Here is a 245,730-nt window from a genome sequence, read left to right as displayed (position 1 = left end):
GTCAAACTCATTTCAGTTCAGGGGCCACACACAGCCCAAGTTGATCTGAAGTGGGCCGGACCAGTAAAATCATAACATAATAACCTATAAATAACGACAACTTTACATTTTTCCCTTTGTTTTAGTGCAAAATAGTACAAGTATGTGCTGAAAATGTAATCAACTATCTTTCTACAAAAACAGTTCTCCATGATGAGTCTCATAGTGGGGCAGAACATTTTACTCTTTAAGCACTGAAACCTGCTGCAAACACACCAAACAAGTTATCAATTCACCTGACACAGAGTGTAATTTTTACTGCAAAAGAACAGAGAGATTATAATAATGAAGAAGGTAAAGTTGGCTATCCTGGACCCCTCAGCTCCGAAAGGAACTGTTTGCTTGCTGGACAGTGTTGTATGCAGGGGTGTTGTGCTAGTGTTAGTAGTTAGTGGATCATCTTATAGTGCTCTAAAAAGACTTAATGAATCTCAACCGGATTATGCAAACAGCAAGTAATCTATTTTCTCACTTTGAGAAAAAAGTCCCGGGAAAAAGTGCTGTTCAGGTGCGCTCCATCAGCACTATGATTGCATGCGACCCTCAGAGGACAAATTTAAAATAGTAGTTACTTTTATTGAAAATTTGCAGTTAATGTCTAATATGTAATTTTTTCACTTTGCAAAGTCGTTCCGTGGGCCGGATTGCAACCTCTGGCGGGCCGGTTTTGGCCCGCGGGCCGCATGTTTGACACCCCTGCTTTAAGCCCTGAAACCTGCTGCGAACACACCAAACACACAGGTTACCCATTCACCTGACACAGTGTAATGTTAACTGCAAAAGAACAGAGAGTATCATAATGAAGAAGGTAAAGTTGATTATTTTGGACCCTCAGATCCAGCATGAACAGTTTGCTTGCTGGACAGTTTTGTATGCAGGGGTATAGTGCTATTGGATCATCTTATAGTGCTCTAAAAAGTCTCTATGAATCTCAACCGGATTATGCAAACAGCAAGTCATCTATTTTATCACTTTGAGAAAAAAAGGTCCCGGAGTGCACTCCCTCAGCACTATGATTTTATGTTACCCCCAGAGGACAAATCTGAAATAGTAGTTACTTTTATTGACAAATTCCAGTTTATGTCTTCTCTGTAATTTTTTCACTTTGCAAAGTTGTTCTTCGGGCCAGATTGGAACCTCTGGCAGGCCGGTTTTGGCCCGCGGGCCGCATGTTTGACACCCCTTGATTAGAGAAAACAGATGAACTTTACGGACAGCTATTTGTTGATATACTTTTATTTTAAGTGCATGGCACTCATAATCACGCTGGTACTTATGAGGGGAAATATAAAAATGCAGATAAGTTCCAACAACACACAAGATACTGAAATGCACAGAGTTAATATCTATATGCAAATGCAAAGAAAAATAATGGATGGTCTTTTTTTTTCAACTGTGAGTTGTTCAATAAACTCTATCATCTTCTTTTTACACAAGAAATTGTTCAAAAGGAATCCCTCACTCTCTAAATATAATAACACCACCAAAACACAACACTTAAGTTAACTTTTAATAGCTTTCAAACCCACAGTATTAAACAGACAATATAGTTTGCCCTGTCTTTTCTATTTCCAACTTTTCAAGAAGTTCAATAACTTAATGTTCGAGTACGCTTAGAGTTGTGTTCAAAAGCTCTCTCAATATCTTAAAAAAGTCAAGTTGTAAATCATGGATTAATACATAGAAAAATGGAGGCTTTCCCTCTTAGGTAACTGCTGAAATGTTTTTGTCATTGCTGGTACTGATTTACTTTTAGAAATAGACAAACAATCCAGTCAACTAGCCAAACAACAAACGTCTACAAGGCTTGGAATTTTTTAAAAAACTAAACATGTCTCATTATTGCTGCAATGTGCCTTGACTGGTAATCTTATCTTGAATAAAAAAAATACTATAGTGTGAGGTTGAGTTCATCTTCCTGATGTACCCAGAGCTCACAACTTGTGCATGTCTCCTATGCAGCTAAATAAAATGGTATCTTCTCCAGGTAATTAGACCATGATCACAGTCAGGAATCACACCAAGTTAAGCTTTTGGCTAGACTGCATAATAACATCAAATCATGATGTTACACTTCCGTTTAAGAGATCAAGATGTACCTCTCATAGACAAAGGATTTCTACAGCTCGTCTCTAGAGCTGGTATGAAGCTGCATCTCTCTTGTTGGATTCTTTGTTTTTACTAGAGTGCACCTTGGATTCAGGATGTATCTGATCTTTAGATTCATTTATAGCCTACACACAGCTGAAGGCTGTCAGATCAAAGTGGGAAAATGAAAGTAAGGATGGCCAAGTCAGTGTCAGTAATATGCAGTCTAAATTGATATATATGAGCAATTTAATAGTCTTTTTCAAAAAGACTGTTAAATGAATCCAGTATTTATGTTTAAATAATTTAATGATTAGCTTCAGTGTAAAAAACACAGTCCATTCATGTTTTTCAGGTTGAAGTTACTGGAATTTCTGGTGATTTAAATATTAGACTATCATTAACATAGTAAATGTTAAAATAATTATGAATGTAATGGTCAAATCACAATCGGCTACATGTGAAAGATGCAGACACATACAGGGAATCCCAGATATCTATTAAATGGTCATGCTATCACTTATATTTGTTTATTACATTTTCATATTGTTGTTTGTTTAAGATGTTATTGTTATCAACATGATTATTATTAGCATTATCACTACTACTAATTCTAGTATTGTTTTCATTTTAATATAATCAGTACCATTAATGTAGTAGAGCACTGTCACTACTACTCAAACAAACTGATGATGTATAGCTATCATTCTTTTTTGTTAAATATTTGATTGATTTATTAAATCCTTTTTTTTTTATATTTTTTTTTTTATATTTTCCTTCTCTAATTGTCTTATACTGACAGATACAGGCCTGTTGATTTTTTGGGGGCAGAAAATAAACTGGATTGGATGTGATATAAGCGGAAAAAAAGATTCTGAGCCACAAATGTTTTTAACACTAAGTTTCACACTCCAGACGGTCATTCGTGCCAGTTCAAAGACACGTATTTATTGGATTTAAAGAGACAGTGCAGGGCCCTTTAAGTTGCCTTTTCATCACGATCACATTTATCGAACGTAATTAATATAAAAACTATCTCGATTTGTCACTGTGATTTGTATTTTAGTTAATTGTGAAAGTAATTACAGAGCAAATGAACAGCTTTCAGGAAAAGACCTGGGTTTTAGGGTCCGGTTCCATCTTGGGTGCCTTATTAATTTTCCCTCCCCTGGATGTGATGAAGAGGAGCGATAAATCTGGATGATCGGTGAAGGCCAATACTAAATGGCTCCATATTTCACCGCAGCTTTAATAGAAATATTCATGTGGGGCCCTTAATGAAATTAAACCCGCGGTGGGGACGAGGATGGAGTCCGGCTGTTGTAGTGGTAATTGGGCAGGAGGGAAGGAAGAAAACAACTCATAATTGCAGAGGATTGCAAAATAAGACTTGTTTGTGCCAAGTGTGCAGAGAAGAAGATGATCACTTCGACCTTCAAAATAACATGTTTTGTTATTTTCTGAAAAACATCCCGGATCTTTTTAACGTGATGTTTAATATATCCATCATTGAGGGTAGGGTCCAAATGATAGAAACAGAAATACATTCAAAAAATCATTTTAGAAATATTTAGGATGTTCTGTGAAAATTTTTTAGACATTTTTTAATTCATCAACATCTGTACCAATTCCCAACAAACTGCATCATGCATGCATTACCTGTCTGTCCTCTCTTTCTATTTCCACGTCTCCGTGCAGGCCCGTGAACGACCCACCCACATCAATCTCTCCATTATCATCCTGTAATTGGTCATGATCATCAGGGTCCACAATTAAACGGCGATCCGTTACCTGGAAACTATCCGGTGACTTGTTGATTTCCCCCGAGCAAATAAACGTCCCCAGAGCGCGCTCAGCTGATGAATTGACAAAAACTAATCAGCTTTATTGGTAGACAGGTTAAGGGCAACTGGGTGTCAATAATTCTCATTTTGACCTCCTCTTCCATTAACTTTAAGTGGCTTATTAGACCGAAGTCACCCAGAGCCACGGGCCTATTAGCTCCATCTCTTCTCAGTACACTTTCGGCCTTTCAATTGCCCCATTTCTGCTACTCGATTGGGCCTAAATTTGACTCATTTTGACAGCTTTCTAAAGCTTCTCTTGAATTCGAAAATTAAATGGCTTTCCTCTTATAATATGTCTGATCTTGTGAGAAAAATGACAATAACATTTTCAGCCCTTGGGGTTTAAAAAAAGAATGGGGCTTTTTTTTAGATATTTTTTCGGTAATGTGTGAAATCTAGAGGGGAAAATGTCAAAATAAAACTTGGGTTGCTGATAACAACATGGCAAAAGCACTGACGGAGTAACCTAATCAATTTGGGATATATATCTGCATTATAACAGGTCAGCGCGCGTCTGTCACCCTCAGCTCTGCAGAGCGACAGAAGGAGGGCTTTTACTGAAATTTCCCTGTTGGCCTCTCAGGGTGCTCGGGCTCAAGATGTTCACTTTAACACGTCCTTTTCTTTAACTGCACAAATTGCGCCTTTAATATATTTGCCATCTGTATTCAAGAAGTAAAGATACGCCTGATGACCTGTCATGCTATCTGATATTTTAGGATTGAAAATCCGGTTATACATGTGGATAAACACTCATCCTAGTAGCAAGAACTGTGGCTAAATATTTCCAATTCGTTTTAACTTCCACAGTGTCTTCAAGAAAATAAAAGTTTAAAAATATTTTGCCCAACTGCGTCTTTTAGAGAAAATAGGCTAAAGACAAATATATTCAATAAAATACAATTTCAAAACTGAGAATCCTCTTCTTTACAACCAAGGTGACCTTGGATGTGTTTGTGATGTATACCCCAAGCCTGCGCGCAAAATTACACAGCAGGAGGAGCACACCTACTTCCATAATCATAAACGAATAAAGTCAGCGTTAGTCACCTTTGAAACCTTTACTCCGTACACCCACTGGATATTAATTAGGCCCACATACAGGCAGAGAGGTGCACTCATTGTTGTTGAATATAAAAAAAAAGTTTTTATCGAAAGATGTTTACGCCATTTGCTCTAAAAGGTTTTTTTTTAAATGAAAGTAATAATATAGAGCACCCACGCTGCTATACACTGATGAGAATTGAAAGACGTTGTTGGCTCTGACGCGTGGGCCCGCCCACTTCCAGACGGCTGCACCAATCGTCGTCATCTGTCAGGGATTAAGTGTGATACAGAGCTCCTCTCTCACACTCCAGAGCGCCACAGAACTTCCGAGAGGTGGAAAAAACTGCGGTGACTTCTCCTTCCTTTAAGGCAGCAGAGGCAACAAGGACACGCGCACCGGGCGGCCCGATGGAGAAGTCCAGAAACTTTCGCATTGATGCGCTGTTAGCTGTCGATACCCCTAAAGTGCAGACCTCTCCGCTCGCGCTGGTCACTTCCCTGTCCTCCTCCTCTTCGTCCATCCCATCGTCTGGAAGCGCGGAACTGGGCACCAGCGTGGAGTCTTTACGCACAGAGACTCCCTCTCCTCCGAGGATTTCCTCCTGCGGTTTGATTCCCAAACCGGGTTTCCTCAACAGTCCGCACAGCATGGTTGGATTACACCCACAGAGCACTGCAGGGATTCCCGCACAGGCTCTCTACGGACATCCCATGTACACCTACTCCGCAGCTGCGCTCACAGGCCAACACCCAGCCCTGTCCTACTCCTACCCGCACGGCTCCCATCACCACCACAGCAGCGATCCAATCAAACTGACAGCCAGCACCTTTCAGCTGGACCACTGGCTGCGGGTCTCCACGGCCGGGATGATGCTGCCCAAAATGTCCGACTTTAACTGTAAGAAGATGTTTTATTACAGATAGTTTTGGCAATGTGTTTTCTAATCTTTAATCCAAATAATCCAAAAATATTGTGAGGCCATTCGTTTATAGCGCAAACAACTGATCTAAGGTGGTTTGATAGTCCAAAAAAAGTCTGCCTTTTATATGATTCTGGAAGGAAATATCATTAAGAAATATTTGTGTAAAATTATAATGTAAACCTCAATGATGCAGAATCCAGAAAGCTTCTAGCTTCAAATTTAGATTTAGAGAGAGGGGTTCAATTCTTAGTTCCTTGAAAATAAGTTCAGTTTTGTGTTACATTTTTGGCGCATGTTCCCTCATAATAAACCATTTATGAATGAAGAGGCTGTCACACACTGATGGTTTTTCTAAGAGGAACTAAAATGGACAGATAATGGACAGTGGGAAAGTAGCAGAGGAGTGTGAAACCCACAGCCGACATGTTATTTGCTCACCAGATACTGCCTTCTTGTTCCTGCTCGTTTTAACAGATTTGTTCAAAATGGAGAGGCAAATAACTCCTCTGTGAAAATATTCATAAGTGGATGACCTTGATGCTTAAACGGAGAGCCTAGAAAATCAGTTTTTACTGCATAATTACAACAGAGGAAGATACCCTTTTACTGATTTTTGGCGAGCATTTGTTTTTTGTCACCAAACTCTTTCGTAACTGAAAAAATATATGCACATTGTATACTGTATATGTGCTCGGAATTCATGATTTGTTTCTTTATTTTGCAGCTCAGGCACAGTCCAACTTGCTTGGCAAGTGCAGAAGACCAAGAACTGCATTCACGAGTCAGCAGCTGCTGGAGCTTGAGCATCAGTTCAAACTGAATAAGTACCTGTCACGACCCAAGCGCTTTGAAGTGGCCACGTCCCTCATGCTCACAGAAACCCAGGTATAAATCAGAGCTCTTTAGATCCTTTGTTTAAAATATTCAATACTGTTCTAAAGAGGTACACAAAATACCAGCAAGTTAATTTTAAGTTTAACAAAATAACAACGAAATATTGTCACTGTTTTAAGATATTTTTAATTCCTGCACCTTCCCTGGTATATATTTTAATTTGATATCTTACATGGTCAACTGGCTATGAGAAAATCATAAATATGATTTTAGTCTTTGACTTTGACAAATATAAAGGAAACACTTCCTTTGAAATTAGCTTTTTAGATTGAGTTTTAGTCTAGGATAATTGCAAAACCGTGGAGGTCAATGTCAGGTTTTCTTGCAACCTTTACGCAACCATTACGCACAATTACGCACAGCTTTCCTCTGTCTTTATACCTTTAAATTAAATAATCTAAGTAAAAATTCTCTTTGTAGGTTAAAATCTGGTTCCAGAATAGACGCATGAAGTGGAAGAGGAGTAAGAAGGCCAAAGAGCAGGCAGCCCAGGATGCCGAGAAGAAGGGCAGCAAGAGCGGCCAGGAGAAATCTGACGGACTCGAACAGTCGGACTATAACAGCAAGACAGACTCCAAAAACGGCAGAATACGGGACTTCAGAGACAGTGACGATGATGATGGCGATAATTTCCTGTACAATTCATCAGACTGCTCCTCTGATGATGAGAGGAATCACACCAGTGACATCAGTCCGCAGCCCTAATAATGGAGATGAAGCTAAAGATGAAAGTGAAGAGGGGCGAATGAGAACTTCATTTACAATGACTCTGGGGGGGATTTCGCTATAAAAAAAAATGCAGGTGCATGTAATCAAATCTTCAATGAATTTCATCAAATTTATGAGCAATGCTTTTTCATAAAGAATTAATTAAGGTCAAAAACAGACGATTTGTGTATTAAACAAGCAATAAATCAGGAGATTCCACTCATTTTCAGCTCTCGGCTATAGATAAACTGTGAAACACTGCATGGTTTAGCTATAAAACGCTGTACACTAGCTGAGGACTATACAATCTTTACCTGCTATGTTTAATTTGTAAGCAATAATGTTCGATAATATTCTACAGCCCATATAACAGTAAACAGTTCAATATTTCCACATATTTGACCTTTTTTTCCATATGGTGTTCCGTAGAAATTGAAATTACGCTGGAAAAATTCTGTTTATTTTTCTATACTGTATTTATAAAATGGTAATACCAATGCATGCTAAATTATTGTTTAGCGTCTCTCTTGTTGCAAACATTGTAAAATAAAACATTTTGTATGAAACTTCGTCGGTATGTCTGCACTTGTCTTAAAAAAAAGTAGTCCCTGATTTACGGTTACGGTGGAGTCGCAGTGTGCTGTTGCGCGGATGTGCACAGAGGCTGGTGTTTTTCTCCTTGCTCTGACAGCTCGGGTCATGGGAATTACTGTTAATAGCGCTGTCGGATCCGTGCAAACGTGCAGTGAGAGCAAACAGCAAGTAGGCAGGCAGACGGAGGAAACATTTCACACCACACTAGCAATGGGCTCGCATTAATAAAGGCTTTAAGCGGCGCGTTGAGCGACAACCTTGCTGCGGGAGCACCTTTTTCAGGGCTGAAATCATTTTAAGGTCAATTGTGTCGAGAAAAAACTAAAACATATTCTGAAAGTTGATTATTTTGATCGAAATAATCCGTTTTTATCCCCATAGCATACATTTTTTGTTTCCGCCTGACTTAAGCACAGGTTGTTTTTTAAAACTTTTTTTGTCATTAACAGTTAGGATAGAATCAAATCACGATCCTGCCTTTCTTATAATAAGCCAAAAAATGTATCAAGGACAAATCCTCAGCAAACAAATATACATGGTTTTCTGTATTAAAATATAAGCATTCACTTCTTAAAATTGATCCAAAAGTGTTACTTTTTTAGTATGTGTATGCATTAAGGTTGTGTTGAAACCTTACTTATTCATATCAACAATCCACATTTTCAGCCTTGCCCTTTATTTGTATTTTTTAGGACTGAATTGCAATTCTGGCTAAAGAGCCAGTTACACAACTCACCTGTAAGTGTGTTCACATTTTGCATCATCATTTTTACAGAGCGAACGGTACACAAAATGATCTCACTTGTGATTGTTCTCACAGTAATCAGTGTTAAACTACAGCAGCGGCTGACTGATAATGTCCCATTTGTAGCAGGATTACTCAGGGATCTACTGGTTATCTTCAGTTGTTTGCTTTAGCTTTCAGCAGACTAAATCAAAGTTCAGCCGAGGGTCAAGCTCGACCTGAGTACACCAGGTGAAGCTGACGTTAAGTCTGAGACTCAGGGCTGCAGACAATGGCCAGTGTATGGACTGCACAGTGGGCCTATTGATCCCACTATCTTCACCTTTTAAGTGACAACTTCTCCGGTCGTTCTCCCAGCAGTCTCCACAAAAACACCACTGCTGCTCAAGTGTTTCTTTGTGTCATTGATCTGCATCTTAAATGTAACAATACTACTCGATTCATCACAAGGTTACAGTGTATAAATATTTCCTTTTGTTGACCTTTGGTGCCCCGTTCCTGACCTCAGACTAGCTCCAGCCTCTCTGATTGATACAGGCCGCACTGAGCTAATTAATAAGAGCATGTATCAAATGTAACAGAATGACTCTGCTATGCTAACCATGCGGGCAGAGACGGGTGTCAGCGAGGAAATAGACTAGGCTAGACTCATCAGAGAGTGCAAACGCTGAATGAGCGTCAGTGCTGTCCCCCTCTGTTTGCACTGCTCATTTTTATGTCACAGACATAGAAGGCCGGTGGAAATATCAACAGAAATGTGCTGACATACAAATATTCACTAATCAGTTATTTCTCAGGCAGATATACTTTATTACTATGTGCTTTTGTGCATGTAGGAGTGCAAATAGACTCGATAAAGCCCAAAACAATGGCTCCAGGTGTCTCAACTCAACAGTATACGCAACAATATTAACTCCTCTATACACTGTCTACATAGGGGCAATCTCATAAAAAAAATCATCAATAGTAGAGAAAAAAATTCAGCAAAAACAAGAGGACAGGTGCTTAGAATCAAAGAAAGATGTTAGAGATTTAATGAAGGTTTTTTGAGTTGTATTTAAGAAACTGTAAACAAATTTACAAGCAGCATCATGAACAATGTATTTGAGAGGTGAAGTATGTAAATACAAAGGAAATACCAACAAATTGTCAGTGTGTCATTAAATATCAAGGTATTTTTTGCCAAATACTATTGAGATAAATGAACACGCACTGCTTTAAAATATTGCACAGAGTGCAGAGATTGGTGGGTTCCTAAATGCATTGGTTTCCTATCAATTTAAACATTTTCCTGGAAAAAACTATGTACAAGAACTTTTCAAAGTAAAAACACAATTATTTTATTTAAAAAAAAATACACACATATTCTGTATTGTCTGCTGAAAGAAAACTGTAGGTTTGGGTTCTTTGTATGAAGAAATAATTCCTTACAAGCCATCTACTTCTGTTCCATAGTTCAGTCAGTTCAGTGTGTGTGTGTGCGTGTGTGTGCGTGTGTGTGTGCGTGTGTGTGCGTGTGTGTGTGTGTGTTTTACAGTTTGAGCTTGGCCTCCTTGGCCTCCATGGCTCTGGAGGCGACCTGTGCACGCTCTGACAGCAGCGATGCTTGCTCAGCTGGTCCCTGTGTCTGAGCATTCTTCAGCAGGAAGTGGCTGATGAAAAGCTTCAAGCCCTCTCGCAGCATTCCTAGCTTAGGAATTCCTGAGATCCTGGCAGATGGGAAACAATGAGGGACATTGATTTCAGATGTTCAAAAGGTGCAAAGCACAGAGATGTTGGTTAATGGGGGTTAACCTTGCTGAACAGGTAACACAGACATTGAAACGCTGGATGCGTGACTCAGCTATTAACAAGGATGCTGTTTCAAATTTGAACCAAATTTTTGTCATGCAACTCTAAAGACAGTCAGCAGCATTAGCTTCACTCTTTAAACCTATCTTTGACCCTCACTAGCAAATATTTGCACACTAACACCCTATTTTAAGATGATAAACACATGCTTCAATTGTTTCATCTTGGGATGGTCCCATTTCCAGATTCAGGAGACAGTTCTAGCAGCTTCTGTTAAGTTCTCAGTCTTTGAGTTAACACCAATTTTTGTACTCCATGTTTCTGTGCAACGTCATATCAAGTTGCTAGTTTGGCAAGTAGTGTGCTAAATTTTTCGTAAGACTTTCCAATTTAATTTTTCTGATTATTGGAACACCATTTGAATGTAGGCACAGTAAATTTTATAAGTGCAACACATCATCGTGTTAGCATGTTTTTTATGAGGATATTGGCACGCTGATGTTAGCATTCAGCTCAAATCACTGCTGTACCAAAGTAGCAGCCAGTTCTGCTCTTATCTGATCATTTTTGCATTAATTCCCGTTTAAAATCTTCAAACCTCAAAGAACTAAATACAGGCACAATGAAGCTCACCTTCCAAATATGCTGACCAGGTCCTCAGGCTCAGATTCTTTAAGCAGTTTGGTTAGCACCTGGCGTAAGAAGCGCACAGTGGGTTTGTCAAGCTCCCCAAACTCTATTACCTACACAGAAAAAAGCAGATAGTTAAGATTCAGTTTACAACATTACTCTACAGATTGAACACAGTGAAAGCTTACACCTGCACATCTCTTACTTTGAGTATGGAGAGTGAAAGGCTCTTCTTCTGCAGGAAGCGGGTAACCAGCTGGACCAGGTTGTTGAAGGTGCTGCTGGGAAGGTTTGACAACTCCCTAAACTTGTCCCAGAGACTGAACTGGAACGTCATCTTAGAGAAAGAACATCACATTTACAAACACAAGATTTAATGGAATCATACGATTCCCCAAAAGGGCAGTACAGACTACAGACAATACAAAGCAGCTTCTCTACACAGGTAATCCTCTCCTCCACATGTAGTTTACATGTGAAAAGCAAACATTCCCACCAACCCTGCTCTGAGCTCGTCCATGAGGACAATGGTAGTCAGTTTTCTGATATGGACCCGCGGCCAACACGACAGCAGAGTAGGAAGTGTGTTCTCGCCCCTATTGTTTGTACTCAGTTTGAGGGGAATGATATCAGAGGTGAGAGGTGTGAGAGGCTCCCACACTGCAGAGGTGAACTACAGTCCACATGCTGTGGGTCACACACAGTTTAAGAGGCTAGGTGGTCTCACACACACACTCACACTCACACACACACTGAGGAGGTCATTCAATCAGAAATGACACTCTTACTTAATCATGATAAAATCTACAGGGAATTTACCCCTTTAATTTTAAAACCGTGGTTCATAAATGGGCTGTGCTGGGATACAAATGCATGGGTTGAATGATGGCTTTCATTTTTAAATTTGTATTATTATAATTTTTAAGAGGCCATCACATTGATTGTCAAGAGATAACATTTCCTCAGACTGAAGATGATAATTATGGATTTGAGGTCTGACTAATAAACAAGAAAAATACACACAATAAAAATCCACAATCATTTTGAATCTTCTGCATGAAACAACAAATGAAAAATGACCAGAGGTGAACAAATAAGTACAAAAATTTAAATAAAATAGTTTGGATTTTTTTTTGGTACTGTTGGTCAGAGCTAGTTTTTGCTTAATTGAAAGAATTGGCTGCACTTTTTGGTCTTTTATGGCAACAAACTGAATACTTTTGAGCTTGGTTTTAGACAATTAATAACATATCACCACCTTAGGCTGTAATAAATTGTATTCAATAATATTCTGAAAGTTAAAGACAAAGTGATTAGTGATGAAATGAAACACAAGAATTAAAATAAAGAAGATGCACAGATATAGAATTCATGTTGATCCAATCATTTTTCGTATTGGTTCTATAAATACGATATCAAACAATGAAATTATCCTTTAAATTTTGTGCTCCAAGATGGAAATAATGTGTTTATATAAGAAAAAAAAACCTGCTCATTGCATGTAGTAATTTGGTGATGTGTCTCAGTGATCAAGTGTTCAGTTTTCACCACCACAGTACCTGGAAGCGTCGATCATGTGAGCAGAATTTCTCTCCCAGTACGGCGTAATAAGCATTAAAGCTTTTCTCCTGCAGACAGCAGTCCATCAGGACATGAACAATCTCTCTCTCCTGCTTGTCCTTCAGGCCCATCCTTTACCACAAAGTAAATTAGCATTACATTTAACATGGCACTACTTATGAATGAAACAATGCTAAAAAATATCACGTCATATCTTTTCTATTTTTGGTCAGCGAAGGTAACACACAGACATGCTGCAGGCAGACGTGAAGGATGACAAACCTGAGCAGCTTCTCAAAGGCGTCCAGGTAATCTTCGCTTGTCATGATCACACAGAAGATGTTGCGTCTGACCTCAGTGTTCATTCTCTGCTTCCGAGCCAGATCCAGGACTTTAGCACTAAACTGATATAAATAATAAAATAGTGATATCAGTTTATTGAGAAGATCAAATACGCTCATCACATTGCTGTTGTTACTGAATATTATTGACTCTGCATGGATTTACTGATACATTTTTTAATGCTTGCCCTGAAACAGTGTTGGGGTTGTTGTTTTTACTCCTTTACATTTAATATTAACATTTACTCTTGATATTAAATGTCTAAAAAAAACAATACATGAGCTTAATTAATGTGCAAGTACATCATTTGAAATTTAGCACACCTTTGAAGTAAATAAAGAACTATCTGAATAAGGAATAAGAAAGCAAGATTTTAAACCTGAAAAAGGGAACAAGGATGTTTTGAATACCTGGTGCAACTGACACACAACAGATACTATGCTAATGTATTTCACTGAGAAATCAAAGATATTATTCTGCAGAAGATTTACTCTTTAGTTGCTTTCATTTTCATTTCAACATGAGAAAAAAATATATTTTTAATGAATAGAAATGTGTTAAATTGGAAATCAAATGTATTAGTCATGATCAGTTCATTATCTGAGTTAAAGCTTGTGCATGGCTTAAACCTGATGCATTAAAAGGTGCATGAGACAATGTCTTCCAGGTGTTGCCAGTACTCTACCTGTCCTTCAGCTGAGCTCTGTTTTGACGTACTGCTGCCTTGCTCCTTGCTGATCATGGGTGCTCCACTCCATGATGAGCCCACGATCCACCAGCGGCCCACCTGCTCTGCTGCCAGGAGATTTCCCAGAGAGACCCTCAGTTTCATGTCACTGCCTCCTGAACTGCGGTTTATCTGAGGAGCAGATTTACACAGAACTATCAATTCATGTACCTAGCAGGTAAATATGAGTTATGAGATATGAAAGAAAGACATAACATTTGCCACCATTTGCCAGAAAAAGAGAAGTTAAAAACAGCTAGTCATGGTGAAAGATCAGCAGTACTCTGGAAACAGGGTGCATAAAGGTGATACTCTGAGGCCACCTGGTGGTACAAGTGAAGACACTACGAAAATAACAAGACTGACAACAATGTTCAGGATAATAAGTGACGTAGATGCCCTAAAGCTACACAATGAAGATCTAATTTTATCAAATGTTGTGTGCAAATCACCCACCAGAGTCCTCTGCAGCTTCCTCAGTTTCTCCACAGGCTCTGGATCATAGCCTGGGATCTTCCTCATATCATTGTTCTTCAAAGCCAGCATCGTTTCAAGCATGAAACGCACCTGGGAATACGAAAATGAACTATTATGAAACTATTATCAGTAACAGGATGCTGCAGAACAGTGTGTGTGTGTGTGTGTGTGTGTGTGTGTGTGTTTGAGAAGGTCCACTAAATAAAAGGTAATGACTGTTAAAAGGAGTCCTGTGTTACATACTCTGGTCTGATCCTGAAACTTGCTCCCCATGTCATTGGCCTTGCGCTGGCCCTCGGAGATGAGCTCTTTGAGAGCAAGAGCGTCGTCCTTCCTTAGGCCGAAGCCGACATTCCTCAGCACGAACAAAACAAGTTCAACGTCCTTCTCTGTGAACGCTCCGACCAACAGTTTGAGGATGTCGAAGATGAGGGCAGAATGCACCACCTGGAAGTTATAGAGGTGACCGACAATGGCGATCAAGTTGTCGCACTCCTTGCTTTCAGTCGGGTTTTTGTACACCTCGTCAAACTTTCGCACAACTGTCTCCAGAAACTGAGCCCCCACCTGGAAAATAATAGAAAAAGAATCTTACAGAATTTTCATTCAAAATATGATTTCATTTAGATAGGTTTAAGTTTAGACAAACCCCTCAGTTGACCTGGACATAAAAGCACAGCTAAAATCGAAATAACTTTCTATTAAAGGAACATTATTTATCTTTGAATAATCTCAAATGTCCATAGAAGCGTTTTGGAAAGCCAACTAACTTCAGATAATTATACTGATGGTCTCGCTGTAATCTTTTCACAAGGCAGAGTAAATCAAGTTAGAAAAAAAGAAAGAAAGAAAGAAAGAAAGAAAGAAAGAAAGAAAGAAAGAAAGAAAGTTACTTTATTAATCCCCATGGGGGAAATTCAATTTTTTCACTCGTGTTATTTTTTGGACATGCTACACACAGTTTTTGGTATATACATACAATCATGCACACACATGCAGTGGACATGCACTTAGGGAGAGATGTCAGAGTGAGGATGCTGCCATCAACCAGCGCACCACGAGCAGTTGAGGGTTCAGTGTCTTGCTCAAGGGCACCTCGGCAGTGCCCAGGCAAGTGAACCAGCACCTCTCCAGCCACCAGTCCCTATGGACTGAGCTATTGACGCCCCCAAGTTTACAAGATAATAACCCTGTTACACTTTATGCGAAGGAAGTAAAAGTGTGAGCCATCACTTTCTCATCCAGTAAAAAAGCATTGGCTTATAGTTAAAAGTGTTTGAAAGCTTCAAAAGCTTTAGAAAAAAGTTAGGAATCCAGAGCAACTGTCACTTCTCAGATATGTTTTTATTTTTTCTCAGATGCAGGCTGGTTCAACTAAAGCCTATTGGACTCCTGCTGTTGCTCTTACCAGTCAAAGAGAGAGTGAACTGACATCTTCAAATGAAAACACCACCCAAACTTAAGGAGCAAAATAATACATGAAAAAGAGAAAGTGAAGCTTGTTTCATAAAGATCTTTTCTGCAGACACCAACTCTTTTGAAATCTGTGCCACAAAAAACTCCTTTACCTCTAGACCGACAGTATGATGGAGGACGCTGACGAGCAGGACGTGCTCCATCAGCAGTCTGTCAGGCATCAGGGCTGGGGTGACGCAGGCAGCCAGTACCACCTCTGTCAGGGTGTCATTCATGTCCTTCCTGCTGCAGCTCATGTACAGTTCCTCCAGCTGATTGCTAATGGATGCCATATTGGGCTCACTCAACCTGAAGAAGTAAGAAAACCACTTAGAGGCAGTTTCCTCTTGTTGTTAGACATTATGCATTATTCCTTGTTGTAAACATTAAAAAAACATTAGAATCTTTTGAGTGCAGGTTCTGATCTACTATCACTGTTTGTATTTATCACAGAGCAATAGAGAGTTGTTCACAGTCTTCAAGGCTAATGCTACTAAAATACTAAGTTAGAGTTGCATTATCTATATAGACAGTGCACTTTAACTCAAGGTTGAAATTTTCATACAACATGCAATATCTCCCTCTTACGTTTAATAGAATTAAAAGAGTAGAATGTTAACCCTGAATATGACTGAATGCTTCCTCATGGCAATAACTGTCATTTCAATTCAAGGCTGTGTATTGTCATTCTATAGTTGTCAGCCAGATGCAGTGAGGACTACCTCCTGCTACATGTGCAGCAGCGGGTTCTGAGAGAGCACTGTGAACATTTCAGATTGAGCACACTCTGCTGGACAAACTAGGTAATGACATAATTTCTTAAGTACCCTGATAACTCTCTAATGTATTATATGTTCTTCTTAAAAGCTTTCATTCCTTTGCTCATCAGAAGTTATAATACCAATATGAATAAGAAAAATATGGATATACTTGTAATTGTCTCAAATCTGCCAAAAACACCAGCCAACCAATATATTGCCCTAACTTTGAGGTAAACTGTTAATATGTTGAGGCAAATTGTATTACTTAGGCAAACATGCAATACTTCTTCAATGTGGTAGGATAGTTACCTGTTCACCAGGCCTTTAACATTCCTCTTCAGTTTTTCAAGCTCGGCTCTACGTTTATCATCTCCAATATTCCGCAGGTGAGGTGGAACATACTTACCTGCTGCTGAGTTGACCTGGATGTAAAAAGATATTAATGTAACTTAAAATTTGATCAAACATGGAATACAAAACATCACAAAATCACTGCTAAGATACCATGAAAGAACTCACATTTTCTGACTTTGAGTCTGTTGTCATGTCAGGAGTGTCTGCTTCTTCGTCATTCTCCTCTCCTTCATTTTCATCAGCGGAGTCAGCAGCATCACTCTCTTCCAAGTCACCTTCCATTTCCTCCTCTACTTTCCCATCATCGTCATCATCATCATCACTATTATCATCATCATCATCATCATCATCATCATCATCATCCATTTCACTGTCCTCCTCATTTTTGAGAGACTCCACATCCTCATCGCTGACTTCACTAGCCACCTCCTCTCCAGATCCAGATCCAGATCCAGATTCTCCTTCTTCATCTGACATCTGAGACTTGTTTTCATCAAGCTTTTCAAAGTTCTCCTTAGCCATGTCCATGTCATCATCTTCATCGTACATACCTGCAGCCGATGAGCCAGAGTCCAGCATCCCGAGGATGTAATCGAGCCCATCCGCCACAAAAGACTGAGGGAGAGTTTTTTTGTTTTTCCTTTTGTTCATTCCCAGGAAGCGCTCCAATCTCTTTATCTCCCTGTCCTCATCTTCATTTGCCTCCAGAAGTGCCATTTTTCTGGATTCTTGCAGTTTATTGATCTTCTTGCCTTTCTTTGATGTGGATGGGGCTTTAGAGTTGTTAGACTTTTTTGTTGGAGCTTCTGTCACCTCTTTCTTTACTTTATCATTATTTTTCTTCTTCTTCTTCTTCTTCTTCTTCTGCTGTTCATCAGCTGGTATTCCCGAGTTGTCACTGTTATCATGGGGTAAACTGAGGGTCTTCTTACCCTCATAATGACTTTTCATTTTGGCCTTTTTCATCTTACGCTTTTCTTTGCGTAACTCTTTCCTGCTTTTCTTTTTCACAAATCTTAAGCTGTGGTCACTCTCGACCTGCTCTTCATTACCAGTTTTTTTTATAAACTCATCCACGGCCACCATGTACTTCTGCAACACCTCATTTCCCTTTTTCTTTTTGCTGTTATGCTTCAATTTCCCCTTCATCGTTTAGGAATACAGTCGAACCAAAGATAACAACTGTGTGCTAATTTGACATGAGTTAACTTTAACGAGCAGAACGTAGAGTCACTCCACTTGGCGAACAAGTCTATGTTAAAGTACAAAGTCTTTATAAATACCGATAGATAAAGAATAGACTAAAGCCTTCACAGGTTTAAATATATAAATACCTTAAACTGCACATGTATTTCCATGAGGACAACATTGTATTTACCATGACCCACGAACACGTGACTATATACTTCCGGGTCAAGCCTGAGAGATTTGTCCCTCAGTGATGACGTACTTTATTTTGGGGCGGTTCTTTCCTCAGCACGGAGCGGGTTCCCTTCCATGTAAACTGTCTTTTAAACCAGTCAGGGTGAATTTCTGCAGCGGAGGGAAGGCGTAGGAGTTGCGTGTTAGTGTTGCGAGTTGTTAAGAGCTAGCATGTAGTGAGTCTGTAGTCTTTTTTTTGAATTTGCAATATGAAGAATGGAAGAAGACGATGTGACTATCAGAGAGCAGAATTTCCACAGCCAAGTTCGAGAGTACATCGTAAGTAACGCACGGAGCTGCTAATGAAGGCTAGCTGGCTAACAACGTCCTCTACTGATCACTGACGTTAACGGCTGCTAACGGCTAAATGTGTCAATCTTGATATATATATTTATTTTAATCATACACCAAAAAATATGTATTTAATCCTAAACGAAGGTTTTGGCTTGATTATGTTTTGATGTAAAAAATATTTAAAGTTAGCCTGCGTTAAGGTTAGCTCTCATTGATAAGCAGTTTACATTATAATCGTGTCCACTGATTAATAGGAAGATGCATAATGTGGACTGATATAAATGCATCTCGTCCTTGTTATTAGTGATCATCTTTAGTAAGGACGGGGATAAACACTTAAAGTGTATCTAACCTCCACACCACTTTATTTTCAGCTGAAAACATATTCATATAGGGATTTAGTAGTGCTGTTAACCAATGTGGGTCTTGATCCCAGCAGTTGAGCATGAAGTATTACAATTCCTCAAATTGTGTTGAAAATGTGTGAAGCAACTGCTAATATGCATTTCTTTACAACAACTTTATTTATATCACCTTAAACCTTGAACCTTGATAGCTTTTTCAGAAGACAGAGAACATTCAGAATGTTAACAAAGAAGAATATCATATGTTTATCTCGGTGTATGTACATATGCATGTATGTTTTCTTCTTCATGAATGTATGTATGTATCTACTATATATGTACGTATATGAGTATGTATGTATATGTGCATATGGGTACGTATATGTGTGTGTATATAGATATATATGTATGTATGTATGTGTGTGTGTGTATGCACGCATATGTTTGATTGTTTAAGCTTATGTACAGACTGCTAATGGGATACCAAGATGGTGGAGGCATAGGAATTTTATTTATATATTTACTTTTCTTAGTTTATTATCAATATCATCATTATTAATAATTGATTATTTTTGTTACTATTATAATTATGCTTTCATCTATATTTTTTATTTTTATTTTCATTTTTTATTGTTATTATTATTATTTACTATTTACTACTTTTCTATTCTTTAGGTGGATATGACCCTGTCCTCTTTTATTACTACCCTATCTACACTGCCATACGTTGCGGGGGTGGAGGGGGGGGCTAAATGACATGGCTGAACCATCACTTATGCTATGTTTTGCAATGTCAAAGCCACTGTAAAACAACCAATAAACAATTGATCACAAAAAAAACAAAGAAGAAGAAAAATACCCCCCTCCTCCATCCCATTCTACAAAAAAAAAAAAAAAAAACAGACAAAAAGCAAACAAACAAACTAAAAACAAAAACAAAAAACACACATCATCTGTGTAGCACTCTAAATTACATATTGCTATGGTCATCCTTTTGTGCAATTATATTCTGTGATTAAAAGGCAAAGGCATTGAGGTGTCATGTGAGTCCAGAGCCGTGATGTAGTCAAGGAAGGGCTACCATATCTGTTTGAATCTGGTTGTTTTGCCCAACACCTCATATCTGATCCTCTCCATATACAAGGTACTGGAGAATTCTGTAAGCCAGGCCTCAAAGCAGGGCGGTTCCTCCTTGTCCCAAACTTTTAGAATCATTTTTTTTGCAATAACCATTCCATACTGAATTGAGGAGGATTTCCAATGGCTTAGAGCTGCTAGCTGTTGCGATCAGCTGAGAATGGCTGTTTCTGGGTTTGGAGGAAGATTATCTCCATAAACTTCTGAGTAGCAAAGAAATATTTCCAACCAAAACCTTTGAAGCTTCGCACAGAATCAAAACACATGGGCCACGAAGGTACCATCAGCGTGTTTACATTTAATGCAGAGAGGTGATGAAGATGGGTAAAATGAATGTAGCTTTGTTCAGGAGTAATGAGAAATATGTATTTCAATGTCTTTATTTATCTGATATTTTCAGACTTACGTTCAAGTGCTCGTTGGAAATGCCTTCATATGTGTTAGGAAATGGCCCCAAAAGTCAAAAACTGGTTTGTAAACACATATGTTTGTACATTCATAAACATAGTGGGTTATTGTTTGACAGATCTGCCCATAGTCCTTCATTCTGTGGCAATCATGTGCATGTATGAGAAAAACAAACTATATTTGCATCGACTTCATGGATGGCTGAGTTGTGCGTTAAAGCGTGTTTGTAATGGGTGTAGGTTTCTCTATCATCATCATCTATTCCAGTTATTGTTTATGAATCTTGTAGCTATGTTTTAGTTCTTTGTGGGGTTGTGGTGTCCATACTGGGACCCAGAATAACATTTTAATGGTCCCCACAAATTAAAGTTTCCTCTGTTTCTACAGTGTTTATCCGTGTTATTGGTTTGTAAGTGAAATACAATGAAAGGTGAGTTTAAAGTTAATCCTGCAGAGAGAAGGTTATGTGTTTTAAGTTGATTTCAGCTATACAAATTCTATTTATGTTCACATCCCTTTAATGCAGTAATGTCTTTGTGTTTTTGTTTAAATGCCCTTCTCTGCTGAGTTCTTCTCATTGGATGGTTATAAAACTTGACTTTGTGTTTTAGGCAAGGATCTCTTTTATGGTTGATATTATTAGCAGACCTTGGGGCAGGACACAAAGCTCTATGTGTGAGATTAAATGCAGGAAGTTATGTTCTTGTCTGACACTTTCCTCCCTCTTGCTATGCTACTTATGCATTGTAAGTCCTTGTGTGCTGGCCACTTGCAAGTTCATCAAACAATAACAAAAAATGTCTTAGCCATGAACCACATTGTTGTGTCTTAATGTTTAGTCATAATGTCATAAAACAACACTTTAGATGAAATCATTCAAAAGTGGACACTCCGACCTTCTTGGATATACCTGATAAACACGTCTGAAATATAGAAACTATCAGATGTCTCTGCAGCAGCACCAGCCGTGTGCAGGCTCAACATCTCAGCTTAAGCGTGCACATTTTGTCCTAAGCGTCTACTTAGTATCTCATATCAACATTCTGTACCTATCATCCCTTTGCATGATTCTCTGATGACACTGAATCATGTCATGCTTATGGTGAGCCAGCTTATGGATTGATTTATATGGGCTCAAAATGATATTGCAGTGCATGCTTATTTTACAGCAAAGGTATCTTCAGGTGTCATTTTTGAATGGAGTGGCAAGATAGACCTAATGTATGGGAAACTGCTTCTACCATAATGTGGTCCTACTGTAGGAAATGAACTGAGGAATGCATGGACAACCACATTAATGTGATCAGTGAGGTAGCACATTTGTCACTGTCACATTCAGCACATTTTCCACCCTGCACCTCCAAAGATCTTCGCCTTGCAACATGTTCAGACTCTTAAATAGACAAGCATTTGTTTGTTTGTTTTTCAAAGCAGAAGTCTGTCTGTTAATCAGGTTACCTTACACTGAATAAACCCATGTTTCATGTTGACACATCTGAAATGCTATTACTGCTACAAGAGTCTAATAATAGCATTACTGCACTGCTTAAAAACAGACAGATCAAGCTTCTCTGCTTTGCACGATTTTCATAATACTCTCCTGAGAAACTATAACTACAGTCCTGGACCCCTAGCTGGAGTTCATATACCATTAAAGTGTGAAATACTATTCTTAAGTTGGTTGAGTATGCTTGCAAACTGTTTGCCTGGCTGTTACCTACTCCTGTTACATTGCTTGCTGCACTACTCTTTCATTTTTGAGACAAATAGAATGAATAGTTGCAGTAGTGTTGACTAGTTGGTGTGTAGTTATCTCTCTTAAAATGTCTGTGTCTTTGGGTCTGTGCCAGTTTATCAGGTCTGTGCACCTGATAATGTGTTTTTCTAGGCGTGACCCCTTTGTACACTGTGTTTTTACTTGAGCCACCATCACCAATTATATGTCTTTGAAATGTATCAGCTCTCGTCTTGTCTGAAAGAGACTGCACAGGAAACGAAAAACTGCTTTCCCCTCCCGCTGTCATATAACACTGCGTACCCAACGGATTGACTGAGGAGGTCTGGCATCTCTTTTTATGTCATTTTGTCTGTCTGAAATGTACACGCTCTTCCCGGTGTCTGGCTGAGTCATCTCATAGTCCGAGCTTGGCCATGATGCGTTGTGCAATGTTGACAGGGAGCAAAGTGCTGAAGGGGGAGCTTCTAACATTAGTTATGCCCCGGTCACCGTCACAGTAGAAGGGGGGAATGTGGAAGGTGATCTTTCTGTAAGACCATCCAGCTTGTTTTGAGATAGTGGTTAACTAATAAATTCCACCCACTTTTCTGGACCACTTTGCACTTAGCCCTGGTCTGATAAGTGTAGTCATAATGGGGAAAACAAAGCCTTTCTCACCTTTGTTCCTTATTATCACATAACAGGTCACTGCCTGGTAGCTTTTGTTTGTGTGATGAAAGTGCTGAAATTATTATCTCGCAGACTGTAACATGCCAAAACAAAAGTATTTTCTTGACAGCTAGATATATTGAGTCACATATTGAAAAATTGCAAACTGACTGACTATAATTTTGCACAATCTTAAAACAAAGGTAAGGAAATGGCAACAGTCAAAAACTCAGGCAAGGACTAATTATTATTATTATTATTATTATTATTATTATTATTATTATTATTATTATTATTATTGTTATTGTTATTGTTATTATATTTTTTATTTTGTTTTATTTTGTATCTTACTGTACCATCAATGTTATTTCTTAATTATTATTTGACCAATTGGATAATAGGTCAAATCATTTCTATTCTGAACTATGTCTTTGCTACACAGTCAAAATTCAAACATGGACTAATTATTATTTAATTTAATTTAATTTAATTTAATTAATTTAATTATTTTATTTAATTTATTATTTTTTAATCTTAATTTATCAATACTATTTTGTTTATGATTCTTTGTCTATTTAAAAACCCTAATGAGCAAAAAATGAAAAAACAAACAAACTCATTCACCTCTTCAAATGTGAATATTTTCTGTTTTCAGACTGCTTTTTTAGCCAATCAGAATATTTTTCTAAATCAGTTTTAGATGCTTTGGCAGTTTAAGCTGCCTGCTGACATTCTCAAGGGTAATATGATTGATTGTTAATCATGAAAATGACTTGAAGAAATGTTACCAACTCAAAGTACTGAAGCTGCATCCCTGAATGCCATAAATAGTGAACAAGCAACTTGTCAGTCTGTTAGTGATACGGTACAAAATGCATTAAGATTACAATTTTGCACAAAGATGGGATGGATTACCATGCGTATCAGACTCAATGGTCATGGGAAATACTTCAACATTTGTTTTCTCACATGAGCCAGGTTCACAACTGTATTTAAGGTCAGGTTAACACATCAAATCAGCAGCCCTGTACATACAGAGCTGTATTGTTCAGCTTATTTCAGGCTACAGCGAAGCCATGTGACCTTTTAATATGTAATCCAGCTTAGTACATTAAATGCGGTATTGTTATAATGTTAAAATGTTTAATAAACCCTAACAGTGCTATAACCTGTTATATGGGAATGTTATAATGATACACTGCTATAACAGTGCATGAAAACATACCTAAAGTCAAGAGTGTGAGTTTGGAATCTGCTGTGGGACTGTCAGTAACTTCTTGTTGAAGAAGCTTATTTTTGTTTATAAGGAGAACATGTACACTATCAGACACAAACATTAACATTTGATCTTTTGTACTCTACATATAAAGCAATGTTTTTTATCTTTATTGACTCATGTTTTGATCTTGTCATTCCAGATTTGCTTCCTCCTGTTTGCAGTCCTCTACATTGTGTCTTACTTCATCATAACCAGATACAAGAGAAAGAGTGGTAAGTGTTTCTGGTACACATCACTTCATGGGAACAGAATTGAACATTACATTTACCCTGGTGAAACTGTGACTTGCCCTAAAGAATCTCCAACACTTAAGCTGCTCGAGTTTGTCCATGGTGGATCCATTTTCTCAGCTAATTTCTCACAAGTCAGTCTGTTCGTCTGGTTGTGTTGTGTTGACACACAGACAGAGAATGTCATTGTGTTTACAGTACATGACAGCTGAGAGGTGTGTAAGTGTGTTTGTGAGAGACCACACCCATGCCAGTAGAGTAATCTGTTAAAGTCAGCTGTGTATCAGTGTAAAGTGTCCCCACCCCACATTGCTTTAAGTGAATGCAATGTGTAATAATATCAGTCAATACTCGCTCAACCTGTCCAGCTGAGTGGTGTTCAGACAACGAAGACTGGACATCTTAACAAAAAGAACTGGTTTGTTAGTCTGTGCCGTTTGTGACACAGCAGGAAGAAATGACTGAGAATAGAAATCCAGTTCAAGTTTTAAAGAAGAAAACCGAGAGGAAGACCCGGTTAGACATTATGAACTGTATCCCATGTTCCCAGGACAAAATTAGTACGTCTAGGTCACCATGGCTTCCCTTGTTGCATTTTGAAAGTAGACCACTTCGCACCAGAAAACCCCTTTTCAAGCTTCTACAGGAGAAATTCAGACGCCTGTTTTTTTTACACCTACTGATTTAGTAGGCAAATTTTCACTTAGAGTGCAAAGGAAATGTGATGCCTTAACATGTTTCACGAGCATACTTTGTGGAGTCTCACACATTTTAATAATAATAACACGATTCTTGAAGTTCCTCCTGTAGCTATTATTACACTATTAATCTGTTTCTGTCAGATATGCTGAAACAAACACATTTGTTACCATTAAAATAGGAATCAATGGTAAGATCTGCTGTAAAAGGCATCAGCACTACAGATAGCAAAAGTGTGTCCTGTTAAAAGTAAATCTTTCTTTACAGTTGAAGTACTGTTTAGATTAGGTCATGATGTATCAGATGTGAACCTTAGTGAACTCTCACCACCTTTGTCACTGTTTGTTTTTTATAGACGACCACGAGGATGAAGATGCCGTCGTCAACAGAATATCGTGAGTAAAGCTGATCTCTGTTGATTCTTCATTTTAAAAAGTGTGGCAGCTGCATTTAATAGGCTACTGAGAAATAAGTTCTCTAAGTCATAATTATTAAGTCATAAGTAAGCAAAAATAAGTGATGGAACAAATACTGTGTTGAATCAAAGTAATGTTTTCTCGCAAATATGACACACATTTCTCAGATCCATCGATTAAATTATGAGGATTTAATGCTCTTTTTAGTGAAACATCATAGCGAGTCAGATATCTTTGGATCATGGGTGTTAGTTGGACGAGAAATGAAATCCTTTGAAGTCATCTCGTTTGGCTTTCTGCTGAAATTTTGATGCAGTTTTTCCTCTATTTCCTTGCATTTCATAGAACCTAACAAAGATATTACTAACCCAATAAACCATACACAGATACTTGATTATATTATCTGAGTATACTGGTGATTCTAATCATTAAAAGCAGCTCATGTTACTTAATGAAACAAAGCACACCCCACTGATTCACTGACTATCACTATCAGTCTGAATGAGCTCCAGAGCTGTGGTTGCGGTATCACATATCTCTCAGTTTAGGATTACAGAACACATCACACTCAGAGGTGCCTGTTGTAGCCTCATGCACCCTGCAAAGCAGAACAGCACCTCAAGTGCAAAGACCAAGAATGGAAAGCATTTCAATTAATGAGCACCTTTGGTGAGACAGTGAAGAGGGGACTTTGTGCTGCCTTTACTGCGGACCACTGAGCAGATGGTTAGTCCCCTGGGCCCAGTCCAAAGGCCTGCAGCCTCTAAATTTCTAAAAAGGCATTGCAGGCTGTTGAGACAAGGCCAGTGTGTTTCTTTTGTCCTAGGACAGGGACAAGGGCAGGGCAGGTTGGAGTAAAGTGTTGAGGATAATTAAAAGCATAGATTGACAACAGCCTGTTAATAAATGAGTTAAATCTTATTTGCTTTTGTTCCTAAATCCTATAAAGTAATTTTTTTATGTCTAATACGTAATCCTAACTAACCCATATGAAGTTTCTCTAAGATCTAATCTGATGTAGAAAAATAAATTTGTTGTGATTTTGCCTGTGTTTGTTTTCGTCTCAACCAGTCTTAACACCTATGTATGTGTGTTTGTGTTTTCTCTGTGTGTGTGATTCCATTTGCAGATTGTACTTGTGCACCTTTACCCTGGCAGTGTCGGGTGGTGCCGTCTTCCTGCTGCCTTTCTCAATCATTAGTAGCGAGATCCTCCTCTCCTTCCCCAAAAACTATTACATTCAGTGGCTCAATGGCTCCCTCATTCACGGTCAGTGGATCACACAGTTCAAGTGTCTTTTTATATAATGATCCAATGTTCTCCTGCTCTCTGCTCCTAAACAACGAAAATATCCTCTAGTATATTCAATTTGACATAGATTAGAATCTATTGTTCCCAGATTGTTGACAGTTTTGTACATATTTAGGTAAAAATGATCCGTCTTGTGATGATGCAACATAAAGAACCACTGACAGCATGCTCATTTAGATGCACCAGTACAATGAGGTGCTTTGCATTGACTATTCCAGGTTTGTTGTGGGAGTGTAGAATGCAAAATAAGAGGCTGATCCATGTGTGTGTAGATCACGGTGGATCAAGCTTTATAATAAGATTGTTGCTGATTTTTAGTTTTTCTTTTTCTTTTTGCCGTTTTCAGCTTGTGTTTAAGTAAACTTTAAGTTCTGATCCTACACAGTTATTTCTAAATGAGGCCCCATAAATGTGTGTTCATTTGTTTCCTGGATTTGTATTGGTTAATAGTTGTACCAACCTAAAAACTGCTGTGTGTAAAGACTTCGCTATGGACCGGAGGGTACAATTAACAGTAGCTTTAAATTATCTTTGCTGCTTATCTTTGTATCCTCTGTATTTGAATTGCGTTAAATTTCAACATTTTAATCAAATCAAATTAAAAAGTCAGTCAGTATAATGACTCAAAGAAAGACATATGTAAGTTTCAAGGCCAAATTTCTTTTTTTTTACTGTGGCCGAAATCAGATTTCAAAGAAAGGCTGGAAAACACTGTCTCACCTATACTATGACTTTCTGTTAACTGTATATGTGTAGATTCAAGTCACAGTTACTGAGTATCAGAATGAGTCAGTTTATTTTCTTTTATTTAAAACCAGGACATGTGTGCTGGGAAAAATCTTAATTAATATTTCATTGTTATCCAATCAAATCACATCCGTGTCTCACAGTCTGTCATACAGAAACAGAGAAAAGTTAGTGTCAACTTTCAACCCTGTGAGTAATGCTGTTGGATGCTACAACAGCCACCAGGGGCATCAGAGTCCACGTCTTTAACATGAGGGGGACTCACTTGATAAAAAATAGTTGTGTTTGTCAGTTTAACTCACAGCAGCTTTATAATTGTATCGAGAGGGGTCCTGTTTATTGAAAAAGAACATTTGCAGATAAAATAGACAAGGGTTAAATCGTTTATAAATTGTTGTTTGATGAGTGCAATCTGATGTATTTGGTTTCTGCAGGTCTGTGGAACCTGGTGTCACTGTTCTCCAACCTTTGCCTCTTCGTCCTGATGCCCTTTGCATATTTCTTCTTGGAGTCTGAAGGATTTGCAGGATCCAAAAAGGTACGTTTGTTAAGTTTCTGTGCATCGTTTTCAGTTTTGTTTACTTATTTGCATGTAATGAGAGGTTAAGCATTTGGAACAGAGAATGAGTTTGAGAGTTTGATGGGCGGCATCCAAAATGTTGGAAAAAACACCCTCTGAGAAAAGAGAGAATATTTGTGGAGTAGATAACTTTCTTCCAGTCGTACCGTCACTTTTTTGTAACCATGTGTCACTGGGGAAAACTAAAATATTTAATGTTTAAAACAAAAAAATGTGGAAACCAGTTTATCCTCTGCCTTTGTGTTGAAGTATGATTCTTCTATCCATGCATGGATTTTTCTCTAAGCAGCCAGAGCAGCAGCAGGTGCCTAGTCCTTGCCCTCTCCCTGACTCACGCCACTGACTGTAACTGCCACCACAGAAAGCTCATTAACCATGAAAGTCTGAATCTGGACTTCGCCCAGCGCCACATCCTGACAAACCCTTCCAATAAGGCCATAGGCTGCAAACGCTTCAACACTGCTGCATCGGCCCCACTGATTTAAAGCCTGATTCCTTGTCACCCCCTCCCCAGCCCCCTAAAATAAAACTTCAAAAGGACAGGCTAATAATCGAGTTGTAAGGCTCAGCGAACTTCCTCGTTTAATTGATTACCTCGAAAAAAAAAAGAGGGCTGGGAGCTCGTGTTCCAAAAGTCCATAAAGTCGCAGCAACATGACAGCACAATAGAGCCTCGCAAAACGGAGGGGGAAAGATTTACTTTTAATACACCTCTATCCTGTGTCACAGTTTGAAACCTTTCTGGTTTATGTCCCTCCTGGCAAAAGCACATAAAAATTAGTCTGTACTGTAGTATACGGCGAGTTCTTTTCTTCCTCAGCCCACTAATTTGTTTCGGTTGGATTTCTCTTTCAGGCCCTGATGTATAGGAAGCAGGACGCAGGCCTCTTTCTCCTTTTTGTTCTTTTTGATTTCTGCAAGACTGTTTTCTGCTACCGATCTTCCATAAATTTACTTAGAGGAAGCACTGTTCAATGTTGAGCTGCACTTCCAGGTATATACTGTGAGTTTGCTATGGAAGGGGTGGAAGTGACACCCCTGTTTCACCTATAAAAAAAAAAGAATGAAAGAGCTGCCTGCAGAGTCGATCATGCAGCCAACAGCCAGAGGAATGTAAAACACAGATCCGACTTTTTATAATGTGATATTATCCTTTTCCTAATAACAGCATTAGACCACAATGTCATAAGGTTTTATGTGACATTTTAACCTCCTGGGCTAATGTTATGGCACTGCGAGGTCCTTCTGACTGCGGAAATGAAGTGAATGATGCATTTCACCTCTAACGCCGTAAGTCAGCCTTTTCATGTGGCTGTGTTTACTTTTGACGATGTACTAAAAGACGCCACCAGAATAAAGATGTAAATGTGGATTTTTTCTTTTTCTTAATGTTAACTGTTCACCTCTTCAGAGGCTCTGTCACCTGAGTGATTAATAGTTTAACAAATTGTCCAAATTGTGGATGAATCAGGGCCACTAAGGCTCTTGATGTCAGATGTTATGATCTGGCTTTATTTGCTGCTGTAAAATGTCTCCCACTTTTACTGCGTGGCTCTCAAATCTTTGCATAGGAGCTGCATCACTGAGGCCGCTAAAGGTCGTTGTGCAGTTCACGTTTTAGAAAGCTTTGTTTTTGCAGTTGCATCCTACATTGAAATTAGTCTTTTGAAATAAGGAAGGTATTTTTTTTTTTAAGTTATTGATCTTTATAAAGTCTGATTTTGTATTTCATTTACTGTTATAGTTGTCTCCATGTAGCCAGTAGATGGCATTATAATAATGAGAGCCATCCCTGTCATCCCTCTTAAGATGATCAGCATGTTCTGACAAAGACTGTGAAGACATCAGCACCAGCCTTTGTTCAGACTTCTATTTATATCAAGGGACTTAAGTGTGCTTGATAATTATGCATGAAGAGTATGATATATTGAAGCTATATTTGCTCAGAGACACTTGGATGAAGGTGAAATTTAAGGTTTTGCAATGACAACTTCCTGGTCTGTGTCTAGTGTAGTCTAATCTTATTCTCTTAGCCCTCATGTTAGATGTTTTATTAGCTGGAAGAAACTTATTCAAGGAGCCATTTTATTCAGAATGATGAAATAAAGTATACAGAGTTCATGTTTAGGTTTCTAGGTGTAGTTTTTCTGCATTAAGAAAAGTGTAAATTGCAGAGAGTATGCTCTGCAGTGAATAGTCCTTGGTCCTCCCCGCTGTATTGAAATGTGTTTGATCCTGAAACGAGTTGGAACGAGTCTGACCCCCTGACTGACCCAGCAAAGGGCCAACAGGTTTCATCTGGTAGTTAAAGAAACTCCTCATCAATCTCATCCTAAGCCCTAACCCGCCAATGATGAGAAGTGTGTTTATTGTGGAGGGAGAGGAGTGGGGGGGTGGTGGTTGGGGAGGCGGCGGGGGGTAGGAAGAGAAAACGTCTCGCCGAGCAAACCCCGCGTGGTGTTACTAAGATACTCGTCTTTGTTGGAGCTCCACAATGGGGGCCTGGATATTTATTTCAAATCTCCTGCACATGCAGACATTTTTCCCAGGCCTTCTTTCGGGCAGGGCCAGCCGGAGAATATAAAGTGGTGTTTACATACCTTCCTTTAAGGTCACAATGTCTCCCTAAAGCTGCCTGTTACAATGTTCGTTACCATGGCAACATATTAGTCCGAGCTGGGAATTTGAAAAAGAACAAGCGAGTTGCTCAGGATTTTTTTCCCCCCTCATCTCATGACTCAGTTTTTCTAAACCAAGTGATTTATAAAGCAAATTTTTAACAGTTTTTTTCCCCCTGTTTTAAAGCAAGACGTCATCTATCTCACATGTCGACAGAATAACTGTTTCTGCAGCTTTAAGTCCTGCAGAGTATTCTACTTATTGGCTATTAGGTGCACTTGGTCTTGATCTTTTACTTGGCAACTAACCCAGGATACAGTTAATTTTCTTTTATCAGTCTGCCACCTTTTCTGTAAGCAGAACAAGCTTTGGTCACCGTAGGATGTCAAATAAAACATCAGACAGTACTTAAGCTGCATCCTTCATTTAAACTTTAAGTTTTCTGACTCATCCAGTGAATCAGTCGTGAAACCAGCAGGAGCATGGCCTTTTTTTTTTTTCAAGTCTGAAAAGCCAAGTTCCCGAACTTTCACCTATGTTTTCTTTTTCCTGCCAAACCCTCCCCCCCACCACCACCTCGGTTTGAATGATACGACGTGATGCCGATCATGTTCAATGCTTTCGTGTCATTGCTGCTTTATTAAAAAGTCTTATTAAGAGTCTTTAGAAGTTCATAGTGCAGCTTTACAGGGGAGTGTCCCTCTCCTCTGTTTTCTGTCTCTGACACGGTCATTGCTCTGCGGCCCACTGGTTGAAGGATACGTTAATAAGGTCTCTGGGCATCTGGCACGTCTTTAGCAAGGAGGGCAGTCATTTTTTTTGCCAAAGAGCAACAAAAAAAAGAAGAAAGACCTGCCCCCCTCCCTTGGCTATTACACTCTTGCCCCTTGTTCCACACGCCCCTGACAGTGAGCAGAAGGATGGTCTGCGGGATGATCTCTGCCACTGCCTGCTGACCTGCGCAGGATTGATGGTGGCAGCTAGGAAGCTGCTTCACCACCAAACATCTCTTTCTTTTGTCTGATTTCTCTCTCTCTCTTTCTCTCTTCCACAACAATGCAACTTCCCAAGTATCATCTCCTCCTCAATTCTGCACTTTACCTTCTGAAGCCCTACATCACAGACAGTGCACCAGATTATGCTTTAGTTTCTCTGCTGCACAAGTGAGGTGAAAAAAGCTTGTGAACTGTTTCCAGGCCCTTTGCGGCTTTGTGTAATTGGCTGGATTTAGAGGTTGATTTACTTGGCTGTGTGTGTGTGTGTGTGTGTGTGTGTGTGTGTGTGTGTGTGTGTGTGTGTGTGTGTGTGTGTGTGTGTGTGTGTGTGTGTGTGTGTGTGTGTGTGTGTGTGTGTGTGTGTGTGTGTGTGTGTGTGTGTGTGTGTGTGTGTGTGTGTGTGTGTGTGGGCGCGCACATGAATTCATGCATGTTTGTTTGCGACTGTATATGAAGCGGTTACTTTCCCTCTCTGGCCGCTACATTCTTGGAAGTCTCTCCAGTCTTGTTTCGAACATAGCTGCAGTTAAGCAGCCCCCTCACTCGATGTCGGTGTGAGGATCAGGGGATGCTGAATATTTCAGAGCTGCTATATTTAGAGGTAGTTACACATTTAGAAAGGCAAGAATAGAAACTTTCAGCGGGCGCTCTGGATGCCAAGGCGGAGGTCTTTTCTTTTTTTTCCTGCCTTCCTTCACCAGTTGACAGTTTAATCTTTGATCAATAATAATGGGGATAGTTGGAGTTGCCTATTTTTATACCATATTTGCCCATCTTAACCTCTGTGATGGGGGAACAAATGATGTTTTTCTATTGCAGTAATAGGTAAGGATAGACTTTCAGTGTGCAATGTCATGCATGTATGGACAGATCAATGAAACCAATCTGGCCTCAGAGTGCAGCGTCCTCTTTCTCCTGCACTCAAACCGTGTCTGACAGTGTGGATTGTTCTTCCAGCGAGGCAGGAGCCAGGGATGATAGTAAGGGAGGTGACAAGCATTGCCTTTGCCCTAAATGATCTGAATGGGTAATGATTTGAGTCTTATAAATGATTGAGCGACCTATCTAAAGGGAATACACCTTCAGCATGGCATGGGCAGCTTGTTAAGGTGGACCGGTGCGCTTGAGCGGACGCACGTCCTGCCTCTGGCTCCTGCTCGCCCCGATGCATCCTTAAGAGAGCGCGTGTGGGACGTGGCTCAAGTCCCTGAAAGCATTCCTCTCTCACCTCTCTTACCTCCGGGGAATGAGATGCGCTCAGACGTTGACTCCTCTCCTCCACCAGGCTCTCTCTCTCTCTCTCTCTCTCTCTCTCTCTCTCTGTTGTTCTCTCGCTTTATCCCTCTCTATCTCATCCCTTCTCAGCTTCTTCTTTTTTATTCAGTGGTGTGGAGCGCTTTCCCCACTGCCCAGTTGAGCTATGCTGTGAGCTGCTCAATTGCAGAAAACATTCAGTGAACTCAGTGTGTGCAGGAGAGCACGAGGCCATCAGCAGAATGAAACGACCACGTCAGATTTATGGCTTTATTTTGACGCATTGATGCTCATTAATTGGTGAATTCATAGCTGGTTTGTGGCAAATGGTTCCTGAAGATATGATATCCTTATGATGTATGTATGAATTGAAATGATGTTTTCATGATTGCAGGTTTGTCTCATACTGACTGGAGATTTCATCATACCCCCTCCAACGTTACTTTGTCCAGTGACTGCAGTGTCCACCTTGGCCACACTGGGGCACTCCACACCCTGCCCACTCTTCTCCTTGTTGTGCTAGAAATTTCTACCCTCACTCACTCACTGAACCTTCTCCATAATATCACCATAAGAGCAGGCGAGGGGCAAGAGATTGCTCAGTAATAGCAAAAGGATGCAACAGGGGGTTTTCACCTCTGAAAACGGGTGGAATCACTTTCCAAAGTAGGGACTTAGTGGGTCGGTGATTATGTGCAGACATGGAGCAAGTCTGTGACCCATAAATGCTCGTATGCCATTTGTCAGACAGGTGCTTTTAAAAAGATAAGAGCTTCAGGTTGAGTTTAAAATAACCATATTTTAGGTTACATAGAAGGGAAGACAGCTATGATCCAAGTTTCAGTGCACATGCTAAAGGACAGGTGGTTTATATGACAGCCAGCGGTGCCGGGGGGAAAAAACTAAGCCTTGTCTGATTTGATCAGCAGAATAGAAACCATTTCCATTCTATAAAGCCACGTGATTAACAGGGGCAACTTTCAAAGAGAGACCCCCTTCATGTACCTGTTGGCAAATACTGAACAGCAACCGCACAGCCATTATGCTAGCTGGTAACAAATTGCTCATATGTGCCCAATTTAAGCAGCACTCCACAAAGCAGAGAGCCCTTGTTATCCCTCGCCTGCTAGCCTACCTGACATGTGCATGAGAACGCCTATCTATCTCACAGTACGAGACAGCTCGGCTCTCCAGCAGGGGGGGAAATGGAAACTGTGTGAACAGGTAGAGGAGGACTTTATTAACCACTCAGCAGTTTGTGACCCGGAAAACCCAAATTACCCCAAAAGCCTCTCGTCTGCACGGCCTGGGACACGACCGTGGTGCTAAGGGAGCGACTAATCGGCCCCAGATGGGAGGCCTGCTCTTGATCGCAGACAGTAGCTGACCCAGCCAGTCTTCGTGCTCCTTACAGCAACCCCCAACTCTCCCACCCCCCCTCCTCACTCTTTTTAATTTCACCTCTGCAACCACCAGCCCCAGTTAAAGCCACTTTATAGACCACAATATGTGTGTATAAAAGAGCTGTTTTACACAGGAATCTATGGGAGCGTTTATGTCATGTTTGTGCGATGTGACTGGAAATGATGGTGTTTAATATGAGAGAGGCAGGATGGAGGAGGAGGAGGAGGAGGGACATGTCTCGTAAATTAAATCCTAATTTGTGGGTAAAACTTTAATATGAAATGTATGAAATACAGACTCTCAAACTCAGCGCCATGACCATCACTTTAAATCATGTGTTTTTCAAGTATGTTGATATACACGTTGTATATTTTAGTTCAGATCCTGATTTTCTTCTCTGTGCACTATTTCTTTCAGGGCATTAAGGCACGTATTTTGGAGACCTTTGTGATGCTCTTCTTGCTGGCTTTGCTCATTCTGGGCATCGTGTGGGTGGCTTCAGCACTCATTGACAATGATGATGCCAGTATGGAGTCACTGTACGGTAAGAATTTAAAACATTTTATGTCCTCTGAGTTTATTGATTTCTGTTTGTTTTAAATGAGAGAAGGTCTGATTAATTTGGAAAGCCTCTGGCAGAGCATTAAATGTCTGGCATTATCTGAGATGCTGAGGCTACAAGTTGATTAGCTAAGCTTATTGTAAAAGCTGTAAGCGGGGATGGTTAATACCCCTATCAGCACCTCTGAAGCGAACACATTGACTAATGATATCTCTTTTGTGTAATCCCTTTATAACTCAAGATGTTAAAAGATATCTGGATTTTACAGAGAAGTGTGTGCTGAATATTTCTTCATTTTTAAATGATCATGTCTTGTCTGTAGATCTTTGGGAATTTTACCTGCCATACCTCTACTCCTGCATATCTCTGATGGGTGGACTACTTTTACTCAGTAAGCCATTTCCCTTCCAGTACTCACTGTAAAACAAAACATACCACTGCTGCTGGGTCTCCTAAATATAATGAATATAATTGTGGTTCAATAATCACTCTGATCAAGTTGTTTTCTGTCTGATGTGCAGTGTGTACTCCTGTGGGCTTGTCCAGGATGTTCACTGTCATGGGCCAGTTACTAGTGAAGCCAACAGTAAGTAATCAATATTTATGGTTGTTCTTTTAATTGTTGGTAGTAGAGATTTAAACCTATAACTTTAAATGAAACACACAGTTAAAGTTGTTACTTAAAGCCACCTCGCTCCTCTGATCTGAAATATATCAGCCTCAGTCCACCACTTACATGTGCGACAGAGGACTACAAATACATCACCAACTCATTCTCCCATCTGCCATCTCTCCAGTCCCACTTTGGGCCTAATTATAACCCATTTCATCTCTTTTTCCTTTTCTCCCTCCCCTTCAGATCCTGGAGGACCTGGATGAGCAGATTTACTGCATCCATTTGCAGGAGGAAGCCCTTCAGAGGAGATTAAACGGTATGTCTGTGGGAGACGTGTTGGCACATTATAGGAGAGGAGAGGGGTTGACTGCCCTATTGGGTGTGATGGAGCGCACCACACTGGAATCAATTAGCATTGAAAATTTCAGCCAGACACACACACACACACACACTCATACACTGACGGACATACACGGACGCACACCCACACACTCGCCTTAGCCTCTCCCTGCTGCTCTCATAACTTTGTGCTAAAGGGCGAAGCAGCCAGGACCATATTTTATGTTAAGGAAGTTTTTAAGGATCCATTTAAGACACTGCAGAGCCACTGTCACTGCTGGCGAAATGATTGCCTCATTTAATGTGAGGCCCAGAATGGCAGCCTGGGTAATAGGATGGAAATGAAATCTTTTATAAGAACTTTGGCCGGGTCCTGTGGACATTAAAGCGACTTTTCAGCAACTTCTGAAAAGGCGACTGGGAGCCTTGTGCTGTTCATGGGCACAAAGGGAAAGTTTTAAAGGTTTAAGGATGGTGAAGACGTTATTTTTTCAGCCTGCATTGCTGGACCCTCTGTGCTCACAAAACTCCTTGTTTAACTTTGAATAATCTCAAAAAGCAGGAAGTATTTGGGCCGAGTTCCAAAAGCTACTTTAATATTAACTCAAGCACGCAACCAGGAGTACAGATGCAAGTAAATGAAGAGGATGAGCGTCTATTCAAACCAGGGTGGTAAGGGAGATGGCTGCCTGATAATGAGGCATGTTTTCAAATGCCACGCCGGTCACCTCCATAGACTGCCACCAATGCGTATGGTTCCTTAGTTCCTTAGGGCTCATTCCGCTGAACTGCTTTGAAGTCCCTGATAGAATAATTGTAATCTGTCCCTTATCATCTTCAGCGCTGTTTGATCTTTACAAGTCTCTGTGAGGCAGAAAATAACTCTGAACAACTTCATATGTGCAGAGGCCAAAGCTGCTATCCACTTTTACCTTTTACAGAAAGGTGAGAATTAGAGGCAAAAGAGGATGTTAACATGAATGTTTTTTTATGCACACACTCACTGATCACGCACACACTCAGGCCTCTAAAGTGATGTTTCTTTGATGTGCCGAGAGCAGACAGCAGTTCAGGAACAGTTCACAGGACACACTCCAGAGGCGAGCAATGTTGTCTTCTTGCCTCACCCGTGTCCGCTCCGCATCCAGCTCCTGCTGCAGATTATCCTCTTACCCCCGTTTGTGTTTGTAGATGTGGACTGTTGAGCCACATCAGTGAAAAGCATCAGCGTTTATTTACGCATCTGGCCTCTTTGTTGTCCTCCATCTACATGTAATTGCCCATTTGTAATGGCAGTGTTGATGTTTTGAATTTTGCAGATCAGAGAGTGATGGTCTTATCTGCTCACTTGTTAAGAGTATAATGAAAGTAATGTGTTCAGAGTTGGGTCTTGGAACTGTTAGGTAAACATTTAACTAATAATGAGAACTTCTTTCTACAAATTGCTCACCTTCCTGTGGTCGACGTACCGCCAGGTAGTTCTTGAGGTGCATTGACTGTGTGGGAAATTTTGACTTTGTCACCATCAGACCAGTGAATAACCAAATTTTGGATGATTGTATTTTAGAGGTGTGAAAAAATATCGATACAGCAATATATCGTGATACTTTGACCTCCAATATGATATTGATATTTCAACTCTTAATATCGATATTTTTGAATAAATAAAAATGCACATTTTAGCTGAGTTGGAACTAAAATACAACTTCAGAATTTCAAAAACATTAAAGTGGAAAAAGTTGTTTTCACTCAAATAGTTTTGACTTAATTTGTTCTTTCAATTTTGAATAATATTGTGTAAATTACATATACACCATCCCTACCCTTTCTTAGTTTACTGTGTAGAATATCGCAATATATCACAATATTGTGATATCGTGATACTATCGTATCGTGACCCAAGTATCGTGATGCGTATCGTATCGTGAGGTTCTTGGCAATACTCACCCCTACTGTATTGATATATAGAGTTGTATCTTTACAACCAAAAGGCTAACAGAGAATTAAAGCAATGGCAAAAGAGTTAAATATTTCACCTTTTTGCCATTCTTTATGACAGATTTTCTAATAGGATGGTGCCTAGTTGTTCCACAAAGGGGCAAAATATTGTTGATCTGGACCACAATGAACTGATCACTTAGCTTTCTTCCCATTCTGTCTGATTGCTTGGGAGATTTGAACATGCTTTACAGAAATTGTTGCCCGTTTACCATCTGCTATAATCTATGTGTAAGCAGTACTTTATACTTTAAGCAGGATTTTTAATATAAAAGACAAGAAGAGTGAATTATTGTGGCTCAGAATGAGGCTTAAAATTAGTTTTATGTTGTTTCTATAATTGTTGGTAGCCAATTCTTTATCCACACGGATAAATCAGCCAGCCTCAGCACCAAGGTCTAACTCAAAACTTAGCTTTGTGTTTAGACAGGTAGAGATGAATACAGGGCTCCAGAAATAATCATTTTTGATATCAGGTCATTGCCCCTAATGTAACAGACTGAATACTAATTGTGTTTCTGATTTGAAGTAATTGTTTGCTCTGAAGAAATTGTAAAACCATATAGTCTTGTATCCTGAGTATCAGATGCACTGCAGCACAGGTATGGAGGTTTTCACACCTGCCCACACTGCCCTCTCAGAGCCTAATCTGCTGATAGCCGAGCAACAGAGTGCCGGTCCAGATGCTCTGCGGCGCGATGACCTTGCCGGTGCCTCTGATGCCTCAGCGTGGTGTTTAGCATATGCGTGGGTGACGTCATTTTTTGACTGTGGTGAAGGTTGGAGAGGATACGTTGAATTACTCTGGGCCCTACTGGCTGCCAGAAGCCTCACTCAGCATCTCTGCCTCGCTGTAATTCAGTCTTGTACTTGATGCTGCCAGCAGAAGCAGAGAAGGATATATTTAACTTCAGTCTGGAGGAGTGATGTCATCGAAGATACTGCAGTTGTATTCGAGCTGTTTCCCTCTGCAGCCTTAAACAAGTGATGATATTGTTCTTTGTCTTTGCTAGTTTTTATGACTATTACAAAACATCTATTCATATGATCTATGATTTATCAGTCCTGGATGACGGGCACAGCCGTGTTGGGATATGTTATGCACATAGGCGATAGATTAGTTTACTTGCGGCTGAGCAGATTTGGCTTCCCTGAGGCTGGGTTCAGGTAGACTCAGGAGTAAAAAAGCATTGAACTGTCCGTGACATTTCCTGTTTTGTTGTGACTGCATGTGCTCCAAGGGTTCAAACTTTCCCCTCTTTAGATCCTGAGACAGGTATCTCTGCGAGGGCACAGACACTCTGTTAACTCTCTCTCTCCCTTGCTCTCTCTCCTCTCTTACCTACTCAAAGCCATCCAGACAGGGCGTGTCATAATAACAGAGGGAAGAAAGCGGTTTGATCAAAGTGATTGGTCCTTCACTCCTGTAACAAAGATGAAAGATGGTATTTTTATTGCACGCTAGTAACGGTGTAACACTGAACTAATTGGTCTTGATCTGCCAATCACCTCAGGGGGATGCAAATGGATACTCTTCCACTTTGGCTCCAGGGGGCCTCTACGCTGGTGCGTCAACCTGGAAGGAAAACAGAGTAAAATAGATAAATTAGCCTTAAATGAGCCAGCCTTGTGGTTTTCCTGGAGAATCCCTTGCTGTCTTCTCCAGGCCGCTCAACCAGTTGTGGCATGTGCGAGACAGCTCCTGACACAAGAGATTATTTTTACTTGTTTGAGATCACATTTGTTATGTTCAGAGAGGGATCGCTTGTTTTGATGGGATTTCTTAATAAAGATAAGTCAAATACCATTAGACAAATACAGTGAAAAGTTAACACGCTTTTAATTAAGACATCATCTGGTTTTTTTTTTATGTTTGAATGTGTCCTGTTTATGAGAAATGTAAGAAAGTACAGTTTCAAATTGAAAAAAAAATGTTTTGAAGTAGCTAAGCAGATCTGACATAGAGATTTTCTTTTCTCCTGTTTTACTTCATTTTTAATTGAAAAACTTTTTGAGGGACAAAACAATGCTCTAACAACTCGTAATAAGCATTTTAATCACCATTTGACGTTTCACTGAATAGTCGATTAATTCCTGTCTTGGAAAAACGCATCTGCAGACTTACAAAAAAAACCAAAATATTAATTTGCTGAAGCTTGAAAAGTATCCAGTTAATGCAGTTCATTTAATTAATGTCAGTGTTTTTTTTTCCCGCAGGATCCTCTACATATGCTTACACCCGAGGAAGCTTTGTCCACCAGCTCAGTAAAGATCTGGACAATGTTAAGAATCAGAGGAATAAATTGGGTAAGTATTTGTATTGTGTGACAGGGCTGAAATATTTCCTCTTAAGACCTTAAATTGCCGTGGAAATAAATGCCAAGAAGTTTGCTTTTTACATATTGCTGACAGGCAGCCGCTTTCTTCCCGTCTGCCTTAATTTCTTAATTTGGACTTGGACCAGAACTGCCTGATAATTTTCCATCCATTTTAGGATATTATAAATGAGGCCTGAGCCTTTTGGGGAGCAGGGTAGGGAGGGGGGTGGAGAGGGGGGGGGTGGAGGGGCACAAAGGCACTTAGGATATTGGACAAGATGCAAACTTTATATTGTAGCAAGCCTTTTAGTGATGTCATTAATTTAGAAGGATGGTGCATATAAAGTGCACTTGGCAAACTTCTCGGGCAGGCAGGGTGGGTGCACTTTGAGAATAAGGAGGACTAACAAGGTTGGAAATGGAGAAAGAAAGTCAATATGGCAAGGACTGGAGGGCAGATAGATACACACAGTGAGTAAAGGGGCTGTGGATGTCCATAACAGAAAATAAAGTGCAGTCAGTTCATAGAACAGGCTGTCTGCAGTGTCTACAAACATGACTGATGAGCTGTTAAAATTACATGAAGATGGAAGATATCAACTGAAACTTTCATCTGGTTTGAAGGGACCACTCATATTAGTTGCCCACCACACACACACACAGAATTAATTTTGATGCACTTCTTTTTATCCAGGATTTATTGATGTTTCCACTCATTAAGTCGGTGATGAGTGTGGTTAATTAAAGGGGAAGAGCATCTTTTTTAAAAAGTTATGAAATGGTTATAACCTGGAGGGACTGAGGTTGTGTTTTGATACACACATTCATGATATGTTTTACCAAACCCACCTGTACAACCTGGGTAAAGAAAGCCACAGGGTTTGAGGTCGACTTTGATGAACGTATTAATTAACCAACACTGGGAAGGGTTTTGTAAAAGGGAGCTTTACCTCACCTCTGATTCTTGTTATTAAAAAGTTGTTTGTCATAAATTTCTAGAGACTAAGAGTGTCACATTCTGTCTCATTCAGAGAGAAGAAAGAAAGCATCAGGTTGGGAGAAGAACTTGCTGTATCCCATAGTGATGCTGATCCTGCTCTCAGGAACGGTGAGTGACCTATCATTAAGCCCAAACTGTTTACTCATGGTGTGTTCAGGCTGGCAGGTGGCCAGAGGGACTAACACCCTATAGCTCAAACCCCGTCCTCTCACAGTTTCCCCACGTCGTCTGGGTGTGGAAACTGCTCTTGTTTAATAGCTGTTTAAGACAATGCTTAATAGCCACCTGCAACAACTGTGATTTTCAACAGATTATAGTGTGGGAACACTGTTTATGCCGTCTGATATCGTTGTATAAGGCGTAAAAAGGCCATGTGAGAGGCATGGCACGTGCACCAAACAGCCCCCACATTGTTCAGGCTTTGGAAAGCTTAATGTTGGAACAGTTTACAATCACAAGGTGGTTATTATGCATTACCATACTTACGGATCAGCAAGGTCCCAACAATTCAATTACATCATGAAGTCTGATACTATGAGGATTTGATCAATCTTATTTTACCATGTCATGAGTAAAGAGATCTTTATCTTCCTCTCTGTCTGCAGACAATCTCTGTTCTTCTGGTGGCATTCAATATCGTCTATCTTCTGGTGGACGAGACGGCCATGCCCAAGGGATCCACAGTAAGCCTACATTTCTACCCCTGCACACATACACACACACAGCAACACTATCTGAATACAAACTGCACAGGAGCTCGCCTAGCAGACCTGCTGTGTTCCTGTCGGTGACATAAATCGAATTCCGGATATGCCCAGATGCATGAAGAAATAAAAGGCCACACCAGATGTTAATCAGGCTCAAACATTGTGGCCCTGGTGTTGTTTTGGAAGCTCATTGAAAGTCATTTCACAGCCTTGTGCCGATTCAATGAGCTCGCTACGTGTCTCAAGTCCACACTGTGTGAATAAGCTGCTTTTCCTCCCTCCTGCGGCAGCACACAGGGCCAGGTGAAGGGCTCTCACTGTGAGCCACACTGCGAGAGATTCTCATCTCCGCCTAACATGCAATGTGTTTTAAGCTCTCCTTATCTCATCTCATCTCCTCTGCAGTGACAGAGGAGCGCGTGTGTGTTTTTGTGTGTGTGTGTGTGCTTGCACGTGTGTGAGTTTGTGGTTGCATTCTTGTCTGAGAGGGGGGCAACATAATGTATCCTATTTCTCCCTCATTTCATTTCTCGTCTCGCAGGCATCTGACAGAGCTGCCCTCGACATTCCAATTATTTTATTGAGCAGAGATGTTTTCTTTGGCATGACACATTGCAGAAAATCCCCCAAATTACACTTGTCATGCAGCTTGAAGCTGTCCTCCCTGACAGTGTGGCCCCACTAAATGGTTTACACGTTTGTTGAGCTGGATGGATGCCACACCTCTGATCTCACAGCGCTGCGATGGGTGGGGGGAAGGTTTTCGTCCTCCAAAACAATCGATACTGATATGATATCTATCTATCCACCCCGTTAACCCTAGCCTCCAACACTGAAACTATCTGCCCTTCCAGTGCAGAAATTATCCCACAGCTACCTGCACTCTATTTGATAGAAGATAAGCTGAAGGGGAGAGAAAGTGATACAAAAAAAAATCGAGAAGGGTGACTGATCTGAGGTCTGGAGGAGGTACTGATGGAGCATAGAGACTTCAGACTGTGGGAAAGTCAAATGAGGCCCCGATGAGCTGATTGTTGTGGGGGGAGATCACAATGGAAGTGCCCTGTCAATGTTTGCCTTCCCTTCCCTCTAAGCATCCCACAGTAGTCCTTAGCATACTGAGCAGTGCCCCTGTTGCCTTTTGCGCCGCAGAGGATAGAGGTGAGGAAGGCTGGTGGGGAAGAGAAGCAGGTGAATGGAGAGGGGAATGCAGGGATGCTATAGAATCAACAAGAAAAGGGGAAGGAGGAGGAGAATGGAGCCACCTTAGTCAAAGGACACTGTTTTACAGCTTGATGGACAAGCACTGAGAGACCAATGAAACGGTTACTGCAGGCCCTTCTCTTGGGAGCCACCACATTTGACAATTGTAAAATGCATTTTTTTAAATGGACAACTGGCTGCAACATGACCAGTATTTTCACATCACTAAAGTTGCCCTTGTCTGAACACACAAAAACTTACATAACATCACCTTCAGGTGTTCCCAGTCATTCAAACTTTAGCTGTAACCTTTTAACTTTGGTCAGTGAATGAGTGTAAAAACACATTTTCTGAGATAAACTATGTGAATAAATGGTCAAATCTGAAGTGACTCTGATTTAAGGTTAGCAGAACTATGGGTAAAGGTTCTGTAGAGCTATCTCTACATTGTCATTACACTTCTAGCCTTTAATTTAAAACCAATGAGCAGAAAGTGATTCCTGAAATGAGGAACCATTTGACAGGATGGTCTTAAAGTGAGAATAACTGTCCCACCGGGGCTACTGTTGTTCCACTCTTCTCTCATTAACGTCTGTGGCTCTGCTGTTACGAGAATCCCATGAATGATGTGTCACTTTATGGTAGGACAAAGTGGAATTAAATACATGAAACTGTTATGATCAAAAGAAAAGAGAGCATAACTCACCTCTTTAATTACGTGAATGTTTAAAGGTACAGCTGCAGGATGGGTTGACATTCAGAGGAATAATACTACCTAAAGACAAAATTCTCACTATTAATATTTGAGAATCTGATAGACTCCACTAAGGGGAGGTATTGTGAGAGAAATGTAGAGTAGGGGTTTGCAGACTTTAGTTTGACCAGCTGATATACAGAGGCTCCCTCTTCCAGGACTCTGCAACTGACTTTAATAGCCCTTCTATATATTACATTTACTATGTTTTTATGGGTGTCCCTTTTATCGACTCTTTAGAGATGTGGTGTTGGAAAATTATACACTGCAGGTGGATATTAAAGGTTAGAACAGGGGGAGAGAAGTAGTTATTGAAAACATAAAGGAAACGTTTAAATAGATCTCTTGAGTACCTTTTATTTTCTATGCTTAACTTTTAAAAAACAATTTAAGGGGACTCACTTGAGAGGTCAAATGGTCAGTACATGAAGGCTTGTATGTTAGTAAAACCCTGACAGCCTTGCCAGTGCTCAGGTATTGCTAGGTGTTAATCTTACAAGCAACAAATGCAACGTGTCGGCTGAAAGAGCCGTGGCAGGCAGCACAGACTAATCTACCAGCCCCCCCCCCCTCTTCGAACACACACATGCAGACCCCTCCCTCTCCCTGACACACGCACACACACAAACACACACTCCATCACCCTTTCCTGCTACTGGAATGAAAAGAAGTAAGAGTTGAAAGGAGGTGCGCTGTGAAAGCTAGCTGTCCAAAGCGCACGCGCATACATGCATATCGCGAGTGCACACACACACACACACACACACACACACACACACACACACACACACACACACACACACACACACACACACACACACACACACACACACACACACACACACACACACTACCACACACACACACACTACCACACACACACACAGTCTAAATGCACGCCCGCCTTCCCTCCATTAATAAATTACATCAGATGCTGTCTGCTAATTCCCTGTGTAAGAGAGAAAGAGCACTGCACCATGGCTCTGCAGTAAGCTCCCAGGATGACAGTTGCATAAAAAGGCATGAAACAACCTGCCAGGCTTTTTTTTTTTTCAGGCTCTTTTACAAAACAAATGAAGTTAGTACTCTTAGGATATGTTAGGAAGAGATACCATAAGAATACAAACTACCTGTAAATACACACTGTGCATCCTATAATACATAATGTTTTGTGCAAGAATTGTTAATACTGTATTTAAGTACTGTCCTCCAAGTCATGGTAAAGTGCTGTGTTTGAATTACATCAAATATGACATTAACATAAAGAATAACTTATTTTAGAATCTTAGTGAAAGAAGAGCCGTCTGTGGTCACATCTTACTTTGACATAATGCAAAGTACTGTGTGCTTTTTTACAACAAACTGATCCCTGACAGGATCAAAACCTGTGCCAAGTCTGACAAAAGCAAATATTAATCATTTGACAACACAGATGCTTGGTATGTGCAGCGTATGTAGATGTATGTGCTCCATTTCTAAAAGTCTTAGAGGTTTAAGGGGGGCTAGGGGGCGTAAGGAGGGTTATTCACCTAGTGTGTTTGCTGAAGTATTTGTTTTGTTGTTTTTATGTTTTTGGCATGCTTTCAGCCCCACTCTCCTTACCGTAAGCAATGTGCCGTTTTTGTTTGAACACCTGTTCACATATTGTATGATCGACAGTGATTTGAAAAGAGCCGCTTTCATCTTGTTCCATTCATTACTTAGCCAATTTAATTCTGTCTCTCTCAAGTGGGGGAAATTCTTCGTGCACGACACACTCACTTTGTAGGATTTCTGTAATTGCATGTATGTGCAAATGCCTGCAGTACTTTCATTTCCCATTTTCCTTTTGTATTTGTGATGTGTTTATATAAGAGTGGTGTGTGATGACATTGAACAACCCATTTTGTTTTTGTTTTTTTGTCTGTGTCCTCTAGGACCGAGGCATTGGGAACACCTCTCTGTCCACATTTGGCGTGGCTCAGGCGGCACTTGAGATCATCCTCATGTTGTATCCTTTCAGTGACCCTCTTTCCTTAGTCTGTGGCTGCAGTAGCATGCTCCGTGGCCAAGAGCAACACTGTCAGGGCAGCTTTGTTTACCCAGGACATAGTTCAGCCAGACATCTTCCGGAAAACCATGCACAATTTCGTCACCTATTAGCATAGCTGAAAAGGTGCAGACTCAGTGAAGCTGCTGTCATCTGAGCACTGGAGTGTTGTTGGTCCTTGACTGATTTGCTGAACAGTTATTTGATGGTGTCTTCTGTCGTTGGCTTCTACAGCCTGCGAGTCTTTGAGGTCCTCACTCCCAGGAAGGATGACACAACCATGACAACGGTAAGGACGGGATGGAGAGACGGGGTGCAGGGTGAAGTGGCTGCTGAGATTCCTCCTGAGGTGCTGTGTGTTTGGGACCCCCTGTGTTTCATCTATTTCCTCCTCCTTTCCCTCTTCTGTCTCCCGCCTTCCTCTCTATTCTGAACTCCTACTGCTCACTAATGTTTTCCTCAGGGCCCCTCAATAGCTTTAGTTGATCTGTCCAATATTTGTTTGTGGGTTGCGCAAACATTGGCAAAGTGCAAGCCCCCTTTCTTGTACATCAGAGGGAGAGTGGGGTTTTTGGGGAGAGGGGGTGAAGGATGTGTGCTCTCTTTGGCCAATAGTGGCACCCATTCACTTGGTAATGAGTTTGGGAGTGGTGAGGCTTGTTAACTAGCCATGACGCTCTAGTGAAAAGGCTTGAAAGGACAACAGAGAGAACCTGGTAATGAGCAACTTCAGAGGTACTAATTGTGCAATATGTGGAAACAATTTAACATCAAGTGCTGTGTGCATTATGTGTGGGCAAATATTTAATTTTTCCTTGCACATCTCATAGTTTTCTGCCTTAAAAATGTATGTTGTGTGCATAAGAGATGGGAAATCTGAAGTCTAATTATCTGTTCTCATTCATAGATCATTGGTTGTTGTGTGTCCATCTTGGTCCTGAGTTCAGCCCTGCCAGTGATGTCCAGAACTCTAGGTGAGTTGGTGTGTTCATGTTTCTTTGGTAGAGGGAGTGTGGGAGTGCCAAACTTCAATCTAATCAAGTATAAAGCTATAACCATAGACTTTATAAATAATGGACGTAGTATCCGTGACGTCACCCATCTGTTCCTGAGCGCTGTTTTGAAGCCAGTCGGCGGCGGCAGCCATATTGGAAATGCAGAACTCAACCAGGCATAGTGTGAGGTAAAGAGGCGGGGTTTGACCCTCCTAGCCAACAGCTATGTGTTCCAGACTGGGAGTCAAATCAGTCATGTCCTTATTTGGGCAAAAACTTGTAATCTTAGTATCTTCTGAACCGTCGCCTCAGAAAAAAATTCACCCCACGTACAGTGTGTGCTGATAGAGAAATTAGCTACGTAGAGCCAAGCTGCTTTTTTGTACCAGGCTGTAAACATGTTTATTAATGCTGCAAAGATCGTCTTTTTTGAATTGGTGTGTATGTGGTTTGCGGTGTTTCTGCAGCCAGGCTCAAGAGGATTCTTGATGAATATGAGTTTATAACACTTCAGCATGGGCTTCATAGTTTGAGACTGGAGGTTGCAGCTTGGCTATAACCAGATATCACTCAGCTTAGCATTCAGGTAGAAAACAAGAAGAAATGCCTTTGAAGGCAGCATCATCCACCAATGCGCCCCTTTCAAGCTTGCCAATGAACACAATAAATCCTGTTTGTGATATCTGAGCAAAAACAAAAGAACCATGGAAAAAAATTATAACCAGTTGTAATCACACTTTGTCATTTTTACACCCTGTTGTTTTTGACGAAAAAAAGGATGTTACATATTTACTATCTTTGAGGTAGTAGGTACGAGGATTGCGCTACTTTTGGATCTACCCAGGCTCCAACTCCTCTTTCAAATCTTTAGCAATGCTAATCTAATGTAGTCCCATATTGGCTACAAAGACATAAGAGTGGAACCAATCCTAACTAAACTTCATGTTTCCAAAAATGTCAAACTTGATTTTTTTTTGATGTCGCAACAACCTCACAACTGGAAAGACAATATGCCCTTCCCCCACAACATTTGTTTTCAGTTCCTCCACCAACAGAAGACGCTGAAGCTGGTTGAATTCTCCTGTAGTTTCCCGTAGTGACATTAAAAAGGGTGAAGGGGTAAAAATGACAGGAGTAGCAGCATCACAATGGCACTAATAAACATGCAGAGTGCAGAGCACAGCTGTTCAAATAGCTCTACTCTCTCTCTGTGTGTGTGTGAGCCTGTGTGTGTGGTTCTGTGTGTGTGAGACCAACAGAGTGGGAAAATGGGACGGCGTGAGCATACAGTGACTCACTTGGGGCTTTACAAGATATCAACAGGTTCTGCTTTGTGGCGCTGAATAGATAAAAAGGAATAAATGCATGAGACAGAGTTGAAGAGAAAGAAGGCCGCAGAGAGAATGAAAAAAAGACATGCAGAGAGTTGAGTGTGACAAAGTAAGATGTTAAGAGACAAGAAGGGGTTTTGTGTGTTGATATGTGGCTTTTTTTTATGTGTGTCAATGTGGAAAATATGCTCAGTACAAGGGGGTAAGGCACAGTACCACAACAGAAAACATATGCTAAAGTCTGTTAGTACTAAAAACATACCAACAAATGGTGCCCCACCAATGCAAACCAAAAGTTACATTTGTACTTACAGTTCTATGGACCCTGGATGACCAGAGGCAGTGCTTTAAGAACTGAATATCATATCGTGCAGTTCAAGCAGCTATACCAACAAAGTCACATATGACCCCTGATGACCCAGACTAGTCTTTAACTGCATTTCGACCAAGAGTTCCGGGGTCTTTTAGCCTTCAGAACTACTTTCCCCGGAACTAAAAGGTTCCTATGCCCCCATTGTTGTCTGTGTTTGACCGCTAGCTGAAGTTCCGGGTAGATCGTGATAATCAGGCCAGTGACATATGGAGAAAAATTATATTAAATGATATTTTGAAATCTTTATAAAAAACCAAACTAGTATGCATTCCCAGGAGCTCCCTCTGTGTTTCATAAACTGTGTAAACTCCACAAACACAGTTAAAGTCCCAGGACCTTTGAAAAGTACTACCCCCCCAAGCAGGGGCTTTTCATGGGGGAGATTATCTACCCCTGAACTAAATTTAGACCCTGGTTCATCCGGTTGAAACGCATGTAGTTCATGGGTAAAGTCCCCAGTTCCGGGGTTAAATTCCTGCTGTTGAAAACGCCTTTTATCTTCGGGTGTCATCTGAGGATCTGTCCTGCATGGATTGCAGGATAACTCATGGTATATTTTGACACCAAATACATTACTCACAATAACGATAACAACACGGTAAAGGAAAAATTGATAAATTGCCAGTCAGTCAAATAATGATACATCAAGATATCTGATACACAAGCATCTTTTGTAATGTTAATAATTGCCTTAGCTAGTGAAATGGTTTGGTATCAACTATGTTTTAATGGCTTGTGTTTCCTTTTGAGCGGCTTTAAGTCGTGGATGTACGCCTGATACGATGTGGTTTTAGATATCTTAATAGCCAGAGGCAGGTCACCAGCATCTCAAATTAGGCGTTCCTCACATGCAGAGAAAATAACCTCACTGAGTCTTACATTCCTGATGACATGTGCTTCATCAGTGTAGGACCAGCAGCATGCTAATGTCTCCAGCTCCGCCACTGTTAGCCTGAGATTTCAAATGTCAAGCATCTTTTTTACCCCCAATTAGATTTTCTCAAATTACCAAACCGAGATCAAAACCTTGAGCATTAGAAATGGATGTATCCAGACCACAGTGGCAGACTATATCGACTGGGGTCTCCATCATATCTCTCCCTGGCTCTTCACAGGCAATTTTGTTAAAGGTCCTTGATGCTTGCAAACTGCTTACTGTGGCTGTAAATACATCTCTCCAGACACTGAATCGATTGGACGATCTAATTGACGACAGAGGTAGTGAAGATGTTACTGGAGAAGTAGAATGTGAAGAGACTCGTGCTTCTCCACTGGGCCGCATCTCGAGATAATCTCTGCTTATAGAAAGCTGTTCTAATTGCATAGATTTGGAATAGGGATGTAGTGATTTCTATTGCATGCAAAATTAAGATCTCCAAATGACAACTATTAAAACAACGCTAAGCATAAAGTTAGTGAAAGCTGGATATTATCTCTGTATTACTTAATTACTGGATGCCACAGCAGGTTAATCCTGGTAGTTGAGTTCAGGGATAGCTAGATGGAGAGCCAAAAGACATAAACAGGACAACATTAAGGTACTGATCACTTCAAGGGCAGCTGTTAAAGATTGTTTGAAATTAGTGTTAGAGAAAGAGAAGGTATCTTGTGCAAGCTTCTGGTAGCTCTATATCCTGTCTGAAGGTCCTGGGAGAGAGATGAAGTCCAGCTGCACACCACCTTTGCTGCTATATTTAGTCCACCATCTTTTCAAGTTCTTCAGGGAACAGTCTCTTCACAAAACTGCTAAGCAAGACACAATGTTTGCAGTGCAGGATTTATATCAAGGCGCTTCTGTTCTTGTTATAAAACCTGCTTTTTGATATCCTTTGAATTAGTTATATCATTCGCAGGGGAGTGGACTCAGATGGGTGCACAGATGATTGGTTCTATGAAGGAGCAATTTTATGTACCATCATATTTTGAACAAATGAGGCCACACAAAGCAATTCCCTATGACAAAAAAAAGGACCATGACATAAACAAAAGTGATATGAATTGTCATGCTCCTTCGCTGTTTTCAAGCTGATATTGTTTGCGTGAATTTGTTTTCCTTTTCCCTTACTTTCTTTCAGACTGGGCAATTATACTTGTTGAAAGAGTCTGGGATTGGAAAGAGACACTTTTGAAGTTCCTTAACTAAAGATAAAACAGCATTCAGAAATTGTCCCATTTGTTGCCGCCTGCTGAAAGTAATTTGCTTATGAGAATCCTTTCAAGGGTGAACGACGCACACAGACTTCCTTTTTTTTCTCAAAGAGTTGTGTTCATTAGAAATTTTACAGGGCCGTAATTTCATCCGTCTTAGTTGTGACACCGTAAAACAGAAAGTCAAACACAAATGGTAATTATGTTGTTTGTAAGTCGTTACAAAGACGTTTTTACCCGATAGGTGTCAACTTGCTTTCTTGCAGAAATACAACTCAGATAACTGTCTGTTTCTCCTCAGGTATCACCAGGTTTGACCTCTTGGGAGACTTTGGGAGATTCAATTGGCTGGGAAACTTTTACATTGTCCTTTCCTACAACCTGCTGTTTGCAGTCGTGACAACGCTCTGTCTTGTGAGGAAGTTCACCTCAGCGGTGCGAGAGGAGCTCCTGAAGGCCTTAGGTAACTTTATCTATTAGTTTCTTGTTCTTTACATGACATTACTAGCACTTCTTCATTTAGTACTACAATATAATTCCAGCATGCCTCCATATTCTTCATAATATGGCTCACAATTGTGGCTTTAATGTGTCTTAATTTGTATAAAATGGAAGCAGTGTGTTCATAATAATCTGACAACTCAATCCCAGCAGAGGTTAGGTCTGAGACAATGGCATCACCAACTTTCTCTGTGGCTATGAAGGGGGACAGTGTTGATTTCTCTGACAGCATGGAGTGACAAAATGGAAGAAATTCAGTGAGATCTGATGTGTGGTGGGACTGACATGTGACAGAGGATGGAGCTGGTCTCAAAGGCTTGTGGTGACAGGCCTCAGGTGTTTGATACACAGGGTGGGATAGGGGTAGAAAATGTCAGACAGAGGCAGTGAGGGGGGGAAAAAACACATCAATACCTCTGTCTAAGTGAAAGTCTGAGGCTTTTTAATGAGATTTCTCTCCCTTATCTCCCCCTGCCCAGGTCTGGATAAATTGCAACTGTCAAACAGCCCCACAGACCCTGAATCTGGGAAGCTCTCGGCCAACGGGCATCAGAAAACTCTGTGAAAGGGACGATAGATCAACCCACACTTACACACACACAAACACACACACACACACACCTTAGCACAGCCAAAGGGAGATTTCGACAGTACTGCCTGTCTGCTGAAAGGTGAAAAGGATTGGAAGGAACTTAATAAACCCGGGCAGTGTCTGACGGATGCTGCAAATGGAGGCTGAGAGCAATTTAGCTTCGTGACATTCCATCCTGTGCGTCTGGGATGGAGGCGGGGACAGATTCAGGGACAGGGCTGAGGAGTGACAGACTGGCATCACTGCAGTCACCTTGATGCTGACCTCAACCAGGACTGTGACTTTAAACCACCCATCTCTCGCTTCAGGGTTTGCTCTCCCACGCCCAGGCTTCACTCCCTGTTTTCTCCTCCACAGTCCCCTCACCACAGTACGAGACAAAAGAAAAAATTCTTGCGGGGAAATAATGCACCTTTTGTTTGTTTTTCATTTGATACATCTAGCTTCATGGCAAACGTTTCTCTTCCATCATCCTGCTCTTCCTCAACAGTAAATAGACCCAAACTATTCCGTTAAGACCTTTTTTTGTGTGTACGTCCTCATGGATCAGTGTCAGTGATACATGGAGCATTTAGTCTCTTATAATTCATCTTTGATTGTTATGTGAACTGATACAAGAATGATCAAGTGTCAGGGTGTCATATTAGATTTTTTAAATTAAAATATGAAAACAAAATGTGCTTCATGAAGCATGAAAGTCATTTATTCACACTCATCAAATTACATTAAGCAGCACAGCGATGCAATTCACATTTTATGCATTAGAAGTAATTCCTGACGGGCCTCAGATTTTTGCACCTGTGCTGGCATTAGTCTTTTTATTTGGCTTTACTCAAGTGCGCTTTAACTTTATTGATGATGTCATTAGTGTGTACAAAGTAGGGTAGGAACTTTTTTAGGTGCTGCAGAATAGAAACGAGTGACTCTCCAAATGGGAAACTACGAGAGAGTTGCGTCCACCTCAGTTCTGATTAGCTTTAGTACAGTTGGAGATGATTATGTGGTTTTACTTCCTAAATTTTTATTATGCACATGAAAGAAAAAGTCAACAAATTTTGCTCATCTCCCAAAAATATGTATTTTAAATCAACAGGGCACAGAAAAATTTGTGAAATTGTGTCATTTTTGTAAATGTTGTATCTACATGTACATATTATATTGTGTTTCATACCTCTTTTGCATAATTTGGATGTAAATATTGGACTCTCCTTGAGCCCGCTGAGGGTCCGACTCACTTAGCTATCTGAATTTTGCTGTACATATTTTCAGTTTTATTTTACTTTTGTACAAACACCTAAATCCAACACAAACCTGGAGCAGTCTTCACACAGAATGCATGAGTGAAAAAACTTTGCAGCCATTAGACTCTGTGACTCAGGCCCCATTTACATGTTGTTGTATTGCTGCATAGTTTTCTGAACTGTGACGTTCTTTGTCTCTAGAACCACCTTAAATGCCTTATACGACAAGCATCTCGCAGGCTTAATGTTAAGGTTCTTTCCTGTTCTGTGTAGTTATTGTACATGTGCAGTATGTGTACATGTACATTGTCTGTAGACAGTTCCACTGTGATCCCCTAGTCTAAAGCCAGCTGGTAAAACATACACATTACATTTAACCACGAATGTTGTCACAGTAGCTCTTATAAGGAGAGGATCCATTTCCAGACTCATTCATCGCCCTTAAAGCTTGAGCACTTGCTAGGATTGGCTGGAGTGATCTACTGGTGTTAATTAATGGCGTAATAGATGTCATGTGGTTTTATGGTGGCTAAAATATGTTTTTTTTTAAAAAGGAAGTAAGGATTTTTAATTTATATATGCATTCAATTTTTTATTTCTTAAGACAGGGGATGTTTTACAACAAAGCTGTCTGTCATTGGTTGTTGCTTTATTACGAAGACTGGATTTATAGAGAGAAAAAGAGAAGTGCTACTCTCAATCACAAAACTCATTTTGCAGCCATCTTTTTTATTGAGCAAATCAGACCAGGGAATGTTTAGTAAAGGTTGAGTTCTACATGTAACAGTTTCCATCATCCCGAAAACAAGGTTCTGAAAGATGTCATTTCAAGAGTGCAGGTTTATCCACATTTACTGGCAATACATTTGTTGGATTATCCTGCAGGTTGTGTGCACTTGTGTTTGTTTTTGTGCGTTTCTGCAGCTATTTCATTGACATTTAAGACTGTGAAAAATAGATCTAGCCCAAAGTGATATGAAAGACCAAAAAGCGATATTTTAAATTGGCGTTTTAACTGTTGAGTTAATCCGTTTGAGAAAGATTTGAAACTTTGTTGTGGTGAACAAAATTAACTCAAAAGGCTTTAGCGGGTTTTACCTCCAGCTCCATCATATTCAGCAGGGAGGTAACATGGTCCTATAAAATATCACAATCATACTACTGCAGTAGTTCCAGGGGTAAGAAATGAAAGGGCCATTTTTTTTATTCAAGTAGTCTTCTCTAGTTGCCTTTACAGTACATCTCTGTGTTGTGTTGAGGAGGTTTTAAAGTTGAGACTTGGCCTGTACTGTAAGTGAAGCAGCTTTTTTTCTGTCTCTATGTCAGTCTCTGCATGTAAATTTTGGTACGTTTTGTGAATGTATTTTTTACAATTTCTCAGTTTGCTAAATGTATGTTTCGTTATTTTTTGATGTTTTGTGTGTTTGCAAATAAAAGTAGAAAAATGCTTTAAAAATATCTTCTAATTAACCATGAGACACCTGGACCTCAAAACTTAAGGAACCTAAATATAAGAGATGTCACCCTTATTAGTCAGCATCAGAATTACTAGTCGGTCAAACAATTAATAATATATAACGATGAAACGCTGGTCATGTGTTGTGTCTAAGCTGTAATGCAGCCACCTACCAGTAGCCACGGTTGCAACTCTGGTTAAAGCTGCTGTTGTTAGGAATGATGTTAAAAAAACATTACTTTTTTCTGCTGGGTTTGGAGAAAAGGTCATAATGCCCATCGGTACTCATCAGTAAGTGAAGTTATTTGAGACTATTGCGAAATCTCTGCGTTTTTCAATGCCTTTGTATCAAGCAATGTTATTATTCCCCTCGTCCCCGTTAATCATAGCTAATCTCCAATCCTCTGTCCTGATTGGTTAAGGGGCGGCCCCTACTACATCCTCTGATTGGTTATGAGTCCGGCACTATCATGACTGCACACGCCGATCTGTGTTGGGGGGCTAAGAGGAAATCTAGTTGGGAGGGATAGTGTTGACATTCAAAGTCCCTCTCTCTGAACATATGTTTACTCTGTGACTACCAACAGCAGTTTTAATGGCTACTCCTATATTGCTATGATGCTCTACAACCCGGATGTAAACTAACACAGATGACGGATGGCGTCGCGTTGCATGGCACAGTTTGCAGTATTTTGATCAACAAATTTATGTGTTGCACCATTTTTAGCTCATTGTCTGCTGCTGCCTCTAAAAACGACAGCTGCTGATTAAGATACTTTAATGAGATTATACTGACATTTTTGAGATTTGATATATTGGACACTGGTTACAACTACAGTCTGATAATATGATGGAGAAATAGGCAAGGCAAGGCAACTTTATTTGTATAGCGCATTTCATACAAGAGGGCAACTCAATGTGCTTTACATTAAAACCATTAGAAACATTCAGACAAGCATAAAAGAACACAATTAAATTGACAAATATAATAAAACAGGAAAGAAAATGATAATTAGAAATATATTGAAAGTAAATTCAAAATTTGCATTTAAAGTGAGTTAAAATAAGCTAAGATAGGAAGGCAGTGGATTATGCAGCAGGACAGAGAAACTTGCTGTTCAGACTAAGTTTCTGCAGAGGAGAAAATAATTACTTTCCGTTGAAACAAGTTGACTTTTTATGGTTAAAAGATTTTAGTATCAGATCAGAGCAATTAGAAGCTTACTTGCCACTACTATATCCCACAATTAAGACTGTATCAAAGACATTATACACCAATTTGTAACAGCGCTAATGCTCTTAGCTTCAGCATCACCAGGTGTAACATAACAATCAGGAAGAAAGGGAAACACCCCATTTCTCAAAATGTTGGACCAAATTATATAATCTTGTACATCACTGACCTCCCTAACATTTAGGTGTCAGTGCAAGAGACTAGAAATATTACAGCATGATACGATCTAAAAGTTGTCATGTTGCGTACCTTTGTTTCTGCTTAGGTGAGTTTTTTGTGGTAGGCAGATCTGCACAGGGGACAGGAGGGTCTGCTCTCCAAAGTAAACGTCTCAAAAGCCTCCAGACAGAGCTGGTGGAAGAGGTGGGAACAGGAGAGGAGCACTGTGTGTCTGTGATGTGCATGGTTGGATGTACCTGCTTCTGCTGGGAGGCCTGGGCTGCACAGAGCTGTCAGGCAGATAGGGCAGTCCCAGACTCCTCTCTGGATAACCTGTCATAGAAACAAAAGAAAACATTTTCTGAATGACATTTGAGTATTTGCATCTCCTGTTGAGTATTTTTTTTTTTTGCAGTGGTATTATCAGTAAGTTTTTTCTTGTCACTGCTATTTCATTAAAGATAACTCTTGACAACCACCTGGTTGGTGAGATCAGACACAAGGTGATAACATATTTATCAGTGATCCTTATAAAAACAAAGCAACACACGCACAGCTCCACCAATGATTAACCAGAGACTTCTTCCTGTGTTTGGAGGCCAACATTTCTCGCTGTTAAATGTTTCATAACGAGCTGCACGCTGCTTTAAAGAGTTTGCACCCGTGAAAAAGGTGCAAGGTATGTGTTGAAAGCACATTCACCGTTTCATACTCCGTGTCAAGGCTGAGCCACTCCTGCCTTGTGCTCAACCTTTTTACACCAGATAAAGGAGTAGAAGAAGAAAAAAGGCATCTTCTTTGCACACACCCCACCCCCCCTCTATGGAAAATGGTGCTTTTTGCAAAGAAAGCCAACAATGGAGCCTTATGGAACAGCAAATCTTAATGTCTTTTCAATTTCTCCGCAGCAGTCCGGGCTTTGAAAAGCATGTCGTGCATTATCAGACTGCCTTTTGTTTTTTGTAGACATGGAGGATTATTAGGCTTCCTCATTTCCATTCACTTGGTTAACGTGAATGATGACCTCTGCAGAGATGTGTGCTTTCTGCACAGCAGCTGGGATGCTCTCGTCCCCATGCAAGTGTTGACATGTTTAGGGAAAGGCAAGGCTAAGAGAAGAAGAATCAGACAAGGATTAAATATTTTTCTGGGGCCTTGCAGTGTGTCTTGCTGCTGACCTGGCTCTGAATCTGATCCCAGTCGCACTCAAGAGGTTCTGGGATGTTCTTCCTCTCCAGCTGTTGAAACACTCGTCTGCTTGATGACAGCGAGCGGTTGATATCACTCAGAAAAGCCTCCGTGTCGGTGTGACAGTATCGGACAAAGCTGTCATTCAACTCCTGCAACTAATTAGAAAAACCATTTTAGTGGCACAAAGGAGGCATGTGTCTTTCAGATACACAATAGAGTCGTGTTTTCAGCGAAGGCTAATTGTGTGTGTGTGTATTGTAATGGCTGAGGCACGCTGACAGGGTGTAGTTGTTAAACAGCCAGATCAATACAGTCACGTCTCCCGCTAACATGGAGAATTAATGGAAACCAGTAAAAAGTGATGGGAAACATGGAAATACAGGCATCTCTGACACATTTTCTGTCTGGGAAGTTATAGATGATTGCAGTGCTGGTCCAGATTTCAACCCAATGTGAGCAATTAATTAAAGGTTCATTGTTTCCTCACTAAGACAATCATGTTTCGAGAAAAAAATACAGAAAACTATAAACTAAATCAATATATTATAACAAATCCAATTAGTTAAGAGATGAAGAAAACATTTTACTTTTGGAGTTTGGTCAAAATTGAACTTTGCTAAGTCTTCATCCAGTCCAGTTTCTACGATGTGAATTATTAATGAGGTGTCTTCACTTTGTGGAGGCACTCAGTCACCCTTTTCATTCTTAATTTGACAGATTTCAAAGACTTCCAGTGTCTGTCCTCCTTGTCTGTCTTCTCCCATCACAGAAGCTGTTGCTAGGCAACAATAAATGCCTTCATATGCATGTTTATATCAAAAACATATTCATTAGACAATGGGCTATTTATAGATATAGGTTTCAACAGCACTGTGAAGTTGACCAATCAACAGAAATTTCAGCTTGTAACATCATCATTACTCTCAATGATGACAACTGAACCATTGCCATGACAACTGAGCAAAACTGCATCCACTGTTGAAGAACGTTTGTGTGAAAGCTCAGAAGGTACAGACCAAAAAGTGATCTTTAAAAAAGTCTGTGTGATAGTTCAAAGGCTCAGGCGCTGGTGGCCTAGCGGTCTAAGTGCCCCACATACAGAGGCTACAGTCCTCGTCGCAGGGTTTGCTGGTTCGATTCCCGACCGGACGACCATTTCCTGCATGTGTTCCCCCCTCTCTAACCCCCACATTTCCTGTCTCTCTTCAGCTGTCCTGTTTAATAAAGGCTAAAAGCCCAAAAATTATAACTTAAAAAAAAAAAAAAAAAAATAGTTCAAAGGCTGTAAGAGTACGTAATAACATAAAACTGTATTAAGACTGCAGCTCATGGATTCATCTGCTGATCTTTTTCAATTCATTGATTTTTGAATGCCAAAAAAGTGACTCTTCACAGTGCCCAAAAGCCCAAGATGACATCTACATGTCTCTTTTATTTTCTGAATCACAGACCTAAACCTCAAATATTCAGTTAAACAGAGACAAACAGAAACATTTTGATCATTGTAAAGCTGAAACTTTGGAGTGAAAAAAATCCATAACTTAATCAATGATACATATTCAGAGTTATCAGTGACTGTTGCACTGTATCTGTAACAAAAGTAATTTGGTTACTCACACATGTAACTCAGTTACACCTGCTCGCACACATGTACATGTTTTCTCCATCTGTGACTCACCTCAACCCTCCCACCCACACACACACACACACACAAACACAGACCCCATCCTTCAGCCTGTCACAGTGGCATCAGAATTGCTTTACAGCAGGGCTTTTATCACTAATTAAACAACTGTTGACCATTGGGATGGAGGGTTTTATGAGGCTGGCGGACTTTTCGACAGTCAAGGCAAACAGAGCAGCCTCTCCTGAACTTTGCCTTTGCTCCACAGGAGATGTGGAGGGGAGAAGGCACAAAGGGGGGGAAGGAGGTGGAGGAGCACAGCAGTGTTATCTCACAGCAATCCATCTATGTGTTGGTAGTGTCACCCTTAATGTGTTGACTCAGGGTCGTATGTCCAAAGTAAGTAAAAATTGAAAGCTGGGCAGCAGGATCAGCTGATAAGATTTCTGAACAGACTGATATGTTGGAGTTTTTTTTCCCAGGGAACACCTGTGTCCTGGTGATACAAAGATGCCTTATTGCCCTCCTGCTCTTACAAGGAAAAACTGAAAGAATAGGTTTCCCTGTCTCACACAGGTTCCAGCCCAGCTCTAACATGCCTGTTTGCATTACAGTCAGCTAAGCAAATAAGTCTTCCCCTTGAAAATCAAGTCCATCAGACCTGTCAGCGCTGTGTTGCACAGCTCAAAGCTCTTGAAGATCATCCTTGGCGTGACAAAAGACATGAGACAATCTCATGACCACCCACAACCACTGAATCACACAGTCTGAATGTAAAGTGAGTGACGGCGTGTATGACTCCATCCGCAGCATGTGAACCCGGACATGGCCTAATGTGTTAGAACACACTTAATTGGCCGGGTAAATGCTGTGTCTTTGTTTACGTGACATGTTGAGGCTGTGTTTATAGGCCTGATGATGGACAGTGACAGGGGGATGGGTATGATGCTCCGACCCTTGAAAACATTAAAAGCGTGGCCATCACGCGTGTGTCACTTTTGCTTAATCAGCCTCTGCAGTGCGGGAGCACTCTGCATGATTACAGCTATCCACACGGAGACAAATAGGGCCTGTTCTTAACGACACCAAAGATACAGCACATGCGTGTTTGAGCTTTGTACTTTAAAGCAGGGTTAATAGATGAATTCAGGGACTGATTTGTCAAAAACCTGATGTTTGGTTAAAAGACATGGTGACCAGTCTTGTCTTTGGTCACCCAAGGCTTTGGTTGGGGGAGGTTCACTAGGTGGCAATGTTCCCTTTTCCTGTGAGCCACCATGAAGGCAACACAGCCTCAGAGTCAAACAACTCAAGGCCACTTGGAAATAATCCCTACGTCAAGTCCAGTCGTTGCATGATTTATGGCTTTGAAATGGGTAAAGAGGACAAAGCCTTACATGACAACCTGGTCAACCTCACCTCTTCACCCTCACCTATCATACCCAGTAACAGAACAACTCACACACCACACCAGACATTTAGATAGATGAAGGAATACCAGACTCAAATCATGCTTTTGTGTTGACCCTGAAAGGTCCAGACTGTTTGACTAAAACACAAAACGCTCTTAACATTATTGGACAAACAGAGCGCAATTCACAAAGCATCAAAGGAGCCTGAGAGGGTGAGAGCAGGTGGAGGTGTGTGTTAGTGTGTGTGTCTTTGTACATAGGTTAGCAGTAGGGTCACTGAGTCCCTGAGACTCAGGTCTCAACCCTGAGAAGACAATCTAAAGAAGCATGATTACCAATACAATGTATCCATGTAGATTTCAGGTCCACACTCACCTTTGCTTCAAAGAATTTGCGTCTGAGTCGCTTGTCTTCGGGACAGATTGTTTTCCTCAAATTTTGGTACTTTTTTCGAGTCGCATAGCCTCGCCAGCTTGCTTGAATTCTAGGCATACAAACAAATGCAGGCACAGTCAATACATTTAAAAGATCAACTATAAAATGATCAGATTGTGCTCTGAAAACAGTTTACAAGAGTTTATATATTAGAAAAATGCACAAAAATTCAAGCTTTGTAGAGATGTTTGTGGAAAACTATTCTTCTTTGTGGGGCTAACTTTATGTATTATAAATAACATCATCTACTTCCATTTTAAAACCTCTTTCAAACTAGAACAGCAAGTTGTACTTCATGTTGTTCAAATCTTCGCTAATCACAACAGAAAATAAAGACAAGTCATGTAAAAACACCAAGAAATTCAGTGACAAAAAAAATATATACCCCGCTGCATCATAAGATATCATAGTGCATAGTGTTTAGGAAACACAATGCACTTAGCTAGACTATTCTGCACCGTTGTCCCCAGCGGCAGATCGTGTCTTCCAGCTACAGTTGACTCGCACTGTCCTGCTCTACTCTGGGAATCTGTGTTCAGCTCTTGAGTGACCCAGCACTTGGTACTTTGGTAATTATTGTGGTGATGACAAGTTAATTGTTGATGATAATGGAAGGTCTTAAATTGTTTTGTTGCTTCATTGTAGCTGTTTATTTTACAAAAAAATAAATCAAAAATTCCTTATTTACTTTTGTGCATCGCCTTTACACTGCTTGGCAGTACCTGCATCCAAATGGACTTGAAGCACTTTGTTACTCTCACTGATCTTGTTTCCTCTTGTCTAGATCTTTGCTTGTGTTGTTCTTGTTCTCGTATGTTGGATAAAAGCGTCTGCTAAATGACATTGTAACATTGTAACATATCTGATAATGCCTTCATTTCTTTTATATTTGCATTCAAATGTGCTACATTGTACTGCATTGTTTAAGGCAGTTCATCCACTCTATCTTTGATTCAGTCTGAATGCTGATTATACTGATTGACTAACACAGGGGACTAAAACTTTGAATAACAATCTTTTTTTTAGATAAGAGGCTGTTCATTAAGTCATGTGGTGAGATTTGAGGTGAATTCTTATTATGAAATATTGTAAATGGTAATGTCTATATCTATTTTTAAAGTGGTCTCTTATGTTTTCAAAATGTTTGCTTTAAAGTATATACCTGGTGGCACACTGGTGTCTAAAGAGTTGAGCTGCATCGTGGATCACCCTGGTTTCATACTGCTCCTTTCTGCACATAGGACAGCACTTCCTCCCAGAAAACCTCTCAAAAGCCTGCAAACAGGTTTGGTGGAAAACATGAGAACAGGAAAGCAATACCTAAAAAGAAAACACAGAGACATGAGTTATAAAGATTGTATCAATCATAAGATGAAACAAGAACAAGAATCTAATCCTATCTCCGGTTCACAGGTTGACTGTATGGGTTGCTATGTCTCCTGAATGTGTATTGGCTTTCAGGTTTGCTTTAAAGTGCTCTCCTTCATGCATGTGGTGTGTGTACATGAGCCTTAAGAAATGCTAAGTCTGTGTGTATTCATGCACATATGTGAATGTGTGTATCTGCCTTTAAGTGTTATTTGCTCAGAGGATAGAGAGAGTCAGCATGACCCCCAGTGGGCCGGCTGGGACCTGGACTATAGTCTCCTCTACCTGTGAGAGGGACACTTTTATCGTCTGAAAGAAACCAGCCACAGCTATGGGGCTTGGCACACAAACCAGTTTACTCAGATCTCTGGAGGGCAGGGGGGATATTGATTTCCCATTGTTTTTGGCCTGACCAACACACTCCATCACCAGTGAAAGGACCCCCTGCAGTGTACAATTTCCAGGAGCTCAACAAGCCATTAGAGAACCAAGAAATTTCACAATGCTACAAGCTCCAGTTTATGGAGGGGCATAAAATTGAAAAATCGAAAACAAATTTAATAGAATAAAAGAAGGCATTAGTCTCGTCTGATTATAGTAAATTTGCAGTTAGTATTAAAATCACAAGAGGGAATACTTCTGCTTGAGTGCAGCTGCTGCTTTAAGCATTTTTAATTGTCATATTATTGCTTGAATGCAACAAGACAGCAGCACACAAATGCATTGTTACAATATGAAGGCTTGCAGGAAAATGCCAAATCAACAAAGATTCCCTCTTGTCACTTTCCCTTGTTAGCAGGCTCTAATTAACTTTTTTTTCCTCCCTGAGTCAAACTAATATTTACACGTGCATCTATGGCAACTGTGCTTTGTGAGGCCGCCTATTCTAGTCCCGCATTCTTGAGGAGATTGGCATCTTAAAAGGGGATCGGAAAGGTGTAAAAGACTGAATGACCCTCACAGTAACACACTGATTGCTACATCATCACGTCACAGTTGAGTTCCAAGGCAGTATGGGTAAATTTGTACAGTTGTCTACACAGATTTGAACATACAGGAACTGCAGGGGGGAGGTGTGATGTAGGGGGGCTTTGAGTGTGTACCCATACGGTAACACAGGTTTGCCTGAGGACAGACAGGACACTGGAAATGTGAAAAAGGAAAGAAAGAGTTCTCGCACAGGCTCTTAACAGTAGCTAAACTGTGTTGGGGAAATACCTGAGGCTGAAGGTGAAACTCCTCCCTGCATATCGCACAGGGCTGAGCTGATTGCCCCTGCTGAACAGACCTCGCCTTGACCTGCATCCATTCATCCTCTGTCAGTCTTCCTGCAGGGGAGGCCACCAAACCCAATTTCTGAGCTACAAAAAAAATAAGAAAACCCTTTAATATTTTCATTAGACACATAAAAAGACTTCCAGAGTGTTTGTTTTACCTAAAGTTAAAGGAGGTGGAGAAGAATCAAGCACATATTCCTCCTCTCCCCTCTCTTGTTGAACCTGCCTCTGCAGACCCCCGTCAGATGTTACCCTTGCTCGTGGATTTCTGGGTGCTTTCCTTTTGCTTCTCAGCAAAGGGTCAGTAAGTGTGAAGTCTGGGTGCAAAAAGGTGCGTGTGATGTGGTCTTGAAAGGCAGCTGAGGTGACCGCCAGCCTGTTGCTACCTTTGGATGGCAAGCCCTGAAAATGTGATATAGATGTAAATCATTACAACCAATACATTGATAAAGAAAAACCTTAAAATAATCCTGACAGAGTTGGAAATTAATTATTTGTGTTCACTTTTTCCTCGAAAGTAGTAAATGGGAATTCTAAAACCTATTCTGCTGTAATAATGCCAAAAGTACAGATATAAATCCCTGTAAGGACAAATTAAATATTGGGTAATTCATTGATGGAGTGTGTCCATAAATTGCACAAAAAGCTATGAAACAACCTATCTTATGGTATCCATAAAAACTGGGAAGTCTGGCTGAAAATTTCTCAAATATAGAGTTTGGATTGAGCCGAGCAGAGACAAATTCACTCAGGTGTTCTGTATGTGGTTAATTAGGCTTTATTCTAGCAGGTGCAAAACAAGCAACAGGACAATTGAACTCCGTCCAAATAACGACACAGACATTAAGTTCGATTCAAGGAAGGCTACAGGCTAAAATATCTTATAATGAGAGATTCTAACGACTTATAACAAACTAAAATCCAAACCTTCCGCACTGCCATCCTGTCAACATTGTTTGACTGGTTACCGGGCAACCACTGTAGGAACCTCCTCCTCTCAAAACGGAGCTTCATCGCAGCCTCTGATTGGCTGAGCTGGGAGCTCTGCCTTTTCTGATTGGTTGTTGGTCCTTAAGTTGGGAAAGACATAAATTCAGATGTGTGATGTGTTTCTTATCTTTATGTTGTATTCATAAAAACTTACAAGCGCATTTTGAAACCTCAATGCGTTATAACGTTTGCTTTGTTAATATCTATTGTATTTTATAACTCATAAATAAAATCACATTTGAACTTTGTAAATTCTATTCCCTCTCTTGAGGACTGATGTAATATATGTTTCATAGGCCAAGTTTTAAAAAATAATTTCAAGATTTTGTTTGTTAGAAATAGTTTTTATTGTATTTTATTTTTATTTATTTTTTATTTTATTTTATTTCATTTAATTTTAATTTATTTTTTTATTGTATGTGTCATATCTTCTCTCTAATTCATGAGTCCTTCCAGTTTTCTTATTTATTATTTTTTAAAGTTATATTTTTTGCCTTTTTGCCTTTATTTTATAGGACAGCTGAAGAGAAACAGGAAATGTGGGGAGTAGAGAGAAGGGAAGACATTCAGGAGATGGTCGACCGGCCAGGAATCGAACCGGCGACCCCTCTGATGAGGACTGTAGCCACCAGTACCCCCAGTTTTCTTATTTTTAAGAGAACTTATTTCAAAACACATTGGATTGGACTCTAGTGGTTGTAATTGTACGTTGTGTACTTGTTTGTCTGTAAAAATATAAAACTGGGTAACATGCACTTTTTGATTGATGTATAAAGCAGAAAAACCTAATAAAGAAGATTGAGATATGTTTTTACTTTACTCACTTACTATTTTTTTTAACCAACATAGTTTATAGTGTTTTCTAAACTTTTTTGTTGAAAAAATGTACACTAAAATATGGATTTTTATAAAAGATTAAAAAAATAAATAATCCAAAACTAATTAAACTACTACTCACGCATAAATGCATCAATAATAATAATTAACATTCTGATGCACAGTGATCCTTTTCATTGTAATGTTGGTTTCTAAACTGCAGTGCTATTTTTTCAAATGAAACTTTCTGCTGATGGTTTTGATTTCACAAAGTTCTTTATCTCTATCCCCTCCTAACACCACGCATAGACACTTCTGCTACTTGAGAACCGTGTGCTGTGTCTCAATCTCACTAATGATTATTTTATTGTCAGGGAGTTGTCAGTGAATAGCTGGAACCCGACCAAAGGAGGTAAATCTCTGTGTCTAGGTGACTCACTGAGCTGTCGTCAGAGTAGGCACTGAACAAAGCTAAGCTGCTCATACCTGTGCTGTGAGCTCAGGGATCCCTCCCAGGTCATCTTCACATGGAAAACCATACACACAAACACACCGTCCAAACTGTCTCTTTTTGTTAGCCTGATGAAAAGTTTGCTTTATTTCTCACACACGGTAAGGGGTGTGTGACTTTTAAAATGCTTTGCAGCCTTGATTGACTTTGATGTGTTCAGTCAGAATTGGTGAAAACAGATGGCCGAAGAGCAGGCTAACGGTGAGGCCTGTCAATCTAAGAAAACAAAGTGAAGACTCGGCTCTGCGGAGGAGGAAACCCCTGAGCTTCTCAAGAGGCTGCTGCATTCTTGAGATTAGGGCAAGAAAAACGCAGACCACTGCTGTTAATGCCCTAGACAAAGGCGTGGAACAATTTATTAGCTAAGAATTCAAGCTTAGGGCTCAATCAAAGACTGTCGTCCATAACGCCAGACTTGGGGCTTTGGGTTTGTTGTTTTAAGTAAATAATCACGCTTAAAAGATATGGCAAAGATGGGGCTCAAGTCCCGGGTAAAGCCTGCATTCTCAACTGTCATCAGAATGGATTTCAGTGTGCGCTTTTATTTTCAACAGGTACATTGTTTGTCTTTTTCTTCATGAATACCATTTTAAAGAGCTTTTTATTTAACTTTCTTCCCCCTGGACCTCTTTACCTGATCTGTGGTATTTTTGAAAAGACAACTATCCTTGACATGTAAAGAGCTGATGACTTAAAGGTTAAGAAAAAGAAGGGGGAAAAAAGCTGTATGTGTTAGAACTACATTGAAAATTTGCATCAAAAACAGGTTAAAAAGGAAATCTGAACTACAGGGATTCATCTCAGGCACCTGTAGAACACATGATGTGCAAACAAAAAGAAGTGAAAACGTTTATTCAGTAAATAAAGCATCTGACACATGTAAATGTGCAACACTTTAATGATAGTGAGGCAGTTGATACTCATAAAACAGCTCAGTGTCTGTACATAATGCACTGTGATATATCGCATTGTTGTCAAATGAGTAATTGCAGTGAGATATAGATGAGAGAGGGCAGCCCATAATGGTTAATTAACAATTATGTCAGCCGGTGAGATGACCTGGAGACCAATCACTTTGATAGGAGACAGTGGAGGGGGACAGAAATCAAATTATTTTATGACTTGACCCATAATGCCTCCCTAACATGACTTTAATCACTCCACAGTGGGTAGGAGTCCCCCATGACTATCTGGAAGTGGACCAGTCGGGAAGGGAGGATGGTGAAGACATCACTATCTTTCGCATCATTGCTGAGTAAGTAAGCTATAAAAGAACAGAGGCATCATTACAGCCGTTTGGTTACTTTTCAGAGAGATGGAGCTCCCAATGATTAGACATGTCCTTTGTAAATGAAATACAAATCACCTCAGGCTTTTGGTTTTACTTCATTTACTAAGTGCTACATTACCTCATACTTTGGACCTAACAATGGATTTCCTATAAATCTCCGGGTAGTTGAAATGATGAAGGGGCTCACATATCACAAAATGTGCCAGTGCTTATTAGCACTTGAGAAGTTATTGATCGGGCATTTTGATTAATGCCAGCTGGGGGCTACGGTGGCATTCAGAGGCCCCCCTGTGCAACTGGCTGGGACTCCTCCTTCTCAATTACCCTCAGTTTGTGCTGACTGCCAGCCTGAGCCCTGGCGAGACGACAGCCACTGCAGCATCACCATGCCAGGAATGATGGCAGCCCCCTATTTCCCAATTCTTCTCCATTATTCAGACATCAATATTTTGAAGGCAGGGGAATGGCAGAGAAAGATTTGCCTTTTGGATTTCGTGGTCAGCATCATTGAAGGGAAATTGTACATAGATTATTTTTAATTATAACATACTTGGCATGAATAAACCGTCTTAGTAATAAATCTGATTCTGACCCCAATTTAACAATCAGTGAGTTTGTACAAAACAGCAGCTAATGAGATAAGAGCAGATTTAACAATTCAAAGACATTTTAATTTATGAAACAACAGGTCCTTGGTTCCAGACTTTCAGACTCTCCTGCAGGAAAAGCAGGAAACATGGTTATTATCAGTAACTACAGTTTTCATGTGCGGGCAGGAGGCGGGCAGAACGGCAGGACAGGATTTGATTGGTTTCATAATTTGGCTCCTGATGGCTGGAATTGGTTGGTGTTTTCCCAGGTTTGATCCGGCTGTAGATAGCTTTTTTCCCCTCTTTTTAAGGAACACATTATGTATTGATTGCCATCGGAACATAAAGATCCTTTTAACCAGTATAACAAAAAGTGTATCTAAATCTGACTACCAACCACAGCTTTAAAAAAAAAAAAAAGTATGTCCTTAGCTAGTTAAACTGGCTATGTTAACGCCAGCTCCATCAGTTATAAGATATCAAGAAACTTTTTGACGCTTCCAGTTGATGTCAAGAAGAAGTCAAAAACATTGAATTCACTATTTTGCAGTACAGAGCTAGCATGATGTGCAAAAGTCTAATGTTAATCTTGTACGTCATTTATTGAGGCTATTCCAACTGTTTTGCTAATGTTTGCTTCCATACAGTTTTACAGTGATGAAACAGTTTATGCTAACATACATTTGTTTTCTTTCTTTAACTGTCTGCCTTATTCTTTAACATAAAAATGTGGTTAGCTTTATTTTTGTCTTTCATTGTGTCATGCCACGATAGTTGACTAGTTAGCCTTTGCAACCCTGAGTTTAACCCTCCTGTTATGTTCGTTTCTCTGGAACAGCATTAATGTTCCTGGGTCAATTTGACCCGGGGCATTTTCAGTTATCCAAAAGTGTCTAATTTTTAACTCCATTACTAACCATTTAAATCAATATTTAGTCCATTGATGTTCTTTAATTCTCACAGATCATGGTTCAATGAGGATAACTCACTCGATTTTCATTTAAATTAATGTTAAAACTTTTTTTAATGTATATTGGAAAGCCCTGAATAAAAATACAATAGTTTTACATGACATAGATTTTTTTGTTTATTTTATTTAAAAAAAATATTTTTTTTAATGAAGTGATGTTGATAAATTATAACGACACCGCTTCTGTCACATGCTGCCCATGTTTTTATGCTGCATTTAGCTGGTTTGGAAGCCATATATTGCCTAAAATAGACTTTAAATCGGGTCAATTTGACCCGCAACATAACAGGAGGGTTAAAGGTAATTAGAGCAATATGAAGGGTCTGAAGGTTTTCCCTGTGGAAGTAAGGGACACATTTTCCTCAAATGTCTTTTTTTTTTTTAAAAAGAACAAGAAGGCTTTGAAAATGTCAGTGGACTGAAAGTTCCCATGCTCATGACAGTAATATAAGCAACAAAGTCAGACTGAAAAAGGTTTAAAATCATTGTCAATAACTCATCATTTATGTGTTGCTGAATGAGAGAATCTGAGTTGAGGTTACTTTCAGTTTAGCTGACATGCTTTTTGAATTCACTGTAATGTCTCTGCATTGGAAACCAATATTTCTAGCACTATGGTGCGGCCATCTTTCACCATAATGGACAATAATTGAGCAAAATCCATCACTATAGCTAGAAATAGACCATAATGGCCATAAATTGTTGCCTGTGAGGACTGAAAATCCAGCCACCCCCGCTGTGTCTGAGAGGCATTGCAACTTCTACACATTTCCTTTCATCCTTACATTTTGACTCCATGCTGATTACATACAATGCACTTCCAGTCGAGTCAATTCATACCTTTTAAGCGCAAAGTGCAGCAGCTTGACCTTTGTAAGGTGTTTCAGACACAATGTATGGCAGTGATTTTGTAAAAATAAAAGATGCATAATTGAAAACTTGATATCAGATTTGTGTGTGATAATTTCCACATCCTTCGGGTGAACACCTTTTAATTAAATTTGTAAGATCAGCACATTAAAAATCACAATCCTTAGACTGAAAACAGAGGAGTGTGGCAAAGAAAAGCACATTAATCAGCTTCCTCTTAAAGGAGCTGCTATAAACCTAATTAACATATTTAATATTTTACAGGAGCACCTGAATTAAATAAGCAAGGGCTGCAGAGACTTCCTTCCAAACTCCACCATAAATCAGCACCAGCCGCCATTTCATCTGACTGAAGGAGAGCAAAGAGCCTGAAGTTTGCCTGTGCCGTGGGGAATGTGTTTGTGGTGAGTCTCATAAATGCCAAGTTCTTTGGGCAATAAGAGTAAATATCACAACCACTCTCTAGAATTACCACATAATTGGGGACTTTCCGCGTCTGCACAGGACCCCGCTGTCTCCTTTTCTTACCCTACATGTACAGCAGCGGATGAGTCCATGTTCAGGTGATGCAGGGTGGGGAGATAGTAGGAGAAGCCATATTTGGCCTGACGAAGCACATAACTTACGCCTAGTTCAGAAAACTACAGGAAGAAATGTGAAAAATATTTCCATGAACAATGCTTTTAACCAACTTTATAAGGTCAGAGAAGGTTCATAGATCCTGTTTCTTGGGTCTTCAAACATATTTTTAAAATCAAATATAAAACTATGCTTCTCAGAAAAATGTGCCCTTGGACATAAATCAGCATGATAAGAACTAACTCTAATGACAGAATCCATGTTTTTTAATTGTATTTTTATTTGGAAAAGGTAACAATACAAATTTAACAACACTTCGGTAATTGCATCCTTTTCCAGTCTTTTATATGCGTATGCATAGGGAGAACCACCAGTCCTGAAATGTTTCTGTCCTCCATCTTTCCAGGTGAATGCATTCATTTATACTCTTAACATTTAAACACATACATATACATTAATCCTCACCTCTTCAATCAGTAATCAACACTCATTTTCCTGCATACATCCATTACACAAAGCATTAAATATATAACTACTCACATAAGAACTAGGGTCAATGTGCTTTACATGGGGAATTAAAAACATAAAGACATTTTCCAAATAGAATAAATAAAAACAGAAAACAACAGATACACCCAACATACATCAGACACAGCAATCAAACAAACAGCAATTGTTGCTGCACATGCATCCAGTCCCAACAGTCATCATATCATTCATACGCTTGAGAAAATAAATGTGTTTTCAGTCTTTTTTTAAAAGTGGAGACAGTTGTGATGGACCTGAGGTCAGCAGGCAGTTTGTTCCAAAAAGATGGACCACAGCAACTAAAGGCCCCTTAACTGGACCTAGATTTGACCCTGGGTACATTTAAAAGACTTCCATCTGCTGACCTAAGGGTCCTGGTCTGGTTATACACTGTGAGCAAGTCAGAGATGTACTAGGGAGCTGAACCATTGAGTGCTTCATGGACTAATTGTAGGATTTTGAAAAGGAAGAAGGGTTTATGACCTATACTGCTGTCAGTCAGCAGGGGGAGCTCTATATTTTTTGTCTTCACAGTCAGTGAACATTTATGGCATTCATTTTGATAAACAGTCTGTGGTGTGATCCCAGAAGAGCAACATGTAAATACTGTCAACATAGAGTAAGTCTCTGTTGCTTTGCTCGCCATCGTGTTGTAAATATTACACTCCAGAGTGCTTTTGAGGTCAGATCCTATCTCCTAATGCTCATCTTTTGTCTCCCACCCCGTCGTTCAACTTCTAACTCAAGGCTAGCGTTGAGTCTCTGAAAGTCCAGACCTTCTCTGTCATGAAATAACTTGAATGAATTTGGTCCTATAAAAAAATAAATTGATTGATTGCATGTACAGTGCATTGACACCTTACAACATGTATTCTGGCGTGGCTCATGTCCCATTCCAAGTGTCAAACATCTGGTGAAATACAACGATCCAAAACAATTTGATCATCAAAAAGCAAAGTGAATCATTAAAAAAACACCACTCCTCCGCTGTCTACATGACACATGTTGCTTCACCATTCAGAGGAACAGTCATTCACCATCACTCGCACACTTCAAAGCACGCTGAGGTTCTGCCAAACAAGCAGAGAGTCTCTTGGTTTCTTGTTGTAATTTTAGTGAGCGATGAAAGATAAAGTAGCAACTCTTATTTACATGTTCCTCAATGTGCCAAAGGTGCTGCTGCAGATGTTTTTGTTTCCATTGTCAGGCTCATCGGATCCATTCGTCTGATCATCTGACGAATGATTATTTATCTATGCTGGGTGTAATGACACAGTTTGAAAGGAAGTACAGCTGCTTTTATTCCAGATTTAGAAGATAGTGTCTTTATTAACCATGTATTTACTTATCATCACCACTTGCAGTAAATTTCAGACTTTTTCCTGTAGCACAGGGATTTTTTTTTACTTGGATGCTTGCTGTTTTGATGTTGGATTGACAGCACTTAACACCAATTCCCATGATGCATCCAGGTGAGCGCACAAAACTTTGAGTGACAGGTTGTAAACTGGGAGAAGAGAGGAATGTTAGAAATTGGAACCATTAAGGTTTGAGTTAAAGAAGAAAGCTAATGCACATAGAGACATGGAAAAATCCCTGTGAGATTCTGTCAGTTTCAATCTATCTGAGGAGGTCTTTGAGATTGATGCAATATGTATCAGGGGTTTACAGCCTTGAATTTACATAAGCTCCTTGGACTGGACTGATCCTGAAGCATTCCCCTGACCCGCGCTCGTCATGTTAAGTGTGGTGCCAGGTGACATTTCTGCATGAGCTGCATCGATCTGCTCACATGTGAGGGGATCCAGCGGCAGAAGTGACAGGCTACTGGCTCTTTGCCTGCTCAGACTCTGCTGCCTGCCAATGTAAACAGGTGAGCTTCTCATCTTTTCACACCTTTGCCTGCTCCTGACAGAGATCACATGGAGCAGAATCAAAAAGAAGCACATCACGGACAATTGTTTGGCCTACTTTCAGGTAGGAAAGGGGTTTTATAGTTCATTTCAGCGTATCAAAAAGGATGTTTCAGACATAACATGTCTTTGACGTTTTTTAAGTGGGAAAAGAGCTCTTCATAGCTGCTGCTTTATGATTTTAAGGTAAATGTAAGGAATCTGTCTTTCAGGATAAAAGCTTGAATGGATGATTAAGGCAAGTAAAGTGCAGTGTGGCATTGTTTACATTCTTATGTGAAGTCTTCCTCAACATATCTCATTTGACACCTCAAATCAATTTCAGTGGAGAAGAAGTCATGAAATTCAAACAAATCTCTGATTCCAATTCGCTTGACCTTTTGATCGGGTCAATAGCGCTACGTCAGTCATCGTGAGACGATTTTTGTGTTGACTTCCCCTCCCAACATCTGTCACATACTTGTGCTGAAAAACAGGCTGCCGCAGCTGCCTGCTGGGAACCCAAGATGCCATACAAGCAGCACAATACCTGGCCATCAGAAGCTGACAACCTTTGAACTGTCACTCCTCAAATCAACTGAATCTGCAGACGCTAAACAAAAAGTGTCAGGCTAAACAAGCTGGCGTGTAAGCAGACATTTTAAAGGTCATGCAACATGGGAACCACAGAGCAATTCTTTATTAAGAAGCTCTCTGACCATACAGAGATTTACACGCACTCGCCTACTGTACATGCACACACACGCACACACTCACACCTTACCCACGCAGCAGGGACTTCAAACGGAACAAGGAGATAAAACAAAATGAATTGCAGACACATCAAGCCTCCCATGCCCTTTAAAGCTTAATTATACCTGTTGGGGTGATGAGAGACACATCACAGAACCTAGTGATTAATAAACAAACGGTGCATCCCATAAAGCGCCTGACAAGTCCCTGCTCATCGCCCCTCACACTCACAGCCTGGGCTCAGGTGGAGTGCACATATCAAAGTGTATCAAATGTGAATGAGGTTAGCCCAACCTTGGCCGAGGCTTAACCCCCCGTCCTCCTCCTGTCCTCGTCTTTTCCTCCACCTGTCCGTCTGCAGGCCGATGAGAGCATCATCCAGACACATGCTTCAGCACACAAGTCCCAGTCTGGGCTTTCATCTTTCACTGCCGGGCCCAGATCACTCGACCGGGGCTTTGTACCTGCCGACATGGTAAGTGTCGCGTTCGCTGAGGTTTTGTAAACAGACACACCTTTCCTGAAGGATGATGTGAGTGAGATGAAGTTACTACCTGCTGCAGCATTGCTGCTGTGAGGCTATCGCTGAAGACAAAACGGGCTGACCTGAGACTAAGGGCATATTAGATTGCTCCATCTTGACAGCAATATGTGTCGAGTGAGATTCAAAGTTGAAGTGAGCACTTACAACAAGTAGTCAAAACTAAGAAATGGCAAGCAATAAGACGTCTGTCAGTGGCAGCAGAACTGTAAAGGTAAGGGATGATTTATGCTGCCAAATATTTAGTCAGCTTATTCTAGGCAAACAAAGCTGTGAGCTAATAACCTCAGTGGGTTTCTGAGAGTAAAAATAATCTACAACTTTTGTTTTATTTTGTTTACCTTTGACCTGAAAACAGTGAGTAAAAGAGGTAAAAGCTTGAGGTGTAATAAGAGTCCATAAACTCTGTAAAAACATAAAACCATAGCTTAATACTGACATGTATGAATTACAAGAATCATGGACCTAAGCACAGGCTGAATGAGGCCATTAGCCCCGACTGTTTGTTGTTTTGTCAGACTTTTGGTATTTCTTAAGCTCCTCACCAGTCGCCGTGTTATTTCGTTGGGGTTGCATGCTTCTTGCTCTAAGCTGCTTTACCCAAACAAATGTGATTTAGCCTAATCATTTCCCTCAGACAAGATGGTATTGTTTGGGGTGTTTTTCCCCTTCATTTGCATCGAAGACTGCTGTAATACCTCGAGGTACATGTGCCAAAGTTCAAGACAAATGACAGCACAATGAACTTATGGCTAGTTGTTAAAGTGTTAGTGATCAGATGTCACAGGAAGACTACAAAAATACCTCAACAAAAGGGGAAATGATCACAGACATTTCTACTATTTTATATTACTTGACATTTTTAAAGCTGCACTATCAAACATGTTAGGAGGAGAGTTCACTTTTTTGACAAACTCATTTAGCATCTTTAAGGTAGTTTTTGGCTGTACAGCTCCAGTGACATTTCAGTGAGGTCCTCTGTATTAACAAACCTTTTTCAAGCTGTAAAGGCAGCTCTTTGTAGAGAAAGAACACTGAAAACTACTTCAAGTTACTTACACAGCACCACACAGTTAGAGGCTACATAGGAGTAAAAATAGCAAAGCATTCAGCAGCTAAAGAGACAGATGCTGTTGTCGAGCTAACCTAACTGTTGATGGATGATATGATGTGTATTGTACATTTTTCTGCTGAATAAAATTTAAAATACTTTAATCTTTAATTTTGTTCAAGCTGAGTTTCATCTGCGTAGCACTGAAAGTCTATATGATGACTATGCTGGATTTGCCCCAGGGGGGAGGCTTGTAAACAGTGAATAAGAGGAGACCCAAAATAGACCCCTGAGGAACCCCACAAGAGAGAGGAGCACAGGAAGAGGAGGCATTTCCCAGCATTATAAAAAAAGATGTTCGATAGAGTTAGCACGGCTGATTAGGATAATTTGGTCCATTGTATTGGAGGCTGAGCTGAGGTCAAGGAGAATTAGATTAGGTCTAAAATTACTTGAAAAGAAGGATCAATGAGTGTTCATTTCGAAGGGGGTACACTGTGGCATGTTTAAAATAGATGGGGAAACCTCCAGATGACAGCACAGTTAATTGTAGTGAAAATATCTAGAACAATCGTCTGAAATGCAGCTTTTAAACACCAGGTAGGTAAGCAATCTGACAGGCAGGTGGATGATTTAGAATCTGAAATTGCACATTCAGGAACAATTCACTGCTTTGTTTTCTGCCAAGGAAGGTTTATTAATGAGACATTTTAGAAATGGTTCACATCTCTCTGATGATGACTCATCAGGCTGAGAACGTGGGGGACCAATCACAGATTTTACAGATTATAACAGGGTTCTAGGATTAGGACTGTGATTAGCAATGAGCTGTGAAAAGTAAGTATCCCATGTTTTTTTGACTTCACTCTGGTACGTGAACAGAAGGTATTCAAAAGCAATTACGGGAAATACTTAATTTGACCTTTTTCAACTTCCTCTCTGCTTTCCTGCATTGTCTCTTTAAAATAATTCCTTGTTCAGCCATGGCGGGGAAGGAGGTCCCAGCAAAACCAGGGGCTAGAGAAGCTGAAATATTAGTGCAAGAGCAGTTAGAAATGCTGAACAGCTTATGTACAGAAGAGCAATGTTCACCGTTATCAAGATGTGTTAGAGGCCTTAGAAGCTTGACAGAAACTAGGAACAGAGTGAATTTAGGGGAGAGCAAATCACATTAGTGAGCTTGGGGTCAGTAAACTAGCTAAATTTCCCTGTTTATGCATTAAGTCATGGCAAGTGTTGGTCCCACTTTGGCCAAATTGGGCCTCTGTGGAGGTTCATCCCATTTAGTTTTCTAAAGTTGCAGTTTAAACACACTGTAAGCTCTTCACAAATTTCTTTTTAACTTTGCTGAGACATAAAGTACTAGCTACAGGCTATAAGGTGTCTTATGACAGCTAATGTCATAACTGCTAAAGGCTATTAGTCGAGCCTGTGTGTTGTACCGCTACAGACTGGTGATAGACTGGGCCCAAAATGGAAGGGTTGACATAGACTCTAGAGGTGCGGTACAGTCTAAATGATCATGCCTTAGCATTGATTTAACTAATGATGAGTGCTCCGAGTGCAACAATAGTAATTTTGTCATAAAGCTGTCAGCAGTTAATCAATCTGTTTAGGGTTTTCCTCCTTCAATGTGAGATTTATTAAATGTTCAAGAGGGCTTGTCTGAGCATGCTCACGTCTGCCTCCACAAAGTGAGTCTTAATGTTTCACTCAAACTTTGATGTTCCCATTTGTCACATCATTATTTCATACTAGCTACTCACTGAATGGCATAAAATGAAGGTGACATAATGCTGATTTCTTTTTTACATGGGCTGACAAGACAATTTATGTTTCTTCACTCACCTGTGTGATGATTTTTTTTTGTGTTGAGGGTTTGAATATTTTTGTCTGAGCTCCTCAGGCTGTGTCTCGTGTAGCCAGGACTTGCACTGAAGATGCCTAAAGGACTTTCTAGGCCTGCTGGTACATCTGCCAACAATAGGAATTTCCCTAGTTCACACACCTCTAAAGCAAAGTGAGGTTATCTCTAAAGATTTAGCCTCATGGTTTCCTTTTTGAGGGTTCATGCCACTGTGTTTGACTGATGTTACCTCGGCTTAATCTCCTGTGATTAATGTAATGAGGATAGCTCACAGGGCTGTTTGGTAATTACATCCTCTTTTATATTAAAGAATAACATTTAAAAATTGTGGTGTGGCTCACATAAAACCTCATTTTGGAAATAAGTCACGGAACAAAAACACTTAGACTTTTACTTTTTCAAATGCTCCCTCTTTGTTGTCTTTGACATTTTCAAAGTATTTCTCTTTTCAGACATACTCCAGGTATTGTCATCTTGCCGATAACCTTCTGTATAAGTGTCCAATTTGGTTACTAACTGATTAGACTAACTTTTAATGGAAGATCATTATTAGCACTGAGAGGTTAATTTTGTATTCCTCTCTGTTTCCAGTTTTTATGCTAAGCTAAGCTAAAAATGTTCCATTTAAATAAACAGTATATTCGAGCTGTATTCTGCAAATCAACTATGAAAAATAACCCTTTTTCCTTCTCATTCATCACCCAGACTTCTCATTACATAAGGTGAACTCAATAAAAACCCACTGAAAAGTAGATTTTGACTAATATCTACAATGATGTGTGAAATTACTGTTTATGCAGGCAGTAGTTGCTCCTGGTGCTATTTTTCTGTAACTTTGAAGTCAAATATTAAAGTGCTGTTTAATGTGGTCATGGGCTGTTCATGTATTGCTTTCTGACTGTAGTCAGCTCTTAAATACAGAGCCAAGGCTGTAATTTTTTACAAGTTAAGGCAAAATTCAGTCTAAGTACAGTATCAGAGTTTCAAATGGCAGGGATAACCATCTCATTTTGTATATATCACCATCTGATTCTCAGTCAGCCATCCTTTCTCTCATCAAGCAGCATGGTGTTATTAAAACGTATAATAACAGATTTTGTGAATGAAACGACTCACTGTCGAGTCAAAATGGCAGGTAAGGAGCACTTGCTTTGAGTGCTTCAGACCTGGCAGACCTCGAGGCTTGAATGTGTCATTTCATAAGCATGAGATGTGCTTTTTTTAAATCTGAGAATGCATGTTGATACTTTTATAAGGTGCCAAACAAACAGAAAAACACACTGATAAACACACTGATATGAAGCTAATGGGAAACTTGCTCTCTAATTGTAACAACCACATTATATTTTACAGTGTAAATCCCATTTTGATGGTGATATTTGTAATTATAGCGTGTGCCTTTGAAAAGGGCACATTGCAAATTTGCAGACGTGCACACACACGCTGTTTCTTGGCGTTTGTGTCAAACGTTTACCGTCTGTTGTTTTATCTATTTTTATCTCTGTCATGTGTTTCTATAGATGTGTCATCCTGTTACTTAAAGTGTCCTATAAATACCCCAGTTTTGACATGATTTTGCTTAAAATAAGCTTAAACAGAGAAAAGTCTTAAGCTTTTATGTTTTCCCAGCCTTCATCTGCTGAAACTGTCCAGAAATCTGCAGCATCAAGGCTGCAAACTGGATCTGTAAAGTGCAGACCCTCTCCAGCCGAAGCCCTTTCTGTCTGTCTTTAGGTTTTGTCCACAGGTCTCGTCAGACGAGCAGATGATGAATGGGAGGGGGGGGAACACTGCTGGACCACCACAAGCTCCCCTTGTGTCTCCTCCACCAATATGAAGCTCTGTGGTGTTATGAGAACAGGATAGCTCTTGAGACGCTCGCCTTTCACTCCTGAGATGGTGCGTAAACAGAGCAGGAGCCGACAGATGGGCCTCAGCAAACTGGTCCCGTTGACCTTTCAACCCCACTGTCCATCACTCCCCTCGTCTCTATAAGAAAATGCAGAGGAATTCCAAGGAGATTATCATCCTTTATGTCCCCTGGTTTGCAAGCCATCGTGGGTAGGTGCTGAATATACAGAATACACCAGGAAATGCAGAGCACATTTCCATGACCCTTCATTGGAGCAGCAGGAACACTGTGTTCTGAACATGCACATCAATACATCAGTGTTACAAACACAGAAAATATAAAGTGTAGTCAAAGCGACTGTAGGAAAATGTCATTTTGTGGTGATTCTTGCACCCCTGTGGACCCAAGAAGTACGTCTCGTGCTGTAAGAATGTCGTCTCACATTTGTGTTTGAATGCATAAAAGAATGACAAAACTTCTGAACACTTCTTTTTATTCTCTAACACTGCTGTTGACATGATAGATAGCCATGGGGTAAAACATCCTTTTCGGCTATGTAAGATTAATAACTGTGATATAATGTTAGTAAAACTTTTCAAAACTGGTGTAATAGAAAGCTCAAGTTATTGATATGCCTTTGTGATGATGTTTGACATCAATGTTACAGGTCAGTTGTTCTTCAATACTGTCTACACTGACTCTCACAAACTGCACATACACACTTTGAGCAATGCATTATTCTATATACGGATTCCCTTAGGGCCTGTTTCCAATGACAGCATTTTCTGCGTTGGCAGACTTCAATTTCAAACTGTTCTCACCAGCACTACTGTTGCTACGTTACACAAGTTGTTTCAAAGCATTTCTTCTGCCCTGACTATTAAGCCTTCTTAAAATTGTTCAGTATGCTTAACATGTGCTTCAATTCGAGGAAGTTTTACAAAGAAAGCTTAAAAACTAGGAGAAGGAGTTGTGTCCTGGCTTTAGAAACAGCGCAGATAATGGTAATTACTTAAAAAGCAAGTAAGCTGAGTTTCCTCTTCACCATTATTGTTGACAAAGTTTATATCAGAAGTCCCACTCCTTCTTGATTTTGATTTGTCACGGAGGGAGAAGTGACACTGATGTTGATGACAGTGATGTCCCAAGAGAAAAACTCTGAAAATGTCCATTTGAGTTTTTTTCCCCAATTGACTCCATCCTCAACTTTTTGTATCTTTGCTGTCCCTGCCTTACAAATGTTTATGAAGTACTTTGAAAGAATAGTCTTGTCCTTCCTCTTGGCTGCAGCAGGAGCTCTTGGGAAACTTTGACACTGAAAATGTTCAGACTCATCTCTGTGTCATTAATCTGTTAATCTGATTCTAAGCCTGTGCCAAAAATATAGGATTGGCCGTCCTCTCGCTGATGGTCTGGTTTTTGTTTGCCCTTAAGAGGCGTCAGTATTAAAGTGAGACAGTTTTATGAGCAGGTATGAACTCTTTATTGCTAGTTTAAGTGCTCCTGTACTGATTCTAAGAGAAAATGTGCATTTCAGTGTTGTACTGTAGCTCTGAAACTGTTTTTCAGCCTGTAAAATAACCTATCACTTTGGTAATATTACTCCTCAGTTTTGACTTGAAATCAGCTCACTGCTGAACTTCTCCCTGTTTACCTGTTCCCATCATCTGCGTGGAAAGAGCGGTAATGAGAGAGTTGTCTGTCTGAGTCTGAGGAGGGATTTGAACTTGTACAGTGAGACAGTAGAAAGTAGAGACTAGCAATTTGGAAAATTATCACCTGAGATTGCCTGAGGCAATACTTTTGTGTATTCTTGTTCTTATTTTCAACCTATTTCCTGGTTTAAGATAGACCTGCCCAAGCTTTAAGACAGGTAGAGCTACTGTAGGGAGGCTGTTTCATTCACAATTCCCTCTGCATAATGTTTATTTGGCCTCTTTTTATAATGGCACAGTACAGTTAACACACATTAAAAACCTTTGTTGAAATGACACCACTATACTTATTCTGCACTTTAGCTGCAGACTCAATACGACCTACTTGTGTGGCTGTTTTGTTAAGTAACATCTCTTTTTATGCTGAGCATCCATTAGTTATCCTACTTTCTCTGTATGTCAGTGAAGTAAACATCCATATAGTTCAGACTGTTGCTGATCCTTGCACTGAGGCATGCTCTGCATTCCTTGCTGAATTTTAATCTGCTTTGCATTTTTTTTCATACAAGCAGAGGGAAACAATTCAGTATAAGCTGGTCAGGTCAGCATTGTGGGTTGTTTTCCATGCCAACTGCAAAGAATTAAATGGCGGTGAGAAATGACCAATCAATGCTGTCGCACTACACTCTCATAACTTTCTGTTTACGAACGGATGGACCTCACAGACAGATGTTACAACTGTGAGCTCCTTTAGTTTACTTTCCCAACATTATGCTTGTAAAATATTTGCAGTGTTCACACCGACTATCAATATTTTTCTTCAGAGGGAGCGTTCAATCACACAGTTTTGAAGGAAAGCACACTTATATAACAATGCTGATTAACAGAACATTTCCCTTTTGTAGGTGACCACAAAGAGCGACTCTTAGTGTTTCTGAGGCTGAGTCATCACACAGCTTGGGCCCCATTCATGTTTTTCCCATGTTGCAATTTACTCACTGAATTAGGCCCAGACCAAAAAAAGTGTTTCGGTCCCAATTATCATCCGGCAAGGAGAAGAGGCGGTCTGGGGTGGGGGGTGAGATACTTAAGCCTTTTCAGCAGTGCTGCCTTGTTTCCCCTGTTCCTCTCCTTGAGAGAGTAATGTGTTTCCTCACACAAAAGGAGGATCTTCAGAGATATGCCAAGAGTCTGGAGAGTGTGTTTGCTGGACCTGTGAAGAGACCTCTTTAGGAGGCTTTGGGGACAATGGAGCATGGGCACCGGCCGCGGTTTACTTTGTCCACGCCAAGCATTTCACACGCACCCGGGGCAACAGCCGGTCTGAGCAAAGGCACAACATTAGTCTGAGATATTGAAAAGGCCTTTTTCATCTTTGTCACCCAATCAGTGCAATGATCACTGCGAGGGAGTTATGTTTGACCAAGTTTTTTTTCTCTGTCCTGAGACTATCCACATTCTTTACCTACAAACTCCTTCTTGGTTTCTTTTCTTCTTTTTAAAGTCAGAACTTTCTGTTTATTTTCAAGGTCTATTTTTCTTGTCATGTTCGTTTTGTAGTTAATGTTGTGAACCAAACCACTAACAGCAGAACATCTTGTCTGTTTTTGTTGTGCAGTTTATACTTCTTCCTGTCAAATGTGTCTTTTTACTCTGAAAATTTTGAACAGGAATCAAGAACATGATAGAACTCAGATGTACAATCTTTTTTTTTCAATGGTGAGTACATAAAAACCCTCAATTTAAATCCAAGTATCCAGTCCGACTTGTATGTTAACATAAGGCATGGTAAGTTGCTAAATGATTACAATTTGCAACAGTTATAAGCACCAGGTAAAACACTAAAACTTATATCCTCCGAATATAGATTTGGTGGAGCTCTGATAGCTCTGGAGCCTCCCCTTTAAACTTGGAGAAATGATAACTTTGAGGGCAGGCCGAATAATGTAACTATGAATGATCTGCAGTGGTTCTAGAAGCGACACCCAATATGTCTTCATTACAGCCCAAGTTTCCCAGCTCTCTCCTGCACCACCAGCCTCAGCCTGCTTCATTCGTTCTGTCACGTTGTTCCTTTCTCAATGGTCAGGCTGTTGTTGCTATAGCAATATGTGGACCCAGGTTTCTCCTGATACAAGTAAATGTTACCTTTCTGTGGGTGTTTTCCACAGTCTCTGCAACATTTCTGGCCAGAGTTGCTGATTGCATTAGCTCAAAAGATGGATTTTAAGAATATTATACATTCAAATCCCAGAGAAAACTTTGAAATACAGACACCTCGAGCATGTTTTAGTTTGTCTATAACAGATTTACTTTTATTGGATAAAATGCAAAAAAATATTACTTAAAGCTCCTGGGAGGAACTTTCAGCTTGTATCAATTTGATCTGTGGATGAGGTAGAACCTCTCATATATCTATATTTACCTCTTCCTCTGGAAGTCATGTCAGTCATCATGAAAATTTGCTGTTGAAAAAGTTAATAAGGGGTTAAAAAATTAAAATATGTCTTGTCTGACACCTACCCCCTCCCAGCGGTTATAGGCATAAACAAATTACCATAAAGAAATGGTCAGTATTTTGGCTGATGGTCTGGTTTGCTTTTGTAGGTCATAAAGAGGTCTCACTGTTAATATCACTCTGTTTCAAAACCAGTTAAAAACTCCTCACAGGAGCTTTAACTCAAGACTGCAGGTTTTTAGAGGCAATTTCCAGAGTTGAACAAATACTTTTACCCTCTTAGAAGAGCTCCTTTTTCAATCAATAACTTTAAACAAACTAAAACATTTGTCTCTTTCTTAAATGATTACTTTTTGTGAATATCACGAAGGAGTTTTATTAAAGAGGACAATTTGGCCTGGTTGTACTATTTGTCTTTTGATCTAGCTTAAGCTCCTGTGAGGAGTTTTTAGATGCTCACGATAGAGATGGAAATCAACTTTGATGCCTTGGTATGAACTATTAAAGCAAAGGAGACCATAACTTTTAAGACAGACTATTTTTACACACTGAATTTAAATGTCTGAAACATCTGCCGCAGGATAGGTGGCAGACAAGGAGATTAAAAGCATGCTGATAATAGAGTGATACGCCTAAAAAAAAAAAGTCATAATGACAGCATGATACGATCTGTAAAGTTATATATTTTTTGGCCTTTTTGCCTTTATTTGATAGGACAGTAAAGAGAGACAGGAAATGTGGGGAGTAGAGAGCGGGGGAAGACATGCAGGAAATGGTCGATCAGCCGGGAATTGAACCGGCGACCCCTGCGACGAGGACTGTAGCCTCTGTATGTAGGGTGCTTAGACTGCTAGGCCACCAGCGCCCCAATGATACGATCTTTTGATTAAAACAATCACACTTTAAAAACACATGAGACATAATCCTTAAAGATATAAGATGTATCAGTTTGACTACAGGGGGCACTAAATCAACACAACTGAAAAGTTCCTCACAGGAGCTTTAAATAGGGCTTAAATACGCATGAGTGTCATCAAGATAATGTATATTTATACAGTCAATTGATGATCATATTTACTGTAAAAAAATGTTCTCCATAAAATCAATAAATCAACAGAGAGGGTACATCATGATAGAGATAAGGATAAAAATGATACATCAAATATTAAATATGATTTATTATTTCCTAATTATGTGAGCTTGTATAGAATATCTGATATGCTGAGCATGTCCTTACAATGTTCTTTTGTGTTGCTCATTTTAGCAGTGAATAACTTAAAAAAAAAAAAGGTAGTTTGCTATATCCATATCACGAATATTTAATGTTTTTGACAAAGCGGGGAGGGATTTAATGAGTGGGCAATAGTGATTATGCAGTTACACAATCCTAACTGTGCCCTTAAAACTCCACCTGCACTCTGGGACGACAACACACCCACCTGTGCATCAATCACTGGAGACGACCCATAAATACTTTGTTATGAACGAGAGCCCGATAACAGTGGCAGCAGAGCCCTTAAGAAAACACAGCCGTACAAAACCACAGACTCTGTTCAGCATTTCAGCCGATGTTGTGTTAAATATTAATCTCACACACTTTGAGAGCAGCATTCCTGTGAGATCACAGCAGAGGCAGCTTGAGGAATGCAACACTAAGTCCTGAAACTGTACTTCCTGGCTGTGAAGAGAGGCATGCTGGGAAGACCTTTTTACCCTGTGTTTTTCAACAGGTGGCTCTCCCTGCCTGATCCCTAAATTGCCGCTTTTCTGCGAGACCCTAAAAGAGGACCAGGTTTGACAAATATGATTGCCGTGGATTCCCTCTTTGATTTAAGTCGACAAAAGCGTTGTGACAGCTCACTCTGACATTTGGACTTTGGCTTTTGAGGACCATTAAGTTCATGAGGTGAAGGTGTGACTGTATCCCGTACCCAAACAAACAATAGCCTAAGCAATCACATGGTACACGTCTTGAGCAAGCATGTGCAGGCAGAGCTGTTGTAGTCCTTGTGAAATATCTTGATATAAGCCCCACTTGCCAGACCACATAATTAGCTTTTGACCTACATTCTCCCCAAGCTTTTTGAGTATAAGCCACAGGTCAGTTTCACTGGGATTGTGACGCCACGTTTCAAGGAAACATTCATTCTGGCCCGTAACTGAAAAAGCCCAAGTCACTGATGAATGTCTGTTTGCTAAACATAAATATATCTTGATCACATCTAACAGCTGTTTATGGTTGTGTGCCCTAAATACAAGGTGTCTGGGCATGACTCATTCCAGTTGTAAATGCTAAAAGATAACTTCCTTAAATGAAACAATCCTCTGGTGGGTGTGATAGTGTGGGTTGACAGGTCCTAAGAGGATGTTTCAGGGTATGAAGTTTGCTTCTAAGTATGTGAATGTCCCTTATAGTTATGTCTGTAATAAATGATTAAATAAAGACATAAAAAATGACTTTATATTATATACAATAGCAGAGCCTTATGTACCTTAATATTAAATAACACAACATTTTGTTCATGACATGACTTCCTGGAGTTAATCCAGATGTCTCAATGAAACATGATGTTTTGTGTCATGACATAATTCTAACTAACTTATTGTTTACATCTGTAATATAAATTATTATTACCTTGCTGTGTTAAAACTCCTGTGAGGGATGTTTGTGTTGATTTTAGTGCCCCCTGTGGACAAAATGGAACATTTAACCTTTTTGATGATTTTGACCTAAACATGTATGAACAGCATTTTCTACAAGAGTCAGAACCAGCTTTATTTTCTTATTTTTTGATTTTTTGGCCTTTTTGCCTTTTTTATTTTTTATTTGATTGGACAACTGAAGAGAAACAGGAAATGTGGGGAATAGAGAGCGGGGGAAGACATGCAGGAAATGGTCAACCGGTCGGGAAGCGAACCGGTGACCCCTGCGACGAGGACTTAAGCCTCTGTATGTGTACACAGCCAGCTTTATTTAACACTCAAATGTGTCGCTCTTCATGAATTTTGCTGCGTACATGCTAAACATAGGCTTATTTGGCAACTAGTTAATCACCTGACACCGACCCTGCACCAGTATAAAGTATAAAAATGTTTCAAGCATAATAGATTATTTTATGGAAGTTATTAGTCTTGTTACTGACGGTCTGATTAGTTTTTATAGGTCATAAAATGATATCAGTATGAATTTCAGTCTGTTTCATAACCAGCTAAAAACTCCCCACTGGAGCTTTAAATATTTGATTTTGATTAATAAAAATCCCATTACAAATATTCTCAACAGCAAAAACCCTGGGACAACCTGATCACACACATCATACAAAATGAATCTACATTTCAGCACAGCTTGTTGACACTGTGGCAAAAACATTGGTTTCAAGAGAGAGTTGCAAAATAATGACAGCACAGATATGAGAGCATTCTGAGAAGCTACTGGGCCACAAACATTTCTGATAGGGTGAGACAAGACACCCGAGCTTCAGGGGGGTTGATGCACACATGGGATTCTAGTTTGCATAACAATCTGCTTACTATACAGTGCCCTTACATAAGGTAATATTACATTCAGTGTAATATGACGTGAAATTGTGTTCCATGATATCCTCATCTTGTGTTATTAGTTTATTCACGTACGGGATATTTCCATGGGCAAAACAGCTGTTTATTATTAAGGACACATACAGGCATTATGGTGAAATTATTAAATGGAGTATAATGATCAGTTTGCACAGTGTAAGATTCTTCAAAGGAAGAAGTATCTTTCCTCTTTTTTAAAAAGTATTGTTTTAGACTTTGTGGAACAGTTATCAGAAAGTCCTCTTGACTCAAGGATCTATTTAGAATTTGGAGGAAGACAAAATTAAATCTTCTGGCATTACCAATATTGTCACTTTTTCTAAAATCTTAACTCAAAGTCACAGCATGTTACCTGAGTTTATCTGGTATACTTAAAAAGATCCTTTTCAATTAGTATAAAAGCTACTGAGCAGTACCTACAGAACTAAGCAGGAAATGTAGACCGGATTATTAAGTTTTTATGATAATTTAGACATACATGATGACACTTGACTATTCATTGCAGCCCTGCCTGCTTTTTGTACCTAGTTTGTGAAATAATCTATTTATGTGAGGGAGCGCTGATCGCCTGTGTAATCCCAGTTGAAATTCTTGCGGTGAAAGAAGATGCGGGCCTTACACCAGATTAATGCCATGACGATGTGTTCCGCTGCTGATGAGAGCAGCCTAAGCACTTTCTTTATGGATGCTGGAGATGTTTGGGTTCCCTGCACGGAGGGACGGGGGGCCGCAGGGTGACATGGGTTGCAGAATTCATACTGTTCTTAATGTTCTCACCATAGAGAATGAAGAAAAGACAAAGTAATTCAGGCCTCTTTTGTATAAAAATCCTCCCAAGAGCTACTCAGCCCATGATTTCATTATCAGTGCGACTTACACTAATCCTCTCAGAGTGGAGTTGTTCCTTGTTAGGCGTCTATAACTTGGGAATCAAAAAACCCTGGCTGTCAATGGGTAAGAGGGATGGGAGTGTCCAATTTGACTTAAGTTTACGTGCGTGTGTAATAGTGCATGTTTGCAAATGAGTGTAGGTTCGTGCATGTGTGCATGCATGTGAGGGAATGCTGGATGTTTGAGATCATCCCCAGACGCTCAAGACTGTTTTGATTTCCCACTTCATGGAGAACGTGAGAGTAATCCCCTCAGGATTCCCCCTCTAGAGGTCTTTAGCTGCCATAAGCCACCATTCAACAGGCAAAACCCAACATGGGCTTTATTCAGCCTGCTGGTATTACTGGATGATTGGGGAGGGGGAGAAAGGCTTAATCTGCCCTGGTGGCTAACCTGTCGCTGAAAAGAAACCTGCAGGGAAGCCAGCCATGAGACTGGTGGGCTGACAAAGTTTATCATTCATCCTCTGGAAACATCGAAAGGAAACCTGGGAAGGATTTGTCAACTGGGGCCTGAATAATAAGATATTCAATTAGTTTCTTATCAATCACAGAAATGTTTTTGAGCTTTTTAATTAAGATTTACAAATTAGATCTGACAGATAAGTTGACAGTTACATTGTTCATAATGGAAGAACTACCAAATCAATAAAAGCAAATTAATTGGGGGCAATATGTTTAGATACCTTGGTGTTCTTCCATTTTTTCACCTTCTTCATTAGCTTATTGTCATTGCACATGGTTGGCTTTTGTGCTTCTTAGTCCAAACTTTCTATAATTAATTAATTGCCATTATGTAGGGGAACATTTTATAAGGATTTCAAAGTAGCTACATGTGCAATTTATCAAGCACATTTCTAAATATTGCATTATTTATACAACTGTTTGGATTTTGACGTGGTGCTCGTACCATAGATCCACTGAGAATCAACTATTTCTATGATTTAAAGCTCATGTGAGGTGTCTCTCACTGGCTATGAAAAACATTGATGACCTTTTTTGATCCACAAATGCAAACAGAATCGTGAGCAACACGTATGACATTTTTTAGGTTGTTATTTTTAATGCCTGTAACTGCTATGTGGCGGATAAGTGTCAGACCAGAGGATTAAGGAAACAACCTTTCTCTACATTTTCAACAGCACAATATAATTCACAACGAGTGATGTGTTTATCCCTAAAAAGAAAGCAGGATAAAACTTTTATGTCAGAAAATGCTAGTTTAGCATGTACAGGACAAGATCAGATAAGATGATAAGATGTACATCTTTGTCCAGAGGGGGCGCCAAAATTAACACAAACAATAATGAGTTTCTCTTTGTTGGAAATGTGGACACATCTACTGCTTCTGAGCACGCTAACTAAAGTTAATGTAACCAAAAGTGTTTTTTTAACTCTTTTTTCTAACTCAACGTAAAGCCTTAAAGCCAGATACATTTAGTTGCCAAATCAAATCCTCACTTAGCCCTAAATGAGTTCTTATGCATATTTTCCTGGTTTTAATGACAGTCACTTTGAGTAACATTCGCACAAGTGAGAGCTATTCTTGAACAATTCATAGTTTGTTTTATCTTTTAATATTTTCTTGTCATAAAATCATTTAAGACTTTGTGCTTAGATGTTGATCAGAAAATAATTTATATTGATTATGTTTGTCAGTTCCAACAAAGGGTTACTCCACATGAAAGCGTCACGGTTCCTCAACAAATACAAGAAGTCAGTGATCCCTGGTTGACGTTTCTGACTTAACATTTAATCTTTAGGTTCAGTAGCAGCTGTATGTGATGCAATGAGGCGTAAAATTAAGATAAATATGTCATTTTGAAACTATTCTCAGAGTTTTGTTTGGCATTGCACACTGATGTGTTTGCCAAATTCTCCTGCCATTCATGTAAATCCAGATGATACACTAACTCCCTTTTAAGTGCTTGATCTGAAAGCAAGTATTGTTAAGAATAATAACATGGATGTGGGATGGATAACACTGACAAGGAATTAGGTGACCTGAATGCGGTGCAGTAGCATGCCCTCCTTTCCAGCCAAAAGATTCATGTCACATCGCACATATTGGTGGATTACTGGTTAGTTTAAAGAGCTTAGGATGAGTTCCTCTGCTGTGTGATCAAGTCTGAGCGCTGTGCCTTATAGAAAGAAAAGACTCTCATTCTGTCTTATTCTCAAGGTCTCTTGTCATCTGACTGTCTGAACGGCTTTGTGTGATAGCCATAGCTCTGTCTCATTGATTGTAGCCTAGCCACATGGTGTTACCATGGAAATAACACTCAGGTTACTGCTTTTGTGCTCTGCTTTGTGACAATCTATGGCAGTCATACCTGTAATAAATGTATGTATCCATGGCTGCAGTTAATTTGAAGCTAATTGGCATACATGTTAAATGTCAGATCAGCTAAATTTTAAAAATATGTATTTTGATAATACAGATATTAGGATTTATTTGGAGAGGTTTTGAGATAACATACCCCTGAGATTTCTGCAAGGAGTCTGAGGTGTTGACAAATAAAATAGAAGCTTCAGAGTAAAATGTTTTAAGGAGAATCCCTCTACCTTATTGCTGCTTCCTGATTGTCTTGCTCCATGTGTTTTATGTCCATGGACACTTTCTCAAAGACTGTCATATCATGTCCTTATGTAGCTTTTAGTAATTTTTAATCGTATGGTGCTATTTGTACTTTTCTTTTCTTCTCTTTTTTGTTTGTTTGTTTGTGTTTTGGTTTCTCCTCTACCTTCTTATTTTGATCTTATTTTACCTTATTTTATCTTTGTTTAATCTTGATCTTTTTAGGGAGCCTTTTTAACATCTGGCAAGGGACTACGGATGTAAACTAGCCTTTTGGCTACCTCTGGCATATTTACAAAAGTGTTAATTAATATGCATGGTCCTTTTAAATAATACATACATAAATAAATAAAATAAATAATACAGTGAGTAGTTCTAAGATTTAAAAAATGTTTGTTTTTCTAGGACAGGGCGAGACTTTAATGCCTTTATTCAGAGAGATGACAGATAGAGTGGACAACTGGGAAGAGATAGGGTAGAGTAGGGAATGAAATGCAACAAATAGTCCCAGGCAGGGTTGCCAGGTCTAGGTGAGAAACAGCCCAAAACTGGAAAACTACAGACCTGGCAACGCTGATCCCTGGTTGGACTCGAACCCAAGCTACCCACATTGAGACGATGGCCTCTGTACATGGGATGTGCAACCTAGCCACTAATAGGAAATACATTTTGAATCTAACTTTTTATAAATCCTAAGATAAATTCTGAATTAAAAAGAAAATAATGTTTTTAATCGAATGTTTTCACAGATATGTTTGTTTTGGAAATTGTTTCAGTTTTCTTTAGGGTTTGTCTTAATGGTTTCTAGTCTTAGTTAGTCCCACACACTGTCTTTTACTAACGTCAGTGTTTGTTTTGGTACTGTATTACTCTGTGTTGAAGAAAAGGTTATACCTGTGTTATAAAAAATAAATTATGTAGAGAAAAAAGTTTGTCTGACATTCTTTCTGGGGGGATGGGGTTAAATGATGGGTGTATGAAATGGATGCATTTGATTCAAGAGAGAGGGGTTTTGTTATCATGTTAATGCATTAAGGTAGGTTTAAAAAAAATCATTAGCTTTAGAACAAATTTAGAAGAGACATTTCCATTAAAAAAAGTCATATTCAATGAGATGTGTTTGTTTTGGAATTGTATGTTTACATGTTTGACACATTTTTTAAAAAGTTCCAAAGTCACAGTAATCATTTCCGTTCCAGGTGGTATAAATGTCAGGTCTGAGCGATGCGTCACTAGTACGGTCACCGCAAAACTCAGCATGTCATCAATAAGGGCCTTACGAATCATCCCTGCAATACTCACCATAATCTTGAATTGGCAATGCTGCGTTTGAAGTTGTGTGTGGGAGACGGACAATTATCTTGTACGTCCTCGAGAGGTCTGGCATTGTAGAGGAGAGGCTGAGTAAAAGGGATCAGAGGAGGAGGGAACATACAGAAGTACATCTGAGGGCTTCGTAGATCCCAGGTATTAGCGACTGTCTGAATTAACAGGATACACATACTTCACTAAACAGTCAACATGTCACGTCTTAACAGCGTTCGGCTTCACCCATGAGCCAAAATTCTTACATGAAGCCCCGTGAGCCCCTTTGCTGTTTCGCAAGCTTAAGATGAGGTCTTAAGCCTCCACAGAAGATGAATGCCGAGTGCTAAATTAATTTGAGGCATTTTCTTTTGTGTGCTGACAAAAGCGACCGGGTTGGTTGCTGGTTTCCATAGCTGATGACAGATCATCGGGCTGCAGTGTTTGCCCAGGTGTCAGGCCTCCCCGCTGCAGACAGCAAAGGGTTTGTCCAGGTCTGCGAACTTCACATTGCTGAGGCTTCTGTGCTTTAATTGTACACATCGCTTCATTCAGTATCGCCGTGAAAGGAAAAAATAATCGTGACAAAAAAGCAGTGCCCCTTGTTGAAATGTTCAAACATGCCCTGCATTCAAAACATTAGGGCAACAAGAAATAGGAAGAGTCTCTGAAAACTTTTGAAAGCCTTGTTTTGAGATGTATTCTTAGGAAAACTTCCGACCAAGAAACTCTCACGGACCAACGTTTGTTTAACATCCAATTTTGTGTTGTGTATGCAATGCTTTTTAAACGAACGTTAATCAAGGTGAATTAATCATTTCCTGCATTGTATACAGCTTCAATAAGGTGTTTTAATTGCTCAGCAGTGTATAAAAAGCAATACCCCAAGGCATATGGCAGATTACCAAAGTGTTTGGTGTGGTCAGGGATTTTCTTGATGTATAAATATATCAGTATTTATACAGTTTGATCTGTGTGTCATTGAAGTTTGCAGTGTTTGGTTTGGGTTAAGCTTTTGGAGGCCAGTCTAAGGGTTTGTATCCCATCACTCAGGAAGCTTGTTATGTCTGCATTTGGAGGATTTGGCGGAGTGATCGCTGCAGAGCTGGCAGGTACAAAACGTCTGGATCTATAAATTTCCTTTGGCTAACACGCATCGCATCCCTCACCTTTACCCAACCCCTCTGCTGCTACAGGTATCCAACAGATCAAGACGCTTTCTAATCCTAAGGATAGTCTGCTCATTCGCCTCTTGCCTTGATTTGAATTCTGATGAATGCTGCATGTATAAAAGTGTTTCAAATCAAATATTGGAGCAAGTGAGTGATCACTGATGTTTCTTTTAAATCACAGGTGCTCTAAATCACTGTCTTTGCCCGGTTTGAGGGAGTGTCATTTCTCCCCGTCGGTTTCGTCTATGATGTGTTCAGCCTTTTGAAAAACACTCACCCAGGACCTGATCGTGTGCGCACATGCTGCTCCTGCAAGTTTATATTTGTCCCTCTTTTCACTTTAAGGAGTTGATATAAGAAGGGAAAAAAACTCAAAGAATTTCATGACAAACTTGAAAAAGAGCACAAGTTTCTCTGCATTGCTCCAGCTTATGGGACAAAAGAGCGAAGGGATTCGTTTTTCCACAGGGCGAGCAGGAAAAGAATTGGAAGCCTCCGCCACTTAATTTGGCGGCTGAGACTTACCCTGCAAAGTTTTGTTTTTCTAAGCCTCCAACATAACAGAGTGTGCCCTGCCGTCAGCACCTTAAGCAAGTAAAAGCGCTTCCTTTATGAGCTAAACCCGCCAGATATTTGCTTTGCGAAGCCCTGCGAGAAGAAAAGAGGAGGTTTTTTTTGCAGTGAATAACTTTTAAAACACTGTGTACGAAAGTGAAAAAAAAAAGAGCCGCAGGAGACATGAAAGAGCAGGAGAAATGAGTTGAATGTTGTTTTTTTTCTTCCAACTCTATGAAAAAGAGGGCGATGGGATCTGAAGGCTGCTTTTCCAAAAGCCTTAGCCAGGTGATTCATCACAGCGCTCTGTCAAAGGAGCTTTCCACAACATGAGACGAACAATGACACTGTGATTGCAAGGACGGGAGAGCTCTTGATTGAAAGATATCAGCTATACGTTCAGAGGAGGGAGGGGGGGAAACACTCACAGATGAAAATCAAAAATCTTAACCCCTCAACATGGGTGTCAAGAGTGCTTTTTGGGGAGGTCTGCTTCCACATTTGAATTGGACAAAATAATTTAACAGCTGCTTAACTGTGAACAGAGGAGCTGCCAGGCAGATTGATTGGAGATGTAGCAAAAGAGAGAAACTCTGAGATTGTGTTCAGCCGCTGCGTGACGTTGAGCTCTCAGCTGTGGAGCGATGCTGAACACATCCTGAATCTGTGCCAGGTCTTAAGATCACACATTCATCTGAACATGTTTAAGAGGAGATATAGAGCTCATAGCAGCTTAGGGAACTACCCTTTACAGGTTCTTTGTTTTCTCAGACTTACAAAACTAGAGTAGATTTCTTCCTGCAGTTCACTTTACTAAAAAATGAATTAACATTAATGAGAATGTTGATGCTCTGGAGGCAAACATTAATCAGAAATATGACAGACAGAATATTACCTTATTATGAAAAAGAGTTCGACACATTTCATTTCCATCACACGCAGACACAATTAAGATAACTCAACGGTTCAATTAAAATGTAAATGTGAAAAGTGAGCCGAGATGGACTCATTTTCATCTTCAGTCGCACAGCAGAATGTTTGAATGGACCTAACTGTTTGGACGTTTTATGTAAAATTATCAAACTTTGAAAATATTTTTTTTTGATCTCTGCATTTTTCTGTCAGGTGATTGAGTTGGCTGTGTGTGTGCTTTAATGCATGTTTGCACGTTGGTTTGATGTTTGACGTTTAATTCAGCATCCTTTTTTTTATTTTCTTGTGAAGAAATGTCTGATGGCTTTATGAACAAATACTTATAACTCATTGCATAAGAAAACAATAACAGTATAAGCATTTCCAAATTAATACATGCATCATTAGAGATAAAACCAGCATGAACAGCAGCACCACCTAAGACACACAGGGGAAATGAGAGAAGTTTGCAAAGGGATAATGTATATTGAGTGGACAGGTGGTTATATGAATTAGAAACACAGGGTGAGCAGGGCCCAACTCAGGCTTTGAAGTACATAAATGAGGCAAACGTCACAACTTCTAACATAATTGCTTTTATTACTACTACTTAAGGTTTAAGTAATTTTCTAGAAATCAGCATATTTAGGATGCACTCACCAGTGTTTCCAACTTAGCGACTTTGTCGTTATATTTAATGAGTTTTCAGACTCCTCTAGCGACTCTTTTTCAAAAAAAGCGACTAGCGACAAATCTAGCGACTTTTTCTGGTGTTAATGGAGACTTTTTGAGACTGACGTGAAAGCATGAATCTTTCTTACTCTACTCAACGAGCAGTGGATGCTGCTGTGAGTCCCTCCTAGCTGCATTCAGAGCAGGAGGCGTTCAACCCTCAGCGTTCAGACTGCAAATGTATCACGTATGTACGAAGACACCGCTGGCTGATCCTGCCTTCTGTCTCTTTCGTCTATTCAGATTGTTAATGTAGATGGTATACACTAAAAATGTAGAAAATGTTATGGTTGAAAATGTTCACGTTTTACTTTGATTTGTTGTAGGCTCCCAAGTGTAGTTATAAACATGTTGAGGATGTTTTTTAACCTCTTTTTGTCTCTCCCTCAACGTAACACATCTCTCCTACAGCATACATTCTAATTCAAATTATGCAAATTAAGTGATGACGTCATTTAGCGACTTCTAGCTACTTCTAGGACAGCCAATAGCTACTTTCCTCACTGAGGAGTTGGCAACACTAGCACTTACCAACTCTGCTGCAGTTGCCTGGATTGCCGGACAGGACCTTGCTCAACTGTTTCCTATCAGAGATCCCCAGTAGGTACAACTCTGTATAACATTTAAATCAGTATAAAGTAACAACTTGTTCGTATCCTTAGTTGGTAGCTGGGCAATTAACGGGATAATGTGTAGTGAGCTGTTATGCAAATGAAAATCATGACAGGGTGAGCTCTTATGTCACCCTCAAGAGATGGTTGAGGTCCAGTAGCTCCTCAGGCTGCTCATACTTCTGTTCCTGACAACTGTCATTATTTTTATTTTAACATAAGACAGAAATATTTTTGCCAGTGTCAACAGGCAGTGGTGAAATGTGATGGACTCCTTTCTTCAGATTGATTTGACATGATATTCTTGTCCAGGTTGTACCTGGTGTTGCTTTTGCTGCTTTTCAGGGAATAAAGTAATCTCAAAGCAGCACAACTTATATATATATATATATATATATATATATATATACTGTATATACATCCCATTGTATATAGAAATCTTGCAATCAAGGTCAAATAAAGGTAAGTATTACTTGCAATATGTATTAAAAGTACTCTTGATGCTGGAAAATGCTGAAATACTGTACCTAACTGGATTATTTCATATAATGTGTTTAAGCAGCACATCACTTTTAGAGCTACAGGAGTGGACTTCATTTGTATATTGTTTGACATCTTAAGGATAATTTTGTATGATCTTTGTAAAGCCGCATTATGTTTGTATGTAAAATATTACAAGGAAAAGTAACTTTAAGTGTCAGATTGATTCTGTGGAGTGAATGTAGAACAACTCTGTCATAACTGTAGTAAAGTAGGAAAGTGTTACTGACACGCAAACTATTGGATTGCACATGTAATTGCAGAATTGTCAGGAAAGTGAACAAACAAAAATTACGACATATGAATCATTATGGACCTAAGCTGGCAACCAATTATGAAGAAAACCATTGAAATGAAGCAAACCCATCAAAACTGTCCTCAATTTCAGTCTGAGGCGTCACATAGCTCCTTATCTTTTCCTCCAAGCGCTTCAATGAGTTTGTGATAAAAGAGTAATCACCTTAGATACTATTTACACTGTGGGCTGAGGACTACCATTACCCTACCATCAATATCAGCACTTAAAGTTCATAAAACTGCGAGGCAGACCTCAGGCCTGTAATTTTTGGAGTCCCTAATTCACGGTGAGAAGAAATAATATTATAGGGTATTCAGTTAAAGAGGGATGACACTCACACATAACTGTGGGAGGCAAGAACAACTCTCACTGCTTACAAATGCTGCAATACATTCAGGCCAATTTATATAAGGATGTTTTAGCGTCATAACAGTATAGTTAAATCAAATTGGTTTTAGGGGAAATTACTAGGTGGATCCTTCCTCTCTGATTAGTCTGGGGACTTTATCAAGTACGTCTTCCTGTTTCTACACAGTTTGATCCTGCAGACAGTGAGTCAGCAGGTACTCTCTTTTTTCCTTAAGGTGAAAATAGGCAAAACGTGTGATTTAGGCAACTTTGAACATGACCTAATTGCTGATGCGAGGAGCGTCTACTCAAGCAGCAGTGTGACTTTTAAGCACAAAGCCCTGAATTTGACAATTTTAGGTCCAAAAACATCCAATTAGTGGCAGACAATTGGCTTGAGATAAGCTCAAAGGACAATAGCAGCTCAGCGTTGTGTGCAGGGATAGGTCAGGACACACAAGTCAACAAACTTTGGTGCACAAGGCTGAGGCAGCGGGAGTTTAAACACTGCTCATGCCAATTGAGAATCTGGCTGAAGCAAGATGAATCCAGTTTCAGGCAGCTTCTGGTAATTAAATGGGAGTAGATTGAAACACTTGAACATTACTGTTTACTGCTGACTTGAAGAGTCGGGGAAGATTTTGCTACAAAAGCTTCATGTGGTAATTTTAAAGCAAACAGTATCCCTTAAACCCATGATGGGATAAGGCTGTTGTGGAGTCACTACAAAGTTAGTTGCATGCACCCAGTCTTTAGACATGTGGTTTACTTTGAAATTACAAAGGAAAATCTATTTTCTGCAGCCATAGTGCCAGCATAACACACGAACACTGTACAGTAACAAATGAATGTAAACAATTTCATCCTGCATTCATCTATTGGTACAAATTATATAAAAATGCTTAAAACACATGTTCACAGATTCATGTCATGCTGCTTACATTTGCCTCGTCATGCCCCCTTAAATTTGTCCCCAAGACGTTTTCATCACTAACGCTGACCCTAACCATAGACTGTATAAAATATGGACGTAGTATCCGTGACGTCACCCATCTGTTCCTGAGTGCCAATCGACGGCGGGAGCCATATTGGAAATGCGGAACTCAACCAGGCATAGTGTGATGTAAAGGGGCGGAGTTTGAGCCTCTTAGCCAACAGCTATGTGTTCCCGACTGGTAGTCACGTCAGTCATGTCCTTATTTGGGCAAAAACTCGTAATTTTAATATCTTCTGAACCATCGCGTTACAAAACAATTCATCTCCTGTACAGTTTGTGCCGATAGAGAAATTAGCTACGTAGAGCCAAGCCGTTTTTTGAACCAGGCTGTAAACATGTTTATTAATGCTGCAAAGATCGTCTTTTTCCCATTCATGTCTATGTGGTTTCTGGTGTTCAAGCAGTTTCTCGATGAATTGCAGTTTATTACACTTCAACATGGGCTTCATAGTTTGAGAACGGAGGTTACTGCTTGACACTAACCAGCCTGAGATGGACATTTTTGCCACAGTACGCAGATTGATTGACATGACGTGTGTGTTCAGGTTCTCCCTTTTGTCACATTTACTGTTGAGAATGAATCACAGCTCTTATGGGGGTTTGACCAATCAGAATCAAGTATTTAACACAGCCAGGTATTCAAGTAATCTAAAAGCAGAGTAATTGAATGATACATATGTACTCCTTCTCCCACTGTTTGTATCACATGTCCAATATACTGTCCTCTTTCTGAAACCAAACTAATTCAGAGTTATGTTGACAGTGAGTCAGGGTATTTACCTCTGACCGCACATCCTGTTTTTTCAGCAAAAGCATAGATGTCATGTCAATTCATTTTTACATACTTTTTCCCAAAACATTCAGAGTGACGGCTCAATATTTTGGGAAACCCCAGGGTTAGAATTTGAATTTAAAATCTGTGGGTTTGGAGATTGTTTGTCTGACATAATGTAGCAATGGCAGGGTGATGAAGAGGTCAGACCAAATGTGAACGAGTCCAATTTTCTACAAAGCAAATAAGGAAACTGTGATGTTTAGGAGCGCATGATGAAAACATATAACGGGGAGTCTAAGGTTTGCAGTTAAGAGACTTTCAGCATCATCTCAGCCACAATTATTGTAATCCTGTAAATACCTTTATAATTCCCTATAGTTCATTTCACATTTAAAATGACTTGCTGGTGGCTTTCCTCTTGCACCATTTAACTTAAATTTGGACTGAAACGAGAGACACGCCTCTTTCCAGCAGCTGATGGGCTGTTTCCGTCTGGAGTAAGCTCAGGAGAAATTCCTGAATGTTTGCAGGCTCTGACAAATCTTAGAGGAATGTCTTATTGATCCAATCTGATGTACTAATTAATAACATCTCAGTTTACACTGAAGGCCCTAGATGAAATATATTTTGTGATTTATTGGCTTGTACTGTATTTAAAAATGCACCAGAAACTTCAGCTGAGAGGAAGCTCCTTGGCCTGGAGTGTGTGACCTGAGGCTCTCTGAACGGAGCGAGGAAATGTTGTCTGCTTACTCACTGATCAAACTGATGATATCATAACTTCATGTTCTGCTTGTGTCTACAGTTAATGTGTACAAAATAGACTTGTGAGATCATTTTAAAGACCTGAAATGACCTTTGATTGAACATTTAGTCTGCAGGGTTTCATATTTTATTGTCCCGTTGTGGATTTCTGAGTGCTAATAAAAAGCAATAAAAGGACGAGAATAAAAAGTGAACCTGACGGGGAAAAGAAAAATGTAATGCCGCTATATTCTGCAGGCAGTTGTTTTTTAGTTTAAAAATGAAGTACGAAAATTGGTATTGATTTTAATCCCCTTTTCTCTGGGACATATTTTTAGCGTAATGATACTCCATCAGTGAGATCAGAGTATATTGCTGGATGTAATTTCTTGGAACTTACAGAGTGCAATTCTGCTTTGGCAGCCTCGTTAGCAGGGACAGGTAAATATTTGCTGTCCTGGACTCTAATAACTGGAAATTCATCCTTATCAGTTGTGTAACTAAACAACATATGGTTGTGCTGAGGTGCTTCATTTCCTCCTCTGGCTCTGGACCAGAACAGATAAGAATGGCGGAAAATTAGAGCTACAGAAACATGTGCTGTTGAAGATCCATGCAGGGAGTTTTTAGCTGGTTGTGAAACAGACTGATATAATTGATGATGCCTGATTATGACTTATAATAATAAACAAGACCATCAGCGACAAGATCGACAATTTCAATGTTTTAATTTTGAATGCCTGTAACTGCTGCAAGGGGGTAGGTGTTCTACCAGATGATTGACAGCACACTTAAAAAACATCCTTTTTTTTTTTAACTTTCTTCCATGTATGTAGTTAAAGTGAGTGATAAATTCAACTTTTAAAGAATGTAGGATGACAGCTTTTTATCAGATTGTAATTCTTACACATGTACAGGAGAAGATCAGCAAACAGATAAGTTATATAACTTTGTCCACAGGGGGCGCCAAAATCAACATAAACAGAAAGTTCATCACAGGAGCTTTAACTTCAATTTTGATTTTTTTTAAAGAGAATTTGAGTAAAGCTGTTGTTATACTCCTTCATTGATAAACTTGGCTCATATTTTCTTGACCACTGTTGCCATGATAATACTTAAAATTTGAAGGCTGTATTTCTAATAAAATACCCTTTTTTCTTTTTAAGATATGATATCTTAATAATGCTGAACTCTCCAGTAGTTGACGTTTGTTGTCCTATGAAGATATCAAATCATAGAAACACTTTGACATTTGAGCACTCAAAGCATTTAACATGATTTACAGAAGTCATAAGTAACGTTTAAGTGTGTCAGTGCCTCATTTTAAACATGTTGGAACGTGTCAAGAACGCTTAATACCCATGAGCGTGTTATGAAAATAGAAGCTGATACCTTCTTCAAACCACTGTGGAAACAATAACTAGACTACAACATCTCTACCCACCATATTCTGTGATTTTCCAAAGCATAACATTAATTATTGAGATGTGTTTTAGAGGAACTAATGGCACTCTTTTCCCCAGACAGATGTCGATATGGAGGATAGAGGAAAATAGATGTTGCACTATAAAACTGTCAAACAACTCTTCAGGGGATATAATTGCTCCTTCCTGCACCCTGGTCTTGTCGTTCCCACCCTGAGAGGAGACACATTGAAAGCTTCCTCATTTCCCCCCAAAATCCATCAACTTAGCAAACTCCTCCAGACTATCCTGAGATACTCATTTTCCCCCTCAGCATTACACATGACTGAAAAGCATCTGCTAAATGATAAAAAAGCACCGTCGCTGCCAAATTAGCAACACATTCAAAAGTTCTGAAAGGCTGCTGAATGTCAACAATGGAGGCTGAGCAGCAAAAGCTTAATTATCCTAAATGTGTGAAGTGAGGGTGTGTGGATGCGTACAGTATCCGTGTTGTGTGTATGTCAGTGTGTGTGTGTATGTGTATGTGTGTGTGTGTGTATGTGTGTGCTATCTACCCAGGTTCAGCACCGATGATGTAATATCATGTATCTGTGTTAGTCTCAGGATGAGCATTACATCATTGATACCTCTGGCTGCCAGTGAGGCAGAGATGCTCGAGCTGCACTCTGGAGGCAGAACGGGAGCTGAGACAGGGAAGCCAGACAGAGGATCTGCTCTGTCTACCAGTCTGCAAATTCAACAGAAACCCTGTCTGCCAGTTTGTGTACTATTAATTTGAAAAAGCAAATATCTTCTGCAGGACTTCAAATAACATGTTTCTTATCAGCTTAATGAAGAAATGTCAGTATGTTTATTAAACAGGATGCAAAATAATAATTTTGAATACATCAAGAACACTCCTTCTTATTTGGTTACCACTAGTAGTGACAGTTTTCATAGGTACTGTATGTGTGAACACTTGCTGGTTATTCAAAAACAACCAAAAATACAAAATGATTTTATTCTTCCTATGTTATGTTCACAATGGTCGGTTTATCTGCACAAAACAACATACCAGCTGAAGTGGCATTAGCTGCAAGCTCGCTACCAAGCAACAGATTTTCAAGCCGGATGTTGTTCCATGCTAAGTTTTGTGCTGATTATAGTTAGAACAACAAAGTGAATTCTTAAAACAAGTTTTGTTGTCATATTAAATAAACATTTCTGAACAAAATAAAGACTACCATGAGGTGTGTCTACTCTGAGGTATCAGACCAGAATCCCGAACAACTCACGTAAAGAGTACCAAACATGTATTGTTCTTAAACCCTTAACTCTGAGTCATCTCTTCCAAAAATATTAAAAGGTTACTTTGGATAGTTTAAATAAAAATACCCTAGCAAGAATATCTTCTTTGATGATGTATAATCATAGACTGTATAAAATATGGACGTTGTATCCGTGACGTCACCCATCTGTTTCTGCAGCGCTGTTTTGAGGCCAATCGTCGGCGGCAGCCATATTGCTGCTGTCGAGCGATTGTGACGTAAAGAGGCGGGCTTTGAGCCTCCTAGCCAACAGATACAGTGTTCCCGTCTGTCAATCAAGTCAGCTGTGCCTCTCATTGGAAGACTAGTAATCTCAATATCTTCGAAATTGCCGCGTTAGAAAAAAATTCATCCCCTCACAATGTGTACTGATCGAGAAATTAGGTATCCAGACTACACTCGTCTCTTGTACCAGGCTGTAAACATGTTTATTTCTGCTGTAAAGATTGGCCTTTTTGAATTGATGTGTATGTGGTTTCTGGTACTTCCGGAGCCAGCCTCAAGCGGATCCTCGATGAACTGCAGTTTTTGGCACTTCCGCATTGGACTCAGTTTTAGACTGGAGGTTGTTGCTTGTGTAATAAACACAACATTACTATCAGGATTCACACCTTGTGTGATAATTAGCTATGAGATAGCTATAACAGCTGCTATCCCGAGCATATATTTTAGAGCTTTGTGTACAGTTTGATCTCCAGTTACTTTCAGGTTTTACATCTGGTGAAGCTGACTTCTTAACTGTGGGAGCTCCTTTGTCTTTAAGCTAGCAAACAACCAGCTAGCAAACAACTGGCTAGTTATCTTGCGTCTTCATTCTGTCAGGGTCGCTGACTGACAACCACATTAACAACAGAGAACAAATCTCATTTCATGTTTCACGTATTACAGCAGCAGGGTAAACTGTAGATAATGCTTACTTTTTAGTTTATTTGACAGCTCACACAACCTGAGGCACAACTTCATCCGTCACGCTCTGAAAAGCTGACAGTCGTCTGCTTTTTTCTCCAGACAAATTTATTACTTTTAGGTGAAGTGCTCAGCACAGAGCTCAGGCTTTGATCAACAATTGTGGAAAGGCTGGGTTTGAAAAGAAGAGGGTGTCACATCGCTCATACTGTATCTCACTCTGTCTGAGTCGAGGAAGAGAAAAAAAAGACAGAATCATTAAGTGGCTAAAATCCCCTGATTAACTCAATTCGTTGATTAAGCTCGTTAAGAGAAAATTATTACTCAACAGCTGTTTCTCCTTTGGAAGCACACTTGTGAAAAGATAAGATTATTTTGAAATAAGAGTATATTGATCAATTGTGGAAACCAAAGGCAATCACCTGAGTCCATTTAGCTTAAGATATTTTATGGTTCAGTTACACTAAGACCTGTAAACACTGCAGAATTATAACTCAAACGTTTAGGACACTTGGAAGTCAGGATTCAAACCACACATAGCAGCCTGGGACACCGTACACTGTTGCAGCTACACTTCCTGCCTGCTCCTGCTTTGGTTTATTGCCATAGTCACACCAGACATGATAGAAGGTGTCAGGTATATCCAAACTCTCTGCGTTTAGACAGACATGACTTAAAATGCCAAAAATGTGAAGTCTTAAGCTCAAGAGTCAAACATAAACAAACAAGCACACACACAGTCTCACTCTCAGACTAACTTCATTTAAAAAAGTGCTCTGTCATTTATTATTTCTGCAATTTATAATCCTTAATATACTTTTCTCTTTGGCGAAGGCAGAGCAATCGGTTCAACCCCGACATTTCTGAATTATGAGCCGAGCGAAAAACAGTTTTGGAACTTGGCTTAAATTAAGTTTGCTTCGATGACTTCATTACACAATTTAAGTAATCACTGCAACTGAGCCGCACACATTTAAAATGATGCAACTTGGGAATGTAATATTCCAAAGTATAGATCTTTCATTTTCATTATTTGGTAACTTTCCATTAGAGGTTAGACAGCGTGTGGATGAAAATGGCCGTGCCCCCGAGTTAATTACTCGACTTTGAAACACATCCTGTGTTCAAAGGTTGGAGCAGAGATCATAAAAAAAAATCAGGCATGATCATCTATGTAAAACTTCACAGTGGCCCTTCATCTTCGACAGCAGCCAGCTCTACTTAGTAAGCCACAAGAAAGTGTGGCTGACAGTGTGCAGGAGCCCTCCTGTAATTCTTACTGATACCTGTGCATTAAGCTGCCTCTCCTACATCAAACGTGGATTAAAATTAAAAATAAAAACAAGGTGATCCGATATATGGTTAGGTGTGAAGATGATAAGCTTGACGCAGAAATTAGAAACAAAAATGGAGAAAATTACCTGAGTGGAAATGTTCCTAAGTGTAGGTTGTTTTCTGCCACATTCTGCAGGTGCCGTTAATGCTCTACTGTTGACGACCACGAAAATATCATGTGACCTTTCTTTAACAACGCAGAGGAAGAGGAGGGGGGGTCAGCAACGACATGTTTGTCTGACAGAGTAAATTGATCACTGTGTGGATGTCACATAGCTTGCGTTATCCCCCTTTTTCGTAGCCACAGAGAGGGTCATTGTTGTTTCGCGAATATATGAATACAAATGCATGGCTTTCTTCGTGGTTTTTCGTTTTGAGACCCTGAATGCATCAACACAGACTGTAAACGTGCCTGGTCCTGTTGTCTGAGCTCAACCATACAGGAATTATGAGGGTCGAAAGTTAAAAATGTGCTGCCACGCTGATACCCCCAGACACCATTCAACCACACAGCCATAATTAATACTTTATTCCCCGGCAGATACAGGGAAGATGACCTCAGATCGGGAAACCACATGTGAAGATTCAGCATGGGAGCAAGGTATCGTGTTTACTTTCATAAATATGGCAATCCCCCCCAATCTTACCCCCCTCCCCCCACCTCACCTCACCCCCCGTCTTCCACCTAGCAATTAAATCCAGTTAGAGATTACACTCGGTCTTCACAGGAGTCTCAGCCTCCAGCCTGGACTCATAATAACTAAGGTCTGCAGTGTTTCAGCCATTCATTTGATAAAGTGCTTTCCACCTTGCAGCTTTCATTATTCACACTAGAGAAAATGTGTGTAGCTGTGTGTGTGCATGTGGAGGTTTATGTGTTTGCTTGGCTTGGAGTGATTTGATTAAACTAGTGTCATGTCATTATTCTGTAATCAATTTTTCAATTATGATTCGGGCTCTGTAATGGAAGGTGAACTCGGATCTATAGCTACAAAAGGTGATTAGACGTCGCTGGAAGCTCTCCAGAGGGAGAAAAAAAACAGGGAGAGGTTTTGTTTTTTTCTCTGAGTTAGATCGATCCTGTTGACTGAGACGGCCTTGGTTCATAACAGAGCATGTCTGCTAGCAACAGCTTAGCTGCTCCACTGAGGCGTCTGTCTGCACGTCTTTTGGGGGCGTTCTTTAAAGAAGGTGAGTAAAACAGTGTCTCCATGAAAGAAGGAGAGAAAGATGTTTATTGTGATGACCCTGCTTGACACGGTGAGGCTGCTTCCAGAGTGCAAAAACATGCTACTCCAGGGCTAGACTTTCACAAAGAAGACCTCTGAAATTATATCGTCATTGTATAAAGCAGATCATTGTTTGTTTTTTTTTATTCTTGAGATCTTTATTTGAACTTCTTTTCAAATCTTGATATGAATTTGCTTGATTTGCCATTTTTATAGTTTTGTGCTTTGGGGCAACATTTACTTTGAGGACATCTAAATACCTTCTCTGCAAGGAATGTGTGAGTGTAAAGTACATCTAAATTGAATTTTTTAAAAGAACATGTCTAAGGTGCTGCTTCTCTTTAGCAGCCAGGCTTTCCTTTTTACCATTTATGAGATCCATGCAACCAAATGTGTTACTAGAATAAGTTGTTTTAAGGACTGGTTTGATGGAATGTGAATATGTAAAAGAAGCTAATGCGTAAGTACAAAAAACTGCAGTTCTTCTCGTGTTCACTTGGGGCTAGCTTCTAAAGCCAGGAAACCCCATAGACTGTATAAATAATGGATGTAGTATCCGTGACGTCACCCATCTGTTCCTGAGCGCTGTTTTGAAGCCAATTGAAGGCGGCAGCCATATTGGAAATGTGGAGCTCAACTAGGCAGAGTGTGACGTAAAGAGGCGGAGTTTGAGCCTCCAAGCCAACAAAATTCACCCCCGTACAGTGTGTGCCGATAGAGAAATTAGCTACGTAGAGCCAGGCTGTTTTTTGAACCAGGCTGTAAACATGTTTATTAATGCTGCAAATATTGTCTTCTTTGAATTGGTGTCTATGTGGTTTCCGGTGTTTCTGCAGCCAGCCTCAAGCGGATTCTCGATGAATTGCAGTTTATAACACTTCTGTATTGGCTTCATACTTTGAGACCGGAGGTTGCTGCTTGGGAAATCCCCAAGAACCAACTTTACAGCAAGAGGAAGCATATTCAGATCCTGGTTCAAAGAACAGTTAAAGGTATGCTTCTCTATTTTTACACTCTGTACAGAGGTTGTTTCTTTAAAATGACACATGATTATATCAATAAGACAGATTATTAGGGCCCTGTATTAGAATAAAAAAAATGATCAAAGGTTTTGAGCTTTAATCATAATTTAGGTTATAGCTTACATGCTATTTCGTAAAAAAATTATAAAAAACTTTATATTTCAGCGCAGCCTGTTCATGCTTCCACTAACTCTGTTTGGATATTAGCATAAAATCTGTTTGACCTGTAGTTACAACATCTTTCTCATAAAATTACGTTATTCTCATAAGATTGAAACTTTTATGTTAATAACTCATGAGTTAATTCTTGTAAATGTACAACTTTATTTTCATAACTGTACGACACTATTCTCGTAACCTCATTTTTGTCATTTCCTTCTCAGTGTGGCCACAGTCCCCTTTCATATATTAAGTCGAAGAGTTGTATGTAATTTGTACAATAAGTGGTGTTGCTTAGCTGATGTGCAGTCTGACTCGGTGAAGATGGCAAGCCAGGAGGCTTAAGGACCGCCTCTGCACCTTTTCTGTACCCTTTACTAGATTGATCCAAAGTTACGTTGAGTCTGCATCTCCAATATTGCAACCCCTAACGTTGGATTTATAAAAGTCTCTCTAGAAACCACTGGGTTACATCACATGGACTACGTTCACGTATCAAAATGTGATGTTTGGTTTTAATTGTGCTAACTAGTAATCATGCCTCGAGATTTTTGGATATTCACAGTGACTTGAACTCATAACCTTTGTAGTAGATATGGTTTTACTAATCGCATTGTCCTGCAATGCAATGAAAAAGCTCTTCAGAGAGACACAGTTGCTGGTTCACTCATAAAAGCAAAGATCCATATGCCTTGAATTTTTTTTCATCATGCACTTTAATTATCCTGACAAGCACAGGTCAGGGAGTCCAAGGTGTGACCCAATAATGATGATGTATTATTATATCACCATCAGCCCCCCAAACACAGACACACAGACAGATACACACTCAATCAGCTCCCACGTAACCTGTACCTCCTGAGAAATATTGCTCGCTACACTGGCATGAGTTAGCAAATAATTGCTAGTCAGGGGAGGAGGTGGCTTCTAATATGCATTGGGAATTTTAATCTTGACTTTTAATAAGCTTTTGACCTTCTTGCGTCTGTAGCCTATAATTAGAAACTGTGGCTGGGCCAGATTGACAGAATGCTGTGTCTTAGGGGAGGTAAAACCTTGTGCGACTGCGGTCAGCAGACCTTCTAAATCATGCGGCTGCATGAGAAATGTTTAATCTAACAAATTGGTTTCTGTTTCTCTCTCCTTTTTTTTCATTCCTTCATGCAGGAGGTATTCTGAATATGAAGGTGATGTCATCGTCTCATCATTTTAAGAGTGACTGTGCACCATATATTCTGGGTGGGAGGCAGAGAATCAGGACCTAATGGTGTTCTCCCTCCTCCAGCCAAATCTAATTGTGCCCTTATCTGCTCCAAGTTTAACTGCCCCATTGAAGAGGATTGAGCTGGCTGGACTTTAAATGTTGAATTGCCTTAGTAGTAGTAGTTTTGAATATTTCTAGTTATACATCAAACTGACCTGCCGTGATCATTGATATTTCTGCCATTAACAGCATGCAGGTTTGAAGCTCTTCTGGTATCAATATAAACAAACTCCTCTCTTATACTTCAGGCTTTTGCGTGTGCTGGGCAGCACTAAATTTAGCTGCTGGCGTTTATTTACTTTCTGTCCTTGCCGGTGTGTCCTTGCTAAATGAAGGCGAACAGGACTGTCACCATCCAGAGGACGGCACTGCCCAGCCCCTCAGGAGGTGATGGATAACCTGGGCATTTATGTGTGGGAACAAGAATATACATGCAAGCAAAAAAATCTTTGCATGTACAGAAAAAAAGCTCCTCTTGCAAGATAACAGTTTGCAGAAATCCTCTTAGATCATACAGCACAGGAAGTGTGGTGCATATCCAGCCATCACAACAGGCCTGTGTGCCTTCAGTCATACAGGTATTTGCAGCCTCTGAAGGTATTCTTGCCTCCATGAGGCATAGTGGTATTTGCACCTTTGCTGTTTCAGTGTGTCAGTGTTGAGCGCTACACAGTGGTATGGATCAGTGCCTCTGTATGGATCCCTTGGAGCAGCCTCTTGTTCCTTTAACATTCCAGGTACATCCACGCCAGCTCCTTCCTGTCGCTCCCCTTGTGTGGCGCTGATTGACAAGCGTCCGCTTCTCTCAGGCGCGTAATCAATCTGCTAATTGGTGTCGGAGGGTCGGTTGCTGTTGAAGCGTCCCCCGCTCTTTCTTTGGCTAATTTATCTTTGTCACAAACCAGACTCGCAAGGTACATTAGTTGGGAAAGTTCAGCTTCTGCAGAGCCTCATCTCTTTCTCTCTCACACAGTATGCTACTGTGCTTTGTTCATCTTTTTTTTTCTTTTACTGCAATACATCACACAAAGGAGTGAGGGTAAATGTTAGCCTTGCACTGTTTCCATTGGTAACCACAGCTCATGCAGGTCAGTCTCTCCCTGCAGGATAATTGGTGACAACAATGAGCTTTATCATAATTCAGCAAACACCTCACAGAAGCAGAGAGAACTTATAATTAGCGGGAAGGCTTCTCAAAGTTGTTAAATGCCAGATTTTTTTTTTGTTAAGGCTGCATAAATGTAGAAAAATGAATACCACTGAATTCATCTGAGTCCTGATAGAAGCCTAACAGCAGCATCCACGCTCATAGAGAGCTGCCTAAGCCCTTGAAACAGTACTTCAAATCTGATTGATTTACAGGCCGTTTCTTCCCAGGGTGCCAATCAGCCTCTGATTAGACATCACTGACTCGCTGATGACGGTTCAGTCGTGTCCACGGTCTCAACGAGAACACAAGATTGATTGCACGAGGCTGCCTTGCCCCAGATTAATCTCTTTGCAAATGACACAAGAGTGGAGAAGTTTCTATCTGCATTGGTTACCCAGTTCACTGTGTGTTACTGAGGAAGTGAAAAGGAAAGGCATTTGTGTGCGACTTGAACTGCTGCTTGCTCCCAAACTTGTGGATTAGGCCCCCAGTGCCCCCTATTGGCCCCCAAATCATCTGTTGATCCTCTCACACACACTGATCCTCTGCATTCATGAGGAGAAACAAGGCTACACTTTGAGAAACTGTGGGAATGAGCTGTAAAAAATCATATTACATAATAAACTAAGAACATTTATCACTTTTATGTTTTCTTTCTGGCCTTTTCCCTCTTTCTAATCTCATTTTTATAGTCCTATTTGCTTGCTTCTCATTTCTTTTCCCCCTATCTATGTGCAGTGATGTATAGATGCAGAAAAGAGCTAAGGTAGTCTAAATTAGGGACATAATGGCAAGTAGCGGGGGGAGAAGTCCATATTCTCGCCCTGCCAGCTTCCTCACTCGCTACATGACAAGCACGCCGCCTGCACACTGATCACACCGTCATTAAAGTTCTTCACTTTCTCCTTTTTCACTCTTATTTTTTTCTCCTTTGATGCACTCACTTCTCTTTAAGTGCTTTGAGCGCTGCAGCAGTCACCTCTCTAAAAATCTGTCTCTGAGCTGTTAACAACCACCTTTTCAACAATGTCAGGACTATCAGACGATGATTTTATGCAAACTTCCTCCGCAGATCGATCCACCTCCATTACCTTCGCTTTTATTCACTTGCTAGTTTTATATTAGTGCCTTAAATGCCTTTTCAATGCAAAATAAGGCTCTTAACATAGCTTAGGGATCAGAACAGAGCTGATCTCCACGTTATTATTATTCATCGCAGTCGTGTGAAAGCTGTACAACTCTAGTTTTCTGAGTTTCGTTTGACTTTCAATACTTTTACAAACCTTTGTATTAAGAGAACTTCTCAAAAAAACAATTACAATTCTCCTGGAGATGCTCTTTTACTAAATATTCTGCCCAAGCTGTAAATTTAATCTGCAAAGGCTGTTATAATGTCTTTTAAATCACAATTACCCACAGAAAAATCTGATTTAAGAGGGTGGTTATTACACTTTTTACAACCAAAGATTAGATACAGAGTGCACTAAGATAAGATTTAAATGTGCTTATAAAAAAATCTACCATCAGATTTCTCAGTAAGTCTTCTGTCATTTTAATGAGATTTGGGAGGATGTTGAGGTGCTTCTTACTCCACATCAAAGAACATAAACGACCACAGACCTCCAACAGGTCATGACCAACGCTATAGGGACAGATATCTTCAAGACACCTCTGATCAGCCTGTCTGCAGTGCTGCTTCCTTTATCGACCTGCTATACGTCACACTGCACATTGTTTCAACCCTGACCCAGCCAGACAAACGCACTGACAAGAAGGCAAGTTAAACACAAATCAGTGTTTTCTAATTTCAATCAGATGTTCTAATTTCTCTGCAGATTTTTGGATGTCTTTTTCTTGTTTTAGATGTACATAAACTGGATTATGAGAACATAAAAGCCTCATTGAAACACCATTAAAAACTCCCACAAGTCTAAGTCTTTCCTCTTCTCCGTGTGTCTCTGACTTTCTGTATTTGAAGAAAAACCATTCAGAGCAGTAAATTCAACACATTTTTCAATGCCTAGCTCCAGTCTTTTCGGCAGCTTCCTCCACATTGTAGCGGGTGGGTGAGTTTTTACACACAGGCATGTCAGTTTTCAGGGAGCTGCGCAAGCAGAGGATGTGGCGAAGTCTCACACCGGCCCCGACCTTTCCAAAAGCTGTGGTGGAAGTCGGCCTCTGATAGTTTGGTGAGATTATATGGGAAGAAAATGAAGAAAATTGCTTCAAATGAAGCACAAACAGCAACAAACCCATGCGGCTTCCGGAAAATATCCTAAAATACGAGCATAATGCAGAGTTTTCTTACGAGAAGTGGCGTGGGGTGAGGTTATTCGAGACACAAAAGAAGATGGGAAAACACCTCCTTTGCAAGAACCGAGCATAAACACCAATTTGCGCAGCACTAAACAATAATCAATGTGTGCTACTATTAAATAATAGAAGCCTTGAGTGAGCTAATCTCTGTGAGATTGGCTGAACTGCAAGGTGTAACCGTCATCCCAGACTGAGCAAGTCCGTTTCCTGTGCTTTTGATCTGCAGACAGAACACGTCATCTCAAAGCTGAGAGATAACATACAACATGATATTATGCTCATATGAACTCGGTGCTAAAACAGCCTTCAGTACACTCCTCAAACACCTGCAGAGTCTCCTCTGTGATCCTCTCACCTGTGATCTAAGCCTTTTATAAACCTCTCCACCCTACAGTCGAGAGAACTTTAAACCCGTAAACTCCTCCCATTTTTTCCTGACGGGGCGACGTTCTCTTGAGGCAGTAAAGATAAAGGATGAGGAGTTTCCCACCTGTAGACAGGAAGTGGGGTGAAGTTCAATTCAACCAGGTTTGCCAGACACGCACTCAGTCGTACTTTCACCTCTTAGACCTCATCCTGTCCAATTCAAACCAACATCAAGGACAGATCTAGGCCTAATCACAAAGAAATATGACGTTTGGGACTTGTCCTGACATGCCCATGCAGCCCCTTCTTCTCTATATATCCCACCTCAAGCTATGTTCCACCTTCTTGTTTGTATTCTTGAAATGTATTGAGTTCTTGGGGTTTTTATTTGCAATGTCAGGATGGGATTAGTCGCAGCTTACCAAGCTGTACACAGACGCATCGAGAAAGAGAAGCAGTCAGCTCTTTGGACTGTGTGAACCCTGTCTGAGCGTGAAAGAATGTAACCGGCCTGTTTGTACTCAAGGAAAAAGACGAATAAAGAGAAAGCTCATAATTATGTCATATATATTTCCATATATAACACAGGCTGAAAGCAGTTAACAAACTGCAACTTACAGCTGCACTTCATGTTTCTTATATTAAACATGATTAAATTAACATAATGTAATGAAAATAGGATTACTAGTAGTGACAAACCTTTTGACGTTTTAACCAGAAACTTTGTACATCCCTCCAGCTACGGTAGCTTTTTAGCATTTTGTTTTAGTTTCTCCATACTGCTCACACCAGCATTGTATCCAGCCACAACAAACACATGTTCATTGGTGATAAACATAGACTGTATAAAATATGGACGTAGTATCCGTGACGTCACCCATCTGTTCCTGAGCGCTGTTTTGAAGCCAATCGACGGCGGCAGCCATATTGGAAATGCGGAACTCAACCAGGCATAGTGTGACATGAAGAGGCATTAGAAATTAGCTACATAGAGCAAAGCCATTTTTTGAACCAGGCTGTAAACATGTTTATTAATGCTGCAAAGATCGTCTTTTTTGAATTGGTGTCTATGTGGTTTCCGGTGTTTCTGCAGCCAGCCTCAAGTGGATTCTAGATGAATTGCAGTTTATAACACTTCCGCATGGGCTTCATAGTTTGAGACCGGAGGTTGTCCCTTGGTGATAACTCACACATGAGACACATTTCAAGAAACAAATGGTGGACCGATGAATGGCAACAAAGGCATTTCCCACGGGAGATGGTGGAGAACAAAACAGAGACAAAAGACAAGAGAAGAGACCTGTCTATTAAGTAGCATTACACCTGACTCCTTCAGGTTGTCAAATTGAGTAAAAAGGCTTCTGTTGGATAAGATGTTCCTCTTTAACTCCACAAACTGGCTGTATACCTGCATACACACTGCAAACACTAATCAACACACAACAAATAATCTGACCCTCCAACGTGTACAGAATCTGGAAGTAGAGATTAAATGTGGTGTAACTCAGCATGTCAGTCACTACCAGGTATCCCACATCTGACCCTCTGATGTCTTTGTACACTAATCTACCCAACTCAATGACTAATCATAATAATAAATTGTCACAAAGCCCAACCTTAAAGAGATATCCACTTTGAGGATACTATAAGCCATGTGGTAGGAAGTGTGAGTCTGTTTTGTAAATATACACACCCAATAGTGATGACACAAGTCTGATTTGATGTCTGCATCGATCTATCCATCTGTCAATCTGTCTGTCTGTTACTGATCACACATCAAAGAAGATTTTAATGCAGGTCAGTGCCCGACATTTTCACTCAGGGGACACAAACAAAGGCCTCTGCCACGGAAGATAATTAACCCAAAGCCTTCAAAAGCACACCAGCTAAACAAATCATAAAAAAATAGGTATGACAGCTCAGCTGCTCTTTGTTTGGCAGCTTTTTATGAGGCTGCCATAAAGGGATTTGGTCTTAAACATGACTTATTTGAAGTTTCTGGGGAGTTTCTGCTTGTTAAAAAAACCAAAGAATAAGGATGTCTGAAGGTGGATTTTGTTATTCGAGGAAGAGAGAGAGAGAGAGAGGCAAGGGTCATCACTGAGGCGCGAGCAAAAGCTGCAGTGCAGTCTGGGTGCTAATCAAACTTGTCCTCTGGAGCATCGTCTGACATTTCTCATCAACTCGCCTGCCCTCCTCACCTGGGCTCTCACCACGGACATTTAATTCCTAACCAGGCTGCCCAATGATGCAGGCACTCGCCTCATTTATCTCCTGTTGGGCTGTTATTCCCTCTACTATAGTCACACATACACGCGCCTTTGCATTTACGCACCAACAGATATCCAAAGTCTCACTCGTAGGCAGTCAAGAGTTTGTCAGTTTGCATGTCTTTATGTGTTTTAGTGTTTTGCTGCTTCTGTGAATTATGACAACGGGCAACTCTTTGTTCAAAGGTAAGCAATAGTTGGAATTTTTAGCAAATACAATACATTGTTATGTTGGACATCTATCTGGCAAATGTTGATTTCACTGTTATTGTTATATTAAGAATAATTTAAACAAAATGTATAAAACATGTTGAGGCTAAAAAACAAGTAAAATCTATTCATTTACATTCAAAGGAGGACTCTCATTTCACATATTTAAGTTTATTAAAGGTCTTCAAAAGTATGTTTGTGTGAAAAAAATTCCAAATATTTTTGTGGTTACAAAAAATCCAATGGATCGCATTTAGTTATGTGAATTGGGCATAAGACTACAAGTTTGAAAAGAAAATCTGGGAGTGTGGGGTAACAAAGTAGGAAGCTTTTCAGACCCTAATTTTTTGGGGAAAATGTTGAGCTTACAAGTGTCTGCAGCTCGCTCCTCATCCTTACTTTAGGCAAGTAGCTCCGGACTGGAATACATGCTTCTAGCATAACACACCAAAGTCTCAAACTAATCTGTGGTTAAGGATGCATTGTGGGTCATTCAGGCTCACGATTTTTTTTTTTAAAGGAAGGAAAAAATTCACCATATTTACAGGGTAGCCATTATCTATTCTCTGACATCACCTTTGGGGTGGGAAGCTTGAGGACCTGTGCCCACTAACCCTGGTTTTTACACTAGTAGCATCTAATTTCTACACAAATTCAACAGAATTCTGTTGTCTGTTGTGTGTTTGTTATTTGTCTGTTAGTATGTTGTTGTTGTCTCTCGTCTGTTGCCCTTTTATTTGTGGGAAATTGGGCCCCCTATTAAAAGCTTTAAATAGCTTCCTCGGGGTCACCCCTTTCCACAGATCCAACCATTGTGAAATGTTTACTGAATATATATAGATGTATATTTGTGATGATGTGTGTGAATAAACTAAACTAAACTAGAGTTCAGGGTTTTCAGTGCTCAGCGTCATAAGCGCAAAGACACCCTCGGCATGACTCACTGTTCAAAATAGTTCAACTTGGGATCAACATGGACTCAACCGTGAAATTGAGGTATTTGGCGCTGTCAGTGCAAAAAAATTCTATGTTTATGGACAAATGCCCTAAATGCTGCTATAATGCCACACTGCTGTGTTCTAGGTTTGAAAATTGTATAACTGTAGGAAATCTGGCCGACCATTATCAGTTTATTGCTTCTCATCTTAACAACTTGACAGAAACTGAGAAGGTAGTAAAAAGTACAAATTTGGAGAACATTGAAATTTAAAGCATTCTATTTTATCCAAATCACAGCAGTTAATTTTAGCATTCAACCAATTTCTAGCTAACACTGATGTCAGCTGTTGTTAGTGTTAGCTGGCTAACTAAACTTTAACGAGCTAGCATTATTGTTAGCACAGTATTTAAGTCCTATTTATGTCTTATTAAAGCAATACATCATCATAACAGCGTTTTGGCTTCCTAGCCTGAGCACCATGTCAGGCAATGTGCCTTAATGTTTTTGTACTTGTTTTGTAATGGGTAAAAAAAATGTATAATGTAGGTTTGTTTCAAGTTGTGGGGTGAAGGGTGGGAGGGATTTTCTTTCAGTCTGAAAAAGGTGCAAAGAAAACGGTATTGATGGTATTAATGAAAAAGTAGGCATTGTTGTAAAAAGAACACAATGTCAGCTGTGTTGTAACTTCTGTACAGTTCTTTGTCTCAATATTAAACGGCCAAATTAGAGGCATTTTCTGGAGACATTTTGATTTGAGTAGATGGATGTAAACAATAACCACATTTCAATAAAACAACAGAAACAAACTAATAGATGAAAGTATTTGTATAACTGGGTCTCTCATCTCTATCATTCCACAGAGAGCATTGATCATTATGCGGCCCACATTATTGGACACAAATTAATTGCTGCTTTCACTTTGAAAGGCCATCAAATATCCAGCTGACAAAGATCTGTGTCTATCCAAAGCCATAACTCACAATTAGATACGAGGCTGAGCCACTTTTGTTCAGCTTCCTTGTTCCATCCAGGCAATAACTTTGATCAGTGGCTGCAATTTCCTGGATTAGTAAAGTTTGAATGAACACACTGAGCGGGAAGGTTGCTGCGGAAATGATCGCTATCAAGTTTGATTTAACACGATGTGTGACACCGCAGACTATGCCAGCACTTCCTGGGGATAACAGCAGCAAATCAATGTGGAACAGGTGTCAAGGAAATAATGTTTAGTGATGCACAATATAGTTAACTTAGAAAATGTGAAATATGCGCTAATCCAAATCAAACTGTATTTCACTAAACAACAAAAAAACAGCAGAAAAAAACAATGTTTGGCAGATTTCTTGAGGAGAAAGCGAAATACCTGAGTAGCACGTTAGCATCTCATAATTGACTTTCAGACACACAGGTGGTTGCTGCGGTTGGCATGGGTAGTGTAGTAGCCTGCTAACGGGGTGTGATTTTGTTTTCCTGTTGTTTATTGAGTTCCTACGCCTCATTTCAGTCAGATGGGAATTATAACCACCATTTTTGTTGCCCAGGGGGAAATGGCGCACACTCAAAGCACTCAGGGCTCATTAGAGAGATAGAATCAGTGTCCTTACTTTAATGAAAACTAATGCTGAGGAGATCATGTTGAAGCAGATTGCTCATCACAAAGAACTGTATTGCAATGCTGATACTCTCACACCAGTGTGGTTAAGATGGGTGCACCATTTAAGTGTAGACTGTTTCACAACTTCATGTCTTTGAGTCATTGGCGGTTTTTTGATCGAAATTATTTCCTGTTGATCAACACACTTCAATGATTGGTGCTAAATGAGTAAAGAACAGGAGATACTAAAATCTATTAAAAGCATCCAGGCTTAAGTATCGACTTGAAATCCAGCTCATACATTTTTGGCACAAAAGTTTGGAGTACAGTTTTCTACTCTGAAGTAACTATAGGGAGAAGATTTAACGATTGCTTTCTTCTCCTTCTTATAGAGACACTTTCACACATGAAGCTTGTGTCGGGCAGATTCTGTTCAACCTGTTTCAACAATAACGCTTTCTCTGAGGGGAGCTTTCTGAAGTCTGAGAAATAAATCCTGATGATGTCACTGGGTTATCTCAGATTAGGCTTGAGCCTTAAAGTTTTTAATAGAACCTGTGTTACAAACTGAGAGAGTAAAGATTGAAAGAAGAGAGTGTTAAGCAGACAGGAAGTGTCGAACAAAAGACGCTATAGAGATTTAAAGTTGGAAGTGTACACTGTGAAAACAATGAGCAGAGGTAACCTATAATTCATTAATACGTTAGTGTAAATGTTGTGTTAATTCATTATTTTGTGTTTATATCATCTCAACAAGTGCAGATTTTTCCAAGTAAAGAAAACGTGACTCATTTGAAACTAAGAAATATGAGTCAGAAGGATACACCTCATAACAAAGGTGACCCAAATATCATAATGTTGCACAGAGAGGCTACAGCCCAGTGGTTACTGCTGCCGCTTCCCAGCTAGAAGGCCAGTAGTTCACATCCCAGTTCAGCCATGAAAGGAAAGGAAACACTGTAAACTAAAAACTGAAAGGATGAAAGGGATCACAAGTAAAAGTTAGTTTGACTGAGGAAGGGCATTTTTCTGTTTTTTCTGCAGTTAACTTTAAATTGTCGGACAGCCAAGACACTATCTTTTTTAGTCCAATCTTCAAACCAAACATTTTTTTAAGGTGTTTTTGGGGGTGGAGCTTAAATAAGGTCCTGCTGAAAGTTTTGTTATAAAATGATAATTTAGGGATCTAAAATTAGAGAACAATGACCCTCTAAGTCTACCTTAGACGTACGAAAAATTACGACAACTCAACACTAGTCAAAAGAAAGGTTTGATATTTTGGGAAATGCACTTCTTATGTTACATGAGAGGATAGTTAACCCATATCTGTTCATTGTCTGTGAAATTTGAGGCAGTACATGATTAGCTTAGCTTATCTCAGCTTAGCACAAAGACTTGAAACAGAGGGGAAATAGTTTGCTCAGAAATTACCATATTTTGTATCGGGTAAAGTTAAGCGGCAACCTCCGGTCTAAAAATATGAGTCCAACGCGGAAGTGCTAGAAACTGCAGCTCATCGAGGATCCGCTTGAGGCTGGCTCCGGAAGTACCGGAAACCACATACACACCAATTCAAAAAAGACGATCTTTACAGCAGAAATAAACATGTTTACAGCCTGGTACAAAAGACGAGTGTAGTCTGGATAGCTCATTTCTCAATCGGCACAGACTGTAGGGGGGTGATTTTTTTCTAAAGCAGCAATTCTGAAGATATTGAGATTACGAGTCTTCCAATGAGAGGCACAGCTGACTTGATTGACAGGCAGGAACACTGTAGCTGTTGGCTAGGAGGCTCAAAGCCCGCCTCTTTACGTCACAATCGCTCGACAGCGGCAATATGGCTGCCACCGACGATTGGCCTCAAAACAGGGCTTCAGAAACAGATGGGTGACGTCACGGATACTACGTCGTGTCACTACGAAGTGACTTTCAAAGTCTTCATTGAATACCTCAGAACATTTCTACGATGACAAGACTGTAGTCAGAGCTAGGCTAGTTGTTTCAGCAAACATATTTCCAAAATGTCTGACGTTTTCCATCAAAATGTTATAGGACTATGGTCACTCGTCAGAACATTTCTGTTATGGATAGAAGTGAGCTGTGATCAGTCACACATACCACAAAGAAGACACATAAATCAAATAGAAACAGGAGAAATAATCTTGAAACAGGTTGCACCTCCTGCTATAATTTCTATATTATCTCTTCCATGTTGATCCTCTACAGCAAATTGTGATGTGGTTTATGACTGGGACCAGGGGTCGATTGTAGTTATGTGTATTTTATGATGTATAATCATACAAAGTATGATAAGTTGTTGGCAAAAAACCCTGTTACAATCATTTTATAAAGAGAACCAAATCTGATTTATATCAAGAGTCAATACATCTTGTTTAGATGTTTCTGTAGTCTATTAGTACACTTAGTAACTTAAAGTAAACAGCTGCGTACATTGTCAGTGAGCCTGAGCCCTTCCCTTCTCCGTCACTGTTGCTTAAGACTGTGATGGTGTTTCACGGCGGCCAGCGCTGACTCACCTGGTAGAGTATCGCTCGCACAAACACACAAACACACACACACACACACACAGACACACACACACACACACACACACACACACACACACACACACACACACACACACACACACACACACACACACACACACACATACACACACACACACACACACACACACACACTCAGGCCCCCTGCTCACCACTCTCTCACCTCCTTCCCCTCCCTCTGAGTTCACCCTGCTCTGCAGTTCAAAGTGGTTTTGCCTGTCTAGCCTTGGCGTTTAATGTTTAAGTATTGGGAGCGGCTGGAGAGTGCAAATAAAATGCCTTTACAGACTCCGGGGCACGCTGAGGGCTGTGATTCCACATACTGTATTGTGAAATTTCCATTGTGCTTGACGGAGTAGCCTCAGGGCATGTGAATCTGTTCAGCTCAATTTTGGCTCTTTTTCTTCTTCATAATGCTGGATGCGTGCGGCTTAGATAAACCATTTAAAGGGAGATTATTCATATTTATTGAGCTGACAAAGAGTACACATGTTCGTGGGATAGAGGGCAACGTGTCCGTGCTATAAAGTATTTGTCAAAAGTTCAGTGCAGGATAAAGGTTTGAATGGCAACCCCACCTGCGAGAGAAAGCCACAATGACTTGTGGCTTTCTGTGGGGCTGGAAGAAAGGAAACCCTATTTGCAGCAAAGGAAAACAACACAGAAAGCCTGACACTACTTATATGTTTGTGCGTGATTATTCTGTAGTTCTAATCCGTCTAACAATGTTACAAAACATTCAGACAGGAGGAGGCTTTAAAGCAGTAATTGGGGGGACTTACTTTGGTAAAACTCCACTCAAACACTTCTAGTCGCATCTCGCTCGTGCTTGATCGAGACTGTGGGACAAGAAATCAAACATGGGTGTGGATTTAGTCTGATTCGGAGCATATCTTTTAATTCCCATGAATGTCAGGCTGAAGAGGGAGCTGTTTAAAGAAAGAGTGGAAGAAAGCAGCTGTGGGTGTCACAGACAGGATATGTGAGGGGAAGTGAGGTCTGTGTGTTTGGTTTAAGGGGGGGTAGGGGTCAGGTATTGATGTGACACAGAAGGGGCTCAAAGCTGATGACTCATTGGCCGTTTTCACACCGGATTAGCCATCACATGCAACAGGCTTCTTAATATGAATTGTGTAATGCCCTCAATCCCCGTAGAATTGTTTCATAAAATCAGCCGCTGTTTTGCTGTGTCACCTCATCAACATACCCGAGTAAAGGCTTTTGTTTATACTTTTGATGTTCAGAAAGCTTTTACAACAGGGAAAAACTTGGATTATGTGGTTTGTCAGGTGAAAATATCCAGTTTGCTGGTTCTAATTTAAAATGCAGGATTATGTGCTCTTTTGTGGTTTAGCTGCTGGGCTTTTAAATTCCTTCTAACCCAATTTGGCAAACTGAAAAAGGCTGAAGTACAAACTCTAAATTGTCTATACCTGTGTGAATGTTCTAATTGTGTGTGTGTGTGTGTGTGTGTGTGTGTGTGTGTGTGTTAACCTGTGATAGGAAATAGTGTTTACATCCCTGCATGCATTCACCATAGGAGTAGTAGCCTAGAGCAGGTTTAGTGTGTTCTTTTGTGTTTGTTCTGAGTCTTTGAGCTATTTTTAGACAGCTTCAAGATACGTTCTCATTAAAAAGTTCCTTTATCTAATTGATCTTGAATACTTTGATTAATTGTCTAAACTGTCTGCTGTGATTTCCCATTGCCTTAAGTTGCAAACTCCACCCTTCTGGCACTGGAGGAGGCCAAAACCAAACAACCAAGTGTAATGTTTGCAAATAGTATTTGCCCGGGTCGGGCTGATACATGGTTGGTTTCCTCTGTGGGAGAAACGCAAGTTCAAATCAAGTCTCTCACATCAGCACACCTTGCTCTTTAGGCTGCATTATTCATCGCAATCTCTGCATTATTCATTTCACTTAGCGTCACATTTTGTCACTTGGTTCACTTACAAGAAGCTCCTTAAAGTCTCTTTTATAACTTGTATTAAACTCTCATCCTTATTTTGTGTGATGGGAGAGGACTTTTCGGGCTACTGCTCCTCCGTCTCTGTGGTTTTGGGGTGTTTGTGTGGCATGCCAAGTTTTATCTCAGAGCTGTGACACCTGACCTGGGGCCAAGCTGAGCTTGGGATGTCCCTCAGGGAACCACAACTGCTGTCAGCTAAGTGTTTGAATAGTATAGCTCTGCAAAAACAACTGAAGAAATAAATGTACCATAGACAACTTGAGAATATTTATGGCATTTAGCAAAAAAAAGAAGAGGGAATCCAGCAAAAATACTGACTGAAACTGTAACTGGTAGTAGAGTAGCGTGCCAAGTGCACAAACCATCTTTTGGCCAAGACTTGATGTTCACAGTCTGATTGAGCGGCAGGTAGTCTCACCTGCCCCGGTTGCAAAGCTGGCGCAGCCTGAAGCAGACTGGAGGTCAGCCAGAGTGAGGTTTAATGAGACTGAAGCCACACCAAAGGCTGCCGTATCTGTCCTCACCTCAGAACGCTTGTGCCACACTGTTGGTGCGATGAGAGCTCAAGTTGTGCTCAAACAGCTCCTCTTCCTGTAATTAGTCAAACAGTTGGTTTGTTATCACACAAATAACTTGCCTTCATGAAACATTTGTGATTTCTTTTTAACTGGTATCCTTTGGATGTGGATCCAAATCTTATGCAGTTTTTAATCAACAATGCCGACACAAATCAAAGGGATATATCATTAAATGTGTGTTGGGTAGAAACAACTAAATAGGTTGGTGACTGAAGTTCATTTTGACACCCAAATTCATAACACAGGTGGAGAGTTTACTCCAGAAGTGCTGGGTGTTGCTGCTTGCAGTGAGTGCAAGAAGCCCACCTCCCCTTTCTCCTTTAATGGAAAATCACACTAATGTGGCTGGTAGATACAGTGGTTACTGAGGCTTGTGCTATCCCTGAAGTGGTCTTTAGAACAAAGACAGTGTATTAGAGAGCCTGTGGGTGATGTTGGAGTCATTAAATATGTACACAGACATCAAATATGTTAAATAACGAGATTTTCATTTGGATGGCAAGGACAGGCCTGGATCTATATTCTACCATGTGGAGCTGAATGTGTCCCGTTCCCACCCTCAGTCTTTAGGAGTGTAGTTCATAATGCGACACGAAGTTGTGGACTTTTACCATAATTAGTTGAATATGGGAGAACAAAAAAATTGGATGAAATAAAAATGAATACTGATGCGTAAAAATAATTGGCGCGCAAGTACGCACAATACGCGCACTGCCTCAGATATACTGCAAGTGCAGCTTTAAGCGCAACTTGTACTAGGATTTGATTTGTGTCAGACCAAAAGTAAATTATTTTCTTTTGGTTTCAATTGCCTACAATGGATCTAAATGGCATCAAGCATCTCCAAAGTCATTTTCGTGCGTATAACCACGTTAACACGCGTCTGTTTTACAAAGAAAACTAGGTTGAAGGCGATTTCAAATCTGAATCCACCGACAGGATCATTTGAACGGCACGGAAACTCTCCACTGTGTTAATTCGTTTATTTGTAGGATACGGGGTCACAGCAAAATCATCCGGCACAGCCATGCGCAGTGCGCGTCCACGAGCACTTTAATTCTCCAAGGCAATGCATTCAGTGCGGAAAGTTCGATTCCCGCACACACACTGAGATCACTTCACCTAACTACAGCGCTTTGGATTTGCACTGTGGCTCTGTGTCTGTCCTGCCTCCCCTGTGAGATCTGGAAAATGGGAGGGTGAAAAAAAAGACGGTTTATAATTGATGTTTTCCCATGGAACAGCCCCTCCTCCCCGCGACACAGGCTCACCCTCAGGTGGAAGAAATCTTTTAAGATTTTTTGTGGGATAACATCAGGAGGGTTTGTCTAGGCTAGCCAATCAAATCCCTCCCTTCTATAGATCGGTGCTATAATACAAAGCAGTAAAAGCGGTCGCCTCACACAAGCGGCTGCAGCTCGACTAGAGATCCCGTGGCTTTTAATTCCCTCACTACTTTTTTTTTTACCCTCCTTCGATGTGCCCCGTTATTGCCATTTGTCTGAGGCGTTCATTTCCGCACCTGCCACAGTAGAGACCAGGCGAAGGCGAGGTAGAGGAGGAGACAAGGACATTGCGAGAGCCGGGAGAGGCAGACGGTAGAGATAGCAGCGGCGACTCGTTTGAGATCTTAAAGGACAAAAATGCTGCTCTGGACCAAAATCGTATTGGTCGGTCTCATCTGCTTGTCCTTGGTGTCCTCGGGGATGGGATGCGGGCCGGGCAGGGGCTACGGCAGGAGAAGACACCCGAAGAAGCTGACACCTCTTGCGTACAAGCAGTTCATCCCCAACGTGGCGGAGAAGACCCTCGGGGCAAGCGGCAGATACGAAGGCAAGATCACAAGAAACTCTGAGCGATTTAAAGAACTGACTCCCAATTATAACACAGACATCATATTCAAAGATGAGGAGAACACCGGTGCGGACCGGCTAATGACTCAGGTAAGAAGACTGATTTCTCTCTCTCTTTTTCTCTCCTAACGCACCATCACTGCGCACTGCAACAACCTCCTTGTCAGACTGATTGCGCACCTTAAGTGAAGTCTGTTTTACCCGCTGCTGAACTCTCAGCCCGAGCCTTTTAACTTCACTGTGAAAGCAGATGCGCTTTCTGCAGCAGCATGGGAGTTTTCAGCGGCTGCAGGCTGGAAGCGAATGTAGAAATCCAGCTGGAGAAGTGATGTGCAGGCGGACAGTCAGGACACTCGGCCTTCATGATTGTGACAGTGGATTTAAAATATTAATGTGCCCCTCTCCTCATATCTATATTTGTATCTTTGTGAGGCTCTATTTATTGTATTTCAGGCGCACATCCATGCTCCTTGAACACATGCAGTCTTTGCTGCTTATTTCAGCTAAACATTGCAGGTGGTTTTAAGCGCCTTTTCTTTTATTCTGAATACAGGGAGCTGGTGATGCGCACCGCTTCAAACAGCCGGGCTTATTCAGGCATGGCGTGGCTCATTCAGACATTTTCTCGCACAGGCTGCTGTAATTTAGCCTTTCGCATGGTGTGCAGCAGCGCGTGAAGACAGTGACATTTCTTTGAGAGTGTCCTGAACACTATCAGGACTTCATTTCTGGGTGGGACTCGGTCAATTTTAGGAACGAGGCGCACGGAGGTGATGGAGCCTGACTTGCACGGATGATGACATCTTTCTTTAAATACTCCATCCTCATGGAGGCAGTTAGTTATCAAAGCTCGCGCTGTGCAGATAAGACCAGGCTCAGAGTACATGGCAGAGATGTAGCCTTGATTTCTCTCCAGGCTGCAGGATGCCGCGTCTCTCCAGCATGACTTTTAGCACTCAGATGCTAGTGAATTATTAAAGGCGCTTGGGTGATATCGGCTCAGTAATAATAAAAATGCCGGTGGTGGTGGTGCGGGTGATGGTGGAGGTGGTTGTTGCTGGTAGCAATGAAGCCAGGCGCGCGCCGGAGTCCCTGAACCCGTGCCTCGCACCATGCATGAGCACGAGCTGCGATGAAATATTCACGGTGCGTGCAGGCTCGGCGTCCCTCTCAGCCCTCCCCACATCTCCTCTGTGAGACACCTATAGCTTCTCATACACACAGAACGTGGCTTCGCAGGCGCGTGGGGATGTGATGGGCAAACTGGGGTTCAGGGAGTCCACTGGGATTTCTCAAGAAGTTTCCAAGTTCACCCTGAAAAAAGGAGACCATTTTGGCTTACAGTTATTTTATTAAATCCTGAGATTATTTAGTGACATATGTCTGCAGGGCTCTAATCTGAGTAAAACACTCCGCCTGCTGTTATGTTTACAGGTCTGTGTAAAATCATTTTTACACACATGGACTCCCTCTGATAATCTGGGTTTATATCTAGCCTCCGTTGGGGAGATATCTATTTAGTTGCCTAAAAATCACACGTTTTGAAGCTGCTGGCTGTTAGACAGATTAATTTGAAAAAGGGTCAACAGTTGTGTCTTCTGGTGTATCCTCAACTTTCCAATCAGCATCCGAGTACTTAAAGAAAACCTAACAACAGTGAGACATTTACATGCTAGTGCTTTCGGGTGCCCCTAACTGAGCTTGAAATACAATTTGAACTTCTGACCTTTGGTCAGCGTGAGTTCATGGCGAGTTAAAACAGGCGAAATTGTTCTTTTGACGTGGATTTGAGGAGTCATCTTTTTTAAGGTTGTCTATCCAAAAGAGAAGGACTGTGGCTGTTCTGCATGATTCTCTGCTGGTGGCTAAGCATTATCACATGGGGGGTTTACGCTGTGCCAACGGCCGTTGCCCTGTTCCATGGCTTTACGCGTGTGCCAAGTGGGTTTTTACGCAGAGTTTTACGCACGACCAAAGTAGACTTTTCTTGTTGTTTATAAAAGAAACCTTGCGTTTATAAATCAAATGAGGCTCGTGCCTGCAGAAGCTCAATTATAAGTGGGCAATAAATAAATGAATCACCTCTCTGAGGTCTAGCCAAGGCTGTAATAGTTGATACTTTGCTGCATCAATCATCTGCTCCCTTAACAGTGAAGACACAGCTCACTCAAAGGAAAGCTGCCAAAAGAGGTGTTTTACAGCTGTTTACAGCTGTTTTATCTTGGAGTTATGGGGCTTGAGATGAGCAGGATGATCAATTTCACAATCAAATCCAAATTATTGCTCCCTGTTTAGTCGTATAAAGATTTTTCGTCACAGTATGTCATTGTATTTCCGCTCATGGAGCAGTTGGATTGGTTCTCTGAAAATCAAAGTTTTGGAAGTTTGGGTTGTTTGAGATATTTACGTAGACACTTTTAAAACAGATAATGGTGCTGATTAGATTTGTGACAAGAAAACAATGCTTTTCTCGTGTGAAATGTTGCTAAGCACACTGGTAGACGGAAGTCTAACTCTAAAGAAGAGATTAAATGGCTTTTAAAGGTGTAGTTTAGATGCACTGTCAGGCTCCTGCAGTCTCTACCCACAGTGCAAAATCGTCGGCAAAGAGATGAGCTGGTGGCTTGTTTGCACTGACAGGTAGCTGATAAGTGTTTCCTCTAACCAAATCATTTGTGAAAAGATTAACAGGGAGGCTGTTGAACAACTTTACCCCGAGCACAAAGCGCCGGTCTGGGGCGCCCTGCTGCGCTTCACGGTGGCTGAGCAGAATTTGGCTTGATTTGCGGCACACGACCTGATGAATTAATAAATAGGTTAAGCTTTACGGCTCTTGACTCCGACAAACCCACTCTGAATGTGGGAGGATTTTTTTAAGGGGTCGTTTTTTTATACAACACATTCTACAAGTGTGATATCCTCATAAAACAGACTGATAAATGAGGACCTTCTTTTTTTTTACCTTTATGTGAGAACATTCTTGCTTCAGGACGCACACAAGCTGTTCATAGGAGAAAAAGGACAGTGGGTCACACACATAGACGTTCCTCTGTGCGCCCGTACAACCCCTGGATATTTCACAAGTCTGTCAGTCAGCAGCCAAAACAGCTCGGTTTAAGGAGGCATGTCACGTCTCCAAGACTTTGCAGAGAGGGAGAATGAAAGTTTCCCTCCGCGGTTGCTCTGAAAAGCCTCTTTGTGATGTTTTATTTGACATATTGCTTGAGTGCCGAGAATAGTTGTCTTGGAGAAGGCCAAGCATCTTCATTGAGAGGGCGCGCGCGACAGAGGTTGGGGTGCGACGACTTATTTATAGGCCAACCTCCAGATATTTGAAGGCAGCAGCTGCTCTTGAAGATCATCTTCATATCATCTGCATATCAATTATTGATTGAAAGAAAACAGACAAGTTGCAACCAACAAAAGGACGCGCTCATTCCGTGGCCCTAATACAAACTCATGAATTTGTAATGTATGCATGTTGTGCTCGGTAAAACTCTTTTGGAGAGGCAGGAAGGGGATGCTGCTCGCACCTTTCCAAGACCAAAGACCCATATGTTATAGGCCAGTGAAGCGAATGCGGTGCCTTATCAATATTTCATCAGCATCTTTCTTATCCGAGATGTGCCCTCTGACGCTGCTGCTCACACTGACAAATGTGAGCTCACATGCAGGATCAGAGGCAGCTCGGGCTCAGGGTTTCACCTCAGCTGGGGAGGAATCAGGGGCGGCAGGTGGGGATGGGAAGGTAGGCATGGGGCCTCACTTTGATATCTAATCGTTGTCGCTTATAAAACTAAGAAAACAAAGCAGATGTTCACACGGAAGCGCTTTTTCTTGTTGGCAAAAGTAGACAAACTTCCATTTGTGGCGCTTGGTCTAATAATTTGTTTCTCTCACCAATCAGGTAATTCTATCAAATAAGAGCATCTGCTACACTAGCCAAAACCAGTTGTGACAACTTCAGAAAGCCCCGATGGCAGAAGTTAACCAAGATTTCGACTTAGCATATTTTACGCAACTGGACATCTTATTTCTCCAAACTATGACGCACAACAGTTGACTAATTGGCTCGTTTTTTGCTCCTGCAGAGGTGCAAAGACAAGCTGAACTCTTTGGCCATCTCGGTGATGAATCAGTGGCCCGGGGTGAAGCTGCGGGTCACCGAGGGCTGGGACGAAGATGGACATCACTTCGAGGAGTCGCTCCACTATGAAGGCAGAGCTGTGGACATCACCACCTCGGACAGAGACAAGAGCAAGTACGGCACACTGTCCAGACTGGCGGTGGAGGCCGGATTTGACTGGGTCTACTATGAGTCCAAGGCGCACATCCACTGCTCTGTAAAAGCAGGTAAGATAGACTGCACAGAGGAGATCTATGTTGTGCTTTGGGAGGCGGAAATGACCAGATGTGTATCACCAGTGCACACGTTGCGGTTGTGGTGCTGTAAAAGAGAAGGTGCATGTCTTAAAAGCTGCAGTCCATGTTTATTGGGAAGTTTCTTGCCCAAAAAAAAGAGTCAGGTGTTCCATAGGGTAAAGTAGATCTGATTGTCTGTAAGGTGGATGCAACAACTCAAGAAAAAAAATCGCCATTTTAGTGACCACCAAGAAAGATGAGCAGAAACGCGTAAAATTGGGGTTATATTCCAAAACTATAACATTTTATGTCCGCAAAATTCTCATTCAGTGAATGATAAATCACAAGAGCGTGCGCTCAGTAATCATCTGATGAGGTAATTACAGTGCAGAGACCCCATGTTTCAGCGCAGTCATTCATTTTGACATGATTTGTGTATTATGAAATCTCTTTCTATGAATGATGTATGGTCGCATCTCTGCCTGCAGGCTTGTGACTGAACATTTCCCATGCAGCTTTATTTCTTGATCTTACATCGCCCCACACTGTCTCCTGGTGGGAACCACGACCACAATCTCACAAGGCTCCTAGTGTGACCTAGAAAAGCAGATTGTTCTCTGGATTTTTACGCACAAGTATGTTTCTTTTTTGGGTAATAGGGGATTTATTTTGGATGTGATTGTATAAAGGTAACGAAAAAAAAACTTGTTTGGAAATAGCGTTTCCCCTCAGATTTTGTATCTCTCAGCTCTAAAATCCGGTTTTAATTTTGACACATTCTTCATTTTGGCCCCTATTTTGGTTTAAATAATCTTCACTAAGCTAAAGGACACCTATTGCGCTTGGAAAACACTCATTCACACTGACTGATGCAACTTTCTCTAGCTTCTTAGCGCAGACTTTATTGATAAATCCCTTACTTATCATTCAGCACACACGTTTTGAGATCACAGTATGGGCCAGGCCGACGTGTCATTAGGGGTCATGCGACTTTACCAAAAGGATTTGGCAGGAACAATGTTGAATCGGTCGGGCTAAATCTGGTTTTCAGTTGTCACCTTATTTCATGCTCAGGAATCTTAAAAGAAGATTAAAAGCCCCCAAATTGTGAGTAGGAAACCCTTTTTCTGTGTGTGTGCGCAGGGACAGTGTGATCCCAGAGACTGGTATGTGAAGAGCTCCACCAAGGCCAAAATTATTGTCATCAAGACTGACAACAAAGCAGGGAGAGGTGGTGGAGAGAGGGGACATTGATGTTGCACAACAGAAAGCATTTAAGAGTCCGGGCCCTCATTTAAATTCAAATCTACAACTCGAGAGGCTTGGAAAAGTGGCTCCGCTGGGTAAATAGTAGTTGTGAGTCGCCTATTTGTGTGAATTGTCACATAGAGGTTTCTGCACCTGAGTAAATATGGGAAGAGGAGCTGGGAAAGGCGTAAGTGTTCTTTACCGAGAGTCGCTCGATCCACAAGCTGATTTAGAATAACAATGGCTGCCCTTTATTGGGTTTTTTAATTAAGAATAGATGAGCCAAGGCTTTCAGTTTTTCCAAGTCTCAGACAACGTGGGCCAAGCCAATACGCATTTGGCAGACAGGCATCATTATGCAAAATGCATATGGCCCACCATGATGTGTGTAGGCAGGAAAAATACAAACACGAGTAAAAAAGAAGGTTTCTGAATGGGCTTTTGAATGAGGCTCAAAAGTGGCTCAAAGCACCTGTGATTGTTTTTTCGGTCCTGAGAAGTTTTAAAAAACTGCTGTTTTCTGGACATTTTTAAGTTAACTCTGATGTTTGTAAAATAATAAAAGTGGAGAATGCATGATTTTATTTTAAAGACATGATCTTTGTTTTGACAGAAAACTCAGTGGCTGCAAAGTCAGGCGGCTGCTTCCCAGGATCCTCCACGGTCACTCTGCAGGATGGCACAGAGAAGGCGGTCAAATATCTCCAAAAAGGAGACAGGGTCCTAGCAGCAGATGACGATGGAAAACCGATCTACACTGACTTCATCATGTTCGTAGACCAAGACTCGACGACCAGGAGGCTCTTCTACGTCATCGAAACCGACTCGGGCCATAAAATCACCCTGACGGCCGCGCACCTCCTCTTCATCAGCCGCAACAGCACGGAAGAGGAGCGGATGTCTGCGGTGTTCGCGAGCCAAGTCCAACCGGGACAAAGGGTGTTCGTGTTGGACGCCGACCGGCTCGAGCCTGTGACCGTAAAACGGATTTACACGCAAGAGCACGAGGGCTCCTTTGCGCCAGTGACCGTGCAAGGGACCGTCGTGGTGGACCAGGTTCTTGCGTCCTGTTACGCAGTTATCGAAGATCACGAGTTGGCGCACTGGGCCCTGGCACCTGTCAGGCTCGCCCACTGGGTCTCCTCGTTGTTTTTCAGTGCCCAGCCTCGTGCCAGTGCGCAGAACGACGGGGTGCACTGGTACTCCAAGATTCTTTATCAATTAGGAACATGGCTCTTGGACAGCCACTCGATCCATCCTCTGGGGATGTCAGTTTGCCCAAGTTGAAACCTCTTCCACAGGAGCAGAGTGTGACTGAAATGTAGGACACGCGGACTATCCAGTAGATGAAAAAATAAAATAATAATAATAATTAAAAAACGAACGAACAAACAGACAAGACAAAGGCCCCAGCGGAGTTGGGATATTTATTTCACTGACTTTTCCATGTGTCCCCTTTCAAAGAATGAATGGAGCCTTAAAAAGTTTCTCTTTGAATAATTTATTCTCATGTGAACTCGCTGCTGTCACACAAATGGATTCTGAAAACGGTGTGAGCGGCAAATTGTGCATAATCTATTTTTGTATATCTCAAATGCAAAAAAAAGAAAAAGGAAAAAAAAATAAGAAAAAAAAAGAAAAGGAAAAAATATCGCAAAGAGAAAGACGACCATGTAGAAAGGAGCTAACTCTGACAGGTTGTAATGTTCATATGTGCATATATGTGCAACTGACTGTTATATTTTGGGGAGAACAAACTTCGCGGGGTTCCATAAATTATATTTTTATACACAGAATTGTAAATTAGATTTTGAGAGATCGCTACCGAATCACATTTCGTTATTTGAAATAGTGTAAGATATGAGAATATATTTTAATTTAAATACAGTAGTTGGGAAAGTATTGGAAAATCTTGTACTGCTTGGTTTATTAAGATTTTTATTATTTTGGAAACTGTTGTTTTAAGTTGTCGGAGAGGGACAGATATTCTGCCTCGTGTCTGCATTCTCTGCTTTTTATTTTGTTGTGTTTCTATTCTTCTGTTTTCTTCTGAGAAAAATATTAAATGCAGATTCTGACAATTCAGTAACAGTTAAAGTAGTACTGAAACAGTTTCGTTAAATAAATTAATAAGTAACTCCTGTAAATGTACTAAAATGTATTTTTCTTTTCATATTTTGTAATAGGGAAATAGTTTTATAGAAATGACCTGCGGCAGATGCAAAGTTTGGATAGTCTATATAGCCAGACCATACCAGTTAACTTTCATAACAGGGCGATGCGTCAAAAATGTCTAGAGTTTATTATTTATATGTTTATTACAAAATGAGATAAAGAAAATCTTCAAACTTGCAGTTGTTACATGTCTTTGTGTGAATGAGCTTTACAAGAAATAGCCTAGAAGAGGAACTTCTGAGCATTGACTCAACCCCTGGTCTAATTAACATATTTTATTGGTTACTTAAACAGCTCTTTTACGCTTTAAATATTCAACTTACTACTATTATCCTCAATCATGAACAAAAAGTCATTTTTTGTTGGTAATAAATGATATGTAATGGTTGTTTTAACACGGTCACAGAATGAGCTCAACAGTTACTGGGGGAGCAAGCAAACATTTCCGACTTGTTTGCTGGCTTTGGAGAAAATGGAGAAAATATCGAGCTTTGAACTCCCTTTTGCCTGCTTGCGAAATGTTGAGAGCCCATGTCAAATTTAACGAGGTTTGCCCACAGCAAATAACTCCTAACATGCAGACAAATTAAACACAAGTGTGTTTGTTGGCCCTGAATGTGCCTCTCAGTGTCTGCAGGTTTGGGGAGGCTCAGATTCTCATATCAGTATAGGCCAAACTAACGGTCCAAACAAGAAGAAGAAGAAACGCAGCCGTGCTCTGAAATTACAGCTTGGTAAAACATTTATAAGTCAAAGCAAATCGCTCTAATCTTCCAGTATTTTAGGGACTTTAAGTGTGGATGTAAAACTTAATACTAGGATTTTAGAGCTCTCTTTTTAATGTGTGCTGTTGTACGAGGAGGATACATAATGTTTGAAATTGATTACAGCATCAGGTTCCTTCAGTAACCAGGGTTTTAAACTGTGCAAGTGCGACACCATGTGGTGAAACACAGGTAGTGTAGTTTGGAACTGCTCAAGCAAAAAGAGCCATTAAGTGCTGTTTATGAGTTAAGAACTAAGTACATTTATTTTATTAGTTTTATGGCTAGAAGGGTGAAACTAAGGGGGATGTAATTTCCTTTTCTTCAAAGAATTCAAATGTTAAAGGTTAAAGGAGCATGTGTGGTAAGAAAAAGAAGAGCTTATTAACCACTAAATTTACACTTATTTACATATAAATTCTACTATGCTACATTATTCTATTTCAAATCACAAAATGATCCCATCCTTTCCCCAGCCATTTCAAAGACAAATGGCCCACTGAACCTTAGTTTTTGAACACTGTAGCAACATGAGCAGGAATTCCTCTTCCTTCACCCAGGTCATCCACATTGTGTTTTGTTGTTGATACTATGAGGTGGAAAATTTGGAGAAGGACAAAGCGAGCCCATCTTTGCCGTTGCTGTGACCTTGGGTCCCTGACAGATACAAAAGCGTCCGTGCAGGGCGGCATTCCTCAGAGCAGGTAAACAGAGCCTCCTCTAATCCCTCCGGGGGCCCTCAGTCTGCTGGAGCTCAACAACGGCTTTTACAAATGTTGACATTTGCAAATATGAACAGTCTGGCATTCTGGAAAACAAAACTCCCTGTTTCTAAGAGAGTTCTGCAAATGGCAGCACTCTGGTCTTTCCAGGCAGCATTTACTCCTGCAGGTCAGAAAGCAGCTGAGAAGTGAGGACGCCGGCAGTAAGTTGGGAGAGAGACATTTGGTACTAGCCATAGTTGCACACCTTTACTGGCAGATTTCTGATGGAGACAACAAAGCTATAAAGAGAATTAAATGCATGTATTATTTGCATACAAACTCATGTGAGATAGTTTACAACTGGCTAGATAGATCATACTGGGGTAATGAAGGACAGGCGCATGGAACAGTGTTTGCATGAACAAACATTTTTAAGTGAAATAAAATCAGGGTTTCCACACAAGTTAACAACTTTTCAATTTGCAGACTTTTCACAACATTCTCTGTTAAGTCTTATGATGAAGATGCCAATTTTAGTCAAGTGTCAATGGTCTCAATTATATCCTATAAAAGACTTGTATTAGACTTAATTATACAATCAAAAGTTCAACATTTGATCCTTTCTAATACTTTGACATAGATATTTATTGTCAGCGTCATTTGAAGACGACTCAAGAATATGCAGAACTCCCCCTTGAAGGTGTTGTATGATAACAAACGGGACAGAAGGAATATTGTTCATTTTGGACCCAAACATGGTACTACTGCTTCCACTAATACAGAAGTGAAAACAGATCTGTGACCACATGGTTTATACAGATGGACAGATCTGAAGGAACACACTGGGTGCATTAATTAACCATTCATGGTAGAATAAAAAGAAACAATCAGGGTTTCAAGATGGGGTTCCTACATACAAAGCGGTACCTTATATCCTTTTGCTGATTTTGTTTTGTACATGTATAAGTCAGGTTGTCCGACCAAGAATCTCATCCTGCTTTCTTCTGACAGTCAAACACATCACTCACAATAAATCTTGGTATAATAGAAACAAAGGCATTTTGGTCATCGTCATGTCTTACAGCTAACCCCAGCAGTGGGTTCAGGCATTTAAAACTGCAATATTAAAATAATCATGTATTGCTTATGATCTCTTTTGCTTTTGTAGATCATAAAAAGGCATAGTTTGAATTTCCTGCCTCATAAGAGCTTGTGCAAAATGTGTCAGTTTCATGTTATTAAAGTTGTATAGTAAGCCCAAGAAGCTCATCATTCTGGACCTTAAAAATGATAACTCGTCTTTGATTCCACATGAACACAACATGCAGCAACATTATTGCCCTCACCGGTTCTAGAGTATGCTGGTCAGCGGTGTCCTCTTAAATGTGTCACGATATTAACTCATCAAGTTGCAAGATGTTTGCTACTCAGAGTTGCCTCTCTTTGCCATTTCTTTTTTGAACACTAGCTAGATGTCTAAAGAGGTGAAACCAGCAGTCAATCTCAGAGGTTCATGACGGTAAATGTACCAAGCTTATTACGAAAAACTAGCAAGCAGATGTTGTCAATGGACAGATAGTTTGAAAAAGTTCAGGAGCATAATTTCAAAGTTGTCACCATTGTAGGCAGTTGGCCTTAACTCAAGGACCTTAAGATTAGTAAGGACATTTTTAAAACTTATTTTAGTGTCACAATAAAAAAAATCTCAACACCACAGCTGTTTATATCAAAGAGTTTATTTTTCTCAAGGTTCTGATATCAAATTTAACACATTTGATTTAGTAGAAGATTAGAGTCACTTTGACAATCTCTTTAGAAAATTAGATATTTCACATTTTCATAACAAATTACAGTGATATCAGAAATTTTCAACACAAAACATGACGTCTTTGTGTTTAACATGGAAATGTGATCACATGACAGGATTGATTGTTGACAGTTTCAGAAAAAATCAGAGTTGGATTTCAGTCATTTTTCTTTTGCACTGTATCGTTCAAGATCAGGAAACCACTCTAGTCCCGTTTTTCAAATCCAACCAAACTCATGTCAAGAAGTCAGGATGACTTTTGGTGCAGTCAAAGCCATAAAGCGGCTTTAGAGTAACGTGTCTGCTCTGTGAGCCGTGCTGTCGTCACAAAGATGGAAACCGCAATCCAACGGCTAACAAACAATCCAGGTGGGCCCCCCTGCTTGGTACAGAAGTCTTAAGTTCAGGATGAGTCATTAATATGTAAGTTGGAAGAAAAGCGATGGCAGGAAAAGCAGAAATGGAAGGAGAAAATGTCCCAATCTACTGAGTAAGGAAGGTAAGCTGAGGTAAAGTCTTCATTCCAGGAGGGACGCTGCACGGCTCCTAAAAGAACCTGAGGTGTTAGGTGAGGGAGAAAAGATTACAGAAGTGGTGAAGAAGTATCATCTGGTCATCTGCCCCACTCAGCCAGTACGCTGCAAAGAAATACTTGTTAATACCTGAGGTCATTGATTTTCAATGATAATGGTGTGCCACCCAAAAGAAAACACATGTGGAGCCCAGTGAGTTTAAACCAGGAGCACCACAAGAGTTGGACCAAGCCAATTGTTTAGCATGCTTTCTGTGTTTTCTATTTAGTGAGTGATATTTCTAATTTTATATGTAAAAGAAAGTAAAAATACTACATTTTAAGATTAAATGCAGATCATTTGACAGCCGAGGGGCTGGTCTTATTTAGCTATAAAATAAAATAAAAAGGACAGAAATCCAATAAAAAGTACATTTAGTTTGTTTTTGTTAAGCCGTCAGACAAACTACAAACTCAACCCAAATTTCAGATGTTGGATCTCTGCTTGAGACCCTAAACACATTTTTAAAAAGCCAATAACATCCAAGTGCATTATCATGCAAATATACTGTAACCTTAACCAAAAGTAAAGCAAACTTAAAGTTCAATGTGATGTCTATTGATCTTTATTAAGTCTTTTTTGTTCAGTGCTACATGAACTGAAACCAACAGCTGTATTTGAGTTGAGAAGAGTTTGACTCGTCATTTGCTTGGTGTTGAGAAATTAAAGCTCCTGTGAGGAACTTTTAGTTCGTGTTGGTTTTGGCGCCCCCCTGTGGACACAGGTGGTACGTCTCATCTCTCTGATGTTTCTTTTCTAGGACATGAGTGAATAGTGTTTCAAACAAAACAGCTTGCCCTGCTTTATTTAAATTGTCAATTATATCACTCCTTGAGCAGCAGGCACTTAATCACTACAGCTAAAACTCCTCACAGGATCTTTAATGTCCAATTTGAAACCCAGATTTGTCAAATAGCTTAAACATGCTAAACATTTGGAGTGGTCCATTAACTTTAATTTTGGGGCTAGCACACACTCTAATGACCAAAGACAAAGACCTGAAAAAAGAAGAGAAAAAAGAAAATTATTTTTTCAGGTGCTCTGCAAAATCTCAGCACCATCGATCATCTAAAGGACCTGTCAGGGGAAAGAAGTTATATGTTAAGTTGCGTGGAACCCAACCTGGTGCAAGATCTTAACCTAATACGAACAGTCTAATACTGATTATTAGAAGCCATGATGAAGGTCTCTTATAAAAGTAAAAAGCCCCAAAGATATCACATATTCAAACACCTCTGTTATCGTATGAGGGGAAATGTTAGGAAAAACATCCTGCTAGTTAAATAGCAGACTGTGGACCACATGCTTTTAGAGCAGCATTTTCCTGAAGGAAATTGTGTTGTGAAATAGAATTTGTCTTGCAGATCAAGAAAAAATGTATAAATATGTACTTAAAATTAAGATACAAATAGATTCAATATGAATCTGTTTTGTCTTAAGACCAGAGGTCTTATACCCATATAACTACCACCGGCATAGCCAATACTTAATCAGATCCACAGGATTTACCACAGCACTAAAATTCAAGTGCAACACTCAACATTAAAAACATTCAATTCACATCGTTATGGAACATAAACCTTTACACAGGTTTAACTCAAAACAAAAGGAATAAAAACATAAAGTCAGTTGAGAACAACCGTACAACATACAAAAAAAATTGTTACCACACAACTACAAGTTTTACAAAACGAAGAAGTTGAGAAGGAAAGACATTTTGTTAAATGCCCCGTTTGTCCCAATACCTTTGATACTCATGCATCTTCAAAATGTTGAGACCTTTTCTTGTAGCATCACCTTTGAGCAGCATTTTTTTTTTAACTTTTATCAAGCACTGGCTAATTAAAGGGTAATACCACCAAATTTATTTAATTGATTCCAATCAATGAATGAGGCCAATGTGTATTTGTGGACATGAATAAATCTTACTTATGTCTTGAAACCAGTTAAAGGACTTATGTGATGTCATCCAGATGCACAGCTGGTTTAGAAATGATTAAAAAGACTAAATGTCTAAGAGTCAAAATTATCTTGGCATAATGGACTGTTCAACCAAAAAAAAAAAATCATTCAAAGTGGCGTCATATTTAAGTAGCTTTTTGCTTTAAACTCGTTCTAGTAAAAGCTGCATGGAGCTGAACATCCGTATGACATCACAGGTAAAAGGGCGGGACTAAAATTCTCATGTTTCTGTTATTAAAACAACGTATTTCAATATCAAAATTCAGTGGCATCTCCCAAAATCTACATGAGGTAGTATTTATTTCCATAAAAGATACTAAAACTACTTCTAAAGTGTACGTAATGTGCAAACGTAACACTCAGGACCTTACAGAATATGTATCGAGTATAAATGAATCAAAATGTTGCACATTTAAGAAAGATAGTTGATCATAAAGGCACATGGACATCAAACACAACCACACATCTTTGGGCTAAAGTTGAACCGGCTTCACATACCTGCATGCTCAGGGTATATTGGCCATGTTTTTATTATTTTCTTGTTTTCCCTTAAGTCTGTGTCAAATGCCTGATATAAACAGAAATGCGGTCCAGTCACTCTTCATTCTGGATCTGAATTAGAAACTAAACACTTGTAAAATCATCTATGACTGGACACATCAGCTTATCCTTACATATAAAAATGTTTAACTCCATACAACATGAGCAAAGAATAACTTGAAAAGAATTTAAATACTGAGAGAAAGTTCTGGTTTACTTATGTACATGATCACTAACACAGATAATGGTTGCCCCCTCAGATGCCTGTATGTAAACTGTCAGCGATTTAGGTTCACAATGTTGACTTCTGAATATTAGAATTACTCAACCTGGGTAATGTCAGAAAATTTCAATGAACTACTTTTGTGTAACAAACTTCAAACTCTGGAGAGAGAGAAATGCTAAAACAAGAACTCATGGAAGGGAAAAGAAATAAAACAAGACTAAAGGCTTTATTTGTTCTGGTAGAGATATCATATGAAGTTAAACCATAAACTGGAAATTAAATATTCAGAGAATTGAGGGTTGTCAGGGATGAGGTAGCATTCCAAAAACAAGGGTGCATGCTCAGAGAAAGCTCAACGGGTTTTAGATTGTAGACTTTTTCACAGATTTGACTGAATGTATTTTTAAGGAGGAGTATGTTCTCAGTGCAATAAAGGTATAACAGTAGATGTTTTCATAATGAAATTATGGAGCATTCAATTTAAAGGGGAAAGACCAGCAGTGAATTTTCCTCTATGTTCTGATATTTACATTATTGGCTCAGTGAAAACAAGCTTGTCAAAGTGCTATCCCGGGTACACTATGCAGATGTAAATTATCTTAGAGCGAGTTAGCCTTCGAGATAAAATGTACATCATGTGTATACAGCACGAGTAGACAAAGTAGAACTGTAAGCAATTCTCTCCAAACCACCAACCAAACCGAATGATTAATATCAAATCCAACTATGTACATTTAAATGAAAAACTTATAAAAAAAGAATTAAACATGACTCACACGTTCCTTTAAAGCGCACTCAGTCCTAATGAGAAACCTCAATCTAACCCATAATCACACTTACAACTAAAACACGCATCCCAAAAGGCATGAGGGAAACATCCAGATTGAATTCCAGGTAACAGTTAAAAGAATAAACAATTTTTAGAACAAGTAGCCATACCAAACGATCAAATGTTTGAACTTAACAAATAATAATCCAACAAACTGTCCAAGAGGCAGCACTGAAACTCAAAAACACAACAAAATCAAAAGAGTCACGACATTTAAACTCCTAAAACAAAGAAGTTAAAAGGAAACTATATTCATGCTAAACCCTGCACCGTTTCAGTCCCGAATATTCAGCCTCTGTGCCTATACGCAAATTCTCCACTGGGCCGCGCCATTCACCCAAAAACCACTTGGAAACGCATGTGTGCTTCAAAGTTGTGTTCAATCAGAGAAACTAAAGCACCATTAGTGAGGAAATACTGCCATCTACAGGGGGAGAGAAACACTGCTATGAGGAAAAGGCTGGCCACAAACATTCCCTGCATCCGAAACCAACAGCGAGCCACAAGTGATAATAAACTACTTCGAAGGTTGTCAAATTAGGACTGCAAAGATTATGTGTTAATTTTTATCCAAGTAAAGAGGGGAGCAACCATTATCTTGTTTAAAGTTCAACTTAGTGTCCGTGTAAGATGCTCTGAACATTCTCAACATACTACATTAAAGTAGAATTAACTGTCCAGTGTCTCTCCAGTGCCATTTTACAACAATGGATATTTGGTAGACAAAGTCAAACAGTTGCATGCTCGCAGATGAAGTCTCTCCGTTCACTGTTCCAGGTTGACAGAGAGGAATGATGCTTCTGTGCAGGGACGCTGACTGTGTTTGACCCATTAAGGGCTGCAGGAATGATCCTACTCCAGGTAAAAGGCTGGGCACCAGAGGCTCCCGGGCTGAGAGATAGTGACATCTTGTAACAGGGCTCCCCTTCCCCTGGCTCTTTTGTGCTCCTCATCCATCAATCAGCGACACATCAATGTGGGACAAATCAATCATGTGCCTGTGTAGTAATTGTGATGATATTGTTTGAGCTATCGTCTCATGGGCAAAAATACAGAAGAAAATGCAATCTGTGCTGCAGCAGCTTCATACCAACATGTAAAGGCATTACAGTACAGTATATTATCATTTAGCTGGTTTCTCTAAAGAGGATAAAAGAAGAAGAAATGTGTGTTACCTATGGAAGCTCATTTGAAAACTCGCTGCATGTTGCGGACTGGAAAATTTGGCAACGGCTTTCCTCTGCTGGGGCATCATTTTGAACATCTGTAATACAGAGGGATAGTGAAGGTTAAAAATGTAGCACAACTGGATTCTCCTCATCCACATGAGGGAGTGAGGGCGGAAGATGGATATTGATTGAAACATCTACTTTCTCTACCAACCAAATGGATACGACAGAGGGCGCTATGGGATAACACTAAGAATATGTAAGTGTTTCTACAGTGGTGAATACAAGTAACCATCTATGCTTAATGATTTACACAGGATGAATATGAAACAGACAAAATGATGAGGAACAGACGACTTTTGTTTTTATACAAACTAAAGTTAGTTGTATAACGCTTTACAGACATGATTAAGGTAAAAAAAAAAATACAATTTAAAAATGAAAATTTCAGAATTAAGTTGCATTAAATGCAATGCTTACCTCTATGGGCCCAATGGACCTTAGAAGGCTCTTCAGTTGCAAGTCCGTTGTGGATGAGGAAAGGCCTTCTATGGACACAGTACAGCGTTCGCTCTCTGCACCTCTTTGGCTCTGTCTGGTGGCCATCGGACGACCTCGACCCAGCTGACCACCCCCTCTAGCTCGGCCCCGGCCCGACATGACAACCTATTTTAACCACATTATTTGAAAATAATATTATTATTATTACCGGGAAGGGTGTTAGAGGAAGGCGGGGAAAACACACACTGATGCTTTCACTCCATAAACAGGCACACGTTGATGTTTTAATTCTGTGTTTGACTGCGTGCAGAGGAGCTATACTGCTTCTGGGCGCACAGTAAAATGTGAAAACGCTATGTGTTTTCCTCTCAGACACGCCAGGCGTTCACATGATTGACTTATCATATTTCTACATAGAGCATCAACGTCAAAACATGATGCATGTGGGATGGCATATCTTCATTTGAGCTTGAGAGTGAGAGGTATATTTCCTCAGCTACAGAGGAAGAGGAGGAGGAGGAGGGGGGGGGAGACCCCAGGAAGATAGTAGAGGAAGTAGAGGGGGGTATGTATGTGTGTGTGTGTGTGTGTGTGTGTTGGGGGCGGGGGAGCATGAAAGGGAGAGGAGCCATGCAAGCGTTATGGTGACTGCCTTACCCTGTCAGCGTCAGTGAGTATGGGAAGTGTGACAGCAGCCTGGTGGTGACAGGCGTGCAGAGAGGCCAGGGGACCTTGTGTAGCCCCCCGTGTTACACTGCTTTCAGCTTGTCAATACTCCTGCACCTGGCATACTGTCCTGTCTTATTACCACTGCTGCTCGATTGGTATGTCTCCTGAATGCCAGGTTGGTGCCAGAGGCACAGGACAACTTTACAGGAGACATTTCGGCTCCTTTCATTCCAAAGCTGTCTTTAGCTCAAACTCTGCACTATTAATATATATCTTTTAGGAGGAATGGTTCCCGGTGTCCTAAGCACAGAAGAAGGGGAGCGCTCATTATGACATACCCTGTTCTGCTGTGGGTTGCCCATTCCCCCTCGGCCAGCCTGCGGTGTTCCTCCAGGTCCCTGTTGCTGCTGCCCTGTCACGGTGACCTTCCTTTGGACGCCTTGGTTGAGCGGTGTTGCCGGCCAGGTGCCTTGTTGCTGCGTTGGGGCATCGGCAGAAACAGAACCCATTCCAATCTGGATGGGGGAGATACAGGACAGGAGTAATTTAGCAACTGAGGCAGAAATTCCACCTTTTCCCCCTCTTTTCAGGCATCACAGACTCTAATGAAAGCGTGTCTAAAACCATTTGATGTTGCACCGACTACAACTGATTGTAATAGTTGTTTAATTTTTATGTTAATTAACTGACTACTATTGTTTCTAGAGCCTGAAAATGTCAAATTGTATTTGTTTTCTATGTTTCTGTTCCTTTTTTCCTTAATCATGGTGTCTTGTCAGCCTGTTATGGACTGGTCATTTTAATAATGCATGACACAATAATCAAATCAAACCAATCAATCACCAATCCCCCAGTCAGCCTAAGTGTTCGTGAACAACACTGAGAAGTGCGAGGCCGTATCTGCAGAGCGAACGTAAAAATGTGCAAGCATTGGAGCTGGATCTCTATCACACATACTGTGGGGAATAAAGAGCAACCCAACAAGGTGATGGTCTCATTATCAAATAAAGTCACAGCTCAACTCTGTTGACATGCGGGGAGGAATTGAAGGTCGTCCCTTTCCCCGACTCTACGGAGAGATGTGACAGATCAATACAGGGGAAGAAAAGAGGCGATATCTCTGACCTGTCCCCAGTTGAGAGTAAATGGATTAATCCCTCCTATAGAAATCACAGCTCCTGATTGCACCCATCAAATGCTAAGCTGTATTACACTGAAACGACAGCGGCTCGATGTGTACCCCATCCCCCTCACGCCCCCTCCCTCCTCCTCCTGCTTTTGTGTCTTGCCTTGCTTTGTATTATCCCTGATGAAAATATAATTTGCCTCTTATCTGAGTGCCTAAGCCATACAAATCCAAATCCTCAAAAGTGGCAACTTTCTTACACAGGTATTATGCTCCCCCCCTCCGCCACCACCACCACCCCTGTTCAACCAAGAAAGATTAATTACAAGGGACTTGGATTGGCATTCTTTTGTTGCCTCACACCTGAAAGATGGGATGATGGGTGGAAAAGCAACCGAGGGATGACGGAGAGGAAAAAGAAGGAGAGCGAGAAAAAGGAGGAGAGCAGATAACATTGTCAAGCAGCTGCTGATGACAGCAGAACAATGTGGAAGAGGGAGCATCAAGACGATCTTCTTTTCACCTCCGCCATAGGCTGTTTCCCTCTCTCCTTCTCTCCACCTCACATCCCACTCCCCCTTTTCTCTCTCAAAGATGCGGCACATCAGATAGCTCTGCGCAGGTTTCCATTAACGCACTGACACCCAGTTATCTTCATCTGCAGCCAGACAGAGATTTTGGCTCTGTGGCTTGATCCTCAGGGATGGAGACGGAAATCGGCTTATTTTGAATACTATCACATCCCACCAACATGTCTCATCAGCGACAAGTATGAATGTTCAACATGCGTGCCTTTTGTGCGTTTTCAATAAAGATTAATGTGTAATTAAGGCCACAGCAGTGACTTACAAAGTCAGTGTGAAATAGCCGGTAGTGGTAATTCTGGACTTTGTTGGTGTTACTGTCAGTCTCTCTGTGAAGGATACTCCTCTGCCCTTAAAAGAGGATATCAACCTTTAAGAGCAGTGATGAGGTGTCCCATACTCTACAGATAAATGTCATTCTGCTCTCTTTAATGCCTTTCAGTGTTCTTAAAGGTAAAATGTACGTGTAGGTATTGTGGCTTAAATACCAGTTCTCAAAGCTAAAGAAGGGAAACTCTTAATGGATCAATTTTACCAAAATGACACAGACATCACCGTGTCATTCTTATAGGTCAGATATCTTTTAGATTCCAAAATAGACATCAGTGGCATTTCATTTCAAACATATCGTTTCCCATGCGGGTAAAAATCTGCTGAAGAGTATGAAATAAATGTCGCAGCACAAAACAGAGAAGATAAAAGAGAAATCTCACCGCTCCTGAAAGTTTGACAACTCGGACTTTTTGCGGCATCTGCGGGTCTATGGGACTAGCGTCCCTGGCCCGCTGCATCACAGTTCTCTTAGCTCCAGGTTTAGGTCCTTGAGCCTGAGCCTGGCCGGGGACAACAGGGGGGGACACAAGTATGTTCTTTTGAGGGGCCTGATTGGACTGGAGCTGAGCACCAGGTCTGTTGACATTCTGCAGAGCACTGTTCCTTCGCTGCTGTTGCTGCAGCTGTAGCTGTTGCAGACTTGGACGAGGCCCGGGGGTTTGCGGCTGCTGGGTGCTACCTTTAACCATCTGCAGACGTGCCTTTACGTTGGGACGAGGCGTAGGGGTCTGAGATTCACCATTGGGAGGGACAGGGGCGCCCTGATTAGGGTTCTTTAATGATTGATTTAATGATTGTGGCGTTCTCATGGGAAACTGTCTCTGCTGCTGTGGTTGTAGTTGGTGCTGCTGTCTCTGTTCTTGCTGCTGCTGCAGCTGCTGCTGCTGCTGCTGCTGCTGCTGCGACTGCTGCTGCTGCTGCTGCTGCTGCTGCTGCTGCTGCTGCTGCTGTTGGTGTGCAGGGAGCAGTGTCTGCTGGTTTTGTGGTTGTTGTTGTTGTTGATTCTGTGCAGGAGCTGTGCCTTGACTTGGAGTGGAATTGAGCCTGTCCAGCAGCTCTTTCTTCCTGACGCCAGCCTGCATCTGCCGTCGCATCTCCTTTCTCTTCAAGATCTCCTCTCTGAGACGCTTCTGCTCCTCCAGCTTCAGACGATACTGCCTTGTCTCCTCGTCCTCATCGGGATCCTGTGGCAAAAATAAATAAATAAAATATAATAAATAAATAAATTAGATAAATAAATAAAGAGACAATATGATTGTCTGCCTCTGCTTACTGGAAGGGGATTTGCCACTGTGTCCTGTTTGAACCATATTACTTGCCTGAAACTCAGATGTAATCAAAGGCAAACCCCAAGAGGAAAATGCAAGAATATTGATCTGTTCTTTCCAATGAAATGAGACTGAAGTCATTAACAGCCTTATGATTGGGCTTTTAATAAATGAGAGTGCTTCTCCGCACACTAATAAGCTCGGCTAAGCTTAAAATTTCTTTGTCACTGTATTTAGAAGGGGAAAGAAACACAGTTTACAGATTAATTTCGAACGGATATTAAAATAAAAAAATAACACACGTTTATCAAAATAATTTGTTCTATCATGCTACTGCAAGTGTTTGTTTTTATTCCACTTTCAGTGTTAAGAAGCTGACCTGTGGTTCCGCGCTAGCCTGGGTTCTTGGGATTTCCTTGCGAACCACTGTCCTGCCTTCTCCCCCGGGCAGGGATTCAGCCTTGGCAGCAACTTGGCCTCTTCCTCTGCCACTGCCAGGCACCGGCTGAGTGTTCTGCCCAGGACGCACCCCCTGCGTTGCCTTGGCAACAGGCCTAACGTTGGCGGCGGGGCGGGCACTGTTCATGTTCATGTTGCCAGGTGCTACAGGGAGCTCCCGTAGGTTGCTGTTGCGCTGTTGCATTTGCTTGGAGAGAGGTGTGTTCTGAAGAAAGGGCAAAACATAGATCAATCAATCTGATGTTATACATTTAATAAGCTGTGTATTATTCAGGGTAAGATGCTAACAGAACAACAGTAACAGTCATCAAATACATTAACAATTGTACTTTGTTAATCAGTTAGAATAGTTGAGCTAATATGTAAATGTCACACCATCCTCTGCCTGTTGGACATGTTTCGCTGTTGGGGGTTCTGAGGGCGCGGAGTCATCTGCCTCGGGCTACTGTGTCCCTGCTGTTGGTGGAAGGGATGCTGGCCATGGTGCATCATGGGGCGAGGCTCATTGACATTTAGCTGCTGCTGCTGATGATGATGGGGCAGCTCCTGCCTATGATGTTGCTGGTGCTGGTGCAAGGGCTGATGGGGTGACAAGGGGTCGTGATGCGAAAGCTGGGAGACAGGAGGGCCGTGCATTAATCCCTGGAAAATGAGAGAATGCAGACAAACGACAACATCGGTCAAAGAGACAAAACACAGATTTGTATCGCACAATATTAATGTACTGCACTGATATAATTCATCAGATTATATCCCAACACCAATCCAGGCCATCCCTGCATATTATTTCATTCCAACTTTTGTGCTCAAGTGGTCATACAACAATAATAACATTACAGCAATAGTGATTTGTCCACTAGAGGGAGCTCTTGTCTATGTCTACGGACAAAATGTAGAGGTACCAAATCCACAAGTCTTTCCTTGATGCCTCTGTACCAGAGAATATGATTCGTAGACTGGTTTATTTATGTGTACAGTACTCGAGTGAGGATGTTGCTCTTCCCAAAGTCATTTTAATAATCTAGACTAAAAAGGCAAGCAAAAAGCAAAAACATCTAATGCTGACCCAGCTCTTCAATAAGAATTTAAAGAGGGAGGAAACTGCTCTAAAAACTAATCACACTGCGTAAATGACCTTTTTTTATCAAACTAATTTAAGAAAAAATAAAGAAAAAAACTAAACAAATAGTGTAATAAATACACGCACGATTACAGAGACATCTACTAATTATAAAAATCACTTACTCTTAGTCGTACCTGCATCCCAAACTGGACTTGTGGAGGGGGGAAAAGGTTCCCCTGCTGGCCAAATGGCTGACGAGGGCTCATGAATGGTCTGGGCTGATTAGGGGGGCCTCCTTGTTGATTCATGCCCACCATCCCCTGGTGACCTTGATGGGGAGGGAGGTTGGGTCTTTGGGGCTCTCTGGAAAAAAGTCCTAGAGGACCCTGGTTCGGCTGGTTGAAGGCCGGTCCTGGCGGGCCAAAGCCCATGTGGCCCTGACTGGGCAGCTGCTGCTGATGGTGGAGGTTGTGGCTGTTGTTCATCAGGGGGCTGGGGCCCTGGTGATCAAACATATGCTGCCCAGGAAACCGTGTTGACTCAGTGCGCTCTGTGCACACACAAGGAAAAGAGCAAAACAACAACAGAGATGTCAGTTTTCTGCCTTTTGAGCCAATTTCAATCCATCAGTAACTCCCTCTTTAGATCTATAGTGAAAAAACTGTTCGAGCAAGGGAAAACAGACAACTCTATCAAGGTTAAAGGGTAAACAACCAAGTGGGTTTGATTAACCTCTGCGTTCACACTGTCAGAAAATCAGGGAACCACAATGTACATGTTTAATGCAGTTTCTAAGGCTCATTCAGATGTATATATATACACATGCATTTAACATGAGTGCTGCTAATAGAGCAGCAGAAAGCTAGCAGCATACCCTGTAGGTACACTGCCAGAGGTGATGTCGAATAGGATTAAATATGCTAAGAGAGCTTTGTAACCCTCGTCAAGGCTGGGTGTAAGACTCACCTCCCATAAAGAGGGGCTCTCTGTCTTGGGGGCCTTGAGGTGGCTGGTTCCTGAAGGGCTCCATGTGATGAGAGGGCCGCTGGGGCTGGCCAAAATTACCAGACATGTGCTGATGGAAGTCTCCTGGTCCCTGGGAAAACAACAGAAGTCGTGCGTTATTGGCTGTACTGGGAACGCAGCAATCACAAACAAATTAAACTCATGAAAAATGGGAATTCGTTGAGGAGAATTGCATTGTGCAGAGAGGGAGCTGTAATTGAAAGGCGAGGGTCATTAAAAAGACCCAGAATCTGGGGTTGTAAACATCAATATGCATGCCAGTATTAAAGAAAACCCTTCAGCCTGAATTCATGAGCAAACCTGCATTAATGTTACTTGGGGCTTTGTTGATAAACCTTCTTAAAGCCGGTCTCTAACAACGAAAGGGTATTTCAGAAGGGGATAAGTGCCCTCACCTTTGTTTCAACCACTCTGTTTTGCAGCTTTCTACTCGGTGCATGCACATTACTTCCAATCTATCTACCAAGGAAAACTAGATAACAACCCTTTAATCCCTCCTTGGAATTAGAATCCCCCTCATAACCGTCTCCTTTATTCTTTTAAAACATCCATCCCTGTTGAAAAATTAACCTGCTATTCAACACGTGGCACTTCCACAAATGGGCTTCTTGCCTCCTCCAAGCCTATTGTAAATTACTTAAGATGCTATCAAGGCTTAATCCATCTTTATTCCACTGCTGCGTGGCGGTATTTAGAGAGGAGAGGCGTACGAAAGCTCGAAGGCCAGAGTCCCAAAAACTTGCTTAACAGAAAGTTAATCAAAGGGGCTTACAAAGACAGGGGATCACAGAGGGGGCGCAATCACACTGTTCTAAAAGGTCAGACAGGCGGGTTTGCACAATGAGGACTCTGGTGTCCATATAATACCTCTTAAATAACAGCTCATCCTCTCACTTTTAATCCTTGATAAACAGGCTGCGGGCTACTCCATGTGAAAGTGATGCGAGGATAGTTCTTAACAGTGATGGGATAACCAAGACATTTATAATGGAGAGCGGTCAGATGTCAAATTATTCAATGAAGAAGGGAAATCTGAGGATAGAGGGATGCTTTTTTCTGTAATTTGTATTAATTATATACAGATGATAACACTACTACTGACTGCTGGTACTTAGAACATTCTTTGTGTTCAGGATGTGGTACAGGTCAGAGTTGAAGAGCTGTGACCGCCATCAAAGAAGAATTCAATCATCAAAATGTGCGACAAAGAAGAAACCATAAAGGTAGAAGTCACAGGTATGTGGGAGTATAATTTATGCGGATTATGGTGGGTGCCATCTTTATTTTGTGGTTAAATTGAATATCATTATTAAAACAGATTAAATATTCTAATAACTTTAATTGGCACTGAGATTAATATTTCAAAACCAGGCTCCACCAGCAAAAAATGTAATGCAGTGATACTAGAGGCTATGACCCCCCATTCGCTTGGTCTTTTAACAATTAAATTTGATGGGATGATAATGTATGATAATCATGAGTAATCAGGAGCCCACTGGTAAATGGAATGTTGCCGGCTGCTATGTCACCTGCATTTCAAATTGTGTCCTTGGCAACGGCAGCCTAAACGCGATTGACAGCTGGGGAGTCCAACACTATGCCGCTCATCAGCCCAGTTGTCTGCAAACCCTTCCAACCCCATCGTCTACTGTCTGATACCAGGCAAAAAAACAGCTCCCCGCTACTGTGCTATCAATATCTAGCACAATCACACACCTTAGGGAACAGAAGCTGCACGATCCTGACACTGAAGGTTGAAAAGAAGTAAATAAAAATATTTTTTTGTTTTTGGACAAAGATTGACTCCAAAGTGAAAGCCAGGCTCAATTGGCAGCAGGGTTGTAAATCCAAATGAATGCAATTGGTTGCAGCTATTTTCCAATGGCTAATTTGCATAAATCCATATAAAATGCACTTTGCAGGAAGACGTCAGTCAGCAGCAGCAGCACCTGATGCCTGGGCATCATTAAATAAAAAGAGAGTAACTAAAGGCACTTTGACTTTCTGGCAAGCCATTTCCCTCAATACAGTAATTACTTTAAAGGCATTTCCGTCATCTCTCGGGTAGGTTCTTTGTGAGTGAAATAAAAGGACCTCTTCTTACAGGAAATCACTGACTTTAGATCCCTTTTTCTCTGACGTGAAATTCAGCTTTCCAAATATGTGGTGCTAAAAGGCAAGAGGCTCACCCCAAGCCCCATCAAACCACCAGCATGTTTCATTACTTCAAATACCGTTCAAAAAAGGTCTCGCTGCCTTTGGGACACAAACTTGAGGAAAGTGAATTTTAACTCGAAGTATATCCTGGTTTCACAATTCCATTAAGTGCCAAACAGGCTAGTCTGAGCCCTGGCCCATCCATGAAGAATTACTAACTAAGTCTCGCCACTGCCGCCCTGACCTCCAAAAGTCTACTGCCTAAAGCCCCTATCATGCATTTCCAGTTGTGCAGCCAGGCTCGTATCAGTGTTTACAGATTTGCTTTAACAGTGTTTGGCCAGGGCAGGCGGTCTAATTGCCGTAATGATATTGCCCTCACAAAAAGGGACGCGAACCGTGTGGAGAGGGAGAGAAAGTGAGGCGAAAGGGAGGTAGAGGAGCAGCTGCTACTCACAGGGAATCTCTGAGGACCCACAGCAGGTCTGGGCTGGCTCTGAGCAGGAGGCATCAAGGGCACTGCAATGAGATAGAGAGGGGGAGAGAGAGGGAGGGCGAGCAAGAGGAAGGGGGGTCGGAGGGGGAGAGAGATTATAATAAGGGGGCAGTAGGCAGAGAGAGAGTGGTGATAGCAGAAAGGGAGGAGCCCATTAGACATCTTCATGCTAAAGGCTATTACACAGGCACACATGTTAAAATTTATATCACAGTAGCTGCTCATGTCTTTACACAGCTGGGTATGTGCGAAAGAGCTAAAGGAAATAAGAAGCACATGAGCATGATCAGAAAAATCAACAAGAGAAATTAAAAAGGTAGTTTGATTTGGAATTTGTAGAAATGTAGCTGCAACATTGGATTGTTATATTGCTGGTTTCACAATAAGGTAGCTAAAATGGTCTGTAAACATCCAAAATGTAAAACAGAAATGTACCACTGAAAAATAATAGGCATGTATACAAACACACGCACACACACTTACTCATAACCACAGGCAATCCCTGATTTTCCAGGCATCATCTCAGCAGCAAAACCCAAAGCCAATACACATTTGCACACATTGACATAGACACACACACACACACACACACACACACACACATATCTGTGCTAACATGCTTTACTAACAAAAATTTCAATCTTGGCCTGGACAGACAGGCCAGATAAACCCATCTCAGGGAATGAAATGGCGATGCCGGCAGAGGAAAAATGGAGGATAAACCCATTACTGGCTGAGAGAGCTATTCACTTGTCATTCAAGCAAACAACAAAATGACATTCTAATCCAGACACCTTTCAGGACAGTGTGAGGATGACTGCCAGCCATGACAGCATCATACACCTCAACTCAGCTTCTTGCTGGTTAACTAGAGCTGCTCGATTGTGGATGAAATGAAGCTTGTGATTTTTCATACCCAAAAATCTAGATATCTATATATATCTATATATATATATTTTTTGGTATATTTTTGGGCTTTCTTGGCCTTTATTTGATAGGACAGCTGAAGAGAGACAGGGAATGTGGGGAGTAGAGAGCGGGGGAAGACATGCAGGAAATGGTCACGGCCGGGAATCAAACCGGCGACCCCTGTGACGAGGACTGTACCCTCTGTATGTGGGGCTATTTTAAAAACTATTTGTTTTTATTGATTGGGTTTTTAAGCTTTTACAGCACTTTGATCAATTGCAGTTCTTTTAAAATGTGCTATATAATACAATTTGACTTGACTTGGGGTGCTTAGCCCACTAGGCCACCAGCGCCCCGTTTATACTATTTTTTTTTTTTTAGGTTATATTTTTAGGCTTTTTGCCTTTATTTATTTAGGACAGCTGAAGAGAGACAGGAAATGTGGGGCAAGAGCAGGGGAAGACATGCAGGAAACGGGAATCGAACTGGCGACCTCTGCGACGAGGACTGTAGCCTCTGTATTTGGGGCACTTAGACTGCTAGGCCACCAGCGCCCCAAATATTTTAACAATAAAAATAGCCATTGCCTTTTTGCTGGTCCTTATGCATGAAGAAGGTAAAAAAGGTAAGCTTGGGGCGCTGGTGGCCTAGCGGTCTAAGCGCCCCACATACAGAGGCTATAGTCCTCGTCGCAGGCGGCGCTGGTTTGACTCCCGACCTGTCAACCATTTCCTCCATGTCTTCCTCCACTCTCTACTCCCCACATTTCCTGTCTCTCTTCAGCTGTCCTATCAAATAAAGGCAAAAAAGCCCCCAAAATATAACTTAAAAAAAAAAAAAGGTAAGCTTATATTCATTAGCAAAAAAACCATCAGGCAGCTCATATCCAACTGTTTGACTGAAAGCTAAAGACAGAAAAAAATCAAATCAACTCATAACAGAGGGGCGCTGGTTGGTCTAGCAGCGTAAGCTTGCCGCATTTACATTAACTATAGCTCTGTCCGCAGCAGTTGCTGGTTCAGCTCCCAGCCATAGCCCTGTGCTGCATGCCATGCCCAACTCTCTACTCCCCACGTCTCCCTTAAGCTGTCCTGCTGATAAAGGCATATAAAGAAACATAAACCGCACAACAGGAAGCTCCCATTAAAGGGTTTATTTAGCACAATGACGTTTAAAGCCAACATGCTCTCCCTCAGACAGTCCTCTTAATGAAGGAAAAAATGCCACCACAAATACTAAAACAAAAAGCTCCACACAGAACGTCTGTTTATTTAATTGCATTCTTAAATGAAGTGGGTTGACTACAGTTGACCTACTTTAAATCCACTGATCATACTCTGTGCCATATATTTCGATGGTTAATATCTTTAGCAACAACCAAACACAGATCCTAAATAGTGGTTAGACATCATCTTGGGATTAACAGAAAATAATCACAAGGCCTTTCTCTGAGTGACAATGGATAAACCTACCTTGTACAGAGGAAGACGTGGGCCCTCTGAAATGGGGGTTAATGTGGATGTTTTTGGGCTGTGGAGGCTGCTGCTGGTGATGCTGGGGGAAGCTGGGTGGCGGGGGGCTCATCATTCGTGGCGGTGGCTCCATCTGGGGCCGCAGAGGTGGAGAGCGGTGAGACATGTGCGGGGGTATGAGGGGCTGAAGAGGCTGCTGGGCCAGCGGGCGCCCGTGGTCCTGGAAGGGAGGGGGTCCTCTCGGACGTGAGTTGTGGTGCTGCTGGGAGTGCAGTTGCTGCTGATGTAGCTGATGAGGAAGAGGCATACGGGAGGATTGCTGCTAATTGGAAAGAGATGGGGAAATGGAGGGGAGGGGAAAAAAAACAAGACAGCCTGTCAAAACATATTCCTTTATGGGGTGGTTCTGATGGTTCTGTAATGACACACTGAGAAGTCACTTCAACAGCAAGAGGGAAGCAATGTCCTATAGAAAATGTATGCAAGGCTCACCTGAAGATATGAAGTACATCTATTCCCAACACCATCTTTCTCTATTTGATTTTAGACCGAAGACAAACTTTTTGGGATCATAATATATATTTTAGAAGTGAGCCAGTGTCATTACTAGGAAGAAACAAAGACCAAAACCAACAGTCAGCTGTATGCTATCACTGGAAAACATCAACCAGAGATGCACAAACTGCTACATGGACACTAATAACAGGTGATGTTTCAAATTGGTCCTTGATAATTGGCCGGCCTATCTGTTTCAGCTAGCAAACAAACAATCAGGCAAACAAACAAACAAAACATGCCAGTGACCAAATTAGTCCTTTGGTTAAACATGCAGTATGGTGTAAAAAGTACAAGCTCATTAACAGCAGTCAGCAGGATGTTTGTGGTGTTGGCGTGTCGTCCATCAGACATTAAATTTTCATTCTCATTCTGTGTGTGTTTGTTTTGAATTTTACGGACGTTTATCATTAAATAAATAAACAAAGAAAACAATAATGAGGTGGAGTGAAATTCAGCCAGGAGAACATTTGCTCTAACACAATGGTGAACAGGGGTTCAACAAGTCTGCATCCTTCTATGGTTTTTCTACACAAAACATAACATTGATGTAATGCAAACATTTTGTACTCTGCACTCTCAGGTTACATATCAGAAGTGACTTTTCCCTGAGTCCTTCAAATGGTCTTGTATGGACTGATGAGCCATGTTAATCAAAGGATTAAATGCTTGAAGAGATATCTCACAACAAAAGCCCACAAGAACCTAATCCATGGCAAAGAACAAATCTAATTTTGTTTAAATGCTGTCTAAATGGACAACTGCCAAATGCTGCTATAATCCATATATCAACATTGATACAGGAAAGTGTTCTGACATTTTTCATGAGCAGACAACCATAGCTTTTGAGGTCTTACACAGTGAAGACACAGGCAGCAAATACAGCAAACATTGGGAACAAAGATGACACACCTTGTTTTGATTGTGACAAAAATGAAGGTAAAAAGTAAAGCACTTTAAATCCAGGGAAACATAGACCGACCGTCTCTTAAGGGCTGTTTAGGTAATAGACATCAATGGCTTACCTGCATGCCAATATTTCCCATTGGAGGGATCCGCTGGTCATTCATTCGTCCTCTGTTTCCGCCTCGAAAATCTCCCATTCCAAAAGACTGGAAGCCTCCTCTTCCTCTGCCTCCTCGCCCTCCTCCTCCTCCTCCTCCTCCTCCTCCTCTACCTCGGCCTCCGTAACGATTTTGTCTCTTCTGTCGCTCTTGTTCTTCAAACTGCAGCAGGTCTTGTTTGGCCTTCTCTGATAGTTCTAAAGAGGAAAAAGAGATCACTTCTTTAACCTTCCAGAAAACTTCAACTTTTGATAAATTCATATAAATGTGGATCTATTACAGTGAAGAAGGATGTGAATATTTGAGGATTTATTCTGGATTTCTAAGAGTGAGGGGTCAATTATGCCAGTAGGAATAAGTTGTACCAAGTGTTTCAGGAATGTTCCTCCTTTTACTGCCTGCATCAGCCAACCGTGCAACAGCTCCATCCTTTCTCTCCGATTTGAACCGTAAGCGACCAGACTCTTCATCTTCCTCATCTTCTTCGTCTGATTCCTCCTTTGTTTCAGGCACGGCTTCATTTTCCACCTGGTTAAACAAAAGTAACACATATCCTTTACTGTTTCAAATCAGTACAGCTCATTTCAATTCAGGCTCGTTAGTGTCAAACTCTTTAGATGTTTTTGAAACCGCCTGCTACATACTACCAACGATTGAGTGTACAGCATGTACTGGATACTACAGACTGCGTTTGAAGGTAGTATGTAGTATGAATGTTCTGTTGGATCTGTTTTGCAGTATGCTGGGTCAGACGTTGCTGGATTTCTGGTTTCGGAAAGCGGAAGTAAACAACCGTGAAGCTGATAGCAAAACTGCTAATAACTAATAAGTTCTTTAGCATCCACTTATTATTTAAATAGTTACGAAGTGGTTTATATGGAATTTAATCATTTTTACAGCACCTAGAAATTGAATGTCCCCTGTCATATACAGGAAAATAAGAAGCGTAACGTTAGCGCTGTGCATTGTGGGAAACCGTGTGCAAGGGATACGCTGCATACTGAGAAATTTTCGCAAATCAGTACAACATCTGGGTAGTTTTGACATACTGCAGATTTTGCTCTTGTTCACATACTGCATTCTACATACTGAGTTCTGGCCAAATCAGTACGTACTATTAGTATTGTAAGCGGTTTTGAAAACAGCCTTTATGTTCCATTCTGGTTCATAGTGCAACATGAAATCTCTGAAACCGGCCAGAAGGTAATAGCTGAAACTCAGTTGAGTTTCAGCTACTACCTTCTGGCCGGAGGTATAGATACCCAAAAATATGAACAAATCGTGCTAAAAACTAATTCATTCCCATGGCAATAACTCAATTAAATAAGATGCACCAGTGATCTAATTAAGGTTGTCTACAAGTACACCAATGTTATTTTATTTATTTGTATTTAAATTATGATTGTTGTTCACATTGGGCTAGCACTGACTACCACTGTGAATATTATGACATGTCTGTGGAGGTAGTTTTTACTGTAGTAATGAGAAACAGCTACTATGGGTTGTTTGGATCATTTTGTTGTGTGTGTCTGATGTACTTTTCATGTTGTTGTGTTTTTTAGGCTGTGCTTTACCACAAATTGCCTCTTGGAGGACAATAAAGTTTATCTAATCTGCCTCCCATACTGTTTCTCAGATCTGAAACCATCCATTAGAAAATTACACATTTGGTTTTTATTACTGATGTACAGCGTTGATTGTTTTTAGAGCAAACATCTACCTCTGGTTCACATTATGTGAATATGTTCAGCTTTCTTTGTCCTCTATGATAATAGTGTGCATGACAAATCAAGACATTTGAAACAACATCTTGAGATTCAGGGACCTGTGACACACTTTTGGGAACTTTACAAACCAAAAAATTCACCAATTGATAATGTTGGTACAGTAGTCACAATTTAACACTGACCAGAAGTCTTCAAACCATCCCTATGAATTGCCACCCCCCTAAAATCATCTGATTCGGTCTTTGAAGCATAACTTAAAATACACTTGTGCACTAAACATAATATAAATGCACTTAGTAAGCTATAGACATGTATAACGTGTTATACATTGAAAATTCCCCTGCTGTTTCACTCATAAAAGAGTGGCCTAATTCTCTAAATTACCTCACTGAGTTAGAACAAAAAGATCAACGTATTGTGTCTCAGAACAAGATCCTTAAAAATATACTGGATTCAGTGTCTGTCAACATGAAAGTGTGCTGTGTTGTTGATAGAGGGTCTCAGCGTACCTCCTCTGTGTCAGGGACCTGAGAGCCCTCGGCTGTATCTTCATCCTCCTCTTCCTGCTGCTCTCCTTCCCCTACCTCCTCCTCCTCCTCCTCTGCCTCCTCAGGGGCTGCCTCCTGTTGGACTCCATGTTCATCCAGAGGCTGATCATAGGAGGTTTGATATTCATCATCCTTAAAAGAGCACATGGAAGAAGCAGATTAAAACAAATACTGTGGTAAGGATCATAAATGGCTCTCTGTATTTCAAACTACTGGACAACTGTTAATAATAATAACACAGCAGTGCTAGTGTTGGACAACAAATCTATACATATAAACATCAGGCATACATGGATGAGTTCAGCCAACATTCAAGGGAATATTTTCAGAAATGTGGATGTATATACACCTTGTATATACATTAACATATGAATATCTGCACAACCCTTTTATTCAGAAAAAAACTAAACATACAGAGCATAAAGGCAAACATCAAAATGTTATAGAGAGGATTTTGGGGAGACTCCGTGTAAGCCCCCCTCCCAACTCAAATTACCATAACAGTGGGAGCCGGGCTTCATTACTATTCCTGACAGCATTTGAAATTCAATGAGATGTAAATGTTTGACATGATATACAGAAATGCAGGCCCAGATAAAAACACTTCTCCCCAGTTCAATGATGTTGAAAATATCATTGACTGACTCTTCGCAAATCATGCTGTTATTGGTCGTGCTGCAAGTTCATGACTCCCTGCCAAAAACATCACCCAGACATAAACATCCTGCAAGATGACAAATCAGTTTTTACTGCTGCAGAAATTCAAGGAAATTCCCTCCAAGAAATGATGCTGCCTTTACTTATATTTCCAAATTTAAGTTCCTCCAGCACATCAAATAGCTCCTACTACTGGTATATAAGCCAACAACCAATCAGCATAACACGCTTTAAGAAAAAAATCATTTCTAAATAAGGTCAGACTGTAGGTCACGTCAAAGTGTTTGGTGTTGCGCTCCATTAACCTGCCAAACAGCAGCACATATTAATGCAGAAAAGAAAAAAAAACACTCAGCAAACTAGACGGATGGACAGGCAGCCCCAAGGGAACACAACCCGCTTAATCCTTTAAACTGTTCCACATAGAACTCAATGAATACCGTGGCGAGCAAAATGTCAAGGCCAGGCAGGTTAGTGACCTTGTAAACAGTTATTACATATACAGGCACGCACACACACCTGCAAACACACCTGCAAACATTCCCCAAAAACCAAAATAGGCACCCTCTTGTGCTGCACGCCCTCTGTAAGAAGGTCAACATCTTATCTTTGTTTGGAGAGCGGAGGAAGGCTAATATATCTCTGTCAGGTGCCAAACACCATCACACCTTGGTAAATGGACCATAACAGACATTTGCACATGGATCTGGTCTTATCTTTGATCCTCTTAGTCCTGGCTAAGAGGGGATGGGAAACGAATAAAAGGAAAACTCGCATCAATCATTAGAAAACTGTATGGGGTGTCCTCAGGAAGGTCAATAATCTTTTCACCTGCATGAGACTTTATCAGATCCAGTCTAAAGCCCGAGATAAAAGCCCCCCACATTAACCTCCGCCGATTGGCAGCACATCTCCCGACACAAAGCAGCTCCTTACTCCCTCAAAGATACAGCGCCCAAGGTCACAATGGCACGGGGACGTGGAGGCGACAGCAGAGCATTACCTCATGCCAAACAAGCTGTCAACACAAACTTTGTCAGCAAGACGGAGAAATTAACTGGCAGGAGGTGATAATGAATCTAATCCTTGCCCGCCCCCAAAACGCCAACCAACATCTCCTTCACCTGAATAGATTTTCCATCCTGACTGTCCCTTTACAGAGACGAGAAAACTGACATTATCTCTGAGACACAATAGAGTCAGAGAGAAAGGGAGTGGGAGCACATGTGAGTGTGTGCGTGTGCGTGTGGGGGTCTTTTTTCTTGAGAGTGAGCAAATGTGAGAACTCACTTGAAATTCACCATCTAAGGGTTCATTGATTTGGATGTCTAGCACTTCATCCTGGTAACCGTCGTCCCCCTCAGCCTGCTCCTCAGTGTAATCCATTTGGTCCTGATGCAGCACTGTGTTTCCATCCTGGCTGTAGTCTTCGGTGTACTCCTCCCCCTCTTCCTGGTAGCCACCCCCCTCCCCTACATCCCCTTCTTCACAGCCCTCTGCACCCAGGTTCACGATGTCATCTGTGTAGTCTGTTTCCTGTGCATTGCCCTGCTGCTCATAGGATGTACCTAAGCTGTATGTGGCATTGAGGCTCACATTCTGGCCGCTGAAAACAAACAAAAACAGAGGAGAGAAATGAAGCATGAAGGTAATGTGAGATACGTTAAGCTTAATAAGACTAACTTTGAAAGTACAAACATGACTAACTTAATAACTTCTCATAATTAGCTCACCTCATGTTAACATCTTCATCATCACTTTGCAGGAGGTCATCATTCAGCTCCTCATCGGACACTTCTGAGGGGTTCTGATACAAACATGTAACAAAATCAGGGTTTGCTCCTTTAAAATAGTACCTTTAACACTAGTGGTTGTTTGTCAGTGTGTAAGGTGTGGGGGCAGGGGACCACCTCCCACCCCAAAGGATGCTCTATTCCCATGTGGTGAAGGCAATCTGGGCAGGTCAACAAGGCTCTTTTTTGTCCACTGTACTTCCTCCTGGTTCACATCAACACTTCCCCCTGTGGAGGAGCCACCTGCTACAAGACCACTTCTATTTTCTAAATGTTCTACCAACACTAACACCCAATTCCTCAGATATTATTTCCTGTCCGTATGCAGAGGAACCACACTGGCAGGCCGAGTGTTTTTCAGTACCGAAGTAAACAAAGCGGTGACACTGTGCAGGATTTGTTTTCTTACCTTTTTACCTGACAGCCAATCCTCCTGCAATAACTCCTCTTCCAAATCACTTTGAAGGAGAAAAGATAACAAAAACACAGAGTTAGCTGAGTCAGAGAAAACTGCAGACACAATGTCAATGCCTGATTAAATGTTGCTCTATCTACACTTCCTCTATTCCTTTGGTGAGAAAAATCCAGTAAACTAGTACGTTATGATAATTCTTACTTCCATATTTGATAAAAAAGGTGAATTTAGCAAATTATGTATAACATGTCAAGCCTAATGTCACATTACAGTGAGAGTTATAACATTCTTTCATGCAATAATAAAGTGCTTCGATCCTTGTTTATCTCAGCGTGCTCTATGAAGTTATTTCTTTATGTTCAACTAGCCCCAGCCATTTACATTAGTGATCCAACAGATCACTGTTCAGTCGTGATGCATTAAATCCATGGTTTGATGGATGCAGCACTTTCCACACTCAGATGATACTCGGGCAGGCCTCTCAGGTATATTTGTGGCCACCCAAGAACATTTGCTGGTAGTATTTTTCTTTATTTATATCCCTTTAAAACCCCCGTCTGCAATCAATGAAGTAGCTTCTAGTCTCCTCTCCTATAAACCTTTGTGTACATGATACAATTAGTAGTAGTAGAAGTAGTAGTAGTAGTAGTAGTAGAAGTAGAGACAGAAAGAGAAAGAGGAAGAGAGAGGGGAGTGTGTGCTAAGAGTGAAGAGAAAGGAAGCAAGACGAGCAGATTAAAGTTGACTGGAACACACTCAAGTTGAAGAGCAGATTGCAAATTGCATAAACAGGATATGAAGCTAATGTTAATCTAATATATAAAGGGTAATGTGTTTCTTGAAGTATTATCAATAGCCACCTCTACCACCCGGGTACAGTGTCCTTCTGTGAGAAACGCTGTCATGGTGTAAGTTAAATCTACTGCCAATTCATCCCTGAGCAGAGTCTGAGTGGAAAGAAACAGCGCTTAAAAAGTGTGCGAAGGCATCACAGAGATCCACACTACCAAAGTGAAGATGGTCTGGTAAAAAGGTGTTGATTATTCAGTCTGTAGGGCTCATTTGTATCAAAAAGTGCTTCAGCTTTTCCTCTCACTGTAACTTAGTCTGTCACATTCAAGTATTAGCTGGCGGCTGTGTGTGTGACAACAATCGATGGCTTAATGATTGTAACGTTATCTCACCTGCCTAGAGCAGTAAACATAGTCATGACACAAACTCTGTTATACAGCACAATGCTGGGTCCAAAAACTGAAGATGGAGTCCCACACCCTGTTTGTGTTCTTTAATTTACACAATGCACGCTGCAGGAGCAGCCAGTGTAAAGATATACACATCCCTTATGTGAACAATGTGCGTATACTTCTTGTTCAACATTGTCAACTAAGCTAACACACTTGATACAAATTCTCCATCCTTTAATGCATTTGACCAGTTTTGTTTTTGAGCCCCACAGCAGGTTGTCCATTGCACTACAGAACTCTTCCAGTAGAAGTATAAGAACATTAAAAGATGGTTTACCTTTCGAGATCATCTTCTTCACCCCTCCGCCTGCGTGACCGCTCAGCACCGGGTTTGTCATATTCATCGAAGTCATAATCTGCAACAGGAAGGCAGTTTAACTCACACACTGCTGATGTAAAAACAACAGACAACGTCATTACAATAAGCACACTCTTCATGGATTGACATCAGTCTGTCCTACTGGCCTGCTCAATCTGATATGGGTAGACTCTCAGCACATTGACCACATACCAACTTGAGTCAACAACATCTACAGAAATGCCAAGTGTGGACACATCTATGTCACTGCTGAATTTACAGTTTGAAAGGCATGCTTACAAACAGTCAACATAGAATATTTGAGACCAAACCTTGAAGCAAAAGTCTGACAAAAGTGTCTCACAAGACAGGAAAGAAGACAATTAGGAGATGCAGTTACATCCTATACACCGCTGCGACCAACATACTATCATAAAATACAATGGGAGGTGTTCTATTGCCTTACGGTGTATTACCCAGAAGATGTTGCTCAAAGAAACGAGTGACCACAAAGTATGCTGGATACATAGCGAGGAAGACAAGTCTAGCAGCGTCTCTCCTCAACTTCCAACAACAAATGACAATTGGAGGGAGACGATGGAAGTCTCAGCGAATTGGTGGCAGAGTGACCTACATGAATGCCAATGAGCAGGAGCAAGACGAGCAAGCTGATGCTGAACTGGTGGCAAAAAATGCAATGTCTGCTTTATGAGGAATATTGTGGATTCAGGCACGGTGACATTGAACAGAAAGAAGTGCTGTGCCAAACCACACGTCACGGGGCAACAACCAATTAGTAACAACATCTGAGTGCTACTGCCTTTGTACTGCGGATGAATGCCTTTGTTAATTTTACAGACTAACACCTTCTATATTTTCACTTGGAAGAAATGCTATTATTTTATTTTTTAACAAACCATTTGTTCTTAGAGAAAGACCTTAGGTTAACAGAGGTCCCACATATCTACTGTCTTTACACTTTGGAGATATATATTTATTTCCATGGGGAAACCATGTGATGATGACACTTGTGAATTATTTTCTCTGTTTAAAAAAACCCAACATACACAGTATAATACCATAGACTGTATAAAATATGGACATAGTATCCGTGATGTCACCCATCTGTTCCTAAGAGCTGTTTTGAAGCAAATCGACGGCAGCAGCCATATTGGTAATGCAGAACTCAACTAGGCAGAGTGTGACGTAGTGTGAGTCTCTTAGCCAATGGCTGTGTGTTCCCGACCGGGAGTCACGTCAGTCATGTCCTTATTTGGGCAAAACTCATAATCTTAATATCTTCTTAACCGTCACGTTAGAAAAAAATTCCCCCCCTCGTACAGTGTGTGCCATTAGAGAGATTAGCGTTGTAGGGCCAAGCCGTTTTTTGAACCAGGCTGTAAACATGTTTATTAATGCTGCAAAGATCGTCTTTTTCCCATTCATATCTATGTGGTTTCCGGTGTTTCTGCAGCCAGCCTCAAGCGGATTTTCGATGTATTGCAGTTTATATCACTTCTGCATTGGCTTCATCGTTTGAGACCGGAGTTTGGCGCTTGTATAATACACACTGAAATTATAAAGATACCATTCAATCTGTAATAAGCCCATAAGACCATGTGGTCATGAGCTTGTCACTGGAGAAATACATCCACATGTAGGTCTAGTGAGACTCTAACAAGAATCTGCCTCACATCAAACAGCATGGACAAGCATGTGCTATTTAGCTCAAAACAAATCCAAAGGTTTATGACAAATTATATTTGAATACCTTATTAAATTCAAGGATTCCTGATTGTTTGAAAAACCAAACTGGGATCATTTAGAGACAGGATTGGTCAGAGAGTAAAAGCTGTCTAAACTCAACAAAGTTGATTGTAGAGTCACTTGCTTTGTGATTCCATTCTTGCGGCTTCTTTGATTTGAGAAAAGGCTTTCTTCACAGCCAATATTTTGACTTCACAAACACAAGTTCTACCACTACATATACCTGTGACTTAATTTTATTAAAGTGGTAAAAGTAAGGCCTTCTGAATGCAACACAAACCTCCAAGATTACAGAGCTGATCCAGAGGCAGCTTCCTATGAATCACAGTCCTGCTGGTTTGTGGTACTCAGTCTGTCTCCAATGCTACATGACACTGATGCCCCACCATCATTACGTCTTTGTACTTTTATTCTTGGTCCCACCATTACACGTCAGTAACATTTACATTGTAGATGTGATGTTACGTGGGCATAAAAGTCTTACTTGAATTGTCAATATAAAAAGGTCTATAGATAACCTTTGAACCAACATTTTCAAAAATCAATGTCAGAGTGAGTGAAGAAAAACAAGCAGGCAACAGAGCCACCACTCGCAGTTATTCTTGTAATCCTTCATCCCCTGTGCTTGGTTCACATTTGTCGACAGGTCTCTAAAGGACCTCTTTAATGAGAATCTAAAGTGTTGTTATCATGGACAGTTTGCACACACCCAGAGGAGATGATGTGCAGGTTTCCAGAGAAACAGTGATGAGAACATAAGCTGTGACTGTGATTCAATGAGCCTCTATGCACATTTGAAGTGTCCATATACTAAAACAACTCAGAAACACTGGTACTTTTCTACTGCTGTTACATGTTGCAATGTCAATACAACATACTGGGCTACACAAGGTATAATAGTGACTCTAAGATTAAGCACTATATCTTTCAAAGATTTAGTCTAAAACTGTTTCTTGAGTCTTGACCTTGCACACTTCAAAATATGCTTTCAACAGCAGCCTTTCTTTCAGTCAGTGTATATATGGACTGACAGAGAGCCTTTACAAACATTTTTAAACCCACATGGTAATGCTGTTTCACTATTTTTCTACACTTAAGCAACAACCAGTAACTGTTGAATTTGTGATTGAAACTACACTGAAAGAAACAGCACTGCAGAATGTAATAAATATGTTGTCAATAAAAGGCCAATCCAGAAATGTATTAGTAATATATATGCATTATCATGACTTGTTTGCTGATTGTTACAAATGCAGATCCTACTGCAGAAAAGTAGTGAGTAGGGCAAATGCAGATTCCAAAGTTAAAAACAAGAATTAATCCAATAACTTGTTCTTTATCTGATGTAAATGAATTGTTTCTTATTTCATGTTTGTTATTTATTACCTCAAGTGGGCAAGTCAAATAATAATGTAAATGCATTACTGAAGTTGTTTAAGTGTCTCAGACTTTCACTACACTATCTTGGTGTGAACCATAGACTGTATAAAATATGAACGTAGTATCCGCAACGTCACCCATCTGTTTCTAAAGCACTGTTTTGATGCCAGTCGGCGGCGGCAGCCATATTGCTGCCGTTGAGCGATTGTGATGTAAAGAGCCGGGCTTTGAGCCTCCTAGCCAACAGCTACAGCGTTCCTGCCTGTCAATCAAGTCAGCTGTGCCTCTCATTGGAAGACTTTTAATCTTAACATCTTAGAAATTGCAGCGTTAGAAAATAATTCACCCTCCCTACAGTGTGTGCCGATCGAGAAATGAGCTATCCAGACTACACTCGTCTTTCGTACCAGACTGTAAACATGTTTATTTCTGCTGTAAAGATGAGGTTTTTTTAAATGGAGTGTATGTGGTTTCCGGTACTTCCGGAGCCAGCCTCAAGTGGATCCTCGATGAACTGCAGTTTTTACACTTTATTCTTACAATTAAAGTTCAGAGAGAGGGACTTTGAATGTCAACACTATCCCTCCCAACCAGATTTCCTCTTAGCCCCCCAATACAGATCGGCGGGTGCAGTCATGATAGTACCGGACTCATAACCAATCAGAGGATGTAGTAGGGGCCGCCTGTTAACCAATCAGGACAGACGATTGGAGATTAGCTATGATTGGTCCGTCATAATGGGAACGAGGCGAATACTAACATTGCTTGATACAAAGGCATTGGAAAACACAGATGTTTCGCAACAGTCTCAAATTACTCCACTTACTGATGAGTACCAATGGGTATTATGACATTTTCTCCAAACACAGCACAAAAAAATAACGTTTTTTACACCATTCCTACCAACAGCAGCTTTAAATCACATGCACAACTTGTTAGAACAGCAGCACATTTAAATCCTAAACACAGGAAAGCAAATATTAACAAACATAAACATGACTGTCATCAGCTCTGTTTTCATTCATTCGAAAATCAAAACCCTTCAATAGTCAAAAACATACAGCGTATCAACTTTCCATCATAAACCAACACAAGGCAACACACATGTAGGTCACTGCTATCGATGAGTGACGATGATGATGGTTTATCAGCGGATCCCTGACATGGGTGTAAAAACACTCAACTGCGTCACATATCGCTGCCCTTGCACACTTATTCAATCACAACCACAACGAGAGGACCCTACAAAAACAGAAACAAAACACTCACTTATAAATAACCACTGGGTCATATATATAACCATCAAACACATGCTTGAAGTGCGTGTTTATTATCTCTAACAGATCTATGGTGCAGATAAAGCACCAATCAGTTCAGATGTGGCGGCTAACGTTAGCTTTCATATAAGCTCAAATACGTTTTCCTTTTCTATAAATGACATATTAGAAACTAGGAACGTGACTTGAGAGTTGCAAACAGGACGCCAGTGTTACTATGGATCAGTTAATCATGTATGTTTCCTCCAAAAATGCAAGTTAGTCAGTCGTACCTAGCTAGCTGAATGGATGCAACCTTCAGCTAGCTAACAACAAAGCTAGCCTTCGTGTTAGCCAAACGCTTAGCATCAACCACGAAGATACACGTCTAATCTCCGCTGTTATGTTAATAATGTCGCTGCAGTTAGGTTACAATCAACTATTTTCAACCAAAAGTGTCGAATGGTTCAGAGTAAAGCTATATTCACCACCAAATTTAATACATGGCCTTGAGTCGTGTTTTAAAAACAGCAGCAGGCAGTGTTAGCTTACTTAGCTTCACTCTTCGATAAACCGCTCTAACATGACTTACCCTGAGTGTTGGCTGACATGGTGCAAGACGCGTCCCGCTAACAGTCCGACTATAAAACAATTGAATGCATCTAATCTTTAATATTTCGTCATTACGACGATATAAATCGTGAGACTTATACGGGAGTAGTGTCTATGCGGCAACGAGTACCATCCACGACCAGGGTACAAACATGGCAGCTGTGTTTGCAGCGATGATGCATTGTGGGAGGGAAACACTGCTGGGGTCGGTTTGCAGCACAAGAGCGAGATAAGAAACCGTCTGACTGGTCATGAAGTGGTTTTGACATCCCAAACTGTATGCAGTACATATTGAAGAGGATTAGGGCCACTGAAAAAACAAAAAAAAATAAGGTCCAATATGTTTTTATTGTTATTATTCTGAGAAAAAAAAAACAGATTTTTTTTCACAGAATTTTGAGATTAATCTCAGAATACTGCCTTTTTTCTCTTACACTCACTTACATATCACATTTCGCATCAAAATCGAGCCTACTCCTGCTGGTTCTTCAAAAGCTGCTGTCGTATATTGACAGCTCGTGATGTGTAGATGCAGAAGGACCTTTGTGACACTGGCTTGCTTTTAGAGTATAGGTTTATTACAGGAAAAAAACACCAGTATCGCACAAGCATTCCGGACTGCTTGGGAAGACGACTTGGCCAGATTGTGTCTCTCCTCCCCAAGGCCACTAAACACGTCCTTTATATAGGTTAAAGTGATATCCACGACGCACACACATTTCTCTTAACATCTGGTTTACATCCAGTAGTAGAAACTCTGTTGACCTATGCATGCTAACTGTCACCGTGACTTACACCAATGCTGGGCTCCAACCCTTGATGTAAGCGTGCTAATTGTCCCCGTAATTTACAGAAGAGTAAAGGTGTCTCTATCTGAACTTTCTGTGACCACTCCAAGCAGTAAAAACTGTATGTATTGTATAACTTCATGTGAGATACCTCACTGCCAACCCTAGCTTTACGTCTGGTCCATTTGAGCTCATTTGGCGAGAAGAAAACAAGGCAACAAATATAAACTGTAAATACGTAAACATTTCAGAACATCCCCAGACAATAAGTGTGTGATTGAACTTTTAATTTCCAAGTTTCTGTGCTAATGTTTGTGCTGTGTTGTGATAACCTGTTGACAGGTGAGCCACGCTAGCTGTCTGTGTTTCTATCAAGCGGCAACCTCCGGTCTAAAAATGGGTCCAATGTGGAAGTGCTAAAAACTGCAGTTCATCGAAGATCCGCTTGAGGCTGGATCCGGAAGTACCGGAAACCACATACACATCATTTCAAAAAGGCAGATCTTTACAGCAGAAATAAACATGTTTACAACCTGGTACAAAAGATGAGTGTAGTCTGGATAGCTCATTTCTCGATCGGCTCACACTGTAGGGGGGGTTGAATTATTTTCTAACGCGGCAATTTCAAAGATATTGAGATTACAAGTCTTCCAATGGGAGGCACAATTGACTTGATTGACAGGCAGGAACACTGCCGCTGTTGGCTAGGAGGCTCAAAGCCCGCCTCTTTACATCACAATCGCTCGACAGCAGCACTATGGCTGCTGCCAACGATTGGCCTCAAAACAGCGCTTCATAAAGATTGGTGACGTCACGGATACTACGTCAATATTTCATACAGTCTATGCTTTTTTCACAGAATTCTGACTTTAATCTCAGAATTCTAATTTTTGTGTCAGAATTCTGACTTTTTTTCTCAAAATAATAATTAAAGAAAAATAATTGGACCTTATTTTTTTTTTTTTCAGTGACTTAATCCTCTTCCATAAGTAATTAGATGTTACTTATTGGAAAAAACACAGAATATTTGGTACAATATGGTTTGCTGTTCCGTTGACATAATGTTGTTTCCATAAATATAAGAGGACTGTAGATTATTAAAGCCATTTATTTATGAGTTTAGGAATTTCATTTGACATATAGTTTGGCTATGAATAGTCTATCGTTCTTGTCTGTAGCACCTCTAAATTAAATTTGAATTTCAGTTTTTTTCTTATGGCCACATGATCATGCTTTAAAATGATTAAAGATTTATAAGAGGTTACTTAAATAAGTTAAGTTGTGATCACAGAGAGTGTTATAGTTAATGCTTTTGTCAAGAAGGGTTTTATAGTTTAATTTAGCTTTAATCATTGTGTCATGCATTGGAAAGGCCCAAATGGACTTACAAGACACTACAAAAACAAAACAAAATAGGAGCAACAACATAAGAAGAGAGAGAAAAGAAAAAAGCAGTTACAATACTGCACATGTCCAGTAATGACCAATAGTAAGTAAAAAGCACAACAGTACACTTTAAACATTTGACAGTGACAACAACTAAATCAGACATAAAATGTCCTTGTACGCTGCTGAACAGCATTTAACACAAACTGAGCAAACTGAAACACTTAGATTTGCTTTAAGATATATTGGATGGATATACTGTAGAACAGAATAAAAACAAAATCACAAGAGATTCAAATTGAGAAGAAAGGTCATACAGATTCAAACAACAAGTTTGTCAAACATTGACCCTCATATGATGGAAAATACGATGATTTTATAACTATCCAACATTATGCAACATTAGGACCTATGATTTATAGAGGTCAAATCTATAGGACAGACATTTTCCCCTCACATGGACACATAACAACACATTATAGTTTATTGAAGTCTGCACATTTAGTTTGGATCATCAGCATGTTGGGTTGACTGTCACAAGCCTGGGTTATAGCTGGAATAGTGTATGTTGTTCAACAATGGGTTTCTGATCTGATCATATGTATGTAGGGTTATATGGCATGGATTTGACATATCTATATGGACAGAAGTTAACTCATACTATCCTGCCCCACCTTTCGTAACCTTTAGAGGAAATGACAGAACTTCCAAAATAGATCAATGATATAAAATATGACTATTCATTGTAATGCAATAATAGTACTACAGGAAAGATGTTGTATATATCCAGTTATGAACACTTGTCCTTTGGCTGAATCTCAACATAGTGCTTAATCTTAATTCAATTAGCTTCTTTGATTGTTCTTCCTGTAAGGTTCACCAAGTTCCATCCTCCCTCATGCTTAAGTCTGGGAGTCAAAGTTGCTGTCTGAGTCTCCAGCTAGACTACAGCAGATTTCTAACCCCCAAATTCCTTCTAGGCTGACAAACGTCAACAAAGACCCAGAGAGACACCAAAGAGAGGTGCGCAGTGAACTGGAGCCTCATTGTATTGGCTCATTATGGGGTCCCGCAGTGAGGAAGAAGCTATTTTGTAGCACCACAAGGTCAATATCTGAAAGCCAGGGCGATGGAGGGGATCAGCCGTGAGATTTTTAATTTGGGAAAGCGTAAAGGGGCTTTCCTGGTGAAAACAGTCTGTGAATTCTAATGGACTGTAAAGAGGAGAGGATTGTACAGACAAGGCACTAAGTTAGCAAATGTTTTTCTCTTTTATTTAAAGAAATATAAAACACAATTTATTGAACTGCAACGTCCAAAACACTTCCTTTAATGTTAAGTGCAGTTCCATCTGCATTCAAGATAATCAGGTTATTTTCTATAGTAATATGCCAAGCTCATTGACTCAGTTTTTTCTTCTCAGAATGAATACAGGTGCAGCTGACATATTCCTCACATGTATTAAACACATTAAACAGCTGATTTTAAATTTGTATGGGATATTTCTACTCTCCCTGGATTCACTTTCCCAGGAATTTTGATTTTACTTCCAAATAGATGTGAAAGGGGCGCTGTCACACTCTATTATTGTGACCTCAATGATTCAGTGCCCTGTCCAAATCCAGCGGTTTTCCATAACAATGCAAATTAAAGGGTGCAAAGCCGAAGGAGACAAGACTTGCTATTTTCCATCCAAAGGACAGAGGTTCTTTACAACAAACTTGTCTGTACGCCTTCTGTACTCTTTGACACAATTTAAATCCAACTTGGAAGTTGTTTTATGAAAGACAATACATTTTGGATGTCAGTTTAGAGGGATCAGCAACCGTCTGGAGAAAAACTGTGCTAGATTTTTGTATCCAGATACAGACCTGGGTTTTATAAATATCTGAATGTAATGTTATCATTTAAGAAAAATAACATATGTTGTATTAAGCTTGAATGCTGTCTCTATCTCAAACTTCTGCTGTTTTTTTCATAATGAGAGGAGGTCAAGAGAGAAATATCACCACATGTTCATATGAGAGAGTGTTTAAAGTAGAGTTATGGATGTCTGGTTCAACTCCATATTCCAAAATGTCTTAAATCTCCTTTTGTGTGAATCTTTTATTCAGAAAACTTTTTCAAGATCAAAATCCAAGGAAATCCCATGTTTTGCTGCACAGCATATATACACCGTATTACAAAAAATATTTGACTTGCAGGTTTATTTTTTGCTCTATCATTTTCACATATGTTATGATTGTTATTTAAAGTTGTAATATTTTCATTGATGATGCCTTTTGTAATTAGTGTGTAAATAGTGATTGATCCCTATCCACACATTTGTTTTAGCAGGGTTACCCATTCCTCTCCCTATTAATGAAATTAAAATAAAAGCAATCTGATATAAATATGCTTTTTTGCTCTCATATTATCATGTTTTCTTATGTTGTGTCACATAAATTCAAAATGCAAAAATAGGAACTCAGGTCATTTCAGTTGATTGAATTAAAAATATGATTTTGCAGGATAAGCCTTGGCTTCAGCCTACACCTTTTTTGGCCAGCATGTGATTGGCTAAAATATATGTGGATTTGTATGCATGTTTATATGTATGCATGAATGTACTTGTGTATGTATGTATGCATGTATATGTGTACATATGCATGTACATATCGATATGTATGTACTGTATATGCTAGACTCTATATACACTACCAGTCAAAAGTTTGGAAACACCTACTCATTCAAGGGTTTGTATTTATTTTAATTATTTGAAACACTGTAGATTAATGCCAAATACATCCAAACTATGAAAGAACATATATGGAATTATTTAATTCACAAAAAAAGTGTTAAACAAACCAGAATATGTTTTATATTTTAGATTCTGTAAAGTAGCCCCCTTTTTCCTTCATGACAGCTTTGCACACTCTTGGTATTCTCTCAGTCTGCTTCATGAAGTGGTCTCCTGGAATGGTTTTTAATTAACATGAGCCTTGTCAAGAATTACTTTGTAGAATGACTTGCCTTCTTAATGTGTTTGAGACCATCAGTTGTGTTGTTCAGAGGTACACAATGGATAGCCCTATTTGACTACTGATGTAATCCATATTATGGCAAAACCATATTATTTCATAGTTTCGATGTCTTCAGTATTAAACTACAATGTCGAAAATACTTAAAATAGATAGAGAACATTGAATGAGAAGGTGTGTCCAAACTTTTGAGTGGTAGTGTATATTTTCTTGATGAATCCCTCAGTGATTGTTTGGTTTTTTTTGCTTTTATTTGTAATTTTTATATGGCTCCTGTGTTGTGGAGGTAAGTGTTGGTTGTTGATGCAGACAAAACTAAACCTTATCAAAAAATAATATTGTTGGTAATGACAGATTAAGCAATATGATAAAAAATATGGGTATATAATTTGACCGTAAATTGTAGTAAACAATAACATTGTAATATAATATAGCAAAGAATAACATAATATAATATAATATAATATAGTAAATGTATGTATAAGGTAACGCTATCTTATAGTAATACATAATACCATGTAATTTTCCCAGAGAGGGTAGACTGCAGTCAGTGACCCACATCTCAGTGCAATGAACTGCTTAACTCAGGCTGTTGTTTTATTCAGTGCACTGTCAACAGCCGGGTGAGGAGGAGGCGGGGCTAATACTCACTGGCCACTGTGATTGGATAACAGATTCGTCTGCTCCCCTCCGGTTGGTTGCTGTCGCTTGTCACTCTATATCTGTTATCACTGCTTCCCGCGCCATTCGACGTGCACGCGCAGGGACAAGCAGGCACGTACCCGTTTGTGAGACTGTCTGGAGTCTGTCTGAAATTGATAAAATTGGAGTTTTGCTTCTGTTTGAACGTTTAGGAGGAAGCCGCCCGCTGGAATTGGGATTTTTTTTGTGCACCACCTCAAACGCCTTCGCCCACGAGACGCCAGGCTCAGCCAAAATATTTTTAGATAAACGGTGTGAAAGTTTTTTTCCTTCTGCAGTCTCTCAGCAGACGGCTCTTTATGTACAGGTAGGTAAGGCAGACGCCGGAGTGCAAGTTGGCTAGCATGCCATTGATTCTGCAGCGCTGCAACATGACCCAAAATGTGTTTATTTGCACGTTTTTTGTTACAAAAAGACGATTTGCTAGCTTAAAATTTTAATTTCTCTGCACTGACACCACTAACCCGGTTAAATCCTGCTGTTAAAAAATAATGCGCATGATAGTCGTGTCTGCATTTATTCTCTATGTGGATAATTTGACACTGTAGCTTTCTTGTTTTGGAGGCTTGACCTCATTCACACTACTTCAGGAGGTTGCGCAGGTGACGCACCTTTGCTGACGTGAGGTTGTTGATTAACCCCACGCGCGCTTAAGCTACCTGTTACTCAGCAGACACCTGGGGGGAAACCTGTGTTCTGTAGACTCATCAATTCTGTGTTGAATCATTCCAGCAGAGACCCAAAACAACAAACAAGACATTTTTAGACACACTTGCAGCTGATTAATTGAAATGATTCTATATGGCCCCTGAGATCACATCAAATTAACCCTCTGTGATATGTTTCCTGTCCTTGTTCAGGCTCTGCAGGGGAGCAGGCATCAGCCCTGGAGTTCAAGAGGAGTGCACCATCCAGTATGCAGGCTGCACCAGCTCAGAAAAGGTTGGTTGCAGTGCACTTGGTGGGTTCAGAAAGGGGTTGTTTTTGTCTCATTTAAAGGGTGAGAATGATGAAGTGAAGTAATGAAGCTGCTGCATAGATTGGATACCAGAACATTGCTTTCACTCTTCTGTCAAGATGAGATCCCCCTCACCTCAACTTAGCAACGTTTTTGCTTCTTGAATACTTTTATTTATTTATTTATTTAACCATAATTTTCAAAGAAGTTTTTCACAGCTGAGCAAAAGTTCTTACATGGTCTGACAACAGCACACAACGTATTTGTGTCTTCTGTTTGTCGCACTGTATTTTAAGCCATTACAAAATATTTGAATGTAATGTATCCATCTGGAGTCCGACCTCAAAGTAAAAATCCCAGTTGTTTTGTGCATTGTTCTCTACTTACTTTCTGTGGTTGAGCCCTGCATATTCCTTATGTTTTGAAATGCTACAGTCCTCACAAGGTTTCATTTGGAACACTACTTGCCCATACTTTTTAAGAGTTTAAATATAATCATATTTCCGATTCAAATTGTCCAAAATGTGCTTCTATTAGGCAGAAACAGTAGACGATTAAATATGTATTTGCCCAAATAATGTAGAGGTCAGAGTTGTGTTCAACACTGTAAGTGTCCCTCATCAACTGCTGCCTCAGACCTGTCTAGACGCTTTTGCCCTGTCACTGCAGCAGTCTGGAGACAGTGCAGTCATATGACTAGGGGGAAGCCTTCCTCCCTCCTCTCAGTGTCTGCTCTTTTTGGCCAAGATGGCTGCTATAGCATTGTTGTTGTAACCCATGACGTATATAGGTTGATGGGAGCAGAAAAAGCATCTGAAGCATGGCGATGAATTGTGCTTCTGTGAAACAGTCCACAGCTGCTCAAGCTTGTACTGTACACAGAACAGGCGGTGAATGTTAACTCTTGGACGGGGTTTTTTGACCTCTTTTGTGTGTGTGTGTTTATTCGTCCTGATGATTGTTTTCTCGCTTATCGCCAACTTTTGATCTCAAAAACCAGTTGATCCTGGTGCTAATATGTAACTCTTGACTTGGTTGTGGCTTATTCCTGACTTGTTTCTCTGTTGTTTTGTACCTGTTTGTTACTGGGATGGGTGGTAGCCATTTTGTCTCATTCATTACTCCTAGGGTGTCCCAAACCGCTCTGTCTGCACATTATTTAAATTCTAGCCAGCTCCTCTGATTATGATTTAAATGTTTTTTTGAACTGGTATGTGCATTGTCGTCACAGAAATATTGCGCTTATCTATTAAATATATACATGTATACAAATGTATGTTTTAAAGTAGATAACACTAAATTCTAACTTGTATTTTGCGAGATATCAAATGAATGTCTTTTCCTATAATGACAGATTATTACTAAATACATTGTATTGTCATGTGCTAAATGGATTTAGGACTACGTAAATAATTATTCAGTCACTGAAACTGTAAATCCATTAAATAGCAGTACGTTACATTGCAGTTGCAAAGGTATATGTAATACGTTTCAGATCTGGCTGTAATGTAAGGCATCAAAGACTTGTTGGCTCACTAAAGTGATGTAGTAATAACCAGACACACTCGTCTTTATTTCATTACCTATATCGCAGTATTTAAGATTATAAGCCTCTTAATTTTGCGGAGGTGCAGGATCTGGTGAAGCACTACTTCACTGTAATAAGAACGTATGTAAGTCATATTTTACACCTGTAAAATGTGACATTTTGCACAAAGCAAAAAAAATTGTTTTTAAAAAGGGAAAGCAGCTGCAATAGTTTTTGGGTGAGGGAGGGTACAGGCAATATAACTTAAGCTTCCTAAAGTGCCCCCAGCCGAACTCTGACTTCACAAGTTACTCTCACCCACTGAGTCTGTGATGTTTATCTGTTTTCTGTATCAGTGACCGGCCTGGACAGATCTCTTCATTATCTCCTACTTAGTGCATACTCGTCTTCCCTCAGACAGCTTCTTCAGTCTCGTCTCGTCTTATTGTCTTAATTGTTTTTGAGTTCCTGTTGATTTGAACTTATTTTACTAAGGTGTACAGCCCAATTTAAAACAAAAAATATCTTTGCAGGTGTGTCCCAAACCAGTTCCAGTGCCTGAAAAAATGATCCAAATGTACAATTAGAAAGGTAAGGATCTGTGGAAAGTAGAGTGTTTTGTCACAATTTTTTTTGGTTTGAATTTCTGATACAAAACATGAAATGATGATTATGAATCAGTTTTGCTGTTGTTTTTTTAATTTGAAAATTAATTCATCGTAAGTAATTCATTAATTCATTGTTCAAAACCACTTTAAAACAATTACATTCATGTGATTATATTTTTTTAATAGCTAAAATAAGATATGACCGCTTTTTAAAGTATTTAAAGTAATTTCAACAAATGAGTCCATATCATTTGTTTTCAAAACACTAAGGTAATGTTGACAATTTTTAATTTTAAATTGTTTGAGCAATGCTTGCCTTTGCAAAATATAATATTTGTATTTTTTTAAGCTTTTGTTGCAAATTAACTGTAATGATTAACAAGCTCGGTTTTTCTAATCTATTTGAAGAATAAAAGCATTATTATATTAATGAAGTTCTTGTTGGTTATTTTCTTTGGCAGTATTTCCTAATCCTCTGTCTTTAAAAACACTGGGTACAGTATATTTCTCCAAGCTTGCAGTGTTATCTTACCATAGTTTTTTTCCTTCTGTGTTCCACAGGTGATCCTTGGATTCATACAGCCTGTCATACCCTCTTGTCTTCGATGCTTCAGTGTGTCTGCTCTTATGGTAAGATCTGAGTTGACCTGTTCATTAAAGCACATTTGGGCATGTTAAAAGTTGAGAAAAGCAATTTGAGGAATGCTTTAAGGTTCTGCAGTGAGAGAATGTGATTGCCTGAGGGAAATATTAGTCTGCTGCACACGCCAGTATTTACACAGGTTGAGCTCTAGCTTGAAAACGCCAATTCTACATGATGTGATGGTGAATAATGGCTAATTACATTCAACGCTGTCATTCACTCATCTGTAGAAATCATTTTTATATACACACATTTGTGATCTCATAAGATAATCATGGATATGGACCTCAAACTTTCACTTGATGCTTAGCTGGAAAATGCTGATGCAAGAAGGGCTCTGAATCTTCATCTTGTATTTCTATTGGTTCATTGTCTCCACCCACAGTGCAGTCACGAGGTCTAACATCATGATGATGTCTGGAGAAAACAGGCTTTCATCTGGGCTCTAATGCTGCCTGAGCTGTAATGAAAAGATTGCTTGGTTTATTTCTGTGCACATACAGAGTAAAAATTTGGATGTTTCAGAGCATTGTTCTGTACAGCAGCAGCACCTGCCTTTGTCTGTTGAAAACGGTGGGTTGTTTATCTCAGTAGCTTCTGCTGCGTAATGACGCAGTTTCCTTTGACATTGGCGTGGCATATTTTAAATCAAGGCCTTCACTGTATTTTAAGAAGTCTCCTGGCAGTGTGCCAAAACATGGATCCATTTGCCCATTCCTTCTCTAAGAGCACAACTGCACAGCTGTGACCCTTAGCCAGGCCTAGCATCGATAACTCAAAGCCAGCAGCGTCCATTTTAGGTTTAGGCAGTGGCAAAAGAGATGAGCTGTAATGTAGAAGAAGGAATCTGAAGTTGCAGAAAATATCACATTAGAAAACAGCACAGCTTCTGAGTGGCAAAATAACTTTTGGATGCAGCTTTGGAAATGATAAACAATTAACTAAACCGACATGCACACGTGAAAAATGAAAATATTTAATTACACTTTATAATTTTAGGGAGCACTTATTGATCATTGCTACGCGGTTAATTTTTATTTAAGAGAAGTGTTTTTTATTTTATCGTGAAAGCCTTCTTTCAATTTCGTACTTAAAACAATCCTGCAGTTGCTTTGTGTGGAATATTAAATGTGATTTACTAAAACAATTCATTACAAAAAACATGAAACATTAAAGCAGCATTCTCAGTTAATGTCTTTAAAATATATATATATTACGGAAACATTAATCACACAAGAGAAAATTATTCGCTGTACAAATTATGTTTTTGATGCACGATTTGTTGCTTGTTTTTAATATTTTTTGGAGCAAAGCTCATCCAAACATCATCTAAAGCATGCTGAGTAAGTCAGTCGGTCCTTGTTTATAGAAAAAAAAATCAAAAGCAATAAAAAGAAAATATTTTGATACGATCGATTTGAAGATTTGAAATTTTTCCCTAACGTAACGTTAGACAACGTTGAAGCTCTCAACATTTTTTGATTACAATTTACAGTATATTTTTCAAACTGAGGTATAAAGAATTTATCATTTTGATAAAAAGCGAATCGGGAGTGTAAACACAATTTAATACAAAAAATATGTCTCAGTATATCACTTCAACAATTGATAACTAAAAATTGACGCAGCAATTATTCCCAATATGTACAACGACGTTAAACAAATATTTTCCAAATGATTTCATTTTGTAAATATTGTGCGACTGCCTGATTACATTTTTCGTTTCGCTGTTTAAAGCAAAATATAAATATATTCACTTTTTTTTTTTTTTAAGTTTAATGAAAATAAAAGCAATTTAGGCTGTATGTCAAGCTGTATTATTTTCCCCTCATTCTACAAAATGTAACATACTATAAATAGATATTTATATCCTTATGATAAAGTAGCATAGGATGTAAATGCACTGGGAGTTTTAAATCAGCCCATTAATTTAAAAGTGCTGTATTTTGTGTTGTAGCACTTGACCCATTGAGAGGTTTAGGTGACCTTTACCATCTTGAATACTTGCTTTTACGCTGCTAAGACTTTGTGTGACAGGCAGACTGTGTTCTGATGCCACATAACACAACAGTGGCTGTCAGTAACATAGTAAGCTGGGCCTGCCATGAAAACAGGGAAATCAGAAAAGAGCAGTTGGGTTCGTCCACGTGTTGAAGAGGCAGGTTGGAAAATACCAAACCTATTTTGAATATAATGTAATTGATTCTCTGCACACTCAAACCTATTGGCCTTTTGTAGATGGTACATTAAAAAAGTTTTACTTTGCCTTGTTCCTAGTTGCTCTAATTCATGCCGGCAGTGTGGATTTTCTTTAGTTGTAATAATGAAAACCAAATGTTGTCAGATTCCGATTGAATTAAGAACATACTCTCATTGAAACTTCAGTCGAGCACAAACACTTTGGTGGGCTAATATTTTTTGTTGTTCAGACCTAACTCTGGTGCCGATCAGTTACAGCTGGGTATTTTTCCTTTATTACAGTATTCATGATGCACTATTATTACAATAACGACATGAGTGACTTGTTTATCTTGTGGATTTAGCAAAATATCTCGTTCTCTGCTCAAACACAATTTCTGAGGTATGAAATTGATCTTTTGTGAATAGTAAGATCTTAACCTGGAGATAGCAGACCTTTGTTTATCATTAACACAACCACTCACTGACTGAGCAGAGATTTTGAATCTCAGGTGCAGCCACAACATCAACATCAATGTATCAACATGTCATGTTTTTTAGATCCTCTTTAGAGGAGGGTAACCATCCTGAAATTGCAAAGTCATTGTACTGTAAATGACAGATTAGAAAACGCTTACTTTGGGGCCTTTTAAAGGTAAGTAAATAACTCTGTTTCTTTGACTGCAGTGATCTGGTAATGTCGTATTTGTTTTCTACTGTTTGTGACCCCGCTAGTCTTAAGATGTGCACATGCAGCATGTCCGTTCCCACTCAGTTGTGTTGCATTGACAGCTTCAGCAATTCCTCCTGTTCTAATTTGACTGTAAATCCACCACTGACTTTTCAATGGAGCGTGCTCGTCTATAACACCCTCATAAATGGTACAAAGAAGGCTGTAGGCCTGGGTGATCACTGTTTGACTGCAGTGCAAGGCTGCATGCCTGCTTTAACTCAACAGCAGCCTGAGCAAGTACTTACTCTCTGGGAAAGAAACTTTTGGCCTGAGATGAACTTCTGCTATTTTACTTTATTCCTGATTCCTGAGCACTTACCACTGGATTGAGACCTGGAAATGGAGATGAGAAGTCAAATTTAAGTTTCCATTTTCTAAAAGAAGTTAGATGTACAGCAGTGCTTCATTAAGATTTTGCTCTGCTTTAGCCTCAGCTGAAGTGTCTACAGACCAAACCCTGTTGAGCTTTGATATGAGAACATAAAGTGTCCCTGAAACCCTATGTAAATATTTGCTATATAGAGCTTGACATATATACTGGATTTCGGAGCTTTCAGGGTGATATTGAATAGTTCAGAAGACACACTGACATGGATAAATTAGCAGACATTTTTGGCGTTACTTCAAAGTAATTGAACGGTGTATTTTGAAAGGTCGATTTTTATACAGCTTGTCGATAAAGACATTGCTTATGACTATAAGATGACGAACACCTGTCCTGAGTGTTATGTCACTCTGACATCAAGCTGAATGAATGGTGGAAACTTTGAGTTCATTTTAAGTTTTCTCAGTAATAATATTTCTAAATAATAAAAGAAGCTTAAATGAAAGTGTGACATGATTAAGGATCTTAATGTTAATTAATATCAAATACAAAAGTTCTACATGTTTTGACTTGCTCTTGTCTTGTTGAATCCCAGCTCTAAAACTAGTGTTGCAGCAACAGTTGTGAGAAAAAGCACAATCTATTCTTGTGGTCTTTTATGACTCCTGAGGGCCCAGTATTTGTGTGATCATTACTTTTGTGTATAAATTATATTTTTAAAAGGGGTTTGAATGTAGCAATTCTTTTTTTCCATGACTCTCATATCTCTCTCTGTATAAAATAGTTATTTTAAATCCCAAAGCATTTAAATTTTTCCCAGTTCAGGAGCTTTACTGAAACTTTCCTTCAGAGTTAGATATGTGAGTCTTCAGGGTGTTCCTGCATTTTTCCCTAATTGGGGCTTATTTTAACACACCTGGACTACCTGCTTTTTCTTTGCCATTTGACCTTTTTGTGAATTAAGACGGCAAGGCAGAGTTTGAGCTCGTCAACCCTGTGGTACATCATAGCTAAGGGAGGCTGCACCATGACTAATTAGTAAATCTCACTCCTCTCTAAGGTAAAAAAAATAATTTCCTTTGCAGGGAGGTTGGGGGCTGATGAGTAAATACCCACCTGCACATAGTTGGAGTAACCTAATAAGTCTCCCTGGACTTTGAAAGTGAATATTTCATTTTTCACTGATCTCTAACAGCTTTTCTTCATGTCTCATACTCCCCATAAGCCATGTAAGATGGGTAAAGGGGAAAGACAGACTGCAGGGTTTCTTTCCTGTCACACAATGGCGTGGAAAGGTCAGGCCTAATGAAGTCGGGGGTGTGACCCCAAGTATTCAGTGACTTTGCATAGGCCCCCATCCTACCACTGCAACCATGCCAGTTAATCCTTTTTTGATCCTAATTGATAGGCATTAACATGATCCTTATCCAGGAGCTGTGTTTTGTCTTCCACAGCCCTCCTCTCTGGGTGTCAGTGACACAAAGTGTGAAAGCGTTAAACCAAATGTGAAATTGATATTTTTCATGTTTGTGTGCTGTGTATCTAAACACTCACACAAAGTGCTCGGTGCGAGGCGTTTGCCCTTTGAGGCTCTTAACAGGACTTAGCACATGACCTCTAGAATCCGACTGTGAGGTGAATGGTACCAGCCCATTTCCAGTTTGTTTTCCCTCGACTCCTTTCATCTTCATCACTAGGTGATTATGGCTTTAACTGTGAACTAATTACCCTCTTTAAAATGTTTGCACTGGCTTTGAGTCAGGGCCTTGTCACTGGAAGTGCAGCCAGTGCATAATTTCTGAGGTGGAGGTGTTTTAACCGATTTCAAGAGCTTTATCTGAGTAACCCTTTGAAAGCATTTAAAATTATGTAATGTTAATACAGCAATCATTCCAGCCACTCATAAAAAGAGTGTATACTAATTATCCTTCATATGCTGCTTGTCCTTCTCATAGAAGCTCTAGTATGTTGTGTTTAATTCAAATTCAAATTACCACTGTGTACAGGCAGTGACGAATAAAATGTTTCCATTGCTGCTTCTAGCTGACCTATCATTAGTTATGTTTCATTACAGCAATTAGAGGTCAATGAACTGTGTTAGACTGATCATGTTACAACAGCCAAATACAAACATACAATCAAATCAGTGCCTGTTTATTTTACACTTTATTTACATTAAAACCAGCGAATACTTCAATTTTGAACTTGGCTCTTCTTCAAATCCGATTCATTTTAAGTCATTCTGTTATTATAAACTAAGTTAAGTAATGCAGTCTGAGCAAGTAACAGCAATGCATGAGATACAAATTAAGATACAATATCCTTTTCACAAACCCCTCATAATCATGCAAATATGCTTCATAAAACAGCATCAAAATGAAGAAGTGCACTTTGTTTTGGTTCTCTTTGAAGATTGGACTAGAAATAAAAAAAAAGGGCTCAATAAGATATTAGAATATAAGATATTAGAATTAACACCATGTATGTTTAGTGCAGGGGGAGAACTTAAACTTTAAAAAGCAAAAATTTGACCGATTCTATGAAAAGAGCAACATGTTTTTATTTCAGTCAATTCTAAAAATAGCCTTGATTGTTTTGATTGTCCCTCCCCTTTGTGCAATATTATAGCAAAACAAGTTGGAGAGTTACTGTGCAGCATAATTGTTAGCATTAATTTAAAGCTTGTAAAATTTAAATATAGTGCAAACGATGCCACACAGTCAAGCATTAGAAACCTAGGCGAATATGCTACGCCTGATATTAGATGGACTTTACAGCATCAGTAAGTGCTACCACAAAGTTAAGAATAAGGATGATTAGTTTTCATGAGGAAAAAGAAAATATTAAAAACTCTGACCTTTGCTATAGCCATGAGACTTTTTTTCATGGACTGAGTCCAGTATTTGACCCAGAGTGCTTGACTGAAACTTTTCTCTGTGTGTACAATTCATTCTTTTCATGAACACTTCACCAATTCAAAACAAACATCCTCAGCATCTGATACTTAAGTTGAAGTTTTTCATTCATGCTCACTTGTATTTAGATTCCCTGTAATTGCTCCTGTGTGATGTTGTGGGGCTGTGCCTTTTCAATTGAGTATTACTGATGGCAAACTTTAAGCTAGACAGCTGCTGTAAATGGGCACGATTCACATGATGGATATTGAGGCTTTGTGTTGAAATTATCTGTATTAGTTATTATATATAGTTGTTATGATTGAATGTACTGTTAAACTCAGAGCAGAGAACTATATTGTAATTTATTAAATGATTTGGGAAACTGTTATAGCATAAAGATCACCAACATGTGCCTGAGGGAGATATTAACTCTTTACTGTATTCAGAGCAGTGGGCTCTATATCTGTATGTTTTACAGTCCTCTTAGTGTTACAGCTAGAGCTGGGCGATATTGAAAAAGATGTTGTCACGATCAGTCGATATCGGTAATTGTCACGATAAATATCAAATCATTATTTCATTTAAATGTAAAGGAAGATTTTTGAGATTGAGTGAAAGTTGAAGAAAGCAAATAGTTTGTTAGCTTGTGTCTGGAGTTCAGTTCTCTGATGAGCTTCTTGAATCCCTAATTTTTGACGGTGCTAACAGGAAGCAAGTCTTTTGAGTAAAATGAGATTTTATTGAAGTTTTTGTTGGTAGATTAAAATTTTTCTTTAATGTTGGTTGGCAACTAGCATTTCAGCGTCCCCTCCCTTTCCAGGGGTTGGGGGTTGTATTTACAGGTTTAAATATATCACATTTTTATCGAACATTTTATATATTTATATCAAGAAAATTATATCACGATAATTATGGTTATAGAATTATCGCCCAGCCCTAGTTATAGCACTAGTTGTTTTACAGTCAGGGATAAAGAACTCTGTAAATCTTGGAAAGGAGACTTAATTTAAAATTGAGACAGTGTTTTAAACTATTGATAAAGTGTATTGATATTTTGGACATTCCTATCATATACCCTAATCTGATGCTGAGACACTAACTTTTGCTCATTTAAGATATTACTACATTATGCCTCAAAAAGCATGCTTATTAGGAAAAAAAACATCCTTTATTTGGACAACATATGTGTGATCCCCCCCCCTCCTCAGTACTCTCAAACTTGCACAATTAAGAGGCATATCTCGCCATTGTGCTCAGCAGTGTGCAACAGCCCACTTTAGCTGGAAAATGCCAGGTGTCGTGTTGGTTCTCGTTGGTTTCACACGGCGACTCGAGTCCCTCCCAGGAATGCAGCTCTCAGGTCTCCATAGGATTGAATGTTATTTCCAGCTTGTTTGTTGCAGTGAATAATGAGTTCTCTGTAAGGCCTGATGACATTATTTAGAGATTGCTGTGGAAAAAATCTAATTATGAAGCTAAGAAAGTACAGATTGGGAGTATGCTCGTGTACGCCACTTGACTGCCACCACCTGCCCCCTATATGTCACACCTACTTCACTCATCCAGCAGTTGTGAAACGGGGCTGGTGTCTGCCAGTTATGTGCAACCCCCAGCAGACACAATGAATCAGTAGAGGGTTGGACTCCATACTGCTGCTGTTATTCAGATTTAAAACCAAAGATCAGGAGCAGATTACATAAAGTATTGAGAGTTTGGTGGAAGAGGTATTCAGGTTGTGGAGAAGAAGAACTCCCCTCAGTATTGCTGTTTCACTAAGATAGTAGGAGAGTTTGGGAAGTAAGAGAACTTGGGAAAAAGTTCTTGAAATACTGTATTTTTTCCAGGTGAGTAGTAGTAGCACATGTGGATTACTGGACAGCGTTTGTCAGATGTGGCTCGACCTGCTGGTGAAAGAGCTTTGGCTTTCCAGCATTTCTTCTGAAGTGTTTTGGGAATCAACATTTGGCAGGGGAGGAAAACGGTGTGTAACATAAGCACCACTAGCACCACTGTATGTTGGGGTTTCTTCAGCTCATGGCTTTGGTTGTGAATCTTGCTCAAACTTTTTTTGTTGTTGCTCCACTTCAGTTTAAGATTGTCCAGCTTGATAAAGCAGAATTTTTTTCTGCTTTGCACTGGCATAGCAAGTTCAAATAAGAGTGATTTATGGAAACACTCTGAGATGAAAACATTCCTACAACTTTCATCGCGCACCCGACGCCCACACATCATTATTTAACTTTTACAAACTTTACTTGTAAATTGCCATCCTGCAGCATTTAGCCTATTAACCTTAGAATTTTTCATTATTTTCTTTTATACATGATTTTTAGATTGTGTTGAATCGATAAATACAAGGCCAAACACTAAAGTAAATGTAAACAAAGAACAGAGTGAAGCAGCCACATCAAGTTTGTTTTTTTATTTCTTGCTTCTTCTTTTTTAAAAGAGAGATTTGACTCTCATTTGGTGCTTGCAAGTGTGCAGTACCTTTACAAAAAAATCAAGTCATTCAGATAAATGCTTTGCCAAGCTATGTTAAATTGCATGTATATTAAATTAATGTTTGATACAAGTCAATACAACAAGCCACCAGCTTCATAGAGGTGTTACATTCCTCTTTTCTGAAGTTTGGGACTTGTACTCCTATTTGGACTCAAACTTTTATCTCAAGAAAAGCAGAGAGTTCCCAGCCCCTCACCTGCTGCACTTTAATCTCTCCACATTGTTTCTAAATTAAGTGTTTCTCTTAGAAATGACACAGCTGAAAAAAGACATCAAATACCTCCTAGGATGTTCCTGCATCACAGCAAGGATGAGAGGAGCTCGTTGTGATGTGTGAAGCGGGTCTGTAAAGACATTGAGGACTACAGTAATTTCCACCTTCCTCAGGATGTAGCTGTCAAGAATAGTTCCAGCAGCCTGTCATTGTTTTCTGCATGTTAATCTCTGCAATTTGACCATTTTTGGCTACTCAGATGTGCACCACCTGTCTTCAGATGGTTTAGTTAGTAAGCTAGTTCAGTCTCTTTTTATTCTAACCTATTAAGATAAAGATTAAAAGCTGAGAACTGAACGTCTTGAACCTCCTGTGTGTGTGCTTTAGAACAAAGAATGAAGCAAATGAGCATGGAGAGGGATGGCTGAGAAGTAGGTCCTGTAGCAAATATAAATGGATAAGGTAAACGCTTCACTGAATTGCTGTTTTATTTAATACCTTGCATAGAAAATATTGCTGAGTCACTCAAGGGATACTGTATATTTAACACCAAAGGTTAAATTTAAGAAATTATTGAAATTTCATGAATTTCAGTTCTTGAAATCAGCTTTGCATAATTTTTCTATGACTTACAGCAATAAAAAACTTTTTTCCAGCATGAATTTACCTTGGATATTTGTGATGTCCTAGCTCTGCCGAAAATATGCACATATTGCATGATTCATTTAAGCAACAGTAAGGTCTAGCAGTGCTATAAATGTGGATTTCTTGAATCCACCATATTGACCTTTGGCTGGTAGGATTACTTCAAACACATGAAAGACATGTACATACATTTAAACCTGGATTCTGTGCTTTGGCAGAGTATAAATCATTCCTGCAGGAATAGACAGAGTTAAAAGAAAGTCGACAGAGATAGTTTATTTTTTCAAGGCCCTCCTATCATCATTGATGGAGTGAAACTTTGTCAGACAAACTTTAAGGTTTTGTAAATATTTTTAATCATCAAATAAAAGACACATCATGTCTGCACAACATAGGTTTTCTGTCCTTACACAGTGCTCCCCACATCCTTGTTGCTTGGCTCATGCCAGCCAAGTGCTGAATCCAGATTTTCAGCTTTGTTAGTTTTCATAACAAAGCTGGTAGTCCCACATGGGCAGGCTACTCAATCCAACTTCACTTCCCAATGCTGCACATTCACCTTTCTCCTGACAAAACCATTCAAGATCAAGGGCAGCATCACCTTTGCCACTAATGAGGTTGTTTATTTACCAAATTTCCTTGTGGACTGCGAGTAGAAAAACAAGTCATGCATAGCAGAGCATATAATCAGTATTAGCAAAATAGAGCTCCAAAAGACTGGATTTCTACTTTTGGTGTCAGTTGAACACCTTGTAGCTCACCTGAAGAACCACCATGTAAAACCTTTCCACCTTTCCAAGAGGCCTCTGAACCGAACAGACATGAGCAGTAGTGAATAAAGTGTGTAAGGATTTGAAAGGAAATAATCTCCAAAAGAAAGAAAGACGTATGGGCTGGTCTTTTCCTGGGATTAGCATATTTAAATCATACTTACTACTTCCTATTCTTTCCATATCAGCTTTCATTAACCCAGATATTATGGCAAAGATGTTCAGTTTACTGATTAGAACACTAGTGATGTTCTCATTTAATTATCCCTATTGTGAATTGCTGTATGTACACTACCTACACCTAATATAACAAAGACGAAGCGGCGATAAACTCTTAAAAACAATAAACTATCCACTGAAAAAGAATCTCAACTCTTTAATTACTTAATTACAATTGCAAGCAAGGTTACAAATATGAGTAATATTACATGAAATACCAGTTAGCACAATTTTTTTTTTAGCTATGATAGAGTATAATAATCAGCTGCTGGATTTTGTGAGGCTTTTCAAGGCAACATGAGCTGCAATTAGACCAACTAATCTGTGTCCAAACAGTAGCTGCACTAGCTTAAAAAAAAAGCTAAAATCATGACGCCATGACCAAAACACTGACACACAGCTTTGGCAAAGGGGACCGGGTGCATTGTTTTTTTTTTTTGTTACTTTTGGTTATTGTCTTATTGCCTATATTGTACAGTACTGTACTATCTCAAGCTGTAGTGTTTTTCTTCACATTTCAATCCCAGATCTGGTTCATGTTAGCATAACAGAGATTAGTTTAAACTGATGGGACACCCCTGGGCGTTGATATTTTGATGTATGTGTGGCACTGTTCTTTATTTGGTGCACAGCAGAATTCCATTTCTGGTTAAATCCATCTATAGTTTGCAGACCTGCTCATCAGAGCCCATGCACACTGCTTTATTTGCTGATTTAGATTGGGTTCCAATCTCTGCGTAAATGTGTGAGGCTTTACTGTATGTTTGCTTATCTGTCCAGCCATCCCATCTATTCAAACAGCGGCCCTTTCATTTAAGGCTGGGTGCTGGCTGGGCTTATTTCTCTTTTTTTTTCCTGGGACCTTTTCTGTTATTTTGGGACCAGATGGCGAGGGGCACGGAAGCGCCTCTTTTGTCCGGGTGCCTCAGTGAAAAGAGGCTGTCCTCCCTAATGTAATCAGCGGCACCGGAAGGGTCCATTTTGGGCTGTGAAAGAAGACAATCGGGTCTGGACACGTCTAGATTACAGAAATGCAGAGTTCATCTCCCGACCCTGCCCCCTTTGACCAAACCCCTGGCATGGAGGATCCTCAGCTTTGATCAGTGGAGGGTGGAGGTGCTGATCCGACCTCAGTGGGGCCAAAGGCCACCCCCTCTCTGCCCTGTTTACCCTGCACTTGGCTGCTGCTGACACCTCCTTCCGGAAAGAACCAGGGGGTGGTGGGTTAGTTTGGGCATGGGGGGATACCATGACCTGTCTAGACACCGTTACTTGTTGCCCTGGTGTTGCCAAGGGGACGTGATGAACTTTGACCTCAAATGTAGTTGGTTAGAAACCACTCAGGTCATCCTAGGAAGTCATTTTTTTTCTATTTAATTTTCTGGGTTGGGGGTGGGGAAACAGGGCGGGGGTACGGATGTGACCCACATAATACACAATCTGCTGTGAGGGACACAAGAATGAGTTTGTTGGTGAAACTTCCTTTTGTAGTTTTAATAAATTGTGTGACATTTTCTGTCAGCGTACAGGACGTCAGGATGGTTAGATGGAGAACAATATTGCTGACAGACGTAGCGGTTAAAATCTGAAACGACAGGTCTTTTTGGCCTGACTTCTTCTGATCCCATGATGACTCTTTTTGAAGGACGAATTTTGTTTTTTCTTTTTTTATTTAAGGGGTAATTTTACAAGATTTTTGATTCATGATTTTTTTTTTCTTACTTTTCTTAAATTGACATTTTGGAGATTTCATTTAGCATGTGCAGTAAGTATATTTTCAATTTAATCCCTGACTTATCCTGTTAATTCTAATATCAATCAAACAAACTATAAGTAAGTCCAAGTAAAATATGCTGACATTGTTTTTGAATTTTTTATTTACCTTGCTGAGTAAAACTCTTCAACCAGAGTTGTTGAATATTGTTTTAGGATCAGATTTTTTTTAATGTTTGCCTTGATGACCCTAAGACAGATTTCAACCTCGGGCAGGCATACAGTTATTTTGCTGCCTTTTTAAGCCAATTGTTTCATACATTAATCCATCAAGTTGTGTGTGATTTTTAAGATTATAAGAATATAAAAAAGTGCAGCTCTTAATAATGTGCTGCTTTTGAGGTTTCATTATGATTCTTGCCTGACTGAACAGAGGAATACATGATTTCAAGTTGAAGATTTAAAGATAATATTAAATTATCAATGACTATCTGAGCCAAAATATTAGTAAATTAACGAATGGACACAAATGCTGATGTACAGTTCAGATCTGCTCGCTGATTAATAAGTAAGGCACCCAACAATGCCAGAAATGTTATCTAAGTAGACTTTTTATAGGAGTGGTAGCTTATACTGAGAATCATTTTTGCTATCATTCGGAAGCGGTCAGCAAATTATAACCTGTGTGTTTACTCTCTTGCGATGTGTGGCCGTGCATGCATGAACATGTCGTTGGTGTTGTTTCTTAGCTATCACATATCCTAATTCGTCCTCTACCCGGAGTCTCTTGTTTTGACCTGAACCACAACAAGGCCCAATATGTGAATTGGCTTTGATGTTTAGGCTGTTCCTCCAGGAGTGGGTGTAGCGATTCCACCATCATGGCCGCCGCTCCCAACCCCGCCCTCTTGTCTGCCACTCAGGAACAGTTAAAATGGCAGCATGCAGCAAAATGAGTGAGAGGGAGAAGGAGAGAGACGCCCACTACTGCGAGCTCAGGCATGGTTGACTGAGCCGCAGCTCGCCTGTATGCCAACTCAAACCGAGATGATTATTTTTGGTGTCTTTGGCCGTCTGAGAACAATGTAGAATCTGAGGAAGTCTAGACAGGTAGATGGTGCTGAAATCAATGATGGGTGAACAGCTTTTGTCACCCCTTTATCCAAAACCAGCAGTTCACAATAATGCTCTATTTCAAGACACATTTCATCAGGGTATGAAACTAAATGTTGCTGAATGTTGTCTTATTTAAAATGTTGATTTTTTTATCAATTAGATTGATATAAGCAGAACTAGCGAAGCCATGGCTTTTCTATTTTCATAGTACACACGTAACCAAACAGACCACACCTTTCTTTTGGTTCATTGTGACCCTTACTTCAATATGAAATGTCCTCTTTTGCTCTCGACTTCAGTCTTTGGAGCGCTTCCATTTTATTGTTCTAATTCTCGCCTGCAGTCTAGCACAATGTGTTCAGGCCCTCTCCGATCATCCCAGAGTGCTCTTCTTTGTAGCATATAACATGAAAAAACTAGCTTTGTTTCACATATACTGTAAACTTGTCTTTGAGGTAATGTCTTAGTTTGAGTTTCAGCATTAGCTGAGGCATCCTTTGTATTCTGAAGTGCTACTGTTCAGTATTTCAGTACTATATTCATTTTTAATGTACAGAGAACAAAGTGCTATGATCAGTGACCACTGTAAGCCTTTGCTCTTTGTCAAACAGCCCTATGCATGCGCTTATTATGTCATCCAGCTAATACCAATTAAAGACTGTATGCCACGTCCAACCCAACGCTGTTTCAATGAGCTGGAGACGCATTTAACTGGATCAGAGTGTACATGTGTGTATCCAGCTTCAGTAAACAGTCTGAAATTAAGTATTACACCCATTCATTTTAAATCCTCGCAGGTCTGGCCTCCACTTCATAACAACTCCATTGCAAGGCATCCCACATCCAAACTGCAGGGAGGAGAATTTTAAGGTAAATGTCCAAATCCTCTATTTTTAGGTCTTCCTACTCACTCTGAATGACATTTTATTATTGGCTCGTGGTGTGAATGTGTATTTTTCTCTTCCCTCTGCAGTGCAGAGAGCCGCTGGTGAAACTAGGAAGGAAGATGTCATGCTAAGGATGGGTTTTGGTGATGATGTTGCTACTGTTGATGCAGCATCGAGCTCTCACTTTGTGCCTCTGTCAGCTATGATGCGTAACCACAAAGTGAGTGACAGGCCAGTCCCCAGGGAGAGCAGGGGGCCTGAGGTGAGTCAGATGTATCCTTGACCCTGTCGAGCTGTGTCAGCAAGCAACACAAACTCAGTAAGAAAAGCCAGAAATGGCATGACTGTACACTGTACATCTTAATTTCGTATGTAGAAGAATCTAAGACAAACTAAGAAACACTACCACCTTGACTGTTCCTGTTCAAGACTTCTTAATTTTTTTTACAGCACAAACTCCCTCAACTTATGAATTATGTAATTATAATGCAGAATTTCACATTACCACTGATACCTTTGGTACCTTTCCTGAATTAATTTTTACCAGACTACAGAAAGTTTCACTTTTCTGTGATGTTACTTAAAACCCGTCTGAAATAAGAACGTAGTGTAGATTTGTGTATGTTTTCAACAGTCTTTAATTCAGAGAATGGCACAAACAGCGTTGAACACACAAGTCCAGGTTCTAACTTTGATAAAAGACGTCAGAGGGAGGAAACATTTCTGCATCCTTCTGAGGAGTCAGAATTTATACTTAAGTTTCTTTATTTCAAGTATTTATGATAGCTTCATTTAAAGTTTCGATCTCAAAGATTCCTCGAACAGGTAAGTATGCATTTATAAAATTTCATTGGTTTAAAGTTTTGGTAAAGGAACTCAAGGACAAAAAGAGAAAACCTCTGTTAGGATATGTTATTTTAAGAAACATGGCCGAACAGTAAATCAACAACAACCTGTGAAGATGCGAGACCTGAAGCTGATCAAACACGAGGAGCCATTTTTTGTTGGTCGAACATTTGGAAAAATATATTCCACGCAAAGGCTTTTCATATTAAAAACTGTGCAGTTTATATTCTGTTAAACTTTTTCCTGGTTGATAAAGAAATTTAGGACGAGACTCATCTTGTTTTTCTATTCTCCATATTACTCGTGCTGTTTGAGAGAGCAGGGAAAGGCAACTGTGATATATTTTATCACTTGTGTTGCATCGCTTGTAGTGCTCCAACAATAATTTTTAGAAACTGTTATGTTGATCAACAGGAAATCAACCTTTGACTGTTCGATTATTTATGGCTTGAAATTCAACAAACAGAGGTGCAAAACTCTTACTGGCTCAGTCTTGTAAACTTTGAAGATCTTTTTTTTTCTGTTTTGCATCGTAAAGAAAAAGATCTTCAGGTTTTTGAAAATGTGTTGAAAAAAAAGAAACAATATTGAGACGCCAACAAACTGTGATGATCGTATTGGGGGGATTTTCGGTTATTTTAAATTGAACTAAGAACTGACAGTAAAAATGACACCATTAAAATGTTTTCTTATTTTTAAACTCCAATGTGTTAAGCATGAACACTTAAAAATGGAAGAAAATCTGTCAACGTTTGATGACTTTACAATATAAATTTGCTGGCTCTGTAAGGAATTTCAGCTTCCATTTGGGGAAGTTTCAACACACTACTTTACAAAGTTTGAAGTCAGCATGTGCTTTTAGAGTTCCGGGAGTTTGTCTTGATCTGTTTGCTTGTAACAGCAGGTGGTTTTACAAAAGCCACCATCAGTGTGATATCACATGCAGTCTGCAAACAAACATGATCAAAGATGGGCAAATGATGCAATATGCTTTATCGTCAAGTTGTAAGTTGTTAATTCATCTTAAATGCCAATTCTTTCTGTGCAATTGTTTCCTCTTTTCCCTCATTACTTCCACAGTTTTTCTCCAATGAAAAGTGATCTTTGTCATAACACATTCTTCATACACACTGTAGACAACAAATGCTGTTGGTCAACAATGTTTTAAACAACTTTACGGAGTTTAAGATTCAACATTTCCTGTTTTTATTCACGCCCGGAGCAGCAAACATTTTTTCCTGAACCCAGACATGGGAGCTACATGGGAAGAAGTACAAGGACACTTGTTTTTCCTGAATTTCGTTAAGTGAACAAAAAGAATCCTCACAGAAAAGTCTTGCATCTCCTTTTTACTTTTTTTCAAGGAGGTCGCTCAAACACGGTGTGTGAAATGAGAGTTGCCTGGGTGTGACTTTTCCAGAAAGCATCCGCTTGCTATTGTCTGCCTAGTCAACTTCTGCAGGCCCCAGCGCCCTGACTTCCATACATGAGAGATCAAGGGTTACCAAGGTGCTTTTGAGAGAGGAGGGCTCAGTGTGAGCGGGGACAAACCGGTCCACAAAATACTCATTTCCTTTGCATGTTAGGTGCCCTAGTGGGGCTTCAGACGGGGTCACTGACAGCCTCTGGGGTAGAGTTTTCTTTTTCTTTTCTTTTTTCTTCTTTCGTTGTTCTTAATGAAAACTGTTGCTCGCCTTTTCAGTGGCTTGCTTTCTGCCTCCTGTGTACAGTACAGGGCTTGATAATGTGTTGAGTTTGTCCTAAAGAAAGTTTGTTCAGACTCTAGCTGTTTATCCGGAGCCAGACAGAGGCACCTCATGTAGAAAAGGTAAAAGTAATTCTGTCCACCTCTCATTCTTGCCGAAAAGTTCAGTCACTGAGCCACGGCATTAACTTGTATTCTAACAAGATTAAAATATATTCGTCCTGGGGATTAGCATAGTTAGGTGTCCTTTCGCCTCTTTTTTTTTCCTGCACTGGTGCGGTGACAGTGGGCTTTGATCTGTGTTGCGAGGCAAGAGTCCTGGCTTGGACCTAGCCATTCGAGTGCCAAGTGTGAAATTGGCCTGATGTCATCCCCATTCTTCACCTTTTACATCTTTCACCACTTTAATTATGTTTCCGCCACAAAGCCCGGGCACCTCTGAGCAGATTCCACTCTGGCCGGAGGAAGCATTTAGAAACTGTGGGTAAATGACACAGTAGGGGAAGGGGGGAGGACGGTGGGAGAGGTCATAGCAGGATGGGGGCTCTTTTGTGTTTGGAGGTAGACATTGATACTTCCCTGATGTATCCTGTGCTCACTTCCATTTTTACAGCATGTGAACTTCTCCCGATCTGTCTCCAGAAACAAACTTTTGTTCCAGACATCTTTAAAACTTCTTCATCCAGTCCCAGAAGAAGTGTTTAATTCTCGGTGTTATCTTCCCAGATTACTTTTAAATTATGGAATTCTTTTTCTTCATGGCAGAACAAGACTTTTTTAGTTTCGTAGAGTGGGTTAAAGGCCCAAACAAGCTCCACTTCTGGCCACTTGACCTCTTTGATTTTCACTTCTAGACCAATAACTTTTCAATAAAAGCTTTTTGTTCCAGGAGAATGTGCCCATGCATGCAGCCTTTTCCAGCTTCAGCTATTGTTCATGCATTGGTGTCCCTATCTGAACTTCAGGGAGCTCTCCTGCCTGTGAATATTTTGATGAAGGTTCCTATTGATGCACTGAATGAAGGACCAAAACAACAAGGGGTATGTGTGCATGTGAGGAGGAAGAGAAATGAATGAAGTGTGTGGGGACGTGTGCGTGCCAGGCAAGAATAAAATAAAACAGAGTGATAGTATGATGTGAGTGTGTGTGTGTGTGTGTGTGTGTGTGAGAGTGAGTGAGGGGGAGAGTAAGAGTTGGTGAGTGAGAAATCTGTGTGTGGAGAATGGGTTACTGAGGGGAGGGAGGGGGGGAAACCAGCCACCTGCAGCCATGACAGGCTTTGACCTTCATTGCTCTCTCTCTCTTTCTCTCTCTCTCTAGTGTGTCCCCCTCCCCTCCTCTCCCCTCCCTCTCTCTCTCCTTTTGACTCTCATTTCTGCCCTGCGATAGAAGCCCAGGCCCTTTTCAGAAGCGGCGAGGAAGACTGACCGTCGTGGAGACAGTGCTGGGAGCAGCCCTATCTGCTCCAATGCTAGTCACTGGCCGTTAGACATGGCGTTCAAAGACTAGCGGTGCAAGTATGGAAATGCAGATCAGGCATTGTTGGGGAAACATGCCTGGGAATTGTTCAAGGCTTTCCCTTGCATAATGTTTGGATGCTTTTGCAAATGTTTTAATCTCAAAACCCATGAATTTGATCCTCCATGAATGTGATCCTGAATGAGTGGGCGTCTGCATGGAAAGGATTGTCATGCTGTGCAAAATAATGTTTGTGATTACATTTGTGAGTGTTTGACATCTGGCAGCATCTATTTGAAAGTATCATTGTATGTGTTCCTCTTTTTTGGACAATTTTAGCCATTAAGGCATTTCTTTTGATAATTTATTATTCCTGTAGAAGCTAAGGATTGATTGAGGATCACGTGAAAAAAAATGGACTCTTGTTTGACAAAACGCTGCAACAAACTTGTTTGTGTATAATATTCAAGGTTTATTTACTCTTCTTTTGCAGTTTTCAGGAGGCAGTTAATTACACAATTAATACATGATACAAATTATGTACATTTATACCAAAGAATACTTCAACATAAAATAAAAAATAGCATTGTATTCTACAACTCTGTGTTGTAATTTCATTTAAACATGTTCATATATAGATAGATATACGCTGATGAGTAAATTCAATATGTCGTACCAGCAGTTTTCATAAAGGCATTAAACTTGAATAGTCTGCATTTGAAGTAATACTGCTTCTCTGATTCGGCACAGTCATGTTTCATAAAAAGTTCACACCTGAACTTTAAGGCAAAGTGTGTTTCTGTTTGGTGGATTTTAATTCACACACACTTTTTGCAGATACACAACAAAAACACTTTGAAAGGCAAAAAAGTCCACAATTTGGTATGGATACAGTCTAAAACTTAGCTCGATCATACTTTCCTGTCGATAAAGACCAAAGTTTAAAAACACAGTTGTTTTTGCCCCAAGTACAACAAATTGCAGCTCTCATGCAAAGGCCCCATAAACTATTTTTCATTCACAAAAAGAAAAGAAAAAAGACAAACCAAAAAGAAGTTATTGCAAGATAAACAAGCAGTGTAAACACCTCAGATATCTACTCTAAAGCAACACTGGTCATTGGATAGATTTTTTTCTCAATATAATCTATATAAATACACATATGAAGTCCTTTCAACAACAATAAGAGATTTCCAACATTTGTAATACAGTCACTGACGGATTTGCCTTCTTTTATGATATATGGATATGCAATAAAACTGTATATAGAGAGAAAGATTTGACAAGAACATCCAATAACCTGCATTTAAAGTCTATACTCAGTGCGCAAATGGTTGTCGTCATTGTCTTTATGCTACAGAGTTGTTTCTGTGACTTTAAAGGCAGCATCATAGCCTTCAATGCATTTAGCTACAAAACATGATTCATATTGCTATTCAAAAACTATAATAGCTGCACTGATGCATTTGCAAAACGAATGAAATACGCACATATTTGTTTAAAGGCTATGAAACGAGCACACATGTAAGCAAAAGCCTAACCTTTAGTTAAGTGGCGTGTTAGAAAAAATCCCTACCTCTCTCAGTCACTTTTAAAAACTGTCCCTGTGAATTTATTTATTTTTTTACAAAAGCGTATCAAAATTCAGATTCTGCCCAATTAGGTCTGACTTTCCAAAATATAAGCACCGTCCAAAATCCTCTGTCCGTTTTTACACATACACAACAAAGGAAAGCAACAAAGCATGGACATAAAACACTCGTGTTAGCATTTATTTAAATTCACAGTAGCCTGGATGCAGCAGAAAAATATTCTTTGGACTTCAGTATGCTCACTTCACTGACAGATCGAAGTGTCAGTTTCAAAGTATGATGACAATCATGGTTAGCAGTATAGGCCTATAGAAAAAGAAGGGTGTTAGCATTTGAAGCTACCTCCTGGAGGGGGGGGACGACAAACAATGAAAACATACCTTTATACAACATCTTTTATAGACGTGATATTGCAGAAATATCTCTATTTTTTTTAAACAATTTATGCTGGTATACTCTACACACTGGCCCTTTATTCGATGAAATTATTGCATTGTAGGCTTAACAAAACCTCCCGTATAACGAAAAATCGCTATAATATTCCTATAGGAGCCTATAGAGAGCTATGGTGTTATTAAATATTCCTGTAGGGACTCTTACTGTGTCTTTGAAGTATTTCTGTGTTGTTTTGGGCCCTTGGTGTATCTGCAGTGATAGTAATAGAGCTTTATTGTATTTGTATCTGCTGTGGTACCATTAAATATTCCTGTAGGTAGTGATATCTCTATATAATCTATCATAGGATCACTATAGGTTCTTTTTCGTCATGGAGGCTGCTTGTGACTTCTCTGGAAATCAATCGCTGTCTGATTTTTCGTCCTTCGACGAGACGGTGGCGTGATTGTACAGTCCCTGTGCCATCAGGTGCAAGGCCAGGGAGTTCTTTGCGCCGGTGGCCTTCTTGATTTTGGCCCTCTTGTTCTGAAACCAGATCTTGATCTGGGACTCGTTCAGGCCCAGCTCCTGCGCCAGGTTCTGCCGCCTCTGCTCGGTCAGATAGCGGTTTGTCTGGAACTCTGATTTCAGTCTTTGCAGCTGCTCTGCTGTGAAGGCCGTACGTGGTCGCTTGTCCTCTTTGCTGGCTGTTTTCTTCTTTGGTTTTCGAGATCTGGGGCCTGCAGTGGGGGGAATATGGGGGTGTGGGGGGTCACAGAAACAAAAACATTGTTTATTTAGTATTCATCAGTTATCATCTACGCAGAAAACAAACCCTAAGTCTTTTCCACGTGCAAGGTTTATTTTTTTTACATTATTTTCCTTGATTGTTAGGTTTTCTCACCAAAGACGCACCCATATAGACCTACATCAAGTGTAGGCTACTACTCCATATTTTGGATAGAATCTAAAACGTGCTTAAAATCTGTTTTTGAAGGTAAACTCAGATCATGCACATTTTTATTTCCAAAATGGAGAAATAAGTAAACAGAATTGTTTATATACATATTTAATCATTAGCTAACTGTGTATTTTAATCTATTTTTGTTTACAATATTCCACCAAAAAAAAGATTTATCGTATCCCTAAATGTGGCACACTTGTTAAAAAAACACAAGTTTGATTGTAAAATGTTGACACGTCCATTGAAAATATACACAAGTAGCAGCAAACTCCCCTCCCACTCTGTTTCTGTCCCTCTTCCTCGCATACACACACATACGTACGTACGTACGCTCTCTCTCTCTCTCTCTCTCTCACACACACACAAACGCACACATCTCTTTCTGTAGTAATATGGAATTATCAACCAATAGGACGACAGTGTTGGGGGAAAAATTCTCAGCCACTTTTTTTCTAGTTAAATCCAGGATTCATTTCAGCGCCACTACTCTACATCTCAGTTTTTGTGGGTCACTTGAAAAAAAGCTCCTCAATGGGACAAAACGTGAGCAGAATGTGAGCAGCATTAGATCCACATTAATTTTCCATCCGGGCGGAGGCCTGTTTTGGAAGAGCTTTGGACTGACTAAGCGCTTGTTCTCCTCTTCCAAAGAGAGGAAAACATTCCTGATACAACATAACACAGGCCGAACCTCTTTACTGATGAATCAGCGTGTGTGTGTGTGTATGTGTGTGTACATCAAAACTGCGGCTACAACTCGTAGTAGTCGCCTACGCCACTCCATACAACGTTACATAATGCATGAGAACAAGTTGTACTCCACTTTTGATGGATACTTGGATTAAAAACACAACATATGAATCTTTCTGAAGACTCAGGGGTTGTATCATTTGTTTTCTTGTAAATAAAGTTTAGAAATGAGACCAAAACTTACAAACATGGATGGGCTATGCTATGGGAGCGTCCATTGCCAAAAACATGCATTTTTAATCCATCCCAAACACAACTCGCAATGTAAGCAGCAAACCAGCAAAGACACAAGCACCAAAATATTTTGCAACCCTGCACATGATGCAGAAGACGTAAAAACCTGTCAGCGCGCTCATGTTTAGTATATGTAGTACCCCAATATTATCATATGCATAACACCGAGGAAATTTGCGAGAAGACTGTCTGGATGGGACCATTTGGCTGCAGAAAATATCATGCGTAAATGTAAAAAAAGGCGTTTGTTTTTGTATTTTTTTCTGTACGATTAAAACTTAAAAATTGAAGTAACTTCAGCCGTTTTAAACTTGATATTTTTCTATCTTTAAAAAACGAAAACAGGCCTACTTTCGCCAGAGCCAATTTTTATTTGTTTTAATCTTTTACGTGGATTTTTCTGTACACTGAATTATGAGGTGATTTGTACGTAATTTACCATAGGCTCTGTGGTTTGCGTGAAATGTTATTTCCATAAATTCTGACAGCTTACATTTTTAGAAAATTGTCTGGTTTCGCTGCACAGCACGGTTCGCTTCTCTCAGCTCGGGAGAAGTCGGTCAAGGCATCCGGGGTCAGTGTTACGGGGTATTTCAGGTTACCGAGAGTAATATAGTTTAAAACGCATGCACCAACCTGAAGAAGGCCTGTCCGAGTATCGGGTGCAGTAGACCCAGGCCGGCCACAGCATGGGCTTGGACTGGGACGGGTTTGAGCTGGCTTGGGAACTGTCTGAGTCTGAGCTTAGGCACTGGTCTCCGTTGTCCCCGCGGGGTTTCAGGGGCTCCTCGGCGACTATAACGGGCTTCTTGGTCCCGGTGACTGCATGAGGAGTGGAGGTCCCTTCCGCCGGCACCGTGCTCCCCACAGGCTCGGTCTGAGGGGCGACGGGGCTGTTGTGGCTCTCCCGCGATGCCAGGCTACTCTCTTCGCTGTTTGCGGCTCCGTCCTTTTTACGCCCGAAATCCGGCCGCAGGATGTTGTCGATGAAGAAATTGGTGACCCTGTGAGGGATCTGCGGGTTCCCCGGCGCCTGTAACAGGGGAAGGATGGCTCTGTTGGATTCATCCGCCGACTCCTGCCGCTCCACCACGTCTCTGTTACCGTGATCATTTTCTTCCATACTGATTCCGCTTTACGCTCTTTAACCCCTTTATCGCTCTCTCTGTTGCAATAAAAATTGCAAAGAACTTCGGGAAGGGAATTATGAAGGAAAAAAACTGCACGCGTAAAATAAATAAAAAAATAAACTCAAATTCTAGTGAGTGCCTCGGACACCATGCAAAGCCTTGCGATAGTGTCCTCTGAGAAAAGCATACTTTTTCACATATATTCCCTCACTCTCGGGTTACAGCTGCTATCGCAGAGCTAAAACATGTGCCATTTGCGCACCATGCAGTTTCTAGTTATCCAGTTTGAGTGCGCTCAGCAGTGCCTACGCCTAAGCTAAACTAAGGGTAAATAAAGAGGCTGCTAAACTGATGCTCTAATACTCTCACTCTGGAGTTTTGTTCTTATTTTCAATACGAGCCCCCCGAGTGACGTTTTCCCACCGTCCTCCCAGACACGTGCCTTGGACCAATTGGAGGGCAGAAACTAGGCCACGTGATGCAGACTCCAGAGCAGTCCACAAACGCCCATCCTCGCCTTAGTAAAGGGAAAGAGTCTTGGACTGACGGAGAGAAGCCTCATTTAAATCCAGTGCATGCGCCTAGATACTCCCAATAATCCATGTGTGTTTAAGAACCTGTAACTTAATTTTTTGGAGTTTTAGTTAGCAAAGAATACACGATGCGCGTCACAGTGTGTGTTTGGTAAAACAAAGGCAGGTTGAAGCATCGCTTGTCATAGTGGGCTATGGGGACCCCCGGGGTTTCTGCCTGCAGGGCAGGGAGGAATTCCCAGTAAAATGAATAATAGTACATTTTACCATCATCTTAATGCGCTTTAACACAACTTCCATGTAGAGAAGTTTCAATTTGACACTTATAGACAAGCACATTTCAATACAATCCAAATTAAAACTATAATAAAACGGCTCATGCAGGCCAAATAGCCAAAAGTGAAATGGCCTAATGGGGATGCATTGGGGAGATCTTTCACATGGACATTTTTAATACATGTGTCTTTATCGTCACACAATGCAACTCTGCAAACGCACTAATGTATTGGGAAGAGGATCTACAACAGTCCACCAGAATTAAAGGTTATTTGAACACCTGTAAGGGGACTAACCAAAGTCAATTCGTCGTGACCAAGGTTAAACGCAGAAAACAAAACTACTGCATGTCTCACATGTCTCTATGCTCACATTTTCAGCCGGGGTTTTTGAAAAGATGTTGTCACTACAATATGAATTTTATCCGACTGTTTTTCCTTTTTTAAAATCTGCTACAATAACACGCCATTGGTTGTATAAGAATTGCACCCCTTCTGTTTTGCAGGATAAATGACATGTTGCATCCAGTCGCCTCAGAATTTCAATAAAATGCATGCAAACTGAAACGTAACTGCAAAGTTGCTTTTATGTCTGCTTTCAACGCGCATAAAGTATATTAAGTATTATTCCTTATACTCTCATGTTCGCCTGTCGTGACGCTGCGCTCGACCAAGAACTGGGTCCATATCCCTTTAAAAGAAATCAGTGATGCAAACAAACTGTTTTGTGCACGGTGTTCAGGGTACCGAGTCGCGCCAAAGACAAAACTTTGAGTAACTTTGCTGACCAGCGCGAAGTTTGTGTTTCCCCTCCCAGGACTCCACTGAGCTGCAGGGACGGAGCTGCAGGGACGGACCTGCCGCTTCTCCGACTGCGTGGTGTTTCAACCGGGGCTGCGCGTAAAGGAAAGGGGGCACCGAGGAGGACCAGAGGAGCTGCATGACAGAGACTGAGTGAGGAGAATTTGAACAATCTGGTTGGAAAGTCACTTTGCAGGATTAAAAAACAAAAATTACTGCAAGCATCGCTCGCTCTTTATGTGTTTGAAGGGAATGGAGTTTATCCAGATTTCCTTAATGGCCACATGGAGCTACTTTGTGGTATAGTGTTATTGTTGTGCACAAGAGGCCGGATTTCTGTTATGATATGATTAGAAAATGTACATTAATTTGAGCTGTGGAGACCTTTGTAATTAATTTCTGTACTTTTTGGTTGCTTGTTTCAGTAATCCCTTTTCTAAACTATTGTATTAATTTGTATTTTTGGTACAAAAGCCCTGAATTTGAAGCACCGGACTAGGTCAGGTGTTGTCCAGCGTAAATCACCTCATGCCAGACTTAGCCTTTGTTCATTACACGCTCTCTGCAAAATTGCAGAAGACAAAAAGCCACGTGTTAATGGCTAAAATATTTGTTTTGGTGTAGTTTGGATATTGCGTCCAAACGCGCACTGACAGTGACAGCTCAAATGCACACATACTCAAAAAATGCCCCATCATTGGATCCAATAGGATCTCTGGGCATTGATTTCCATTTAAAAGTGAATTCTTTCCACTGTGTATTGCTGCGGTTTGAAGAAAACCCTCATCAAAAAATCTACCTGTGCACCAGCCTCCTATCTGCTCCCAAATATCTCACATGTCCACATCACAAAGGGCCCATCCGAGCTCTCCCGTCGGCTGCTGCAGCGAAAGTTGGGAGTGAAAGATGTAATTAGACAGGCCACTCTCATGCTGCGATTGTTTCTCACTTGTGAGGGGAAGCGCAGATTAATGTTGAGCGCTAAATAAGCAGCAGACAATGGAGGCACAGACAGGCCGCTACCGCCTGGGCTTGGCCTCTAACCTCCCAGCAAAACAGAGGCTGTCTGGAGGAAATGACACCATTTCAGCCTCTGAATTATAATAAGAGCCCGTGTGCACGCAGTTAAATCTCAACATTTGAACAGTCATACCAGTCTGTATGAAAGCCATGGAATCATTTTACCTCTCAAAAAGAACATTTGGTTCATTTGCTTCTACTTTGGCAACAAAAAAATGCTTGGATTGATCGGGTATGGTCATTCTTACGCACAGGATCTATCCCTTTCAAGGAAATCTGGAAATATTTGAAGTACTGTGTGCAGAATGATCTCACCCTACTTCAGATTTTTTAACAGGAAAACAAACTTGCAACACATTAGTTAAGTGTATTTTTGCAGTGTATTTTTAGATGACTTGTGGTGGATTGTGATGTCTGCTCAGTTTTTGCTTGCTTATATTTTGTCTGTGGTTGTGAAAAAAATAGACAAATGGTGTAATGTTCCAGTGGAACAGCATTGTTATAATATCTATATGCACTTTATTGTTTGTGACTCCTATAGTTTGACATATAAGTCTCACTTTTCTGCTTGTGATGAAAATAAACTGATGTCCTGGTCGGTTAAGGGTTAAAGCAGTGCTGTAGTAGTCTGTTGATTTGCATGGTACGGTATTGTTTGTGTTCAGTTTTATTTTTCCAGTGAAACTCGTTTAAAAATCGACTCGTATAAATCTGTTAGAGCTTCACTTCATTTGTCTGCCTTATTTTAACTGTTGTCTCTTGTATTGTAGTTTTATTGTGCTTCGCCATATCGGCCATGTGGTTGCCATAAGACAGGGACCCCATATATCTATAGTCTACTGTTTTTACTTTCAGTTATATGGATAGTTACACAGAGAAGTGTCGTTTTCAAGGGCCACAATTTGTGATCACAGCTCAACTTTTGAACGCAGTCATTTTAAAAATCTACATCTTGGCCTGCCTTGTGCACACGCGCTGATTTGGTAGGAATCACCATAATTTTCTTTTACCTAAAACTGAGACACCATGTGCTTCAGTGTCTTTATGACATGCGTTCATGTGCCTACCCCATCAGGCTACAGTCGCTCGTTTTACAGACGTGTTGCTGATATTAAAAGTGTAAAACCTGTGCACGTGCTGTGGTTTCACATGTTGCAGGTGGAGACAGAAAAAGCGACTATATTCGACCAATTTATGATGATTTGGGACCCAGATATGTGCAGAAATCAAAGCAGCATATCTATCCCTTTTCATGCGCTCAATACAAATACTATTTGTATTAATAATAAACATTATTTGTTATAATTTGCTCCCCTGCAGCTCGTCACGTTATCTCCAAATAGCCGGCAGCAGGCCCACTTCAATCGATGATATGATGTTCTGAACAATCCCTGTTAAATTTACTATTAATTTACCCACACACGATCATTTTTTTCTTCTTTTTTTTTTTTTTTTTTTTTTACAATTTTGAAAGTTCAAAATTGATTGTGCAGCTTCATGTTGAAACACGGGCAAGATACAATAGTTATTTGTCATGAATATGTTGTGTTCTTGTTCATGGAGGCAGGAAACATTGATTATCTCACATGCCATGTTTGTCAGCTTGAACTGAATAAGTGAAACCTGCAGGTTTCTTCTCATGTTTATGTGCTTCAACGAAAGATATGTTTCCATGCATTAAAGGGTTAATGCTCAGTTTTTACGCACAGTTTGCGCATCTTAGTTTGTTTCTATGCAGCTTACAAATCAGCACAGGATTCATTTCATATTCACTTAAAGCTCCATACCCCTCCCTTCTTTTTCCTCCTCGCACACACACACATACACATATGATACACACCCCCTCCTTCTACTACTACTATAATAGATAGTACGCATTGTGCGCATGTGCCCTGTCCTTGAGTTCCTATAACCTATTTTCTTGCTCTGTATTTTCCTTGGTAGGATTGTCTTACACGTCACCAGCGCTCAGTACTATGGAGTACTACAAAAGGTGACGCGCTGAAGGAGGATTTGTGAATGGACGCCGTGATGTGTGCCAGCTCACAGATCAGAGGGCGGTGGGACCTCTGCAGATGCACCCTGAGCCCCCTCCCCTCCTCTCCCCTCCTCTTCCTCCTCCTCCTTCTACTCTTCTTCTACCCCACCCTTGCCCCAGTGCCTCCCCCTCCCTCTCCCTCTCCCTCCCTTACTCCTTTACTTCCCCCGGTCACCATCCCCTCCCTCCTGATGAATGGAGGTCTCTAAGATATCAGCCCTGTCACCATGCAGGGGTCGCACCAAATCCTCGCGCTTCCTGTGCCTTTCAAAACCTGAAAGCACGTCTCTGCTATTTGATGATCCTGTATGATTTTTTTTGTTGCTCTTTTGTGGGCCTGGAAGCTTGGCTGCCCCCGGTTTTTCCTCTTTTTAACCCGGGTCAGCCAACAGCACGGCAGCCGCATTAGCAGAGATTAGAAGTGGGCCTAATTGCGCGGAGTCTACACTGCACAAAGTTGAACAATTTGGAAATAAAATGTTAAAAAAATATTTTTAAGATTTTGAAAGCGAGTCTTGTCTTAGTCTAGTGCCTCGTTGTTTTCCAAAAGTAGTCTGTTTAAATAGGTTAGGTTGCAGATTTCATGTGAAGAAGTAGAAATATTAGCAACTTGATTGCATTGTGACATTGATGCCTCTTGTGTGAAGATAATATTTTTGAAGTGAAATATAGAAATCTCTGTCTGCTTAAAGGTCAATAATACTTCATTGTAGTGCTCAAATCTTGCTTAAAGGCTTTCACCGAAACATAGATTTTTTTTTTGTTACCTCCTAACCTACTTATAACCTTCCACAAGTACAAAAAATATAGTAAAATAAAATGTGGCTATTTTTTTTTAGAGGTTGTGATTTAAAACTCCAATTAATTATTTTTCCATCGTTGAATCAAAATATCCTCTCCTCCTAATGACTCATCTCACATCACTATATGCACATGATGTCTATATGATTTTTCCTTTTTGTTAGTGTTTTTACAGAGAAATCCTCCTGGTTGCCAAACAGCGGACTTTGGGGCCGCAGAATCTTCTGGTCTGAGCCCTTTATGGGTTTTAATAACTCTTAATCCGTCTGATCGCTCTGGCGTAGATAAGTCTCATTTGAATTGGGATTGTTCTTCAGGAGCGGCTCGTCTCAAACTGAGCTGAGCACAAACAACTGCACCACCCTGAGCGCAATTAAGGCCTCAGCTAAATGAGATGATGCTAATTGAATGCAGCTGAGTCCCCATCAGCAAACTCTGCAATGCTTCACTAGTAACATGAGAAACACGGTCAGTGGGAGATCAGTGGTTTCTTTTGACGTTTTTAAGAGTTAATATATCTTCAAACGCCCCAGAAAAAGTGGATTTGTCCTACAGAGAGTGGTTCAAAAAGAGGGACAGGAATTAAGACACACCACAAGAGCAGTAAGTTTGTGTGGCGAATTACGTCATGCTTGGCGCAGAGTGGTAAGAAACTAATATAGAGCAAATTGAAAAGAAGAGATTTTAGTGGCAAGTTTAGTTACTTTGTGATGCATTTATAATTTACAACACTATAATGTTATAATACCTAATATTTCTGGTATGATCCCATACCTTATTTTATCACTAAACAAAACTGTGCCATGAACGATAGAAGTCAGTTTCACAGTGTTTAATGACTGATCAGGAAGCTTAAAATTGTGACAGTCCATGCTGATGTATAACTTAAAATGAAACCAAAAATACAAATAAGTTAGACCAAAGAAAAAGAAGTCATAACGAAAAAAAAAACAAGCGAGAAAAGAATGAAACAAAACGGCAGCCCACCTTTTACCAAATTTGACCATATTTTTGCTTTAAATAAAATGCCACAAAAACACCATAGAGTTTAAGTTAGTTATTTCTTTTATTTTTATTTTCTTTGAAGCTGAAAATGAGTTTTTAAATAGACGTCCTTAATCCTAACTCTTCGCCCCATGCAGTGAAAAAGAATCAGGGTTGGCTCAAGAAAAAAAATACGCACAGAAAACCAATAGAGAGGGTTGACATTTTGGCATCCATTGATTACAATTATACCCAAAGTTTGTCACCTATATCTTTAGTCCTCCTATCAAAATAGAAACGTTCAAAGGAATCAGTGAGTTTGGTTTATTTCTAATCTCTTCACACAGGTTGTGAAATCCCCAGATTCCCCCCTCTGTATGGATCAGGGAGATTTAGTGTTATGTAGCAGCGTGATATTCAACTGGTGTCAGGCCCTCAGTGTTACTGTACTTTCTTCTGGACGTCTTACTTGTGACAGCAAAGAATAAACCTTCACGTGGTGGCTATTCCCGTCAGGTTAATGGGGTTGCATTCTCAGTCCTACAGAACAAATGGGTTCCCATGTTACATGACGGGGGTGTGAGGGGAGCTGAGGGGGTGCTGCATGCGAGTTCGTTAAACACCCCTCAAAGAAAATCCAGTGTAATGTAAAGCACCTGATCTTCTTTGACCAACACCCACTCAGCCCTGTGCCCCAAAAGTTTTGGTCGATGATGCCCCTCTCCGTGAGCATACAAGATGCTTGACGGGTTTTGCGTGGTCCAGATGCCTCGTGCACCTGTCTCTGCGTGCGTTTATGAGGAGGGAGGAACAAGTGGGAGAGAGACAGGTGGAAAGCACTTGCTGCAGAGTAAACTTTGAGAGCAGGTTGCAGGCGGGGCAGGGAAATTTCTTGAAGTTATTTATTACCAGACACCATACCAAAAATTCTTAGCAACACTTAATGCTTTGAATTAATTCATTTTAAGGTTTTTCCATCTAAATCTTGGACATTAAATGTGATGGAAGCAAATTGATAATCACTGGATCTTTTAAATTTAAAGAGGTTACCCTTAAATAGTATTCATCAAGCCACCAAGGCAGAGTTTTCAGTTTTCCAATTTTGACGAATACAGTCTCTCCAATCAAGTTGTTCCTCTCGTTTATTTCCGTTTCATTCTAAATGGGACAAACAATTCATGTTATGCATCCGGGTCCAGCATGCAGCTTTAATTTTAGTGGGCGGAGGTCACTCATAAGCGGTTATTCGACCCCTCTCCCTGTGTGGCATCGCACCCTGCGCCGTTTAAAACTCGCCAAAATAGTGCTGGACTCCCCTGAACGCGCCATGTGCGCCGGACTCCCTTTCACCCCTCTGAGCACCTGAGTTGTTTTTACCCCCCAGCCGCGGGTATGTTGTGAATTTGTCACTTATCAGGGGGGGCGGCCAGTCAAAGGCCATTTTAGGCGCAATAACTTTCCCAGATGGCTTCAGCCTGCCAACTTTGTGCATCTCTCAGCAGCGAGATGGATGGGCTGCAGGCCTGTTGCTGCTCAGAAATGCATCTTACGCTTGCTAATGCAGGCTAATTAAAACGTGACAAACATCGACCTTTAGTGCAGCATAAACAGAGCTGCTAGCATGATTTGGATTATGCAAATGAAGCCTCCGTTATTTGACAGCATTCCAGTTTGCGACAAAAGGACATATTACCTGTGGGGCGACTGTGAGATCACTGCCACACAACAGGTGTCTGGACTTCAGATTTTTAGGATTCAAAGTCTAGCTGATTGAATGTCTGTGTTACATATTTGATAGCATTTTAGTAATGAGCATTTCTGCTCACAGGATCATTATGTGGAATACTTAACCAACAGAAGTCAAACTGGACCCTGGCTGGGATTATTTTCAACTCAATCTTTTAATGCCTTATCATTTTCATATAGCATTGTCCTGTCTGCATCATACTTGAGTTCGTATTGCACTGTCTCTTATAACTGTAGTTTTATTTATTTAAAAAACTCATTTAGGGAAGGGCATTGCAAGTTAGTATGGCTGTATGAGCAGTGTGCCATCACTTATTATATTTCCCCTCCAGGATTAATAGAGCTCTCTATTTGTCAACCACATGCTTGTTCTTATACAAATAAACATACAATAAATACATACATTTAGAATTGATTAGTATGTTTAATTTACATAATTAAAACTAACTCCAAACCCTATAAACAGAGCTTCTCTTAAACCCAGCGGGTGTGCCTTCAAATTTTATATGTGATAGAAAACTAAGCAGTAATCCTGTGGTGGAGATTTTTTCCTACTATCTGTTGGTTTCCACATTTTGGTTGTCTTCCTCTCAGGACAGATCACACAGCCGAAATGCTCACCTTGATTTATTCCATTACCTTCCTTATTATTATCATTATCATTGCCCTGCTCCATTTCCAGACTCTGATCTGGCTGTGAGATGCACGGTGTGTGTTTAATTTACACTGGGAAGGATTTGTTTGGATGGCGTGCATAATGTGCCATCACCTCAGGTTTATGCTGTCATTTTTTGTATTATTGACCTGCTCGGAGGAAGAGGAGGGTATGAACAGGAATGGCACACAAGGCTGAGCATGCTGACTGAACTGATAAATCCCACTGAGATGTTGTTTACGCTCTTGTATCTGCAGCCTCATACCCTGTGTTTTTTGGTAGATTTGGGGCTTTTATTCTTTTGTTTTTACTTTGATTTCCACTGAAGAACTGCAGGATTATCCAAAATATAACCATGAAGAAAGGGGTGATAATTTCACCCCAGACAGGGGTGTGTGGAGCAGCCTGAGTCTGCCATTTGAATGGGATCTGAGAGGTAATTTGAGCTAAAATGGAGTCCACTTCACTCACTCAGCCCCCCATGGCATCCTCTGTAATTCATTATTCCTGGCCGGCTCTGGGATAGAGGCAATGAGAGAGGGCAGAGGACAGGAGTGGACCCAGCTCTGGTGTAATGAAGACTCAGTAGACCTAAACGGCCAAAACACACACACACACACACACACTTCCACACACACATGCATGCACACACACATAATATCTTTCATTATATATCACAGGGAGAGCAGGACATTAATGCCACTCAAGACCTTTTGGTAGGGAAATAAAGAGTGTGCAGTGATTTTCTCCACACTCAATCCATTTCATTGACCTTTTCTATCATGCATGTGACTCTGCCCGCTCTCTGCAGTGTGAGATAAATATTCCAAGAATAATATTCAAGCTACTGTTTAATAAAATATCTTTTTTTAAATCTGAATTTTAATGTTTTTCAGTGATTTAGCATTTAAAAAAAAATAATCTACCGAAATGTTCTTCCAAGTTTTCCCTCTCTTGTTCGTGTGTTTCCTGCATTTTAAAAAAGCACTTGGGTTATGTTAAATCAATGAAATAAACTACCTATTTATGTTCTGCCTAAAGGCTCTGGAGGTTTGTCATCGAAATTTTAGTCCACACAGGAGTAGAAGCTTTTATTAGACTGTAAAATCATGCACTGCCAGACATTGCGGTCCCCTGTCTCTCCACTAGGGGTCCACAGATGTCATGGTGATAATGTCCAGACAAGAAGAGAGGATAAATACTGTCATCTGGTGGCAACAAAAGAAATCACTATCGAGTTGACAGATCTGTGCGTCTATCTTTTTTTTTCTTCCAATGAATGCTTTGTCCTTTAAGAACTCCTGCTTCCCTCCTTTGTGAAACATTGAACTTTGAAAATAATCTTTTGAGAATAAACTCATCTCCAGCCCCCAGAGGACCAAGCACAAGTTTATTATTGTACGTATCTATTTGTAAAAGGGACACACCAGCAACAAGTTTTTTCACGTTAAAAGCAGTGATTTGAATCAGTGGTTACAGAGATGATTCCCTTTAGCAGATTTTTCAGTTTGATTTTAAAGCTGTTCATCTAAGCTCTTAACGTCACCTGGTAAGGCCATCCAAGCTGAATGCCTTAAGGCACAGAAACAAAAGGGTTCAAAGCCATATTTTAATGAAGATTTTCTCCTGTCCACTGAGCCAAAGTTGACAAACTTATACTATAGAAGTGAAGCCAAACAATTTGACATCTTACACATTTGGCACAAATTTAACAACTGTCTAAAATTCCCAAAACATAGATGATACTCCCCCCTCTCTCATATCCTACATTGGTATTACTGCATAGGTATGTTGTCCAATACACCACAGGTTTGTTTATACAGAGACTAGTGGTTTAGTGGCAGTTTTCCTTTCTCAGTATGTGACACAGTATGACAGAAAATAATCCCGGAATGCATAAAAGTCTGTGCTGTATCCACTGAAAGACATTTTCTAATATGTGTACAGTTTTCCATTTTGTATTTCATGTTTTTTTCTTTCATTTTTAACCTCTTTCTTAAAATTAAGGTTTGAATTCAGCCCAACACAAAGGTTTGATGAGTCAAAGCAAACACAAGTTGAGATGTGTTTCCAAAAGCACCTGAGAGACTTGTTAAATGTGTGTTTCAGGCAGAGCGAGGTGACGGCAACAAAGACCCGGTACAGAGGCAGTGAGGGGACCTGGATCCATAAAGTCTGAGTCAAAGACCTCTTGAGTGCCTTAGAGGTGAGAAAAACATGTCCATACAAAAGAAATGTATCAGCTTGTGTGACTGTTTGTTCACTACCATTTAAGATTCTCTCAATTTAATAGGGGTCATTCAGATTGCTGAGTATTTAATTGTATTTAATCCACATAATTGCGTTTCTAAATCTTGCTTTTTCTGTCCTTAAGTCAGAGAGCTTTTTAGCCCTACGTTTCTTTTCTGTCTTTATTTCTGCAATAGAACTGAACCCTAAACTGTAGAGGGATTTGTGTATTCATGTATTTAGCTGGACCTAAATAATGCTTGTATATGGTGTGCAGGAATTCTGATTTTTGATCTGATGTTTTCTTTTTGGAAAATGTCAAATTTAATGAATGCAACTGCGTCAAAATAAAATGTAATGTCATTAAAGTATCTGAACTTTATTGACTCGTGGCTCTTGAGATGAAGCACCACATTTTCAAGGAGACTCAATGAACACACAAAAGTAAAACAAGTAAAGACAAATGACATTACACAACAATCATACACTACAAAAGAACACACAGATGAACACAGCTCACTCAACCTCAACTTCACGCACCCACAAACCCTGCCTTTAGCTGCTGTTTGAGAAAAATGAAGAACAATACAATGACCCAGATAATAAGTCAGTGTAATAACCACCAAATGAAGCAGATTCTCTTCAGGCTATAAATAGCACCAATAAACAGTAGCATGTGACGACACAAATATCAAAAGCAGAAGCAGGTTGTTTTTAAAAGGTGAAAATAAAGATGTCCTGAAGCATTAGAGAGCGATACAAGATCTAAACAAAGGAGGGTTTTTGTATGTTGTTGATCTTCTGTGTTCACAAGATGTGCTTGACTCAGTTGAATCAACAGTTATTATTTAGGGCTTTTCATGTAGCTTTAGATCATGTGATACTGCTGAATTACAAAATGTTGAAAAATAAAATACCCTGGGAAATGCTAAATTTATCAACCACAAGTTCTACATTATTGCTTGAAATTTTCCTTAGGTAGCACACATGTTCTGTCAAACATTCATAAAAGCTGACTTTGAAATCCAACGCTTCATGTTTATTATTTTTGCGCCATTCAAATACTTTAACCATCTTCTACAACACTTTCGTACAAATTTTTACTAAATCTGCTTTGTCTTTTCTTAAAATAACATTTTGGAGTCCATCCATGCTTTGGCTTTTTAACATAAAAAAATAGCTTTGTAAACATCTGACTTCACATGAGTCTAGACTGCCTGACTCCTCTACTTGTTGTCTTAAAGTGACTTTTATAGGGTATGGCCCTTAAATATAAACAAAACTGCTGTCATATTTTCTGGCAGTCGACTGGCTGCATTGATTAAGAGGCCCAGTAACCGCAAATTTGAAGACATAACCAAAACACAAAGGTGTTCAGAGGAGTCGAAATTGGAGCATCTAGCAGACAAACCTATAGACGGCTCAAATCAATAGATCAGATTGGCCTGGGCCTGTCTGCTCGCCTTGAAGGAAACGCAAGGGGAGGAAGAGGAAGAAGAGGAGGGGGGTAGGGGTGGGAGGGGGTCTTTTGGCAATAAGAGGCACTCTAATGGAGTCTTTCAGTTTGCTGTGGCTGGAAATGAAAGGAGGTTGAAGCCTGGCCAATTATTCTGACCGAGAAGAGGAGGAGACTGAGAGAGGAAGGAAAGAGAAAAAGCGGCGTGTGGCGCCTGATAGTTGGCCAGATAGATAGATAGACAGAAAGGTAGATAGAGAGATAGATACCCAGACAGACAAACAGACAGACAGGCAGGGGGATAGATAGATGGATGGACAGATGGATAGACAGATAGATAGATGGATGGATAAAAAGCAGATAAATGTAAATGTACAGTGTCTCAGAACGAGGGGTTCATTCAGAAAAGCCCACAGATATTGGCCCCACTCCCAGAAATTTCCCCCAGTGCAAAAGGTTAACTGTCAGTCCCCCGCTAGGTATAAATAGAAGTCTGCCCTCCAGAAAGGCGTGTTCAGAGAGGGAGTAGACAGAAGAGGAGGGGGGGGGGCAGTTCCTCATGATCCCAGTGACACACAGGGGGTGGGTGGGTGGGGGGTAGTTTCAGTTTTTTTATTTTTTTTTATTTTGGGGAGGGGCGGGGGTAGGGGGGTGTTGGCTGGGAGGGGTCTTACAGAGGGAAGATGCAGCCAAAGACGATATAATGGCTCTGGAGACTGACAGACCCCAGACAAAAGAGCGTCCTCATCTATTCAACTTGACCGTGACAGCAGACACAACAAACTCCTCCGTCAGCACCCCAGAAAGCTTCAGTGTAATTGAGCTGCGGCTTCATCTGACACCAGAAAGATAAAAAATCTGTGGGATTTTGTTTTACATGAGCAGTTCAGACGTGTGGTTGCACTATTGTGAAATGATCAAGGGCAACAGGGTGCATTACAATTGATTTTTAAAGGTTTATATCACTGCAAGTTTCTGCTTTCAGTGAGAGTAACAAAGTCATGCACATAGTTCTTTAATTAATCTCCTGTGTTAACTTTAAATCCAATAATCCAACCACAAATGTTAGTAAAAACTTGACACAAATATCCTCGTCAGGTGTTTTTATTTTCACTTAAATCCATGGTAGCAAAATGATACACATCTGAAATATCAGACACACACACACAACTCTAAAACATCAAAACAAAAGGTGCTTCACCACCTTGAAAAATAAAGCTTCCTCTTCAGTTAAACACACCTGAACATCAGCAGATTCAACCCAAAAAGTGATCTGCCTCAAAAAGTATTTAAAAAAATAAATCAGGTTTCCTTCCATTATGCTACTAAATGAGATTTCTTTTTTTGTCACACCAGTTTGACACAATGTATGTACTTTATGTCATCTCTTGAGAGAGTCATTGGACGACCCTGAAGGCATGTAATCTCTGACCAAAAAACCAAAGACGTTATTGCTCTTTTTGAAGTATCCACACTGCATATACTTACACATGTTATGTACTTTTTTAGCCTTTGTCAGAAATAATAAATAAGGAAGAATAATCGGCTCATGTATAATCTGATTGCACTTAATCCTCTAGACCCCCAAACACAAACTACCTAGTCTAGTCTAGTATGGTAATAATACCTGTCTGATTACAAAGGCAAGCCATTATACATACAAGCTGTAATGTCATAATGTTTGTACACATGATAAAACTAAACTGTTATAGTGACAAAAGCACTACATTCTATAATACACCGGCAATCACAGATTGCAAATCTTAAGTCATAATGTCCTGCCCTCTCTTAGCGTTCCCAAACTATTGTTTGAAAATAAAACTTGAAATGGGAAATGTGTGCCATCACACAGTAAAATGTTTGTCTCAGTGGGGAGCATGAGACATTTAACACCTGGTTGCAAAAGATAAAAAGTTTCAAACTGGTTTTAAACAAAAACCAAAGATGCTGGCAGAAGAAGTTGTAGTAAACTTCCAGAACATTTGTTAAGAAAAAACATCCACCGCTGTGACTTTCTCGCCCTGATAGTCAAAAAACACTAAATACGCTCAGAATGGCATACTTTCAACCAGACTAATGCTTTGAGGTCTTACCTCTCCCTGCTTCCTTACTTAACAATCCTCCGTCTGTCTCTCTGAAACTTGCCAGAACAGACAAAACGACAAACCGAAGGTCTCAGGGGAGTTTTCCAAAACATGTGATTTTTACACTGACAGACAGTTAGCTGTGAATACAACATGATTCACTGCTAAATACCACTAATTCAAGAAAAACAAGTGAATATCAGCCAGTATAAACGTGTATCAAACGACTTGGCACTCCTGGACACATTTCCTGTACCTCCTCATTACACTCCAATACACCACTCTGGTGGCTGTAGGGTAAATATGTAGCTAGTGCTAGTTAGCTTAGCCTTTAAAGTTTGAATCAAGGACACAAATGCAAAATGTTAATTACTGAGCCTTCGGCAGATTTTGCCAGGGTGATATTTCCATGTTGCCAGCCTTCTCCTGATTGCAGGCTTCAGCTAGCACATTTACCACACAGCTCTCAATAAAGGAGCACCTTAACTCATACAATAAGGTCAAAACTGCTCCGTACAGTAAACATGTGGTTAGGCCAGCTGACAGATAAAACACTTTAATTGGCAGGTACGTTTTGGTACTCTCAGCAAGGACACGCTAGCCGAACCCTGTGTTAGTATTTGTGCCAAGTCTAAACAAGCTAACCTGCTTCTGGTGCTAGCTACATATTTACCAAACAGATCTTAACATTTAAACAAAAGCTGTTTCACAAATCTCCATCAATTGCTTCCCAATGGGAGGCATCATTCATTGTCAATCGTGGTACATTTGGTTTGGGGTCATTCAAAACTCATAAAATAAATACTTAATTTGGTTTGACTGGGAACATACATCTACCCTGTGCTTCAGTGATGCAACTGTGGCAGCTGAATACATTTCTATGTGAGAGTGAACACACTGTTATTTGCCCACTCATGCAATATTCCCTTTTATGATCATATAATATTCAGGCTAAAAGTTACAGCACCCCTCTCACTTTACGTCTGCCAAGATCAGGATACATTCACACTAAATCATACACGCAACCTTCCAATCCATAAACTACGGAAAGAAACAAACTTCCAGCATGAAATCAAAAACAGTTCACTTCAAAGAAACAAAACAGAAGGCAAACACTGTCCTCTGGTCTTAGTGTGAAGTAAGCTGTACTGCTAATGGAGGACAACAAGGGTGGGAGGAGGAGGTTGTTTGGCCACAGGGAGGTGCAGAGGACATGGCACGTTAGATGAGGGGCTTCTTCTGACCCGCACTTTGTTGATAGAACAAAGGATGAAGTCAAAACAATGAGTCTTTTTTCTCATGTTACTCGTCTCGTTCTTCACATAACTTGTCCATTTGGACAACGGCTGCCCTTCATGTGATTTTCAGCCGCTCAGTCCATGTGGGGTTTCTCTGGACCGCCCTGAGGAGAGAAAGAAGGAGAAGACTTAATCATTACAAAAGTTATCTTTTAATACTTTACCCGTTGTAGTCTTATTAACAGAGACACAGAATTAATCCTTCATATGCAAGCACTGTCAAAACAGAAGGAAAGATTTCTTTTCTGTTGGCAGAAACCCTGAACAGAACCAGACCTGTAAGCGAAAAGCCATCCAGCCGTCATCAACACATCTGTATCCTGTAAACTTGACAATACTGACTAACTTTTGCATTCACAGGAATAATTCCTGCTTCTGCTTTAGATTTAAAGAACAGAGTATTTGTCTTTCTGTTCCTTATTTTTTGGAACTTTTTTTCCAGAGAGGAAACGGTACTGCTTTCTCAGCATGAAAAACTGCTCTTTCATATACTTTATACTTTTTTTGTCATCATCAACACTTCAGATATAAAGAACTCAGCATTACATGTTTGGTTCAGCAGTTTGTGCAATGACTCCAAAATGGCACGTTCGACTGTAACTGTAGATAAACTTGTAAAATTAATTGCCATTCAGCTTCAAAGCAGATCTAATGAGTGCAAGAGTTGGACAGAGCGACAGCTTTTTTTTATTCTGCTTGGTCAATGCTGCCAAACAGATTGTTTCACTGGAATCTACATTATGCACAAAAGGGGAGCAACCAAAAAACAGATTCGAGGAAGAGTCTCATGTTCCTCCAAATCACTCTCATAAATGAGTCACTGGAGCGAAAGCGAGAAAAACAAGAGAACAAAACCACGAGTGCAGACTTGTGCCAACATTCCTCAGGCCTCATCACAAACAAAAACAACGAGTAGCAAATGACCCTCTGGTCAGCCGAGTCCTGACTGGCTCTGTGTCTCGCCACGACTGTGAAAAACAACAGCCCTTAATCTGCTTTCACGCTTTCACTGAGTCAAACTGAGGGAGTGATGGGACTCTTACTTTACAGACAGAATGAGGTGAGGCTTCTGGGCACGGGCTTAATGAAGACGTCAAAGCTGACTTGATGGGATAATTATGAAGGAAGGAGGGCTTCCAATGCACTTTCAGCAACTTTAAACCTTTTGACAATGTTATCGGCTGTCATGGCTCAGCTGAACATCAGCAAAATAAGCGTGTGTGGTGCAGAGGAGTCTTTTGAAGTCGGAATCTCTGTCAACCGGTTTAGACGGAGTGCAGAACAGTCTGACATTTACAGATTTTAAAGGCTGATAAAGACAAATGTGTGTGGAAGTGTTTTGCAAGTGACAGAAACAGAAGAGTGGATCACAGGTGTATTTCGGTGAATCGTATCAAGATCATAGATTTACTTTGAGTGTAAAACAATCTGAAGAAGTGAAACTGGTTTGGCGGCTGCTTCAAGGAATAGATCATCCAAAAGCTTAGGATAAAAGTGACTTTTGGAGATTAAATATGCCCAACTCCACCAAAATATCAAATACATTATGAATTTAAGATTATGAAACAAAAACAATCTTTTGCGGGATGCTTTATTTGCTAAATAGGTAAATTGTATGCCCCCAAACAGTGGCTACAGTTCTCAACACTAATAACTATTTCAACTCCTGATTGCTCAGCTGTCCGTCTTCAGCTGTCCAATCAAAAAAGGCAAAAAATCCCCAAAAATCATTAAAACACACAGTTTTGTCTAAAAACACATCTAGTTAGATATATTCCTATATAAACGTCAAATTAACAAGCAGCAAGAATGTCCCAGGTTATGCACCAGTTGCATGTAAGTGCTAAGTGGTGTTGCTTGAATATTTCCTCCTCTTACATCGGATCAGGCGACTTCTTGCGGTGGGGGCTGACAGGAATAAACCTTACACCTCCTATTGACTGAAAGTAGTCTTGAGGTAAATTATTTCTTTCTCACAGGGTTAGAGAGTTTCAATTTCAAGATTACAGACTGCTGCTTTGACTGTTGAGTGAACTTGCATCATTACATTTTACCAAAGGCCTGCTGGAGTCTGATTGTTACTCAGAGGAATGAAATCAACTCTTAAAGATAGATGAGAAATGTGCCCCTAGGTTGACCTAGCAGTGAAGCACGCACCCCATATATAGAGGCCAGAGTCCTTGTTGCAGCGGTAGCTGGATTAACTCCCGGTCATGACCTTTTGCTGCATGTTTTCCTCCACTCACTACTCTCCACATTTACAGCCTCTCTCTTTAGTTGTCCTACCAATAAGGCAAGAAAATGCCCCAAAAAGTAACTTAAAAAAGGAGATAAGAAACGTAAGATATAAGATTAAAGGTTAAAGAAAGGTGCAGACTTACCATGGCAAGTTGTCGTCCAATGTTTCCCACAGTAACACCGCCTGAGAAGAATATACATGGTAGCCAGGAGCGTACATACAAGAAGTCTGGAGATGTGTACCTGAAAGAGCCAAAACAAAAACATAATTTAGTGTTCATGCCATAGAGCAGGTTAACTTGTGTCATTTAGTAGCAGATTCTGACCTATGACCTCTTTGCAAGGAGTCATAATAAACCACAGTCTATAGAGTTACACAAGATTTTATGTCACAGAAAAAGAAACACACGGACTCATAATTATCTCCCCTCATATTTCCCTCTCTTTTTTTCCCCGGCTGCCTTTGCACCTTGATTCATGACAAACACTTCCTTCTCTCAGCTGAGCACTTTTTGTTTATCACTAAGGCATGTTAAAAATGCTCAAAGAGACAAAGGGACTTTCAAAAACAGGACTCAGAACTTTAATTACAACCTGTCACAACATCTTTGTTTGACAGGAACAGGCTAAATGTATTACCACCTCAGCTGTATAACAAACATTTATGCAAAACCGTTTTTGTTATGGGTGTAAAGCAAAACAGAACTTAGGGACTGATCATCAAAGATAGCAGCAGAAACGAAAGCTAACTTACTGGTAGACTCCATTGTAGACCAGCAGCTGTGTGATGATGGTTGCAAGGAAGGCAGTGGTGATCCCCAAACCAAAGCCGCTCCTGGACCGGTCAAATGTCCACCACAGGCCCAAGGACAAGGCTGCGAGGGTTAGGGAGAGCTGCACGTTGTTGTCAATGTCTAGTTTCTGAGGTACGAGGCAGTTAGGGATAAAGTCAAACAGGTGTGACGCTAGAGAGGGGTAAGTTCTTGTGCAAATATTTGATTTACCTGTTAGCACTAAGATCTATCACATGATAAGGGTACAGGAAGACATCCTTTAGCACAAACTACTTTGCAAACTTGTTATGTCAAAAATGACAAACTATCTTTGACGAATGTAACGGTCAGTCCTTGGACGAAAGGATACAACACTGGCGTGGTTGATGCCTACGAACACTGCGATGCACCTCATGACGCTGGCCCACTCCCTCTTGAACTTATGTGGCTCTCCCAAATGGCTGTCGAGGCAGGGATACAGCAGGCCGATGACAGCTGTGAAAACAAAACAAACCAACACAAAAAATAAGCAGATATCCTGTGAAACACCAGGGGGGGGGGGGGCAAAATGTTTTCAGGGAGCTGCTTTGTGGGGATTCTTTTATTCGCTGAACAAGCACTGCTAAAATAAGAGACTCATGGAGACACTTGAATACACTTGTGCAAGTATACAAGTTGGATAAATCTAAGAGCTCATGACTGACAAGGGGGTGTCAAATATATTTGAAGATTTATGGTAGTGAAGTGTTGGGGCCTATATCCCCTGGGGGTGCTTCTGCTTACAACCCCCCCCCCCAATAAAAGAACACTCTTCTACTTTGTCTCTTAAACTTCTTTAATGTTGTTTTTCCTAGGTTAACCATAGATAATGGACAGATTGATTTAAAGAGATGTAACCAGTTTGGTCTTGTTGTTAGACACTTGCGCCCCATGTATACAAGCTTTAGTCCTCAAAGCGAGCAGCCCGGGATTCATTCCAAACTGCAGCCCTTAGCCCAGGGGTGTTAAACCTACGGCCTGCAGGCCAAAACCGGCCCACTAGAGGCTCCAATCCGGCCGTGGATGACTTCCCAAATGAAAAAATTACAGAGAAGAGAATAACTGCAATTTTTCAATAAAAGTAATTACTCTATCAGATTTGTTCTCTGGAGGTTGAATACAATCATTGTGCTGATGGAGTGCACCTGAACTGCGCAGGTGAGTGGGAAACCTGTGTGCTTGCTGTGTTTGCAGCAGGTTTCAGTGCTTAAAGAATAAAATATTTGGCCCCACTATGAGACTCATCATGGCTAAAAATACAACAGCTGTTTTAGTAATAATATAGTTCATTAAAAGTGAACATTTTCTGAATTTACCTGTACTTTTTGCACTAAAACAAAGGGAAATTTTGGAGTTGTCCTTCTTTATAGGTTATTATGTTATGATCTTACTAGTTCGGTCCACTTGAGATCAAATTGGTCAGTATGTGGCCCCTGAACTGAATTAGTTTGACATCCCTGCCTTAGCCCATGTCATTCCCCACTTTCTCTCTTACTTTCCTTCTCTATTCACTGTCCTATATTCTCTGAAAAGCCCCCAAAATAAAAAATATTCCTAAAAGAAGTACATTTTAGATGCAGACTTTGACATAACTAAGCTCACAGTAAACTACGTGTTGCCCTAGTTTACACAATAAAGACTTCAACAAGTCCTTGCACGGCACTGACAGCAATTAATAATGCATAAACTAATGTAAACAGACTGTCAAGACAAGAAGCTACACCTCCACATTCACTTGTTTTCTGCCCTGAAGCAAACAGGAGGAGGAGCTGACGAGAGACGCGGTTGTTTTTCCTCCCATTCCCCCATTTCCGGGTTCCTGGCCTTAAAGTACCGCCCCTCAGCTCACCCGTTATGACACCAGCCAATGAGCGCACAGCTCACCTCGTGTCCTGTTGTTGCAGCCAATCAGAGCTCGAGAATCTCTGCCATACGTACTAAGTCATTTTTTTTCACAACTGTGCCAGACAAAACCATCAAGACTATTATAGCAGTGGAGAAGAAGGTTTATATAATAGCCAACAAAAACAAGGCCGAATAATGAGTCACATCCACCTGATAGCACAGAAGCTGACAGCAGCAGTATAAACAGAACACTTTGTTTTAGAGACAGAATTGCACTGTTCTGCTGCAGAATTTGTGGTTTGAGTAAACTTTGCAGGGATAATGTCACGACTTTCTGCAGCCACTGATGATTTTTTAAAATTGCTATGACTGACTACCCTCCTTTTCATGCTTTTACTTAAAGGAAGCAAACAGCAGCACTATACCCTCCCCTCTCTGCATTCCTTTGTCCCAAACTTTGCAGCAAAGTACTCATCACCCTGCTCTGGCTGCTCCGAAAATTAAACACACGGATTAACTATTTGTTGACTTACCGGCTCCTGTTCCACAACAAGGAGGGATCCACCAAGCAGATGAGAACAAAGTTGTCATCACCTCTTCTGGAAACAGAGTGACATGTCTTTGAATCTGCAGCAAGTTGAGCACCAGGGCGAGAAACGCTCCCACAGTGAAGAGGACCAGACCCCGGCGGATGAGGTTGGCTGTCCGGACGTCGTGCAGAGAGCCATAGGCATTGCTAAGCACTGAAGTGATAATGGACATCATTTCTTCAGCTTTAGATGCTATCCAGTTAGCTCCAGATGAGTGCTTACTTTCAACCCTTGATGCACAGGAGCAGCTCCAGCAGTGATCCTCCAGTCTGGGCATTTGGCACTTTTGGGCTATATGAAGGGATAGGACAAAAGGGATACACTTTAAATTGAATAATGACACACATTGTTTATTGGCTTCTCTGAAAAATAAATGATTGGCATTAAAGTAAGAAAAAAACGTGTTCCTTGTTCCTTACCTTGATCTCCAGACGTCGTCAGTGTCTGGTCCAATAAACAGGAGCCTCCACTCCTGTTCATCCGCGCCACAGCTACTAATCTACCCAGGATCCCCTCCTTGTTCTCCTGCTCGGTACAACAAGGACTTCAATCACGTTATTTGTTCACATCATTCGTTAGCAGACAAACATTGAGCGAGAACAACAACACAGTGCTGCTCCGTTCCACAGCACAGATCTCATACCGGGGGCAACAGCTTCCTCTGCAGAAAACAATCACAGCTGTGTCGGGTGAGAATCGACAGCCAATCAGAGCGCGGCGGCTGATATGACGTGGCGCCACCCCACCGCCCCCTTCGTCCGGAACAGACGCGCTGAGTAGTTCTGGAGGCTGCAGAGCTGAAGTGAAAGTGGAAACAGAGCAGTACTTTAAATGGTAGCAGAACTATAAGTAACCCCTTATGTAAAGAGCATTTCAAGAGCTATTATAAAATCAAGGATACAAGATTTGGGGATAGATATATTTACATAATAATAATAATAATAATAATAATAATAATAATAATAGATAAAAAAAGCTAACTTTTTCTTTGAAACTGGAGGCGGATAGATTTAAAAGAATTTGGGAAAACTGGATCAAGTACATAAAACTAATTAGGTCAGATTTTTTCTGAGATGTCAATTGTGGAGAGGAAACCCTAGTTCATAGCTACAGAAGTTGGAATGTTTTGTTTCTTTTGATTTTATTTATTATTTCATTTGACTTTTTACTATATTCGCTACACTGGTAACATAGTAAAATTCTGTTAGTCGAACTGGCTAAAATACATGGCAGAATGTAAATAACCACCATGTCCTGGGCATAATTTTATTTGGGTACATGAAATGGTACGGCCACTTTATTTTGATTTCAAGTAAAATACTGAGGAAGTCTTTGAGTGTCATGTTTAAGTTAAAGATGATGCATTTGTAAAAGAAAATAGAAAAAAACACTCAGTTATTGTGTACCAACTGTATGTAGAGTATATGGTATAATGTTCAAAAAAAAAAAAATCAAGGACAGTGCTGAAACTGATATAATCTTACTTTTTTGTCATGCATAAAATACATTTCCATCCCAAAACCAGCCACGAGACACAATTATCTAAACATACAATTAAAAAAAAACACAAGTAGCCAACTTATGAGCATTTGAATAGTACAATTTCATTTGTCCATTGACAATGCATCTACAATGTGTAGATTTTTAAATATGCACTATATCTATTATAGTTGTTATTAACACAACATAGAAAGACGCTTGATTAAAAAGTAAGTTGTAGAAAGACCAGACCTTAGAGATGTACACTATTGGTCAAAAGTTTGGACACACCTTCTCATTCAATGGTTTTTATTTATTTTTAGTATTTTCGACATTGTAGATTAATACTGAAGACATCACAACTATGAAATAATCTGGTTTTGCCATAATATGGATTACAACAGTCGTCAAATAGGGCAATCCATTGTGTACTAACCCTACCTCTGAACAACACAACTAATGGTCTCAAACACATTAAGAAGGCAAGTCATTCTACAAATGAACTCTTGACAAGGCTCATGTTAATTAAAAACCATTCCAGGACCCCACTTCATGAAGCAGACTGAGAGAATACCAAGAGTGTGCAAAGCTGTCATGAAGGAAAAAATAATGCTATTTTACAGAATCTAAAATATAAAACATATTCTGGTTTGTTTAACACTTTTTTGTTAATTAAATAATTCTATATATGTTTATTTATATTTTGGATCTCTTTGGCATTAATCTACAGTGTTTCAAATAATTAAAATAAATACAAATCCTTGAATGTTTCCAAACTTTTGACTGGTAGTGTACATGAACGTAACACAAGTCAAATAGCCTATTAACTCATAATCACTGTTTAATCCAAGCTGTAATAGACACATAAACAGAGATTACATAGATTGACTTCTGTGAACTTATTTAAACAAAAGACATTTTACCAGATTGAAAGCAGGACTCCAATGTAATCCCTCTTGAATGCAGGTTAAAACTTTCACTGATCTTGTCCCAAAGAGCAAACTCCCTTTTGCCAGTCAGCTGAACCTTTACATTCTCCTGGACTCCACATGTACCTTTATATAGGCGGGCTTTGGGAAATGGGATCAGTGGCACAACAGTGTTTTTCTTTGCTGTTGGCAAAAAGTTGTTGAACTTTCAGGCTGCAGGAGGCGTGGCATGTTGGGAGGAGTGTACCTAGAGGGCATGTAGGGCCCCACACGTCAGTCAGAGATAATGAAAATGCAAAAGGTTCATGGCCTCGATGACACAGTCTTTCAAGGACCGACAACAACATGGAGCGATGTTTTGCAAGAACATGTATCCACTAGGAGTAGGGCAGTAGAACAACAAACCTCCTCCCACAATTCTATAGGTGCATGTTATGCTTTGCACTGCATCGGGAGACATGCATACAAAACAAACAGTAAAACTCGTGACATAATAATGCAAATATAACAAATGAAAATGTTCATGTTTTTCTATTTAACAGTCAAGAAGCCCCCCGCCTAAGTCAAATCTACTTGTTTTAGCTGCTGGCAGTTTGAAAGTAATACCATGGATGAATCATTTTTTCATGCATATTAGCTTGCATAATTAACTGATACTCCATGACCAACAGCAAATTTATAAAAGCAAAAACAGAGCATGTCAATCAGATAGCACTTCTTTTCAGTAATTTCAATTAAAACTTGTACTTTATATTTTTTTATCTGGTGGTGCAGTTGTCTCAGGGGGTTACATTCATTGTGTGTTTGTTTTTCTTTTGGTGCCAAAATGCAAAACCAAGAAGGAATTCTCTTAAAGAAGGTGCTGTTTGTGGTCTGATTTCTAAATATCATTGAGTGTAACCAAAAATGAAATGTATCTTTTGTTTTATGGCTGATTTGATATGCCACGTAAGAGGAAAACAATGATAGAATAATTGAGGATATTGAACAAAAACAACATGTAATAAGTGTATTATGAAGAAGGACACAATAGCAGAAGGCACACTAGAGACTTTTTAAACTTTGACAAGGCTCAAGGGTTGGCAATGTCGATCAGTCTGTTGGTGCATCACTTTGGTCAAGGCTGAAATATCTAAACAATTATTCCACTGGTCACCACAAATGTGTGCGCAGACAATAATTTTCCTCACAGGATCAATCCTGATTTCTATGAGGACTATCAGGTGAGAAACTGTTGCCTTCCTGTCAAATTATCTAATTTCATAACAGCGGCACAGAATTTATAAGACATTAATGGTTCCCTTGTGACTTCTTTCAAGATTCTTTGCTCTGCAATGTTGTATTTTTGGTCATCCCAGGTCACATACTTATTTTAGTAAATTAAAGATTGGATGTAGTTGAAAAAAACTTTTGAAATAAATTTAAATGAAAAGGTATACCTCCCTAACATCTGTATTAATAATATGAAGCTACAACCAGCACCTGGCTTGCTAATGTTAGCATAAAGGCTAGAAAAAGCTAATTTGTCCTCTGTCTGGGTAACAACAACCTTAACAGCTCCTCTAATGCATATTTGTTTTCACATATATCTTCTTTGTTGAATTTGTTCATTTAAAGGGTGGGCCATCAGTTATCAGGTAGCCAAGAAAGCTATTTCCTTAATTTCAAGGCTTGGTGTTAAGCTAAACCAAGTTATGTTACACTGAATGGACCAGCTGTAGCTTCACATTTAGTGTGCAGATATGAGAGTGTCATTATAATCTTATTAAATTCTTAACACACCACATGAAAATCTATTTTAAGTGCTACTTAGAAATTGTTAGCATGCCACTAAGACTAAGAACAAATTAAACCCTCATACTGCTGAGCAGGAGCAAGTGAGCACGGGCATTGTGAGTTTCCCAGCATAATGCAATGTTAGGTGCTTTTCGACCAAGAGTTCTGGGGTCTTTTAGCCCTCAGAACTACTTTCCCTGGAACCAAAAAGTTTCTGTGCCCCCATTGTTGTCTGCGTTTCGACCGCGGGCTGAATTCCCGGTAAGATTGTGCAAATCAGGCCAGTGATGTATGGAGAAAAAAAAAAAATCAAATAATATTTTGAAATTTTCATAAAAAACTAAACTAGTATGCATTCCCAGGAACTCCCTCTGTATTTCAACAACTGTTTAAACTCCACAAACACTGTGACGTTCAACCGAAAGTCCCAGGACCTTTGAAAAGTACTACCCCCAAAGCAGAGGCTTTTCAGGGGGGAGATTAACTAACCCTGAACTAAATTTAGACCCTGGTTCCTCCAGTCGAAACGCACGTAGTTCAGGGGTAAAGTCCCCAGTACCGGTGTAAAGTTCCTGCGGTCGAAAAAATGCCTGGTGTATGTAGTATGATCTCATGGCGTAGCTAGGACAGCTGTAGACTTGTATTTATTTTTTAAATCCTATATTATAGAGGGGAGGCTACTTCGTCCCCCAAAAACTGTTAATTTCAAAAATTGCTCCACAGTAAACCTTAGCATCATCATGTTACCGTCAAGTTTTGGCATAGATATCCTGAGTTTACCTAAATCACTGCTGTATCTCAGTCTATGATCTCAAACTATGACACTAAATGTAGCTGAAAGGAAGCTAATTTGCATTGTCTTTTATATCATACGTCACTTTGTATCATTTTATTGCTATCACTGAAGCGGCTAAGATTGAAAATTGCAGCAGAGACTAAGTGGGCTTGTGTTTGTGACGCGTCTTGCCATAAATCCAAATCAATGTCCAAGGAAAGTTTTTCTATTTATTAACAAAACACTCAAAATAATGCAATACCAAAAAAGATCTAAATAAATGATGATAATGACAATGAAAAATATTCAACCCCACTCACCCTCTTTGTATGCCTCCAGCCACACAACTGAACAGGTAAATAAAAGGTTAAAAAAAAATCAACATTATGGCTCCTACAATCACCATGCTAGCATAGACATTATGAGCTGGTCGAAGTCTTGTGATTGCAAGGGTAGTACTTCATCCTATAGTCTTATGTGAATATGCTCCTACATAATTCACATTATATCTGCTTCAGCAGCAGAGGAATGACAGACATTGTTAGAATGTTGGGTCTGCTGTCTAGGTACAGTCTTGCTGAGCTGCTGGCCTGGACTTGTTCATAAAACAGCAAATGTTAAGTGGGGGCTTCTTTACTCCAGACACTTTTATATTTCAGATTACTAACCATGTCATCCTGTAATTTAAAAGATAAAGGTGCCTATTTAACCTCACAAGAGCAGGTTTAGAATGAGTTTTTGAATGGTAGTGTTGCATAGGGACATGTAAGTCATCTTAGAGGTATTACAATTCCCAGACTGTGCCGTCAAATTGACCGAGTTTAAACTGGTTCTACTTGAATAGAATGAGAAAATGCTTTTTCAAAAATGGCAGTGATAACTGAATGCTTAAATAAAATGTCACAGCAGCACTCCACTCGAGCCGTTTCACTATTTTGTACAAAACAAGTCAAGCATGAAAGTATATTGAGGGTTGAAAAGTTCGTATTTTTCCCCTGTCTCACTTTGTGTTGGTATATGCAAAAAGCTTGAACAAATACAGCATGTCTTTTTAGATGATAAGACTGTCATAAAGGAAATTCTGCTTTTTAGTCATCCTGTAACCACAGTTTCTTTTTCTTCCTCCCTCATTTCATAGCTTTTAAGGACCTTTTTCGTATAATAGCTACATCCTCACCCATGGCCTTTCCAAAACACACTTTTGTGGTTCTAAATCAACAGTAAGAGACATCATTTTGCTTCAGTCCATAGATAATGACATCAGTCATATTTACTTTATCCTAATTTTAGAGGGCTGTGTGGTTAAAACAGATAAATCTTTAAAGCCTCAAAGTTTCATAAAAGGGTAAAAGAGGTCAAAAAGAAATTGTTGCACCCACAGTTTGCTCCCAAAGGCCTTAAAACTCCTTCACCACCTCAGTGATCTAACAATGGTATTCTCTGCCTCAGGTGAAAATGAGTATGTTGAAGGCTTTTCCCTGGAAAGGAGAGTTGGTACGTTCCCCAAATGAATACGTTTCTCCCTATGTAATTCTTTGCAATCCAAGCGCCTGAGGATAAAAGCCTACAGCAGTGAGTGTATGTGTAAATCACTGCCTTTGCTTTAGTGCATACGTGGTGAGTAAAAAATACTTACTGTCAGATATGTGACCTGGGATTATTTCAGCTCAAGAGAAAACATTAAATATCTTGTTTTATTAATGAAAGAAGGAAAATAAGAACAATACTGAGATCCTAGGAGGATTTTGATTCCTATTTAAGCTTCTCGTGCCTCTACTGGCAGTAACATGTGCATTAATATGGAAGCCTAAATCCCAAGTCATATGTTGACTAATGCATGGCCATAATTACCATGAAAATTACATATATAACAAATAGCTCCTAGCAACCGGCAGAGCAAACGTCTGCATGGAGGAGGTCTCAGCCACATCAGAAGATAAAGCAGGATGCTACGACACTTCAAATGAATAGCAGATCAAGCGTGTCATAGATTATGCTGTTAGACTGGGTGGGATTGAATTATAGCTAAAGGAAAAGCCTGCTGAAACAGCTGGTAAATTGATCTATCAAACCCGAGCCTGACAATTTCTTTCCTCAGCCCTGTGTGAAATTGTGAAGGGATACATCCTAATCCATCCTCTCTCGTAGTCGATTGTGACGAACACTGTCTTAGTATCACCCTTTAATTTATCGCTTTTAAAGCGCTAAGATATTGCATAGAATGAAAATTCAAAGATTGTTTAAAGCATCATTATTGTATTTTCTTGAAATTGCACCATGGATAAAAGCAACACTCACCCCCCTTTTTTTCTATGAGATCATAATTCAAAATTTTTACCAAATTCTCCAACCATATCTTGTTCATTTCTCCAGTTCTGCTGCTTCAATGCACTGCAGGTATACTCTGGATACAACAACCTTTTCAGCAGCTCTCTTTCTCTCTCTCTCTGTGCCATGGAAGATGAAAGGGGATTCTGGTTATAGAGTGTATCAGGCAGCTTAACAAAGGATGCCATAAAGGCCTTGACTCCACAGCCTGAGGGTGTGGCACCAGGATGCAATCTCCCAGCCCCTTTGTTCTTTGGCGTTCAGCTCCAAACTTGTTTTAGAGCAGCTCACCTTTTTTCACAGCCAGATCCTAAACCCACTCCTGTGTAGCATCTTTATTTTTTGGGTGTAGTGTGGAAAAACAGAGAGAATATGTTGGGTTTTAAGGGATAAACACATTCTGAATTCAACAAACTGCAGTAAACATATATATATATATTTTTGACAGGGTGAGACAGTGACTTGCATTGACATTTGAAAGGGAAAAGGAGTACTTCAACTAAAAAGAAGTATTTTCTTGCTGACGGATAAATGAGAAAAGTGATACCCATGTCTTCAAAATTGATGAATAGTTGCTTGCTAGCTTAAAGTAGCACACAAAGTGTTGATAAGTCGACTGAACAATTAAATGTATGAATGATTTTCTGTATCTCTCAGTCCTGCAGCGCAGAGAGATGAGCCGTCCACTGCTTCTGTTTCGTCCACAAAGAAGTTGTGAAGTGGATGATCTGTGTAATTTAGAATGGCCTCTTCTTCTGTGTGCATCTCTCCACCACAGCCCCCTGTGAGTCCAACCTGGTTCCAATCACAGTGCCAGCTCTTTTCACTAGTTTGTCCGGTCGCCTCGCATCCTTGTGTTTTATACTGCTGCATAGAATAACAGACTTGCCACCACAGACTGATAAAAGGACTGGAGGCTGGTGGTGCTAGCTCTGCTAATGTTAGCCACACTGAGCAAACCAATGAGTATAAAGGAGTGTTACGTCATTTTATTAAATACTCGCAATGAAATCTTTTGCTCAGAGTCTACTGAAAAGCAATACACTCACATATTTAAGGCTACAATTTAGAGGTTTTCTCATTAAAGCCATCCTAAAATGACACATTTACAACTTGATTGAATCAGTAAAATCCAATATGTATACTCTGTTATCTGTGAAAATACCAAGCTAGCTGTTTTTGCACAGTGCTAGTCTTTATGCTTGGCTAAGCTAACTGCTGCTGGGTGTTCCTTAAATTTAACAGACAAACTTAAGCGTTGTTTCATTGTACTCAAATAATAAAAATATTTGTTTCCCTAAAATTACAAACTATTCAAGCAGACAAACAGCTCTCTACTTCTTATCTGTTTTGAAACAGACTACTGTTCTTATCATCTGTGAACCTCAAAGTGCTGAGCTTATTGCTGCCGTTGACCTTTAATAGCCTCTCTACTTTAAAGAAAAACACTGCTTTGTTATCTTTTCCCAAGGCAGTTGGTAAATACTGCATGTACAGACAGTGCCTGTATTTTTTTAACTACTTCATGGTTTATAGCTGTCTGTAAACAGATGAGCCAACACCAATGAAAACTTATCACACGTTGAATTTAAACTTCTCTGACAAAAATCATTGCAAGCCCGACAAAGGAACTATTTTGTTGTCCAACTATTGTACTGGACTGCTTTAGATCATCCCATGTGCTCGCGTGATGCTGTTCCCGCCAGTGTGTGTATGAGGCATATTTACACAAAAGCTCTATTCAAGTCAGCTACACTAGAAGTGCCCATGAACAGCACAGTTTGAGCAGCCAATCAGCCACCCAAATTACCCCCGGCTGTCTGCTCAGGTGTCATTCTGAACCAATCACAGTGCCTTCCTCAGTGGATACAGTCCTGTATTAGAGAGAGAGAGAGAGAGAGAGAGAGAGAGAGAGAGAGAGAGAGAGAGAGAGAGAGAGAGAGAGAGAGAGGAGGTAACAGAGAAACCTTGTTAAAAGTAGGAAAGCTGTCCTAAAATACATCTCACCTACTTGATTCATTATGCCACAGCGTCTCCTGCAGAGACACATCCCCCTGACGTAATCCACAGACAAACCCTGCAGCTGCTTCACAGACAGTGAATAATGGGACAGCTCACTCTGGAAACCAAACCACAGTCTCTCTGATTGAACATGACTCATTCAGTTGAAAGCTATTTGGGGTCATCTATTTTCATCCCTTATCAAAAAAGTATATTCTGTCGACAGTAACTTAAAATAAAAAAGACGTAATAAAAAAAATCAATACCAGTACGGTATATGAACCTCCAGAACATGATTATCTTAGTGTGGCATGAAGGAGAGAAACAGATTACCTGAATTAGCCACAAAGTCACAGAAGCCCTTCTACCAACACTAAAGCTTATCATTAGCAGGTTATGACCTTTAGTTACAGTCTATGGTTATGACGTGTACAGTGAAAAGATGGACATAGTCTCAATGACATCACCCATTGGTTTTTTGGAGCAGGGTTTTGGAGCCTATGCATGGCAGTCCCCATATTGGAAATGCTGCCTGAAAACTAACTTCAGGTTGACTTAGCCAGAGGCAAAGAGGTGGAGTTAGGCTTTTAGCCTCCTGGCTAACAGCAACAGTGTGCAAGCGTATCAGTGAAGTAAGCCATGCCCCATAATATGTCAAATTATGCAAAACATGTCAGCTCAATATTGACAAAACAAGTTAGTTACAATCCCCCACAAGCATACAGTGTGTATGAATAGAGAAATTGACTATTCTGACTAAACCATATTTTCTTAATTTAATTTAATTTAATTTAATTTAATTTTTTTCTTTTTTGTACCAGGCTGTAAATATGTTTAATTCTGCTGAAAAGTATGCATTTTAACATGGGTTTTTTGGAGCAGCCTCATCGAAGGTGGATGGTGAAAGTAGATCCTGGCTCAAACTAAACATCTACCATAGAAACACCACAGCTGTGAAATACCTACATTTTTAAATGGACTAAACAAATGAGGTAGAGAACTTTTAACATTTGTTACTTTTGAACTGAGAAAAGCTAGCCTTTTCCCTTTATCTTCAGTTTCAATGTCAATCTCAGCCTAGCTTTGCTTAGCTAGACAACCGAGCTAATACCTGAAGATTTAAGGTACAAACATAGAAGCAGCATCACAATCTGCCAGGAAATAATTAATAATTACTAAAACTGTCTAAGATAAACATAGTATCATAAAGTTAATGATTATCAAAGTTTACATTCTATCATAAATGTGTTTTATAGAGTCCTCAGTTGAAGTTATTAGACAGGTTATATGAATTAGCCTGTCATGTTTACAGTTGTACTCTCTGCCAAGCACCCTTTAAAGGTCACGCCACCTTTACCCGAGGTAACCTCATTCTGAGGTTTCTCTGTCTGTAGTTTAATGTTTAACATGTTGGCCTTATATCAGGGGAAGTGCAGAACAGCCTCTTGCCAAAGAGGATTAGTGTGGGAAAAAAAGTTCCAAAGTAAACTCACCTTGTTTACTGTTCTCTGACACTTTTCACTTGACCTTGTTATTGAGGAAAAAAACAGCATCATAACTGCATTGCTTGGATAAGATGTGACATACTTTTGAAAAGTTATGTTGGTTTTATATAATATGATTAAAAAACTTCATTAATTAATAATTTAAGATAAAGTTTAACAAAATAAAAAGGTCATGATTTTTTGGCATGGATATAAAATAGTTAGAAACAGAGGTGATTTCTGAGGAGTTTCTTTTCATAGTAAAAACACAAAACCTCTTTACTGCTCACTGAAATCATTGAATCATCATACTGTCTTTTTTCAACTCAGTGTAGTCGAAAGAGAACTAGAGTTCAAACTGGTTCCCTCCTGCTGTTTCCCTGCTGTTTGATTTTGCCAAAGCTCACACCCAAACCCCTTTCTTCCATCATGTGACATTTAAAGTCACATGATTTGGCTGGAGATTTGAACAGTGTGTCCCGTACAACTGTCCGACCATTGTCCCTGCTGGCCCACTCTAGTGTTGTCACATTTGAAGCCTCGATGCACTGAAATCATGTGATTTCTTTTGTTTGAAATGCTTTCTTCTTGTGTTCTACATTTTCATCATACAGCAGCAAGACTCTAGATTCTAGTGATCCTTGAAAAATCATATTTTCAGACTTTAGGACTTTGTGAGTCACATTTCTGAAGGAAAAAAAGTCTAAAATCAGTACTTGTGTGCGGTTTAAGGACATATTTCATTCTGAAAAACATCTAAATTAGTATTGCAGCTCAAACTATTCAATCAGCTATTCAATAGAAATGCTACACAGTGGTATTGAATGAATTTAATACTTATTTATAGATGGACATTTTAACTGAAATGATAAACTTTAACAGTGATGAAATAAAATTAATTAGCTTGAATGTTTTTAAGACAGCATTTCACTGGAATAATGGATGGCATCATTAAGTGGGTCCTCTTGAGAGGCCTCATGTGTTATAAATACTATTAATGATATCACATCAGTCATTGCACAGTTACATAATCATAACCCAGTAATTTCAGAACAAATATATTTAAATAAACTCATTTTCCCATCATAAACACATGATAATAATAATAATAATTCATGCCTCTGCATAGGAAGGTTTGAGTTGTCTATACTGCTCCAATTAATGCTCCCATGTTTTTAGTTTTTGACTTCTTATCATTGATAAACAGCAGCATTTATTGCAGGGTTATTGTTGGACAGAGGCAGGCGGCCTATGAGCCATATCTGCACTATCTCTGTAAGTTACAGCAGAGATAGTGTGTGTGTGGCTTTATCTGTGAGGGGGAAAAAAAGAGTCGATCCAACAGAGGAGCTCCGAGCACAGCCGGATATGTCATTTAATTTTATGGTTTTAATCCAGCAGTGGTGTGTTTGAAGTCTCGAAATCTGCTCCACATGCAGGAGTGAACTGTCCCCCTGGTGGTAGAAGCGAGTAAAACACAGATTTGCTTCTGCACAGGAATAACCAGCAGATGGCACACAAATAACAGGAAATGTCAGACAGGTTGAACCAGGGTTTCTCTGTTTTGTTTTTACCTGCATTCAACATTTCATTAAACCACATGACTGTTTTTGTAGTGTGAGATTACATCTTTGAACTTGTTTGAGACTTAGGTGGCGCATCAGTTTCTTTGCACTTCTGTCAGATTGGAGAGTGAAGTCATGTAATGTACTTCTACTAATTGCCACAATAGATGCAAGACTGTGTTGCTATGGCACCAGAACAAAAAAGCACAACCTTCTGCCAAGTTTTTTTCTGAAGCATCTCTGAAAGAAGTGATCAAAGTTAGGTTTTAATTTGAATTCGACTCTCTACTTCAAACTTTCTGACACTCACACTTGAGCTAATTAAACACTTGCATGCTCACTGTCGTACACTAAATTGGAAATTAAAGCGGCAGAGAAAGTCACTAGGGGGACGTTCTTTGTTCAAAACTTGTTTATTTCTCCCAGTGTAAGTGGAAGCAGACATTTTCAATTTTGAGGTGAGTTTTCCCTCAGCTCGTTTCGAAGATTCCAGCGGGGTCTGCACAGGCGACAGACGGATTTGTCGATAACAGCTCATCTGGTGGCCCCTCCATTGCAGCGCTGGCTGCAGAGTGTATATAACCTGTGAATGAATTTCACTCCACAGGGATAACCGGTTTTAAGGCTGTTGTATTCAATCCTAACCTTTTTCTTACTTATTGCTTAATCGATACAAGTTTATCTTCAACAAATAAGCCACATTTTAAAATACGGCATGTCCTCTTGATCTTATTGAAACCATGCAGGGCTGTTGTTGCAGGAGCTGGTGAATTGTTTCCTACTTACTCTGTCATTACCATCCCTTTAAAGGTAATTGTTCCCAGTAGATCTATTACATTCGGCCGTTTACAGGCCACTTTTAAATCATGAAACAAGCAAAATGCTAATGGACACTGGCTAGCCAATAATTGCAGGCAATTATTACCAAAGTTCCCTTTTCATTTGAATTGCAGATAATGAAATCAGGAGATAGTGAAATAAGGACGGTAATCTCAGCAAATATACATATCAAAAAAGCCTACTTTGACTGTCAAGTGCTTTACGTCAGCACACTTTGATTAGAAATATCCCCCCTCACAATGTAACACAGCTACAGTGACTATCTAAATGTAAGTCTAAGGTGTTTTCTATTCTATCCTCAGACGTCCTTGGAAACCCCTTTACATTTTCACGCTGAGCAAAACATGAAATATTTCATACCTTGAGAGCTCCACATTTCTCTCCTTCATGTTTCATTGATAGGTCAGTTGAGCCAGACTGTGAAAGGGGCACGACTTTCATCAACACCTGAGTGCCTGAGAGTCGAACTGCAGAGAATCTCTTTTTGGTTGAAGAAGGAGCCCTGAAGGTGGAGCAGAATCCAGCGGGTCAAATGGAGACTCAGATGAGTTACGTTTCACACTCACTTTAGGTATCTGAATTCATAACAAGGAGAAATGTATCAGGGTAGCAGAGCATGTGTGTGTGTGTGTGTGTGTGCGTGTGTGTGTGTGCGTCATTAATCATCCTGAGCAAACAGAAGGAAAAATGAGCTGAGAAATGTCATCAGTGCCACATATGGAAGCACATATTATCAGTCCTCGAGACAGAAGAAAGCTGGAGGAGCTGACTGACACTGCTTTGATAGATTAAAGGGGAATAAAGATGATTACACACTTTAATCAAGTGAAGGTTATTAACAGATGGGGACTTTAATGTGTTCAAGAACAGTCATTGGGAAATTGATAATAGAGCTCTGCAGGATCTGAAAACTCACTAATTAATATCTGAGCTGTTCTTTCAGGAGTTTGAGAATAATACTATCTCTAGGATGTAAACACACAACCTGAGTTGAAGTTCCAAGAACACTTTTGCAGACATGCAGTAAGTTCTCTGGTCTTCAGTTGTTTGTGATTTGTTTCATGTGGAAACTCTTTGTCTCTCTTTCAATCGAATATTATCAAGCAGTTCTGCGAGATCTGGAAGAAAACTTTAGTTTCTCCAAGAATTGCAGGTAGAAAGAAGTCTCACATGATGAAGGGATCCCAAGCCGGCTGAATATGAGGTTGTGTGGAGTTCAAAGCAGCTTTAAATACATCTTAGTTAAAACTATATTCCTACTTTCTAGGGAAGCATTACAGTCTATTTAAGATATTTAAAAGTATTAAAGCATCAGACTTTTCATTCAGTTTGTATAAGGTATATCAACTATACAACATATGTGTCAAAATGGCGGTTAGGGATAGTTGAAGTGCTACAAATTGAAAATATAGCATACACTTACACATGAAGCCCTCTGAGTGCAAGGTCAAGAAAAAAAAAGGAGCCATGTGTCCGTCCATGCTGATGACAAATATGTATACAATTGTGTATGGATTTGTAATCAGTGGGGATTGATTTCTAATTTGTGTGAACAGAAAATAATCTGTAGGAAAGGATTTGCAAAGCCTGAGCAAGGATTTCAAATTCAATCAGTGGGCCCGGTTTGTGAATCCATGCACAGGTATTACAAATCCATTTCCATGGATTACACATCTGATTTTCAAATTCTCCTATCAGTTTCAAAACTTCACTTTAGAAACCAATGGATGACATCATGGAGTCTATGTCCATGTTTTATACAGTCTGTAGTTGAGACACCTTCATGGAAAGCAATATTTTTTTCATGTAGTTGGTCACACATTTTCCTGTTGTTAAAAATACATTTTCTGAAGTGACAGAGGTCTGTCCAGGCTGACCTGCATATTTTATGTCTTCATGTAGGATGACCCCTGCTGTGTGGAAGCTCATACAAGCATTTAGTCCACCCACACACATCCTAATTAGTCCTGTTCTCAGCAGTGTTACTCACCTCTTTTGTTAGAGGAAGACCGAATGCTAGCTAACTGAAGCTCCTTTTAGATGAGCTTGGCCCATTGGCTCATACTCGTGCTCTTCCAGCCACATGATACAATAGTGTCATGTGGATACTTCCTGTTGTTTTCTAATACCAACTCACCTGGATTTTACTCAGTTTATGAGGCTGGCAAGAAATATTCTGGGAAAAGCTGGGGAGGAAAATTTCGCTTGTATAAAAAGACAAAGAGTATCCTAGGTTTTGCGTCCCTTCAGTGCTAGTCAAGTCACCAGACCTTGAGTTTCAGTCAAATCTGAGTCGAGTCTGAGTCATTGATGAAGAGTTGAGTCTGAGTCTATTACCTATTACCTGAGTCCGGCCAAACCAGGTGAAGAAATGAGAGTTCATATTTCAGGACAGTCTCCATGATGCCATTCTCCCCCTCATGATTGTGTGCTCAGGACGTAAGACATCACACCCCTCAGATGAAACACTCCAACGCATCACCTCAGCAAATAACAACAGTTTTCATTCCCATATGTTTCCCCCTGAGTCTCACCCTTGCAACCAAAAAAAAAAAAAGGAAGGGCGCCTGCAAATAAGACCTGAGAAATGAGCCCTGACGTGTGCACACAGTCATCAGTCATGTTGTGTTCGTGTTAGGGTCCCTTCAGGATAAGAAGTGTATGGTCCTGTTTCTCCCCCACGCTCACTCTGGCAGGTGCAGAAACTTTTGATCTGGCCGCAGAGTGCCTAGCTGTGATTATCTCAAGCTCTCCTGCCTTTGATTCATTTGCTGCTACACAGTGGAATCCATCTATTTTAGTCCAGCGTGTGCGTGGTTTCTCTTCTGTCTCAGATGATTGTGGTGGAGAGCAGAAAGGCTCAGCACGCCAGAACTGAAGAGGAGTACTCCTACACTCTGTCATGCATAGATATATATTTAGTTGGCAGGGAAAACTAGCCATTCATGTGCGTACTTACAAGCAATGTTGAGACTGTTATTTGAGACAAAGTGGACATTTTTAGCTTCTTAGAACAACACTCACATTTGGGATTTGTATTATACTTGCTCTGCCTGTGTGGCTTTTCAGATTCATTCAACACTTGCGGTTGAATTATGTTTGTTTGCCAAACACCGTGAAGAATTTACTGGATTTCCCTGAACCACAGAACATATGAGTCGATAACGCCTGAGAAATTATACGACAATCAATTGGCTTTTATTGGTTGCTGTGAAGATAGAGAGGGAAGAGAGGAGTAAAATGACTCTCAGTGTTGTGGATTTACTCACATTATCAGGCAGACTTTAAGATATTTGGATTACACTCTGGGAAGACTTTTTCAGATTTCAGCACAAAGCAAGGACAGAACAGAGGCGAATCCTCAGAGGAGAAACTGAGCTGATTTCTGCTTTTGTGGATTTTATGTTTGTGCTGGTGGCAGTGTTGAGAGGTGTGTGAGAGTGTGTGTGTGTGTGTTTTTTTCAGGTGAGTGATGTTTTTGCCCCTGAGTTAGACAGCACAAAAGTCATACTGCCATACAGATGGGATTTCTATCCTCATTGCCTCTAGAATCCACACACAGTCTTACAGTGGTGTGTAACGTACGCACATTTAAAGCATTTTAACAAAACTTTCATCTGTAATCTCACATTTTAACCTCCTGACTGATAATACAGTCAGAAGAGTTACTAATTAAGGTTTTTGTAAGACTATAATAAGCAGGAATCAAATAAAATCAGCACTTCATCACAGTGGAGTCTAACATATTATTATATCCAGCTTCTGCTTTCGATCAATACTCGCTCTGCAGTTAATCACATCAAACAGACTCATTAGAGCTGACACACATATCGGATCAGCTCTCTTTGAGTCTCCACTCTATCTGTATTTCTCACTTTCAGCTCACTTTTCATCTGGATTTTCTGTGTGTGCTCAAAAGGGATTTTTCTTTAGTCATTCCTCATCTGTGAGTGTTGAAAACATTAGCGAAAATACACATTTAGTTTGATGAAGTAGTCACAAGTACCCTGTCATTTCACCCTCAAATATTTCATCTTCAGCCATTTGCAGTGAGGCACAGAACAGGAACAGAAGCAGGAAACTCTCCCCGTGAATCCTTGTTGTATTCATCCTTGAGCCGGTGGATGTAAAACTAAGAAATTCTGCCACATCCATGGTCTGTGATTTTTATATTTTTCAGCAAAAATCCATTACCAAATCACCGGACAATGGCAGATGTGAATCAGAGCACCGTGATAGTGTTTGAGATTGTGTCATCAAACATTTATTTCTTTAAACATCAAATCTAAAATGAATAGGCTCATGGTAAGATTCTCTTTCTTCACAGGGCGTTTGTATTGTTGTGGTCCCTACTCTGTTCAAAGATTTTTTCTTTTAAGATGTGTCTTCAAGACAGTGAAAGGTCCTAATGTCGAGTGAATCACGCCTCCATCATACTATTTTAAATATTCTCCTCTTTGTTCCAGAGAAAGAACCTTACAATCATTCAAGGAGTGTTTGGTACATACATTGACAGACATCAAGATTAGTCTACAGCCATGTTCAAAGCTCTCCAAGGCTGTACTTTGGCACAGCAGGGCTACAACTTAATACCTACAACAGCATGCTCGTAATTAAACGTTAAGGATTGGCAATTACTATGTTTACTATCTTCTCTATCTAATAAAGCGGGATTGCTTGCTACCATTTGGTAAATAGCACTTAAACGAAATGCGTATGCGGCTGATGAGTCACCGGTTTTGATGGTAGTATGTCATCACTTTTATTAATTTGGGGGCAGCTGTGGCTCAGAGGTAGAGTCACTCAGTCGCAGTCACACACCAAAGTGACAAGACTCTGAAGCCATAATGACTCCTGATGTCATGACCAGCAGTGTGTGAATGGGATAAGTTAAAACTGGACACTTAGCGTAACATCCTCTGCTATCAGGATGAGTGAATGTGACATGTAGTGTAAAGAGCTTATTGTATAAGTACAGTTCAGTTACTTTGACACAAAGTATTGAAAAAGTAAGAATTAACCCTAACCCTAACCCCTAACCCCTAACCCTAATCCTAACCCTAACCCTAACCGTAATCCTAACCCTAACCCTAATCCTAACCCTCTAACCCTAACCCTAATCCTAACCCTAATCAAAACTCAAACCCTAATCATAACCCAAACCCAACCCTAATCATAATTCTGTTTGCTTGAGTTTGGTTCTGGTTCTGTTTGCTTGAGTTTGGTTCTGGTTCTGTTTGCTTGTGTTGGTTCTGGTTCTGTTTGCTTGAGTTTGGTACTGGTTTTGTTTGTTTGAGTTGGTTCTGTTTGCTTGAATTTGGTTCTGGTTCTGTTTGCTTGAGTTTGGTTCTGGTCCTGGTTCTGTTTGCTTGAGTGTGGTTCTGGTGCTCATTGTGTTTGCTTAATCTCGGTTCAGTTCTGGTCCGGTTCTGGTTCGGTTGGGTTCTGGTTGGGTTATGGTTCGTTTCTGGTTCGGTTTGCTTGAGATTGGTTCTGGTTCGGATCATGTTCTGTGTGCTTGAGTTTGGTTCTGGTTTGGTTCTGGTTTGGTTCTGGTTTGGTTCTGGTTCTGGTTCTTTTCGCTTGAACTTGGTTCTGGTTCTGTTTGCTTAAGTTTAGTTCTGGTTCTAACCCCTAACCCTAACCCTAACCCTAACCACAATCCTAACAGAATAAATGCACAAAATCTGGCAATTATAAGGCTTCTCAAAAAAACCCTGTACGTAAATGTATATAGAACAGTTTTGTATCTGGATTCATCTCTAATCTCACAAAATATGTAACTCCAACAAACTGAGTGTTTCAGCTGAGCAGTCCTGAACTGCAAATATTACTGTAACTAGCACAAAACACCAACCTCATTTCACATCTCACAGATTGAAATATCCTCACATGATACAGACGCTGCTTGGAAGTGTGATAAAAAAAATGTAACAGATGAGATCAAGAGCCGGGTTTAAGTGGAATTTATTAGCTCGAACACAGAGCACAGGCATGCTAAATTAGTTTACTGGCAGCAGAGAAGGCAGCAGAGTGGAGTAATTATCAGGGAGGGGGATGATTGAGCAACTTATTCAGCAACTGACCTCAGCGACACACACCTCACCTTGTTTCATCTGTCTGCCTGCCTGTCTGTCTGCTTGTCTGCCTGCCTGCCTGCCTGCCTGTCTAGCTCTCTTCTTGACATGATCTCACCTCTTCTACGTATCTTTCCACAGACCTCAGATGGGAATCAAATTTGAAGTGCCGCCTTCAAGATATATGAAGGTGTTATAGCCTCTAAATCAATATTGATTAATAGTGATGAGGTTTTCAATAACGCACACACTGATACACACACACACGGATGATTGTAACAGATACTGTTGCACACTCTGGAGATACACACACATGAACTCACATATGGTGCTCTAAATTACACCATGAATCTCAATTAAGCTCCACAGCTGGGCTGTTTTGTAGTCATGCAGCACATCGTGTCACACTTTTTGAACTTCTCAGGGCGAAGAAGTCGAATCAGCAGATGCACGACGCCTGAGAAAGCGACACTTTGTGCAGTGACACATTGGGACTGGTCAGTGGAAGGGGATTTATTCCCAGTGGGGGGGTTGGTGTCTGTGCATGAAAGCGTTATCAGGGAAGCAGCATTTTGAAGACTCTTGCTATATGATGACACTCTCATGAGGATTGCTGCATTATCTACAGCACACATAAAGTACAGACAGCTCTGTGAGTGCCTCTGGCCTGCTGATGAGCTTATTAGAAGGGTAAAGAAAAAAACACATGGAGGATGTGGCCACTCTGATTCATTTTTATCACTGCCAACACAGCCACAAAATACAGCTTTGGGAAATGATAAGCCGAGCTGAAAACTGAATCTGTGGAGGCATCACATTTACTGGAGCTAAAATGAAAGAAGCATCTTTAAACACAGAAGCTTTTTGATCAATCAGTCAATTCAATCACTTTTTATAAAGCGCAAAATCGCAACTTAAGTTAACTCATGACACTTAAAGAGCAGGTGTACTTTTTGTAACATCACCCGATATTAACCCACCGATGAACAAGTTCTTTGGTGGAAAGAAAAAAGTTATCTAAAAAGGAAGTGACCATGAGCAGGACCAGAGAGCAGCCATCAGCCATGATTGGATGAGCTAGGACAGTCATGTCGTAGGACAACAAGAGGAGGTGTAGCCCAAACTTGCCCAACATAAATCCACCTTTAGTAAGTACTTGATAACAGTGGCAAGGAAAAACTTATTTACAGGCAGAAACCTCAAACAGGACCAGACCATAGACTGTATAAAATATGGATATAGTATCCGTGACGTCACACATCTGTTCCTGAGAGCTGTTTGGAAGCCAATTGACGGCGGCAGCCATATTGGAAATGTGGAAATCAACCAGGCAGAGTGTGACGTAAAGGGGCAGAGTTTGAGCCTCCTAGCCAACAGCTATGTGTTCCCGTCCAGGAGTCCAGTCAGTCATGTCCTTATTTGGGCAAAAACTCCTAATCTTAATATCTTCTGAACTGTCAAGTTAGGAAAAAATTCACCCCACCGTACAGTGTGTGCGGATAGAGCGATTAGCTTCATAGAGCCAAGCTGTTTTTTGAACCAGGCTGTAAACATGATCGTCTTTTTCCCATTCATGTCTATGTGGTTTTTGGTGTTTCTGCAGCCAGCCACAAGCGGATTCTCAATGTATTGCAGTTTATAACACTTCCGCATGGGCTTCATCGTTTGAGACCGGAGGTTGCCGCTTGGACCAGACTCATTGATGAGCAGCCATCTGCTCATCAAGTGACCATGAGCAGGACCAGACTTATTTGAGAGCAGCCATCAGCCATGATTGGATGAGCTGGGACAGTCATGTCGTAGGACAGCAAGAGGAGGTGTAGCCCAAATGAGACCCAACATAAATCCACCTTAAGTAAGTACTTGACAACAGTGGCAAGGAAAAACTTATATGCAGGCAGAAACCTCAAGCAGGACCAGACTCATTAATGAGCAGCCATCTGCCACAACAGGAGGTTGTGAGAAAGTAGGATGGAAGGAGATGCAGAAAAAGCATCAATAACTAGAATGATAACTTAAGTATGTCGTTGAATAAATATGTAGCTGTTGGATTAAAGCAGGTTAAGGCCGATCTTTGAAGCTTCTCATGGGGATATATTTGTGAGACATCTAGTTCTCCAGTTGAGTTTATTTCATGTTAAACTATGCCTAATCAATAATTAATGCTGTGAGATTTGGTATATGTCTGTCTGGGTGGAGTCCCTGTATGTGGTTCAAACACTCTGTTGTCGACACACACAAAGCGACTGATGATGCTCCGTCTGCTTTGATGACTGCTTTGTAATGTGCTCGTCCATGCTTTGGTGCGCCTTGCATACATTTCCTGTGAATCAGAGCGCTGTGATGAGGGTTTGATTGGCCCCTGTCTGGCAGCACCTTCCTGTCCTGATGATGACAAATGACTCACATGCATGAACACACGGCTGGGCACTGAAAAACAGACACACACACACACACACACACACACACACAAAAACAAACTTTAGTGGCCTACATTGACTCTACATCCAGTCTGCATTTTACTTTTAATTGCTGATTTGACTATATATTAACAATTTTCTGTATTTTTGATCATTTCAGTCATTGTGATAGAGGTTTACATTAAATATCTGTAAAAACTGCAGGAGGGTGCTATTTTTTTCACAATTTCAGAAACCAAAAACATCAAATGTGTCAGAGATGGATTTAACGCTGATTGGTCTCTAATGAATTCTGGTTTTGGTATTTAACCGGCACAATCTGAAGTTGTGGGAGGATAATAGTCTGCCTTTTTTTTCTACCTCTATATTAAGCCAGTGTTTCAGAGATGACATCAAACTTTTGTGTGAACATTAATCGTAACACTGAAAAATGCTTATTATATACTCTGCATCTGTTCTTATGCTGACTTTGTAAGTGCTTTGCAAAACAAATGAATGCTTTGGAGGTGTAGCATCAGCTACTAAGCTAATCCCCTATCCGAAGAGACAGATGCAGAGGATACATGCATGTTTACTTTAAAGTAAATTGGTCAAATAATTAGTCAAATTGTATCTCTTTATCAAGTGGCACAGCTTGGTAATAAGAGCTTGCCATACAGCTCTTCATTTAGATTGTATAATTCAGTTAAATTGAGCAGTTCTTGACCTTTGATAGGAAGGCATGCACATATTGCGAGGTTCCCCTTCCGGACTAAAAATAATGGTGGACAAAACTCAGGCGTAGTCGGAAGACTAAATTTTGATAGTTTTATTGGCTGTAGGCCTCCCCACTGCAATGGAGGAAAATATTTCCAAGAGTGAAAAAACGAAGATACTTTACATAGCAATGTGTTCTCCCGTTCGAAGCATGTGCTGAGTAATCCAGGAACATTTCTGTGAAGTGCGTATCAAGGCTTGTGTTGATGATGTATGTGGTGACGTTTGAAGCCTCGCGAGCTGCCTGTACCACGTGACTGATTCAGGAACCGGTTTGCGGGTTTGGTGCGCGATTCAAAATATAAGGGGCAGTGCTCAGTCACAACTGTCTCCCCAATTCGTTTCCACTTTCACTTTTGACCCGGCCATTGTATCATGAAGACAGACACCATATTTAGAAGTTCATTATTTATGTATTGGCAACACAAACATCATTCCTTTATTCAATTCAAAGCTTCACACACCAAAGGGATGGTGTCATTATAATCACTGCGCTTATTTTACATTTATTGTCCACTTGATGGCGCAGTAGAGTAAATGGAGCACCATGAAGCTTCGGCCCATGAGTGAACCAATTGGATGGAAAGCCTCAATGCTTCCCGAAGCTTCATCTTGCCATCACTACTCATGAGGCTTCATCTCACCATCACTACTGCTCAGTAACTTGGCTCAACTGCCAAGAGAGCCAAAACTGGCCCTCTTTTAAAGTGTGTAGCCCCTCCCACTGGGCGTTGGAAATTACATAAACAATTAAAGCCGCAAGCGGCGATGAACGGGCCCTTGCACACCTGCAGCCGCTGCCTACGCGAGCCACCGCCACATGCAAACCGCCGCCTGATATTTGCCACCACACGATGTGAAAGCAAGATCTGAGAGTATATGCAGCCTTAGGTGGTGTAAATGTTCCAAGTTTTTGGCAGATTGCCAAGAAAACCTCCAAACTTCACAGTTCGTCACGCCCACAATTTTAGTCTGAACGGAATTCTTTGAACAGTTTTTAATCATCAAGGTGTCTACTATAGGTTGCCCTTGGTTTGGACTGAATCGGAGAAAAGCCCCTATGCGTATTGATTTTCAAGCATGAAGCTCAAAATAACCTCTATGGGGAGGGTTTTTGAAAACTGTAGGGGACGCTACTGAGCACATTTTTTCAATTTTTTTTGCGAAACCCATAAAATGTCGCAATTTTCCCCAGGACTGATGAGTGTGTTGGATGAGGTGAGATTAAGTGCATTTTAAAGTCACAAAAATCAATTTTCCAACATTTTTTTTAATGCCCCGCCCCAAAGTCTGCCACGCCCACAATTTTAGTCTGAACAGAATGCCTTTACTTTGTATTAATCGTCAATGGGTTTACTATAGAATGTGCCTAGTTTGGACTGAATCGGAGAAAAGCCCTAGGAGAAATTAGCAAAAGTATGCTCCCTTGCTTGGACTCATTTTGGCCCCATTTTTCATGTTCAAAGCTAGGTGGCGCTCTTCCTGTTGAGTCTCGGATATGGGTGCAAGAGACTTTATTGTACGTCCTAATGCCATGAATATGCATATTGATTTTCAAGCATGAAGCTCAAAAAAACTCTATGCATAGGGTGTGTTTTTTTTACCTCTAGGGGGCGCTACTGAGATTTTTTTTGCGAGACCTATAAGAACTTTCATTCACGTTCAGGGGTCCAAAAATGCGTTTTAAGTGGCGGAAGAAAGAACAATCCTTAGGGTTACAATAGGGCCTTCGGCACCATCGGTGCTCGGGCCCTAATTATATTTCACAATTAAGGCCATTTCAAGGCGACTAACCTTACACACAATCAAAAGGGTAATGCAAACATGTCCACAGGCATTTTCCTTACCTATTTTGAACACATAATTTAAAACATACAAAAAGATTAATTAAACACGGTCACGTGGCCACTTTTGGCCGCCGTACATCCATATAGGGTGCGCACCAGATGCGCCCGGTTTGCGCAGTCCGGACACGACGTGGTTGAGCCCGAGCCGGTAAGTGCAGCAACCCACATACAAAGTCAATGTATGTTTTAAACAATGATAGAGCTTCAAAGTGTGCACCCTGAGGAACTCTGAACGGAGAGGGAAAGAAGGAGGGTGGTGTGTGAACCGGAATGAATGAAGTGCTGTTAGGAACGGGAAAAGTTTGGTGCGTGTGTGTGTGTGTGCGAGCGCGCGCGTCGGTGTCGTTGTGTGCGCCAGCTGCCCGCTGTAAGCGACGGTGCCACTCCGTCACACACATATAAACGAATTATTTAATATGACCATACTATATATAATTACCCAGCATGCGTTGATTACTTTCTTACTTGTTGCGAGAAATGAACAAACATAATCAGGAATGAGAGGCAGTAGGGAGCAGTTGCAGACAAGGGGTGTCTTAAAGTCATCCCAGAGGAGTAACTACAAAAATCTCAACTAATGAGATGGCAGAGAGGAAGAGATGGAAAAGATTGGAGTATAAACAACCTACCCATCAACAACAAGCTACAAACTTAGAGAACTGGTTCTGGTGAACAAATCACACAGAATGGTCTCAGTGGTGCTTTATTTACACTGACACAACCTGAGACAGTGAGTTAGCACAGAACAAAACCCAAGAGTAACTATACCAACAAATTTGGTATATAAGACACATTTTAATACGTTTTTTGTCAGGGCTATTTATCCTGCCAGAGGTGGAACTTGTGTCAAATTCAACCATTTGGGTTGTGTTTACAGCGTTGTAGTAGCTTTCTCAGTATTTGAATGTAGCACATTTTCTCTAAAAGGTTTTTTCAACCACGGCAAACATATTTTTCCTTAAAGAACTGTTGTGTTTTTTTTTTTACAAGAGAATATATACAGTAATAATAAAACAGCTGTGTGATACTTAAATTCTAGTTGTTCAATTAGATAGCAGAGACAGAGGTGGCTGCACGGTGGTGCAGTGGGTAGCGCTGTTACCTCACAGCTAGAAGGTTCCTGGTTCAAATCCCTGGCCCTGTGTGGAGTTTGCATGTTCTCCCCATGCATGCGTGGGTTCTCTCCGGGTACTCCGGCTTCCTCCCACAGTCCAAAAACATGCTCATCACTCTAAATTGCCCGTAGGTGTGGGTGTGTGCGTGAATGGTTGTGTGTCTCTCTGTATTAGTCCTGTGATAGGTTGGCGACCTGTCCAGGGTGTACTCTGCCTTCCACCTGAAGTCAGCTGGGATAGGCTGACTAATGGGATGGGCGGTTAAGATAATGGATGGATGGATGTAGACAGATTGTAATGCTGTTAATTTGTTGATGTGTGTGCATGCATACCCCGGCCACCCCTGTCCTAGCTGGGCCACCCCAGTCAAAAAAGTCTGGACACACCCCTGCTCACCAAACCCTTTAAGTGGGAAAGAGTGAGTTTTAGAATAATCCGTGCCGTTACACAGATTGTGTTCTGCCCAGAAACTTTGTAAAACAAAACTTTCTGAGAAAGGACCGGGCTCTTAAAGACAGCTCATTCACAAACAGCACATTACTAAAGGTAACACACTGCATGAATATTATTCCTTTTAGGACAACATTCCAGATTTTATGCTAATAAACCTCCACTCTCTGTACCCTACCTGCTTTTATTTTGAAAGTATTCCCACTGATAAGCTTTCCAGCACCCACACAAAACTTATTTTTGAGATCTGAGTCAACACGATTCCGCTAATGGGACGACTCACGCCCCCTGAATCTGCCCACTCAGCACATTAGGACCTGCTTAATTGAATAATCAATACTCGAGTGAACACTGCAGGCTGCATTTAAAACGTCTGAAACAATATGAGTGAGAGCATACCGAGAGATCATTGACCAACCAGTGTTATCCATATCATAATGTGAATTTACTCTTCTCTTGGTTACGGTTCCTTAGGGGGGTCATTAAGTCACATTCATCTTTTTTTATCTCCCTTTTTATAGCAAGTAATTTAAATGTTATATCTTCTGGGTATAAAAATGGTCAAACGTTTTAGCTCAAGTGTTCTCTGTTGATAAAACATAATTTAACAATGTTTAGATTTGATGTTTTGTGCTGGGCTTTGGCATTTTATTGTCCAGCTTTCATCTTAAGTGTGTTTAAGGTGGAATGGAGCCAAACCGGGGTGGCAGTGAGAACATTGTTTCCATGTGCTGCAACCAAAAAGCACATTTTAGGCAAGAAGTGGGCTGTGTTGAGT

General features: G+C 40.2%; 8 protein-coding genes and 1 long non-coding RNA gene across 23 annotated transcripts; 4 read left to right on the top strand and 5 right to left on the bottom strand.

Annotated features, from left to right (window-relative positions):
• Window positions 1-5,240: 5,240 nt before the first annotated feature.
• mnx1 (motor neuron and pancreas homeobox 1) lies at window positions 5,241-7,632 on the top strand. Its single transcript, XM_034706780.1, has 3 exons — window positions 5,241-5,919; window positions 6,669-6,829; window positions 7,259-7,632. The coding sequence occupies exons 1-3, from the start codon at window positions 5,430-5,432 to the stop codon at window positions 7,541-7,543; spliced, it is 936 nt and encodes a 311-aa protein (XP_034562671.1). The 5' UTR covers window positions 5,241-5,429; the 3' UTR covers window positions 7,544-7,632.
• A 2,289-nt stretch (window positions 7,633-9,921) lies between these two features.
• Window positions 9,922-18,599, bottom strand: nom1 (nucleolar protein with MIF4G domain 1). Of its 2 annotated transcripts, XM_034706050.1 has the most exons (12): window positions 18,317-18,599; window positions 17,148-18,234; window positions 16,938-17,050; window positions 15,981-16,176; window positions 14,656-14,979; window positions 14,392-14,502; window positions 13,894-14,067; window positions 13,149-13,270; window positions 12,866-12,998; window positions 11,512-11,643; window positions 11,310-11,419; window positions 10,417-10,594 (listed from the first exon to the last, which is right to left on the bottom strand). In XM_034706050.1, exons 2-12 carry the CDS (start codon window positions 18,129-18,131, stop codon window positions 10,417-10,419), a joined length of 2,577 nt encoding a protein of 858 aa, XP_034561941.1. In that variant the 5' UTR covers window positions 18,132-18,234; window positions 18,317-18,599. The 2 variants fall into 2 exon arrangements, with proteins under 2 accessions (XP_034561940.1, XP_034561941.1); XM_034706049.1 differs by having other exon boundaries at window positions 9,922-10,594; window positions 17,148-18,596.
• On the top strand, window positions 18,427-54,096 carry lmbr1 (limb development membrane protein 1). The gene is made up of 17 exons (XM_034706052.1): window positions 18,427-18,683; window positions 24,392-24,464; window positions 25,537-25,576; window positions 26,727-26,866; window positions 28,090-28,193; window positions 34,925-35,051; window positions 35,392-35,460; window positions 35,591-35,655; window positions 35,929-36,001; window positions 40,240-40,329; window positions 41,372-41,448; window positions 41,946-42,023; window positions 45,921-45,994; window positions 46,232-46,322; window positions 46,941-47,007; window positions 51,182-51,343; window positions 51,861-54,096. Exons 1-17 carry the CDS (start codon window positions 18,621-18,623, stop codon window positions 51,944-51,946), a joined length of 1,479 nt encoding a protein of 492 aa, XP_034561943.1. The 5' UTR covers window positions 18,427-18,620; the 3' UTR covers window positions 51,947-54,096.
• Window positions 36,640-64,419, bottom strand: rnf32 (ring finger protein 32). Of its 5 annotated transcripts, XR_004634487.1 has the most exons (10): window positions 64,298-64,419; window positions 63,529-63,772; window positions 63,312-63,454; window positions 61,888-62,045; window positions 60,666-60,774; window positions 57,242-57,409; window positions 56,154-56,396; window positions 39,532-39,598; window positions 39,365-39,446; window positions 36,640-37,222 (listed from the first exon to the last, which is right to left on the bottom strand). XR_004634487.1 is itself a non-coding variant. In XM_034706054.1 (8 exons), exons 1-7 carry the CDS (start codon window positions 64,382-64,384, stop codon window positions 56,166-56,168), a joined length of 1,140 nt encoding a protein of 379 aa, XP_034561945.1. In that variant the 5' UTR covers window positions 64,385-64,419; the 3' UTR covers window positions 55,664-55,801; window positions 56,154-56,165. The 5 variants fall into 5 exon arrangements, 3 of the variants coding, with proteins under 3 accessions (XP_034561945.1, XP_034561944.1, XP_034561946.1); XR_004634486.1 differs by lacking the exon at window positions 36,640-37,222 and having other exon boundaries at window positions 38,908-39,446; XM_034706054.1 differs by lacking the exons at window positions 36,640-37,222; window positions 39,365-39,446; window positions 39,532-39,598 and adding an exon at window positions 55,664-55,801.
• Window positions 64,420-122,869: 58,450 nt separating this feature from the next.
• shha (sonic hedgehog signaling molecule a) lies at window positions 122,870-130,548 on the top strand. The gene is made up of 3 exons (XM_034706666.1): window positions 122,870-123,169; window positions 127,171-127,432; window positions 129,303-130,548. Exons 1-3 carry the CDS (start codon window positions 122,870-122,872, stop codon window positions 129,974-129,976), a joined length of 1,236 nt encoding a protein of 411 aa, XP_034562557.1. The 3' UTR covers window positions 129,977-130,548.
• A 6,599-nt stretch (window positions 130,549-137,147) lies between these two features.
• On the bottom strand, window positions 137,148-165,002 carry rbm33a (RNA binding motif protein 33a). Of its 2 annotated transcripts, none has more exons than XM_034706039.1 (19): window positions 164,797-165,002; window positions 159,781-159,859; window positions 158,254-158,302; window positions 157,785-157,858; window positions 157,342-157,657; window positions 155,356-155,526; window positions 153,485-153,647; window positions 153,081-153,316; window positions 151,501-151,819; window positions 149,081-149,142; window positions 146,407-146,536; window positions 145,623-145,990; window positions 144,753-145,019; window positions 144,298-144,582; window positions 143,031-143,834; window positions 140,946-141,122; window positions 139,918-140,103; window positions 139,444-139,532; window positions 137,148-139,266 (listed from the first exon to the last, which is right to left on the bottom strand). In XM_034706039.1, exons 1-19 carry the CDS (start codon window positions 164,813-164,815, stop codon window positions 139,218-139,220), a joined length of 3,843 nt encoding a protein of 1,280 aa, XP_034561930.1. In that variant the 5' UTR covers window positions 164,816-165,002; the 3' UTR covers window positions 137,148-139,217. The 2 variants fall into 2 exon arrangements, with proteins under 2 accessions (XP_034561930.1, XP_034561932.1); XM_034706041.1 differs by having other exon boundaries at window positions 145,635-145,990.
• Window positions 165,003-170,755: 5,753 nt separating this feature from the next.
• On the top strand, window positions 170,756-209,169 carry LOC117829301. Of its 8 annotated transcripts, none has more exons than XR_004634607.1 (8): window positions 170,756-171,019; window positions 171,573-171,654; window positions 173,732-173,789; window positions 174,368-174,436; window positions 188,562-188,634; window positions 188,738-188,913; window positions 192,168-192,242; window positions 192,592-193,236. It is a non-coding gene; the product is annotated as an uncharacterized LOC117829301 (long non-coding RNA). The 8 variants fall into 8 exon arrangements; XR_004634604.1 differs by having other exon boundaries at window positions 192,523-193,236; XR_004634605.1 differs by having other exon boundaries at window positions 192,092-192,242.
• On the bottom strand, window positions 194,408-198,065 carry en2a (engrailed homeobox 2a). Its single transcript, XM_034706927.1, has 2 exons — window positions 197,212-198,065; window positions 194,408-195,367 (listed from the first exon to the last, which is right to left on the bottom strand). Exons 1-2 carry the CDS (start codon window positions 197,696-197,698, stop codon window positions 195,048-195,050), a joined length of 807 nt encoding a protein of 268 aa, XP_034562818.1. The 5' UTR covers window positions 197,699-198,065; the 3' UTR covers window positions 194,408-195,047.
• Window positions 209,170-211,331: 2,162 nt separating the features above from the next.
• Window positions 211,332-221,666, bottom strand: insig1 (insulin induced gene 1). Of its 2 annotated transcripts, XM_034706673.1 has the most exons (8): window positions 221,513-221,666; window positions 219,754-219,907; window positions 219,530-219,635; window positions 219,054-219,401; window positions 217,007-217,131; window positions 216,618-216,784; window positions 216,007-216,106; window positions 211,332-213,729 (listed from the first exon to the last, which is right to left on the bottom strand). In XM_034706673.1, the coding sequence occupies exons 3-8, from the start codon at window positions 219,588-219,590 to the stop codon at window positions 213,700-213,702; spliced, it is 831 nt and encodes a 276-aa protein (XP_034562564.1). In that variant the 5' UTR covers window positions 219,591-219,635; window positions 219,754-219,907; window positions 221,513-221,666; the 3' UTR covers window positions 211,332-213,699. The 2 variants fall into 2 exon arrangements, with proteins under 2 accessions (XP_034562564.1, XP_034562563.1); XM_034706672.1 differs by lacking the exons at window positions 219,754-219,907; window positions 221,513-221,666 and having other exon boundaries at window positions 219,530-219,751.
• Between the last annotated feature and the right edge of the window lie 24,064 nt (window positions 221,667-245,730).

Source organism: Notolabrus celidotus, chromosome 17, assembly GCF_009762535.1.
Source record: "Notolabrus celidotus isolate fNotCel1 chromosome 17, fNotCel1.pri, whole genome shotgun sequence".
NCBI classification, from domain to species: Eukaryota; Metazoa; Chordata; class Actinopteri; order Labriformes; family Labridae; genus Notolabrus; species Notolabrus celidotus.
Note: the sequence above shows the minus strand (reverse complement) of the source record. Positions and strands in the feature narration are given on the sequence as shown.

Excerpts from the sequence above, each read along its gene's own strand:
- mnx1 (XM_034706780.1), top strand. The coding sequence starts at position 5,430 with ATGGAGAAGTCCAGAAACTTTCGCATTGATGCGCTGTTAGCTGTCGAT. Across the intron at positions 5,920-6,668 it reads CAAAATGTCCGACTTTAACT|CTCAGGCACAGTCCAACTTG; the intron begins GTAAGAAGATGT and ends TTTATTTTGCAG. Across the intron at positions 6,830-7,258 it reads TCATGCTCACAGAAACCCAG|GTTAAAATCTGGTTCCAGAA; the intron begins GTATAAATCAGA and ends TTCTCTTTGTAG.
- nom1 (XM_034706050.1), bottom strand. The coding sequence starts at position 18,131 with ATGAAGGGGAAATTGAAGCATAACAGCAAAAAGAAAAAGGGAAATGAG. Across the intron at positions 14,980-15,980 it reads ATCATACTGTCGGTCTAGAG|GTGGGGGCTCAGTTTCTGGA; the intron begins GTAAAGGAGTTT and ends ATTATTTTCCAG. Across the intron at positions 11,420-11,511 it reads TTTCACTCTCCATACTCAAA|GTAATAGAGTTTGGGGAGCT; the intron begins GTAAGAGATGTG and ends TTTTCTGTGTAG.
- lmbr1 (XM_034706052.1), top strand. The coding sequence starts at position 18,621 with ATGGAAGAAGACGATGTGACTATCAGAGAGCAGAATTTCCACAGCCAA. Across the intron at positions 36,002-40,239 it reads CCTTCAGAGGAGATTAAACG|GATCCTCTACATATGCTTAC; the intron begins GTATGTCTGTGG and ends TTTTTCCCGCAG. Across the intron at positions 45,995-46,231 it reads CTTGAGATCATCCTCATGTT|TTATTTGATGGTGTCTTCTG; the intron begins GTATCCTTTCAG and ends TTTGCTGAACAG.
- rnf32 (XM_034706053.1), bottom strand. The coding sequence starts at position 64,384 with ATGAAGCTCCGTTTTGAGAGGAGGAGGTTCCTACAGTGGTTGCCCGGT. Across the intron at positions 60,775-61,887 it reads AGACACCAGTGTGCCACCAG|AATTCAAGCAAGCTGGCGAG; the intron begins GTATATACTTTA and ends TTGTATGCCTAG. Across the intron at positions 57,410-60,665 it reads GCAAATTCTTTGAAGCAAAG|TTGCAGGAGTTGAATGACAG; the intron begins GTGAGTGTGGAC and ends TTTTCTAATTAG.
- shha (XM_034706666.1), top strand. The coding sequence starts at position 122,870 with ATGCTGCTCTGGACCAAAATCGTATTGGTCGGTCTCATCTGCTTGTCC. Across the intron at positions 123,170-127,170 it reads CGGACCGGCTAATGACTCAG|AGGTGCAAAGACAAGCTGAA; the intron begins GTAAGAAGACTG and ends TTGCTCCTGCAG. Across the intron at positions 127,433-129,302 it reads CCACTGCTCTGTAAAAGCAG|AAAACTCAGTGGCTGCAAAG; the intron begins GTAAGATAGACT and ends TTGTTTTGACAG.
- rbm33a (XM_034706039.1), bottom strand. Across the intron at positions 153,317-153,484 it reads GAACATTCCTGAAACACTTG|AACTATCAGAGAAGGCCAAA; the intron begins GTACAACTTATT and ends TTTCCTCTTTAG. Across the intron at positions 149,143-151,500 it reads CACGTCTTCCTCTGTACAAG|TGCCCTTGATGCCTCCTGCT; the intron begins GTAGGTTTATCC and ends ATCTCATTGCAG.
- en2a (XM_034706927.1), bottom strand. The coding sequence starts at position 197,698 with ATGGAAGAAAATGATCACGGTAACAGAGACGTGGTGGAGCGGCAGGAG. Across the intron at positions 195,368-197,211 it reads CTCGGACAGGCCTTCTTCAG|GCCCCAGATCTCGAAAACCA; the intron begins GTTGGTGCATGC and ends CCCCCACTGCAG.
- insig1 (XM_034706673.1), bottom strand. The coding sequence starts at position 219,590 with ATGAACAGGAGTGGAGGCTCCTGTTTATTGGACCAGACACTGACGACG. Across the intron at positions 217,132-219,053 it reads TTGTTGTGGAACAGGAGCCG|CTGTCATCGGCCTGCTGTAT; the intron begins GTAAGTCAACAA and ends TTGTTTTCACAG. Across the intron at positions 216,107-216,617 it reads GTCTACAATGGAGTCTACCA|GTACACATCTCCAGACTTCT; the intron begins GTAAGTTAGCTT and ends TGGCTCTTTCAG.